General features: G+C 36.7%; 3 protein-coding genes across 10 annotated transcripts; 1 reads left to right on the top strand and 2 right to left on the bottom strand.

Annotated features, from left to right (window-relative positions):
• Positions 1-25,233: 25,233 nt before the first annotated feature.
• On the bottom strand, positions 25,234-189,160 carry STXBP4 (syntaxin binding protein 4). 5 transcript variants are annotated; one of them, XM_081272633.1, is made up of 18 exons: positions 189,073-189,160; positions 174,726-174,802; positions 173,951-174,081; positions 169,888-170,004; positions 160,921-161,027; positions 160,520-160,739; positions 159,502-159,580; positions 154,134-154,228; positions 149,514-149,610; positions 147,131-147,222; positions 128,959-129,048; positions 125,627-125,692; positions 102,378-102,554; positions 95,675-95,791; positions 94,597-94,646; positions 92,393-92,526; positions 41,879-41,936; positions 25,235-25,768 (listed from the first exon to the last, which is right to left on the bottom strand). In XM_081272633.1, exons 4-18 carry the CDS (start codon positions 170,002-170,004, stop codon positions 25,654-25,656), a joined length of 1,614 nt encoding a protein of 537 aa, XP_081128759.1. In that variant the 5' UTR covers positions 173,951-174,081; positions 174,726-174,802; positions 189,073-189,160; the 3' UTR covers positions 25,235-25,653. The 5 variants fall into 5 exon arrangements, with proteins under 5 accessions (XP_081128761.1, XP_081128759.1, XP_081128757.1 ...); XM_081272631.1 differs by having other exon boundaries at positions 169,888-170,020; XM_081272632.1 differs by lacking the exon at positions 189,073-189,160 and adding an exon at positions 188,657-188,990 and having other exon boundaries at positions 169,888-170,020.
• A 31-nt stretch (positions 189,161-189,191) lies between these two features.
• COX11 (cytochrome c oxidase copper chaperone COX11) lies at positions 189,192-194,377 on the top strand. The gene is made up of 4 exons (XM_081272639.1): positions 189,192-189,600; positions 191,690-191,845; positions 192,931-193,056; positions 193,397-194,377. Exons 1-4 carry the CDS (start codon positions 189,238-189,240, stop codon positions 193,577-193,579), a joined length of 828 nt encoding a protein of 275 aa, XP_081128765.1. The 5' UTR covers positions 189,192-189,237; the 3' UTR covers positions 193,580-194,377.
• A 45-nt stretch (positions 194,378-194,422) lies between these two features.
• Positions 194,423-237,216, bottom strand: TOM1L1 (target of myb1 like 1 membrane trafficking protein). Of its 4 annotated transcripts, XM_081272636.1 has the most exons (16): positions 237,052-237,216; positions 234,270-234,354; positions 232,669-232,747; positions 226,250-226,399; positions 225,496-225,621; positions 224,648-224,743; positions 223,510-223,626; positions 215,588-215,721; positions 210,049-210,109; positions 209,568-209,685; positions 208,188-208,284; positions 200,675-200,726; positions 198,736-198,841; positions 198,224-198,305; positions 195,648-195,712; positions 194,423-195,023 (listed from the first exon to the last, which is right to left on the bottom strand). In XM_081272636.1, exons 1-15 carry the CDS (start codon positions 237,107-237,109, stop codon positions 195,649-195,651), a joined length of 1,425 nt encoding a protein of 474 aa, XP_081128762.1. In that variant the 5' UTR covers positions 237,110-237,216; the 3' UTR covers positions 194,423-195,023; position 195,648. The 4 variants fall into 4 exon arrangements, 3 of the variants coding, with proteins under 3 accessions (XP_081128762.1, XP_081128763.1, XP_081128764.1); XM_081272637.1 differs by lacking the exon at positions 234,270-234,354 and having other exon boundaries at positions 237,052-237,210; XM_081272638.1 differs by lacking the exons at positions 232,669-232,747; positions 234,270-234,354 and having other exon boundaries at positions 237,052-237,201.
• Between the last annotated feature and the right edge of the window lie 51,142 nt (positions 237,217-288,358).

Consider the following 288,358-nt stretch of genomic DNA (forward strand, 5'->3'; position numbering starts at 1 on the left):
GTATAATTACTGTCTGGCTGTATACTCTGTGATAACTTTTATTAAAATATTTATTTTCTATTTCATCTATTCCCTAATGTTTCCCTTGATATTTGAAGCATCCTTTTAACATTTGTTTGCCAAGTATGTTTGATGGCTCTCTTGGATCAGGTACTCTGCTATGTACAGAAAATGCAAAGGGGAGAAATCATGGGCCTCAGTTTCAAGAATAATGCTTTTTTTTTCATAATACATTTTTTTATTAGATCCTTTTAGATAAACATGACAGTAAAGTGTATTTTGACATTTTATACATACATGAAGTATAACTTATTCTAAATAGGATCCCATTCTTGTGGTTGAACATGATGTAGAGTTACACTGGTCGTTTACTCATATAAGTTATTCTTACAGAAATGGCTCACATATGCCTGAAGGGGGTAGGGCAGTGGCCCAGAGGAGGCTGGCTTTACAGAGTCTGGATGAAAGAAGAGAGCAAACAGGTCTGAGAGCTGACAGTGATGAGAAAAAGATGAAAAATGGGGAAGGTCAGGGTAGGGCAAGAATGGCTATAAAGCAACCAATTCACAGTCCAAGAATTTCTGACCAAGTACTCTTACTTAATGCCTTTAAAGGGGAAAAATGATTCTCTTTAAAGGAAAGAAAAAGGAATGCTTGAAAACATCCAAGATTATGGTTTTGCTCTGAGCACATTCTAACATCTTTTTCCATGTGGTGATCTTTGCCTTTCAGTTGCCAGGAAAGAGCCATCAGGCTGAACAAAGACAGAAATCGTTTGTGGGGTCCTTTAAAGTCAGGAATGGCTGCACTGTTTTTGACGGAGACAAATGAGATCATCTGGTCACTGAGAATGGAATGGCAAATGTGGCAAATGTTAATGGCAGTTTCCTCACAACCCAAGCCATAGGCACTCTGGAGGGAGTCTTTCCAACCTCCACATTATCTTTGTTCTTGGGAGAAAGAGACAATTTCAAACAGCTGGAATTTGGGTCCGAGTGACAGTGGGGACTTTGGTTTAGACTTGATGCAGGACTTAAATGTTGGCTCGCCATATAACTTATTGCTTATGTTGTTATCCAAAGAGCATCTAAAGTCCTCTTTTCAGATAAGGACAATGTGACTCAAAGACTAATCCAAAAGTATGCAGGCCCCTATCAATCCAGTGCAGCCCTTATTCTGCCTAATCAGCAAGAGTTATCATTAATAAGTTTTTTTTTCTTTTTTTAAAAATAATTTATTTATTTTAATTAGGTATATATGACAGCAGAATACATTTTACATAACTGCAGCACAACTTTACATTTCTGGTTATACACGATGTAGCGCATCACACCGTATGTGCAGTCATACATGTACCTAGGGTAATTATGTCCATCTCATTACACCATTTTTCCTACCTTCACACCCCCTCCCTGCCCTCCCTCCCTCCCCTTTGCCCAATCAAAGTTTCTCCATTTTTCCCATGCCTCCCCCCTCCCTGTTATGGATCAGCATCCACTTATCAGAGAGAACATTCAGCCTTTGGTGTTTGGCTTATTTCGTTTAGCATGATATTCTTCAACTCCATCCATTTACCCACAAATGCCATAAGTTTATTCTCTTTTAATGCTGACTAATATTTCATTGTGTATTTATGTCACAATTTCTTTATCTATTCATCTATTGAAGGGCATCTAATTTGCTTCCACAGTTTAGCTATTGTGAATTGAGGTGCTATGAACATTGATGTGGTTGCGTTACTATAGTATGCTGATTTTTATAGACTGAGGAGTGGGAGAGCTGGGTCAAATGGTGGTTCCCTTCCAAATTTTCTAAGGAATACTGCTTTCCAGATTGGTTGTACCAATTTGCAGTCCCAAGTGTGCCTTTTCCCCCGCATCCTCACCAACATTTATTATTGTCTATATTCTTGATGACTGCCATTATGACTGGCATGAGATGAAATCTTAAAGTAGTTTTGATTTTCTCTAATTACTAGAGATGTTGAACATTTTTTAATGTATTTACTGACAGCTTTTAGTATGTAAACGTCTTGTTAGGCAATGATTATCTTCCATGGAGAGGCAACATTTGGTTGTGGTTTCAACATACTCCGCTGTGGGGTCTTAGAGTTGCATAACCTCAAAGCCTCAGTTTGCTCACCTGTAAAGGCAGATGATAACAGTACTCAATTCTGCACGTCATGAAGATTAAGTGAGATAATGTGTGTGGAGGTCAGCACAGCATCTGGCACACTTAATACTGAGGTCGCTATGATTTAATCCTTCTGGGCTCTTCTGTCAGAGCAAAGAGCTGTAATTCTCATGCCCGCCTGCCCTAAAGATGGTTAGGAAAAGTTGATTTCCTTTGAGTGCATTCTGAGTCTCTTTAAATCCCAATTGACAGCTCCAGAGGGCTGGGACTTCCCTCCCACCTCCTCCCTCCCTCCCTCCCTCCCTCCCTCTCTCTCTCTCTCTCTCTCTCTCTCTCTCTCTCTCTCTCTCTCTCTCTCTCTCTCGGCCAACTCCTTCTCCAGACACTTGTTCCCCCTCTTCTGAGTTCTTGGCAGCCTGCCTTGGAGGAAATTTGGATGTGTTCTCAGTGCAGCCTGACAACCTTGGGAGGAAGCTTTGTCAATGGTTACAGTCAATCATGCATTTCCTGAATCCATTTGGGGAAGAAAGGTGGACAACTCTGAGATGGTATATCATCCACTTGAGACCAGCCAGGTTTGGGTTGGCTGAGATCTGTGAGTTGTCATGATGTCTGGAATTCAAAGAATGGGTTCCATAGAGCCCTGGATTTAAAAATTTAAAAAAAGAAAGAAAGGAAGAAATAAAAAAAAAAAAGAAAGAAAAGAAAAGAAACCCATAATAAGCAGCAAAGCACATAAGCCATTTTGGCAGGAACTAGGGTGGAACACAACTCAGCACATATTTGGCTATGCTGAGTCCTAACAGCATAATAGAATTTTCTCAGTTTCTTCTGAAGCTTGATCACTTCTAATGGAAGAAGGCATCTTCTGGGCAAGGTTTCTGCATATGCATGGACATCCTGTTTCTCGGGTCTGCTTTGGTAATCTTCTGCCTCATGAGTGAGTGTGCTGTCTACTTCTCTAGTTGGAGGGAAAGCTCACAACTCAATGTTCATTAATGATAGCAATGTGCTCCCTGAGGGAGGTGAGGGAGGCAGAAATTTCAGCGGAGGCCTGGGGCAAATCTGCAAAACACTCCACCTGCATAAGGCAAGTCTGGACATAAGCGTATTCTTTTGCCTCATGGCCTCTGAGGCTCACTTGAACGGATGCTTTCTGGGTTTTCCTTGTCACTCTTGATTTGAGGAATAAGCCCTTTATATTTTGGGTCCCTTAAGGTAACTTTGGGAATTTTTGGCTTCCTTTTTTTTGACATCTGTGAAAATGAGGATTTCGCTGATAAGCGGGGGGGGGGGGGGGGGGGGGCAACAAGTGGAGGAAACGAGGAAGGGAAGCCATATTTAGTGGGAACTTACATGATGGTGTGGCCATTTGTCTTCTCACCTGAAGTGGCCCTTAAGATATTAACTGATTGGCAAAAGATCAAAAGGACTTTGTGTGTTTTCCTCCAGGTTTGTTGGCCTCCAAAGACCAGGCACTCCAACACAGACAAAATGATCTTGTTATTTTATTTCCTCTTCCCTCAGCCAGGAATTCATTTCTTATCCCTAAATCAGACCTTTTATAACACTTGGATGCCCTTTGATCTAAACATCATGCATCCTTTATAATTTGGAGCACTGCATATGTTTCCTATTTGGATTTCAGTGAGGATGTATTTTCCTTATGAACCTATCCTTTTACAATACTGCATATTTTACTAAACAAAGTCACCCAAGTTTCCTCTAATTTGACTAGTTTTAGAAGTATTAATATATAATAAAGCTATCAATTCTTAAAACATATTTTCCTATTTTTATGTTATCTTGAAATATAGCTAGAGCTTTTCTTTGCATACATTGTTTTTTTATTCTAAAAATTCTTATCCATGATATTCCCTATAAAAAGGCATTTTCTCCAAAGTAATTGTTCAATTCATATTTTTGGTCAAAATTTCATGTATGTTTAGTGTTAGCAACCATTTGGAGAGGCATGCAGACAAATGATTCAAATGATTGCATAATGGAAGTAAAACCTCCATTTGATAGAGTGTATAAAGGGGTGAGCAGGGGTGGAAATCTCATCTGAACTCACTACCAAGGAGGCTTAGCAGAGTACAGTTTGGTGACCAATGGACTTGGTAGTTCCTGCAGTCCTTGCAATTCCAGCATTCTCCTTACATGGAGAAGATGAATACAGTCTTTCAGTTGTCCCCAAATGGTTGATATTTAAGAACAGATCACCTTTTCTCTAATCAAGATAGAGAGGTTGGAGGTGGAAAAGAAACTCAACATTTGCAGAGGCCTTATTATGGGACAGAAAGAGCCAGGCACTTTCCTTAACCATCACAATAACTGTTGAGTTGCTTTTATGCCCAGTGGAGAAGGCACCTGAACTCAGAGGTAAGTATTTGGCTCAAGATAACAAGGCTAGTGTGTGAGAGGACAGCATTTGAATCTCATATCCTTCTGACTTTACCATCAGACATGGAGGTGATGGGTAAAGAGTGGGCACCTTTGAAAATGAAGTGTAAGTTCAAGTCAAGAAGAATGCCATGCGCATTTTGTGGTATGCAGATGTATTTAAATTCATTTAAATTTGGATTTAAATTCATTTTTACTTGTTACTTAGTTTTATACAGGACAGTCAAATAATATGCCTACAGTTCAAGGATACATCTTCTCATCATCTAACTTTTCTTTTTCTTTCTTTTTTTTCTTTTCTTGGATACCTACACTTATGGGCCTATCCTAGAGGGCTAATAAGCTGCTAATTAGCTCTTTGTTTATTTATTTTTTATTAGCACTCTAGAGCTCAACATGTAGCATTTCCTTCTCTCTGAATTACTAACATGCATTCACGCCCTTTCCCAAGATGTTCCCAAGTGCAAGATGTTGAAAATTTTCCTAAGAAAGAAATTGTATATGGCTTTGATTTCATTATCATGGTTTTAATCAGCTTTTGCATTGCTGTGACCAAAAGACATGACAAGAACAATTAGAAGAGGAAAGGTTTATTTTGGTTTAGGGTTTCAGAGGTTCAGTCCATGGTCAGCCAGTTCCACGGCTCTGGGCCCAAGATGAGGCAGAACATCCTGGTGGAAGGGCACGGAGGAGGAAAACAGCTCAGGACATGGCAATTAGGAAGCAGACAAAGATAGAGATAGAGAGCTCTGCCACGAGGGACGAAATATAAACCCTAACGTCACACCCCCAATGACTTACCTCCTCCACAACACCCTGTCTACCTACAGTTATGGTCCAGTTAATCCATATCATGGATTAACCCAATGATTAGGTTAAGACTCTCATAATCCATTCATTTCACCTCTGGAAATTCTTGCCTTGTCTCACACATGAGTTTTGAGGAACACCTTTTATCTAAACCATAACAATCATTATAATGAAGATGGGTTTTAGTTTTGAGACAATATAAAAAAGGCTAGATAGACAGAGAATGCCAGGTCTACAGTAATAATGATAGCAACAATATTGTCAGCAAAGCACCATTTAGTTTTGCGTCAAGTTGACTGGGCCAACCATTACTTTTATGTATGTCTATGTGGGGGTTTCTGGATAAGATTAACATTGAAAGGGTAGGCTGAATAAAACAAATTTACCTCTTCAATTTTGGTAAGTCTGATCTAATCCTTTAAAGGCTTGAATAGAATAAAAGTTTGAGTAGGAAAGCTCCTTCTTGTTCTCCAACTGTTTTTGAGTAGAGACACTGGTCTTCCCCTATACCTGGACTGGAATTTGGCTCCTCTGGGGCTTAGGCTCCAGATTCACACTGGAATGATACTATCAGCTCTCCTGGGATTCCAGCTTGCCTCTGGCAGAAAATGGGACTTCTATTTCCATAATCACATCAGCCAATTATGATAAATCTGTTCACATACTATAAATCTCTCTGATTCTCATCTATCTCCTATTGGTATTCTGGAGAACTCTAATGTAGTAAATTATTACTATATAGCAAATATTGCACTAAAGCACTACACATTATTTAATGCAATCCTCCATAATCTTATCAATGAGATATTAGTATTTGCATTCTGCAGATGTGACTCAGAGACATTAAGTAAATTAATCAAGGCCATATACCTTGAGTGAGGGACATGCACATATTCACAAATCGTGTAACTTTATGCAGGTCAATGAACTGATGTGTTAAATGGGAACAATAATGCCCAACCTGAAGACCATAAGGACTAAATGAGATGACAGGTATAAAGGACTTGGAACAGTGTAGAGCGCACGGTTGGTTGGGACTCAGAAATTGTAACTTTTCTACTTTCTTGTTTGTGATAACATAATTCAGAGGCTTTTCAGCTTGTGGAAATAGATCTAACCCTCTAACATAATATATCGCTAACAATGCAATTTGATCATTTGTTCATCTCCATTAAGCTCCAATGATATTTCGTGTTATCCTGAGGGGAAATGTGATTACTGTGACATTTAAAATTCTGCACAACACAGGAAGAGGGAGGAGGCGCGGTCTTGAAAGCAAGTTGGAACCCTGGTTAGACTGTTGTTAGACAATTCCAGTTGCCTTACTTTTGGGAGCTGGACAGCTGCAAAGGTCACAGCAGGTGACTTGTTTCCCAAAAGGTGTTCAGTATTTACCTTCACTCAAGCATGTTTCTTCTGCTCTGATAACCACTGTCATCTTCCATTACAATAAAAGCTGTCAGAGGGATTTTATAGACATATGGCATAATTTACTTTTTTCCCTCTGTGGTGATGGAGAGTTTGCAAAAATGAAAACAAAATAAAACAAAGCCCCACTCAGCTGTTCATCAATTCATAGTTATTGGATAGTGGGCATGTGTCACTCAGCCCGGAGGACAGGATCTCCGTTTCAAAAGTGACAGAATGAACATACAGGGCACTGTCTCCCAAGTGCTTCATTCTCCATTTCCTCTCCAGGCTTTGGGAAAAGGGTCAGAGGAATACACAGATTTCCTTGGGAAATAAAACAACATCAGCCACATTTTCTTCTCAATACACCATTATTTGGAATGATGATAGCACTGTAGAGTTGAGAGAGTCTGTTCATGTCCGTCTGCTATTTGTGACAACCTATTGAGGTAGGCAGGGCAGATCCGACTACTCTTGCCTTACAGGTGAGGAAACTGAGCTCACTTAGGGAGGTTGAGACACTTGGCCAGGGTGTCACAGCCAGAGCAGGCCAGTCTGAAAACACTCTCACTCTTGCTCCCTGCCCATCCATCCTCCAAATCTGGGAGAGCTTTCAAAAACAAATCTTATTGTGCCATTACCCTGTTGTATGAGTGAGAGTTCTCCTGAGAGCAGAACTAATGATATGTACCTATATTTCTATCTATGTCTGTGCATGTCCACATTTAGACATAGATAAGGGGGTTTTTCGAGGGAATTGGCTCATGTGATTATGGAGACTGAGCATCCCCCCAACATTCTGTCTGCAAGCTGGAGAATTAGGGAAGCCAGTGGTGCAACTGTCAGTCTGAAGTCCTGAGAAGTAGGGAGCGAACAGTGTGACTGTCTGAGGCCAAAGGCCTGAGAAGTCTGAGGTGGGGATGGTGATATGGAAGACCTGAGCAGAGTCTGAAGCCCCAAGAACCAGGAATTTCCTAGTGCCCAAGGGCAGCAGAAGACCAGCGTCTCATCTCAAGGGGAAAATGAATTCTTCTTTCTGCCTTTTTGGATTGCCTCACTGGATTACCCACATTGGTAAGGGAGGATCTTCTTATTCACTGCACTGACTCAGATGCTAATCTCTTGGGAAACACCTTCCCAGACACACCAGAAATAATGTTTTACCAGATATCTGGGTTTCCTTCAATACAGCAAAATTAACCCATAAAATCAACACCGTGTGTAAGATTTTTCCTTGCCTTACCCTTGTTCTTGGGATAATGCCAAAACCTTCTTAACAGCTCATAAGGCTAGACTTATTTCAGGCCATTCCCACTGCCCCACTCAAAGATACATTCTGGTTGTACCAAACTCCACAGTATCACTCTCTTATCACCCTCATTTTTCTACTCTCTCATGGGGGGTGACTAATACTAACTAGTTACATTTCTGTTTGGGCATAACATCCTTCAAGAATCTCTCCCTGATTTCTCACTTCTGGGTTAGATATTTACACTAAGTACATGCATTTGTCATATCCTCTTCTTTCCTTCTCCTGGGATCACCTTCTTGTTGGACTCTTGTGCTGGGCTATCACTCTGTGAGGATGAGGACTATGTGTATCTCACCTATGGCAGCACCTGTACCCCTAGAAGGTGGTGATCATTATCCATCAAGGAATGAATAAATACTCATCCATATTCATCTTTCTCCTCTAGAATCAGTAGATCAGGAATCTCTGGGTCACTCCTTGTGCAGGTCAGTCCCATCTGCCACCTCAGTATATGTCTTATTTCCTTTGTACCCTGGAAAGAAGCAGACTTCTGTGGATTGTCTCCCCTCCGTTCTCCTCCTGAGTGTTTCTAGAAAAACCCAAAGGAGAAGGGTGATTGGATAGTTGTAGTTTTGTGGATTGGTTTCTGTGTCCTCTATTCTGTACCATTGGTCCACCCGCCTGTTTTGGTACCAGTACCATGCTGTTTTTGTTACTATTGCTCTGTAGTATAGTTTGAAGTCTGGTATCGCTATACCTCCTGATTCACACTTCCTGCTTAGCATTGTTTTTGCTATTCTGGGTCTTTTATTTTTCCATATGAATTTCATGATTGCTTTCTCTATTTCTACCAGAAATGCCATTGGGATTTTGATTGGCATTGCATTAAACCTATAGAGAACTTTTGGTAATATCGCCATTTTGATGATGTTAGTTCTGCCTATCCATGAACAGGGTATATTTTTCCATCTTCTAAGATCTTCTTCAATTTCTCTCTTTAGGGTTCTGTAGTTTTCATTGTATAAGTCTTTCACCCCTTTTGTTAGGTTGATTCCCAAGTATTTATATTTGATAAAGGGGCTAAAAGCATGCAATGGAGGAAGGATAGCATCTTCAACAAATGGTGCTGGGAAAACTGGAAATCCATATGCATCAAAATGAAACTGAATCCCTTTCTCTTGCCATGCACAAAAGTTAACTCAAAATGGATCAAGGAGCTTGATATCAAATCAGAGACACAGCATCTGATAGAAGAAAAAGTTGGCTACGATCTACATACTGTGGGGTCGGGCTCCAAATTCCTCAATAGGACACCCATAGCACAAGAGTTAATAACTAGAATCAACAAATGGGACTTACTCAAACTAAAAAGTTTTTTCTCAGCAAAAGAAACAATAAGAGAGGTAGATAGGGAGCCTACATCCTGGGAACAAATCTTTACTCCTCACACTTCAGATAGAGCCCTAATATCCAGAGTATACAAAGAACTCAAAAAATTAGACAATAAGATAACAAATAACCCAATCAACAAATGGGCCAAGGACCTGAACAGACACTTCTCAGAGGAGGACATACAATCGATCAACAAGTACATGAAAAAATGCTCAACATCGCTAGCAATCAGAGAAATGCAAATCAAAACCACCCTAAGATACCATCTCCACTCCAGTAAGATTGGCAGCCATTAGGAAGTCAAACAACAACAAGTGCTGGTGAGGATGTGGGGAAAAGGGTACACTTGTTCATTGTTGTTGGGACTGCAAAATGGTGCAGCCAATTTGGAAAGCAGTATGGAGATTTCTTGGAAAGCTGGGAATGGAACCACCATTTGACCCAGCTATTCCCCTTCTTGGTCTATTCCCTAAAGACCTAAAAAGAGCATGCTACAGGGACACTGCTACATCGATGTTCATAGCAGCACAATTCACAATAGCAAGACTGTGGAACCAACCTAGATGCCCTTCAATAGATGAATGGATAAAAAAATGTGGCATTTATACACAATGGAGTATTACTCTGCATTAAAAAATGACAAAATCATAGAATTTGGAGGGAAATGGATGGCATTAGAGCAGATTATGCTAAGTGAAGCTAGCCAATCCCTAAAAAACAAATGCCAAATGTCTTCTTTGATATAAGGAGAGTAACTAAGAACAGAGTAGGGACTAAGAGCATGAGAAGAAGATTAACATTAAACAGGGATGAGAGGTGGGAGGGAAAGCGAGAGAGAAGGGAAATTGCATGGAAATGGAAAGAGACCCTCAGGGTTATACAAAATTACATACAAGAGGAAGTGAGGGGAAAAGGAAAAATAATACAAGGGGAAGAAATGAATTACAGTAGAGGGGGTAGAGAGAGAAGAGGGGAGGGGAGGGGAGGGGAGGGGGGATAGTAGAGGATAGGAAAGGCAGCAGAATACGACACTAGTATGGCAATATGTAAATCAATGGAAGTGTAACTGATGAGATTCTGCAATCTGTATACGGGGTAAAAATGGGAGTTCATAACCCACTTGTATCAAAGTGTGAAATATGATATGTCAAGAACTATGTAATGTTTTGAACAACCAACAATAAAAAAAATAAAATAAAATAAAAAGAAAAAAAAGAAAATCATTTTAGGTTAACTTGCTAGGGCAACTACCCAGCAAGGAAACATGTACAGCAATTTGGCAAATTGAAGTCTTTTCTCTTTTAAAAGAAAATGGAGACAAAACACAATTAAAAATACAATTTAAAAAAAAAAGGGTGATTGGAGAGGAGAAGGGAGGGAGGCAGCTCACAACAGTCCTTCTCCTTTCTCCCCTTCTTGCTCTGTCACTACATTCTGATAGCAGCTGCAACCCTCTCTAGCTACAGCTCGGGTGGGGTGCCCTCTCCTCCACAGTTGAGTTTCTCAGTGGTATCCAATAAAAATGTTTCCCCATCTCTCCATCCTAAAAGCAGAAATGGCTTCTAATTCCTTGTAGCTCCTGGATGCCTCTATTACTTCTTACTGAACCCTCACCACACATCTGTGAGGACCACCTTCATGAGACCATCTATGATGAACCTATTTCCTTCCAGATTTCTGACTGATAAATTACTCCACTTGGTGCTGGTAAGATTGATGTTCAAGTTCTCTGGAATGGCTTCAGTTAATTTTAGATTTTTGTAGGTAATTCTTGAGACATCTTTACATTATAGCCTTATCATACAGACATAGACAAGAATTTCCAGAGGACTATAATAACATTTCTACTCTCTGCTTAATTTTCAGCATTTCTGTTATGAGCATCAGCAGAAATCATACCATTCCAAGTAGATTTGGTATCTATGCATCTATATAATTCAGTGTATAGGCCATCTCCCCCCTGTCAAAACTACCCTGCAGTGCCCTTTACAAAGCTTCTCAGTTCACTTGAGTTCATGTCATTTGAATCCCCTATCACAGAGGCCACACCCACACTCACAGTATTTGTTGAAATGTAGGGATATTGGTGTGAAAGAAGTTGTAGGTACCATATGTTTAGGCGTAAGTATTTCTCTTGAAGATCCTGTGATTTTATAATTCAGTTTTTTTAATAAAGTGAAAGTTATATTCTCTAAGAGGAATATAGGAACAAACTTAATTATGATATGCAGGTAACTGTGATCTACCATAAGTAGGAGAAGGCAGAGCTATTGTCAGCTCTGAAACATTGGCTTACAAACCAAAATAAAATTAGTCTGTGGTTTAAACAGAGACTGAGAAACATGGAAATTACATATGTACAACTATTATCTAGGTGAAATGTGGAAAAACTGAAGTCAGCCAAGAAAGTATTTGAAAGTCACATATCTGCTAAAGGACTTGTATTCAAAATAAAGAACTATTAAAACTCAGCAAAATACTTGAGAGCAAACTTTTCACCAGAGTGTATGCAGAAATTATCAGGTGAAATGTTCAACATATTTTGCGATGAGGGGAAAGCAAATTTGAACGATGATGAATTGCCACTACACACCTATGAGAAGGGCTACAATTAAAAAATACCAACTACACTAAATGCTCACAAGGACATGGAGCAACTGGAACTCTCAGATACTGCTTAGTGGAAAATGTTACAGCCATTCTAGAAAATAGTTTGGAAGTCTCTCAAAAAGATAAATAGAATAATGTATCCCCAAAGATCTTCATGCTCTATGTCAAGATCCAGTGAAAATGTTACCTTCAAGGCAACTTTGCAGATGTGGTTGAGGGCATGGGCTCTGAAGTGGAGAGACTGTCCTGGATCATCAGGGTGGGCCCCATCCAAGCACTTTCAGAGCAGATCAGCTTTCCTGGATGGATCAGAGAGAGATGTGACAATGGAAGATAAGTTGGAAAGGAATCTGACAGGCCACTGTTGGTTTTGAAGGTAGAGGAAGTGATACTGGTGAGATATTAAGTCCAGGTTCTTGGAGTCCCAGACAAAGGATTCAGCAAGACATGCAGAAGTAACAGACAAAGCACAGATTTATTGAAGGGGAGAATAGTGCTCTGTAAAACAGAATGGGTACAATCTTAAAGCTGAGTAGGCAAGCAAGAGAGAAAGAGGCTCCAGGCCCCAAGGTTGGGGGATTCTTGTCTTATATGCTGAGCTGTGAGGAAGACCCTCCCTGCATAGACCTTATTGAAGACCCTGCTCCATTGGTTAATTTATGATACCTAATTAGTATACTGTCCTGTTTGCACCCATTAATTACTTTATTTTCACGTACCTAGAATACTGAACCTGGGGCAGGAGCTGCCATGGATAAGTCCTCAGTGGTGGGAGCTGTCAAGAACTTATCCACAGGGACATGATGACTATCTCCTGTCTTGCACTCCAGCCATTTTCTTGTACCCTGCCTCCATCATCTTGATGTCCCTAATCTCCTACATAATAGAAGGGGGTCAGGGGCCAAGTTTTACAACTACAAGGAATGGAACTCTACCAATAACCTGAATGGATTCTCTCCAGAAGTCTCCCATAAAGAACACAGCCCTGCTGATACCTTAGACTCAGCCCAATGTTAGATTTTTTACTTAATTAATTGCAAGAAAAGAAACTTATACTAAGTAACTAAATTGGTGCTAATTTGTAATGGCAACAACATTAAATATAGCACATGATCAAATAATCCTACTTCTAGGTATTTCACCTGGGAAAATAAATACACAGGCTCTTTCCTTGCCTTACTTTTATTCTTAGGATACTGTCCAAACCTTCTTAACAATTCATAAGGCCTTTTGAGATCTGATTCCTGTTCACCTTTCTAGACTTATTTCAGGCCATTCCCACCCCAAAGATACATTCTGGTTATACCAAACCCCACGGTATCACTCTCTTATCACTCTCATTTTTTCTACTGTCTCATGGGGGGTGACTAATACTAACTAGTTATATTTCTGTTTGGGCATAACATCCTTCAAGAATGTCTCCCTGATTTCTCATTTCTGGGTTAGATATTTCCACTAACAAGAACCAGTACACCAGTATTTACAGAAGTTCTATTCATAATCACCCAATCTTGAACATAATCCAAAGGACTTTTAGTAATAAAAAATGAGTGATACACATGTTGACCCAGGTGAATCTCAAAGGCATTACACTGAATGAAAGAGCTCAGTCTCAATGGTTATATACTGTTTGCCCATTTATATGATATTCTCCAAAAGACAAAACTATAATTATGGAGAACAAATCAATGAGTGCTGGGAGCTGGATGGAGGAGGATGTATCTACAATAAAATAACAGGAGGGAGCTTTTGAGGGTGATAACACTCTTCTTTATCTTGATTATGATGGTGCTCAAATGTACCTATATGTTGGAAATTCATAGAACTATAACCCCCCTACCCCCCAAAAAAGTCAATTTTTCTGTCTGGTAATTTAAAATAATACACCGAAACTGTAACAACCTAACGAAACAGTGGAAAACTTGAGTGCCCTGTGGGACTGCGTAACCAATGAAACTGCTCTGGGATATTTAAACTGACACCTATAATAGCAACAGAAGCCTCAGCCTTTCTTTACCATCAACCTGGTCCTCCCCAGACAATGAGAAAGGAAATATCACATCTGTGACAACTCTAGTATTTCCAGCAAGAGGAATAATCCCCAATAAGCATCAAATGCAGTGAATCTGACCGCAGAGTGGCAAAAATGTTAAATGCAACTGTTTTTTTTTGTTTCCACAATAATCAATTCAAATATTGAGAAGGTAGGTCAGGGCTGTGAGGCTTGACACAGTCCAATCATTCATCTTTCCAGGCCTTGTAACATTACAGATTCCCAAAGGGTAGCAGGCAGAGTTCTACAGAAAACTTCTAGAAAAGATAACGAGAAAACCAGAATCAAATCAGGTAAACACTTATTCTCATACATACATGATTACTAACATTAACTTTTTCTTATTATTAAAGAGATACTCATATAGAAATGTAGAAAAATATAATGAATAAAATAAATATCATGAATAATATAACTTTTTTCAGATCTTCTATGATGTTCATACATAAGATGCTGTTGTTATCATACTGTATACAAACTTCTGTTTCCTTTTATTTCCAATTAATATTATATTGTAATACTTCCTTTGTGATATTAACTATTATTAAGTATTTTCCATTATGTTAGATATCATATTTTATTTAAATGTTCCCTGGGCTTCATTTAGGTAGTCATTTCTATTTTAAATAATGCCAACCATTTACCTGAACTTTAGCCTAAAGTTATGATCATCTATGGGGATAAAGGAATAAGAGTATAGTTTGGGTCAAAAAGTTTCAGCATTTTTAAGATTCTTGATAGATATTCCACGATTGTTTTCCAGAAAGTTAGTAGTAATTTGTAGATGACCCATAATACTAGCAAATAATCATATCATGTATCATGTGTATTCTAAAATCCCAGAGTGTTTTAAAATATTTCCTTTGATCATATCTTCAATGATTAACCAATAGTCTAAGGAAGCTTTGTATATAGGTGGGGAAATTTGTTTACAATTTTTCTGACATTGTCAAGGAACAAAATATCAGGAATAGAATCACTTGATCTCTTTCAAATATTTCCCTCCTTCCTTCCTTTCTCTTCTTCCCTTTCCATTTCCCTTCCTCCCTCCCTCTCTCCCTTCCTTCCCTCCCCTTTTTCTTGTGGTGCTGAGGAATAAACCCAGGGCTTGTGCATGCTAGACAAGTGCTCTACCACTGAGCTACACACCCAGCACCCAAATATTTTCAGTTGGAATTTTATAAATAGCTTTTGATTTAATTAAGTCATTTTCCAGAATGGATACTATGTTTTCACTTTTGCCACTTCATCTTTAATTAAGTTTTATGCATGCTGTGGGATAAGCCAGTAAGAAGACTTGATCCTCCATATCATATTTCAATTCTAAGACATATTAACATTTAAACATCATTGAAACTGGGTGTGTATTATACACTTCTAGCACTGAGATCTCCCTACCACTCTCCAGCATGCTGGCTCTCTGAACTTTCACTCCCAACTTTCACTCTCAGGCTGCAGGAACATGCTTTTACCAGAGGATTTCTCTCTCCCTCCCTGTCTCTCATGCTTAACCATGACTGATGGTGCAGGGGTATAAATACTCCAGCTCTTTGATTTTGGACTTTGTGGGTCTGCATTGTCTTCAGGGCTCCCCTGTGAACTTAGCCAAAATTACCTTTCTGCAGTGGACTTTGCCTGGCATCATTTTTTTTTTGTGTGTGTGTGTGTGTTTTTTCCTCTCCCTTCCCTTTGGTTGGTCCTATTTTTCTAGTTCCTTATTATTTTTCCCCCTTGGGCCACTTCCTAATTTATACCAATTCTCATCTCAGGGGAACCTGACATATTACAGGATGTGTCTCATAATGAATGAGGTCTTGCGGTTACTGTTGGTCAGGCAGCCATAATGATACAGTTGTCTCTCTGTGCAGGCTTGAATTTGGCTGTTCTTTCTGTGGTGTGACTAGACTGTTATACCTTTACTTTTCTGTTAATAAATCATTTAAAGAACTATTTAAGGAAGGAATGTGAATCCTGATTGCTATCTAAGAATTTTCTACTGAATCCTTTTGAAAAGATAAAGAAAGTGACAACGTTGAATTATAGAATGAATGTCAAAGACTGGGTTGGGGTTGGGGGACTCCCGGACATAGAGATGCAATCCTTCAAGAAAGGCTTCATCTTGGTAGCAGAAGGAAAATGTGGACAACAGCTCTGACTTGAAAGAGGTTCAGAAGAGGTCCATTATGAATGTAGAGTTTTAGGAATATCATGATTTATTTGTGTTTCATTTTCCTATATCTATGTTTATATCTATACCTACACAAACACACATGATAAAATATGATTTTTTAGATTTACTTAAAGGATTATAAGATAAAAATTCTAAGTACTAAGTCATATTTTAAATGCCATTTTTCATTGTTAGTGATATATAAAATCACAATAAATGTTATGATTTATGAATTACTAATCAGGAATATGGTACACAAAGAGACAGAAGAAATACAACCAATGAATAATCTTAGCAATATTGGAAAGACTAAGGTAATTTATAGATGGCTCACTTTCTCTGATTTTAGTAGGAGTTCCATTGGTGAGTGAGCTTAACACTAGAGTTTTTGGTCATGTTCTTGAAATTCTGCAAACTTTAGTATGTTAATTATATATATGTATATCTATGTATATATATATAATACACATAAATACATATACAAATATACACCACATACAGAAATATGCACACATACATAAATACTTATAAAATGCTTATAATACACATAAATACATATACAAATATACACCACATACAGAAATATGCACACATACATAAATACTTATAAAGTGCTTAGGTATGCATTGTTGCCTTTAGATTTTCCTTACATTGAGTACTTTTACCATTCAGGGAAATAACACATGCATTTAATTTGCTGCCAGTTTTCATTTATGTGTGTTGATCAGCAAACAAAAATAAAGCTGGCATTAGATTAAATGCATTAGAATTCCTTCTCTGAAAAACTGTTCAGTACACAGAAAGAGGATCTGCCCATAAATATCTTTTCATATTCATTCCAGAAAGATTCCTGACCTGAACTGTCCATTCTAAGACAACTTTATTATCTACTTACTTTGTTTTCTCTTCCCATATCTGTTGATAAAAGATGAATTTCTCTCCATTGTAAAACAGAATAGTCAAGCAATTCCAGTGGGGTTAGTTATATATGGGATAAATTCTGCACTTTCAGAGTACTGTGGCAATACATAGCTCCCTTGTGCCAAATCAGTTCTTTAGCAGCGTGATTAATTAACCCATGAGGACAGAAGTTTGAGTACTATTGCCTTGAAATGCACTTACTCAGTATTCTGGTTTTAGGCTTCATCTACCCTCCCACACCAAAATCATTCTACTGTGTTTCTTAAAAACCTTGGGCAAATCAACAATGCTTGAGTATGTGCTTTACAATCCTTTCACTGCAATCATACTGTGAGCTTTATGACCACATTTATGCAGCATACACTTTTCTCTTCAGTAAAATCCATTATATTGTTCCAGCCTTGAAAGAACTAGTTAGTATGGATATGCTTAGTTAAACTCCCAACTCATTTTCTTTTTAGCTCAATTTGCAGGAAACAGTTAAAAGAGTTTTTGAAAACTACAAATCACAATTTTAATTTATTCTGAACACATTTATTGCATTTTACCATGCCATCTTTGGTGTGAGGGGTAAAAAATAATATATGATCTCTGACTTAAAGATCCAAAGTCTAATGGCAGAGACATATGTACTACTTTTCTATCAAATTAATGGCAAATGGAGTGTGATAGAAACTTTATTAACAGGTATGCAGTAATAGGGGGTTGAGGTAGGAGTTTAGAGCATGGCTCTCTCAGTTTATCTTCTTAACTTCCAGGGTTTTAGATAAAAATACCCCAAAGCAACAGCAGAAAAGAAACAACTGACTATCTGGGCCAGTTTTCTATCTTTCCACTTTCCTCCCATCACCACCTGAGTTCTTACCTGGTTGCTAATGTTGAGTGGAACAGCCAGAGGGAGAAGAACTAGTTGGCTTCAACCAGAGTTCCAATTTTCATTACCATGTTGGTAAAGAAAGCACAAGGGGAGAATGTAGGGCCAGAAATCATGTCACAAGTCTTAGTAACCTATCTCATCAGATAATGTGAAGTAGTTAATAAATGGATTGACCCAATGAGATCTGGACACATAGGTCAGTAGCTCTCTTGGAGTGGCGGTTCTTGCCATACCACCCAGAGTGAGAAATGGGGCTGGACAGGTATGCACAAATGCATGCACGGCATCTGCAGAATACCAAGGTAGCATGTGTCAAGTTCTCCACAGAAGGGGTAAAACATGAATAGAGTCTTTGTGGATGAAGGAATCTGATGAGGGAATGAAGAGGAGGTACTTCCCAGATGGAACCTCTGAGCGACTCCTGGGATGAGAATGGAGGCTGGAGAGAAAGTGCAGGGCTAAGGGAGCAGAGGAGCTAGGGATCTCACGAATAGGAGCAAGGAACAGAGTAATGGAATCACATTAGTGTTCTAGACAGGTAATTCTGACAGAAATGTCGTAGAGATTGATGGGGGGCAGGTGTGGCCCAGAACGAGAGAGAGGCATATTGCCTATGTTTAATCATCCAGGTAAAAAATGAGAAAGACCTGAAACACAAGAAGAAAATGTTTTCATGGAACAGAGAAGAGGTAATAAATATATTTCAGAAATGTTCTAGAAAATAGTACATGCCTTGGGTTTTTATCCCAAACTTACCAGTCAGGTAAACTGCTGCCCATAGAAGAGACAGAAAGAGGCCCAAAATGTCACCCTACTGGAGGTCCCTCTATGAGGAAGGAAATGTTAGAAATTGGGAATAATGATCCCGACCAACAGGAGACTCAATCAGCATACGGTTCTTTCCTTTCTTTGGGGTCACTGATTTCTGTGGGACTAGCTTAGTCTGTTTGGGCTACTATAACTAAATATCTTACATTGGGTAATTTGTAAACTAGAGAAATTTATTGTTGACAGTTCTGGAGGATGACAAGTTCAAGATCAGGGCACCAGCACATTCAGTGTCTGATGCTTCAAAAATGATACCTTCTTCTTGTGCCCTTGAAAGACAGAAGAGGCAAATGGTTTCCCTCAAGCCTCTTTCAAAAAGGCCATAATCCCATTCATGAAGGTGAAGTCCTTAGTCCCAATTACTTCTGAAAGGCCCTACCTCTTCATACCATAACTTTGACAGTTAAATTTCAACACATGAATTTTGAAGGGACATAAACATTCAAAACAGAGCAAGGGCTTATCTAGTGTCAAGGGACTAGGGGCTTGGATGTCTGATGTAATTGTCTCATCTGGTTTCCACTGAGAGGCCCTGTGGATTAAATGGAAAAAAAAAAATCCTTATTCAGATCTAGAGCATCTTCCTGCTCCTCCTGTGATCCTTTGGTTTCATGGAAGTCAATCTACTCTTGGAGGAAACTCACTGAAGTTTTCTAAGTCTGATTGTGTGTACACATACCATGCAATCATTTCCAAGTGGACCATGAGCTTTCTTCCAATGGCTTTCTTCTGCTCTCAAAACTAATTGGGAGCCAGGTGCGGTGGTGGAGGCCTGTAATCCCAGGCTGAGACAGGAGGATGGCAAGTTCATAACCAGCCTCAGCAAAAGCGAGGTGCTAAGCAACTCAATGAGACCCTGTCTCTAAATAAAATACAAAATAGGGCTGGGGAATGTGGCTCAGTGGTTGAGTGCCCCTGAATTCATTCCCTCTACCAAAACAAAACAAAACCTAATTGGGGCTTTGCTGCTTCCAGAAACTTTGCCCAGAAGATGGGGCCCAGGACCCTTTTTCTGGGCTCCAACAATATTGTTCTTTCTCTTATTTCCAGAGCCAGGGGAATTATTTCCCAGACAGAAGTAGGAAAGGCTGGCTTCCTCATCATAGGGCTTTCAAATCTTTGATCTATACCACAAATCCTTCCCTAAGACATCTCAGAACTCCCTAAGGATTTTTAGAACTCAGAAGAACCTGCTTTTCTCTGTTTTCTGTCATCACACCCTTTCTTGAGGCAGGGAATATTACATGGGCCTAGTAGTTCAAATACGAAATAAAGACATGGAAGAAAGAAAATAGATGGAAAAGCTTTGATTAATTTCAGTTGTATGTCCTTTGCATAGAATGTAAATTATATGAGGGTTACAATCTCCCCCTGTCTTGCATTGTATCCCTAGTACTTAACAAAATGTCTGGCTTTTAAAAGTATTTTAGGTGAATAAATGAATACGAAAGGATGAGAGCTAAGCTGGAAAATCAGTCTTAGGTATGGACAGCACATTACATATTCCACTTGGCAAACACTCCTTGAACACCTAGTATGATAGGCACTGTGCTAGATCCTGAAGACACAGTGTTGAACAAAATAAAAATTCCTGTTCTTCTGGGGCTTACCTCCATTATAAGTTCTATTATAGAGGAAGGCAATGAACAAAATAAGATCATGACAAACGGACAAATAATGTGAAAGGAATAATACACAGGATGAAGTGATAGAGAATATTCGGTGACCGGGGAGTGAGAACAGGGGTGGTGACGTGGGCTGATCTACTGATATGACAGCACAAACCATGCCCAAGAGTAAGAGTCGAACTTAAAAAATGAACAGAAATACTATAGTTTAAATATAAAAAAAAAATCCTATGAAGAAAGCAAATTCAGAATAGTATTTAATATTTGTAAGATCACCAATGTGAACACAGTGATATCACGTGAGAATATCTGTGGTTAAAACACCTTGGGTGTTTCATTTCTAAAGTTAAATTCCACTGGCATATTCTGTTTCAAGTTCTCTTCATCTTCTTAAAAGTTATACGTGGAAGTTGTTTTAATGTTGGTTCAGTTCTTTCTGTATATGTATATACATATCTCATAAAAATGTCAAGTTGACCCTTCAAAAAGTTGGTTTCAGCTGGGCACAGTAGCACACTTCTGTAATCCCAGTGACTTGGGAGGCTGAGGCAGGAGGATCACAAGTTCAAAGCCAGCCTCAGCAAAAGTGAGGCACTAAACAACTCAGTAAGACCCTGTCTCTAAATAAAATACAAAATAGGGCTGGGGATGTGGCTCAGTGGTACAGCACCTCTGAGTTCAATCCCCAGTATCCTCCCCCCCAAAAAAAAAAAACAAAGGAAAAAAGAAAATTGATTTTGCTTAGCAGAGAAAATAAAAATGTTCCATTTCTCCCTAGAAAAAGGATAATATTTTCTAATTGTGCAAACACTAGGAGAGTGTCATTTGACTCCGTATTTTGACAGCTGCTTTGCATTTATTATTGGAGAGGCTTTTCATACAGCATGCTCCTATTTTTTCCTAGTAAAGAGATATTAACATTATCTTGAAATTTAAGGAGTTCTTGATAAATAGACCCCTCACTTCTTAACTCCTTAAGGGGAAAAATAAAAGCCTTTTGAGAAAAAAGAAAGAAGAATAATTTTAGACTTTGAGCTCCTTGATTTGGGCATCAGTAGCATCCATCATGGTAATATAAAAATGTGGCATTTTGGGACAGTCCCTGTTGTGCGTCCCATCATTCTGCAGAATAAGTCCCAGTAAGTTGCTTTCAGATGGTTAAACAAACATGCAAACAAGAAACTACTTCACATTTTGTCTGGCATTTAGTAGGTGCAGGAATTGTTTGCTGAGTTGAATTGTCTTGGGCTGAGCAAGTGCAACTCCATTTTACAATGGGAACGTGAGGTCCATAGAACTTGTAGGTGCATCTGAATCGTGCTTTGCACTCTACCAACAGCTTCCATCCAAATTAGGTTATTTAAGAGTTAGTCCCCACCACAATTAGATGTAAAGTAGAAAAAGATGAGAGAAACATTTGAAATACACTGAATTAGTCACTTGCTAGATTCTCCTATAGAGTGAGTCAGTTTCTGTTACTATGGGAAATCTAAAACCTAATGATTAAAAGATTCAAGCTCTTGGATAATGATGGAAAGATTATTCTTTAAAGAACCCCCCCTCAAAAAAAAGCTATTATTAATATTTTTTTTTCTTGGTGTGGTGCTGGGACTCAAACCCAGGGCCTCACGCATGTCGGGCAGACACTCTACCGCTAGCTACATTCCCAGCGCTATTATAATCTTTGAACTAAAAAAAAAAAAGTCCTATCATATAGAGAAAAAAATCTCTTATATACTATTGGTGTTAGTTTAAATTGATTCTATTTTTATGAAGAACTTATGACTATCTATCAAAATTAAAATGAACATATTTTAGACTTAGCTCTGACCATTCTGTAGTGATTTACTTTCATGAGTATATTCAAACTGTGGACGTATTGGCACTGCAGTATAGGGACATATAAGGAAAAATATTTAATGAATATATGATATTAACTGGAACATGGTTAGTTGTAGATGAGAACTTAAAACAGCTTAAGTGTTCACTGGTAGATTGCTGACTACACAAATTATGGGCTACCTGGGTAATGACCATTTATGCACACCTTTGAAATATAATATTGATCTATGCATGGACGTGACAAGATGACCACGATATGCTGTCAAAAGCTGCTTAGCAGAAGGCTCTAGGTGGAGTGAAACTATTCACCCATGCATTGGTGATGAAACCTCTGGAAATGAGGTGGGCTATTTATGTAACTTATTCATTTCTACAGTATGCTTTTTTTTAAAAATTAAAATAGATTTTTTGAACTTTAAAAATTAAAAAGGAATTTTATATCTGGATACCTAAGAAATCTGTTGTTTTGATGAATAGTAAGCCAAACCCAGGAAATGGTTAACTGTTGCCTACTTTGCTACAGTGCCTTGAGTGCTCACTGCATTTTGGTGTTCAGTGAATATTTTGAGGGACTATGTGAACAAGGACAGTTAACCCTGGTCACTCTGTGACAGGGATATGTAGGGACATTAGTATTCATAACTTCTAATGCTATATTTAGTCAGTGAGTCATTGGAGAAGAGTTTAAAAACACAATGATAGGGTTAATTTATCCCCACAAATCATAGACCCACATAAAATAGTTTGGGGATCCCATTTGCATTGGAAAATAATTCTTTCTTGTGGGGAGTGTTGGGGGTGGAGCCCAGAACCTCCTTCATGCTGGGCAAACACTGCTGCTGAGCTGCATCCCTGCCCTTGGAAGAGGAATCTTACTGAGTCCTCATCATAAGATGTTTTTGAGTATCTGTCTCTTAGGTCACTTACCTATTGGATCAGAAGTCACAGAAACACAAAGAGGAGGGAGTGTTAGAGATGGCTCAACAGGTTCAGCTAATTCAGCAACACCCAATAAGGAGCTCACTTGGACTGAAACCTGGGATGGTGCTTCCATTCTCTCCTATCAGCAAGTTCTCTAACTACCAACAAGTTCTTTATGGCACTAAATTGGAATCTGCTGCTTTACAAGACTGACCAAGCCTAAGGAGCTCTCCTCACTGGTTTAAAGAATGGGCCCTGGCATTAGAGACTTGCTCTGAACTCCAGTTTCTACATGTAGGTGCTGTGTGACCCTTGGGCAAAGACAACACCTTTCTCTAAACCTAAGCAGTTTCTTTTCAAAATGGGGATAGTTATGATTTATGCCTTACGGAGCGTTTTTCAGAAGATAGTGAAATACATGCAAATTGTTCTTTGCAATGTACAGTGTAAAATGCTCAATAATACCATTACGATTTTTATAGGCTTTTTCTATTGGGTATTTGATAGAAACAGAGAAGATAGTGGCAAAAGCAGTAGCGAAGAGATGAGGTGTCAGTGGATTGTGTGCCTGAGACCCTTGGTCTTGGCGACCCAGGCATCTCCTGTTTTCCTCACTAAAATCAAGGTTGGGGAGGGAATTTCATACAATTAATTTGAAAACAAAAAAGTCTTCATTTTTACAATTAGAGCTACTAAATTATGAAAGTAACTACCAAGTGTATGAGAATCCACTGGCCTAGGGAGGGGGACACACAAAGAAATACCTTCTTCTTCAGCTTCTCTCAAAACTGTCCTCTCTGAAGCTTCATTATACCCAAACAGCTATCAGGGAAGCACCAGTCTTCTCCATCACTCTACTACCTTTCTGATGGGTGATGACTGCCTCTCGGGCTGGATCTGACTTGACACCATTCCTGAGGACATAAACCATAAATCCTCAACGTACTGGGAAGGCGTGGGTGAGCAATGTCTATATGTACTCGCCATTTGTATCTTACCAACCAGATGAAATGCAGCAGACTAGGAGACTTAGGATCGGGTCTAGCTAGCCTTGACCTAGCCATGAACTCACTGTATGAACTCTTAGCATCTCAGTTTACTCATCTACAAAGTGGTTACAAGTGATAGTTCTTACTCGGTGTTCTCAGGAGCTCTAGGTCTGTGTGGTAGCAGTGGGCTCCTGGCCTCTATCTTGTTCCAAGCAGAACAGTAATATCTCATCACCTGCCCCCAAATGATTCCTCTGGCAAGGGCACCTTAAGTGCAGAGTAAGTCACTGATATGAGCCCCACCAATTACTTAAGAAAAATTTGAGCTGCTAAAAGAAGCCTATTGAAACAACATCACAAAGTGGTACCCTTACCTGGTGAGTGAGTGGGTGGAAGGGGGAAGGGTTTACAGAGGGAGAAGCATGTTTGACTGAGAGGTGCCTTCTGAGTCTCTGGAATGCACAGCTGCAGAGCCAGCTGCATCAACAGAACTACGGTGCAGTGCCCTGCGTGTTGGGCCATGACCTCCCTCTGCAGGGACCGCAGGGTACAGGGTGGGGTGAGGGGAAGACCGAGTATGCACTTAGGTGTGAGTTTCAGTCCTGGGACAGGGAGTTTCATTTCTCTGAACCACTATTTCCCTAAGCAGTTTATTTTCAAAATGGGGATAACAATATTAGATCAGCCTAATAAGCATATCATGTGGTTTAAATACGATGAGTTTGGGCTGCGTATGTAACTCAGTGATAGAGTACTTGCCTAGCATATGCAAAGCCTTGGGTTTAACAACCAGTAATGGTGGAGATGGGGGTGAGGATGGGGGGGTAGAGAAGAGACAAATTCTGAAAGGCATTTTGTAAATTAAAAAGTCCCATAAAGATGTAAGTTGCATTTGGTAGCCCAGGAGATAGATGTTTAAATATGAGCCTTTAAAAATCCCCAAAAGCTTGCTAAAATCTCTTTCTAAGATATGAACATGAAAAAAAAAGATCGGTGAATTATCAAATAAATGAAGTATTTTACTCTGTTCACATAAATTTTAAATAGATCTTAATTATAAAGACCATTGAATATGATGCCAAATAATGAACTACATATAAAATTATAAAGATGTAAATATATAAGACAAAAGTATACACATAAAATTTAATTATATATCATTTCAAAAGATATAACTGAATCATTTTTAAGGAACTACTGAGTAGCAACTTTTAAATGTATACAGTATATTAAAACATTTTTACAAAAATACCCTAAGTCTAGTCTCCATTTCCTACTCCATCAAGTAGTGCCTGCTTTGCTCCTATTTCAGATGGCTGTGTCTCAGAGTTGGGTGTCACAGGTCTCTGCTCAAGTCACGCTCAAAGACTGAGATGCCGGAAGGCTGTGGAGCTCCGCTTCCTACAGAAAACCATCAACTCTTCTGGTCGGTGAGTCCTCTAGAGCAATCCTCTTCATTCTCCTCTGAGCAAGACAGGTTCAGGATACTCCTCACGGGGTGAATCCAGGATGTAGTCTGTGTTACGTGACTTAGAAGAACAAGGAATACAAATTAGGATCTGAACAATTGGTCTTTCTACCCAGCCACACAAGTACTCATCTTGGTTCCACTGCAGCCACCCTTCTGCATTCCCTGGTGATAGAAAGCAGTTAGAACTGAACCCAACCGGTATGAATAAATCTTAGGCATGTTTTAAGGTTTGAAGAAAATCCATCTCCTTCTTTCCTCACTGGTAACAAGGAATGCAGGTTAATGCATCATCTTTGATTTCTCTGTTTTCCTTATTGGATAATATCAGTTAGCAAGTCCTCTGATTGTCTAGCTATAATATCTCAGCAATCTGTTCCCCCTCTCCTTTCCCAATGCAGTAGCCTGGGTCACTAAAATAGTTTATCTCCCTGCCTTTGTTCTAATTCTTTTCTAATTCATCGCCTACTCCAGCATAGAGATCTACTAAATGACAAATCCAATTAATGGCTTCTGGAACAAATACACATTCTATAGTACGAAACATCTTGTTTTTTATACTCCGCAATAACATTTCCTTCTCTGCCACAATCCTCTTCCCTAAGGAGTTAACTTATCCTCATTCTAAAGAACCAAATTTCTCTTAAGATTCTTCCAATCTGTACACAGTCTTGTCTCTTATTATACTGTATTTTTAACGCCTATTTATTTGTAGGCTTTTTTACAACATTTGAAGCTCTTTGAGGGTAGGAACTATTTTTTATCTTGGAATTTATGGTGCCTGGCATATTCTCAGAACAAAGGATTAGCATCCTGAAAGACAAATTTAGGAAAAGAACACAAATTTGAGGAAGGAGGTACAAAAGATAGTGGGCATGTGCAAGGAGTAGTAAAACATCACACAACCTTGGTCCTACTTGCTGGATGGGATGGTGTTTCTCAGGACTCATCTCTTACTCTAAGCCTTCAGCTAGATGAATCTCCTAAATCCACTGTTTGCCTGCCTCCTAAGAGTTTGACAGACAGCTTCTGGATTTAGGATGGAAATTTGTTTCTTCTTTTTGGGAACTGTCTCTAGCTCTGATTTGCCACACTGCCTGCATCCACCCTAGATCAGTTTCCCCAGCCTATCCTCCCACACCAACCTCAGAAGCAGCATCACGTCTTAGATTAAGTGTGCCTGAAGGCCAGTGCCCATGAAGATCTAATAGACTGTGGATCCGAATGTATAGCCTAGGTTATACAACAACATTTTCCAAAGTATGTTCCAAGAGTTTTTAATAAATGCTGTGTGAAGAAAGACTTATATGATGTCAAATCCTACAAGGTTAAATATAGGCAAATGGGGTTCTTAAGTATAGGACTTCCCAGCACCTTTAATATGCTAATGTGTCCCATGAATCTTTGAATATGCAACATTACTTAAACTAGCATGCTCCTGCTACTTACACATAGGGCTGGTGTTCAGGAAGTATCACAAAAATGAACCCATTTTATTGGCTATTGATGTCAGTTACTGAAAATATGGGACTGATACAAATGGTCAGATCGGCTGTCATTTCTGACTTGGTTTGTTTTCAATCCTATCCTCTAACTTTTGTTTGAATCACTCTGAACAAATTATTCAGCTTCTCTGCTTAAATATTATAGATGTAGCTTTCTGTGGAAGAAGATTGCTGATAATCTCACAATGGGGTTAAAGGAGCTCATGCCATTTAAGAACCAAGGTGAATGTGACAAGTCCCAGACATCTTCATAGTTTCAAAACCTTGAAGCATGGTTAAGTGGTACAAAGAATCATTATTCTCTTCACAATAATCCATATTACTATTCACTCTTTAAAGTGGTTTAAAGGAATTTTTCTTGATGATGGCTAAATTTACAAAAGCATCTGATTCGGTACAGGTTAATTTCATTTCAAGGCCTTTATAAAGCTGGGAAGCTGCCTAAATTGAAAGTAGTTTTAAAGAAATACTAACGAGAGCAGCATAAGAAGGGTGGAATGGCACTGCAAGGTGAAACGAGGACATAGCATCCTGTCAAAAGTGTGTGTTTGAAGCGAAGAAGCTGGAGGAGAATGCTCTGCTTATTTCATAGTCTCAGTATCCATGAGTGTCATGTTTATCAGCACACTTAAAATATGTTGGTCCAAGGCAGAGACTGCAATTTAAGTTATCTTTAAAATTTCCCTCCCCTATAATGTTCCCTAACTGGGGAGGATGGGAAGAAAGGAAACCAGGAGCAACAACCTGAGGGAAAAGTTTAGGTTCATGTTTTGCAATTTGACTTTTTCAAACAATATTCTTAAGCTTGAAATATTATAACTGTACAAATACAGAGTCCATTAGACTGGTGATTAAAATAATCAAAAGTAAGATGTTTAAAAAAAACTGAAGTGATTTTTTTTTAATCAGCAAATCAACATCTGATCTTGCTCCAAATAGAAAGGTAATTCCATGAAATTCAAATTTTATCAGTCTTACATTCACAGCATACTTTTCTGGACTTGCTTAAAAACACACAAGCACACTTAAGTGTCAAACATGTAGCTACTTCAGTGACTCACTAGGAAACAATAACACTGAAACAATAGGGTGATGTTTTCTGTGCTTTGAAAACTTATTTCACAACAGAATCTTTGGTAAAAGCATCCAGAACCAAGGGGTCAGAGTTTCTGAAACTCAGGTAATGCATGTGAAGGTCCTGGCAAAGAGCACATATTCAATGAATGATCACAGTCTATTGATAATTAGGGCTTTCTGATTATTGTAAGAAAAACTTGGAATTTTGCCTATGATGCTGGAATGGGGCCAGTTTTGAGTATAGCATTCAATTTTAGGTCTTTGTGAGCACTGTGGCTAAAGAGCTTTGACATAATCGGTGTGATGAGATAATCCCAGATTTACTGGCTTTGAGAACATTCTAGTATTAGAAATATTTCCTCTCTGATTTGTGCACTTGGTAACTCAGCTGAAAAGAGAGAATAAACCAGTCCTGTTGATTCTGTTTAATTAATAAAGACCCCATGGTGAATAAAGGGAGATGCTGCTATTTAGAATAAAAAATTTAGAGGTCCAGAAAATAAATGAAGCTGACTATAAAACATGAAAACCATCCATTTGAACATACAGTACCTCTGGCAAATGCTCGTGCAGAGACAGTGCATCTGACCTGATTTGGAGAGCAATCAACAGCAGTTCAGCCATATTTGAAAATCCGAAAAGCATATTATTCCCTGCCTTTGAATAGTTGCCAAATCTGTTGTTGGAAAACAATAATATTCGATCCGGGAAAATGATGGTATTGTGTGTTTTTTAAAAAATAATATTAGTAAATTGAAGGACATATTTTAGAGCTTATAAAAAACCTAAAAGAACATGCTTTATTTCATTGGCAAAGAAATGTAAGTGAATTATTTAAATCCCATTATAATTACCCTCCTTATGTTTCTTACCTCGTAGCTAGAGGAGCAAAATGCTTTCTTTCAAAAAAGAAAGCAAATGCTTTCTTTCAAAATAAAAATTTAGGACAGCCTGCTAAGCAAAAAGTGGGCTTAAAGACAAAAAGTGTACCAGTTTTGTAGAAATTCATTCTTATAACAGTCTGTGATGATGAAAGGAGAGGTTCTTCTGTAACTTTCCAATGTAGATGGCCCTATTTATAAATCATTGAGTTTAATAAGACTTGCCAATATTATTTTATCATGCCTAAGATCAAGCTGCAGGATCAGAGCCAAAAGTAATTAACTTCCAATGTCATTTTTTAGGGGGATAACTTTATGGGTATAATATTCATAGGAACCAGACAACAAAGTAAATACATGTTCATATGATTTGTTTCAGGCAATAGTCACTTTGAATCATTGGAAAAATTTATTCCTGGCCACAGGTTCCAAGTAGTGAAGTATATAAAAGAACTATACTTACAACAGAATTTCCATTTTTTAAATTAACAAATTAGAGCACAAGAATATAAGGTGAACCACGTCAATAAAAGTACTAAAAACTCACCAAATCATAGTAAGGTATCATATAATCTGGCCACAGGCATTGGTTATGAGAATAACCACAGATCAGCAATATGAGGAATCTATCCCATAATATGAAAGAGAAGATTATAGGCATTTTGTTCCCACTAATACAAGAATTCTCCCTTACATAATTTTAGAACTGTACCTCTAAAATGAATATTTTTCATTAATGAACTTTGTAAATATCACAGAACACTTTGTACTGAGTGATCTGGAAAGTCAGTAGGGCTCTGATCAAACGTTAGCAGGATCTCATTCAAATCTTTATAGGACAAATTTTATTTTTATTATATATTTATGGTCCTTTCTATAAAAATACATTTTGGAAATCTTGAAATTCCAATTAATTAAAAAAACTTAGGTTTGAGATATTAAATTATAATAATCTAAAGCTCTAGTAATATTTTACTTACATATAATATTGAAGTAATTGCTATCACTAGACTTATAAAAGATAAAAATTCCTGATAAAAAACATAAAGAATATTAATTATATTCTTCAGGTACTATATATGACTTGGATTGTTGTCAATCAGTACATAGAGCTAATATCCCAACTCCAAAACTGACATAATTAATTTTTCAAAGAAAGAAACAGTTGTATAAATCACAGTTTGCAGCCCTGGGTAATTCTGAAAAATTAATCCTGTTTTTGATCATGATAGGACAAAAAACAGAATAAAGTAAAAAATATGTCCTACTGATATCGATACCTAGATACCTATATCCTGGACTATAAAATACTAATCATGATATAGGCTTGTGGGTGTATTTATACTTTAACATATATCCTTTGACAGTGTCAAAAAAAAATTATGTTCTCCATCCCAGACTGTGGCATTGCTGCTAGGAGGCAGACATTCAGGCAAAGATTACATTTCCTAGCCCACCCTATCTTTATATTGAGCATGGGATTAATTCCTGCCAATGGAAGGGGACAGAACTGTTTCTCTTTTATGAGTCTGAGGTCTTTAAGAAGATGGAGTGCCTTCTACACTCTTCAATCCTCACTCATTAACTACATGTAAAGGATTCTGAGGCTGCAGAGGATGGGCAGAACCAAGAGAAATGAAGAAGTCTGGACATCAAATTTACCACCCAGAAGAAATAGCCACACCCATTAAACAGGAATGCTGCACTGATCTGTGGGCATGACGCTACTGAAAGGAGATGTGCTACTGCAGTTAGTGTTACGTGAATCACTGAGCCAAGCCCAAGGGAGTATTTCAAGAGGAAGCCATGACTGACTTTGACAGGGAATATATGTACTACTTTTATAGTTTTAAAATACAGAAAACGGGCAATAAATAGTTTTCTTGCTACTTTATGTCAACAATCAAAAGATTGTCAGAATATAGACTAATACACACTAAATTTAATTAGAAACCACTTTGCAAGACCACATTATTTTCAGATTAAATTCCCACTTGTGTGCAAAAGTACATAAAATATAGAAACTCCTTTAATTTTAATGTTCTTGAAGATAGAATTATGAGTAACACAGGCTTTCACTTAATTTATTAAATAAATTTATTAAACACCTGACTAAACATATTTTTCTTAATTACCAAATTTGAAACTTTAAAACCTGAAATTTAAAACATACAATTTCAACTTATTTTATATCGATTCTAATATACCAAAGTTAAATATATATATATATATATATATATATATATATATATATATAAAGCATTAGAGAAGAATTTATATCACAAAACTGAAAGTGAGTTTGAGTTCTTCTTAAAGAGAAAATCTTTGAGGTCTTGAGGTATTTTGTTAGTATTACTGACACCATCATGTAAAGTGCTACAGTCATTTGAGAGTGAGTACTTGAACCCTCTAATTCTAGTGAAAAATTATGGGATTTTAAAAAACATACCATCATCCTCTATAGTTCTCTCACATACTTTGAATACTGATTGATTTTAATGGTGCCTGCCACGTGTGGACTTATGACTACATGGATTTAACTGTCCATTATGAGAAAAGGAATACTGAGACAGGTGAAATATCAGTCCAGGTCATATGTTTTAGAGACAGGACCTGACTTCTGAGAATTTAACCAGTATGTTAGACTCCTCTGTTATCTGGGTTGGTTTCCATGACAACACATGAAGAGGCTCTGAGGTGGATTAGGTGATACCATCTGAATGGGGCCCTTCAGCTCAGCAAGGTGAAATTAATTGAATAATTAACTCAATGATCACAGATAATCTGTCCAATGCTACTATATCTTTTTAATAGTACTTGTCATGAAATTTATTTAAAAAATGTTATCTGAATAACTGTGAATAAAAAGTACATGTGAAGCCTGAATCAGAGGCCTTTGTGCTTCCCCAGCAGTCATATATTTTGTGTCATGTGACAATAAATTCTAAATATGTTTATTTTTGTCCACTAGATTATTAGCTTCTGCAGGTCAGGAATGGGTCTTTCTTATCTTTATAGCTTGTGTCTGGCTCACAAAAAGTGGAATCAATAAACGTTTGATGCCTGGATACAATATACATCCCACTGACATATTATTATAGTTACAGCACTGACTGAAAAGTGGGAGACTAACTTATTTATAGTTGAGGTTCAGATAAAACAATCCTCAGATGTGATAATGCAGTGAATTTGTCTTACATACTTTACAGATATGTTTACAGAAATTGAACATTATCTGGGGAAAAAGAGACTCATTTAATTTAGCTCAAAAGTCACCAAGTAATTAGAACCACTAGCCCACCTTGCCAATACTCTCACATCCAAGCAGCTTGCTAAGGTCTATTCACACATTTGGTGATAGGTAATGATTGAAGCAGTATGATAATTCAATTTTAACTAGAGTTTCTGGCATTTATATGTAAATTTACTTGAATCCCAGGCTTTAAGTTATAATTATTTACAGCAAATAAATACTCTTGTAAGCTAACAAATCTAGTTTTAACCATTAGAATATAAAGTGTTTTAAAAACACAAAACTCTTCCTAAGAGCTCACTCTATCCTTCATTCTCTACCCCTTGCCAAGGTGGTTTTAATACACTGACATTTTCAGCCTCTAAAAAGATCAGAATGTAGACAGATCCATGTTTCTAGACACTTTATACCCAAAGAAGGGTGGAAGTTTTCACAGAGATGCCTTGTTAATACCGATACTGAGTGAAGTAGCACTATGATGCATGAAAATGATCGGCAACCCCTTACTGTTGAGATTATTCATTAGACACAGATATGGCAGCTGGATAAGACTTAACATCAGATAAACATTTTGTATTTTGCAGTGTTCTTTGACATTGGTTTTCTAATTTTCTTTCTATAAAAAATCTCATGAACATTATTTTTCTCTACAACTTCTACAATTTGAAGAAACTGAAGCTCAGTGAGCTTAAGTACCCTGTCCAAGGTCATACAGTAGTAGGGCTAAGATGCAGAGCAGGGTCACTATTCTTTTATATGGGACTATACAGAATTGGTTTGAAATTCCATTGCCCATCTATTAATTGGGCTACCTCTGTGTCCCTGGGAAAGTTATTTAAACTCTGAGCTTCCTAATCTAGAAAACATTTAATACTGCCTGGATGCATTCTACCTACACCAAAGCACTACCAGCTCGCCTCTACCTCTAACTCCCTGTATTAGTTTTCTACTGTAGTAACTAATTCTGCAATTTAGTGGCTTAAAATTACTCAGATGTACTAGCTTATCGGTAGGTAGTTCAGATATCTGACGTGAGTCTTATTGGGCTATAATCAAGGTATTGCCAAGGCTATATTCCTTTATGGGCACTTTTGGGGAGAATCGTTCTCTTCTTTTCCAGCTTCTAAAAGCCACCCACATTGGCCCACATCCCCCATTTTCAAAGTCAGCAACATAGATTCTTGGATTCTGCATCTACCATCACATGTCTTTCTCTGACTCTCTTCTGCCTCCCTCTTCCACTGTCAAGGACTCATGTAGTTAGATTGGAATAACTTATATAATTCAGGACACACACTCTGCTTTGAGGTTAGCTGACAATCAAAATTAATTTCCCTTTACCATGTAACTTAACATATCCACAAGTCCTGGGGACCAGGATTGGACATTGTTGGAGATCACTGTTTTCTGTCTGCCACACTCCCTTACTCCTCAGTTGCTTCTTTGTAATGCCTAGGGCCACTTCCATGAAGTAAAAAGGCACTGGGGTTTGAATCAATTCTTGCAATTTGCCTAAAACTTGGTAAATTTGTTACAAGAAAGATTATATGACAATGAAAGTAATCCAATGGATGAAGAACAAGGTGCCAAAGATCTTACAGAAAGCAAATTAAAGGAAAAACAATTGTTAAGGACAGAACTGGGTCCAGGTAGAGAGGCTTCAACAGAAACCAACCCTGCTGACACCTTATTTTGGGACTTCAGACATCCAGAATTGTGAGAAAATAAATTTTTGTTGTTTAAGACATCTAGTCTGGGCTATTTTGTTATGGAAGCACTAGAAAGCTAACACAGCAACTTGGGAGGAAAAGTGACAAAAAAAAGTATATGTTAATAATTCTACATAAAGGGTCCTAGAAGCAGAGAGAAGTCTACATCTGGCTAAACCAAGTATAACTCCCCAAAGGTGATAAATTTCCAAAGAACTCTACGCAATCCTGGGGGATTTGCTTATAATACCCCAGTGAAATTCTGGAAATCATGCTTCATGCCCAATTTATACCTGTCATTATTGAAATGGTAGGGAAAAGAGCTTGATGTTGGATGTCTAGATCTGGATGTTTTATTCATATCAGTGGCTTTGCCATTCTGAATAACCCAAGCCAGCTGGCTGGCCTTTCGTTTAAATGACAATTTCTCCTACAGAATTTCATATTTCTACACCTCTTTGTAGGTATTTATAGAAAATCCTGGGAAAGCTGTTCCAGGCTCATGATCAATGCAACCTTTCTGCTCCTATCACTGGGCTTTTGACTGTCCAGAGAGTAGTAGAAATGTAGGTTTTGGCTACTGGTTTCTATTTGCAGCTGTGCAAATGTTGTCATTTAAAACTCCTTCATTGGCAAATAGCAATGAAGTAAGGGAAGGAAGGGGAAACTGCATCTGTTAAGAGCTCACCTTGAGCCAGGTATTTTGCCAGGGGCTTTAGATCCCTAATTTCATTCAATTCTCAAAACCATCTGGGGAGATAGAAATTATTGTTATTGTTTTCAGGAGGATACATTGAAATAACCAATACTAAGTTCATGCTTGAAAGTGGTGACAAAAATATTAGAACCCAGGTCCATTAGGTACTGAAGCCTCCTTTCTCTCCCCCATTGACTGCTTCTCCAAACTTCCAACAGTATTTACTCACTGGATAAATATTCAGTCCTACACATACAACACCATGTGCTACAGAATGGATATTCTGAACCAGTTATCACATAGGTGGTTACAACTTTGAAATGCAAACTAGTGAGGATTTTAGTATATTACAACTTCTTCATAGAAAAGTAGTGTTTGTAGGCAAAATGTTAATCAGGTCTACCTTGACTCCTTTTAAGTCCTGTGTTAGTTTCTTCATTATTGTCTCATTAATAATGGCATGCTTGGAGGACTAGGTTTATAACTCAGTGATAGAGTGCTTGCCTAGCACATGTGAGGCATTGGGTTCAATCCTCAGCACCACATAAAAATAAATAAATAGCCAGGCGTGGTGGCGCACGCCTGTAATCCTAGCGGTTTGGGAGGCTAAGATGGGAGCACGAGTTCAAAACCAGCCTCAGCAACCGCAAGGTGCTAAGCAACTCAGTTGCGACCCTGTCTCTAAATAAAATACAAAATTGGGCTGGGGATGTGGCTCAGTGCTTGAGTAGCCCCAAGTTCAATCCCTAGTACCAATAAATAAATAAATAAATAAATAAATAAATAAATAAATAAATAAATAAATAAATGTATTGTGTACATCTACAACTAAAAATATTTTTTAAAAAGGAAGGAAAAAAAAAAAAGAATGGTATGCTTAGGTTCTTATCCATGCAGAAGACAGCAAGGAGCCTACCCTAGCCCGAAGTCAGTTGCACAGAAATTGTCCTGATGCCTCATTAAATGAGCCTTAGAGCTTATTAGTCTGTCAGTGGACATTTCTTAACTCATTGAAAATGAATCAAAGCAGCCAAATTAATGAGGTCTAAAGAGGGAGAGAGCTTCACAATGTCCAAAAAGTGAAGCTAAAACAACCTAGGATTCAGGGAAAGGTAAAAGGAGTAACTTTTTATTTCCAATCTCCCAAATTTCCTCTCCAGTCCCCCAAATTTCTAATTGCTTTAGAATTGCTAAAGATAGGATCTATTTGCAGAATAAAGTTAGGCCCGAAGAAACTGTAAGCTCAAATTCTTCCTTGTGTGTTTTCAATTTTTTATTTTATAAAGGAGATGACATGGTATAACCGAAGTTTTTAATTAACACAGTAGGCTGACAATGGTCAATCTTATCCATATATAGGTTAAGATCCACATTCTTTCCTACCTGAGAACAACCTAACTATCTTATTCTATCCAAAGTTCAGATACATACTTATGGTTGTTAATGAACTCTGATTGGAAATAAGAAAATCATGCCTATCGAAAATTAGAGTTATAAACGCAAAGCTTCAAATATTGAACATCTCATAAGACATTGGGGAGTGATTGTCATAATTTGTTATTCCAACCTAATAGCTACCTTATTACTGTTCATCCAAGCAGAGTTTCTATGTTAGCAATATGCTGTAGAAAATCAACATTTCAAAGATGTAGCACATGTCTTATAAGACATTACTTCCCCACACCCACGGCAGACATCTCTAATTAATTGATCAAGGCCTATGTTAGTGAGGTTAAATATGGCTTTAGAATTCTCAAACAACACTTGAAGTAGTCATCATCAACTAAGAGCTGGTGTGAGGTGTCATCTACTTTCCTTCCCAGCTCTACACAAAACTTTAGTTTTATTAAAAAAAACAAAACAAAACAAAACCACAGATCCCTATATTCTACTGATATGTAATAGAGAACAGAATCTATAACATGAGAAACAGTATTTCAATACCTCTGATTTTAGATTTGACATGTAAGGAGAATTACAAGACCATGCAAGTAATTTTTAAAAGCAAATAATTATATCTATTTGAAGTCACCAATAATATAATTGAATATTCATTAGCAAGTATCTGCTATTTAGAAGCTTATACTATTTATGTACAAATATTGTATGTACATATAATTTAATTGACATAATATTGGGAAATGGCATTTTAGTAGGTATCCTCTAACATGGTTCCCAGTGAACCACATCATCTGGAATCCAGTCTTGTGTAGTTGCCTACTACACTGTACCAGGGTCGGTCTTTGTGACCAACAACAGATGAGAAGGTATATCACTCACTTCTGAGATTGGTTATGAAAGGCACTGTAGCTTTTTTTTGTCAGGTATCTCTCATCCCTTGCTCTGAGGGAAGGCAGCTGCCATGTTGGGAGTGACCCCACAGCCTTATATGAGAAGCTGAGGCCTCTGCCAACAGCCTCATAAGTGAGCTTGGAATAAGTATTCTAGCTAGCCTAGGAAGCCGTTCTTCAATTCCTGGGGGGCCCAGCTAAGAAACAGCTTGACAACTTCATGAAAGACTCAGGAAGACAGAATTCAAGAGCATCAGAATAATGCAGGGAAGTCAATTCTGTATTGTTGATGTTTTGAAACTGGGCGGAAAAAATTTATTATGTAGAAATAGGGAATTAATATAAGTATGATTATTGATCACAGTAAATTCAATCTTTTGATAGAAAGTTAAAAGAGTACAATGGAAGCAAGTATCAGCTATGTCTAATTTGCAATTATAAATTAGTTTTACCAATAAACATGATAACTCTCAAAATATTTTTATTTATTACATAACATACTTTAATATAGAATCATATGAAAAGATTATCGTAAATTTGTATTAGTATACAACTTCAAGGGGAAGATAAGAAGTTGAGCGAAAAAATGATCAAGTAATGAGATAATTTTATTACAGCACCCTAAAGATAATGAATACTTTGTCATTAAGAATGCTGCAGGAGAAAATAGAAAAAATGTTCCTAGAATATACTGATATATTTTATGCAAGTATGTCTATAGATTTACATATATATTTATGGCAAGTGAGCATGCCTGTGTTCACGCATGCCAGCACACACACACAGACACATACATTTGTTAGTTCTATGACACACTGGCTCTGTCAATGCCAATGCTGTATAAGTCTGTCCAAACCAGGTAAAATGCTCTTCTCTGGCATCAGAACTCAAGTAGATGACAAAGTATTAATAGATGTGTGGATGGACGCGTAAATGGTAAATGGCTAGGAATACTCTGTGAGGACCATATGCACCTGGACATTCTGGAGATAGCACTGACAGTTATTCTCTTGTTGGAGGCTTATGTTTCATCAGACTTAATGATTCGATCTCTGGAAAGACAGTGACAGATGCCAGTTTCTGGGAAGGGATCATCTGTATGCCAACCATCATCTCTTTGGGTGTTCTGGGAGGGTGATTTCAGTCATTATTATTCTTTTTAAGCAGAGGTGAGTGAGGCAATAACGTGAGTTAATTGTTATTTCTTTAGCCTCCAGACTATCATCCACCTACAAATAAACCCCTCCCCTCTCAATAGCTAACAGGCTGTGTGGCCTCAAAATTTTGGTTGGGGGTAGTGGAAGGATAAAAATTAAAACAAAACCTAAACAGTTCTAAGAAGGACCTCCGTAGATGTTCACTTGTGTAGACTTACTCGGCAATATCACCTAACTCAAAGTGGCTCAGAGCCATGAAGAAACTGCCACCAAATGTCAAACTCTTCACATATATCAGCTCATTCATTCTGGACAGGAACCCTAGGAAGTGCTAATATACTTTATATTTTATAAATGTGGAAATTAAACCCTAGAGATGTTAAATAAACATGCCCAAGGTCATTCAGCTATTTTGTGGAAACACCAGCATTTGCATCCAAGTTCTTGGAGTCCAAGGCCCATGCTCCTCATTTTCTTAAACCAATGGCTATCCTGTAATCAAATCCACCCCCATCAGAACTTGCATACTTGACTCACCACAATTCCTGCAGACCCATGCTCAAAGACTATAAGCAATTCAAATTAGATTACTGTCTTCTCCAAATAAGAAATTCCTGGAGAAGAAGGTGACTGTGTAGAGGGAAAAAATATGGGGGTGAAGGGAGTGACAGGCACATGGAGAGCAGTGAGAGATGACAGGTTTGTCTCTACTCTAGCACATACAGCTCAATGTCCACTGCAGAATTCACTGTCTATGTAATGATGAATGTTCATAATGATAGTGTTCAGTGGGCTCTGTACAAGAAGGCAGGGAAGTATGTAGCACATATCAAAGTAAGACTTTGGTCAAGAATAGTTTAGATAAGTCTTGGTGCTTGAATGAGGTTAAATTCTAATGACAAAAACAAAACACAACTCAAAACAAGCACCCTACTCCTCCATGAGAAGGGGAAAGAAGCATCGAGATATTAGATTTTCTTATTTTTGCTCTTTGACCTTTCTAATCTCCAGAAGATCACTACTTATTTTTAAAATCAAAATTCTATTTTGCTATTTTAAATTGGATACAGAGCTGTACCTACATCGAGATCTGTTTAAAATGTCTTTCTTTTCACATGTTAACAGACAACCTTAAAATAAGGAGGGGGAGGTGGTGCAGCCTGAGTATGTGTGTAGGGGGTGGCTTTGGACCCACACAACCCTGGTTTTGTACCTTGGCTCTGCAATTTTATTGTGCGTGACCTTGACAAATTTAGCCTCTTTAACAGTTTCTTCAGCTGTAATGGTGAGATAATGATACCCATCATTGCCCTTTGGAAAACAAATTTATTTTATGTTTTTTATGCTTTCCTCATACATCAAGATTAAGATTAAGGTTAAAGAAGAGAACTGATGGGCTTCCAAAATGCATCCTTTGGGGTATTTTTCTGAGTGGAGCAAAGGGGACTGGGTAAATGTGGCTTCTTTTCCTATTTGTTCCACAAGAATTGAGTTAGATCTCAGGGCAGCTGAAGAGTTTGCTGACCCTTCTTTTTTGTCTCTTCTCCTTGGGTGCTAGTCTTCCCCTGGTACTAGTAGTTCAGCCCAAGGCTGTAAGGACCAGTAGCTACATCAACTGGGTACCAGTGGGGAGCCAAACTGACTCTCTGGCTATCCATCTCTTGCTCCCCCCTTTTCTTTGTTATGAGCAATGTGTTCTTAGTATCTGTCTCTCATACAGCACTAGTTAGGCTCTCATATTTGGTTTTGGGTTAGGATGTACTAACAGATAGCTAAGTTCAGGCACAGGAGTTCTCTACAGGGTCTGGACTCATTTATTAGCACGTTTCAAGAGACTCTGAAAGCAAAATCCCAGTTAATAATGAATGCTTGCTTTCCTTCCTTTGATCATACATTCATTTGGGGATCTTCTAGAGCACAACATGGCAAGATGTAGTTCACCACCCTCATCACACCATCAGTAAGTCAAGTGACATCTGTTTAGATATCGTTAAAAGGATTAAATGACACAACACATAGAAACCAACATCTATGTCTAGCAATTGAACATCAGCTAGTGCTCAATGCAAATTTGACTGTGTTGTTTTATTTTCCTGATGTCCCTACAGGATACTAAACATGATTAATCCAGCACATCAGAGGGCAAGTTTCTTTACAGAAGAGGTCTGATCTGGAAGTGAATAGTGTGGTGCTAAATGTAATATGCACATGGAATTCCTGGGTTCTCTGCTCCAAAATCCCTTCTCCTTCATACTTTTCCTTTATTTATCACTGCAGACTACAAGGAAAGCACACCATGAAAACACTTTGCCAGGTTTATCTTTAGTTTTTCCTCAAATTTTTTCAAATATGAAGGTTTTGAATTCTCAGTCTTTATAATAGTGATCTGATTTCTCAGTTTTTTTTCCACCAAAAATTCTCCATATTGCAAAATGATGATGACTACTTACTGTGCATCTGCTGTGCTCACAGTTGTCTGCTAGGTACTTCAACAACTCTATAAAGTTCATAGTTTCCCCTTACTTTATTGATTGGAAAACTGAGGCTAAGAGAGATGTGACATCACAGGGCTTCAAAGTATTTGCACATTTAAAAGGATAGCAAGGACATGTCTTCCTTTTCCTTTAAAAATGTATACCATGCATAATTTACCAAAAGAATAAACAGGGAGTTTCTTGGGCTCTCAGGAGTCCGTTGAGATTCCCTTTTGTGCTCTCATAACACCAATTCTGACATGAAAGGATTTACTCAGAACACAGGGGAAGTATATCAGACCGCACTGTCCACAGTAAAACTAACAGGTTCAGCAGCTAGACAATGTAATTTTGTCCAGGTTTTTAAGGCCTCTAGCAGACAGTCTAGTACAGTATGAAAGATCTTGGATCAGAAGACTGTGACTCTAGTTCTGGTTATGTCATAGCTGTGGATTTTTTGGCAGCAATTTAAGGCTTATTTTCTTCATCTTTAAAATAAGGAAAATGATAAGATATGCACAACTCAAAGAGTTGTTCTGAATCCAGTGGAATTGGGTTTGTTCATATACTGTCCTATTAAGTTACATATTGTCTGTCTGTCCTCATTATTATGTAAATTTCAAGGCATCTGGGAACCAGTCTGTACATTTTACCTATGTGTCTCCAAGGCATGAAACAGCCTGGTAAATATTTACAGAAATATTTACAGAATGAATGGTCTGGGTACATTGTAAAGCACTAAAAAATGTTGATTGTTATGGGTATTTTTGTGAAGAAGTTTTAAGACATACAAAATTGATTTTTTTCATTAGATATTAACTTTTCATAAATATTAACACTACTCCCCAGCAAGTAAATTTAGGTAGCCACCATTTAAGTTCAAATAATGTTTCTGTTCCAACATTTTGATGTCTCCCTAGAAATTATTACTAAGGGATTTTCCCCCCAAGTGACATCTGATATTAGCATTTAAATCACATGAAATGAAAATGGTGAGGCTTCATTTCTTGTTTCTAATTTTTGTAACCTCCAAGAGGATTTCTTGGTTTTGCTGATTATTCTGCAACTTCCAGGTTCTCTCCAGATGTGAGGAAAATTGCTTACTTGGTTGAGAGGCTTGTACTTACTTGATGAAGTACTTGATTCCATCTGCTGTGTAAGCTTCCTCCCACCCATAAGGTAAGGCTAGAGTGAAAGGAAACCAAAAATACATTTAATAAGATGATGAAGATAACTTTATTTCCTGGACACAAACCTCCCCCATCTTGACAATTATTTGAGTACATTTCTTGTACAAAATAATTTCCTAAAAAGGGGGAATTAAGACAATTCAGATCAGATTTTATACTCAGCATCTTTAGTACATAATAAATAAGTCTTGAACAGTTAACAATCTGCTTTAGTTGCAATAACTGGATTATGACTTGTCATTTACATGTAGTGAGCATTTTTGTCAGCAAGATTCAAGCAAAAATTTGTGTTGCAGTAGATGGTTTGTGCCTGGGGGGCAGAAAGATGGACAAGATGGCTGAAGCTTGTCTACTCTGGCTCAAAGTTTCTTTAATTGGCTCTCTTTACATTATTTCACTCAGCTCCACAGGGAATCATACATGAATGCCAGATCAGCAGGGGGTTGAAAGTAGCTTTTGGGCAAGACAAAATTCCATATTAAGTTTGGAACTTTAGCAAAGTGATTTACAATGAATTGTGGCATTTTACTTACTTAATTAAAAATTTTGTGCACTAAACATAAATGGCCAAACAATTTGCTAAACTTAGCTTCTATTTCTGTAATGGGAGCGAGAATAATTAGCTAAAATGAGATGTAGAATGAACTAAGCAAGCAATATGTGGCCATATTCTGAAAGTGAGTATGTTTTTGCCCTCATCATACCAAGAGGACAGTCCCATGTTGAGGCAGCCATATTCTCTTATGTTTCAATTTGGGGTGATAACCTTGTAGAATACAATGGCTGCCACCCTTCACTCCATCCCTGAGTATTGCTAAGGATTTTAAGTAATCTACTGGATCAGCAATTTGACAATGGTTCACCACTCCTTTTATGAGTATAGTATACATTAACACACTTAAGAAAAGACTCCATTGCTCAGGTAGCCTATGTTTTCAGAAAGTAATTGAGTTTGAACAACAAATTCTTGACTTCCTTTCTTCCAAGTATCAGTAAGAGGCAGAGTGAAAGTAGCAATTTAACTATCCGAATGAAATAAAACTCTACTACATCACCTTCTCAAATACTCATCACTCTCAAATACTCTTTGAGAAGGGCACTAAGGATATTGTACTTGTAAGTAAGAAAAACAAACAAAAATGCCTTATTTATATTTATTTCCAGTCTTTTAATACAAGTTAAATAAAATAAGACCATGGGCAAAAATTCTATAACTTCTTAATTCAAGTATTAACACAGGCTACTTTGGAGTTTCCATTCCCTCTTCTTGTATAAATATTCCTATTCTGAGTAGAAAATAAATACTTCTGAGAGCTCAGCATTAGGAAATGACTGGCTACTTAAAAGGTGATCCTCCATTTGCATGTCCTCTAGCATGTGCTCAGGCAGGACAGACTGCTGTTCCTGTACCAGTTCAATCAGATTTATTTTCTGTCTTAACACTTTCTTTTTTTTTTTTTTTTTAATAGCTCATTCATCATGGACAAGCTCCTTGCCTGTCGGGAAGAATCTGATGATAGTACATAGAATCTTCCTTTCATGACAGTAAATGCTCAGAAACACAGGACTTCTGATTATAAAAGTTAAGTAGGAAGATATTCTAATGTGACTAAGGTTTTTGTTGGCTAAATTACTTGTTTGATCAGCACAAATTCTAATTCATTTTTTTTGGGGGGTGGGTATTGGGGGTTGCACTCAGGGGCACTCGATGACTGAGCCACATTTCCCAGCCCTATTTTGTATTTTATTTACAGACAGGGTCTCATAAGCAACTCGTTTATGCTGGGGCTGACTTTGAACTTGCAATCCTCCTGCATCAACCTTTGGAGCCACTGGGATTACAGGCGTGCACCACCATGCCTAGCTGTTCTAATTTCTTACAGATTTATTTTTTTTTAATGAAAAGGCAAAAAAAAATCTAGACTTTAAGATAGAATCTTTTATTCATAAGATCCTATGAAAATTGAGATTGATACTAGAATACCATATCTTCTGTGCCGTCAAAGAGAGTTCCTCCCTTGATCATTTCCTTCCTATTATTAAATAAGAATTTTAATTTCAGAACAGACTTGTAAACATACTAATAATACACAAGTATTTAAGTCAAAATGGTTATTCAATGACTGCTGCCATAAATATATCCCTATGTATTAATCAGTATGTAGAGCTTATTTTCTCTGCTCTGAGAAAACAAATTGTTTCCTTTCAGACAATTGATTTCTTATTTTTCATACAGTTAACATAATCTGTAAAAAACAGACTTGGAGACTAAACTGATAGTAATTAATCTCTCAGTAATATTACCGTAAAAAAAATCACTGTTCAATTGTAAACTGGAAAATACAAACAGCCTACTTTATATAAAAGAACACTTCTGATTTTCACAAGCTTATATGATTATGATGAACTCCATTTTCCATTAAGAAAGGCTTTCATTTCGTCACAATAAGTGATTTGGATGCAATTATAACACTGTATAAATGTTTTTTTTTAATATTTATTTTTTTTTAGTTTTCGGCAGACACAACATCTTTGTTTGTATGTGGTGCTGAGGATCGAACCTGGGCTGCACGCGCTACCGCTTGAGCCACATCCCCAGCCCTGTATAAATGTTTTGAAATAATCATTATTTTCCCAAATATGGAAGTATTTCTATACTCATACAATCTTTATATACTTGCACATATATAATGCTTCTATTTTTCCTGTTTCATGTTTACTTTAAAACTATTATGACAACTAAAAACCACCTGAAATTTTTTTTCTGATTAGAAGTGTTTGTTTGTGGACCCTCACATAACATTCTTTCCATCAGAGATCATCTGTTTTCAATGAAAAACTTCATGGTGATGACTCCAAAATCTGCATGAATATTTTGCCAGAGTAAAAGTCTTGAATACACTGAACTTAGAATACTGGGTGTCACCTAAAACTCAACCTATCCAAAGTCAAACTCATCATGTTTCCAAACAAAGTGATTTCTTTTCCAATTTCCCAGTCTATTTATGTACCAAAGATTCTCTGTGTTATATTTGGCCCATATATTCATTTATTAAATATTTATTGATTATTTATTAAGTGTTAGACATTTTTGCCTTGGTACTTGGTATACAAATGATGAACAAATAGACACGGCTCTTGATCTCACAGAGTTTTCAAAATAATCATAAATAAAGACATCATTAAAAATACATGTAAGGGCTGGGGATGTAGCTCAGTGGTAGAGCTCTTGCCCAGGGTGTGTGAGGCCCTTTGATCCCCAGTGTCTCTCACACACACACACACACACAAAAAAAAAAAAAAAAAAAAAGAAAGAAAGAAAGAAAGAAAATTTACCATTAAGTAAAAGTGTAGAATACTATTATAAAAAAGCTACTCATAACACAAAGGCTAAACTCCCTGGTACACGATAAAGAACTCCAACAAATCAATCAAAAAAAGATCAATGAACAACAGCAGTCAAAACATACAGAACATCCAGGACACAAATGACTTAAACTTGTGAAAATATGCTTAACTTCATTCTTAGTAAACTATTATGAGATGCCATGCTCATCTATCAAATTAGCAAAGATTAAAAAGTGGGCTAATAAGACATGGTGTTGAGGGCGTAAAGAGACATTCTCATAGTGATGAAGTGTAAAATTATAAAATACATTCATGAGGCAAAACTTGTCAATATCTATCTAAAATTTTAAATGTTAATAATCCTAAGAACTGACATTTATTGAATGAATATGTGCTACACACTGTTCTAAGGACTGTATATGAATTCACTTAACTCACAAAGAATTTGTAAGAGGTCCTATTATTATTTCTATTTTAGAAATGAGGGAACCAATACACAGAAAGGTAAAATAACTTGCCCGAGGGCACACAGCATGCAGAGTCCAGACTTTTTAAATCACTGGGATGAACTGTTTCCACGTAAAACTTAAAATACAGCAATTCTTTTTCTAGAAAAGTATCCCATAGATATGCTTTGTGTATAAGACTGCTAATTATGAAAAGATTGGAAATAATCTAAATAACCATCAACAGAGACTGATTGTATATGCTATATCTAGAAAATGGGATATTGGCTATTATTACTTTCTGGAAAAGAATCGGTAAGAAATTTATGTAGACCAATTTGGATGGGGGTGTAGTGCAAAAAAGAATCTGAGGGTCTGAAGCTGTCCAGGGGTAGACATGGGGAGGAACACTCTCCAGAGAGTGAACAGTCTGTGAGGCTCTGGCATGGAAAACAGGTTGGCACATTTGAGGAATTGGAGGACAGTGATAAAATGTTTAGTTGGAAAGACAGGCAGATAGGCTTATGCAGGGCTATGCAGGCCATGTTACAACAGGGAGTTTTAAACAAGCCTAGCAAGAAATCTCCTGTTTAAGAAAGAAAATTGAAGGAGAATGTTGGTCTTAACATATGTGGGAAAAAGCTGTACAATCTAATAATAATATATTTTTTTCAAGATCCACAGAGACTAAGTTTTTACCTGACTAAATTGTAAAGAGTACTGAGCCTCTCTGAGGAGGAGGCATACAAACTTTATCCCCCTTGGCAGAGAACAGGAGGATGAAGTGTCACCATAACAGGGGGGAAGAAGAAAACAACTGACAGAGAAACTCAGTTTTTTAAAGCTTGACTATTGGACAGTGTGTCAGCTTTCCATCACTGTGACAAATACTTGAGGAAGACAACTTAAAGGGTGAGGAATCTATTTTGGCTCATAGTTTCTGAGGTTTCAGGCCATGGTTGACTGGCTATAAGGAACATCATGGTGTGGCAGAGGAAAGTTGCTCAGTTCATGGCTGCCACAAAGCAGAAGGAGGGAATGGGGCCTAAGGCAAGCTATAGCCCCAAGGCACATTCCCAGTGGCCAGCTTCCTCGATTATGCCTCTCCCCAACAGTTTGCACAACCTCCTAGTAGTCTATTAAGCCATCAACAGATTAATTAATTCACCTATGGGATCAGAGCCCTCATGATCCAATCACTTCCCCAAAGCCCTACCGGGAAACACTGTTGCACTGGGGACTAAGTCTTCAACATACAAGCTTTTGGGGCACATTCCAGATCCAAGCCATAACAGACAGCATTATAATTTAGTATCCCTGGAAGCCCTAAGACTCAGGGAGACTCTGCCCTCCCAAACAGCTCTTGGCCCTCAAGAAAGATTTAGGGGAGGGAGAGAGACCTGAGAGAGCCCCCTGCGTGTGCAGGCTCCTGCAGGGTGGAGCAGGAGTATCAGGGAACTCCATTTGTGCATTGGGCTCTACATGAGTACCAGACAGTGATCAGTTGCTATCTGGAGCAGGCATAAAGCATTCAGATGTCTGGAGCCATCTCTGAGACAAAGTGGTAGCTGGCTGCTGCTGGGTATCTTAGCTTTTCACCACTGTGATCAAAAGACCCAACAAGAATAATTTTGAAGGAGAAAAGTTTATTTGGAGCTCCCAGTTTCAGAGGTCTCAGGCCATAGATAGCCAACTTCTTTATGGGGGTCCAAGCAAGGTAAGGCAGAAGATCATGGTGGAAAGAGTGTGAAATCTGGTAAAAAGTCACTTGCCACTGGGGGTCAAGGACAGGAAAGCTGTTCAAATTCAGAATCTTGTATTAATATAAAGCAGAGTTTGAAACCCACAATGAGAGGAGCAGGAAGCCCACTTGAGCACTGAGCAGGAGGTTGTCTTCCACTAAGGAATGCAGGAAGGTGGAGAAAGTTCCACTGCTGAACCTCAGACGTAAAGGGCTTGTCTTAAGCAGACTGGAGAACCTCCAGCTTTTCCAACCACTTTGAACCTTGCACTGAGTAAAATCAACAGTTGTCTACTATGAGTGAAGGAAAAACCATGTTCTGCAGGTGTGTAGGGAACTCTGCCAGCTGGGGACAGGGCAGAAATATTGAGAAAAACCTTTTAGCATTCCAGCCTATGTGTAAGCACAAGAGTGGCAGACCATCATAGGAAAGAATTTGTAGTCTGCTGTTAAAACTCAGATGAACAGGCACTACAAAATACAAAACCAGCACAACTTCAAATGAGATGGAATTACCCCCATGCTAACAGCCTGACAGGGAAGAGACACACTTATTTCTGGGTTTAAATAGTACTTATCTCAGTCTCTAGTTTCCTATCATGGTTGTATTCAATCAAAATTATGAGACACATAGAAAAGCTAGAGAAAAAAGGATTCATTGCTAAAAGATGAAACCACCAAAAACCAGAAGCAGATTTAGACACAATGCTGGAGTTTAAGCATACATTAGAAAAGCGGGTGGAACCTAGTAACTAGTTTAACCACAGCAATACTCCACTGTTCTTGTTACATCATGAAGAGGGTGGTATATTTTATTTATTGAGGCCTGGAATCCTGTTAATGGTGTGATAGAAGGAGAGAGGGCTGAAGGAATTTGTAAGAAAGATTGGAATAATGGATTATGGACTTGCAACTGAGCAAGAAAACAAATTGAAACAATAGTGAAGACAGAAAATAGAGAAAACAGAGAGGCAGAGTGACAAGAGAGCTACATAAGGGCAGTAGCCATGAAGTGAGTTGCAAAGATGGGAGGCTTGCTGGGGGGAGTGGGGGGTTGGAACCAGTTTCTGGAGGATGATAAGATTCATGGCAGATGACAAGATTCATGGCAGACAGTGTGGTGGGGAGAAAAAAACACTGGCAAAAAATGAACTAAAATGTGAAGGTGGTGGATTCACATGGATGATGGCAAGGCTGGAATGTGGAAACATCTACAATTGAGAATTCTAAGAATAAAAGTGACAAAGACAATACCATCAGTTTCAGGCAGAGTTTCAACGGAACCAGGTTCATTTGAAAAATTGTGGTTAGCATTGTTACAAAAACTCAAATACACTTAATTTCTTGGCATCCAATATCCTGAGAAGAGAGAGAAAAGGAGAGAAAGATTGGAGAGGGGGAGGGTGGCAGACTTCTAATTCACAATTAATAGGACGTGACTTCATCAACAGAACTGAAATTTTCACTTGATTTGTACTCTGAAAAATCTGATTTCATAAGTAATGCTCTTCAATTACATGTTGAATAACCATGGGAAAGTAATAATCTTGTGGAATCTCAGCTTTCTCATTTATATAGCAGCGATGATGACCTCTTAGCTTATGAAATTATTTTCAGAATTTTGTTAGTTAATATATAACTATAAGATACTATACAAAAGGAGATGATTATTATTAATAGTAATGATAATAGCTACTTATTCATTGCATATGAATTCTACTGACATAATTTGGATGCTCAATTTAGGATAAGCTTTAAAAATGTCTACAGGGCAAACTTCCATTAACAAAGTTTTTTACAGTCTTTTCCTCAACACAATAAATTATATAGTCCCCATTTCATTTATAATATTCAGCAAAAGGATAATAGAAACTACTGGGACACCCTGACCCTCATCCAGTGGGGTGATGGTAAGTGTTTAGGAAATGGCTCTTGGAGCAAGGGGAACCTGGACTTGTTGAATTTTTTTTTTAGTATTTGTTGCCTTTTCTCTTAATATAAATTATTTAATTTTCAATTTAAACATTTTAAGTTTTTGACACTGTACGTAAAATTCTTGTAAGCCAATGATAGTCAATTCCAGCATAGCACTGTGGATATCATTTCCCTGGTCCTATCTGATGGAAAGTTCCAAAAATCCAAGGATAGAAACACTGTTCAAATAGATGAGTATATGATATCAAAATCAGCTTCTAAAGATATAAAGAGCTGGGCACAGTGGTGCACACCTGTAATCCCAGCAGCTCGGGAGGCTGAGGCAGGATTGCAAATTCAAAGTCAGCTTTAAAAACGAGGTGCTAAGCAACTCAGTGAGACCCTGTCTCTAAATAAAATACAAAATACAGCTGGGGATATGGCTCAGTGGTTGAGTGCCCCTGAGTTCAATCCTTGGTACCAAAAACAAAAAAACTGTTGTCCTAACAATTAACTATAGATTTATCAAATGTTTACACAGAGCTTTCTCTGTGCCTATTTATTTTATAAACATTTTTAATTCATTATACTCTCATAACAACCATTTGAAATATGTGTAATCTATTATTAGCATCTGTTAGAAGCCTCATTATACAGAGAAGAAACACAGGGATTAAGAAGTTCAAGTAACTTGCCCATTGTCACAGTTTTAGTAAACCACGTGATCATGACTTGAAAACCAGCAATCTAATACTAGAGATTATGCTCTGAGCCACTGTTGTGTTGTTTCCATTCCTCCAGCTCTTGTTTGCATTGCTATCAATATTAAAATGATCAAATAAGATTTCTGCCTAACTTTGAGAACAAAAAAAAAAAAAGAAAACAAAATTCCCACCATCTCAATCTGTGCATTATTCCAGAGCAATGCTCTTTTTAAAAGAAACTGAAATAATTTCTAGGCTTGAACACAAAGCAGTCTATTTTAGAGACATTTTATGTTAGATTTACGATTGTACAAGTTAATTTGTAGTTCTGAACTGTGATGCCAATTTTAAAAGAGCTACTAGCTAATTTTCCTATGAAAAAGGAATCTATTATGCTGAGAGGTGGTTGTGACCTATAAATAACCAAATAATGCTGTATTTCAAAGAAAAAAATTTCTAAAAAGAGCTATACAAATGTTCTGAATTGTGTTTTAAATACTACTTAATATCAGACTTGTGTAAATGCTGTATTAATAGATATGATTTTGGGTCTATGACTTGATTTTTTTAAACACCTGGTTACATATATCACTGCTATTTGAAGGTGGGTGAGGAATGAAATATATGTAAGGTAGAAGATTTTATCTTTTGTGTATCTCAAATTGAAAAGTTAAAAATGTTAACATAATTAGAGATGAATTATTTCTAATTAGAAGTCACATACCCAGCATACAGCTAAAACCTGTAATGTAAATTAAAGGAACAACTAATAAAAATATTCTTAGAGGTTATTTGGTAGTTCATGATCCTTTTTACCTAGTTGGCTCTATTTTTGGTAAATAAATACTATTTACAATAGCACTCAGAGGAGGGAAAAAGCTATTATTCATTTTCCATATGTCTCGACAGATACAAAATTCAGTATTTTTATAGTTGGAGTTCTTTATTCTCAGACTGTAAGGTCCTTTCCCTAAACTCCAAAAACCAGACATTTGAGATGGCCAACTAAATGTTCTTTCTTACACTGCTAACTCTCATCCCAGGACTCAAGACTGAAGATAAGAATGTAGGATTTCACTGGCAGGTGTCCCTGGGTTTGCACCTTGCTGGGAGAATTATTTGGGTACTTTGATCTGTTTTGCTTAGAATAAATAACATACAATGGACTTCATCCTGTGCACTGATATAGCTTAGAATGAAGCTTGCTGAAGCTCTCCTCACTAGAGTGTGAGATCTGTGTATAATCAGCCTAGAGAGCTAAATAACAGAACTCTATTTCATTCTGACAATCTTTGCTTATGACTAGTCAACTAATAAGTCTATTTCATGGATGTAGAGAGCAAAAAAGGATAACAGCTTGGAGGGACATTCCCTTTGGTATCCATGGCTTCTCCATTATTATTTGGTTATCTGCTCAGGTGTCATTTGTTCAGTGATACCTTTCTAGTCACTCAACATAAACGAGCAGGGTTCCCTCCCTTCCAACTTCTGGCACTCATTACCCCCTCAACCTGCTTCCTGTCTCTCCTCCCTCACTAGGATGCAATTTCATAAAAGGAGGCGCTTTCTGTTCACAACTCCGGTTCCAATGCCAGCACTATTGTGGCTCATTGTAGATTCTTAATTGCTGTTTGCTGAATTAAGAAATCAATGTTTACTATACCAAGTATCTATGGCAACACAAACACCTACTATTTAATAAGACATAAAACATGAGAGGCAAGCTCTTAAGAAAAAGGTGTTGAAAGGGTGATAAACTAAGAAGAGAATTTAAAGTGGAGTTACACAAGAACATACTCGAACATTTGAATTATTTCCCCAGGAACTGATACTTTTCTCTTTGATTTACAGAGATGGAGGAGAAAGGGCCTTCTGATTGCTTTTAATAAACAAATATAAACAAGATTTCTTTAAAATATTGTTATTATTATTAGAATAAAGATATTAAGGGGTCTATGGCTATTGAACATGAATTAAAAGATCTCTTGGCAGGAAAAAAACAGATAATTTGGTAATTACACCTTTTATGTTCTACTCAGGAAAACTGATTTAGTGATCAGAAGTGGTAATGCTGCTGTTTGGCAAGCTGATCTCCTTTGGTTAAGAGTAGCAGTACCATTTCAAGTTGTCTAAAATGGAGACCAGTATTCATTTGTCCACAACTAACAGGTTGCCTGAGATTAACAGGAATACTCTTGATCTAAGAAAACAGGAAGAGCAGCTTGTTAACTAGTTCAGAATGCTACATTCAAAACTGCTCAGAAATTGGTATGTCTTTTCAGGTGATGTCATGAATATCTCTATGAAATATCATTAGCTTTCTAATACCACCTTATTATTTCTTTATCCCATACCAGAACAATAGAATTCTAAAAACTAGGTATTTTCTAAAAACAAAATAAAAATTAAGTGCTATGAAAATAATCATTCAGGAAAACATTGTTTGTGCTTGTGTTTTCTACTTTTGTGTAACATATTTTCACAAACTTGGCAGCTTAAGACCACATGTATTAGCTCAAAGTTCTGTAGGTTGGATATCCAGCATGCCATAGCTGGGTTCTTCACTTACGGTATTCTAAGGCTGAATTCAAGATGTCAGCTGCAATGAATTTTTATCTGGAAGCACTGGGGAAGGATTTGCTTCCAAATTAATTTTTGTTATTGGCAGAATTCAGCTTGCAGTTTTAGGACCCCACATGCTTACCGACTATCAGGTGGGGACACTCAGTTTCTAGGAGGAGCTGACATTCCCTGCAATGTGACTCCCTCCATCTTCAAGCTAGCAATGTTGCAAAGGGTTTTAATGCTTCCAATCTGGCTTCCCTGTCTCTGCTTTCTAAACCAAGATTTTACGGGTTCATGGAGAACAGGCCCATCAGCATAACATCCTTATTTTAAAGTCAACTAATTACATATGCAAAATTCTTTGTAGCAGTACCTAGATTAGCATCTGATTAAACTTGTAGAAGGTGTTCACATGCCAGGGGCTGGCAATTTGGAAGCCCATCTTAGAACTTTGCCTACCTCAACACATATGCTTTTTTATTTTAGTGTCTAAATCAGGAAGGGAAAGATCATTGGGAAAAAATATATTGAAGGTCACAAACAAATAAAGAGAACTTAGTAACTACTTTTAGTTTTTTTAAGGGTAGGTAATCTATAATTTAAAATAACATTGTTTAATTTAATCTATAATTTAACATTGTTTGTGCTTGTATTTTCTAACCTTGTGTAACATATTTTCACAAACTTGGCAGCTTAAAACAACATGTATCAGCTCAAAGTTCTGTAGTTTGGATGTCCAGCATGCCATAGCTGGGTTCTTCTTGAATTCAGCCTTAAAATACCTTAAAATAGTCACAGGATTATACACATTTCCCTCCAACAAACCTAAGTCATTAAAAAAAAAAAGTTTTCTAGTTTCTGTTTCATTTTGTTTTTTCAGTCAATGAGAGACAGAAAGTGATAAAATGGGAAAGAAAAACAGAAGGAAGAAAGCAAGGAAGAAAGAGGCCAGAAGGTAAGAAAAGATAAGGATTACAAAAAAGAAAGCTTACTGTTCTAAGTTGACTATGAAATCTTTTAGTTGTGTTCATAGTTATGGCAAATATTTAAAAAAAAAAAAAAGCAAAGTCAGTACGTAAAAAGGATAATAGGAGGCAAAAGTTAGGCATAGTGAAGTTGTGGAACAGACCCCTTTGAAATTAGAGGCACTGCTTTTCTGCATTGCCTACAATTTCCTGATAACTGCTTCTGCTTCTTCATGCTGAGAACGGGCGCCAAAGAAATTGAGACTGACATGATTAACACAGCCTCGCTCAATCTATATGCATGTATTTCCTGCCTTTTAGTCCCACTTCCCCCCCTCTCTTATAAAATCCTTTCCAATCCAAGTCCCTAAGATGAAGATCTGAGAAAGAAAAAGATCTCTACCTTCCTCAAAGCTGGCTTTGAATAAACCTATTTTCCTTTCCAACTTATCTCCCAAGTTTTAGTGAAGCAATGAGATGAGAAGAAAGGCTTTTCCCTCCTGGTTATAGTTGGGCAGGTACAGTGGTTTGGGGGTGGTGGACTCAATTTCCAGGTCTTCCCTTTGGATTTGATTTGTAATCTCAACCAAGCTATCCCTGGTACAGCTGCTCAAAATCTCCCTCACAAGTGGCCAGCCTCATAACCTGCTGAATCTTCCCAGCAGTACCCCTAGCTCTTTACCTATCAAGACCCTGGAGTTTCCAGAACCTTCACGCAACACTTTTCCTACTCACATTTGTTGAGGGCCCTTATCCAAGGCCTTGTAGGCCCAGTTTCAGAATAGTCCCTTACACGCAGTGGGGACCCCATGAATGCCTGTTGACTGCCTGCATAAATAGGCCTCCCATGAAGACTGATGGTACAGTGAATCTTGAACATATCTGAAAATTTACTGTTGTTATAAGATCTTTGTACTCAACAGGGGAACTTTCTCACAAATATTTGCACAACTGTTATTTGTGGATTTTGACAACAGGGTGGTGGAGGACCAATAGGAAATTCGTTGTCACAGAGCAGATGAAATGAAGCAAGATCACTGTTATTTCTCACCCTGGGAATAGATACCTCAACTCTAAGCATCCTCACTCCTCAATCCATGCAGCATTTTGCTGTTAATATCTTTATCTTTTAAATTAAAAAAAAAACAATTAAAAAATCTGGAATCTGTTAATGTTCTCACATTACTTTCAAGTAAACTTTGAGAATATCATAAAAACAAAACTTGCTTCAGACAGTTACCTTTAAGATTTTTTGGGAGTTTTATTAAATGTAATTTATAATGATTTAAAGAAAAGCAATAAAAACATCTTCAAAGAGGTGTTTAAAAATAGCTTCTATAAAGTTGGATCAACTCAATACTGATTATATTAAAGAGTTACAAACTCAAATAAAAGTGAATCAAACTTTGCCTTTTCTGCAAAGAACATCATCTCTAACAGTATCATTTATGATTACTTAAAAAATGTAAAAATTCATAGAATAGCATTAGAGACCATTCAAAACACGTAGACACAAACTGCTTGAATCATCACAGTTTTACTCATAATAGCCTCAAACTGAAACAATCCAAAAGGCAATCATGTGTCATGAGGATAAATAAATTGTGGCATAAGAGTACTATGGAATTACCATGTAGCAATATTAATGCTACTGATACACACAGCAAGATGAATCTCAAAAGCTCTGTACTAAGTGGAAAAAGACAGATACTTATAATCTGTTTGTACAAACTTTATGAAAAGGCAAAACTACAATGACACAAAGCAGGTCAGTGGAAGCATGGGATACAGGGCACAGGAGAAGTCGTGATGCGACGAAGAATTTTAGAATATGACTGTGGAAGCGGTATAGAGCTGCATACATTTGTCAAAACTCACTGAACTGTATACTTACATTTTATTGTGTGTAAATTACATCTCAGTTTGTAAAAGCAGGAGGAAATCTCTTGGAGTTGTAGTATAAGTACCCCCCACCCCATTTTTTTTTTTTTTTAAAGAAAGCACCTTAACTGAATGGCTACATCTTCCACTTCATCTTCATGTTTAAAACCCAATTCCACTTACAGTGTATCCAATGAACTATTTCCTGGAACACACTACTGACTTCTTTTTCTCTGTACTTTGTCTAATACTGCTCCTTCTATGTGGAATGCTCACCACTATTGAATATGGTCACTCAACAACCATGTTTTAACAATTTCAAACATAATAATTACATACCAGAATCTCTTTGTCTAGCTGTCAATAGGGCTCTGACTTAGAAATTCCTTCAGTTAGGAAGTCTGTCTAGAATTTTTTTTTGGTGGGGGATGTAAAACTTACATGCAATGAAATATAAAAAAATGATTCCTATGCTGCCAGGCTGGTCTCAAACTCCTAAGCTCAAGTGATCCTCCCACCTCAGCTTCTGAAGTGCTGGGATCACAGGCATGCTCAACCACACTCAACTTGAGTTACAAATCTGAGGTGTGCACATGCTGAATTTTCATAAATATCCATACCTATGTAATCCAAATCCCTACCAAGATAGAGGACATTACCATCATCCCAGAAAGATTCCATTCAGTTTGATTTCTACCATCATCACCCAGAAGCAGCCATACTTCTTACTTTTAAAAGCTTATTATATTTTTTACTTTAAGGATTTTCATTTACTTTAAAAACATTGTTCCTATTTCTCCATCTAGATGTCCTATCTTTCCATTCATTAGGAGCAAGTTTTCCTTTACCTCATTGCACACAGTTATAACAAGCACTTCAAAGTCCTTATTCTAACATCTGGACTGTTTTGGTGTTGGCCCCTGCTGACAGACCTTTATTGTGAGAAGGAGCAATATTTTTCTGTTTCTTTTCACACTGAGTATTTTTGGATGGTATTCTTGAAATTACGAATGTTATATTGTAGAAAATCTGAGGATTCTGGTACATACTAAGAGAATTGATATAAATCTCTTGGGCACCAGCTTAAATCTTAGTTGTTCTTTGTTTCCCCCTTGGCTGGGTTATTTGCAATGTACTCTGCACTTGTATACTTTAGGGTCAGCCAGAGACTTGGGTGGAATATATACACAGAATTTGGGTGTCCCTGTTTCTGACTCTCTCTTTTATGGGACTTCCCCCTTCAATTTCCAGCAGTACTGGTTGTTCCAAATGTCATCTGCTGTTCTGTAGGTCAGAAAAACTGCAGGTTATCAGAGTTTTACCACATCATGGGTCCTGCCAGGGCGTGGAGTGGGTTGAGGTAAGCAAAGTGCCCAGGGAACAAAATATAAAGAGGAACTCAACTTCAGACTCATGAAAGTGCATGGTCAGTACCTGGGACCAACTGTTTCTTTAAATGGAAGGCACCCTAGATGCACTGCTTGCCTCACCCTCTAGTCCCAGTCCTGGGTCCTGCTGTCAGTCTAGAAGTGGAATAAACAGGAAATTTATCCCATGTTGAGTTCTTTCAAATTTTGACCAAACACCAGAATCTGCCAGCTTTTTTTTTTTTTTTTTTCACTTTCCATAGGTTTCAGGAGGTTGTCTTTAATATTTTGTCCAGGTTGTAACCGGCTTCTGCAGGATGATGAGTGTGTCAGGAGCTTACTCAGCCATACTAAAGTGGAACTCTGAGAAGCATAGAGTTTCTGAGAAGAAAGAGATCTTAGGAATCCTCTATTCAATTCTATAATGTTATAAATTGAAGATTGATACCAAAAGAGGTTAAAGAGCCTAATGTAAAGTCAGTTAACTTCTACTCTAAGGACTATTCACTATGCCATTCTGTAATAATGGGGAATGAGCAGCTTCTGTATGAAGTGTAAAGTGCTGCACTAAAGACCTCTCTTGCAAATATAAATTGTATATTACCTCTCAATTATTAGTTACTGCCTGCTTAACCATTAGCTATTGCTATGAACTGAATGTCCCCCTCTCCAACTCCTGCCCCCAAGGCATGGCCTATGGCTGAATTTAGATATAGATGAGGCATCTGAGGAAATAACTGAGATTAAATGAGATCATAAAGGGTAGAGTCCTGATTCCATAGGATCAATATCCTTAAAAGATGGGACACCACAGAGCTTTCTCTTGCTCTTTCCCACATCATGCACCCACAAAGCCATGTAAGCACACATCAAGAGGGTGGCTGCCTACAAGCCACAGGAAGAGATCTACAAATGAACCTATCTTGTCAACCCCTTGGTCTTGGACTTCTTAGTTTCCAGAACTGTGAGAAATAAATTTCTGTTGTTTAAGCTTCTCTGGTATTTGGTAATGGCAGCCTGAGTGAGTAATGCAGCTATAAAAATGTTAAATCAGCTTACCTGACAGAATTACTTCAGCCTGACTATACAAAGGTAAACTGATCTTCTTCTTTAAAAGAGCATGAACTTAGAAAAATAAAATCTAGGGGTGTGGAGTCTCCCCTACTCACTCTACAGGCTATTATTTTCTCCTTCAATAAATCTATGCTTTGTGTGACAAGAAAAAAAAAAAAGGAAGAAAATGAAATCTACCAATCAATGAAACTAAAACAACAACAACAACAACAACTTATTTTCAAGGCTAAATTCAGCACTTTGAATAAATCTGTTGTGAAACTGGAGGGCAAATGGTATTTCTAAACAATTTCATCTTACTATATTTCCTAATTTTTAAACTGCTTATAATTCTTAATAAATACCTTTAAATAGTAATGGCTTCCAAAATAGCATGCAAACAGGCACCATGCCAAAGTAAGGCCTGAACGCATATCCCTTATTTGAAGACTAGGCTTCCTGATCCATTAGGAACCTCTGCTCACCATTTGATTTTCATGTCTTCTTCTGACCCCTTAGCCTGCCCTATCATTTGGACCTCCCTCATTCTGCCTCGCCCCTCACAGCTGCCATTTCTATCTCATATTATGGGGCATCATTGCCCTTTGTACCTAACTGTGCTTGGTAAGATCTTTACATGATGAACTGACCTGGGGTCTTCTTGTCATATCCTTATACCAACCTAAGCCAGCCCAATCTAGACTTGAAGTAGCAACCATCATTATCAAATTAAAGGTATCAACAGAAACAAAGACGTATTATGTACAGTCAGGAGGGTATTATTCACTAGAAATCTTAGTCTTATTTTTCATTTCATTCTTTTATCTGTCCTTTTCTTATGTTCATTGCTGTTTGCTATTATAGCCTGTGTGGTGATATTAGGTCAGCATATTTCATTTCTACATTCCAACACTCTTTTATCCCTTTTCTCCATCTGGCAGCAATTAGTAAAGTTAGTATAGTTAGTATAGTTCTTCTATATCATAAGAAGTTAAGAAATATGGGAGCTACCTCTCATTTGACCAGTGATAATAATGAGTGATAATTTCAGGACTAAACACTTATAAGCAATTTTATATAGCCAATATATATTTCTATATATTGATCTGGTTTGACTGATGTAGACCACCATTCTAAGAAAGTCAGGTATCAATTATGCCAATTCTTCCCTTAACTTTATATCATATGCAGTTTTGATAAGGTCCCAAAATATTGCTTTCCCCTTCTCTTGGTGATCTTAACAAATAACTGAATAAAAAGGAGGCTTGCTATGTTCGGGAATCCTGATATCAAAAGTACAGGAGGTTATCTAACTACTAGATTGGATTTTGAGATTCTCTGGGCAATGTAAGGTTTGAGATTGGAGTTGGGCAAACCTTTTAATTGTGTATTTACTTTAATCAATGAGAACATGAAAAGAGAAGAAATGACAAACACAAAGAACATAAATTCCCATAAATTTGAATAAATTAGTGAAATATTGACAGAGACATTCTAATTAAGAAATATCAGCCTCTTACTTTCAAATACACTTTGATTTAAAGTAATGTTTTTAAAGACATTTTAATGGACAAGGCCCTGGTTTTGATACCCAGCCCCAAGTATCCTCCTCCACTAAAAAAGGATATATTTTAACAACTGGATAAAATATTTGTAATTCACAACTTTCTTTCTTTTTTTAAAGGAAAAATCCCTTACAACTTACCATCTTAGTATGCTTAGAAATCAGACATAAACACACATAGACATATACACCTTAACACAGAGATCAATTTTGACTGCATTTGTTCACTTATCTCTGCATTTATACAGGGAATTAACTCTGACTAAAGTTACTCTTTTCTAATTGGCTTTGGACACTTCTGCATCAATCCAGTTTAAATACCTCCCCTATGTATCCTTTCCCAACTATTTTTGGTAGAAGAAACTGGCAGGAGTTCATCCTCTCCTTCTTTATGGTACGTCTATGATTTATACCAGTGCATTTAACACTCTTCCCTGGAAAACGGGTTCCTTAAGGACAATGACCATGATTATCTATCTTTATCACTGCCACACATCTTGGGTACACATCTTGGGTTTTAGCACATAATAAATATTCAACAGTGGTTTGTTGAGTAGTCCAACAGGTAAGACTCATCTTCAGATTTTCTTTTTAGATCAATGTTGTCTAGAAGGCTTTTAAAAAGGTGAAACATTAAAAAACAAAGTTAAGAACTCTATTAGCCTTTCTGTTTGATTCCTGTTTCAGATATAATGTTGTATTATGTTAACTGATGTTCGGATAGGCTCAGGAAACAATACATGAGAACTTTGTAGAATGATCCTTCAAAAAAGAGGCAAAGACCAGCTTCAGAAATAAAATGCTTTAAGATTTATCAAGAAGCCAGTCTCACCTTAGTTAAGGGTCTGCCTCTTGTCCTTCTCCATGTTAGGATGGCTCCAAAGTAGGCTAGAATTAAGTTTATTTAAAGTTATGTTCAAAAGATAAATTTTTTTTGTTGTTGTAAATAAAGATTACTATGATCTGAAAATGAACAGGGGATATCATACAAAACTTATGTAGAGGTTTGGGCAAATTGTAAAGGTATTTATGTTTATAAGAGAGTTTTAAAAGAAAGTAAAAATTATATGTAATTGAGTTGATAAATATGTGAATCTTTATAGAAACTAAATAGAAAAAAATATGAACTATTCATTAGTAATGTTTTCAGGTAAAAGTAACATAATCTAACTGGCTGGGCAAACAAACAGATGCTTATTTTTCAGGAGCTTGGACGTTGCCCAAAAATAGCATCAAGGTCTGAGATTCTTTCTATCGTTCTCCTTGGGGATCCTTTGTATATAGGTGGTTCATTCTTGCACTTTGGTTGCAAGAAAACCCCTGAAGCTACAGCCATTACATTCATGTGGAAGGCAGGAAGAAAGGAAACAGACATGGTCCCAGCTCCGTCATCAGTTAATGTCCTTATGCATCAATTAAGTTTTCAAATAAGTTTCTAAGCAGACTTTGCTTCATATCTCATTGGGCAGAACTGCTGTGTGTGACCACTCTCAGATGCAGGAAGTCTGAGAAAAGCAACTCTTAGATTTTTCAGTATCTATCACAGTCTGGCTAACGCAAGAACACAAAATCTGCCATGTATGATGAAAGCAACACTAAAAGATAACAATGAGTGGTTAAGGTTGATTATGACATTAAAGTTACCATCTGTCAAGATGAATATTTCTAAGACCTTGGGGGCCCTAGGGTATCATCAAGTGCAAAAGGGTATATGGATAATAATTCATTTTGGGATATTTTTTAAGATTGTGGTTGCTAATAATGGCATAAATTATGAGGTATGTTTCCATCATGCCTCTCATACCTTTTTGTGCTTTATTTTTTTTTTTGTACTCCTTTATTTCTCATTCACCCCCACCTACCTTTGGTTCTGTCACTACTATGATCTATGTTTCATTCTCTATAAACACTTTCCTGTTTTAAAAATAATCTCTCTCATTATTCCTTTGAGTTATTAGCATTTTGTGCCATTCACAAAAACACTTAATATCTTAAACTTTACATAATGATAATTTGCACAATTATTTTATTCCCTTCTTCCCAGAGAATGCTAGCTCCTTGAGGGTGCTAAATCTTCTTTAGCACAAAAGGTTCCAAAAATTATTTTTCTGAATTGAATATTGATTTATTTTCTTTCATTTTGTCAGACTGTTAGTGTTGCATTTAAGGAAATGGAAGGGAAGACTATTGTGTGTAAAAATAAGGACATGCTATGGTGATTTAAAAGCTAGTTATGTTTCTGGTATGGATGGAAAATGGCACTCCCTCTCTGCACACCAGGGCTGGAGAATAGTACCTCCTATGAGCTGATGCAACTGTGAGGACATGGAGCTTGGAAGCCTAGTCCTTCTGTAAAAATACAGAAAGTCATCCTTCCTCAAGGAGATACAGTCCTGTACCAGAGCACTCAGCTACGTGAATACAGAAAGGCTATTTCAATCCCCAATGTATTCCCTTGATCTTTGCTTACTACATAAAATGTTCAATGTTTAGCAGCAGCTATACAGAAAGGATTTCAGAAGTTTCTTTTTTCATCCAGTATGAGTCTTTTATAATTTCTCCAGGCTTTTAAATACAGTGATGGGAAACTAAGAACCTCATATTTTAGATAGGTCTAATTGTCCAAGATTGGTCTAATTTATCTCCCCATTGTTTCTTTCAGAGAGCCTGAGCCTTAAACTTCTGATGCTAGATATAACTATCATGCTTCAAAGCACTTACACTTGTCTGTGGCAGGAAGTTCCCTCCCAAGCAGTACACAGACTTGCATGTATTCTTTATAAGTATGAACCACAACCATTGTCTTTGGTTACCAGACATTTGTGTGAATATGCAAAAGCTTGTGTTTAAAATCCAATGGGGCAAGCCTACTCTGAGAATCTAATTTACAGATCCTGGAAATCTTAAATTTCCTATTTCCCCCAACTGTCTTCTATTGTCCTATATTTTAACACCTATCCATTTTGTCATGGTTGCTGTGGGCTCATTTGTCACCCCATATTGGCCACTGACAATCTATTAGATATGAAATTTTAATTTGCAAATAATACTGATAAAAATCAAATGCTTGCAGCAAAATTTATAGAACAAGAACTGATAAGTGAAAGATACTGTTAAAAATTACTCTTTGTCACGTCCTCTGACTATCATGGGAAAAGGTCTGAAATTGTCAAGAGAATTTCAGAAAATAAGAAGACCCCTTTAAACCCTGTTTCTACTTGAAAAATATACCTTTGTAACTTAAACTACAATTATGTGTTAACAATAAAAGTGAGACTTTAATGTTGATTTTATTTGATGAGCAATCAAATACATTTTAAAAAGTTAGCAGTGCAATGAAAGCAAAGAAACAGAAGACTAGGCATAAAAATAAAATATGCATATCTATAGAAAATTGAAAATATCCAAAGATATTTGGATGTATGTCTATTATATACACTCAGACATACTTTTATGTGTTTACAATTTTTAAAATTAAAATGTATAAAAATATACTCCTTTGCTAATAATATTTAATAGGTCCAAATCTTTCCTTTTTTTTTTTTTGACTAGACATCTGATTAGGGTTTTGTATTATTGTTCTTGCAGAAACCACACTCAAAATGTATCAGCTGTCATTTCCAGTTTTGGTTTCTTTAAAGTGGACTGAGAATTGAGACTAGTTATAAAATGGCCCAGGAGCAGAATCCTTCTACATTTTTATAAATCCCCCCCGTCTTTCTAGATGGTTCCCTCATATGTGATCAATACTATTTTAACTCACTATTATCAGATCTGTCTAAATTATTCAAGTTAGTTTTTGTGAAAACAACTTTTTACATTTATATTTCATCAAGTTTGAATTATATAACTAATGTAGAATAACAAATATAACTAGTATTAATTGTGAACAAACGCAATATTTTAACTGGCAGCAACGTTCAGGTCAAGGGTGTACTAAGAGAGAAGCCTGGTAGACAGAGACATAAGCAGACATTGCCCATGGGCTTCAGTATGCTTCAGACAGAATGGATGATTTGGCTAAACTGGCAAGCAAGTTAAAAATAGAGATTGGTTAAAAGAGTTTTCACTTTTTGGAGAAAGTGATTTTATAAAAGAAAGGAAGGAAGGAAATAAATTAATGAACTATTGAAAAGCATATGCTTTAAAACCATTAAGTTTTTCTTGGTTCCCATAATACAACATTTGCCTAATTCTCCTTCTCTCTGACGACTCCTTTTAAGTCTAGTTCCTTCTCTCTCAAGACAGCTGAATGTTCCAGAGTTCAGTCTCAGATCTCCTTCTTTTCTCTCCTTGCACTTTCATTCTAGGTGATCTCATCACTTCCATAGCTTTCAAAACCACATGTGTGCTGAGGACTCACAGATTTCTTTCTCCAGCCCAGCTTCTGCCTCCAGATTGGGATAAGCATCTCCACTTAGATATTTCATAGGCAACTTACACTTAATTTTCCCCAAATGAAGTTTTGATTTATTTCTCAAAAGCTGAGCCTTCCTGCAATCTTCCCCATCTCACTAAGCAAGTGTATTCTGGCCTCTTTTCATTTCTTTGAGTGGCAGCTCTTTGCTTCAGCCTGGAAAGCTCTCTCCTTAACTCAGTAGAATTAACTGAGTTAAGTTATATATATGCATATTTTATCCTTAACTTACTCATCTTTCAAGTCCGGACTTAAATCTCACCAGGTAGAAAGGCTATCCTTGCTCTTCCCATTTCTGTAAGAGTCATGTGTGCACTACAGCAACAGTGCTTCATCAGTTTGAAATGACATATTTACTGTTCTTTCTGTTAATTTGTTTTCCTCAACTAAACCATAAGCTCCATGAGGGTTTCATCCACCCCTGTGTATCACTGACATGGCTTGGCTGCCAAGCCAAGTGGCCAGCCCGCTCCCTGGTCCCAGCCAAGAGGTAGCAGTGGAGCAGTGGAGCAGCATAGTGGCAGCAGGGGCAGGCTGGAATGCCGGTGGCAGGCTTGGACTGCCTTTATGGGGAGCTTGCCATGCCTATGTGGACCTGAGGCTCAGTGGGCCTGTGGTGGTGAGCCAAGGCGCACTGATCTGTCATCCCCACACTGCTCAGCCCTGCCAGTGTAGACACTAGACACTGGCTCCACGTGGTGCTGCTGCTTCAGAACCCATTCAAGTTTGCCGACCCCCCAATCCCCGACCCTGCATCCCAAACACCACTGTAATGTGGGGTCCAAAGACCTCAACCTCTGGTATCCCTGAGAAGCTGGGAGAAAATGGAAGCAAGGCAAACCTGAATGGGATTCAAGGCTAACCAACAGTACTAATACTTTTTCAAACCATAACTAGCTAATTTGGAACAATAGCATTGGTACTTAATTCAAACACTGTTTAAGCATAAGTTTGAACCAACAGCACTGGCTGAAGCGCTATCTAAATCCCTAGACTAGCACACTCCAGGGCAACCACTCTTCATACCCCTGTCACCCAATGGGAATTCTGTTTGTATGCACACTTAAATAAATCTTACTTACACTCACTCACTCTGGTCTCTGGATTTCATTCTTTTTTTTTTTTTTAAGTTTTCAGTGGACACAACATATTTATTTTATTTTTATGCGGTGCTGAGGATCAAACCCAGTGCCCCGCGTGCCAAGCGAGCGTGTTACTGCTTGAGCCCCAGCCCTGGATTTCATTCTTTAAATTTGTGAGACAAGAACCCAGAAAGAAGAAATTCATGGTGAGCTGCTAGGTTCTACTGCAACCTTGGAGGGCACAGCCCACCAATAAGAGCTGCAACACTTCTTAGTCACAGAGGCCTGCAGCGTGTGCAGACTCCACCCACCAGTAGAAATGGAGAATGAGTTTCATCTCAAACTCCAGTTTCATTATGAGCTTAGCAAAATGCCTGAATTATAGTAGGCCCTCAAAAATGTTGACTGTAAGTAGCATTTTATTCTTATTGTTTAGAAGACTTACCAAAATTTATAATTACAAAAACTTTAAAAAATGTTCAATCCCTAAGTGTATATACTAGGAAGACCATGTTTGTTTTATTCCCCACTCAATGCACAGTGTCTAACACATAGAAAGAACTCAATTGATCTCTGCTGAAGAAAGGAAAAGAGAAAAGGAAGGAGAGAGGTGATATGATTGAGGGAGAGAACAGATACTCAAGGGGAATGCTTTACAGTTATACTCTTGAGACTACAGCAACAATTTGAACACAAAAGAAAAACATTCAATTGTTCATTTGTTTTGCCCATATAATGGAAACACCTACACCTTTGAAATAGTCATTATTTTACTTATAAAACAGGTTTGATATTACTGAGATATAGCTGATACAACCTTTTTTTGAATTTTTTAAACTATTAGCATAGCAGATTTGGATAGATCTGCACTGTTTTAAGACACAGAATTCCTCAATAAGGAGACTTGTGCTAGTTATTCACCATCAAGTCTGAGGGTCGAGAGGCATGTGCTCAGGAAAGATATGGAAATGATCTGATTTCTTAACTAACATTTTAGCATGATCATTGCCTAAGATCCTTGGACGTCATCAAAATTAAATGGGCTACAGAAAAAAATTCACAAATAGTCTTTTTTGCATTAAGGGCTGAGACAAGAGGAAAGGATGAAACTGTCATATCATTCATTTGACATATAATAGAATTGGGCAGTTGCTTGCTTTCTAGAGCATGAATGCCCATTTTAAAACAATGAGATTATATAGATTATAATAGCAGCAAAGATTCTTTGAAGATACATTGATCAAAAATATTTAATACAAGATCAAATTAAAGAGGCACAGTTTCTGACTACCAAGAATTTTAAGATTACATCAGACACAGAAATGAGAAACTTCTTTATGTACATACGAAAGTATATTATTATTTTAAGGAAACAACTTAAGAATGAATCTTTAAATATTTACCTGAGAAACTTCTCTCTGGAAAGATTCTTAGTTACACTTAGCTTATGAACTTGTTTGTAGTACAATATTATTATATATTGTTTTTCATTAATAAAATGTTTGATTAAAAACCTTACACAGAAAGTACCTCTATATAGCTGACTCATATTTTATCATCAGTGGTAGGTGTGCAGAGAGGGAATACATTGGTTTTCTACAGGAAATACTACAGAGATTTGAAATCTAGGTCACGTAACAGAGCATTGCTATAAGAGGAGGGCATGAAAGCCTTTTTTTTTTTTTTTGCCTACGACTCAAAGAAAATCATGTTTAAGCACACTTAACAATTATCTGCTTTGTCATTACATTTGGCTAACTTGCATGACATTTGGTTCTATCCACGATTGTCCTTCACAGCCTTACATGTTACCAGTGTACACAAGGAAGTTTACAGTCAGTGTGTACGAAGGGTAACCACTGAAGGTGGATGATAAAAGCTGTGCTTCTGGGAAATCTTTTACATGGAAGTCTCAAAACTGCTTTAAATACCAACTAAGTTTTTGTAGCATGGGCAAGTCAAAAGGCAAATCAGCACCTAAAGAGAAAAGAGAGTTGCTCATATATTCCAACAGATTTGCTGCCCTCATGATTTTTCTGAATGGGCTATCATGATAAACATATCTTCATGCAGTGATTCGGCACTAATGGTCTTCAGAAATAACACAAACACCTACAAAACATTTTTAAAATAAAATATTTAAGCTCTATCCCAAATAAAAACGTGCTCTACGGCAACATGAATTTATCACGTCTTTGGGAAATGACAATATCTCCTTTGAACATTTCCAAAAATCTTTATCAAAATGTATATTTCATTAAGCTTTTTGATCCTGAGAAGTAGCTCAGACATTTTTAGCTGAAATATAAACAAACAAAGTATAATTCCATGGAGTTTATTTTTGCACCTATATTGGGTCACTAAGACTAAGAGAGGAGACCCAATCTAAACTAAAACCTTTGACAACAATTCAGAAAAGAACTGAAGGTGAGCATTTTCTGTCATTTATGACTATGGTTAAAGCTAGCACATGAATCATGTCTGATCAAATTTAGTTCAGACTTCAATGTTGAATTGTAAATTTAAAAACTACTCCTCTATGCAGGAGGATGACATCTCTACAGCCTAACAAATATTCCTATTATTCTCTTTCCTTTGCAAACTCTATGTTTCAGATTTACTACTGGAAGAACTCTGCTGAGGAGTTATTTTAAACTGTTACTGGGCTACAGATCCAAGTATGTATGTAAACAGCTTATTTTGCAATAATTGTGCCATTGTATTTTGTTAAAGAGAAAAACAATGATGTTTTACTCCAAAGCATAAAAATGAAGGTATCATTAAAAATTCAGAAAAATGCATGAACAAAATTTGTACCTCAGTTTGGGAAGCAGTACATACTTATTAATAAAAAGAAAGATGAGCAGAGTCAAGATACCACACTAATGCAACTCTTCTCTGAACTCAACTCTGAACAAATGAAAACATGCAAAGAAGTATAAAACTGGCTGCATAAGAAGCATACCAGCTCTCTGTTCTTCAAATCAATAGTAAGCCACATTTTATATTGATATAGTTTTCTTATCTTTGGACTAAGAAAAAAAGAGCTAGAAGGCTTAAGAATTATGTTCAGTGGGAGAACCTCAAGGAACCTCAAGGATGCAGGGGCAACGCGGAGTCGCGGGAGCTGGGCTTCCAGCCCACTTCGCGAGTGAAATGTCTAGGCTAGGGCCACACCCGGCGGCAATGCTGAGCTGACGTGGATCTGGGGCGAACAGTCTGGGCCTCTCAGAAAACACACTGAGCCTGGATCGGCTGAATTCAAGCTCCCGTTCGCCTGCTTCCCGCAGACAAACAGCTGTGACTCAGCACTAATCCATCCGGCTGAAACAACTGGTCAGCCCTTCTCATCCTACGGAGGTAAATGCCTACCGAGCCTTCATAGGTATTGGCCATAGGATTGAAACGGGGCTTGGGAGAGACAGTAAGGACCCACCCGTTGCATTGGTCGCCCGGCAAAGGGAAACAAACTGTCGCCATTTGCAAGAGATACCACCATGGCAGAGAACTGACGTCATCAGACTACGGCAGAGGAGATAACTTCATTGAAACCTGCGGCTACAGGTGTGTAATTCCCTAGCCTTCCCCCTCCACACATCGGGGAAACGTTAAGGGCCCCTCCCAGCTCTCCCGTAAGGGCCCCTCCCAGCTCTCCCGTGAGCACGATAGCCAGACCGAGGGAATCAGGAGTGGCACTGGACCCGCAGCACGGAACTACTGCTCCCACAAGTGCTGACAGCTGAGGTCTCTTGCACCAGCTACCGGGGGCGTGGCTACCGGAGGGCAAGTAAAATTCGCTGAGGATTCTCAGCCCCAAGCTCTACAAACTTAGGGTCTGAGGGAATGGCAAACTGGAAGAGTGTGCCCACTCGTTCATGAAAGCAGGGCTCCCGGGAGCAGCAGACCTGGCATGTACCAGTATTGTGGTGAGAGGGGCCTGGCTAGAGAAAAAGTGGGAAGTGACTAGACACAAGAGGAGGCCCTAGGCACTCAGGATTGGAGACTCGCCCAGTCTGGGAGGAGCTGCTACACAGTGATTGGTTCCCGCGTATTGACAGGAGAAACTTGGCCTGGTGGGCACAGCGCCACCTACGGGAAGAGAAGTTAATCAAGCTCTAAGACTGCATTTATTAGTTTTTTTTTCTTTTTCTTTTTTTCTTTTCTCTGTTTTATTTGATTTGGGTTTTTCTTTCATTTTCATTTTTCTTTCTTGTTGTTTTTTTAATTTTTTTAAAATTTTTTCTTCTAATTTTAATTTTAATTTCTTTTATTATTTAAAAAAAATTTTTTTTCTTTTATTATTTCCAATTTTTTTTTCTTCTTTTGTCTTTTCATTTCTTTTCAATTATCTTATCCCCCCTTCCTTGAATTCTACCTGCTTACTCTCATTCTCTTTAGTGACTTCTTCCCTTCCCTTCCAATACCTTTCCTCCCAAGCACCTAATAAATTTATAGGAGTAAACAGTAACTCATCAGTCAAACAGAACAAGAAGTAACATGAGCAGCTTCAAAAAGCAAGGAAGAAAAGGAGTACAAACAATGCAGGACAGCCTAAATATTCAGGAGGACCTAGAGTCATCAGAAAAATGGTCATATAAAGAACTCAAGGAACACCTTAGACAGATGGAATGGAACCTTAAAGAGGATACAAGACAGCAAATTCAAGCAGCGAAAGAACACATTGAGAATGAATTACATAAACAGATAAAAGAAGAAGTTAAGCATCTTTATCAGGAGATAGAGATTATAAAAAATAATCAAACAATAATTCTAGAAATGAAGGAAACGATAAACCAAATTAAAAACTCAATTGAGAGTATCACTAACAGAGTGGAGCAAGTAGAAGCCAGAACGTCAGATAATGAAGACAAAATATATCATCTTGAAAAGAGTCTAGCCAACTATGAAAGGCTGGTAAAAAATCACGAGAAAAACATCCAAGAGTTATGGGATAACATAAAAAAACCAAACTTACGAGTCATCGGGAAAGAAGAAGGTACAGAGATTCAAACCAAGGGAATGAGTAACCTGCTGAATGAAATAATTACAGAAAACTTTCCAGAAATAAAAAAGGAAACAGATATACAAATTGAAGATGCATACAGGACACCGAGCACACAAAATCACAGTACACCAACGCCAAGACACATTGTTATGAAGACATCCAATATACAGAACAAAGAGAAAATATTAAAAGCTACAAGAGAAAGGAGACAGATTACATTCAGAGGTAAACCAATAAGGTTAACAACGGATTTTTCATCACAGACACTGAAAGAAAGAAGGTCATGGAACAATGTATTTCAAACACTGAAAGAGAATGGATGCCAACCAAGAATTCTGTATCCAGCAAAATTAAGCTTCAGGTATGACAACGCAATAAAAATCTTTCATGATAAACAAAAGTTAAAAGAATTAGCAGCCAGAAAACCAGCATTGCAAAGCATTTTGAGCAAAACACTACACGAGGAAGAAATGAAAAACAATAACCAAAACCATCAGTAGGAAGTGCCTCGGTAAAGACAGAGGGCGAGGGGAAAGATAATCATGGAGAAACAAACTAAATTTTTTTAAAAAAGGATAAATAATCAAACATGGATGGAAGTACAAACCATATATCAATAGTAACTCTGAATGTTAATGGCTTAAACTCTCCAATAAAGCGACATAGGCTGGTATCATGGATTAAAAAAATAAATCCAACAATATGCTGCCTCCAGGAGACACATCTGATTGGAAAAGACATACACAGGCTGAAGGTGAAAGGATGGGAAAAAATATACCATGCGCACGGTCCTCGTAAGCAAGCAGGGGTGGCCATCCTCATATCGAATAAAATCGACTTCAAGACTAAGTTAATCAATAGGGATAAAGAAGGACATTATATACTGTTAAAAGGAACCATTCACCAACAAGACATAACAATTATCAATATTTATGCACCAAATAATGGTGCTGCGACATTCATAAAACAAATTCTCCTTAAGTTCAAGAATCAAATAGACCACAACACAATAATTATAGGTGACTTCAACACACCTCTCTCACCATTGGGCAGATCCTCCAAACAAAAGTTGAATAAAGAAACTATAGAACTCAATATCACAATCAATAACCTAGACTTAACTGACATATATAGAATATATCAACCATCATCAAATGGATATACTTTTTTCTCAGCAGCACATGGATCCTTCTCAAAAATAGACCACATATTATGCCATAGGGCAACCCTCAGTAAATATAAATGGGTGGAGATAATACCTTGCATTTTATCTGATCATAATGGAATGAAACTGGAAATCAATGATAAAAGAAGGAAGGAAAAATCCTACATCACATGGAAAATGAACAATATGTTACTGAATGATCAATGGGTTACAGAAGACATAATGGAGGAAATCAAAAAATTCTTAGAGATAAATGAAAATACAGACACAACATATCGGAATCTATGGGACACAATGAAAGCAGTTTTAAGAGGAAAATTCATCGCCTGGTGGTCATTCCTCAAAAAAAGAAAAAAACAACAAATAAATGAGTTCACACTTCATCTCAAAGCCCTAGAAAAGGAAGAGCAAAACAACAGCAAATGTAGCAGAAGGAAGAAATAATTAAAATCAGAGCGTAAATCAATGAAATTGAAACAAGGGAAACTATTGAAAAAATTAACAAAACTAAAAGTTGGTTCTTCGAAAAAATAAATAAGATCCACAGACCTTTAGCCATGCTAACGAAGAGAAGAAGAGAGAGAACTCAAATTACTAACATACGGGATGAAAAAGGCAATATCACAACAGATGCTACAGAAATACAGAAGACAATTAGAAATTAGTTTGAAAACCTATATTCCAATAAAATAGAAGATAGTGAAGACATCGATAAATTTCTTAGGTCATATGATTTGCCCAGACTGAGTCAGGAGGATACACACAATTTGAAGAGACCAATATCAATGGATGAAATTGAAGAAGGCATTAAAAGACTACCAACTAAGAAAAGCCCAGGACCGGATGGGTATACAGCAGAGTTTTACAAAACCTTTAAAGAAGAATTAATACCAATACTTTTCAAGTTATTTCAGGAAATAGAAAAAGAGGGAGCTCTGCCAAATTCATTCTATGAGGCCAACATCACCCTGATTCTGAAACCAGACAAAGACACCTCAAAGAAAGAAAACTACAGACCAATATCTCTAATGAACCTAGATGCAAAAATCCTCAATAAAATTCTGGCGAATCGAATACAAAAACATCAAAAAAATTGTGCACCATGATCAAGTAGGATTCATCCCTGGGATGCAAGGATGGTTCAATATACGGAAATCAATAAATGTTATTCACCACATCAATAGACTTAAAGATAAGAACCATATGATCATAGACGCAGAGAAAGCATTTGACAAAGTACAGCATCCCTTTATGTTCAAAACATTAGAAAAACTAGGGATAACAGGAACTTACCTTGACATTGTAAAAGCTATCTATGCTAAGCCTCAGGCTAGCATCATTCTGGATGGACAAAAGTTAAAGGCATTCCCTCTAAAATCTGGAACAAGACAGGGATGCCCTCTATCACCACTTCTATTCAATATAGTTCTCGAAACACTGGCCAGAGCAATTAGACAGACGAAAGAAATTAAAGGCATAAAAATAGGAAAAGAAGAACTTAAATTATCACTATTTGCAGATGACATGATTCTATACCTAGAAGACCCAAAAGGGTCTACAAAGAAACTACTAGAACTAATAAATGAATTCAGCAAAGTGGCAGGATATAAAATCAACACGCATAAATCAAAGGCATTTCTGTATATCAGTGACAAAACTTCTGAAATGGAAATGAGGAAAAACACTCCATTCACAATATCCTCAAAAAAAATAAAATAAAATACTTGGGAATCAACCTAACAAAAGAGGTGAAAGATTTATACAATGAAAACTACAGAACCCTAAAGAGAGAAGTAGAAGAAGATCTTAGAAGATGGAAAAATATACCCTGTTCATGGATAGGCAGAACTAACATCATCAAAATGGCGACATTACCAAAAGTTCTCTATAGGTTTAATGCAATGCCAATCAAAATCCTAACGGCATTTCTTGTAGAAATAGATAAAGCAATCATGAAATTCATATGGAAAAATAAAAGACCCAGAATAGCAAAAGCAATTCTAAACAGGAAGTGTGAATCAGGCGGTATAGCGATACCAGATTTCAAACTATATTACAGAGCAATAGTGACAAAAACAGCATGGTACTGGTACCAAAACAGGCGGGTGGACCAATGGTATAGAATAGAGGACACAGAGACTAATCCACAAAGTTACAACTATCTTATATTTGATAAAGGGGCTAAAAGCATGCAATGGAGGAAGGATAGCATCTTCAACAAATGGTGTTGGGAAAACTGGAAATCCATATGCAACAAAATGAAACTGAATCCCTTTCTCTCGCCATGCACAAAAGTTAACTCAAAATGGATCAAGGAGCTTGATATCAAATTAGAGACTCTGTGTCTGATAGAAGAAAAAGTTGGCTCCGATCTACATATTGTGGGGTCGGGCTCCAAATTCCTTAATAGGACACCCATAGCACAAGAGTTAATAACAAGAATCAACAAATGGGACTTACTTAAACTAAAAAGTTTTTTCTCAGCAAGAGAAACAATAAGAGAGGTAAATAGAGAGCCTACATCCTGGGAACAAATTTTTACTCCTCACATTTCAGATAGAGCCCTAATATCCAGAGTATACAAAGAACTCAAAAACTTAGACAATAAGATAACAAATAACCCAATCAACAAATGGGCCAAGGACCTGAACAGACACTTCTCAGAGGAGGATATACAATCAATCAACAAGTACATGAAAAAATGCTCACCATCTCTAGCAGTCAGAGAAATGCAAATCAAAACCACCCTAAGATACCATCTCACTCCAGTAAGATTGGCAGCCACTATGAAGTCAAACAACAACAAGTGCTGGCGAGGATGTGGAGAAAAGGGTACACTTGTACATTGCTGGTGGGGCTGGAAATTGGTGCGGCCAATTTGGAAAGCAGTTTGGAGATTCCTGGGAAAGCTGGGAATGGAACCACCATTTGACCCTGCTATTGCCCTTCTCAGACTATTCCCTGAAGACCTTAAAAGAGCATGCTACAGGGATACTGCCACATCGATGTTCATAGCAGCACAATTCACAATAGCTAGACTGTGGAACCAACCCAGATGCTCTTCAATAGATGAATGGATAAAAAAAATGTGGCATCTATACACAATGGAGTACTATGCAGCAATAAAAAATGACAAATCATAGAATTTGCCGGGAAATGGATGGCACTAGAGCAGATTATGCTTAGTGAAGCTAGCCAATCCCTAAAAAACAAATACCAAATGTCTTCTTTGATATAATGAGAGCAACTGTGAACAGAGCAGGGAGGAAGAGCAGGAAGAAAAGATTAACATTAAACAGAGACATGAGATGTGAGGCAAAGGGAGAGAAAAGGGAAATTGCATGGAAATGAAGGGAGACCCTCATTGCTATACAAAATTACATATAAGAGGTTGTGAGGGGAATGGGAAAATAAACAAGGAGAGAAATGAATTACAGTAGATGGGGTAGAGAGAGATGATGGGAGGGGAGGGGAGGGGGGATAGTAGGGGATAGGAAAGGTAGCAGAATACAACAATTACTAATGGGGCATTATGTAAAATTGTGGATGTGTAACCGACGTGATTGTGCAATCTGCATTTGGGGTAAAATTGGGGGTTCATAACCCACTTCAATCTAATGTATGAAATATGATATGTCAAGAGCTTTGTAATGTTGTGAACAACCAATAATAAAAAAAAAGAATTATGTTCAGTGTACTGCACTTATATTTTTAAAAAGCGTCAATGGTCAATGTGTTTCCTAAGGAAGTCTTTGGAGATTGATTTACTGCAAGATACTTAGAAAAACCTGAAGTAGTCTGTTTCCTTAAGTTAATGTCAATTTGCCGTCTACCCAAACAATAAAACGGTAGAACTGTTCTGCTTAAAAAAACTCTCCAACCCACAGTTTATCAATACACTTCATGGAACTTCATCAGTACCTTATCAATACAGAGGGGTCCAACTTCAGATAACAATTTATATTATGGTACTAGCATAGAGGAGATATTTTCAATAAGGTTCAGATTGACGAATAATTTTAAGGGTACTTCAATTTATTTTTTTGATTCACAAATTAGAAGAGTAATAGAGAGTGTGCTGAAAACACTTCAAATAAACTTTGGCTCTGGGAAACGGGAAATAGCACTGTTGTACCCAAAGGGCCCATTGTTCCTTGGGGAGAACTCAGGGTTTATTTTTGTTTTCAATCATGAAACCAAGAGAGAGAGGTGCTTCATCTTTTATGGCCATGTTCTGCATTGATGCTATTTCACCAATTATTTTAGCTGAAATGCTAACAAGACCATAATCTCATCTTTATTTAAAGATACTGTACTTATAGGAACAAAAGAGGAAACTATTCTCCCTTGGAATCTCTATTACTTAAATAGTTTATTTAATCAGGTCTTAGAAACACTTCTATCTCTGCAGTCTATGCACAGTATACACAGTGGCAATGTGGTGCCCGAGGACATTTCACTGTTAGCAGGACATCCAGTCATTTGATTATCAGTATATGGTTAATGGCGTTTAGGATAATAACTCAGATACAGACAATCAAATTCTTTAATTAGTTTATTATTCTTTTTTTCTCTTTCAGAACAGATCCAGGCCATATTTGACTTTAACGTAAGGGCACAGTGCACTGCCACTTTGAGGCCTTTATAGACAAATACAATCCTCAATGAGATTCCTTGGTTTCTCACATTAGTTTAATTTCTAGGAATAAAAGTGGCTTCTAATCTTGGTTACATCTGTGAATGAGATTTGTTTATGATCATTTAAATAATTTTACTTAAAAACAAGAAAAATATCAAAACTAAGGAACATGAAAATGACAGATTAAAAACAACAAAAAGACGAGAAACTTTCCAAATGAATGCCAGTAAGAAAAAAAAAAAAAAAAAAAACAGATCTAGAAAGTTAGGAAAAGGGGAAGGAGGATGGGATCAAGTCTGTTTTGCATATTGGACACTAGAACATATAAACATATAAAAGCATTCATTGTTCCTCCATTTTACAGGTGGGAAACTGAAATACAGACAAATTATGAGACTCGCCAAGATGGTGAAGTTCCTAAGAGATAGAGAGGTAGGAGCTGAACAAAGGCAATTTGGTTCTTGACCATATGAGCCACTAAGCTGCTTCCTCCGTTATAGAAACAACAATGACAAGCCCTATAAATGGACTTTAAAAAGAAAGAAAGAAAAAAAAAGGACTGGAAACAATTAGGCCAAAATGCAAACAATGATTGCCTCTTGGTAGATTATGAGCAATTTTTCTTGCTTATTCATTCTTTTCAAACCTTTCAAAAATAACAAGAATAAAGTTTAACATCATTTTTATGTCAGCAGAAAAGAAAAATATTGCTAGTCTAACAAACGTTTTCCCTCTTATCTGAGCACTTCTCAATTTAGAAAAACTATGCATATAGTTAAATGACAATTTGTTGACAGCTCTGAGATCACATCTCCCTAGAAAGCCACAGAAATCTGGACACAGGCATGAATTTATTCAAATTAAGTAACTTTTAACATGTTTTAGGATTAGTATAGATTGAGTTGAATTTTCTAAAACATTTCTTTAAATTTATTTCTTATTCTGTGCATTTCAGATGTACAACATAATATTTTCATATACACATTTGTAGTGAAATGAAAGAACCTATCACCTTCCACAGTTACTCTGTGTGTGTGCACATGCATGTGTGGTAAGAGTACCTAAAATCTACTTTTAGCAAATTTTCAATATGTAATATTTTATATATTTTTTCTTACAGCTTTTAAATCATAATATTTATAAAAAAGGTTCTAAGAAATACTGAAATGCCTTATGAATCGTACGTAGAATGACGAACTGATAATCAAAACAGTGTTGGAGTAAAATGTTATCTCTGCCCTTACCAATCTACTGAAACTTCTCTTTTAAGGGTCACAAATGATCATAAACACAGCCAGCCTGTTCCTCACATGTTGTTATCTTGTTAACAGCATTTAGCACTGCTGATTAGTCCTTTGAGATTTTTTCCTCCCTGGGATCACCCTTTCCCTAATAAGCTACTCTTCATTTATCCCTATCATCCTGCCTGCTCCCCATCTGACCCCTCCTTCCCCTCTGAGCTATCACAAAGGACTTCTTCTATTACATCCCCTCTCTGCACTACTGGGTCTTCAACCTTCAAAACTATACGAACAGCCCCCTCCCCCAAACAACATCTCTCAATCCTGACGTGTCTCTCAGTCTCTCTCTGGATGTCTGTCAGCATCTCAGTAGTCTAACATGGAACTCACCTTCCTTCCCTCTGACATCTGTCTTTCCTGCTGAGTTTCTTAATTTTTACTGGCTCTGCTAATCTCCAGTAATCCAGGCTTCCAAATCCAGTGTTTCCTTTACTTCTCTTCCTTGTTACTCTTTTGTTATTCAGTCTTATGCAATTCCCTTCTGCAATGTTACTGACTTTGTTATTCAATAAATCCTTAGTGAATAACTGCTACAGTAGATTTTTGGGGCCACACTGGTGAATAAGGCAAGTGAGAGCTTGCTCTCCTGGAGCTTACATTCTAGTGGGGACAAGCCAATATCAGGTAGCAAAGAAATCCTATTAGGAATGCAAAAAGAGCAAAGAATCAAGAATTATTGGTCGTAATGATGGAGTGGGTCAGAAAAAGCCACTCTTATAAGGTGACATTTGAGAAGAGACTTGGATAAAAGAGTCTTGTGAGGGTCTGAAGGAGTGCCATTCCAGGCAGGTGGAAGAGCCAATGCAAGGGTCCCAGGATGGGACTAAGTTTGGCCTGAGGAGATTAAGTTTGGCCTGCTGGAAGGACTACAAACAAATTAATATGGCGGGTAAACAGTGAGCAGGGGAACAGTGGTAGACAAAGATAGCAAATTGGGGTCAATGAAGGACCTCTTAAAGCCAAGCTGCAGAGTTTTGATCTTATTCTAAGTATAATGTGAAGTGACTGGAGAGTGATGTGGTCTGGCATATGTATCAGAGATGACCAGAGAACAGACGATAGGGGAGAAGTCTGAAAGCAGAGAGGCCAGTTAGTGTCCTTCCTTTTGACACTACTCCTTTAAGTTCAGATTACCTGTATGTACATTAGAGTTTAAGCTTCCTGTTACTGCTGCCCCTTCTTCATCTTGTACCCTGGCACTGGCCAGACTATGCTCCCTAAAGCACACTTATTATTGTACTTTTCCTTTATCAAAGAGCATCAATAGCTCCTTACTATTAAAAGAAATCTCTAGAATATTTTGCTGGTGTTTAAGATAGCCCATGACTGACTCCTGACTAATTTTACATTATTTTCTTTTTATATTATTTATACTCTAGGCAAGGGCTTAAAAAATGATAAGTCATGGGCCAAATATAGCCTGTCATCTGTGTTTATAAATAAACTTTTTATTGTGTTTTTTTGGTGCTGAGGATTGAACCCAGGGCTTTGTGCATTCTAGGCAAGCACTCTACTAACTGAGCTCTATCCTCAGCCCTATAAATAAAGTTTTATTGGAACAAAGCCCCTCTATACTTATTATCAATGGCTAATTTCATGTTACAATGGCAGAGTGGAGTAGTTACGACAAACACAATAAGGCCACGAAGCCTATAATATTTAGTCAACAGATTTTTTTTTTTTCAGAAAAGCTTGCAGAACACAGCTCTAGGCAACCTAAATTACTTTATCTCTCATATTTCCCCATTTCAGTTTTGAACCACTGTCACTGTCACTCCTTCCATTTGGAATGCAAAGAACTCCCCCATTCCTTAAGAACACACTCTGTCCAGCCTTCAAGGCCTATCACTGCCCATGAGGCCTTCTTCCCTTCTCTCTGTGGTAGACAGAACTACATTCTCCAAGAGGTCCACATCCTAATCCACAGAACCTAAGACTATGTGTGTTACATGGCAAGGGAGAATTAGGATTGCCGATGGAGGTAAGGTTGGACTCCACTGACCCAGCTGACCTGAAGCTTTAGAGATTGTCCATGTTGGCTCAGAGCAATCATGAGAATTCTTAAAAGTGGACACTGAGTATAGAAGAAGAGATAGTGTCAGAATGAAGTTATGCGACAGATTCCTGACTGGCTATTGCTGGCTTTCAAGATGGAAAGGCCATGAGCCAAGAAATGTGGGCAGCCTCTAGAATCTGGAAGAGATAAGGAAACAGTCTTTCTACTTATAGGTATGTTTTGTGAAGAAGCCAATTTTGGGGGTATATATTTTTGACATCAGTAATGTCCAACAAGGCAATTAGGAATGTATATAAGGAAGTATTTATAAAGGATTCACAAAGTGCTAGTAATGAGGTAATATGTGTCAGATCGTCAATGTACCAAATAGGGGTGAATAATACTAAAATTTTGTTTCCACTAAGGGGTCTACAAAGAAGAAAGCTGAAAAATAAAATGAATAAAAGATAAAGGCATTTCAATTATTGTCAGGTTATAAAAGGTTTGTGAAGATACAGAACAAGAGACAGAACAAATGAGTCTATTATGCCAGTATCATTTGGAATCAGACAATTTAAGCTTCTGGCATTTACTAACTCTGAAAGCGTCTCATACAAAACTATGCACAATTCTGTAGCCTGAGAAGAAATAGAGTTCTGAAGTAATTAGAATTTATATTACATTTAAAAATTCCTTTTATTTACAAAAAACATTCACTCATTTCTGTATTCTCATGGTTCATTCATTTGCTTCTCTGCAAACAAATAAATATTACACTTGCATTTTTGTTCCTATAATTCCAAGAAGGAAATGTAGGGAAGGGAAACTTTCCTTCTTTCTTGTTGAATTTAGGGTGAGAGAGCCTAATAAGGAATTCACTCATCAATCATTGAGCATCAGTTATGTGTCAAGCATCATGACAGGTGCTGGGAAGGTTTAGCTGAATGAGAGAATGTGGCATGGTGAGGAGGGAGAGCTGTTTCTCTGGGGACTATTCATGATAGCATCTATAACACAACAGCAGCTGCCCACTTCTGGAGGCTGGTGTCTTTAATTGAATCTGTAAAGGAGAACCCTTCTAATTCTCTCACACTTCCTTTGATTAGATAGAAAAGTGAAGGGGGTGGGAGGGTGTTGATAACTCATGAGGAATCTGAAGATTGACTCAAAGCTCTAAGAATGATATTTCTATCTCTTATTCCAAAAGAAGAGAACTTTTTATTCCCAGGAAACTCTACCCTTACTATGCCACAGGTCATTTTCCTGCTGGGAAAAGAGAAGTACACATCAACAATTTATCCTATTAATGTTCCCTTGTGTTGTAACAAGCTACCACTCATGCAGCAGCTTAAAACAATACACGTGTGTTATCTCCCAGTTTCTGAGGGTTAGGAGTCTGGGTAAGGCTTAGCTGAGTCCTCTGCTTAGGATCTCACAAGGATTCAATCTATATGTGGAGTATGGCTGTGATCTCATCTGAGGCTCCATTGGGAAAGGGCCGAAGGCTTTTACACACAGACTGCCCTCAGTTACTTTCCACCTGTTTCCTAACAAAGCTGTTTGTTTCTTTGATGCCAGCAAGCAGTGAGAGACTCCAGCAAAAGGCAATAAAGTCTTCCATAACAGAATCATGTATCTTTTGTCACCTTTGCTGCTTACATTAGTTCTAAGAAAACCATGGGTCCTGAACATACTTCAGGGAAGGAAATCTCACAAGGGCATGGACACAGGATGGTGGGGACCACTCAAAGAATCTGTCCCAGATGTTACTGAGCTTTGTCCCCTTGGTTACTTTAATATACAAAATCTATTTCTTTTCCATCACTCTATTAAGTGTACCTCTTCTCATCCTTAATTTTTTCCAATAGTTTAAATTAGTCCTGGCTTTAACTTCCTTGACACTATTCTTAAGAGTTCTTGTTAGTTCTAGTTTGTTTCTTTGTCTATCTTTTCTACACTTCTTAAACATGTAAGTTCATCAAAAGAGCTCTGTGAAGTTTCTCTTCCCTTAGTTGTGTACTGCTACCTTTTCTTTCTTATTGTAATTGTATAGAGTGGCATTGCCTTTTAGGATTTCTTAGCCCACAAGCCACATCCCATTCCATTCTCTCAACATGAGATTAGACACCTTTTATCCAAATTTAAGGCAAAACAAGAAAAAATAAAAAACCCTGCTTCTGTGGAGTCTGGAATAAATCCAGGTATGTCCATAATTAAACCACCACATCCTCATTAGCTTCTTTTGGAAGAACTACAAGTCCAGCAGATGTGGACATATCACAACACACTGGCCTGCACTACTGAATGACCTACTTTGAGGAGGCAGCATTGGTATTCTTTGCCCACTTTGGTAGGGGGAGGTCCACTCTCCTAGTTTGTCTTTGATATCTTCTTTTTTCACCTCTAAGGCTTGCTTTGGTGCAGCGTCTTCACTCACATTCATGACTTTCACTCAGGAAACTTTGCCTGGGCTTTTTCTCCCCTTCTACCAGGTCTATTATCAGGCATGAACTTCCCTGGGCATATTTTAATCAGAAACTCCCAGTAGATGGTGGGTGGTAACCACTTAGGGTCTATAAGAAAGAAGAGTTGATTCTGTTGTTCTTCCTAGAATTTTACTACTTCTTCCTCAACATTAGCAGAAATGGCCTCTGCACTTAACAGATATTTGTGGAATGAACCACTATTAGACATCTATTTCTATGTACAAGTAGATATTTCTGTATATTTATGCATGTGGATAGGTAATTGTGTACTTGCAGTGAAGCTGCAAGGTCAAAGAAAATGTCATTTAGATTCCTAGAGACACAGTGAGACTGCTCTCCAAAAAAGCTGAATGGAGACACCTATGAGCAGTATATGAGCATGCTTGTTTCCTCACACATTGACTAAACACCATAGACGGGCCATCATTGTTAATATGACAGTCTACTGAATAATGGTGCCTCAGTGTTTTAAATTCATTCCTAAGTAAATGAATTAAAATAAATACATTAATATTATATATCAACTATTAAACATTTATTAGAGACTAATCCCAATTATGAAATGTGGGTCTCCCATGAGCACCTACTACATACCTGGCACCGTAGCAGATGTTAACTAATTGTGCTTAATAAGACATTCAAGAACTCTACTCTCAAAGAACTCATACATTAATAAAAGAGATAGATAATGAACACATTAATGAAAAATAATGTGAAGTGCTGTGAAGAGAGTACAATCAGGAAGTGAAGTAAGAGTATCTGGAGGCAGAACAAAGGCCTTTCTGAAAGGAAACAATTGGGCTGAGGACTGAGTGCTCCAACATTAAGCCACAACCCCAGCCCACAAGCAGCTAATTTTTATGTAAAAACTAATGGTTATTTCTCAAATATAAAATCCTACCTCCTGAGAAAGCCAACATGATCAATGAGTTAGATATTTTGTTTCTGGCTGAAAACTACTAAAGCTCCCTGAGTCAGTGCAGTCTATTGCTTTATCTTGAGTATTTTTAAGTCATGAAGTTAGACAATGTATATTTTGTTTAATGATTTCAGTTTTTAAAACCCACTTAAACACAATATTATATTTACAGAGTGCTTTACATTTTGCAAAGTACTTTCATTCTTAATCCCTGAGGAAATTTTCAAATATACCCTCTCCTTGGAGAGAGGAAGCTAATACTCAGAGAGGTCATGGTATTTTCCAACTCAGATGTCATTAGTTATACGATACCATATGATTTTTTACACTTCAAAAAAGAAAAAAAGGTCAAATGAATTGACTCAAAGGATTTATTAGGAATCCTGAATTTAGAATCAGAAGACCTGAACTAGGGTTTTAGCATCATCTTTCCAAGTTTCTGACTTAAGCAAAATTATTTATGTTCTTTGAGCCTTCTTGCTCCTTTCTTATCTTTTAAATGGTAAATAATGTCTATTGTCCAGGGTTGCTGGGAGAACATATTAATGAAAACAGCACTTTTAAACTGTGTAAGAGATTTTTTAAAAAAACTTCCATATCTATAATTTTTAAAGATATGATCTATTAGTAATGTTAATACTCTGTTGTTGAAGGCAGGAACTGAACTTCTGAGTCTAAATTGAACTATTTTATCATATTAAATAATTATGAAAGCTGTCACTGCACACATTTGAATAATTCTTCCTTTTCTGAGATGAGCTGTTAAAACTTCGTCCTCATGTGAACTCTGGAGAACACCTCTTCCATTAACCAAAAGATGCATTCAGTTTGGATAAAGATGTTTTCAGGCCTTGAGGGAAAATATTTCTTTCTGACATCATTCATATTTTGCTTGTCCAGTTAAAGGACTGAAACATGAATTTTACTTAAGATATCTGATCATTACAGTTTTAACTGTGAATAGATTGGAGTTTCATCTTTTGGTAGACTGATAATTCTCTATATCATCAATCTTAGAAGCAGTCTTTGCATTCTTTTTCTGCCTCTGAGTTAACAACCATTTTATGTGACAGTCTGTTTACCATGTTTGTACTTGGATATATAGATTTTTACTTAATTAAATCCTAGACCTTGCACATCCTGTAATCCCCTTGGCAACAATATTCCTGCCTTGCAGGAGAAATTAAGTTTTGCTTATCTGGCCATGCTTTTATACCTTAAGGCTCTTGGTAGTATATATGATTAAAGAATATATTTTAGATACTTCCCTAGTTGTGATCTTCTATGAAAATCCAGAATACATGGTAGTTTGGGGATTAATTGACTCACATTAGATACTTGTTTGCATATATTAAACACCGGAAACAATGGTTTCCTGATTGTTATGACTAAAAAAACTGTGTATGTTTGCTTTCTATGTGCCAAGATAGTAGTAGATTGTTGCTATATATCTGGTAATACTAAATAATTTTGGCACCACAGTTTCTCAAGAATTTGTTTAATGAAAAAAGCAAACACTCAATAGTTGATAAATGCACAGATGAAGCAATAGAAAAACATGGGGTAGTCTAAGAGTCAAGATGACAACAGAAAATTGCTCTGTGCTACTGGACTTTCAGGTACTCATTGATGTAATACACACATGAATATCAACTTAAAACATTAATACTGAATTTCAGGTGTTCACACTGACATAAAACTAATTTCTCTTTTTAAAATAAATATTTGTTTTTTGCTACTCCAAACACATGACAAATGACCTCTACTCTCCACCTGGATATTTTAATAGTAAACTAACCCTCCTTTTTTTTTTCTTCTTCATTCTTGCTACTCTTAGAGTTCAGTGTCAACTAACTGTTCAAGCAATATTTTAAAGTGTAGATTATAACACGTTTCTTCTCTTTAAAACCATCAAGGGCTTTCTACGCCACAAAATAAAATCCAAACTCCTTAGTGTGGTATTTAAAACCCTGTGTGATTTGGCTTCTTCCTATATCACCCTAAGCTGTGTATCAGATACACTGTTTTTTAAATTTTTCTCCTCCTGCTCATCAAGTATGTCAAGTTTGCTCCTGCCTCACAGCTTTTCTCCTGGGCCTAAGAATCTCTTCCCATGAATTTTCTTCCATCGGAGTCTGAGGTCTAGTGCCACTTCTTCAAAGAGGACTTCTTTGTCCATCAATCTTAACTAGCATCCCCAATTAACTCTTTGCTAAGACATCACCTGATTTTACTGAATGTGTAACATTGTCCAGCACCTGGCACTAAATGTTTCCTTATTCCTTTGTTCATCTCTGCCCATGACCATTGACCTAAGCTGCCTGACATCAAGAACCTTATTTATACTTTTATCTAAATTCCTAGGCCAGGGTCCAGCCCACTATAGATATCTGATAAGCAGTTCTTGAAGGAATAGAATTTTTATCCCTAGAATAAAATTGTGCCAGGGAAAAATTATTTTTTTGAAGCTAATAGTAATTTACCCATTTAAAACAATTTAAGTGTCCAAGATTAAATTTGATATATTTTCTTAATGGAAATATAGCAGTGTCCTTCAATTTGCAATAATACAAAGTGACTTTCAATTTGCAACAATAAAAAGAATACGTACATTTACCATTTCCTTGATTGGAGAGATTTTATATTATAGTGGTAAATTTCTGGCATTAAAAATTAAGTCACCTTAGAACCATTTTGCCTTATAAAAACAGGTAAAGCTGTTTATTAAGTAATGTACAATCACATAATACGCTACTCCCTGATGCTTGGAATATCTTTCCCAATTCTAGAAGAAGAGACATTATATAAATAGTAAGATTACTTTGTGGGGAGAACAATACTGTACTGCCCATTCTTTAAAGTTAACTTTCACTAAAGAAACAAAGTTCTTCCTTTGATGAATTCATGCTAGTTAATAAAGAATATGATCTTGGGAGAAATGAGAAAATAATGACAGGAGTTTGATGTCTAGGACAAGTAGAATGAGAAGATGCCATATAAAGTGCGAACTGTGGATCCAAGAGAAGAAAAGGATCTAAATGATAAATCATGGCAGAATTAAAAATGTTGTACTGTTGCTTGCCCCATAAAACCTTTCTATTGTCTTACATAACTTCTAATTAGCTTCAGAATGTATTGCTAAATCTGATGGGAACACCTAAATCCAGGCAATACATGGAATCAGATGGTAATTGCTGGGGAGGGAAAAAGGTTGTCCTTGTTTTCAATTGGTGGAGAAAAATATTATCTAATCATTAAACCAATTTGCAAGGGTTGAACATCCACATTTTTGCTATTAAAAGAAATGCTGAATGAAAATACCTACACGTATATATTTGTGCACATATTTCATTCTGTTATTTGCAAAAGCACCAATAGTTGGCATTACTGAGTTAAAATATATGATCATTAAAAACCATTTTCTTAAAACTTTCAAAACCTTTCTAAGGAATGTTTTAAAAGCTCTGGATATATACTGCAAAGCTGATTCCCAGGGATGCAATGCCAAGTTACATTCCCACCTGCAGAGGATGAGAAATGTTTACTTTCAACTGTAATTAGTGGCAGGCCCAGATGGCTCCGACACTAGAGAGGTTTTTTTTTTTTTTTTTTTTTTTTAAATGCCTAATACATGAGTAATTTAAGAAAGAAAAGTAGATTCTCTAAGGAGGATTTCTGTTCCTTGCTTCTTTGCTCAGGCATCATTTAGGTCATTTTGGGCAAAGAAACTTTAGCTCCAACTGCTCATCTCAATTCCATGAATTTCTGAGGCTAAAGCCCCAGTTATTATGATAAACTCATCCTGTTTATGAGCAGGGGTTCTTCTTTCCTTGTTTTTTATCTTTCAAAATACACATGTATGCAATTTTAAATGTCAATTCTAAGTGGAGGGGCAAAGTGGGAGCATGAGATCACTCTACAATCTTGATCCTAAAGTCTATTCTAAATCTTGACAGCTGAATATTCTTGCTTTAATATGGTGGCCCTTTTCATACACATAGATGTATATGTAGATGTACACATTTATTTATAAGAGCTTGAATGACATGTGTGTGTATATGTCATGTTTTTCATTTTTCTATTTATAAAAGCTTGAATGTAGAGATCTTATTCAGAACTGGCTTTTGCCCTTTTAAAGGATGTGAGTGAGACTCCCTTATTGGCCTGACATTTGATGGAGTTGTAGGAGTCACTCTCTTAAACCTCCGGCTGGGCACTGGCCAATGTGTGTTTACATTGTGAATATAAGGATGACGCAGCAGTCCATGGGGAGTGGGAAGTGAGCTAGCACTCAAGGAGGCTGTGCAGAGCCATATGGCACTTGATGCAGAAGCTGCTGTGCCAGCTCCTTTACATTTAAAGCCTCCCTTGTGCCGCAGTGCATGTCAGACCTAAGTGCATCTATGCTTCCCCAAGTACCAAGCCCCGGTTGGCCTCTGCTCGACAAAGAATGTGCGTGAACCCTGAGGATTTCAACAAATGTCATAGTCTCAAAATAAAACAGTGAAAAAGTCCTATGTACTCTGCAGCTACCTCCGACTTTATTCATCAACTAGAACATATTAAGGGTACCCTCTGGCCAGTTATTCCCATAAATGCTACTGTTGTTCATCAGAAGAAGGAAAAGGTTGACCCTTTGTACTTTCCTTTTATATGTTTCTACCTGCCCCACACTGAAAAGATCCTAAGATTCCTCTGTCACTGCCAGGGCTTTTGAAGATTTTTGCCCTATTTTTATCAGCTATTTATCATTTCCATAAGAATCTTGAAGGAGGTAGTTAGATGCCTCTTCTTATACTGCAAACTTAACAGGAATGCAATAAGGTATCTTTTTATTAAAGATCTTCTATGAGATATCTGGCCAGATTTTTAAAAATTCATTTTAAAATAAAACTGCCTCTTTTCATTTTGGTTACAGAATTATTTTGCTGTTCTTTACGTCAATCAAATAAAGATTACAGTTCCTTGCAAGTAGTTATTTCACATGAAGATTACATGAAAGTATTATGATATTGACCATATAAAAATTAATGAAGATTGGCAAAAGTGTCTCTGGGGTTCCAATACTGAGTGAAAATGTCTATTCTATCTTCATTCTGTTTCACTGAAAGCAATGTAACAGAACAGACCAAAGCTCCCGGAGTTAGCAATAAACTATTGAAAGGTAAGTTGCTGATTCAGATATTTAGCTGCGGTTTCCTGTGATGATGACATTTTAACTCAAAATCAATAACAACATTAAATGTTCTGTATTTAGAAAAGTTCTCATTTAGCATATTTCCAAATATACCCAAGTTGAAAGAAGCTGTAGACAATAATTTAACACTTACCATAGAGAGAAGGTACATTTAAATTAATTGCTTAAATAACAATCACACAGCACTAGCAGTAGCCTTAACAGCAGCAACAGCAACACCAAAACATGAGGCATTTTATACTACTAATGGCTCAGTTTGGTACTTTACATGAACTTCATTTAATTCTCTAATCTTGCCATATAGATATTATTATGATCTCCACTTTTTTACAATCTTTTATGAGGAAATGATGCAGAGGTTAAGTAATTTGTCCAGGGAAGTTGGATGAGCAATTGCAATGTTCTCTAGAGCGACTCCAGGGAACATCAAAGGTTGTATGGAACACGGTTTATATGGATTCAAACTGCTGGTTGACTACTCCCCCACAAGTATTCCGATGAGAGGAGAAACTGCCACATTTGCAGTGCTGTAGCATTTGTATTCCCTATGCCTCCACATGAGGGGTTCTTAGGCTGGGGCTCATAAATACCCTGAAAATGGATACAAAATGTGTATAACTGCACATTTCTGGGAAGAAGATCTTCATTGGATTTCAGTGGCATTCATGATCCAGAAAAGGTTCAGAATACCTAGAATGAAGACATTCTAGGTATTCCTTAGAGCCTGGTTTTAAGGGGTAAGACCAAAGAAATCTTATCCTTCATATTTCTGAGGAAAAGTCATAGGATAGCATCCTAAAGTACAATTATATCAAAAGAAGATGGAGGCAATTACCCAAGTGAACATTTCCAGTTGTAAGCTGAAACCACCAGATACTCATGGCAAAGAAAAAGAGGTGTGGGTTGGGGCTAAATTATCTACCTCACTATATTAAATTTCTCTTTCCCATTATGTATGTAAAACAATAACAACTACAACAACAGCAACAACAACAACAAAAAAACCCCACTGCTTAAAGACTAAGAAAAGTGAATTGACTTTCTCTGAATTGTTAAAAAAAAATAGGTCCTAAAAAGTTATAAAAATGCTGCAAAATATGCCAACATAAGCAATTATATTTTTAAATAAAATGACAACATAGAAACTCTTTGCTAGTTTTACACAGCAAAGCATATATAAATTTACAATGAATAGGAAGTGTAGATGAAATCTTTCTCCTTTCTTTCAAAGAAATTCTGCTGAATTTCAAATATTTTCTTTGAATAATCATGTTTGACAGATACAAAGGTTAATGTTAGCGAGGTAATTAAAATTAATGATGGCAATGTCCACTGGGCTATGTCTACACAGGTGTTTCTCTCCACTCTTTAAGACAACATAAAAATGTTTGACATACAAAATTCTGAGCTTACATATAAAATGTAATAAGATTATTTTTTTACTTCTACAAATCACAGAATTTCTATAATAAATTTTTATGGGTTTTGGCATGTAACTTGAACTTGATTTTTAAAAATGTAGTACGTATTTGAAATATTAAATACATAATTATTGCAAAAAGTGAGCAAATACTATCATATTCCATGTAACATATCTGTGAAGTCAAAGCTATACAATGGATCTTAGAATGTTATTCTGTAGTAAGCCAAGCCATTTACTAATCAAAAACATGCTCAGAGCTTATTATTTTGATATTTAATTAATAAAATTTTATATCTACCTATTTACCAACCTACTTACCTGTCTATCTGTCCATCTATCCAACCATCCACCTAGGTACCCATTCATCTGGTCCTTAGCATATGGAAGATTAGAGTGGCAAACAAGAGGGAAAGTGGAATGTTAGAGGCTGGCAGATAGAAAACCAGTGGATAGTGACATTAAGAGAAGAGACAAACAAACCAACTCACACAAAAACAAACAAACAAAATCCACACAGCATATTTCTCTACTAACATGCTACATATTAATACATACTTACAATGATGATACTGAACCATCATAACTAAATTAAATAACATCTGACATATGCTACTATGGCAAATTGTAGTTCCAAAGATGACCACATTTTCCAAAAATGACAACAAAAATGACTTCTAACTGTATGCTCTTCTATAATGTGACTTGCCACCTCCCTATCCATGGGTGGAGTGTAAGTCCCTTTCCCTGAATCTGCATTGATGAATAGAATATGGTGGAAACAGGGCTGAGTGACTTCTGAGGCTGGGTCATAAAAGAGGTAATACAGCTTCTGTCTTGCTCACTTAAACATCTGTGGAAGACTTGAGATACCATGTAAGAAGCTTTATTACTTTGAGGCTACCATACTAGAGAGACCACATAGAAGTATGTGTTAACACTAAACTGAAACTGAGTTCCCTTTAGGATGTCCAACCCAGCAGAGTAATCAGATGCCTACAACCCAAGCAGATTTCTGACTCTAACCACATGAAAATTTTCTAACAAGAAGGGCCTACCTAGCAAAGCCCAGTTAACCAGAAGGACCATGAGAGCCAAAACTAAATTGTTGTTTTGAGTCATAAAGTTTTGAGGTGGTTTGTTATGCAACAAAGGTGAATAGGATAATTAATTAAAACATTGGTGCTACGTGGAAAGTTCAACTTTACATATATGTTTTATACTATGAAATGTGATGGGAGTAGGTACTTCATATAATATAATTTAATATTTACAACACTTTTAGTAGGTATTATCATCATGTAATAGAAAAGAAAATTTAAAATTACTTTGTAAAAAGTCCTCTTCAAAAAATATCTTTATTCATGGCAGCTACTTCTTGTATTTTGAATGCAATCTCATATTGTCTCTTTAAATATGATAATTTCATTTTATTTTAACAATATATCCATCTTCACAATATTATATTATCTAGATTTAACTGAAAACTATTTTTCTTTGTCTATAATTTCCCTATTAAGCAGTTCTTCTCATTTATGGAGCATAATTAGGTGACTCTGGGTTGCGTGTTGACCTTTAAAAAAAAGTATCAACATGGGGAGTTATCAATAAATTGGTACCACACTCAGGAATACTTTTGGAAACTTACAAGGCACTATCTATTGTTACTGAGTTTGGAGGTATTTTTTGGTATTTAGTGGAAGAGTGCCAGGAAAGCTAAATAGCCTATTGTTATAGAATCTATTGACAGTCTTGTGCAACAAATTGCTCTATGTTCGATCTGCTTTTCAAATGTCCTATTAGACATGCATAATGTAAGAAAACCTTTTTAGTCATATGAGCCTGGAATATAACCCAATTTTTAGATAAACCCCAAATATTTTTGCACAGTTTTAATATACATAAGCTTTTCCAGGCTTGTAACTACTAGGTAGATGATGGAAGATTGTATTTCCTTTTGTTCAGACCTTTACCAAGAGTAGATCACCATTCTGGACAATTATATTACTCACGGCAATGTGCTTATGCTATTTAAGTTGATATTACAACATACTTGTGTCAATATATATTCACATTTGTAGAGAATTTATGTGCAGATACAAGCATCTGAGGCTACAATAGATCTCCCAGCGTATTACCTACTGACATATATATTGTTTTATTATATATCATCTTCCTTTTATTTATCCTCTATAGTTAACAGTTAGAACATGTTATCAATTTTTATAAATAATGGATATAACTAAGAAAATTATAATTTACATGGAAGGGAAATAAAGGATATGCCAGAAATGGTTAAAAAAGAAGTAAAAATTAAGAAGTGAAATGGAGCACAGTGGTGCATGACTGTAATCCTAGCGGCCTGGGAGGCTGAGACAGGAGGATTGTGAGTTCTAGGCCAGCTTCAGCAACAGCGAGGCGCTAAGCAACTCAGTGAGACCCTGACTCTAATAAAAATATAAAATTGGGCTGGGGATGGGACTCAGTGGTTGAGTGCCTCTGAGTTCAATCCCTGGTACCAAAAATAAATAAATAGATAAATAAAAGGTGAAAGTGCCTGAAAGATAGGAAGAGGGGAAGACGAAAATTTCTATTATTTAAGTTTCCTCCAAGGATGTCTCTCTGTGAGTTGGGGTGCTTGAAGTTCCTTAGAGAATCACTTTGCTTCTCTTTCTAGTTCAATGCTGACTCCAGGGCTATCTAGTGACAGATACATCTTGTTTCATCTATTTTATTTAAAAATTTCTCAATGTTGATTCTACCTTCTAATATTTATACTTATTCTTCCATTGCAAAAACCTTTTGGCTGGGCAAGATGATGCATGCCTGTAATCATAGCTACTTGAGAGGTTGAGGCAGGGGGATCACAAATTAGAGGCCAGCCTTAGCAACTTAGGAGATCCTGTTTCAAAATAAAAAGTAAAAAGGACTGGGGATGTAGCACTAAGGTAAGCTGCCTCTGGGTTTAAATTAATTTGTTTCTAAAAAAAAAAAAAAAAAGATAAAAAAGAGACAGAAACTTTGGATGGAAATAAAAGTAAAGACATGTCTTAATCTTAAATTAGAACCCTTTTGAACACTGTAAATAAAGCAAGTATTTTCCCCCATAAAATGAGTGCATTAAGATTTTTATCAGTTAATTATCAAATTTAATGTGGGCAAACCAATATATTAATATATTCAATGAAATTAAACTACCAGACTTGAAATTTTCTCCTTTCATTAAGTGAATTATTAAAAAAAGAAAAAAAAGTGAAAAAAATGAGGAAAACTTACAATCCATATCAAGTATGGCACGAACGGACTTAACAAGCTCCTTAGATTCCAATGCCAGGGTTGCTGGGATGGTGCGTCCATTCCTTCCCAGTGCCGTGAGGGAAATCTGAGAGGCTAACACAGCTCTTCTTTCACTGAGAAGACAATGAAATGAACTAGAATATGTTCCATAACACACACACCTATCTTTGCTAAATGTGAATTGGTATTCATTATCAAAAATATTTCTTTATCCAGGAATGAACAAAAACATGTAAAATAGCCACACATGAGGTAAATAACATAAACAATATTTCTGTTTTCAATTGTTTATTATAAAATAAACAAGAACATCTGAAGCATTATATTGACTTCATATACAAGGAGGAAGAAACTGAAGGATGGCCTACCTCCTAGATTATTTGTTGGGACATATTTTGGGAATGTTTATATGCTAACATGATGAAACCTTTTATTTAGTTTGGTAAAAATTTAAATTAGGCATATTAAAATATATTTACTTAAAATTTCTAATACAGCAAACATAAATATATACATTCATTCTTGAAATTATCTCTTAAAGACTTTCATTTCCTCTAAATCTAAAATAGCCTAGAGCATTTATATAACTTTTTTTTTAAAAAGTCAAATGTCATTTGAAATAAATGTACCCTGATATAATTAAAAGTCCTAAGTTTTCCTCAGAAAACCACCACAGCAAAACCTTTACTTGGAAAAAAGAGATAATGTTAAACTAATGATAAAATCATCATCATTTACAATCCATCTTCTTAAGCATGATGGTATTAATTCACAAGGAGAAATTAAAGAATCAATTCTCAAATTCACATAGTCTTGTTCTGCGTTGAATGATCAAGGCTAATACCCATATAGAAGATATGGTATGTTAAAAAGATTGAATTAGATTTCACTAGTGCTTAACTTTTCATGACATGGCAAAAAGCTATGATAGTTTTTTAAAGTTGCCTTTTTCCATGAAACAATTTAAAGCAAGGGTAGATGCCAGCTTTTAAATAGTAATTTTTATCCTTGAAATTTAACAGCAAAATTTTTAAATTAGTCAAAATCAAATGAGACCTTAGGGGATTATTGCGGGGGATACACCTAATCCATTTAAGGGTAATAAAATTACTGAGTACTTTTATTTGTTTGTTTATTTTTTTGGTGCTGGGGACTGAACCAAGGGTCTCCCACTTGTTAGGCAAGTGCTCTGCCACTGAGCTACATCCTCAGTTTGATTACTGAATATTAAGATCCTTAATATAAATAAAAACCATGGAATTTACATAAATACCTTATAAGCAGCATGGATAACAATGAGAAAATGTCAGATTCTTTAACTATAAAAAATAAACATTACATCAAAATAGCTTAAAAGTGAACAACTGTAGATATTCTTCTAAATTAAAAAAAAAGTCATATGGCACCCAAAATATCTTCGTTTATTTCCTTTATTAAACTGCTATTTTCACTTTAAAGGGCAGAGCTTTCCCATTTCTGCAAGTGATACTGCCAGAAGTAGAAGACATATTTAGAACTAGTGACAGCTATTATAAGATGAAGAAAAATCCACTTTCAAAATGCACAAGTAAGAATCTTTCTTTTCTATGTCTTTCATCATGTATCAAAATGACCCTAAACTTATAGTTTGAAATAAATCTTACTTTTATGTTTGTTGCTCTTAGTAAGAAACTTGAAATGCAAAGCATTTTGTGAGTAATAAGAAAATCAAGGTGCATTTTCCAAATATATTTCTTTTATCTGTACCTACTGACTGCTGAAAGTAAAAGAAACTGATTCCATGAATAAGATTTGCAAAATTCTTTTTGACATAACAACTAATCTGCTGGTTGAGAATGACCTTTAGCAAGGCACCTGTGGCTAGTAACTTTTATTCACATACAGGAAGCTTCAAGAATTTCAAATTAAACTCATCTTTATGGCATTCTTGACAAAGACAAGAGGTAGGTGATTCCTACCTCAATTTTATAGTTGAAGGTTATAATGACTGGCTAAATACTTCCAGAAATTTCTTTTACAGAGCTAATAACAAAACCATTGTCCTCATATTTTTCCACAACATTGAATAATAGTGTACAATGGGAATTATTCAGCATCTTAAGACTATTTAAGAGATTTTTGGTATTTCAGTCACAATTTAATCCGCTGACATACTTTGAAGAAAGCAATTAAATATTTCTTACCTCAAACTTGATAAAGGAGAAGAATTATCAGAAAGTACTTCTTGAATAGCCTAGTGACAAATAAGATGGTGAAGGAGATTTATAAATTTGATAGTTTTTAAAAAATATCCTTTTATTGGCCCAATTAATATTTACAGCCTCCCTTTCCATTGATTAAACAGATGTTTCTGATATAGCAGGATGTAATTCTACTCAGAATATAACAGTTATAAAAACATTTATTTAGAGGATAAATGTTTATCAAATTATATTTTCTTAGTATCAAGACTTTTAGGAAAGTATTCATTAAGTTATATATTTTTGGAAATCATGTTATTCAGTCTCAATTATTTTTCTTAAAAAATATATATAATGCTAATCAGTCTTTTCATGATCTAGGTAATTCTAAGTCTGACTATAAGTCAGCATTGCTGTTTTGAGACTAGAGAATATTTCATTCGCCACTGAATGAAATGTTTATCAGTGTCAGTTGTATTTATCAGTGTCAGTTGCCTAAATGTATATTACAATGCCTAATGAATATTACAGTAGGCGATACAATATACAGTCCTCCCTTGGTATCTATGGGGGATTGATTTCAGGACCCTTGAAGATAAGAAAACCAGCAGGTGCTCAAGTTCCTTATATAAGGTGGCACATTATACATGCATATAACCTATGCATACCTTCCTGTGCGCTTTAAATCATCTTCAGATAATTTACAATACCTAAAACAATGCAAATAATACATAAATCAATGTTATACTGCATTATACTGTACATGTTCAGTATAGATGCAATCATGGTGTGTCTAACTACACAGGATATCATGAATGAGATGCCAGGAGAACAATACTCATATAAGGAGTGCTGGAGAGACCTCGGTTCTGTGAAAGCGGGAAGCTATAGCAGTGTGCACCTACACATCACTTCATTCATGTGGATTCAGCATGGTGCTTGGTATATGGAAAAATGAAATTTTGCTTTCTGGAACTGTTGGGAGTTTTTTCTGTTTCTGAATATTTTCCATTTGTGGTTGGGTGAATCCATAGATGTAAACCCATAGAGACAGAGGGCTGACTATAACATAAAAACTCACCTCTACAAAATGAAGAAGCTTTGCAGTGGATGCCTCAAAAGTTTTTCGAGCCATTTCTGATTTTCGCAATTGGCAGTCAAGTACTGTAATTCTCTTTCTTAAATCTTGAACATTTTCCTGGTCAGAGATAAGAAAAGGAGCATCTTACACATTTAAAAAAAAATATTATATTGCTGTTTTCTGTTTGACTCAATATTACTACTTCATTTATTTTCTCTCTTAATATGTACATGATTTCTGAGTTTGGGAGGACATGTATAACTAATTGTGAACATAAAGTTAATTTTCACAGGGATGCTGCAAGTTTTGTGAGATAAGCTACATATGACTTTACTGGGTCTTGTAGCAAAATACACTTACATTTTTATTTAAACAATTAAAATGTGTGTATTTAAATAAATACACAATAACACCATATATATATATATATATATATATATATATATATATATATATATATATATAAAATAAAAAAGAATTATTTCCTTTTTTTTTTTAAGCAACTTGTCTTACCAGATGCTGACAGAAACCCCTGAGAATGTATCACAACCTATTCACTATAATAAAATCCCATGTTAGGCGTAGCTGGCAGGGAATAAAGAGATTCCATGGAGAAAAGTAACAGTAATGTCCAGTGAACCCACTAGTTGGTAAGGGAGTACTGAAACATAATTTGCTCTGAGGATATGTGCCAATCCCTGGAAGCACATATAGGGATTTCATCAGAAACAAATGGCAATAAAATTTTAATGAGTAAATGAGGAAGAAACAATTTTCACATAAGTAAACAGACTTTTGATTTTGGTTCTGGTGAGTAAGTAAAAAAGTCTCTCCTGAATAGTTCCCAACCATAAGCCCCCACTCACACAGGTTTGGGGTCAGAATTTATATTATCAAAGTGGCCTAAATATCCAGAAGCTGAAAATTTATTTAAATTGGTCTCAGGCAAACAGAAGCAAACCCAAAACTTCTACGTAGAGTTGTTTTCTAAATTCAGATCTTAAAGAATTCCACACATAATGTACCTAGAGAACATGCCCTCACCAAAAAAAAAAAAAAAAAAAAAATCAGTAAATATGTGAGGAAATAAGTTCCTGAAAAGAAAGTCAGGTAAAAGAAACCATTTATATGATCGGGTCTATAAAGACAGCAGATATTAGAGTAATTAGATACAACATATAAAGCAATAATGTAATATGTTTTACACAACAAGGTATTAAAATATAATAAAAAGATACAAAAATATCAAAATAAATCTATACAACAAAAAATCAATCTAAAAATGTAGTTCACAATTAAATCAGAGACATGGTTTATGATTTAATATTCAATTAGATATAGCTAAAAGACAACAGATAATCAGGTAAAGAAAGTTCTGATAATTTAATAGAAGACACAAATTGACATATGAATGGAGGAGGAGTGCTAAGGAGAAAATAGCCAGAAGATGTATAATATACACAATCTGAATTTCACAAGAGTAACTAGAAAGAATGAAAGAGAAATAACTTAGGGTATTCCAGAAATGGTATAAGACATTGCTCTTCAGATAAGGAAGCTCAATAAATCCCAAACAACATAAATTAAATACGTTAACACATAACTCACTGAGGTCAAAATGATGAACATCAAAGCCAAAGAGATACTAAAATCATATAGAAGGAAAAATACTGCAAACAAATGATAGATTGACAGCTGACATCACAACCATGATATAAAAACAATGAAACAAATATCACCTTAATATCTAAAATGTAACAAAAATATATTTCAAGAATAAGAACTGAATCAAGATTTTTTTTTTCCCCAAACTGGAGACATTTTACCAACAGATCTTCACTAAATGAATTTTTAGAAGACACCCTTGAGGAAGAAATGAAATAATGCAAGGAAGACTACCTGAGATGTAAAGAATGCTGAACACAGAAAATGATTAACATAGGATCTAGTTAAACAAATTCTGACTATACAAAACAAATTCTAATACAGTTAAAGGCTAAGGGAAAAGTAAAATATAAAAAAAAATTAAAAAGAAGTATAGAGGGATGATTAGATTTATATTCTAAAGTGTTTCCAATATTTAGAGGAATGGGAAAGCCACAGATATAAGACTAGAAAATATGGGGCAAATAAAATAAGAGAGCAGATACGAAGTCAACTGCTTTAGTAAATAAAAGCTATAAATGGAAAGATCTTTCCAACTAAAGGCCAAAAATTAATAAATGGATAAAAAGTCCAGCTATATGTTATTTACCACAGATATAATTAAAACATAAAGACATTAAAAAGTTGAAAGTAAATGGCTAAAAAAAATACATAGGTAAATATCAACCAAAAGAAAGGTATATAACTATATTAATATCAATAAAAATACTAAGGGAAAAAGAAGACTGCTAGACGAAATAGTCATTATGTTTTCACAGAAGATGAGAAACTAACTCTTAAGTTTGACTGCATCTAATAACATTATTTCAAAATAAAGAACATTTTTTAAAAAAAATCTCCCTACAAGGGAGATTTTAACCTGTTTCTTTGAGAAACTGACAAAGAAATGAATATAAATACAGAAGAATTAAGTGCCCCCACGATGACACTGAACTAGTGGACTATAAAGAACAACAGTATCCATTAACTGCAGAATTCTTTCCAAGTTCACTCTGAACCTTTGTAAGCACCAACTACATAATAAGCCATGAACAAATTTCGTAAGACATTATTAACAAATTTTGAAGAGCTGTTATTCTGTAAATTAGATTCTCTGACCACAATGCAATTAAGCTTCCTGTGCTTCTGTAATGTTGATAAATAAAGATACCCATAAATATGTAGATTTTTCCCAAATTAACCTATATATGTAATGAAATTTCAGTAAAATTTACAATAGTTTTTTTTTCTTTTGAAAGAATTGATAAGCTGAATGTGAAATAGATAAGAAAAGATAAAAGGATTATAAACATTTCAAAGGAAAAAAACCTAGGTAGAATGATGAGATAACAAGATTTACTGTAAAAGATATAGTAAACAACATACTATGTTTTTTTTTGGCAGAAGAATATACATAGACCAATGAAAGAGACTAAAGGTCAACTCACATATGAACTTGATATATGACAGAGATGATTTGTAGGTCAATTAAGAAAGAAGGAGATTTTCAAATAAATGGTGATAAGACAGTAGGTTATTTATTTAGAAGAAAGATAAAATAGGAGAGGTGTGGTGGTGGATGCTGGAATTCTAGCTACTCGGTGGCTGAAGTGGGAGGATTTTGAGTTTGATCCCAGCCTGAGTTAATATAGAGAGACCCCCAAATCAATAAATAAACACACAAGACTGAAATGTATCCCCTTCTCATAGAGTACCACAAAACTAATTATAAGGGACTGGGGATATAGCTCAGGGGTACAGCACTTGCCTAGCATGTGTGAGGCACTGGGTTCAATTCTCAGCATCACATATAAATAAATAAAGGTCCATTGACAACTAAGAGAAATATTTAAAAAAATTACAGGAGGATCAAAACTTTTAGAAGCAAATATAAAAGAATATCTTTATGTCTTCGAAGACGAAAGAACTTCTTTAAGAATTCCTGTCCATTTCATCAGAGTAAAAAGGTAATCCACAAATTTTAGAGAGTAATTTTATAACATACAACTTAATACAGGATCAGTAACCAGAAGAATCACTATACATTCATAGAAAAAGACAAATAATCTAATGGAAAATGCTCAAAAGATATGAGGCATTTCATGCATAAACATGAATGCATAATAAATACATTCTATGTTCAAATGGCTAGCAGGGTTGGGCGGCAAAGCCCTGGGTGATAATACTTGAAGGTATAACACCATTATGGTTGATTTCAAGCCAGCAACCTGATGTCACTGAACATGGAGTTGAGAAAGAATGCATGCTGTTAATTCTCATGAGCCAGTGTCCACTGGTCTTCACATATCACTATCAAAAGGTCATTAGCAGGCAGGGAAATTCAAATTAAACTATAAAGATATAAAATTCATTACACCTACCAAATTGATAAAAATTAAAAAACAAAGGGTCAACAAGATTATGGAGTAAATGTTAATTCTCATTCATTACTGGTGGGAGTACAAATTGGCTCGAGCACTTTCACACACAATTCGGCATTTCCTAGTAAAGTCAAATATGCAATTATCATCCAACCTAGCAATTCTACTCCTAACAGGATCTATGTACAAAAATGTTTTCAGCAACATGATTAAAGAATACAGGGGCTGGGGATGTGACTCAAGCTGTAGTGTGCTCGCCTGGTATGTGCAGGGCGCTGGGTTTGATCCTCAGCACCCCATAAAAAAATAATAAAAAATAAAGATGTTGTGTCCACCGAAAACTAAAAAATAAATATTAAAAAAAGTCTCTCTCTCTCTCTCTCTCCCTCCCTCCCTCCCTCCCTCCCTCCCTCTCTCTCCCTTAAAAAAAAGAATACAGAATAATAGAAGAATACAGAATAACTGGACTGCCCAATGAATGTAGAATGGTTAACTCTACTGTAGTACATCCATGCAGTGGAGTTAAAAGAAAGATTAAAAACATGAACTAGGAACAGATTTCAAGCAGATGAACTGAAGGAACAAAATGTTGAGTGCAGAAAGTTAGAATGATGCATATGTATATTTCTACTTATACAAAGTTGATAAATAAGCAAAACGAAACAACATATTGTTAAGGAATACACACACACACATAAGAAATAAAATTATTAAGAAAATGGTAAATATTAAATCCAGGAAAATGATTTTATTGGAAGGCAAGGGAAGGGAATACAATTGGAAAGAGACATTGAGGATCTTCAAGGGGATTAGTAATGCTTGAATTCTTAATTTGGAGGTGAATGAAAAAATGAGGCAGGAGGATTTCAAGGTCAGGTTCAGCCTTGTCAACTTAACAAGATCCCATCTCAAAATAAAAAATAAAAAGGGCGAAGATGTAGCTCAGTGACAGTACTACCCTAGGTTCAATCCCAAGTACCACAACCTACTCCAAACACAAATAAGTAAATAAATAAAAAAGGAAAAAATCTATAATGAAAAATAAAAGCTTTGTTATAAAAAGAATCTGTCTTTAAAAGTAAACATTTAAATCCTAATTGTGAACATCTTAGTTAATGTTTCTTAAATAATCTCACACAAATAAGAAAAGTTTGTTTGTATTTTTCTCCCTCATTTCTCACATATAATGAGATTGGAAAATGTGGACTGTTGAGATGCCCAAGTTTCACAACTTTTCTTTAAAAAAAATTGTTTTCAGAGATAGCTTCCTACTTAGTTTAGGCTCTTATTAAGGGATGTCATGAGACCCCCATTATGCTAAAGAGAGAAAGCTGAATTAATTATATTAACAGGTAACTAAGCTTTAAAAATATCAAATAATTTTATGTAAACTTCTTGAATGTTATATTATTAAAAAAAAAAAGAGCTAGGGATGTACTCAGTGGTTGAGTACTTGCCTAGGAAGGTCTTGGTGTCTCTCCCTACCAGGACTTAATTTTTCCCTCTAAAAGTAATTAAAATTAATTACAAAAATACTTTTAATATTTTCATAATCAGGTAAAGGTTACATAAAATAATCACATATCTGTTTGGGGGAAGTAAATTCTGGGTCAAAAAATGAGAACAGAAGTATTGCTGCTTTCTCAGGTGATGTGTTTCCCCTCTGGCCTTGTTACTGTCAAAGGGAGATGGGAACTTCAGTCTTCTTATGAAACTGGTTTAAGTGGACCACTGTGAGAAATATGTTAGTGACTTATGAGCTAACCAAAGAAAATTTTGCTTTTCTAAAGCTCATTTCATTTTCAATTGGTGTATTTAAAAAATTAAAACTCTTTTTATGATTAAGTAAACATTCATAAATTATTCAAATACACATTATGTTCTATTGAAAGGTGAATGGGTCAAAGGGATCAATACCTATTATATTCATAACTGAACAACCCTATGAAGTTATAAAGTATCTATTTCAATTTATTCAATTTTCTTCTTCATTGAAGTAAAAATTATTTGTCTACTATAGTTTTTGAAGGTCATTGAATAAATATATATGTACAATGTAAAAACATCCACATAATAAAAAATTAACATAAAGAAAAGTTTACATTGCCTTCTGAAAAACATTTAGTATTTTGCTATTGAAATTGAGGAGTCTTCTATTGGAGCCTGATCTAGTACACCCTATATCTTAAAAAAAAAAAAAAAAAAAAAAACAAAACCCAAACTCAAACTAGTTTTTTTTTCCCATTAATTATCTTGGGTCTTGGGCAAAAATTCTTTAACTTTCACACTTCCCTAAGTGCTCTAGTTAAAGAGCAAAACCCATCCCTGATATCCCCTCCTTCAATCCCCACAAAACAAATTAGCAAGTTCAGAAAGAGAAGGAGAAAACCAATGTAGTCAATTAAATGTTAAATAGTTTCAGGATTTAATGCTTGAACTGAAAGTTGACCAATGACCCAAATAAATTTGGGGCACATGCTTTTCCATCCCAAAGCTATCCAGATAAAGGCAGCTCACAACCTTCACATTACCTCCTCACAGCACATCATCCTATCATTGAATAATAGAAGACAAACACTGACCTAGTTTAGAAGTGCAGATGAAAAGAAAATGAAAACAGGATACATGACAATGGCAGGGAAACCATGGTAACTAGGAGAGAAGTCTGTTTTGCTTACTTTATTTTGGTCAGAATAATCAGCAAGCTGAGCCTTCAGCTCTGTAATCTCGCCTTCTAGCAGACGGATCACTTCTTCATAGTCCATTTCCATTCCATGGGCCTGCCTCTGCGCTGCTTCAGCAAGATGAATACGACTTCGCAGAGCCCTCGTTTCTTCCACTACAGCTTTGGCTTCCTGCAGATTTCAAAATTAATGTCATAAAAAAAAACAAGTAGAAAATAGTTAAGGTGATCTTCACAAAGTATTTTCCTAATTCTGAAAGTTATACTTCCAAAACTTCTGCACTTGAAAATTAATATTCATATTATTTTATTAGGTGGACTAGTTGCCTGGTCTTATACTCTTCCTTTTTGAATTCTTGGAAATTTTTCAGTATGAAATTTCTTACTTTACACACCCTAGTTAACTTTTGGAAAATAAGGGAAGTTGAAAAAAACTGAAGATGGAAAATAGAAGAAAATGATTCCAGAGATGGGTTTTGCCATTTGACTGGAGCACTCAAGGAAGTCTGAAAGTTCAAATGATAAAATGAGGCTATAACAAAACTCAAGGAGAGGGTCTGGGGTTGTAGCTCAGGGGTAGAGCGCTCACCTAGCATGTGTGAGGCCCTGGGTTTGATCCTCAGCACCACATAAAAATAAATAAATAAAACAGAGGTTTTGTGTTCATCTACAACTAAAAAAAAGAAAAAATTAACAAGAACAAAACTCAAGTAGGTGGTAGAGGGCACATGTTCTTAGAAGGCTCTTGCAGCTTCATTGGATGCTGCTGGGAGATTTATAGCCTTATAGAGTGGACTTCTTTGTGGACCAAGACCCAGGGCCCAAAGTTTTTTTCCTATACATTATTAGTCTGTTATGTCTCACTTTTGATTTAAGCCCTGTGGGAAGCCATTCTGACACGTGATTGGGTGGCTCCCGTTAAGGGTCTGAGGCGCTTTGGCTGTGTTGAAGCTTTCCTGGCCCTTTCCTGATGAGAGAGCCCATCCGTGTGGGGGTGTGCCTGACCACTGACCCCGGGGACCCAATCACTGACCCTGACCTTGGAGTGCAGTCCCCCCTCAACCTTCATTGGATGGAATTCTCCCCTGAATCTCTTGTTCCCCAATAAAAGGCTACTCCCAGGCATGTTCACTCTCTCTCTCTCCTGCTAGCCCTGAGTAATCCTTGCTGCCCTGCTGGGCGGTTAGAGGAGGGAACCAGAGAGGGGAGCCGTCTTGGACCTAGCAATAGAAATAAGGTAACTGAGTCTGTGTGTTTCATTTCGATCTCATCTAGCTAACTTTATGCCTAGAACCTCATTAATGAAACCATTGTGCAGGCTGTGTGGTGGAAAGCCCAAAGGTGTAATTTTGTAGCAAAATCTGTAGAAGGCAATGTTCACAATATAATTATTAAATACTGTTTTATCTCAGGTGCTTTGACTGTATTTATTCATTTAATTTTTAGATCTACATTGGGAGGAAGGTATTATTCAAAAACTATTTCATACATAAGCAGAGACCTAGAGAAGTTACATATCCCATTCTAAGACACACAATAGTGCCAGAATTTTAATCCAGAGTTGCTATTGACTCCAACATCAACACTCTCCTTTCACCATTTCACTCTGCCTTTAAATGACAAAATAAACATAATGAAAATCCCCATTACACTAGTCACACTCTCACCCTTAGGAAGAGGTCAGGGTGACCAGAAACACTCTTGAAATGTGCCTTGGGTCAAAGATCATTCTCCAGGACACCAATATAATTTAACGTGGCAGTTATAATACTGTAAACCATTTCTTTTTCTTTACTTGATGCAGAAATCTCTCTTCTCTGCAATGGAACTTTCTGCTCCAATTGCTATGGCTAATATTAAACTATGGCTATTTTAATTTTCTTGGAGCTGTTATGAGGCACTTGCTTTTGTTTGAGCTTAAATACATTTGAAGTGCTGAGAGAGTTAGGAATGTGGACATATTCTTAAGGGTCAGTTTTTTACTCTGACATTCAGTAAGCACTTATTAAGGACTTAAGTGTCAGGTTTTGGGATAAGCAGTGAACAGTATAGACAGGACCCTCCCTCTTGCTCCTCAGAATTTGCATCCTAGTTTAGAGAGACAGACAGCAGGTTAGGGATTTTCAGTGCAGACTGCATTGGGGAGATGCTTGAGCAGAGACTTGCAGAAGGGCTGGAGTCATGGTTTCCCAAGGAAGAGCTTTCTGGGCAAAGGGAACAGTTTGTGCAACTGTCCTGAGATGGGATTGTGTTTTGCATCTTTGGAGAAGAGCAAGGAAGCTGGTGGATAAGAGATAGTGAGTAGTAAGGAAAAGGAAGAGAAGAGTAATGCAACATTAAGGGCAGAGTGGTGCCTGGAGCAGTTGTGGGGATGGGGTTGGAGTGGAAAGGCAGATCTTAAGGGGATTTATAAGCCATTAAAGGGGCTTTGGTTTTACTCAGGGTGAGATGGGAAGTGATTGGAGGGTTTTGGGCAAAGAAGTGATCTGACCTGACTTATCTTAAAAGGATTACTTTCACTGCTATATTGAGACTAGACTGTAGGGGTGGGCAAGAGTGGAAGCAAAGAAGAAGAAAGACAGGCAGAGCTAGCTGTGACTTGAACAAGGGCGACAGTAGCAGAGATGGTGTGAAGTGGTTAGATTCTAAATATCTTTGGAAACAGGGTTAACAGGTTAGGTCACCAATAACATTTATTAGGTAGCTACATCTAGACAATCATGTTATGTGATAAAAACATAAAGAGGCAAAAGATCAGTCTTGCTCTGGCTAGCTTAAAACATCAGGTATGACTTGGCTACAAGGAGGAAGGGAAGAGGGTATGTTAGGCAAACAAAACAAAACAAGAACCTGCACCACAGCATAAAACAGAACGTGAACAAAAGAAGAGAGGCAAGAAGGCATGTGGCAAACTGGAGAAATGGTGCTGGATGGGTTTCCATTAGAGTAACAGATTCCTATAGGGGAATAATGATTTAAAAAAATAAAACATCTGGGGAGAGGGCTAGGCTGTAGCTCACTGGCAGAGCACTTGCCTAACATGTGTGAGGCACTGGGTTCGATCCTCAGCACCACATGAAAATATAAATAAAATAAAGGCATGCTGTCCATCTATAACTATAAAAAATAAAAAAAATAAAGGCTGGGGAGAGGGCAGGAAAACATCAGGGGCTGGTAGAAATGGCATGACAGGCAAAGGAGTTTGAAGCTGGGGCAGCCTTGTTAGGAGAACGTGCATCAGAAAGTAACACTGGCAGCAGGTGCAGGATGGAGAGCTGTGGCTGACCAATCACACCCTGGCACAGAGAGCTTTATTTTCTCATATCTACAAGTAATTATCTCATAATAGAGTGTACCCTTAGAAAGGAATATCTGGAAGGAAAGGGGCATCCATTTAGCCCACCACATGTCAGTTCAGTCTAGGAGATCAGGAAAGTCACCAGGGACACAGCTGGGTCAACTTCACACCAGACAGTGGCAGTGCACACAGGCACTCACGGCTCAGTGAGCCAGCCCTGCTCTAAATGTCTTAACTGTCAGCTCAGCTAATCTACACTGTGTGATGTGAGGTGTGTCGACTACTCTCCTCGTTTTATACAAAGTACACTGAAGCACAGAAGCGTTAAGCAACTTACTCAGAATCACAAACACAATAAGTGACAGAGCTAGAATTTGAACTCATGCAGTCTAGTTACAAAGCTCATGTTCTTGGTCACTATACCATACTACCTTGCACTATAGAAAATGTTAAAATAAAAAAATTGCTTATATGTGACAAGATCATCAGCACCAGCCCTGAATTAGCTTAGGATGTGGTCATTAGAATAGACTCAAACACACCTGAGGCTGCTACGCTGCTCCCCATTTTCCTTCAATCAAGCTAAAAAAAAAATTAAATAAATAAAATAAAGCCTCTGAAGTGAAAGAGGAAGGGCAGAAAATTCACCATAGCTGCAATGAAGAATAACTAATTTGATGATTTGTCTCCTTCACACTCACTTCATGAAGCTTTTATTCCTCTATAAAAACAGCACTTTTATTTTTGTTCAAAGAATGCTAGTTAATTAAATGAAGAATCTGGATGGAATTTATATAGCCATTATAGCGCACTGATGGTAATACAGTGTGAAATGCAGTCGGGTGGTAAAAGATGCAGAGGTTTTGATGCTGAATAAATTCATGCCATTTCTTTTGTAAATGTATAACTGTCAGGCTGGTGAATGTGACCCCTTAGCAAAGTTCTAGCCCAATTCCCACTGAATGGCTGTTTAAAAGATTAGTGCATTGAAATGATGACTCTTAGAGGAAGCAGTAAAGAAAAGATAACAGCAGTGTGCCGTATTTAGCAATACAGGATCACATCAATCCATTTTCTCTTTTCCTCCCAGGCTGTCTTCTAATAAATAACTGCAAAGCCCTCCTGTGTCAGTAACATTTGAGCCAGAATTCTCCCAGTAGCTCACCATGAGCCTGAAATCCCAATCAGGGCAAATTCTACAGTTGGCTTACTGATGTACTTTGTATCAGGTAGAGTTTAATTCAGAGTACAAAGTTAGATAATAAAAGAAAAACTAAGATATAAGAGTAAATCAGAGAAATCAACATAAGCATAAATTTGTAATACCAACTAGTATGAGCAAATGTGATAGAAAAGAATCTGGAATTATGAGGTAAAATCTTTGACTTTCGTTTTTTCTTTGGTGACACTGAAGAAATAAATGCCTTTAACTCACACTGTTCCTTTGTAAAATGAGGGTTTGCCACATCACAATTTCACAATGAACCTTAAAAGAAGATCAGACCAAATTCTTCTTTGTTAAGATAATTCAAACTAATGAAAAATCTTTGTAGGCTATAAATACTTTGGTCTTAGCTATATGATTACATTGGGATAAAGGACAGTATAGGCTCAGAAAAAAGAGGGTATACTAAGGATTTTCTGTATGTATCACTTTCTCCCACAAAGCAATGGGATCTATAATTAAAATAAATGAATGAATGAATTAACTGAAAAACAACAACGAACATTGAACTGGCAGTGCTCAATGGTAGAGTGCTTGCCTAGAATAAAAAAACCACCGGTTTCAGATGAACTTATCTAGGTCAGTAGCTTAAATTTGTGACTTTTTTTTTTCTTTTTCATTTCCTGGCTGAAAATTCTCTAAGACTCAGTTTGCTCAGTTGTATAATGGGAAATAACACCTATCTTATAAGATCAGAACAACTGCTGCAAGCGGGTTAAAGAAACTATTGCAGTACTTTGTACAGTCCCCCCCCCCTTTTTTTCTTTACTACTTTGGAAAAACATACATAATCACCTTAGTGATCAGAGAGCCGAACTAGATAATTTAAAGGGTTTTCCTGAGGCATTCAATTAGTAATACCAGCTCTTGAACTTTAGAGAAGTTATTTGGAAATATAATTTGCACGTCTTTTTTAATGTTAGCAAAAGTTATGTAAAACCCTATCCTCTCTAGTTATGGGTCCTAACGGCTCCCTAAAGTAGAAGGAAAAAGCATTAACTGCACTTGCACATTTGTAATTAGGGTAGCACATCCACATCACTAACCTTAGAAGTTCTGTAATTTTTAAGCTCATTAGTAAATCTTTCAAAATGTCAATGGTTGACAGGAGAAAAAGGAGACTGCAAAGATATGCTTTAGTGTAATGTAACTTATGCTACCGAGCCCTAAAGAATACTTCTCTTATCAGCTTCCGACATCCACTCACTGGAAAACCTTTCTAGGTCTTAGACCTCTTACAGCTTGTAAAAAAGATTAAAGGTCACTGCAGGAAGAATGTTGTTGGATGAGAAGTGTTTAAAAGCAAGTTATATCTAGTTTCCTTAATTTGTATATCTGATTTATTAAACTATGAATAAATATAACTCTCAAACAATGATCTCAAAACGCTTTGCAGATAGATTTTTAAATGAATTTACAACTCACCCCTTAAGTATAGATGTAATGGGGGAAGTATTTGATTTACAGCATTTTTTTTATACATCTCTGAGATGCGCTCTCCACTTTCTCTTTCCTCACTCCCTCTCCATGGATACATCCAAGCCTCCCATTCCACCTCCTCACTTGAGCAGTCATTAAGCACTGACAAGTCTTCATCAATGTAACGATGTAATCTGCCACTAGGTTACCTTCACCACTTCATGCTTGGGCACTGTGAAAACCACATAAGTGATCACCCTGGCTGCTTGTTCTGCAGTGTAACGTACTCGGCAGAATTCTGGAGGATAGATTTTGATTTTCCTAAAATATTCCTCAAGTCCCACCTTAGACAACAAACCTAAGTACATGGCACACAATAAAATATATCCTCAGTCTCCATACTTCAAATTTCTCCCTATTCCAAATCAACCCTTCTAGCATTGTACACTCCACTCTCTTACCTGATTACCATATCCAAGTGCATGGATTTACCATATTTCCCAGATTAGGCTCTCCTTCCTCCAAGATGCTTTTGATCACGGCATTCCACTATGTATAAATTCTTTCCCCTTCATCTAGTTCTCAGCTGTTCCTCAAAATCTACCTCAGATTTCACCTCTTCACTTCTTTCCATACTACCTTAGTGTAAACCTCTTCTCTTTTTAAATCTTTTACAATATCTGCTCTTCATATTTACCTACATATTGCTATCTTGAACTATCCTTACAATATTTTATTGCCTAACTTTTTAAAAATCAAAGGGTCTTGACTGCCAAATAGAACACAAGCTGTCTGAGAATAAAAACTCAATGTATTCCTAGGCATGAGACCAGAGACCTTGAGCCTATAGAAGAAAATGTAGGCCCAATTCTCCATCATGGTGGCTTAGGACCTGACTTCCTCAGCAAGACTACTAATGTGCAAAAAAAGTAAAATCAAGAATCAATAAATGGGGGGCTGGGGTTGTGGCTCAGTGGTAGAGTGCTCGCCTAGCGTGTGTGAGGCCCTGCGTTCGATCCTCAGCATCACATAAAAATAAATAAAATAAAGGCATTGTTTGCAATTACACTTAAAAATAAATAAAAATACATAAAAAAGAATCAATAAATGGGATGGTACCAAATTAAAAAGCTTTTTCACAGCAAAGGAAACAATCAAGAATGTGGAGAGCTTACAGAATGGGAGAGAAATCTTTGCCACATGCACCCGAGATAGAGCATTAATCTCCGGGTTATATAAGGAACACAAAAACTTAACAAAAAACAAATAACCCAATGAATAAATGGGCTAAGGAACTGAACAGGAACTTCACAAGAAATACAAATGGTCAACAAATATGTGAAAAAATATTCAACATCTCTAGCAATTAGATAAATTCAAGTGAAAACCACAGTGAGATTCCATCTCACTCCTGTATGAATGGCAATTATCAAGAATAAAAGTAACAATAAATGTTGGCAAGAATGTGGGGAAAAAGGTACATTCACTCATACGTTGCTGGTGAGACTGTAAATTGGTGCAACTACTCTTGAAAGCAGTATGGAGATTCCTCAGAAAACGAATGGAACCACCGTTGGACCAGTTATCTCATTCCTTGGTATATACCCAAAGGACGTAAAATAAGCATACTATGGTGATGTAGCCACATCAATGTTTACAGGAGCTCAATTTACAGTAGCTAAGCTATGGAAACAATCTAGGTGTCCTTCAAAAGATGAATGGATAAAAAAAATGTGGTATGTTTTCATAATGGAACATTACTCAGCCATAAAGAAGAATGAGATTATGGCATTTGCTGGTAAATGGATGGAAGTGGAGACTATCTTGTTAAATGAACTAAGCCAATCCCCCAAATCCAAAGGCCCAATGTTCTCTCTAATATGCAGATGCTAACATGTAATAAGCTGGGGGAGGGGGCAGGGAGAATAGAAGGTCATTGGATTAGACAAAGGGGAATGAAGGGAAGGGACAGGGGATGGGTACAGGAAGGACAGTAGAATGAATTGAACATAACTTTCTTTGGTTTATGCATGAATACACGACCAGTATCATTCCATATCATGTACAACCACAAAAATGGAATCCTAATTAGAATAAGTTAATACTCCATGTATGTATGTCAAAATACACTCTACTGTCATGTACATCTATACAGAACAACAATCACAACAAAAACCACAATGTACTATGAACAGGTGCTCCACTTAACCTAAAAATGATATATAATCTAGTGGTCAAACCATGAAAAGGACTATTTTGCTTTTCATATATAATGATTGCCTTAGAGAATTTGATTAAGCAAGAAGCTTTCATAGGAAATTCCTTCTTAACAGGTTTCGATTTTAGGAGAATATTAGAACTACATTTCATTTAAATAATTACAACTGAAATGTTATTACCATGCTATGAGAAACACCATACAATGAAAAGCAAATTTTAAAATATTTTGTTTAGATATAAATTTTAAGAATCCTTTTATATATCAGGCAAATGAAACTACATGGAAACTTATTTATCAAGTAAATGAAATTACATAAAAACAAAGTGAAGCAAATACCAAAGTTGAAACAAAGCAGTCATATTTAATTTACAACTTTGTTTCTAGTTATTTCATTAAATATGTATGATTTTAAAAGTATGCACGTTAGTTTATATTTCCTTAAAACTTACAATTTTCTACCATGAATTAACATGCACATGCTTTCAAGGACTACATGCAGGTCCTGTTGACCCCACCCAATTGTGAATCCCACAATTTATGTAGTAACATTTCTTTTTAAGTGTGTAATAATGATAGTCAATCTTTGTGAGTTCAAGAAACAAGGATTTGTTTAGTTTGTATGAAAACAAAACAAAACAAAACAGTCCTCACTTTGGAAATGAAGATTTGGTTAACCTTTCTTTCTGGAGGAAAAGCAGGTCAATCAAATTATAATTAGCTCTAATTAACCCTCCCAAGAGCTGTCAACTTTTTAACCTGCAGGTATCTCACTTTTCAAAAAGTGCAAAATTGATTTCTGCCTCTAAACATAAAAGAAAATCAAAGAAACAATTTTCAGTCTCCTTTATAAACAGAAGTCCCTAATGAAGGACAGACATGTAAATACATCTAGCTGGTAAATTCCATCATGTGAAACTTGTTCTAAATCACAGAAATGAACTATACCGTGGTTCAATGAAGATAATTTACACTCTGATTTAAAAGAAAGTTTCAAATAGTGTAAATCTTCTTTTGGGCATCAGAAATAAAATCTTTATTTTAGATATTAAATATTTAGAATCCATCTGAAGCTTAAGATTTAAGGTAGAGCTGTCTTCAAAACAGAAATGGGTTAGTTCCAAATTAAGTTTTAAGATTTTAAATTAAAAAAGAATTTAATTTAAATGAAATCAAGATTTTACCAAATTTTGTTTTGGACAAACTTGACTAAGAATTCTAAATTGAAAGCTAGGTATGAAAAGTTCTAAATAACAAAATTCTTAAGCAGATTTGGAAGAATGAATAAATGAGAATAGTTAAGGAAAACCAACAAGAACAAATAAAGGACAAGGTAGGGCATGTCTCAAGGATTTAAGGTATATATAAAGCTACAATAGTGGTACTGACCAAGGAAGAGTTAGATAAAACAGTCATTCACCCAATAAATATTTATTTGAGGTGCAACTAGAAAGATCAACTAGTCCCAAACTGATCCCATATTATGTAAAAATTTAGTCATAATAATGGTGATACCACAAAATAAGTGGTTGCTACAACAAACCATTTGGGAAAATGTGCAAAACGTAGACTTTCATCTCATAGGACATATCAAACAAATACTCTCTTAGATGAGTTAAATAAAGATGTACGTGTGTGTCGGGGAGCTTGATAAATATATATCTGAAATAAGGCTAGGAATAAACCTTTCCAGTTATAAAAAGGGAGATATCATAAAAATACAAATTTGACAACATAAAACCACCTATGCCTAAAAAAGTTAGAAAAATCAGAAAACTAATTTGTATGCAGGATAAAATATTTTCCCCAGAGTTGGTGTAAACAGGATTAATAACTTTGTAATGTAAAACTACCTCATAAAATAATGTGAGGAAAGGGGAAAAGAGTAGTTGAGAATACAGGAAGAAGCAGGAGTGGGAAGGGATGCAGAGAAGATGAGGGGCACGTGGCAAGAGTGGCACACCATCACTAATAATCACATCAGGAAATTGGATGCCTTCAGTACTGAGGAACGTGATGGAATTCATAATCTGCTTGGAAATCCACAGTCACGGGCAATGTTTTCATATCTAACATGGATGACAGTGAATCGAAGTCTAATATTTTCAAATAGAGTGTATATTATTTTCAAATTTATTTATGTGGGGCTAGTCATGATTAGAGCAGTCTTGTTTTGAACTCTAAAATAGTTGGTGAATAAATCATTAATACAAATGTCATGAGTCCTATATTGAAGTAAGTGCACTGAAAGTGTTTCTTACACAGTCAACTGCCAAGATAAGGGTTTTATAGTATCAGCTGCCTTATCACTACTTCCTCCTTGGGTAAAATTTACTAGTTTGCCAAACTAATACATATTGCTGCAACATTCAAAAGTGAAATGTTTGGCATCTACATTGATGTTTAAAATATACTTTGAAAGGTGCTTGCATAACAACTGACTATTGGAATTTTAGAGATGTGTATTTGCTTGACTTTAATTAAAGAAAGAAAATCATAGGGAGTAAGTCCACTTTTGTATAAAAATATGCCTCTAACAACTCACCAGCTACAAGATACTTATTATGAAATGCTTTCTAGACAGTGATGCTTTTGCTTGATTTTTCTTTTTTCGTAGTTTATTGAGAGCTCCTGATAGATTGTATATCATGGCAAATAGCATGAGAGAGAGATTGCATGAGAGGGAGTGATCACATAGAAAGGGATCTCAGGAGAACTTCCAAGGGCACCCCCAGTAAATTTAAGCCCTTTCCACTTTTTAATGTTTCTATTACATATTAACATCTCCACACTGAGACCAAGTTTCCAACACATAAATCTTTGGGGGAGATTCTCAGACATATAGAGACCACAGCCACAGCTTGGTCTGCCAGTGCTTGCTTAGAATGGTCTGTTCACCTCCAGAGAATCACTAGGTATAGCTGGTGTCTGTGCAAACAGGAATGCCAAGTGGGCTGCCCCAAGGCTATGTCCTCCTGTTTCTCTTTGAAGCAAGCTTTCTTTACCTTAGGCAGTTTCTTGGGCAGAGTCTAATGGTGGAAAATAGAGGAATCATTTGCTGAATCACAAAAAGGAAATTAATATTGAAAAATAAATCCAAACAAGTTTGCTTAATAAGTTTCTCCAATCAGATTGCTGTCTAACATTATAAGAGGATTTTTCCCCTTTTTAAAACAACCTTTTAAGATAATTGTAGATTCACAGGCAGTTGTAGGAAATAACACAGAGAGGTCTATGTTTTCTTCATCCAGTCTCCCCCAAAGGTTACATTTTGCATTAATAGAACATCATAGCCAGGAAATTGACATTGAGACAATACACAAATTTTATTCAGATTTAATGGTTTTTATATTCACATCAATTAAAAAAAAAACCTGTGAATATATACTCTACGTATAGATCTCAAGGGAATTATGCAGAATGAAAAAAAAACAATTTCCCAAAAGTAACATTTGTATGATTCCATTTAAATAACATTTTTGAAAAGACAAAATTACAGAGATAGAGAATAGATTAGTGGTTACCGGGCATTAGGAGAGCAGGTGGAAAGAGGTGTCAATGGCTTCAAAACATTAGCATGAGGGATCTTTGTAAAGAGGATTTTAAGTGAAAAGTAATAGTCAACATTCTGAGGCCAGGGACATTTTACAGTAGCACACTATTAGAATAGAAAAGATTGATAAGTCAAGTACATGTATTTTTCTTCCTTTTCCCTCTAAAAATCAGATGGCATCTTAGAATACCTACTAATACTATGATGAAAAAAAAAAAACTACTAAAATTCAGATCTTTAAAGAAGCATTTAGAAGGGAGTAGGCAGTCACATCAATTTGAAAAATTAGAAGCTTCGCTGTTTAATAAATACCCCAAAGAACACAATCTCTCAAAGTGGAAAAAAAATGTGAATACTTCTTGGATAATCACTTATTACCACTGTTCTTCTTAAAGACATACATAATTTGGTCTTAAAGTTTCTTTGGTGCTTCATCCATAAACTACAACAGCTCACCTGTCAGTTGTATCAGCTATTTCTATGTTTATGTTCAAACTTGACTTTCCACGGAGAAGCCTGTGTTGATCTGACCTTATACTTCATACCCTCCTCAAGCATTCAACCCAATCTTTGCACTGGTGGGGCCAACTATAACTCGGCTTATCTGAACCTGGAGAAGTTGCCAAATGAACAATTTCCCAAGTTTCTTTAGGGCAAAGACTGGTTCAGACAAGCTAAATAGTTTGGCTTTGGATTGCTCATCAATTCATTGCTGCCTGAGGTCATAACACGATGCTGAAAGAAACTTTAAAAACAACTTAAGTGTGAGAGTAGGTTTTAGAAAGTTGTTGATCAAAGGAAGTTGCTGTTCCTTTTTAACATGGCCCATGCCTGTTAAAAGTTGTTAGAACTTGAAGAAAAAATAACAACAAGTATAACTTCATGGGAAATTGTGCTGATTATAAAAGAGTAAGGCTGGATTATTTTGTAAGGCATAAAAACTCATAAAAAATACTTAGGTTTTAGAGAACAGTACAACTAGTTTGTAATAAAATACGTATGTACATATTCTGTAGCTCTTCCTGGTTTAACAACAATGGACTTGATCTTTCCAGTGAAAGAGGATTTCTTCATTTTATTCTTTGCTTTTTCTTAATTTCTTTTCTTCCTCTCCCTTCCTTTTTCCTATTCCCCTTTTCTCCCTTTTTTCATTCTTCACTGATTTCTTTTCAAGTCACTGCACTAAATAAAGATAAATGAATTTCCGTAATTTAAAACAGTATATGAGCTTGTTAAAAGGGAGACTATTCTGTTTTTAGAATCAGGTCATTATCTTACAATAATCTGATTAAAGTTTAAAAGTAAGTGAATAAAAGACATCTGATTGTGTTCTCTCCTCCCTTTGGAAGCAACTGGTAACCAGTGGGCAATCATCATTTCAACTGATTGAAAATCAATATGGTGGTGTGTTAATAATTAGGTTACCTGTGTGTTACAGTTGGATCTGAAATGTCCTCAAAGGCTCATGTGTTGAAGGCTTGGGCCTCAGCTGGTGGTGGTATAGGGAGGTGGAAGAAACTAGGAGGTGGGGCCTTGTAGGAGGAAATAGCTCACTGTTGGGGTGGGCATGCCTTTGAAAGGTTTTCTTTGTCCCTGGAATCTCCACCTTCTGCTTCCCAGGCATTATAAAGTGAATAGCTTTGCTTTACCACTTGCTCTTCACCATGATGTTTGGTCTCACTGAGGCCCAAAGCAATGGGGCCAAGAGTCCGTAGACTGAAATCTCTGAAACTATAAGCCAAAATAAATCTTTCCTCCTTTAAGTTGATTTCCCCTGGTATTTTGTCACAGTGATAGAAAGCTAACATACTATGTATTTAAAGGATTTATATGTTGTCATCATTGGCATTATAGTGACTTGATGTCAAGATCTTCAAAAGGATACTAAATCAAAGGGCAGAAACTGTCACATTTTTATTCAACTGAAATTTCTGGTTCTTGAAAGTTTTTTAGAGAAGAATTATATATACCACTTGTAATTAAAAAAAATCTTTCAAAAATTGTTAGAAAAGAAATTATTCTTTAATAAAACATAAAAGTAGTATTTTCACTAAGGCACAGAAACACTCTAATTAAAGTAGGTTTGAGCACATGCAGTGGCACATGCCTGTAATCCCAGCAGCTGGGGAGGCTGAGGCAGGAGGATCTCGAGTTCAAAGCCAGCCTTAGCAAAAGTGAGGCATCTCAGTGAGACCCTATCTCTAAATAAAAACAAAATAGGGCTGGGGATGTGGCTCAGTGGTCGATTGCCCCTGAGATCAATCCCCAGTACCAAACAAACAAAAAAGAAGGTCTGTACTACCAAAATTCCATTAATGGAGTAATAGCATTTTACATGCATATGAGAAGCTGAATGGTATGCAGGTAATATAATTAAAAAAATAGATAGTTTTAGTATTCTTTAGAATAGGTTACTTTTTATTCTGTGTTTCTGAAATTAATAGTGTTTTAGTATGTACATATGTGGGTTTATATATACAGACATATGTGTATATTTTTAAGTACTTTTACTAAAACTAGAAACTATACATTAAAAACTACCACAAGTCAACACATTTTTAGCCTCAATCACATTTATATTTTGTTAAGTGTATCACTACAGACTCTTCAGAGATTAAATTACCAAGCTTTCTGCTCTACTTATTAAATCCCATTCTATCATTGTTAAATTTGGCTGAGTATCCTATGTTTACCTTTTACATAAATGCCATTGGCATATTCCCATTATCACTGCCTGGCTAAATCCTCCATTACCTATGATCTGGGCAAAAACTTCTCAAAATAAAATATAAATCACCTGAAAACTTGCTAAAATGCAGATTTTGATTTGTGAGACATAATACTCTGCATTTCTAAGTTTCAAGTGTTGCTGGTCTACAGCTGCTGTTACTGATCACCTTTTCAATAGCAAGGATTTGGAGTTCTAGATCAGCACTGTCTAGACATGGTGGTCACTCGTTGTATGTAGCTACTAAGCCATCTGAAATAGAGATATCTGACCAAGAAACTGAATTTTGAATTTAATTTTAATTAGCATGCATTTAAATTTTAAAAACTAAAGAAGCATAAAATATTTTTTCATTTACCAAAACTTTATTGTTTTAGTAGGACTATATTTTATTTTAAACAACAGCACAATTTAAAATATTATTATTGAACTATATGTCTGTGTCAGGCATGAGTCATTTGAGTGGTATACATGAATATACAATGGTCTGGTTAGTGTCAATAAATTAATTTAAATTTTTTTCAAGTTAAAAATTGTGCACCAATGTTTACACACAGTGTGCTTATCTGAATATTTTATTCAGATAACATGAGTCAATAAATTTATTTAAATTTTTTCAAGTTAAAAATTCTATACCTGGGCTGAGGTTGTGGCTCACTGGCAGAACGCTTGCCTCGCACATGTGAGGCACTAGGTTCGATCCTCAGCATCACATAAAAACAAATGAACAGAATAAAAATATTGTTTCCATGTGTAACTGAAAAATATTTTTAAAAATTATACATCAATATATACACACAGTGTGCCTATCTGAATATTTTATTCAGATGGCATAAGCTACAGTGATTCTATGTATAGCATAGCTGATAAGTTAACTGAAATATTTCTAATTTATATTAGACTACAATTAAATTTTTTTCTGTTTGGTTCAAAATTTGTCCATAAAAGTATGCATAGGCCAATTTCTAGATTTAAAATGAAGACATTCTACTAGTATAAAATGAAGTGAAGATGAATTGGCTAGGCATATAATCAGAGCGATAAAAAGAGAATACACTGTGTCGCATAGTTTATGATGAATGTTCATGCAATCTGCAAAGCCATTTGCTGTGTAAGAAATATTTAATATACTTTATACATAAATATATAAATATTTTCGACATAAAATTGGGCCATATGAAGAAACATTTCTGCAACTGTGCGGTGAATTTCATAGGAAACTTCCTCTTAACAATGAAGAAAGAATCAAGGAAACTAGTCATCTGAAGGCAGAAGTAAATGCACAACACTGTAATTTGGCCAACTATAAAATGGCTTGGATTTTTGTACAAAAGAGTAAGTCATTTGTAGATGGAGATGGTAATTTCAGTTATGATAAAGATACCAGGAAAGGTAGCTTAAAAAATGAAAAATATTCAAATAAGTCACAAAGCAAATGCAATAGACTGTAGGAACTTTCTAACAATATAAATGATGAATTTATTCAAAATTTGAAAAACAGATACTTTTTTTTTCAGCTGAAGCTGAGCCATATAATATAAGAGACACTACCTGATTCAGACTTCATGCATGTGTTGTTTCAAAGGACTTCCTAATTTATGATGAAATGCTGTTGATTTGCAGTCTTAAAAAAAATCACACTTGCAGTGTAGATATTTTTAACTTATATCTGTCAAAGAAGAGTTTCAGCTAGATAATGAAAAGAAAGTTTTTATCATGATAGATGGTGTTACAGCTATGTTGGATAAAAAAATTTGGATCTGACATTTCAAACAAGAGACTTTTCTTTATTGTTTTATTCCACTGTATGATACATACTAAAAATATTTGTCCTCAATCTTTTGAAGCTGATTGTATGAAAAGTTTCATGAATAAAGTTACAGACACTATTTAGGGTATGTGTGTAAATTTTGAGTCACCATAGTAATAGTAAAAAATTCGCAAATAATTAATGTAATGATTCTTTGTTTGCCAATGCTAGTTGACTGAATTGTACAAGAATTTTTACAAAGACATGCTGTATTTTTAACTTCAATTCAAAATTTTCTTAAAACAAAAGGAATGCATGCTTAATATTTAATAATCAAAGACAAAAAATGTCAGTGTGATTTACATTTTCTCTTCAGTATCACATTGCATGTGAATGTGATATATGTGAAACTCCAAAAGAAAAAATGAAAAAGAAAAAAGAAAGTTTACTTGTGAAGCTAGACAAGTATAAAAATTTACACTATCTGAAACTTTTCATAATATAAAAATTATTTTAACACATATCAATATATATTTTAATTATTGCTAGGATTATATATTTTGGCTACAAAAAATTAAAACATTTTTGAAATATGCTTTGTTGATAAATGCTACATGTAGAGTTGCTTTTAGTATATATAATATCCCTTGAATTTGATGCTAATAATGCTGAGTTCATAGGGACTAGTGAATAAACTAAATTTAACAGATGCAGGTGTTAAATGATTTTGCTTAAAGACAAATTATCCTAACTAAAATAGTTTTATCTGTGTGGATGTAAATATTAAAAGGAAAATGTTTGGTATCAAATTCACTTATCAGAAACTATTAAAGTAAATTTGGAACATTTTGTGTATGTAAATCTACTTTTCCAACCCTAAATTTTATTAAATCAAAAAACAAATTCAGTGTTTCCAAATGAAAATCTAGTGTAAAAATTGAGGTGTGCTATAAATGTAAAATAACATTAGATTTCAAAGATACAATGGGAAAAAGAATATTTAAAATCTAAATTTTAATATCATTGCATACTAAAATGATATTTTATGATATAATGGATTAGATAAAATATATTTAATTTCAGTTGTTTCTTTTTACTTCTTTAAAAGTGTGGGTACTTTAGAAAGTTTCATTAAATTTCTACTTGACACAGCTGTCGTTAAATTTCATTAAATTTCTACTTGACACCGCTGTCATCTTCAGTTACTTCCCAATCTGCTCTCAATTTAATCTTTCATTGTTCATTCATCCCTTCATTCATTTCCTAAATGTCTGAGTACCTACTCATTGCCAGTCACTACTTTAGATTGAATTCAGAGAACAAGTTGAAGATAGCTGCCCTTAGGTTATTCACCCTTGAGTTGGGGGGATATTGACAAAGGGCAAAACAGAAAAAGTAAATTATATGATTAAAGAAAGCAATCAGCAATACCCAAACACTCCTCTACCACAGTGAGGATCAAAATGCTGGGTGAGAAGAGTTCAGAGAGGAGGTAACTGGAGCAAGAGAACAGTGAGAAATGAGGACAGATGGCAGATCATGGAAGCCCTCGGAGGCTTTGACATTAATTTGAGGCATCTACATGCAGTATTTTTGGCTTTTTCTCTAAGAATTACTATGAAGGAAAGTCCTGGAGAATCCTAATTTGTGTTTTAAAAGGATATCTCCAGCTGCTCTTCTCTAATTAACCTACTGGGGGAAGTGCAGAACCAAGACCATGTAGCAGGAAGTTATAACAAGGTAGGAAAGGATGATACCTAAGCCCAGTAATGAAAGTGGTAAAATAGTGTAATTAAAAAAAATTCTACTGGCCCCTAATTCTGTAGGGTCAACAAGTTGGATATGGAGTATGAAAGAGCGGGTTAGATGAGAACTATAGTTTACTATTATTATTTTTTTCAACTTGTCAAATCTCTTCCACGGTGCGGATTGTCTAGAATTTTACATCATCATTCTCATGCCTGTATGCTTCAGCCCCAACATATCAATTAACATGTCATTTCCTGACATCTTCATCTATTTCCCTTATGTTCCTGGTCCTTTAATAATGATAATGAGGAGGACAATGATGGTAAAAGAAAGCATATCAAAACTATTATTTTTCAAGGATCTAATTCCTGACAGATTTAGGCTCTTAACTTTCAAGTCCTGTGAATAAATTATAAGGAAGATAGGGTTATTACTTTTTGAGACATGAAAACAGGAACATATTAACAAACAGTATAAAGTTAGCATACAAAGAAGGCCTATTTTGATTCTAAGGATAAGCTTTTCTCTTTTATACTATGATTCCTATGCTGTTTCCTTTGCATGGAATACTTTCTCCTTTCTTTGTGTGGCCCAGTCCATATGCTACCCTATCTATGAAAAGTCCCCTTATCCCTTCATCCAGCGTTTTGGTTTGGATATGAAGTGTCCCCCAAAAGCTCCTGAGTTAATGCAGGAATGTACCGCAGTGAAACGAGTGAATTATCAGAGCTGTAATCAAATCAGTCCACCCTAGTTTGAATGGACTAACTGGAGGGAAAATGCAGGCAGGAGGGGCATGGCTGGAAGAGGTGGGTCACTGGGGGCATGCTCTAAAAGGATTCATCTTCTCTGGAGCCCCTTCCCTCTCTCTCTCTGATTCCTGGCCACTGTGAATGGAACAGTGCTCCTCCACCATGCCCTTCCACCATGATATCATTCTACCTCACTTCGAGCACAGACCAATGGATTCCACCAACATGAAGTAAATGTCTGAACCTGTGAGCCAAAATAAATGTTCCCTGCTCTAAGTTGCTCTAAGGTACTTTGGTCATAGCTACATAAAGTTGACTAACATAGCCAGAATTACACTTTCTTCCTCTAAATTATATGGTAAAAAACAAATTAATTCCATCTTTTAAGATTTCTTCTATTATTTATAACAATCATAATAGTTAATATTTGAGTGTTTCCTATGTTAGATATACATAATATACTATGTATATTGTATCACTCAATACTTCTAACACTCTTGGAAAGGATCCTATTATCACACTCATTTTTATAGATGAGGAAAATGAGGCTGAGAAAGGTGAAGTAATTTGCTAACGGTTAACAGATAAAAGGAAGGATCAGGAGGATACAAACCTGCATGGTCAAATTCCCAAACCCATTATCTACTACACTAATCCATATACTAATTCATTGTTCAGCACAAGAGTCTCTCTCGCCTGTTCATATATTTTCATCTGTATCCCATTTTTTTCCCTATTGAAGCCTATTAAATTCTGGTGCATATTATTTATTGATGTGGATCTAACCTTTATTATTATTTTTTTTAATAACAGAAACTAGTCCCTACAGAAAAATAAATACAGGAGGGTCTCATGTGGAAAAAGTAGGTATTACTAGAAAAGGAAAATACAACTGCTGTTTTTCTTTAGATTCATGTCTTTTATATATATATATATATATATATATATATATATATATATATATACACACACACACACATTAAAGAGTTATTTTATATATATATTTATATATATATAAAATAACTCTTTAATGTAATCATTTTATCAAGTATGGTTTCAACTCTAAAGTGCATATGTTGCAAGCACTTAGGGGAAAAGAAAACTTTAACTAAATGTAGAAAAAGCCCACTCCCTAAGAAAACTTTAATTAAATGTAGAAAAATTTAATTTATTTTACACATAAAAATTAATAAGGATAATTTATAAATGTTCAATTTCAGGACACAAAGAAACACTAAAATGTAAAGTCTTGGCCATATGTCCTCATGCAGGTATTAAAGATATAAAATTATAAGAACTAAAAATGCATATCAATAAAGGTACAAAATATTTAATAAAATAAGGGCCTGAAAGCTGCCTGAAAAATAGAGGATTTCAAAAAACTTTTTTTTTATTAGAAAATAATTTCAAATGAACAGAGAGTTCATCAAGAATCATCCTCATCCTCATATTCTTCATCTAGATTCACCAGATTCAGATTTTTCTGTTCATGAATAAGAAATAAGTATTTTTGCAAACCATTTGTGATTAGAGGTTGTTGTTGCTGAGATTTTGTATGTTCTCAATCTCTGTCATACATCCACATTCATATACACAAATAAGTGTGTTACATATACATACATATATATGTAACACGTATACATGCACATATTTTTTTAACCATATGAGGATAAATTACTTATAACATGGCCCTTTATCCTTAACAGTGCAGTATTTCTAAGAATAATGATATTATATAACCACAGTTCTGTTAAAGTTCAAATTTGATTCAATATTTTCCTCTAATCTACCACTTGTATTCCAGTTTTGACAATTAGCAGTCAGCATTCAATTGCTTATGAGCAAGAGTATTCGTTTCTTCTACTAGACAAACTATTTATGTCCTTCTTAGCATTTTTTTTTCCATTCTAGTATAGAATCCAGTCTAGGGTCAAGTACTGTATTTAGTTTTCATAACTAAAGACTCTTTAACTTTTTAGTGTTGACTATTTTATCACCATTTTAAAAAATGGTATTGACATGTCTGAAGCATACAACTTCTACACATATGTGCATACACACATACATACACCCACACTCACACACATTTAAAATGAAATTTTCTTTCCTGGGTTTCTCTGATGTTTCTTCATGATCAGAGTCAGGTTACACATTCTAGAATACTACACAGGATCCTTTTCAGAGACTCACATTTGGAGTCATAAAATGTTCTTCATTGGTAAAATCAACTTTTAGCACCAAAGTACTTTCTGATTTTTCTACTATATAATTACTATTTTCACCCTTGTAATTAATAAGTGGTTTACCAAGTATAACTAATTAGAACAAATGAAAAAATGTGAATATGTAGATAAATTAAAATTTCCCCCTAAATTTACCATCTAAATTTGTGCCCAATTCAGTCTTCACTAATAAGTGAATAATGCTAATTTCCCAATCTAGCAGCTTCTCTGCAGTTAGCAGTCAGCATTCAATTGCTTATGAGCAAGAGTATTCCTTTCTTCTACAACCCAAACTATTTATAAATAGTATGGACTCATAAATTACTATCTTTTTAATGGTTTATAATTTATTAATGTACTTAGTAATTTTGGGAAGTTCTTCCAAATTTGGCCGACAGAAGTCCCTTCAAGGTACTTACTTATGACACATCATTACCACTTTGAGCACCTTTTTGCCTTCTGGCATAAGATGTTCCAGTTTTCTAATGTACTTACACTTCCCTATCCCTGAAAACTGTCATTTCACCAATAGGAGCCTGGGTTCCTGTAGTGGGAGATGGTATCTGGAAATTTAAATAAGGCTCTGTGCTCATTAGATTCAGGTTCTCTTTTAATTTGAGAATCTTTTCTTGAATTATAGTTCTAAATATTAGTGCTATTCAGTTGTTCTGGTTCATTTCTTCAAGAAATCCTTATTTCTTTATTTCATTTTCCTGGTTGTTTTCTTCAATACTTATTCACTTGAATGTATCTTCCTTGGGCTCCTGGCAATTTAGATTTCAATTCTGATATTACTTTATTTTTTTCTATTTCTTTCCTGAATTTTACCAACTTTCACCTCAATTTTTTCTGTTTTTAAATTTCAATTCTTGATATTGCTTTTTTAAATTTATGATATGAAGTTTTTTTTTCCTTTACCCCCATGCTTATTGTTGTATATAATAATTGAGTTTGGAGGGTTACATTACCATTTTCTTCAATTTTGTGATTCCATTGTTTTGTAAAGTTTTCATCAGGAGTAACGCTTTAATTCACATCATTTGATTTCTGCAGTTGTTTGATAATAATAAAGGCAGAATTTTTTCTTTCTTTCATTCTTTTTGTTTTAATTTCATAGCAAAAAAAGAGTTCTTAATTCAAGAGCACCCTCTTCTGTGCAGTTTTTTTTTATGGATCACGTTATTGATGGTCATGGGGTGGGGTGGGATAGATTGGTATGTCTTGTTTCTATCTCATTTCTATAAAATCTTAATCCACACCCCTCCCCATATGCCCTTCTTTCCTGCCATTGCCTAATCTCTAAGGCCTTCCATCCATTCTCTATTTACCTTCTGCAGAAGCAAAGATTTTCTGAGGCTACTGCTTCTAGATGCACACTTGAAGTACTACTTCTTGCACTTAGTGCAGAGAACTATCAAGTCCTGACTCATACCCAGAATTGTAGCATTTATTATTGCACTTTCTGATTTCTGGGGCTGATTTTGTTTGCTTTTCATCTAATTCCCCAGCTTCTCTATACTCTTTTTCAGTCTTTTGAGCTTTCTTTCTTCTGCTCTCTGTTCCCTAGGTTTCACTGGCAGGCAAGATGTAGGAATTTAGTTTGTTTGACTTTCTTCTGTGAAGGCTGTGGTGGTCCCTGTCACAAAGTCATACTGAAGATATGATTCCTGTATGACTACATTATCTCTTTGTTGATTTTATGTTTTCTAGCAGTATAGGGGGAAAGAAATTAAAAATCAAGCCTCTCCATTGAACTTTAAAAGTATTATCTTAACTCTCTACTCCTATTTATATTTTATTTGTATTTGTGCTTTTCTTTCATAATGTATTTTTTTATTCACATCAAATTCTTTGAAGAGTAGGCAGAGTGAAACTAAGTTTTTTTTTTATTAACAACTAAATGTAAAAAAATGCTTTGTCTTGGAGTTTAATTTTATTTTGGATTATTTTGCTTTCCTTTAATAGAATAAGGTATGAATAACAATAGAAAGGGAAAAAAGAAGGAAGACAAAAAGAAAGAAGAAAGAAAGAAAGAAAGAAAGAAAGAAAGAAAGAAAGAAAGAGAGAGAGAGAGAGAATAGAAATAATGAGATTGGTCATTTTGGTCAATGGAAAGCATTTCAAAAAGGAGTTCTGACATTTCTTTGAGCAACAGTAGCAGGATGTTAATGCAGATACAGTCTACAAAAGTGATTTTTTTTAAAGACATATACCATTTTATACTAAATAATTTGCATCAGTAAACTCTGGGATATTATAAAGAAGCACTGCTTTAAATTATACCTTGTTTACACACATGCGCAAGACAGACATACGCTACATGTACTCACTTGTTTCGCATTCTGGAGCTCCATTGTCAGTTGTTTCCTTTGCCTCTCTGACTCCAATAATTTTGCCTGTATTTAAACACCTTGAATTAGTAACTACTTATAAAGGTATACATCGGTATAATTTTTGGTTCTTTATTTCAAAGCTTATGAATTCCCTGCACTTCAAAAACTACTACAAATCTAAAAATGTAGTTCCCAGTCACTTTCCTGGCTTTACACACATTATTTAAAAGTAACTAGGTATCTATTGTATAATTGTGATGTGAAGATATTTTTGCCTCAAAATCTGAGGTCCAAAAAAGTCAATCAGAATCCAATGTATAAATATTGACTAAGTTTTGGACAAGAGCTATCTTCACCAAAGAGCTTCTAAATATGTTATCATTATCATTATATTAGCTAATAATATGTTAGCATTATCATTAGGAATTAGGAGTAAAGAGAGAACATATAAGATTGGGTTGACTATTATTTTATTAATTTAAATTTAACTTACTCTTAGAAGATTGTCCAAAAAAAGGAAGATAGGACAGGTATAAACCAAATGTGAAATAAGAGTATTAATGCAGAGTAAAATATTATTATCCTTGAAGTTAAAATTAAGGCAAGCATATATTATAAACAGTCCAATTTTCTTAAATATGTTTTAAATAAATCCAAATTTTATTGATCAACTCAGAAATAGTAACAGTAATTTAAGAATTGTTTTACTACAAACCTGAGGAGAGGAATTACTTAATGTTAAATTGAGTGGTAAAAGATTCATGGCAACATTGCAACGTTTATAAGAGGCAATCTGTTTTCTGGAATAGTTCAGCTCACTCTTGTCTAAGAGGTGAAATGAAGGTATGTGAAGATGAATATAATATAGTGATCTAATGAACATGCTACAGATCAGGAACCACAAGACTGCTGGCTCTTATGCTTTTATGTTCTGGAAATCACCTTCACTCTTTGTCCTCTAGGCTTTTGCATCTATGAATGGAAAATATCTATTCTCATTCACCTCTCTGCAAAGTAGCACTGCTGTGAATTCTGCAAAAAAGGCTATAATTTCAGCCTACAGTGCTTTTTTAAAGATTATTTCTACAAAATAAAAATCGGCCATTGGCATAGAATTATCTTGGTGTCATTTTTAATTGTACCAAAAGTCAGACATGAAGAACAGAGATGTCACAGGACAATGAAAAGTGATGACAGAGCATCTCCATACTCAGAACTTCCCTTAACAACCTGTGTGTGTGTGTGTGTGTGTGTGTGTATTACGCTACAAGAAGACAACTGAAAATATAAACATTACCTCAAAAGTATTAATTGCATAATACAATGTTTTGTATAGCTTTTAAAAATCATCTTCAGTCAATAGGTAGATTTTGAGATAAAGGTATTTATAACATGTACAATTTGTTTTATCTGGGATTTCAGTTTTGCCACAAACGGATTTGTTCAGTTACATTTCATGAACTTCAAATGTGACCCTAATTTATTGTATGGCTCCTCAGAAAACCTTGTGTAAATATTACATAACTATGGATTATATAATTTTAATTTAAAATTTTAGTAATATTAATGTTCAAATAAAAACTGAAATATATCATTAAATTTAACAATGATAAAATTTAAGAAAACAGAAGATTTAGAGTCTGAAAATTCTGATATTCACATGATTTACTTATTTATGTAGCGATATGTAAAGTAAAAATGGTATTTTATCAGGGTAATCAACATTGAAGATTTTTTTTAAGAGAATATGAGGCAAAAACCATCCATTTATTTTTAAAACTAAGTTTCTATTTTTCCATCTCAACTTTTGTTACAAAAAAATGAGGAAAGATAATAATAACTTCAAAATTATTAACAGAAATATATAAACTATTCCTATACCAGTGAAATGCTTGTAAACATCTGGAAAGAATGTAAATTGGCAAAGTCTATGAAAGGAAATCTGATTCCATTATAGAAATTTCTATGTTTACATATCCTTTAATACAGCAATTCCACTTTCAGAGATTTATTCTATTTAGATACTTATACAACTTCCCAAAAAATACATCTACAAAGCTTTGAAAGTGTAATTGGTTTTTCTTCTATTTACTTATTTATTTATTTACTTTTATGGTGCTGGGGATTGCACCCAAATCCTCATGCATGTTAGGTGAGCTATACCCCCAGCCTGAAAGTGGAATTATTTCTAATAATGGAAAGAGCCTAACTATCCATCCACAGAGAACTGGCTACATAACCTAGTAAAGAACTATTCATTGTACAGAATAATATGGCAGATCTATATATATTACCTGAAAAGCTGCCAAAAATTTAACTCTGATAAAAAGAGAAGACAAGTTGTAAAAATGTTTCGCTGTATGAAGTAACTTATAAAAAAAATTAAAATACACATATACACTTTCTTTTCTTTTTCTTTTTTTGCTGTTAAGACTTCAGATTTTTAGAGCAATTTTAGGTTTACAGTTAAACTGAGAGAAAGCACAGAGATTCCCCAGATATTCCCTGACACCACATATACATTTATTTTTTGAAACAAGACTGGCTGGGTACAGAAGCTGTCTGAAAAGATAAATTTTTTTTTTTTTTTTTTAAATAATGGCTTCTGCTACAGGGTGGAACTGTAAAAACTAAGGGAGATGAGCAAGAATTCTTTCTTTTTTTGCTGCAAGTTATTTATTTCAACAAAAATAAAATAATTAACAACAGATTTTCACTTATTTAACAAAGTAATTTAAACTATATATTTCTAAAGTGAATTACTGGAAAATAAGGCAGCTATGTTGCTTTTCTTAAAGATCTGAAAAATAGAAAGGCTTTCTGTAAAAAATGAGGATATAATTTAAATTTAATATTCTACTAAAAACAGAAAGAAACTATCTAAAGAGAATCCACATGTTACAGTATATTTGGGATGTGTAATCTTTCTTCCCATAAATCATACTTCTTAATTTCAATTACATTAGCAAAACATGATGCACTTTACACATGCCCCTGCACGTGGGAAAAACGTTTCTCAATGAACATTGGAGGACCAAACTCTCACAGCTTGCTTTGTTGCTCTTCATCTAATTCTGCTATTGCTACCAACAAGAGAAGAAAAGTAGCTACATCAGAAGGCATAAGCAAAACTCACTGTTCACACTAAATATGGATATTGCCAAGTAGAAACACATGTGTGAACTAAGAAATTAACTCTCTAAAGACCTATTTGCTATTAATATTTTTATTATTAAAAATAAAATAGCCCTAATACTTCAGAATCCAATACAGGTTTGCTGTTTTTCTTTTTTCTAAAGAAAATGTAAGGAAACTAAACAGGAGGTTACCTTCAATAAATTCACTTCTTCTAAGGCATTATTTCTTTCACATCTAAGTCTTTCCATTTCATCTGCTTCTGAAGAGTCACAGGGCAAAAGCTGTCAACATTAAAAAATAAGAGGAACATTATATATTAGGTGGTAAATATGAGGCCTAACAAAAAAAAAAAAATCTCTTCTGACTTGTCTTAGGCTTTTGCATTCTACTAACAAAATTCAGTTTCTTACTTTGGAGTTGTGGATTAGATAAAAGAGAATACTAAAGTAATCTGGCACAATTCCAGATTGTAAGTTTAACCTTACATTGCTGTAAGAATTACAATTTGAATGATTAAGAGATAGACATACTCTGCAAATCCATTTTTGATATTTATTTAAATCAATATAATTTTCCTTAAAAGTTCAAACTCCATGATGGTGTTTATGATGTCAAGTAAACACCAAAATGCGTATATTATCAATTAAGATGGTTTATACAAGCTTAGTGAAGTATGCTTATTAATTTTGTATTTGGTTTTAAACCCAATGGAAGACAATGCAACAGCCAAGTGGCTTAAAGAGATTCTTGCACAGAAACTGTGGATTGAAGACAATATTAATAATTCATCTGCTAGAGAATAACAACAAGCAGCAAAGATGACAATTTCTCTTACGTATAGCATTTTTTCTTTGACAATGAATTACTGTAGAAAAAATAACAATCTAAGCAGAGAAAAACACATAAGTCTGATTACAGTCATCTTCTGCATGGAAGCTACAATAGAACTTGAAAATAGTACAGAAAATATAATTTAAAGGATTGTTTATTAAGTGCTATAAAGGATTGCTATATTAAGTATGGGCTTAAAACACAGTCCTTTAAATAGGAGACACAAATGTAGAGTAAGGAAAAGGTAACAAAAATTATTAATAACATCAAGAATCTAATGGGAACCTATTAGTGTAGATTCATTGCTAAGGACTATTCAGTATTATAGCTTTCTAATAATCTTGTCACCATTTTACAGAAGAGAAAACAGGCTTCAAAATGTTGGTAACTTGCCTAAGGTTTCATAGTCAATAAATGGTCATTTCACAGTAGTGCACACATGTAATCCCAGAGGTTCCAGAGGTTGAGGCAGGAGGATCCCTAGTTCAAAGCCAGCCTCAGCAAAGGCAAAGCTGTTAAGCAACTCAGTGAGACCCTGTCTCTAAATAAAACACCATACAAGGCTGGGGATGTGACTTAGTGGTTGAATGCCCCTGAGTCGAATCCCAGGTAAACCCCCTTACACTAAAAAAAAGAAAAAGATTCTCACAGAGGTCTTACATCATACTATTTAACAAAAATGAAGGTGGACTAGACATGATCAGATTTGCATTGTATACCTGAGAACAACAGAAGTAAGAATTATTCTTCAAGTTTTCCCCCTAAACATTATTGACTTCTTTTGCCCTGCCACATTAACATTTGAGTATTATGACCATTATCCATAATGAAAATGATTTCATACTTTTTATCTGTTGCTCCAATGTCTCACAATTACTCAATATGTACATTCATAAGAATTGATTCTTACTTTAAAAATATTTTTAGTTGTTGATATATATATATTTATTTATTTATATGTGATGCTGAGAATCGAACCCACTGCCTCACACATACCAGGTAAGTGCGCTACCACTGAGTCTCAGCCCCAGCCCCAGCCCCAATTCTTACATTTTTTTAGACTGATATTTAACATATTTTCAAATGTAACACTATTTCCCAAAGCATGTTCTAAAAGTCATTAACTAATTTTGTGTAAAAGCAAAATTCAGTGGTAGTAACAGTGGTATAGAAAAATATAAATAATAGAAAAAATATATAATTATGATGCATTAAAATAATAATAATAATAATAATAATAGAAGGGATATCAGTAGAGTAGATCAAGTGAATGAGCTTAGGGGATGGAGGGGAGAGAAAGGGAAGATACTGGGGAATGAGATTGATCAAATTATGTTATGTGCATGTACAAATACATCATAACAAATCCCTCTATTATGCAGAATCATAATGCACCTATACAAAATTTTTAAAAAGTAAAAAAAAAAAATTCTTTCTTGTTTTGCTTCCCAATAGTCTTATTATGCTAATGAGCATGTACATTTCCAAAAAGAAAAAATAATTTAACAATTTGTCCCTTTCTTAAGTAATTTGACCATACTACAAACCTCATCCTTTTTCCCCTGCTACCTCTATTAATTTGTTTTATTTAGCTCATAGAATTCATGTCTGCAAAGCACAATTTAGGAGATACAGCTACTTAACATTCACATGGGCCTAGTCAAAGTTTTTATCCTAAGAAACAAGAGAATTCAGAAGTCTATATAAAATTTTAGATAATGAATCTATAACAATTTATTGAGAGAAACTATGGATTGGGATTTTAGGAATGTGATCATTAACTTTTAAAACAATTTTTTTTTTGTAGATTGTAGATGGGCAGAATGTCTTTATTTTATTTGTTTATTTTTATGTGGTGCTGAGCATCGAACCCAAGCACTCTACCACTGAGCTACAGCCCCAGCCCATTAACTTTTGAGCTTAACATCATGGATGTAAATCACACATAAAAGAGTCAATGGGGGAGTCAAAGCACTAGCTTAAACAATCAGATGACAAACCATAACTTTAATCCTGTCACTATTTTGGACTACACAACATAAAAACTGCATCCAGAGAATTAGCTATAGATGCTATTTGTTAATTCTTTTTAAAAAATCCCTTTATGCTCGCTGACTTTTTTTTTTAAATAAAATTCTATTTAAATATATTTCAGCTAATCAAGCAACAAATAAAAAGAACTGTTGCTATTTAACACCAATAATTCCAGACAGATGCTTGATTTCAAATCTGCCTAAAATGTTTTAACTTCCCTCTCCTTACACTGTAAATCCCTTTCCTGTCTGGGTCTCACATCATCATTTGTGACTCTCAGGCTCCTTGACCTTGAAACAGCTGGCAAATAACATTGGGAGGCATTTCTTCTCTGCTTTCTCCAGTTTCCCTCTGGAGAAGCTGAGACACTGTGAGTCACTGAATTGCGCTAATAGGTCTGAGCTCACCTCTCTTTCACTGTGGCTCCACCATCATCAATTTAGTTAGTTTTGATTTCCGTCAATTCTGGACAGATACTATTCCACTGGCCACATTCCCTGACCTAAATTCAGGTTAAACAGAACAAAACAATAACTTCTGTTTCAGTCTAATTTTATTGATAAGGTTTTATATTAGGAACCCATTCAACTACCTCTTTTCCTTATAAAATTGGACTGTACCATTCCAGTCACCTAAAAATGTCTGTGTATCCTCTTTTGATCTTCTATTTCCCCTGCTACTTTTCACTTCTTGTGTTTTATACAACTTCCCTCCCATCCCCATATTTCTAAAATAACTACAAGCAGCTTCACCAACCCAACTGCTATTTGACAAAGTAAATGCCTCTGCTAACTTTCTTAACCTCTTTGCTCAAGCCTTTTTTTCCTTGAAACTCTCCAGGGTTGTGCTACGCTACCATCTCACCTACCCTTCTGAATAGTTAAGTTGGTCTGCTTCCAGTGACTTATCTTCGATTTTGCTGCTTAACTGGGAGAAGGGGGAATGTTCCCCAAAGAATGTTCCTTTCCCCCTTTCTTTCTATAAACTGGGTGATCACCTTCACTGTTATGCTTCAACTATCACTCTCCTAAACATTCCTTCTCCTGGTGTGAAAGTTCCTGAATTTCAATGACCTTTGGTTATTTACACTTATCATTAACTTGGATTCACTCTCTCTAAAGCATAACTCATCATCTTCTCTACCTTGAATAAGGTTTTCTCCTTATTTTCCTCTCTCTCTTAAGGTATCATCATTCATAATCATCCTAACCAAAACTTTGGCGTTATCTTTGTTCTTCTCCTGGGGTTCTCACATCTAAACGGTAAGTTATGCTCTACTGATGATATACCCGTGGTTGTTTCTGGTAACAACTTAGATTTGTCTTTCGTTTCCTTTATATTTGTCTTTCGTTTCCTTTATATTTTTCCTGCTTTCACAATAGTTTAGTTCTTATTATCCTTTTTTAGATTTTTTTTTTTTTGCATAGTTCAGTATTTAGAATACCAACCACCAGTTTCATTCCTTCCCTAGGTAACCAATACATACAATTCCTCTTTCTAAAATAGTAATTTGATCTTGGCACTATTCTCCTAAGTGGATTCTGAGTATGGGATAAAAAACTAAACTTTACATTTAATGTTTACCCTTTAAGATCTAACTTCTGTCACCTTCATGTACCCAATTATCTTTTTGAAAAAGTAAACTACTTTCTGCTTTCAATCACATTCTTTTTTTTTCCTGTACATTCTAATACTCTTATCATTCTATGCTCACCTCTTAAGCAGACAGAATCCAACTTTACCATTTTAAACTAGTTCAAATGCCAACTCTGTTATGAATCTTCCCTAAATGTTTTAAGCTATTGTTATTATTATGATCTTATACAACACACTTTTTTAACCATAATTATTTGTGTACATGACTTTCTCATATACCGTAAGGGCCAGATTTTATCTATCTTAATAACATGTGCCATCTTAATAACACGTGCCATGGCACCTGAAACAATGTAATGTGTACTGTAGCTGTTCAATATATATCTGGTAGATGTTATTTTTTTTCTGGTACTGGGGACCGAACCCAGGGACAATTTACCACTGAACTATAGCCATAGCCCCACCCACTCCCTTCTTTGAGACAGGGTTTCGATAAGGTGTTTTAGGGCCTCACTAAGTTGCTGAGGCCTTAAAATGTGATTCTCCTGCCTCAGTCTTCAGAGCCACTAGGATTACTGTTGTATGCCACTACGCCCAACCAGAGCCCAAACTGTGAAAAGTCTGCTCTAGGGAATTTACAGTGTTCTCACTGTGCTTTTAAAATAATCCATTCAGATTACTGATTATCCTGATAAGACTGTCACATTACGATGGGCTACAGTCTGCTGTTGCAAGGTTCAGAGTATTGCTGAATGTGCCCCAGCCTTGCCTTTTCTGTGTATGACCTTGTGCCAGCCATGTAACCCTGTGAGACTTTCTTTTAATATAACAATGATTAGAATCACGGCAAGATAATTATATTTTCAGTTCTAAATACCATATTCTCCCAGATCCGAAAGTTTTTTGTCAAATAAACAAAAGTAGGACTTATACTGACTCAGCAATTCCTACTTAAAAGATAGCATCTCAAGAAACCTTATGAGTCAGACAAAATGATGAACAGAAGAAGCTAGTTACAAAAGAGTATACTGATTCTGTTCATTATGAAGCTCACAATCAGGCAAAAGCAACCTAGCTATTAGAAGAGAGCATGGTGGTTCCCATGTGAAGGTGGGAGTGGCAGCTGAGTGGAAAGATGGCCTGAAGGAGACTTTAGAGCAGTGATTCCACTTGAGATAATAATCCAAATTCATCACATTGTACACCTAAGATTTTTGGGCTTTCCTATGTGTATGCTGGATTTCAGTAAAAATATTTCTAAAAAAATAAATTAAGATATCTTTAGCAGCCCCTCAAAGGGAAAACATATGAGTAAAAGACAAGAAACCCAAACAAAATGATAATGAACTTGACTCTGCTGTTTTTGAAACTGAGATGGTTGAGGGGATAGCCATAGTGGAATTTCCCCACCTTCCTAGACTGTCATCATTCTCAACCACAGATCAATTGATATGTTTCAGGAGACACTACACTGTTTTTCAACTCAAAAAAGTTGGGGATTAGATTATAAAATAAAAGTTATTTGTTTTTGGTGAGTTACTTGAAAAGTAGGGAATTTTATGGTGTTTTTCAAACTGTGGTACATCATCCTCTAGTGTACTGGGAGACCAAAATTTTTAGTGAAATAGAATTGAATTATTATTAAATAAGAATGCAATACATATAGGAAACTGATGATTTGAGAGATTTTTGTTTTAGGTATATATGTGAGTGTAGTAAAAAAATGTACTAGTATTATGGATAAAAAAAAGGAAAGACAATAATTGACAAGAATATATTCCTGTGACAAAAAAATATAACATAATATAATATAACATAATGTAATAATGATGGCACAACATTTTTTGTTCTGAAGCCACAAGAGGACACTACTGGCATGTAGAACACCTTGCATAATTGCCATCAGCACTATGCTTCTTCTATCAATGTATCACAGATTAAGCAAATTCTTATCTGCCCTAAAATCATGTGGGTAATAAAGAAGTAAGCTACTAATTTGGAGTATGAGTATCTCTTTTCAGCTGCTTTAAAAATCTTTGCATGCTTCTATAGTTTGCCACTTCATTGGCATGATGTAAACCACCTTTTTCTTTCCTCATAAAATATGGGCATAGCAGCTTTGAGAACTATTTGGTAGTAAAAAAAAAACAATGCTCTGCCATCAACATTGTGTAGATGAATACATAACACCGAATCAGCTGTGCTTCTACACTGTAGTTATTCTATGATAAATGCTACAAAATTTGTTCTGATAAATCAGTGCCTCAATTCTGGGAAAACTGGGTGATTTCCTGAGAGTTACTGAAAAACTAAGTGTTCAGATGGGCAAATGCTTAGAAGTAAAAAAAAAGGGGGGAGATTACTAAATAAAACAAAGTAATTTTAAACTTTAAAAATACTAACATACATTATTTTCTTATTGAGAGAATCAGCTTTATTTTATCTACTAAGCCAATCATATATTTATACTTTGTATTTCCAGAACCATGCAATTAATAATAAATAGCATTTGAACGTCCTGTTAACAAGGTTATTACTTAAAAACTTCAGTTCTATAATTTGATTTTGGTTTTGGTTTGTCCCTAAGGGTTCATGTTTGGGGATTTGGTCCATAGTATGGTACTGTTGAAGTGATGGACCTTTAAGAGGTGGGTCATCAATCTCTAACTTACTGTTTCCAAATGTGATCTATTCCTCCAGATGAATTTCTGCTGTTAGGTTTTGACCAGAAGTAGAATTAATGTCACCCTTCCCCACAACAAATTTTAGACTCTGGACTTGAACTCTAGAACTGTGAGCTAAATAAACCCCTTTGCTTCTAATTAGCCGGCTTCACTATAGTAATAGAATATGCACTAATATGAATAGAGCTCTAAAAATAACCATGAAGTAAAAGTGTAATTTTAATTCTTAATCATGAACTAAAAGAAAGTTCTTAGAAATATGTGACATTTTATCCTCTCATTCAAATTTACAGGTAGTTAGCAACTGATTCACCATATTATTCATTTAAAATCACATTTGAAAACAATAAGAAGGAAAATAAATATAATCATGTAGAAATATAAGCAATAATGAGAGTTTTCTGGAAAATGAAAGGTCTCCTGGTTGCCAGATAATAAGAAGAATATAGAGAAATCAGTTGTATTTTTATACAAAAACAAAGAATTAAAAATGCATCTTAAATTTTATAAAGAAACCATTTACTATAATGACAACAAAATGTATAAAATAAGATTAACTAGATTCATTTAGCCTATAAAATATCAATAAAGCCTATATTAGAATATGTAAAATGTATTAAATGACATCAAAGAAGACATAAATAAATGAAAAGCCAAAACATGTTCATATAAAGGAAGATTTTGATTCTTCCCAAAATGATCTATAAATTTAATAGTGAAAAATGTTTGTGAAACTTATATAGACATGATCAACAATAGTGAAAGCTATATTTTAGGAGTAACTGTATGGGGGCACAGTTAGAGAGATGTTGGTAGAGGGATACAAATTTCAGTTAGGTAGGAAAAATAAACTCAAGTGATACTTGTAAAAAGTGCTGACTACTTAATAACAATGTATTATATTTTGGAAATTCTAAGAGAGTCGAACACGATTTTCACGACAAAAACTAAATATGTGGGGTTAATTAGCTTGAATGGAGCCATTTCATAGTGTGTGTGTGTGTGTGTGTGTGTGTGTCTGTGTGTGTGTGTGTGTGTGTGTGTATATATATATATATACATTTTTTTTTGAAACATCATGTTGTACATGATAAATACATATTTTAACTTCTTGATTAAACATACCTTCATACATACATATATACGTAATTAAGACAAATAACTACAAGATTGGAAGCAAGTCTTTATCAGATATTGTAGCTTTTGAATCTATAAATAACTGAGCAGAAGAATGCAGAAGTGCTCAAGTAAATATGCAAATTTTATAAATGATGGCTCTGGATTGCAAATAACACATCACATTAAAATAGAAATTTGAATTTTAAAACAATTTTTAAAATAACTGATAAAATTTATGTGATGTTTCTATTGTATGATCAATTAATAAGTATAACTACAATTCAATCTAGAAGAAAAGATTAATGTCTTATGAAGCAATGAAAACATTTTATTCATGTAAATTTTCTGCAGCAAAATGATGGGATGATCAATGACTTTCGAGCATAAAATCAGAGTCCATCAATAGAACATTCTAAGACTATAGAATAGAAATAAGAGCTAACAAAAGGAAAGAAAAGATACACTTCTCAGAAGAAAGAATTGATGCATAAATTTTCTTTCAAGTGTTCATGAGTAGCAAAAATGATAGTGTTTAAATTTTACTCAATATATTTAAAAGATTTATATAACTGCTTTCTTTAATAAAGAAAAAATAATTATAATAATTGGAAACCTGAACAAAACACTAACCAAAATAAAGATGGTATAGCTGCTCCATTTAACTAAATAGGAAAATAAAGAAACATCTTAGGATATTGAGATTCAATACCTGGGATAAGGCTATAACAATTCAAATTATATGAACCTAATAATACAGTCTATGATGATGTAAAACAAAAATAAACAAGACTAAGTGGGGGAAATTTAAAATTCTTTCAGTAACTGATAATAAAAAATGAGAAAAATGAGTAAGAAAAACAGAAAATATGAAACCATGAAACAACCTTGACTTTATTGACATGGGAAGCACTGTACTCCAAACTGCAGAATATACTTTCTTTTCAACAGATTGGGAATATTTAATTGACTATAATCACTACATGTATAGTCAAAGAATTAATATCACACTGAATATGTCTCTAATTTTAGAAGAATTAAACTAAAAATAAGTAACCAAAAAGAAACTGCATAAGAAAAAACTATTTAGAGGGGATTCCAACATGGAGGAGGGCGCAGAGAGATCAAGTCTCTGACCTCTTCAGCTGTGCAGGCATAGGGAGTCGTAAACAACCGAAATCTGTTTGCTCAGGATCACTAGGCAATGCTGAGCTGACGTGGATCTGGGGCGAACAGTCTGGGCCTCTCAGAAAACACACTGAGCCCGGATCAGCTGAAGTCAAGCACCCGTTCGCCTGCTTCCCGCAGACAAACAGCTGTGACTCAGCACTAATCCATCCGGCTGAAACAACTGGTCAGCTCTTCTCATCCTACGGAGGTAAATGCCTACCGAGCCTTCATAGGTAGTGGCCACAGGTTTGAAAAGGGGCTTGGGAGAGACAGTAAGGACCCACCCATTGCATTGGTCGTCCGGCAAAGGGAAACGAACTGTCGCCATTTGCAAGACATACCACCATGGCAGAGAACTGACGTCATCAGACTGCGGCGGAGGAGATAACTTCATTGAAACCTGCGGCTACAGGTGTGTAATTCCCTAGCCTTCCCTCTCCACACATCGGGGAAACCTTAAGGGCCCCTCCCAGCTCTCCCGTAAGGGCCCCTCCCAGCTTTCCCGTGAGCACGATAGCCAGACCCAGGGAATCAGAGGTGGCGCAGAACCAGCGGCGCGGAACTACTGCTCCCACCAGGGCTGACAGCTGAGGTCTCTTGCACCAGCTACTGGGGGCATGGCTATCGGAGGGCAAGTAAAATTCGCTGAGGATTCTCAGCCCCAAGCTCTACAAACTTACGGTCTGAGGGAATGGCAAACTGGAAGAGTGTGCCCACTTGTTCATGAAAGCAGGGCTCCCGGGAGCAGCAGACCTGGCGTGTAGCCAGTATTGTGATGAGCAGCACCCGTGAGAGGGGCCTGGCTACAGGAAAAGTGGGAAGTGACTAGACACAAGAGGAGGCCCTAGGCACTCAGGATTGGAGACTCGCCCAGTCTGGGAGGAGCTGCTGCACACTGATTGGTTCCCGCGTATTGACAGGAGAAACTTGGCCTGGTGGGCACAGCGCCACCTACTGGAAGAGAAGTTAATCAAACTCTAAGACTGCATTTATTAGTTTTTTTTCTTTTTTTCTTTTCTCTTCTTTTTTTATTCGGGTTTTTCTTTCATTTTCATTTTTCTTTCTTGTTGTTTTTTTAAATTTTTTTTTACAATTTTTTAAAATTTTTTTTCTTCTAATTCTAATTTTAATTTTTTTTATTATTTTTTTTAAATTTTTTTCTTTTTTTATTTCCTATTTTTTTCTTCTTTTCTCTTTTCATTTCTTTTCAATTATCTTATCCCCCGTTCCTTGAATTCTACCTGCTTACTCTCATTCTCTTTAGTGACTTCTTCCCTTCCCTTCTAATACCTTTCCTCCCAAGCATTTAATAAATTTATAGGAGTCAACAGTAACTCATCAGTCAAACAGAACAAGAAGTAACATGAGCAGCTTCAAAAAGCAAGGAAGAAAAGGAGTACAAACAATGCAGGACAGCCTAAATATTCAGGAGGACCTAGAGTCATCAGAAAAATGGTCATATAAAGAACTCAAGGAACACCTTAGACAGATGGAATGGAACCTTAAAGAGGATACAAGACAGCAAATTCACGCAGCGAAAGAACACATTGAGAATGAATTACATAAACAGATAAAAGAAGAAGTTAAGCATCTTTATCAGGAGATAGAGATTATAAAAAATAATCAAACAATAATTCTAGAAATGAAGGAAACGATAAACCAAATTAAAAACTCAATTGAGAGTATCACTAACAGAGTGGAGCAAGTATAAGCCAGAACATCAGATAATGAAGACAAAATATATCATCTTGAAAAGAGTCTAGCCAACTCAGAACGGCTGGTAAAAAAATCACGAGAAAAACATCCAAGAGTTATGGGATAACATAAAAAAACCAAACTTACGAGTCATCGGGATAGAAGAAGGTAAAGAGATTCAAACCAAGGGAATGAGTAACCTGCTGCATGAAATAATTACAGAAAACTTTCCAGAAATAAAAAAGGAAACAGATATACAAATTGAAGATGCATACAGGACACCGAGCACACAAAATCACAATAGACCAATGCCAAGACACATTGTTATGAAGATATCCAATATACAGAACAAAGAGAAAATATTAAAAGCTACAAGAGAAAGGAGACAGATTACATTCAGGGGTAAACCAATAAGGTTAACAACGGATTTTTCATCACAGACACTGAAAGCAAGAAGGTCATGGAACAATGTATTTCAAACACTGAAAGACAATGGATGCCAACCAAGAATTCTGTATCCAGCAAAATTAAGCTTCAGGTATGACAATGAAATAAAAATCTTTCATGATAAACAAAATTTAAAAGAATTTGCAGCCAGAAAACCAGCATTGCAAAGCATTTTGAGCAAAACACTACACAAGGAAGAAATGAAAAACAATAACCAAAACCATCAGTAGGAAGTGCCTCGGTAAAGACAGAGGGCGAGGGGAAAGATAATCATGGAGAAACAAACTAAATTTTTTTAAAAAAAGGATAAACAATCAAACATGGATGGAAGTACAAACCATATATCAATAGTAACTCTGAATGTTAATGGCTTAAACTCTCCAAAAAAGCGACATAGGCTGGTATCATGAATTAAAAAAACAAATCCAACAATATGCTGCCTCCAGGAGACACATCTGATTGGAAAAGACATACACAGGCTGAAGGTGAAAGGATGGGAAAAAATATACCATGCACACGGTCCTCGTAAGCAAGCAGGGGTGGCCATCCTCATATCGAATAAAATCGACTTCAAGACTAAGTTAATCAATAGGGATAAAGAAGGACATTATATACTGTTAAAAGGAACCATTCACCAACAAGACATAACAATTATCAATATTTATGCACCAAATAATGGTGCTGCGACATTCATAAAACAAATTCTCCTCAAGTTCAAGAATCAAATAGACCACAACACAATAATTATAGGTGACTTCAACACACCTCTCTCACCATTGGACAGATCCTCCAAACAAAAGTTGAATAAAGAAACTATAGAACTCAATATCACAATCAATAACCTAGACTTAACTGACATATATAGAATATATCAACCATCATCAAATGGATATACTTTTTTCTCAGCAGCACATGGATCCTTCTCAAAAATAGACCATATATTATGCCATAGGGCAACCCTCAGTAAATATAAAGGGGTGGAGATAATACCATGAATTTTATCTGATCATAATGGAATGAAACTGGAAATCAATGATAAAAGAAGGAAGGAAAAATCCTACATCACATGGAAAATGAACAATATGTTACTGAATGATCAATGGGTTACAGAAGACATAAAGGAGGAAATCAAAAAATTCTTAGAGATAAATGAAAATACAGACACAACATATCGGAATCTATGGGACACAATGAAAGCAGTTTTAAGAGGAAAATTCATCGCCTGGTGGTCATTCCTCAAAAAAAGAAGAAACCAACAAATAAATGAGCTCACACTTCATCTCAAAGCCCTAGAAAAGGAAGAGCAAAACAACAGCAAATGTAGCATAAGGCAAGAAATAATTAAAATCAGAGCAGAAATCAATGACATTGAAACAAAAGAAACTATTGAAAAAATTAACAAAACTAAAAGTTGGTTCTTCGAAAAAATAAATAAGATCGACAGACCTTTAGCCATGCTAATGAAGAGAAGAAGAGAGAGAACTCAAATTACTAACATATGGGATGAAAAAGGCAATATCACAACAGATGCTACAGAAATACAGAAGACAATTAGAAATTATTTTGAAAACCTATATTCCAATAAAATAGAAGATAGTGAAGACATCGATAAATTTCTTAAGTCATATGATTTGCCCAGACTGAGTCAGGAGGATACACACAATTTGAAGAGACCAATATCAATGGATGAAATTGAAGAAGCCATCAAAAGACTACCAACCAAGAAAAGCCCAGGACCGGATGGGTATACAGCGGAGTTTTACAAAACCTTTAAAGAAGAATTAATACCAATACTTTTCAAGTTATTTCAGGAAATAGAAAAAGAGGGAGCTCTTCCAAATTCATTCTATGAGGCCAACATCACCCTGATCCCGAAACCAGACAAAGACACCTCAAAGAAAGAAAACTACAGACCAATATCTCTAATGAACCTAGATGCAAAAATCCTCAATAAAATTCTGGCGAATCGAATACAAAAACACATCAAAAAAATTGTGCACCATGATCAAGTAGGATTCATCCCTGGGATGCAAGGATGGTTCAATATACAGAAATCAATAAATGTTATTCACCACATCAATAGACTTAAAGATAAGAACCATATGATCATCTCGATAGACGCAGAGAAAGCATTCGACAAAGTACAGCATCCCTTTATGTTCAAAACATTAGAAAAACTAGGGATAACAGGAACTTACCTTGACATTGTAAAAGCTATCTACGCTAAGCCTCAGGCTAGTATCATTCTGAATGGACAAAAGTTAAAGGCATTCCCTCTAAAATCTGGAACAAGACAGGGATGCCCTCTATCACCACTTCTATTCAATATAGTTCTCGAAACACTGGCCAGAGCAATTAGACAGACGAAAGAAATTAAAGGCATAAAAATAGGAAAAGAAGAACTTAAAATATCACTATTTGCAGATGACATGATTCTATACCTAGAAGACCCAAAAGGGTCTACAAAGAAACTACTAGAACTAATAAATGAATTCAGCAAAGTGGCAGGCTATAAAATCAACACGCATAAATCAAAGGCATTTCTGTATATCAGTGACAAAACTTCTGAAATGGAAATGAGGAAAAACACTCCATTCACAATTCTCAAAAAAAATAAAATACTCGGGAATCAACCTAACAAAAGAGGTGAAAGATTTATACAATGAAAACTACAGAACCCTAAAGAGAGAAGTAGAAGAAGATCTTAGAAGATGGAAAAATATACCCTGTTCATGGATAGGCAGAACTAACATCATCAAAATGGCGACATTACCAAAAGTTCTCTATAGGTTTAATGCAATGCCAATCAAAATCCCAACGGCATTTCTTGTAGAAATAGATAAAGCAATCATGAAATTCATATGGAAAAATAAAAGACCCAGAATAGCAAAAGCAATTCTAAACAGGAAGTGTGAATCAGGCGGTATAGTGATTCCAGATTTCAAACTATATTACAGAGCAATAGTGACAAAAACAGCATGGTACTGGTACCAAAACAGGCGGGTGGACCAATGGTATAAAATAGAGGACACAGAGACTAATCCACAAAGTTACAACTATCTTATATTTGATAAAGGGGCTAAAAGCATGCAATGGAGGAATGATAGCGTCTTCAACAAATGGTGCTGGGAAAACTGGAAATCCATATGCAACAAAATGAAACTGAATCCCTTTCTCTCACCATGCACAAAAGTTAACTCAAAATGGATCAAGGAGCTTGATATCAAATCAGAGACTCTGCGTCTGATAGAAGAAAAAGTTGGCTCCGATCTACATATTGTGGGGTCGGGCTCCAAATTCCTTAATAGGACACCCATAGCACAAGAGTTAATAACAAGAATCAAAAAATGGGACTTACTTAAACTAAAAAGTTTTTTCTCAGCAAGAGAAACAATAAGAGAGGTAAATAGGGAGCCTACATCCTGGGAACAAATTGTTACTCCTCACACTTCAGATAGAGCCCTAATATCCAGAGTATACAAAGAACTCAAAAACTTAGACAATAAGATAACAAATAACCCAATCAACAAATGGGCCAAGGACCTGAACAGACACTTCTCAGAGGAGGACATACAATCAATCAACAAGTACATGAAAAAATGCTCACCATCTCTAGCAGTCAGAGAAATGCAAATCAAAACCACCCTAAGATACCATCTCACTCCAGTAAGATTGGCAGCCACTATGAAGTCAAACAACAACAAGTGCTGGCGAGGATGTGGAGAAAAGGGTACACTTGTACATTGCTGGTGGGACTGCAAATTGGTGCGGCCAATTTGGAAAGCAGTTTGGAGATTCCTGGGAAAGCTGGGAATGGAACCACCATTTGACCCTGCTATTGCCCTTCTCGGACTATTCCCTGAAGACCTTAAAAGAGCATGCTACAGGGATACTGCCACATCGATGTTCATAGCAGCACAATTCACAATAGCTAGACTGTGGAACCACCCCAGATGCCCTTCAATAGATGAATGGATAAAAAAAAAATGTGGCATCTATACACAATGGAGTACTATGTAGCAATAAAAAATGACAAAATCATAGAATTTGCAGGGAAATGGATGGCACTAGAGCAGATTATGCTTAGTGAAGCTAGCCAATCCCTAAAAAACAAATACCAAATGTCTTCTTTGATATAATGAGAGCAACTATGAACAGAGCAGGGAGGAAGAGCAGGAAGAAAAGATTAACATTAAACAGAGACATGAGATGGGAGGGAAAGGGAGAGAAAAGGGAAACTGCATGGCAATGAAGGGAGACCCTCATTGCTATACAAAATTACATATAAGAGGTTGTGAGGGGAATGGGAAAATAAACAAGGAGAGATATGAATTACAGTAGATGGGGTAGAGAGAGAAGATGGGAGGGGAGGGGAGGGGGGATAGTAGGGGATAGGAAAGGTAGCAGAATACAACAATTACTAATAGGGCATTATGTAAAATTGTGGATGTGTAACCGATGTGATTCTGCAATCTGCATTTGGGGTAAAATTGGGGTTCATAACCCACTTCAATCTAATGTATGAAATATAATATGTCAAGAGCTTTGTAATGTTGTGAACAACCAATAAAAAAGAAACTGGAAAAAAAAAGAGAAGAAAAAACTATTTAGAAATTAAGCCAAAAAAAAGGATCAAGATAAGCATCAAAAAAGGCAAAGAAGTGGAAATATTACATACCAAATGATGATTAATATATGATCTATAAAATGTATTGGTGGAATTACTTGTAAAAATTATATAGTATATTTTTGAAACAAAATCAAAGATCTAAACAAATCTATATTAATCTTTGGTAAATTTGAGTATTTTGATAAAAGAAGAACTTTTCTAGAAAGACACACATTTACAAAATATTCAAGAAAAGAACAAAACAATTGAACAGAATAATAGCCTTATATAATACTGATTAAAAGTAGGAAGTACATTCCTCTCCTGAAAGAATCTAGGCCTAGACAATTTGCATATAAAACATTTTCAAGTTCTAAAGAAATAGTTTCAATTGTTAAGATTCTTCCAGAAAAATAGAAATGGTAAAAAAAATTAAGATGTGTAAAATGATTAAAGTATCTTAGAAATTATTTTTTACTCAGTTTTGCTTGCTTGTATTCAATAGTATTTAGAATAGGTACAATTTTGTGGAAATGACAAAAATGTAATCAAATGTCTACCTAGAAAATCCAAGAAAAATAACTGAAAAACACTTGGAACAAGGGAGACAGGTAAAATGGTATCACCCAAAATAAGCAGCTGAAAATGATCATATTTCTTAATCTATTAAATATATAACAATGAAAAATAAATATCCCATTTCCAATAGCATCATAAGTTATAATATCTTAGCAATTAATCCAAAAAGAAATACTCAAAATATATATGAAGTAAGCTATAATTTTCTTTTTCTAAAAGATGAGCAAAGATCTGAGTAAAGAAATAAGTTATTTTCAATTCTTCCAAAACCATCCCCTGAATTCAATACAATTCCAAACAAAAACGAAAAAAGTCCCATGTGTTTTTATTATCATAGCAAAATGATTCTAAAGATCATCTAGAAGATCAAAGTTAAGAATTATCTAATATACCAGATAATAATGAATCTGGTATTATAGAGCTACAGTAATTAAAATACTAATGAACTAGCAAACAGAAATGGAACAGAGTGGTGGGTCTAGAAACAGATCTGCTTATCTAGATATAAATTTAGCAAATATAAAGTTTGCACTTCAATTCAATGGCCAAAGTGCAGAAGGAGGGGTTGTTAAATAAATGACAATGGAACCGGACAAGGGCTTCAGATGCATAAACAAAAATAACTTTTGAATTAATTAAAATATATAAATTGTATGTAATATAAATTGGGAAGGTGTTTTTATAATAACACAGTATCAAAAATTCATAAAAGGACTGAAAGATTTGATAGTATAAATGCCAAAGTTTATACTTATGAAGTTAATAAATTTAAAAAATCAATTTTATATAAAGCACAAAAACAGTCAAAATCAAATTTATGATGTTAGAAAAATAAAGAGTAGTTACTCTGATTTTTAGGAGTGGGGGCGTTATTGCTAGTAACAGGAAAGGAACATGGGTGTAGGAGAGCACCCGGGGTCCTGATAATGTATTTCTTTATTTAATGTTATGCTTCATGGGATTGGTTCTGATTGTAATATATCAAAGGATATAAACTTATGATAGAGGCACTCTTCCATGTATATATTATGGTGTGTTAAACAAATTAGAATGGACACATGATACTTATCTGTTTAGTTAGCTTTCCAATTGGCAAGTTGTCAATACTCATGACTTTACATATGGGAGTAGAGGAGCTAAGGAGAGAAGAGGCTGGAAGAGATTGAAAAAACTCCTACTTTTGGTTTTAAATTAATCTGTTTTATATATGTGTGTGTATGTGTGTGTGTGTGTGTGTGTGTGTGTGTGTATGTGTGTATATATATATCTCCAAGAAAGTTGTTCTTTTGTGTAGTCCTGGTATTGAACATAGGAATACTTTACTACTGAGCTAGGTCACCAGCCCTTTATGTTTTTTAGTTTGGGATGGGATCTTGCTAAGTTGCCAAGGCTGTCCTTGAACTTGCCAGAGTTCAAAAAGTTACTGGGATTATAGGTGTATGCTATCATGCTATGATAGAACATATTATTTGTATAATTTTTTAAAAAGCTAGTGAAAAATTTTAAAAGGCCTACATATATGATCTGTAACATAAGACTGTGACTTAAAACTGAATCAAGATAATTCTATAGGGCAAGATAATTCTATAGGGCATACTCTACCTGTGAATCTAATATGTTGGAAATTTCATGTGCACCAACATTTACTTCATCCAACTGCAAGCAAAACAAATTTCTGGCAACCTGTACAAAATCTGAAATGAACACATTTCAGTAAGAACATAGCATTTAACCTCATCTAAATAAATGTCATCTTTTCCCATATAAAGTTGTAACTATGTATTAGAACTAGTGCTTCAGATTTAACTTGCATAATTTATCTTAAAATTGTATTTGCCAAGTGATGGGTAAATGTAAATTCAAATAAGTAAGAAACTGGTTTTATCTCATTTTAGTTAACTTTGCTAAAGCTAATAATTCAGTTAAGATAATAATAAAGCAACATATCACAGATGTCTTTAATTCTCCAACTCTTTATTGTAAGTAGAACTTTTCCTGAAACATATGACAATATTATGACTTATGGCTTTTCTAGCTGGAAGAATCTGAAGTTTAGAATAATAGCAGCAGCTACTGTTTACGTAACAGCTGCTGTATGCCAGGCATGGTGCTTAGCAATTTTATCCTCACAACAACCTTTGGAGGGAGGTTTTCTTGTCTTTTCCACTTTAAAGATGAATAAATTGGGGCAAACACAAGTTAACTGTCTTAACCTGCCCATGGACACTGAGAAAATAAATAGCAGCAGTCTGTAGCTTTCTTAGACACTAAGAGTGAACTATATGTATTCTCAAAAATTTTAATTTTGGCTATTATATTTCTTAATTTCTAAGGATTCTTTTAAATATTCTCTGATTATTCCTAATTTACAAATTCGTACTCCTATTTCATAGATGCATTATCTTCATTTGTCTTTTTAAAGATGTTAATTATGGTTTATCTGATATTCTTGTTTGGCTCTTCATCGTTTCTCCTTCCTTTCAAATTCCTTTTTTTCCTGTTTGTCTGATACTTTGAACTATATTTTCTGATGGAGGATTTCCCCAAATGTCTGGTAACCATTGGTTATAATAATATATTTAAGAATCAGGCACTAAAAAAGTTAGTTGGAAATTTTGTTATGCATAACTTGGCTAGTCAATTGGTAGGTTAAACTACAGGGCAATCGAGTGGCCAGCTGACATTTTGGTTAAGCTTCTTCAGACAGAATCCTACAATCTCCTGCCTATAGTTATAAACACTGCTGTAAATTCCATGGAGCAATCTGGGTGTGTGTTGTGAGTAATGACTCACCATACACTCCCCCAAATTTCTTTGCTGCTGGCAATTATAGGGCCATAATCTCTCTGTTTTAATTTCTCAAGGAAATAAACTTCTTTTTCCCTGTAGGTGTAAGGGAATGGTAGTTGCTAGCCTGCTTGAGAAGGGGCAAGAAACAGCACCTATAATTCTTCTTAGGAACATTTCTAACAGTCCTGTTTCAAATGTGCTGCCTAAATGCTTCTAATTCCCAAGGGTCAAATCTACACGTTCTCTATTGTGACTTTATTTAACCTCTGAATACTTGGGCTTTACCTGCCTCTACCCACTAATTCATTTACTGTACTTTCCTTATCCACTTTTGTCCTTAGATATTGTGGTTTTGGTTATATATGCATTTCTGTTTCTTGTTCTTATTACTTTGGCATGATTTTCAAGGGGAGATGAGACCAAAATTACCCTTTTTATGGCTTCAAAAAAAAGGGCAGATTTTCTTTTTAGTAATAACAGATGTTTTTAAAATGATTCAATGGGGCATCCACCATATAAGAAAAACATGAAATACTTAATGCCACCAGAGATGGAAAAAAATTGTAACATTCAAACATTACTGATAGCAGAACAAGTATATGTAAAATGTCTTTGGAAAATAACTTACCAATATGCACTGAAAATCAAAGTCATTTGTGAGGATTTATCCCAAGAAAGGGGATACATTCACAATAATAAATACAGATTTATAGTATTAGCTTCTGATACTACAAACCATCAAAATTCCCAACAGTAGAAAGGCTTAATATTATAGTTTGTCAATTAAGTGGTAAATTATGTTGTCTCTAATAAAAATAATTATGTAGCACTATAAATATATTTATATCATTCTAGCTGAAAAGAGGAACTAGAACTAATCTCACAGTAGTAAATCAGGACTTCTATATATTATCTTTGCTTCTTTTGTTATTATTAAAGCAATCTTTATGCAATAAATATAAAATTAAAAAGAATATGATAGAATAATGATATTTTAGAGATGAAAGGTTCTAATAAAGTTCTCCTTTCTGCTATTAACTACCAGAATTTTTAGAGTACTGAGACTAAGGATCTTTAAATCAATGTGGTTTTACTTTTCATTCTCTCCTTCTAAAGAACAGACATGCTTGCTGAAAATGGGTCACAGTAACTCTTCACTGAGTTCCTGTGATATACATGATGAACCTAATATTACCTCCAAATGACACTGTCCCCTTTGAGTCTGCTTGTACTTGCTGTTTCAGGACCTGGTGTTGTTCCTTTGTGGGCTGGATACCAAGATAATTTAGAGCCTGGAAGGAAAAGGCCTCATGTAAAGCAAGATTTCAAATCTTCAAAGAATAAAACTTTTCATTGCAATTTTTCCAACCCAGTGAAAAAAATCCACATTAGGAACAGTGATCAAAACCAAATAGCCAAGGAAAGTATGCTATTTATGGATTAACTGCCTATAAAGGTAACTAGCCAATGAAATATATGGCAAAGTCCTGGAGACCATTTCTAGAAAGTCTCTTTTCCAAAGCAGAATTAAGCACTTCTTGTTCCTTTTCCTTCTCTCTTTTGGCTTCATAAGGTAAAGGAAGAGAGAAAGAAAAAAGAAAGAAGGGAAGACAGGGAGGAGAAAAGGAAGGGGTAGGAAAGAGAAAGAAGAAAGAAGATAGGAGGAAGGAAATACTGATGGAGTTTGAGCAGTTACCTTGGTTCATGAGGTACCTCAATAAAGATGGTGAAATAGAAGGGTAGTTGAATGTGGGTCCCCTGCACCATAAAGCCTCCATGTCAGCCCTGGCCTACATTTTTTCAGGCTTCTTGGTGTGAGAGAAATAAAACCACTATTATTTTGGATTCTATATGTGTGTGTGTGTGTGTGTGTGTGTGTGTATATCTTATCATAAATAAATATATATATATATATATAGATAGATAGTACATATACCTTATCATAAATATATATATATATATTAGATATTAGATATATCTTATCCATTGTACAGGATTCTAGCAAAAACAATATATACTGTCAATCACATCACAACTAAAAGGTAGGTAGTTTAATATTGGTAATTATTCCTTACAAATTTCTTCTGCCTTTGTAATATGTTCACTCATTCCTCATTTCATTCACCAAATATTTATATGGTATTTACTATTTGTCAGGTACAAAACTAAATACAAGGGATAGACATGATATATGGTCCCTACCCTCAAAGACTCTATGGTCTCGAGGGAGAGAATAAGATGTGAACAAATACAGTAACTACAATACATAATTTAACATAGTGTGCAGGGTGTGCTATTTCAAAAAGCAACTAGTTAATCCCCAGGCACACAATCTGACTGGGCACAATGAAAGTAGGAAACAGGAGGCAGAATATCAGGAAAGATTCTTCCAAAAGTTTCTTAGCATCATCTGTCTGCCCTGTTGAAGTCCTAAGTATTTGCCTTGTGTACACGGAATAATAATTCTTAGCTTTGTGTGTTTTCCTCTTCAGTTATAAAAATGTTCCAAATACCAACCCTCAAAAAAAAAAAAAAAAAAGAGAGAATACAAAAACTCAATGTACTGGATGTCATCAAATATATCATGTATTTGCTTGAAATTTATAAATATATGAAATAAAATTAATTTAATTGAAAATTTCTTTATTGTTCTTAAGCAACAACCATTATCCTAAGGTTGGTGTATCTTCCTGTTCATACTTTAATGTCATTTATATATTAAGTATGTATCCCCTAAGTAATATGCACTTTAATTTTATGCATTTAAAATCTTACATAAATAGTATAATCTAAAAGTATTAACTCTACAAATTAGTTTTATTTTACCTTAACCTTATGATTTTATAATTGCTCAATATTATCTGTAAAACTAGTTTTACTTATTTTAACTGTAAATGGTATTTCATGTATGATACATATAATTTATTATTCATAAGTAATTTATTATCTATAAGTAATAATGTATTATCCAAAAGTTCCCTGATTGATGGACTCTTTAGTTACTCTGATTTTTATTTTGATTGCAAAATATATATGCCTCCTTTTGTAGATGTGTGAAAATTTCTCCACAGTATATGCTTAGAAGAGAAAGTGCTAAGTCTTAGGGATAATTCAGTGACCACTTTATTAGGTATTGTTTAATTGTTCTTCACATTGGTTGTCCCAACTTATGCATACATATAGTATATAAGCATTCCTGTTTTCTACATTTCAACAGCATTTGCTGTTTTTACACTTTCATTTTTGTCAGTATGTTGGATATGAAATATTATGTTGTTAATTTGAATTCCCTTAATTACAAGTGAGAATAAACATTTTTTTTTCATGTTCATTAGCAGTGTTTTTGACTCATAAATTATTTAAAATATGTTTTAAATTTTCATAGAGTTTTAAGATGTATCTTTTGTTACTGATTACTAATTTGGAGGCAGTCTTCCAATATTGACAATCAAAACTTCCTAGACATTGCCAAATGTCCCCTGAGGAGAAAAATCATACTCCCATCCTTAAGAACTACTGCTTAAGCAACACTATTAACTTGGTGTCTAATTTGTCAAGCTTTTACTATGAACATAATGCCAATACATGCTTATATAAATCATGTATTTTTTGCACAAATTTAAGTTTCATTATATATAATGATCTATCATTAAAAATTGTCACTATATCACAATCTCCCATTGTATACATTTTAGATCTACTATATGCTTTTAAAAATATTTCTCATAGTACTGTCAAGACTGAACTTTTATTGAAGCATTTAGTGGTCATTTAGATATATACATCCCTTTTTCTTAAAACACAGGGATATAATGAAAACCCTGAACAAACAGGACTTTCTAAGTTCCCTTAGTTTATTAGTATTAAGCCATATCCCCTTTATCCAATCAACACTCTTCCATGACTGTTCACCTTCATCCCAAACATAAGCATAAAATTATACAGACTGTATTATTTCTTTGGGTCTTCATTGCTGAAGGCTTCTGTGCCGTGTAAAATTCATACTCATATTAAATAAATGTGTATCTATTTCTCTTGTTAATCTTTTTTGTTATAGGTACTTCTGCCAGCCATGAACTTAGTGATAGATGAGAAAATAAATCTTTCCTCTCCTAGAAGCAAAAGTCAGGTACTTAAACAGAAGGAGGTACTATGGGTAAAGATACATGATCTCACTGATAAAGCATGATACACAAAAGCTCATCGTACAATAAAACACTGACTGATGGTCAGTGCTATAGATACACAAAGTAGCACAGTATTTATCATAATTAGCAAAGTTTGGATGACAAAGAAATTGAGTCAGCATTTGAACAATTAGACTGTTCAAATTTCAGATTTCAATGAGAAAGACAGGACTGAGCAAAGGTTGGGTAAGTACATATATACTATGTTTATTCATTCTAGCTTTGCAATTTCATCTTCTTTCTAAAATGTGGGAAAAAAATCCACAACTCACAGGAAAGTAGAGGTTGTGGATCTTCAGCTTTATATCTAATTTACATTAAAAAAAAGGCGGGGGGGGGGGGGTTTCTCTCCTGAAGAGAGCCCTCAATAATGTGTATTCTTTGCTTTACCCTGAAGGCATCTCTCTCTTGATATTGACACATCTTTTCTTCAATATGTATCTACTTTCCTAAATAAACCTCTGTGCCTTTGGGGGAAGAAAAAAAGATGTAGCACATTTTCTTTCTCAGTTGCTGGTTACCTTAAGATAAGTTTTAAAGTGCTTTCCCACCTTTAGTTTTCCCTTTTTATAATCATCCTAAATTTCTTTTACATATATTAGTGTTAGAGTAGGAAGGTAGATAGACATGAGCCCAGGAATAGGGAGAGGAAGAATAGAATTCATTCCGTCTTGATGGAGGAAAGAGCATTCTACTCTGTGTGACAGAAAACCGCTTCCTTCAGGGTCAGATACAACCTTTCAAAACTAAGAAACTGGGCTGTAACCAGCTTCAGAACTTTCCACTTTGGGGCATACAGAACAGGAGGCACTGTTATTTGGGTGATGGCATCCACTGTAATATCATTTACACTCTGGTTTTGATCACTCCCTATGGGTTTTGCTTAGGTACTAATGGGGACCTGCTCTACATTCTTGAGGGTGAACTTTCACTTCACTAAAGGTTTAAACCCTTTATGCTCATTTTATCTATGTCTCCTGACAAATCTTTCTTTTGAGAAGGTAAGAAGTAAGGGACCCATCACAGGGTAACAATAGTCCTCAATGCTCTACTCTTCTCAGGACTATTTTTGTTTTACCCTTTTTCTGTGCGTTGCTGATCTTGGAATGCAGAGCATGGTAGGCAAGCACTTCTACCATCCTGCTACTGCCCAGCCTTCCTCATGACCATATTTTAGTGCCTCACTACACTGCTAAAATCTTTTTAAATTTAAGGACTATTTTGTTCTTTAGAATTTAGCAACTCTTTGCTTTCAAAAACAACAACAATGAAGTACTACTGCATTGCATTTATTTCTATTATATATGAAGCCAAATATACCTTGTCTCAATTCCATGTTCCCACTGATTCTAGATTGCAAAGCATCAAATTTTCTTATTGAAGAAGAAAAAGAAACTTATTATCTGCATGTCAACTTAGTTACAAAGGTTTTATTTCTATTTTGTATTAGCAAATCACCATGAATTGCCAAAAGCAAACATTAATTAAATAATATAAACCCCAACTGCCCTTCATTCAATTGCAAAGAACTTGAGGCAAAAATGGCTCCAGTACTTTATCCTCTCAAGGAATGAGAATACTTCTTTCCTGTTGTACTCCAAAGCAAAATGAAAATTTAAGGGATTTACCATTTCCAGTTTCTCTGCCTTAAGGCGAATAGAGGGATTTAGGAAAATCTTCTTTCCCTGTGGTCCATAATTATCAGTCCAGGCAGGAGCAATATCTAAGAGACAACAGGGTGCACATTAATTGGAAACTTAATTGGAATAGAACTTTTCATTTGACAGGATGTGTTCTGGGCTCCTGCTGTTCAAAAATAATTCTGGTTAATCAGTTGGCAGTTTTCACTTTTGTTTTCATAATTTTTTCCCCTGTAAGTTTAAAATGTATCATATAAATCAGCTTTACTTGAGCCCTCAAAGATATAAAAAGAGTACCAATTATGCACTGTGAAGTCCCATGGAAATATTAAAAGACAAACATACATCTCAACACTATGACCATCATTGTAATATTAAAAGTTTTTTTCTCAAAAACAATCATATTAAAAATTAAAAAAGATCATGATCTTAAATTGGCAAAATGGTTTTGTTATGTGAATTATGGAAGTACTCTGGAAAAAACCATGAATGCAGATCATTTCAAGTTTGCATTAAATCACATAAAATATGATAGAGACACAAAACTTTTTGAGCTAAAAATAAAAGTCTAATTTTACAGAAAGGTTATGTTTTAAGCAGATAACTGGACTTTTAAGAACTGAGGGTAATATACTTCTCACTTATTTTCTTGTACCTTTTCAATAAACCTTGTCCGTGTCCCTTAATTATGCCTTTGTCCTTGTCACATGAATAAGAAATCAGGTTTCATAAGAGGCTAGAACTTGAAAATCTATTTGTATTAATATGCCAAAGTCTGTAAATCAAATTTCTTAAAAATTTATGTCAATCCTTATTACCTAAATTGTCACTATATTCCAAATACACTTTTAAATGGTATTTTACTAGATCTACATAGAAACAAGAGGAAGAGAAAAAAAACTTCTTAAAATGTCACATCTTTATGCAGTGTTTTAATTTTTTTTTAATTTCTCAGAGCATCTGTCTCTAAGTACAAAATGATTTGCATTCTCTTTCTTAAGAACATAAGAAGTGCATATGAAAATAAGTAGTCTTCCTCTAAACCTTTAACACATCCTCAACATTCTATGTAAAATCTTTAATATAGCTTATAGGTGTCAAGATTATAAAAAAAATGGTTACTGACTTTTAGCTCCAAATGGAAATAAACCTTATAAAGACTGACTTTAGTGTAACAGAATTTTACAATCCTGATAAAAGCTAGAAAATCTTCTTTGTTATCATAACATCTAATTGTTGGCTGAAGGATAAAAATATTAAATATTATTTTTTCTTAAGAGAAATTCTATAACAAACCTACAGCATGGCATAAAAGATCTTTATGGAGTGAAATGTTATGGAAGATAAAATAGCAGTTAAGTCAACTTTACTTTTCATCTTTTAGATTTGGACTTGACTTCCAGCTTGGTACTTGACCTGCAATTAAGACACACTAACACTAGGTGGACCCAAACTAACCTAGGGCCTCGCTAAGACTAAGTAAGTTTGAATTACTTCAAAAAAAAAAAAAAAAAAAAAAAGACTAAGTGTGTGGAAGGAACACAGAGATGAGAGCAAGAGGAATAAAGGAGGAGAGAAGCAGAGACAGGGATACACACAACACCAACATAGGCTTCTCACTCACATCTGAGCATAATAACAAAAGATTATTTTTATGCTTATTTCTAACCTGGGAGTGAATCAATTACATATTTAAGCTCACTAATCTTCACAACAACAACATAACATAGGTGTTGACTATTCTTATCCCAAAGACTAAGGCCCAAAAAGGTAAAGAAATTGGCTCAAGGTCACACAGCTAGTACATAACAACAATGTTACAATTCTAATCTCTTGTCACACAGAAACCAGTGTTCTTATTTGTCAACCTTTTTTTATATCAGTTTTCTCATCTGAATAGTAGGAAGAATAAAACTGATAATCTCATATGAGCTGTAAAGATAAAAATCAACAAAATCGTAAAAACTACTACAAAAACCAAATTAACACAGAGATACAGTGTTAATAGGAGATAATATAAAATGATACAAATCCCCCCTTACCCCATTTAGCAATATTTAGTCATGGCTTAACAAAACATTGTTTTCTAAATCTTTACTTGTGAGATGAACCTTAATTAAGAGGATCTTGTGCATAAGACCAGCATGTTTTGGCAATTCGGAATAGCTTGACCCAAAAAGTACCTCAAAGACTGTTTTCCTCATTAGCCAATCACATCTCTATCTAAACAAGCTCTTTATTTACTCCTCTCTGGGGGGGGGGGGGCGCTTTTCAAAAACATATCATTCTCCTGGATCTTCTTTCCTATTCCTCTTTTTAGAAGCAAAAGAAAGGGAATGATGTATAAGAGCAGGATCAATACCATTTGATTAGTTCCATGAACCTTCAAAGGATATTTTTCCCTATCAGTACTTTGTGTAATTTCAAAAGACTTGATGAAGAGGAATTAAAGCTTGTGCCATTGTTAAAATGATGATAGTATTTCTTATTCCCTTAGCAATGTCTTTACTTTTAGCTGACCCACAAACTTATGTGTTAACTTGTGGCAATAGTAAACAACTCTGAATTTTGAATAAATTGATATGATAGGATAAATGATTTTAAAAATATTCAAGTATCATACTGATTTTAAAAATTCTAATCAATTTTATACCTTGGAATGACTGAGATGGGGATAGAGGTATAGCTCCCTTATTAAGTTTATTTTTATTGAGGTTAACATTAAAACATTTATTTTTGTGACTATCAACTAAAGGAGTATAAAAATGATGGCTAAGGATCTAATTTGGAAAGAATCTATAATTAAGTACTTATAAAAGAAAAATCATAATATACTAAGATACTTAGAAATAATTTAGAGTTGAGTTTCCTTCTCCTTGCCTTGCTCCCTGCCCAGAAGTATCTTACCTCCTTATATTTATGTGGAAATAAGAAAATGAGGCTGAGTTATTGTTATTTTTAACCCTAGAAAAAAATTCCATTTTAATATATACTTTATATAAACTTACATACTTAAAATATTTTTCCATTATTTTCCTATTATAAAACCTAGCATCATTTCTTAGTCAATGGTATAAATTTCTCTCACTTTATTAATGATTACAAGATCTCTTTGCTCTAATCAGACCTACCTCTTAAGGTCACCTGACATCTGGCTTATTCTAGTTCTATGCCTCTCTTTTTTTTCCTTTCATTTTTTTGGTACTTGGTACTGGGGGTTAAACCCAGAGGTGGCTCTACCACTGAGCTACATCTCAGCCCTTTTTATTTTTTATTTTGAGACAGGGTCTTGCTAAGTTGCTTAGACTGGCCTTGAACCTGCCATCCTCCTGTCTTAGCTTCTTAAGTCACTGAGATTGTAGACCTACCTGCACCACTATGCCTGGTGCTCATGATACTTTCCAAACTTGGGATAATCTCTTGCCTGAGTACCACTTCCTTCAATATTTGGATAATGCTGGACATTGCTAAGGTGTTTTTCTTAACTGATTTCTGCATATTGTAACAAATCCCTCAGTATAAACCAGTTTCAGGGGTTGAAAGAAAGTCACAAAATGGAATCAAATGTTGGAAGCTCTCATGTCTGCTCTAAAAACATACCCTGGAATGTTATCTGAGCTACAGATTAGGTTAAGGATTCTGTAATATTCATAACAACAATAACGGCCAAATTTTCTGTACCAATTATAATGTTAAGTGCTAGACACTCATGATCTTTAATCCTCATAACAACCCCAAGAGGCAACTATTTTAAGGTTACAGAGCTAATACGCTGGGTTAGGATTTAATAAGTCTAGGTTCAGAACCTGGTAGTAATCACAATTATCACAGTCTATATCATACTCAAGCCATTCACTATTTATTTAGTTTACTTTGTTCATGTCTTTACATTATTTGTGTGAAGGTGTTATAAAATCAGAACATATGTATATTAACAAATATATACATGAAATTAAATACTTTCTAATTTGAATAACAAAGAATTTTTAACCCCATGATTTATCTCACAATATGCCATTATCTTAGAGAAGAATCTTAATTTTTTCAAATTCCAACTGTACTGTTTTCTACACATATATTTAGTAAATGCATACTGAATAAATAAATGGCTCAAAGAGGCACCGAGTAGTTCAATTACTTCAAATATTGAAGACATGATATAAATGCTACATAATTAGTGTTTATGATAGCATCAAGGAATAAAGGACCTTGACCTCTGTCATCTAACAATGTCAATCCCACATCTCCTTAGTTTTTGCTTCATTCATCTATCTCTTTCTTCCCACTTTAAAATAAAAACAGTATAATAGTAGACTGGATATTAATTATGTAAAGGGCATTACTGCTAACAAAGTTTCTGGGAGTCAATAAATCTCACTAAATTAAAAGGAATACAATTTTTCTAAAGATTGCTACAAACCCATTGGTCAGTACTGATCTGAATCCAAGGAAACTACTATGAAATCTAGCATAAATTCTGTTTTTTTTTTCAGTGTTGGGGATTAAACGCAGAACTTCATGCATGCTAAATACAAACCCTTCCACTGAGCTATATCCCTAACCCATGTATGGTAGCTATTTAATTGAAGCTAACTCTCTTTGCAAGTTTCAGGTAAATAACACTGTTAAAAATTAAAATATATGGATGGTAATCTGCTTTATAATTTAGCAACATATAATTAGCTTTTGTTCATATTAAGTACAGTTTTTAAACTATTGTTTCCTTTAGATTTTGGAGATAATTTCAAGGGAAAGTTTTTTTCCCTTAATACTTGGGCTAATAAGCACTTGATTTGTAGCTTGATAAAAATCCTTTTCTTTATGGGTAATTTAGACAAGTATTGCTTTATTGTTTTAAAAAGTCCATAAATCATTTTAGGGTAATTAAAATTCAATAGTGCTGAATTTACAACACTAATGGCCCTTCTAATTTATATTCATATGCTTTCTTAAAAAAAAAATTTTCTTAAGCTGTGTTCTTTTTTCCGATGAGTTTTTTGAAAGATGCATTTAATGTACCTTTCAGTATATCACTAAAAGGACAAGGCAACCTAATATGATTTATAGAAGAGTTTTCATTATTTGGTTTCTACAATTCATTAACTATTACAGCTTCATAGACACTTATGAAAAAGCATCTCTTAAAATTTCAACCTTTGTTCAGGGCAATTTCCAATGAGAGTCAGAATCTAACAGGAACCACTGACAATACATTCATTTTATTCTTTTATTCACTGACAGAAAAAAGGCATAATGTACTCTTCTTTAAAGTCTATTAAACCACATTATGTACTCTACACTGAGAGAAAGAAATTGAAAAAAAATAGCAGGAAAGAGGAATTAAATGTGTATTTACCTGAAATAGACGTATCTGTAGGGCTGTTCTCTGTAGAAGTAATTGGAGTATATTCTGTTTTCTGGTATTCAGTTTTTATCTGTGAAAGAAAATGAGAAACATGCAATGTCATTTTCTAAAGCAAGTCAAAGATCAGACTAGATGTTTATGTTAACATAAAAAATGGTTAAAGAGATTAAAGTAATATTATGAAAAATATGAGACCTCTAATATTTATATTCAAATAAAACATTTTAGAATTAAAGGTTAACAGTTGCTTTAGCTTTACCACATCCAAGGACAGGAACATATAAAGCCATACATCCTATCTTTTAAGACACTATAACTTCAAATGACAATAAGAGCCTGTTTTTGATCAGCATATCCCTAAAACTTAAGTTACCCTTAAGGAATTCATTTCACTGACTGAAAGCCTCTTTGAGTTTCCTATTTGACTTTATAGCTGAAACAGATATATAGTATATGCTCTATTTTATAACTGATTAACTAGGTAATGCGATAGTTAATAATGATTGTTAATTTTGATATTATAAATTCCCCATTTTTATAATTCCAATAAAGCAAGCTATTTTCTAATATACACAGATTGGATGACTAGGATTAACCTCACTAGGTAGAAAAGAAGCTAAGGAATAACAACAAAAACAATAATAAAACATTGTCGGGCTCTGTCAAGCAGAAAACAGAAATAATTAATTGAACCTCATTAGTAAGTGTCTCAAACTAAATATTGCTTTCCTAACAGTTTTGAGTGATATTTAGATATATCTCCATAGTGCCATTTTTGTCATGCTTATATTTTCTAATTGATTATGCTTCTGGACATAGAATTCTTGGCTTGAAAAATCATATTTATTGATAACACAGTATAAAATCTAAAATAAGAAAAAAGTATTTTAAAAAGTTATTTAATTTGTTAAGACACTATATGGCCCAAATCACAATTCTGTATCTATTTAACCAAGATAAAAACATATAGTTGATGTATGGATTAATAAATGGAAAAACTTAAGATTACCTGACTCATCTTAGTAGAAGGTAAAATGGCAGCTTGAGTTTTTGGAGTAGATGAGGTCTTTGGAATTAGTATTTCAGGGGGAGAAGAAAGAAGACTAAATGTTGGGGCCTGAGGTCCATTTTCTCTTGAAGCTTGTAAAAGGGATGTGCATGATAGATTTTCTGGATGACTGCCATCAGATTTTTGTCTTATGAATGCTATCTCCCAAGCAGATTCTGACCTAGCATTACAAAGAAATCACTTTATAGATATGTAATGGATATAGTACAACTGAACTCTAAGATAATGTTTTAAATATTATTAAAATATTTCTTTAAGCATTTGAAATACTTAAAACATCTTTGCTATTTTTGAAGAGACATGCTAAATGACTCATTCTATCTTATGCATAGAAACGTTACCTCAACTTGGCTCTGGTAATTATACTTTTTGCTTCTTCAAATGATACACCAATCATAGATTCCTTGTTTACTGAGACAAGTTGATCTCCTGGCTTCAAACGTCCATCCTAACAAAAACAATAGCATTTATAAAGAAACTATTTTTTAAAAATTAATGGATACAATTATAGCAATAAAAAGTTTTTGTGAAGAATGTCTGAAAGAGTGAAAAATGTTTAAAAATGGAACAGGAAAATGTTTAAAAGCCTGGCTTCATAACACACTTGAGTAAAATTTGCATGCCAAGGAATCCTGCCTATATTAATTGTTAGGCCTGCATATCAGAATGGAGATGAGACTGATAAAACTCTTTGACTCTGTAAAAAATCCAGCCAAATACTCATATGAGATATTTCAGAATACAAGATTCATTCACCTTCATTTCTGAACATTCCTGCATCATTTCTGGAATAAATGTGGGCTAGATTTTTAAAAATTTAACTGAAGCTCTTAATTATATTTATCAATCCATATTTCAGCTCATGATCAAATATCTTCTTACTAGATTGGCTGACCTATCCACATTTCAGCTCATGATCAAATATCTTCTTTACTAGATTGGTTCTTGTGACTAGACCTAATTGACTGTGTCTACAGTGTTAGCCATACCCTGCTAATCAAGAGCAATACTAACAGGAGTCCTGGCATTGTCTTTGATAAGTCCTGGCTTTGCTTATAAGTAGCCTAAATGACCAAGACTATGTCAACTACAAGATTTACTGTGGTTGTTAAGCAAGTATTCATCTCTTTTTTTCCCTCTTAGTTCAAACTGAAATAAGAAATAAGCTTTATTCATTTTCATTTCTTAAGATACTTCTCCATTTATCCTCATACAAAGGCAGGAAATATTATTCTATAACTATGGGAAAAGCTTACATAGGTTCTATGATCTGGAACTTGAGTGTCAACCGAAGGCCCAGGTGTTAGATATTTGGTTCCCAGGGTGGCACTACTGGGAAGTGGTGGAAACTTGAAGAGATGGGGCCTAATGGGAGGTCTTGGGGTTATTGGGGGAAGACTCTTGAAGGGGATTGTGGGACTCTAGTCTCTTTCTCTTTCTCTGTTGCTTCCAGGTCACGAGGTAAGTGGTTTTGCTCCACCATGTATCCTGCCATGAGGTGCCTCCTTGGACCAAAATCTAGACTGAAACCTGAAAAACTGTGAACCCAAATAAGCCACTTATTTTCATAAGTTGATTATTCTCAGGTATTTGTGGTAGTGACGGAAAACTGACTAACATGTATGGTTTAAAAGATGGATTATTCACATTGATAGTATTGAAGTAATTTCCAGAAATTCAAGGAAACATCTTATTTTGAAGTCTTACCTACTAAAACCTATTCCTTGGATAAATGATTATTAGTCTGAACCATATGACTTACAAAAATGGTGATTGATGGGTATTTTATGCCTAAATAACAATAGTTATTTCTGTATTTATTAAAACAGTTATTTCTGTTTATTAAAAAGATATGTGGTACTATCTCTTGCATTGACTAATGCATATATAGAAAAACTAAATAAATACACAACAGGCAATACAGAATTATAAAATCAAGAGATTTGATAGGAATATGTCATTCCAAATACTGTATAAAGATGTCATTATCTAAATACATTATAATTTTATGATCTTCTGAAATCTAAACATTGAAAAACCTAAACAAAAAAAAGGCAATTTGATTTTAAAATATATAAAATTTGAACCATTTGGCTATTACAAATATGTAATTAAATAACTTCTAAGTCAGAACATAATACACAATAGCTATAATTATAAGTCATTTTTATCTCTTACATTTAATAATTGTGTGAGGAGGAATATACAATAACAATGGTAGAACAGAAAGTAATATGGAAAAAAACATCTTCCATATGGATCCTTCTTATATGCTCAATAAAACAGAATTGTTGATTTTCTAAGACTTTATAAACACAGTTCTGTATTGCCTGCGTGCAAGTCTTATTAACATTTTGTTACATATGTGTTTAAATCAACTATATCAAGACTATTCTCAGACACTTAAGTATATTATACATTAGCCTGCAATTTAATTTTCTTTTGGGGGACGGGGACCGGGGATTGAACTGAGGGAAACTCGACCACTGAGCCACATTTCCAGCCCTATTTTTTATTTTATTTAGAGACAGGGTCTCATTGAGTTGCTTAGCTCACAATCTTGTTATGAACTTGGAACTAAATTCTACATTATTTGGAGATAACTCTGGTATGCACATATCTAATAGAAATCACAGTTTGTCAGGATTATAGAGAAGAAGGCTAAGAAAACACAGGTGGGCAAAAGAGCTGAGGCCACCTACAACCTCCCACATTCTCCTCTCAGGCTATGCCATGTAAGCAGTACAGAGGGAAAGTTTCATGAAGACCATTTATACCCCACATTGAGTTCAAGTACCCTAATGAAGGAAGTAGCATTTTCCAACAGAGTAGTAATCCCAAGAGAGAAGAAGAATGCTGTCTGACTCTGATTTTATACACACACACACACACACACACACACACACACACACACACTTTCTAAAAAGTATTTACAGCTGTGAGTTACTTTTCTTTGCTTCCTGGAATAAGATCTTAGCCGATGACATGAATTTCTGAACCCGTTTAAAAGTTAGAACCTGCAAATGAAAACAAAGCTATTTCTGTAAAAGTCTAGCATTCTAAAGGAGTGAATTCTGCCCCAGCTGGATTAATGTATATGTGAAGATACTAACTTCAGGGCTGTGCTGAGGCCTTTTTCCATAGTCTAGATTCTGACTCAGCAGTTCCCAAGCAACTACAGGATGTGACAGGCAATGTGCTAAGCACTTTCACATGCTCAACTTCAAAGTCTGAACTCTCTCACATTGACATTTGTGCAGACCTTGAAATAATGTATTCCTGAGCATTTAAGTAGTACTGTTAAAAACTACTAGCATTCTTTATTTCCAATTATAACCTTACTATGTAATTTTCTCAATAATATTTTACCATATTATTAGAAACCATTTGATATTATGATTCTGATTTAACTAACTCTTTATTCCCCATACTTTCACGATCTACAGATTGAACATAGCCTCCCACCTTTTTTTTGTAGGGGGTACCTGGGTTGATTTCAGAGACACTCAATCACTGAGCCACATCCCCAGCCCTAATTTGTATTTTATTTAGAGACAGGATCTCACTGAGTTGCTTAGCACCTCATTTTTGCTGAGGCTAGCTTTAAACTTGAGATCCTCCTGCCTCACCCTCCCGAACTGCTGGGATAATGGGCGAGCACCACTGCATCCAGTTCCCAATTAGTTTTGAGAGCAGAAAAAAGCCATTGGAAGAAAGCTCATTGTCCCCTTGGAAATGATTGCATGGTGTATTATTAACATAAACATAGGAAAATTGCTTAACCTCTATGAGACTCCATCTCTTTTCTCAGTTGTAATGTGGGGATAAATATCTATAATACGAGTTTTCTTTAAGAATCACATAACATATATAAACTATAAAACAGTGTAAGTAAGGTGAGGTGAATCCAACTTTCTGTTACAAATAATCTTTACACGACAGCAAATTTGATTATGTTACTTCTCAAATTGAGAACCTTGGTTGATTGCCTATTGGTATAAAAAAAGTTGAAACTTTTTAACTTCCTAAACCCAGTGCAAGCTGCCTGCAACCTACTTTTCCACCCTCTTCATACAACTTCCATCCTATCTATCAACTCCTCATTCTGTTTTCAGAGAGTGTCCCTTGAACTACTGATGGTCTTTCAGATTTCAATTGGTTTACAAATACAGGTTCCTATACAGAAGGCCACCACATACCCTTCCACTTCTCCTGATGAATTCTCACTTAAAATTTCACAGCAAAATTCAAACACTACCTTTACTTCGAGTTTTCTCTAATTCTCCAGATTTACTTAATTGTTTCTTCCACTTTGCTTAAACAGCACTTTTATTTAACTTATTTGTAGCATCCTTTTTGTTCACATTTACTTTCACTGCCCCTGCATTTGAGCATGTTAATTCAGTAATTCCCAAGCTGGTACCATGGATTCTCTCAGTTGGCCAGAACCTGTCCTTCTCACAGTTGTTTCCCCACCACATTGATAAGTATACAATAAGTCAATAATAAATTAATGAGATCCAGGGAACAGCTTATAGAAATTAAGGTGGCTGTGACAGAAATAATAATGGCAAAGAAGAGAGTGATGTTGCAAAGAGAATACTATTTGCTGTTATGCATTCTGTTCTCACAAGTGGCACTGCTTCCTTCATACTCTGCCACCCAGAGGCCTGGCCCTATTATTTATCTAAAATCTTTGGTCCCAGTTCCAGTGATCTGTTCAGCCTATTGAAAGAATATTTCATTTGAAAATTAAGTGTCCCTCTACTTAACTTTATAAACACCACACTTATCTGTGTGACCTTTGTCTTTAGCTATAGGGCTTGACAACAAAATCCTGAATTTATCAAATGTAAGATGCTGCTAATTTTAAGATACATTATTACTCTATGTATGACTAGGGGAAAAAAGATTCCAATTACAATGACATTGATTGTGAGACCCATCCCAATTTCAGAGAAGAGGAAACACACATGCGCGCGCGCGCGCACACACACACACACACACACACTACATGCACTCTTAGCTATACATATGCATATATGTACTTTATATGACTATGTTGCAATATGGGTATTATAATTTACTAAGTGAAATATAAAGTACAGAATCAAGTTTGAAATAAAGCTTTTGATTTCTGCTGCTTCCTCTACATTATTGCAACAAAAGAAAGAAAAATATTTGCAAACTTCAAAGTGTTATACAGAATTTGACACAAAAGGCCACGGAGAGGACAGGTCTCTTGATGTGAAATCCAGATGGTAGCAATAGAATGCTAAATAGACAGGTGAATAATTCTCAGAAATTATGACAGAATAACCAAGGGACCATTCATTCATTAATATTAATTCAGCAATTGAAATGTGTCATGCATCATACCAACAATATTACTGTGAATAAAATCGGAATCCTTGTCCTTAGGAAACATACTGTCTTATGGTTCAGCCAGAGTTGATAAAATAATTACATATATCCAGGCATCATTACAACAGAGGTAGGTGATATGAAGGAAAGAACAAGATCTAGGAGCACCTATAGGAAAAACAAAAGCAGTCACACTGGAAGAGAACAAAGAACACATTTAGGCTGGGGCCTTTGGAACTGATATGTGGAATTAATGGAATGAGACGAGTGTGCTATTCCCAGTCTAGAGGAACAGCATATGAGATAAGCAAGAAACTAATCTTTCAGGATTAGAGGGAATGTCAGTGGGGAAGCACAGTGATGGAGGACTAGAGTAGACAACGCACTATCTAGAGCCTTGCAGGCAATAGGTAGGATGGGAGGGAAATAGGCATAGTGCAGAAGAGCAGGCAAAGCTTTAGAGAGGGATGCTAAAAACTTATGTTTGCTTAAGCTGTGGTGATGAGAGTGGAGATCAAAGAGAGATGGGCTCATGAGATATTTAGAGAGTAGAAAAGTCAACAATATGTTCTAATGAATTGGATATGGTTGTTCTGGGAGAGGAAGTAGCTAGGAAGTTTGTTGGTTAGCTGACTTGGTGCCGCTGGAAGGTGTCACTCGTCACTGGAAGAATTTTCTGTTTGGGAAGATGAGAAGATAAGATGAGAGTGTGAGGTGAATATAATAAATTCTGCCTGAGAAATACTGAGTCTGAGATGCTATAAGAGATCCAGGTGGAAATTTTTATCATGAAATTGGTAGGTGTGTCTAAAGCTCAAAGGGATGTCCAAGCCAACAAAGGGTCTAAGATTAAATGCTGTGCACTTCAGAATAATATGGGATGGGGTGAGATGATTGGGTGAAAAGGACCTTGGGATTCCCTTATTTCCTTAATTCAGTACCTGGTATAGTTGTTCTCAAGCTATAGGCTACCTCCTACTTTTAGAGCTACGAGAATCTTCTTTCCTACTTAACTGGAAAACTGTACTCATGATATCTCAAGTATAAACTCTGAATGTTTTTCAAGAAACACGATATTTTGGTTGTAATGAGCCAGTTTTATATTTTCATGTCTGCCAGGAGAAAAACATTTTAGGGGTGGTTCTGGCTAACCGAAATTAACTAAAGAAAATTCTTATAATTCCCATACAGCTTGAAGAGTTTGGGGATATAAATGAAACGTAATCTAGCTATAAGTGTGAGATTGCCTATATTATTGATTCTGAATCACTATAAGATTAAAACAAAATTATAATAAGTTACAGCACTTACATGCATTTTTAAAAAAATATTAATACTACCTTGATAAGGATAATCTTATGAGCTTCTGTTTTATATTCTATGAACATACCTACTATTCAGAAAATCTTTGCAGATTAGAAATTTATTAATATGCTTAAAACAGTATTTGGAACACAGTGAGTAAATTATTATTAATAAATATTTTAAAGTAAAGTTGTATCAATTTTGTGTTTACAGACAAAATATGCATACAGTACTCCATCTTGAGGAAATATTAAAAAATGGATATGAGCTCTGGAAAACTACTTATTCTGCTACACTTTTCTCTATTTTGGATGTTTCCATCTTTTGGACATGGCCAGAACATTAATAACTCTATGCTGCCCTCTAGTGGTAAACAAAGAATATAGTCCATTCAAAGTTTTGTTTTGATACTCTCAAATGATAATTCTAGAATAACAAACAAGAAAAAAGTACGTAGCATGGACATAATTTCTCAGTCTATAATCACTGAGAACAAACAAAGAGTCATTCTGCACCAAAACTATCAGTTTATTACTCTAATTCATATGCTTTTCAAGAACAAATTGATACTTGTCTTAAAAGTAAATTCCTATCACTTATTAGGCAGTTTGATCCATTACTGCATTATATCACGTATAGTCCAAGAAATACCAACACCTTCCACTCACCATTCCACCCCTCAGCTTTAAAACTACAGTTGTACTAAATATCTCCATTTTTTAGGAAAACAGTAATCATTTTTTTTGTTTTAATTACATTTAACATCTAATTATCTTCTTATTTGGTTAGTAATTTAAACTGAGTAGTAAAAATTTTTATCATTATACCATCTTGAACTTATTATATTAGAAAGTAGGTTTAGAAAATGTCTTATTATCCAAATATGCACAAACAACTGAAATCATAACTTTTTTTTTTGTCCCCCAAAAGCTCCTGCTTGAAACAATGCAAGAAATTTTAGAGGTGAAATAATTAGGTTATGAGAGTTTTACCTTTATCAGTGCATTAATCCCCTGATAGGGAGTAACTAGGTGGTAACTAAAAGCAGGTAGGATGTGACTGGAGGAGGTGGGTCACTGGTGGGTATGCTTTTAGAGTACATATTTTGTCCCTGGAGAGCAAAATGCTCTCTCTCTCCTCTTCCTGGTAGCCATGTCCTAAGCCACTTTCTTTCACCACACTCTCCCACAGTAATGTCCTGCCTCACCTCAGGCCTGGTGCAATGGAGTTGGCCATCTCTGGACTGAGATTTCTGAAACTGTGAGGCCCAAATAAATTTTTCCTCCTCTAAAATTGCTCATCAGGTCTTTTGGTCACAGCAGCAAACAGGCTGACTAAAACGTACCTATTTTGAAATTGAGTTTTTTTTAATAACAAAGAAAAAAAATCTAGTTGAGAAAATAAACTGCTTGCTATGTGTTTTTAGTGGGAGAGGGGATAAGGTAGGACTATATATTTAACCAAAACAAAAAGGATAATAATAGGATGAAAAAGAATAAGAACAAAATTAATAACAGACAATCCTTTTTCAGGCTATTTAGCTTGGTATTATCAGAATATTTTATTAAATTCTTTATATCCTATATCTCTCCAAAAAGAACTGGAGGCATTCTTAACAAGTTAAACACACACACACACACACACACACACACACACACACACACACATATAACCATATTAATAAAACAGAAATAGAAAATGAAATTCAAAATAAATGGCAATGAAAATATAATTAAAGAAGTTGCTGGTCTTTTGCTTCAAATTTGGGTCTGCACTTCCTAGAACCCAGAGCAAAAAGGAACTCATGGTATCACATATTTACTACATTGAAGAAAAGTAAGACTTTCCTCCATCAAGGGAAAGTAAGATGTTGAGAGAAAAACTTTCTGATTCATTTTAAAAGCCCATATTTTTTGTCTTAATTCTAAACCCAATTTCTCCTGGGGGCAACTAATGAGTTACATAATTAACAGATTCAATAAGAATTACTGCAAATTCAGAAAGGAATAGATTTGTTTGCTGTTATTGCTTATTTGTTTTGTTTGACTTTGCATTTAGGGGAGGATAGCGAATGTAATTCAAATTGAACAGATCTAACCTAACCCAAACTTAGAATGGCATCCAGATAACACGATTTCAAATAAAATTTCTCTTAACTCTACTTAAAAGTTGAATCGTAAGTAACTAAAAAAATATGTAACCTTTAGTTAGTCGAGTATGTCTATTATTTTTATATGTAAAGAACCTATTCATTTGTTAGGGTAAAGTTCCTGAGTTTAAGGTCTTTTCTTGGTTCCTTTTTATCTTTCAATGAATACATTCAATTTACACTAAAATTTTGCTGATAAAAGAGGAAAACAAACCTTACTACTGGCATGAGTGTATTTGTTATTTGTTTTTCAATGGGTTTTTTTTTTTTTTTTTTTTTTTTTGGTACCAAGGATTGAATTCAGGGGTGCTTACCTACTGAGTCACATCCCCAGCCCTTTTTACTATTTAGTTTGAGGCAGGGTCTCACTAAATTGCTGAGGCTGACTTCAAACTTGTGATCCTCCAGCCTTAGCCTCCTGAGTTGCTGGAATGAGAGCTATAAGCCATCACGCCCAGTTAATGGGGAGTATTTTTATTTTCATTTTTACCTTATAACAGTCTCCTCCAGGAATGATTTCTTGAACATAGACCAATGGACCTTCATTCCGGTTAATTCCTCCTAGGATCTTTAGACCAAGTCCTGTTTCCTTGGCAACTGTTATCATCTGAAAGGCAGGATCCCTAAGATAAAGTAAATTAGTACTCACAGGTTAGGCTAGAGATCTATACCTATATCTTCTTTCAATTACTTCTTAAATTCTTAGATCTAGACAACCAATATACTTAAAGCCTATTTTTAAAAAGTATGGTGACAGAAAAACAATCAAATTTTCTTACATTATTTTTAATTCTTTCTTCTAAAACAACCAAAAGCATAAAAGAATTTATGGTATAATACTTATTTATTGGGGGAAAACAAAGAAAATACCTTAAACATATTATTTAAGTAAATTTAGGGATTTATTAAGAGTGACTGAAGAGATTTGTTTTCAGTTGATTATTGGACTACACTGAAGGAATTGAAAACTAAATATTTTAATGAACTCAGTAAGTAATTTTATTTTATTTTTTTTTAAAGAGAGAGGTGAGAGAGAGAGAGAGAGAGAGAGAGAGAGAGAGAGACAGAGAGAATTTTTTTTTAATATTTATTTTCTTTAATTTTTGGCGGACACAACATCTTTGTTTGTATGTGGTGCTGAGGATCGAACCCGGGCCACACGCATGCCAGGCAAGCGCGCTACCGCTTGAGCCACATCCCCAGCCCTCAGTAAGTAATTTTAAAAAACATATTTATGGACATTTAAAGCAAAATAATTATCATTTTCATTTGAATCTCAAAAAACATTTTATTTTTTTAATTTAGGAAGAGTATTTTCCTGTTATGAAGTACTTATTCCTGCCATTAGAAAAGAAGGAACTGTCAGAGAATTCTGCAAAAGGTATATCACCAAGAGGTGTTCCCGAACACTCCAGTCAGCAGAGTATTTTACTGTTTGAATAACTTGAACAAAGTCTGAAATAAAGCTTAGGGCTGCTGCGTATTATGTTCTGGGTAATATGCTTATGCATATATAATAATGCCATCCAATTTAATATTAACACAAACTGTAAGATTCTTACTCTCACTTTCCTAAAATACCCAAAATTCAGATAGGTAAGTTGGTGACCCAGGTCACAAAGAGAGCTGTAATATAAGCTCAGAGACAAGGGTGCTATGAGTTGTATAAGTCTTTGTTGAATACGGGACTTCTAGCTATCTTCAGACATATCAAATAAGGTCAACCTTGGGGAAAGAAAAAAAAAGAGTTACTTTAGGGGATGGGGTGTAGCTCAGTAGAGCACGTGCTTATCATGTGTGATGCCCTAAGTTCAATTCCTAGCCCAAAAAGGGATAGGGAAGAAGATGTTACTTCATATCTTACATATGATTATAGTTCTTAGAAAAAGCTTTCTTAGCTTCTGCCACAGAAATTCTAAGTGTGCCTTTAAGAAAACCGCTATATTCAAAAGTTACATAATAATGAAAAATAGAAAAGAAATTTTAAAAACTTACAAAATCTCCTGTTATTGAATATTTTGTTCCCTATCTGTACATCCTTTAGGATTGCATTATGCTGAATTCAGTGCTTGTGTTAGAAAGCCTATCTAGTTACTAGGGTAATAGGCAATTAGCTAGGAAAAAAGACAGAAGGCAGAGAGGACTGGGTCTAAAATATTCCACTAACATGAATTCCAGCCCATTCTTCATGGGATATTAGGTTGCAAAAGCATAAACGAATGAAGCCTAGAAATGGGAGAGATAGCAGAGAGAAAGGGAACTAAGGTACCTCATTAGCAAACCTAAATGTGAATTTCCTTCAATAAGGTTATATACGGCATCCAGCATATATTATTATTTCAGTAAAAAAAAAAAACCTTCTTTTTCTCATCCCAACAGATTATGCACTATTAACAAAGCAGTATGTTTACTTCTAATCTTCTTTCTACAAATCTATCTATATTTTTTCTTTCTGAATTAACATTGCTCTATATAAACAGTTATAGGTCTTGTTTTTCCCCCCAGAATTATTATATTCAATTATATACTCAATTATTATATTCAATCTCCATTTTCTAAAGATTTTCTAAACATAAACTTCAATGATAGCATAAAACTTTATCACATGACTAGGATCTTAAAATTACCCTTTTAAGAATTTAGATTACTTATTTTTTTTAATTTTAAAAGCTGTTCAGCTGATCAACCATTAGCAGTAATAAGAGAATTACAAGTTAAAACTAAGAAGAGGTACTATTCTTTACTTATCAGATCAACAAATACTTAAAATCTGAACAACATCCTCTGATCACAAAGCTATAGGAAAAGAGGTACATTTATTCATTCATTCATTCATTCATTCATTTTAGTATTGAGGATTGAACCCTGAGGCACTTAATCACTGAGCTACATCTCCAGCCCTTTTTTATATTTTACTTTGAGACAGGCTCTAAGTTGCTTAGGTCCTCACTAAATTGCTGAGACTGGCCTTGAATCTGTGATCCTCCTGCCTCAGCCTCCCAAGCCACTAGGATTACAGGTATGCGTTACTGAACCTGGTAAAGAGGCACTTTTATACATTGGTACAACCTCAAAAACTCAAATTTAGTAACCCCTCCAAAAACATTACCCTCTAATCTAGCAATCCCATTCTCAAAGAGATTCTTGGAAAAAGTCCAATGATTCTTCATTTTAGCATAACTTGTGCTTACCAAAAATTGCAAACAATCCAATTATCCATCAAGAAGTTAGTGGCTGAACAAATTACAGTACATACACAGGAAGAGACTATTATGCAATTTTGACAAGGAACAAGAATGATCTTTATAAACTGATTTGCAGTGATCATCAGGAAATAATTTTAAGACAAAAGGGCAAGATTGAAAGAGTATATATATAACATACTTTTAGTTTAGAATATTTTGGAGAGTAGAATCCAAATATATACAATTATGTCTATATATTATGTCTATAATATTTGTGTATTTATATATGCATTCATTTATTTATACAAAAATAACACTGAAAAAAAAGAATAAAAAGTTATCTATAGGATGATTAAGGACATAGAGGGAAGGATAAGAATAAGAGCCAGACTTTTCCAATTAAACATTGTCAATATATTTATATGTTAGCAAAATGGCCACTAATTTTTTCTATCCCTGGTTGCATGCCTCTTGACATTGTGACTTTACTGCTCCTTTATATTAAAAGTAAGGTCTATATCTGTTCTCCTTGAAGGAGCCATTCTGCACACCATGAGAAGGAGGCCATTCTACATATCTGGTATAGACCAGACCTTCTCAGCAAATCTACAGAATTGTAAGAACAAATGAATTCTTATTGTTTTAAGGTGCTTTGGAATGGTTAGTTAGCCAAAGCTAATCTTATACTATGTAATTTTTACACTGAATTATAAAATCTTTTAGATATTTAAAAAAAATCAAATGAAAATTTTAAAAAGTCTAATTTCTACAGGCCATTTTAAAGAGAATGAAGAATTTGTCCCACACATCGATGTACACTGTGTTATGGTTTAGAAGTGTCCCCCAAAGACCCATGTGTTCAGAGGTGTGGTTGCCAGCCTATAGTGCTACTGGGAGGTAGTGGGCTCTTAGGAGATGAAGTCTTGTTGGAGGCAGTTAGGTCACCGGGGCGTGGCCTTGAAGGAGCTATTAGGATCTGCGTGTTTTCCTGTCTCTCTGTCTCCTGGCCACCATGAGGTAGAAAGAACTCCTCCTATATGTGCTCCTGCATCATGTACCATGCTGCTACAGGCTCAAAGTGCCAACACCAAGTGATCATGAACTGAAATTTGTGAAACCATGAACCAAAAAAATCTTTCCTCCTTATAAGTTGATTAACTCAAGTATTTTTGTCACAGATTTGGGAAGCTGACTAACACACACTGAAATACTGGTAATTCAATGTATTACTTTACTCATTACTCATCACTGCTGTCCTAGACCACATGAGAGAGGTAGGTATAAAAACTTTCAAGAAATGTTCATTAATAGTCTATATATTTCAAACTTCAATATTTTTTAAAACACATTGAATTTGATTTAAATTACTTTTCAAGTAGACCAGATGATGCTGTAGCAGATGTGTTTTTATTCATGCTTTCACCACAGGTGCCTTGGATTTAACAGCTGTATAAATGAAGAATTTGGTGAAGGGTCTACAAATTCTTCTTTTCCTAAAACTGAAACAGTAGAAAATGAATAGATATTAAAATAGTCAAATTTGACTCCAACTTTGTATATTATTTACATAAACAATATATGCTCATATACAGATGTTTTATATATTTTATGTACTTTGAGCTATAGCATTTTAGTCATTGATGATAACATCTTTTTTTTTTTTTTAGAGAGAGTGAGAGAGGAGAGAGAGAGAGAGAGAGAGAGAGAGAGAGAGAGAGAGAGAGAATTTTTAATATTTATTTTTTAGTTCTTGGCAGACACAACATCTTTGTTTATATGTGGTGCTGAGGATTGAACCTGGGCCGCACGCATGCCAGGCGAGCGAGCTACCACTTGAGCCACATCCCCAGCCCAGTGATAACATCTTAAAGGTAATGATAGCTCTCTAGATAGATTGCCCTATATCTACATCATTATGAATAACTATATCTATATAAAATCTGAATTCTCTGGCAAAAGTGAAGAATGCAGCAAAGCTTTAGGTAGTAACTATTATAATTTCCACCACTGATATGCTTAAAAAATCACACAATAATAAAAGATTGAGGAAAATGTCTCTTGTGAGCACAAGACTATGATGTTCATAGTTAGAAAAATAATTATACAACACACTTGAAGAAAACAGAAATTCTTATCATCTCACCAACTCTCTTGAGGGATTTCCTGCAGATCTTTTATTACTCTGACTCATATTACTCCATGATCTTCTTAAACACTTCCCTATGAAAAGAAAAAAATTATAGTCTCATATAGCTCCACTGTGAAAATTACAGAGAATAGTACAATTTCATTTAATTAAAACAAACTGAATTTGAACAGAGGTTTATTACCTTTGCATAAGACATGAATGAAGAAAAGGAACTTGCTCGCTAACATTATGAATTTTTACTTTTTTTAACCTCTTCAATACATATTAGTTGGCTCTTGGGAGGGAAAGTAGAGACATCATTTTTAACTAAATATCAGTTTTCTAAAAATTTAACTTTATTAATGTATTTATAACAAACAGAAGATACTTACAGTTGAAAAACACTTTAGGCTCATTTAGCATAACTCTCTTATTGAAGCAAGCAGTAGCTAGATTCAGAGATTGTGTTTTTTCCCCACACCAATAAGACATAGTGATTTTTACCCCCCAGCAAGAACTTGGGCTTTAGAGATTCTATCTAGTATGAATCTTGAGATTCAATAGACCTTGGTTCCATTTTGTGCTTTTGGCGTTTCTTCAAGCCTCAATTTTCATAGGCACAGTAGGTACCTTAGTGATGGTTTCACCGATGGATACATGTGTGGAAACTTGCCAAATTCTCCTTAAACATTGGATATTTATTGTAAACCAATTAAGAGGTAAAGAACTCAAATCAAGGGTTCATCCTATCTCTTTTCTAATCATTGTATGCAGAAGAAATTATAGATTCTTCTATAAATAAATTGAACATACCTTGAACAAAAGCTAACTACCTTTTAGGAGCTTAGCACAGTTACTCACTGGTCTGGGAGTTCAAAGCATACTTAACTATCACAGCCCCTACAGTGGCAAGCAAAGGAACAGCAGAAGTATATCAAGCAGCAAGAGAAAGGAAGACACCAAGCAACAACACTGTCAGCAGCAAAGTCAACAGCCACGAAGCAAGAAAGTTACGCAGTACTACCCCATGAGGAAAAGAGAGGTGTCTTGAAGAGCTTAAAATCCTAGGGATGTGGCCAGTACTGACTCAGAGAGAAGAGCTACTCAGTTGTCCAAAGCACTGAAATAACTTGGGGTGGGGTGTAGGGGGTATTTTCATGAGAATAGCAGGGAAAACTTTAGGGTACAAGAAGGGAGTAAGGGAGAGGGAGGAGGAGAGAGAGCAAGGGAGGTACTGAGGAATAAAATTGATCAAATTATGTGCAAGAATGAATATGCCTTGGGCTGGGGATGTGGCTCAAGCGGTAGCGCGCTCGCCTGGCATGCGTGCGGCCCGGGTTCGATCCTCAGCACCACATACCAACAAAGACGTTGTGTCCGCCGAGAACTAAAAAATAAATATTAAAAATTCTCTCTCTCACTCTCTCTCCTCTCTCACTCTCTCTTTAAAAAAAAAAAAAAAGAATGAATATGCCACAGTGAAACTCACTATTCTATAAAATTATTATGCACCAATTAAACAAAAAGACTGACAAAGTCAGCCATGAAAGAGAATTCAATTTTGTTGTTGTTGTTATTGCACATGGATACAATGCCTTTATTTTGTTTATTTATTTTTATGTGGTGCTGAGGTTTGAACCAGTGCCTCACACATGCTAGGCAAGCACTCTACCACTGAGCCATAACCCCAGCCCAGAAGAGAACTCAATTCTAAAAGTAAGTTTATTATAGATTGTTTTAATCTACACTATGCATGGAGCAGATTCTCAAACCTCAGGGGAGGAAGTGTTGATATAATAAGAAATAGTAACCACCATTTATTGTCACTGTGTGTCAACACACTACACTAAGTATTCCAAATACAAGCATCTTAATATCACAGAGAATGTACTACAACTAAGTGAAAAAAGTTCAAATGGCAGTACTGCTATGTGCTAATCATGTGGCCTTAGAATTACCCAGCCTCTTGGTAACACCATAGGTAACATCATATTAAGGTAGGAATAGTATCACCCGCTCAAAGGGAGATGTAAAAAAAAAAAAAAAATTATGAGCAGTTATCTTCACTGGTATCAAATGACCAAGATCCCCATCTAATGGTGATTTGTCTCAGCAGAACACAGAGTTCTCAGCGTCCCTTGAAACATAGCCAAGTCCAATGGACATATCAACTCTAACTCTCTACAATGCATTCCACAAAATGCTACAAATAATTAGATGTTTAAAATATTTCTATTTAAAGTGTTAGTATAACAGTTATGTGTTTAAATTGCTGCATTCACTTCACATGCCTGGCCATAACTATGGACTGCAGATGAGATGGAAAGCAGAGTCTACCCTGAAGACATTACTAAAACCCTGTTGATGGAGGGCCTTGCAAGAATAGGTAGGAAAGAGGCAAACAAGAGAGAAGGGATAGGCATTTTATGACACATTTAGTAATGTTACACACACAGTCACACACACAGATGTGCACATATCCCACAAGCAAACATTATTAAAGAATGACTAAAGAGTAAATTCTTATTCCTTTACTTAAAAATATGCAAACTGTTTATCAAGTTTGGTGAGTCATAATAGGGGGAAAAGTTTAGGTCAGCAAAATCAACAGAAAACTTAGCTTTACTTCAGTGTATAAATCTTTCCCCCTACAATCTTATCAAACCAGTTTTTATCCCATTTAATTAGAAATGTCATCAGAGGAAGAATCTGTACATTACACATATGGTGTTTGAGTAAGACTTGATAATTGATATTTGCAAAGACATGCTAGTCAATAATTTCTAAAACTAGTTCTTAGATGAAAAACAGACAATATAAAAGAGAAAGGAATAAAAATATCTTCTGCCAGAAATTACAGTAAATATTAACTTGATGAAATTACTGAAATGCCATAAAACTGAAATTGCCACCATTCAGGATTGTACTAATATACTGTTCCATAAATACTCTTGTCTGTTAGATTCTGAATTTTCACCAACATAATGTTCTACATATTTTTTGGATTTTTTGCCAGTCTTCTTCATGAAAATGGTATCTTAAGGTGACCTGAGTAAAGCTAAGCTTCTTTTCTCCTTTATGCTTTAAGAACCATTTAATATCTCCTTTCATGTGAACTATCTAGCATTTTGCCAATTTTTCTATTCACTGGTAATTTTTTTTGAGTTCAGTTTCTTAAATTCCAGGAAGATTTCTCCTCTATCCTTCTCTCTTGTTTGCCACGTTTTGATGTTATTTTTAAGTCTTCTTATCCAAGAACTTGGTATGTCTTTCCATGTCTTTGTTCAAATATTCTGTGACCTTCTATAGAGTTTTAAAGTTATCTTCACATCCATCTTGTACATTTCTAAGTTAATTCCTAGATATTTTCTCTTTTTTGTTGTTAATTTAATGCCTTTTAAAATACACTAATTTGTAAATGACAAAAGCTATTTTTGTAAAGCTTTAGGTACAGTATCTTCTAGAAAATAATTTCCTTTCCATTCGAAATTCTACAATGTGATTAAATGTTTTCATTTTTTAATGTTGTTAATAAACTAGAAAAAGAAAAGACAGGCACTATTCATGTTAGATTTTCATTGTAAACCGTGAGTCTACATTATATTAATTTATAACCAAGTACATCTTAACACCTCAACACAGTCTTTATCATAAACTAAATTTATTCAGCTTTCATTGCAAAGATTAAAACAATTCATCTTCAATAGGCTCATAAGAGCTTTGTAAGCAAGAACATTCCCATCCTTCCTTGACAAAGTACTTTCATATATACTTCAAAGTATGCCACAAGCTGTGAGGTCAAGGAGTTCTGATGTCTTTTAATAGTCTGTCTCTACAAAGATTACAAGAGGAAAGGAAAGAACATGGTGTGATACCAGTCATGGAGAAATTTGCTGGTTTAATATGAAGCCTATTCTCTTCATAATAATAATAACAATAACATAATAACTTTAATTGGACACAGAGGTACATGCCTACTATTCCAGCTACTCTGGAGGCCAAGACAGGAGGACTATAAATTTGAGGCTGGCCTAGGCAATTTAGCAAGACTATGTCTCAAAATTAAATTAAAACAAGGGCTGGGCATGTAGGTCAGAAATAGTTCTATTCTTGAAGCTCATAAGAAAATGCTTGCTAAGAAGTTTTTGGCCATTTAGAGGTCTCTGAAGATCCGCCAGACTATCTGATCAACTGGTTGGAAATCTTTAGTTGATACTGCATGTGAGGGCTTATGCTTATATTGTTAGGGAACAAAAGGAAAGGAAGGAGCTCAAGGAAGCCTCTTAGGAGAGAGCACGGTTACCTTGTCCAAGGAATAGAGGAGAGATTGTTTTTTAAGGTTTACACATTATAGAAAGTAACCTGCCTCCAGCTTGACTTTATGTTCAAACAGAAAGATATGGTTAAGGTCAGAAGTGCCCAAGGAAGGCAGGTGAATATGGCTTGTCAATTATCCCTTGAAAATGAAAATTTGGCACACTTAATAATTATGAAAAATAAAAAAGAGGGTTAGAACAAATGATAAAACAAAAGCATTTTAAATAGTAGTGGTGATAAATCCAAATCTAGAACATGTGTATAAAAGGAAAGATATTTTCTTAAAGGTAAGTATTTTTTTAAATACTTATTTTTTACTTGTAGTTGGATACAATATCTTTATTTCACTTATTTATTGTTATGTGGTGCTGAGGATCGAACCCAGGGTCTAGCATGTGCGAGGCAAATGCTCTACGGCTGAGCCACAACCTAGCTCAAAGGTAAGTAATTTTTAATACCCTATGGGTCGGCAAGGGGTGACTGAACAAATATATGAAAATATTTGTCAGTACATCAATATCATCATAGAATAGTTAGTAATTATAACATATTTGTCTTTCTTTTTTGATATGTAGCATTTAAAATTAGCTCTTTCCAGTTATGTTATGTCTTCTTTATATCATTTTCTTTTTTCCTCCATTTGCTAAGATATTGACAAATTTTACATTTTGTAAAAGATGTAAAGGTGTTTCCCACACAAAACTGGAAATACCCTTAAACAATTTCTTATAATTACTCCTATGTATGCAAATTGATAAGCAGTAAAAATAAATAAACCACACCTTTCTTCTGCTATAATTTAAGAAAGACTCAAAGCACAGAAAGTCATAGTACAAGAGGCATTTAACTTTCTTTTCTTCTGAAATTAGCCATTTATAGTCTGTTCAAAAAGAAAAACTGGGAATTTTTCCTGCCACTGATTATGTATTTGGAAGTGCACTGCAGCCAAAGATGTTACTCTAGAGGTCTGAGTTCCATTTCTGCTGATCCCTACCCATGTGGCTTTAAGCAGTCAATTATCCTGCCCCCACTCCCAGATTCTCCGTATATAGAATGACAAAATTATTCATAAAATGATCCATAAAACTTCTTTTTGGCTCTGTGAAAATAAAAAACATTCATAACAGGAGAATTTTTGAAATGTACATGCACTCAATGGTCAGGCTGATCCTTGCCTAGGATATGGTAGCTTACAGTTAGGTCATATGGGTAAGAATACACCAAAGGGGGGAAAAATACTAGTGTAATGATGTTTTATATTAAAATCATTTCAAGAGAGGAGGAGGGCATGATGATGCTAGCTACTTAATAAATAATCTGTACAGATTCTGTGACTAGACTGGCAAGACAGAAATGCCTGCTATATATTGATTCACTGAAGCTAATATTAAAAATGTCAATATTTTTGTTGTAAAATTGATCTTCAATTCAGTATTATACTGGAAGAGACATAAAAATAACAGCATTTAGAAGCAGTGGCAACTTGTATACTTTATCACAGCAAAGATTCTTCCAGATAAAATATCAGCTGTGCACACAGCGCTAGGGTTGCTTAACACTGGCAAAATCAGGAATGGGCTAAACTTTAGTTAAATGATCTTTTTTAAATGAGATGAAAGTTCCAAAAGATTAGACAGAGTTATTTTACTGTCTCCTTTATTCTGTATCCAAAGGAAATATTTCCTTTGCTAGTTCCTTTCCTTTTCTTTTTTCCTAGAATTGAAGCAGTTCTGGAATCTTGAGGATGGACACCTACAAATCCGCTTGTACACACAACCCAGCCTTGTGGGTAATACTGGAAAACTCATCCTAAGAAGGAGTTTTCAGGTCTTCAAGTATGAGATCTTCATCAGCATAATAGCTTACTACTCTTGGAAGTTTCCTTAGACTACCTGATTGCTTCTGAATGCATGTTTTTATACATGCATTTATCCACCAAACTTTTATTTACCACAATTACATACAGGCATTATACATTAAGTTATTTTATTGTTGTTGTTGCTGTTTGGTACCAGTGATTGAACCTAGGAGTGCTTTACCACTGAGCTATATCCCCAGGCATTTTCAGCTTTTATTTGGAGACAGGGTCTTGCTAAGTTACTAAGGGTCTGGCTAAGTTGCTGAGACTGGTCTCAACTTGCCATATCCTGCCTTTGCCTCTCTAGTCACTGAGATTACAGGAGTGTGCTACCATACCTTGATCTTGATATTAAATCCGTGTGATAATATGGTGAACAAATCAAAATCCCTGCTCTTATGGCATTTGCATTCTAGTGGTAGGAGAAAATCGATTAAAAAAAGAAACAATGAAATGAACTAGATTTCAGATACTGAAAAGTAATATCAAATGTGACCAGGTAGAGGAGGGCAAATTTAAACTGGGTGTTCATTCTATCTAAAACTCAAACAATAAGTCAGCTATGACTGAAGAACAAAGCATTCCAGGCAGTCAAAAGGTCTCACAGCAGCAAAACAAACTTAGGTATTTATAGAACCCAAGGATGTGTAGCTGGAGCATGGTGCATGGGAAGAGAGTGGTAGGGATGATGCTGGAGAAGTAGGCAGGGTTTGGATTATCTAGTCTTATTGGCCAAGGTACAGTTTGGCTTTTGCTTATTCTTATTCCTGAATTTGGGCTCTAGTTTTCTGCCTTTGTCTTTAACCTTTCTTATTACAATAGGTAGACTATGATTTCGCCTGAATCATGTCAGAATGTCTTTCAGTCCACGTGGAATGTAACACTGTGTGCCTGCTTGTGTGTGTCTTGACCAGGACCAGTTATATAAACTGCAAAGCCTAATACAAAAAAAAAAAAAAAAAAAATGCAAGGCCTCATGTTAAGCAATTATTAAGAATTTCAAGACAGTGGTAGCAAAGAGTTAAACCAAGTACAAGAGCCCATCTAAGTCCTTTTAAGAGCAGGATCCTGTGTGATTACAAAAGTCTCATATCCAAGAAGGTAACCTTGGTCTTGATAAATGTTTTGTGACTAAATGGATACCTTTTATTAATGATTTCGATTTCCATTTCACATTATCTGTTAACCATATAAACTTATTCAAGATCTTTCAAATAGAGTAGCTCCTCAAAAAAAGGGGCACAAAAGCAGCTGCCAAGAAATAGGAAACAAAGATGACTTTCTGAGGAAACTTCATGGCATTATTGTACACTCATTGGAAAACAGCACATGCCCAGCAGTTCTCAAGTAAATTACAGTTCATGTGTTCTTACTATTATTCAAATACTCTACTCTTCCTCCATTAGGTACAAGAGTTACAATAAATAGCTACCAAATAAATAACTGTTGATACTGCTAGAATAATTGTGATATTTCACATTTCTAAATGGATCCAGGAGCTTTATTATGCAAACAGTCAAAAAATACAGATCAGTGACTACCATATTAAGATTGAAGTTGCAATTTTTTTATTTTATATTATGCTTTAAAATACTAAAAAAAAGTAACTACAAATCAAAATTTAAAATTCACATCTTTATAATCAATCCTTAAGTCTTCAGAAAGCCTGAAAACAATCATATAGGAAAACATGATGTGAATATCAAAATGGCTTATATGATAATGTATTTAACCTAATATGTAAAATTGGACATAGCAAAACTAACCAGAAAGAGTTTGAATTATTTTCCAGTGAAGAATGATATTGAAAATTAAAGTTGTCAAGTCTTTAATGCCACACCAATCTTTTATATTTTAAATGTGTAATCAACACTTCTACCTGTATAACAGGGTTGGACTAACCTTGCCCCAGGGAGCTCTTATGTCATTGGAATCTATTATCTAGCATCAACAATCACAATGATCTGCAATATAATTACGCAACAACACAAGCACACTCCAACTCATAAAAATTGCAGACCAGGGTTATGCACTCATTTAAAGCTTTAAAAAAAAAACATGCATTTCAGCATCCCCCAGTGCTGCATTATTATTGCACCTATGTGCACTGATAGATCTTTATAATAACTCCTTGGAACCATATGTCAACCTTAGTCTCTGACCTCAATCCTATATTCAATTCTATCTAAACAGTTTGTTCTGGCTCAGAAATAATTTCAAAATATGCTATCTTAACGATGGTAATTTTCATTGTTGGACACAAACTGATAACTGTTTATACCTACAAACTATTTAGTTTTCTCTACTAAGGTCTAGAAGCAATGTCACTCAAATAGCAATAATCACTTCTGGTTCCAAGATTTTGTTTCTAAATACCACTCTCCACTAAAGGAACCAAAATTCCTTAAAAAAAAAAAAATGGCTGACTCCAAGATTAGGACAGGAAAACACAAGGTGGGCCTTGCACATCTTATGCTGGAAGGAAAGCAAGTGACCAAAGAATGATGGGAACATGTCAAAAGTGGGCTTGTATCGGCCAAGTCTAGGAAATTTTGAAATCAGAATAAAAAATGATCATAATGAAATTTAAACCTTGATTAAAATAGGAATTCATGAGTTTATTCATTTATTTAAAAAATAAATGAATAAAAATATATAGAGAAAGGAATTTAACCATACAGTTAAATTCCAATTAATAAACCTAGAAAGAGGAATAACATTAGAAAATTATCATTTGACATCCTAAAGTTAAATTTGGCAAGAGAAAATTTGATTAGGAGCAGAATATTTATACAGTTTCAAAGTTTTATCCCCACAAAATATATTAATTGCTTATTAATAAGTATAAAGCATTTATTAATTAATCTTATAATAGAAGAATCTGGCAGGCATATCTTAATACATAATGTTAAAATCACAGTCATAGAAAAAAATCGACATCCTATGACTTCTGAGGGGCAGCACTTCTATGATGTTCCTGTCAAAGGCTCATAAGCCATGACAGTACATCATACACACCCATATTGAGGGGCACTGTATCAAGTAACCGTCCATATTCTTCAAAAATAGCAAGGTCTTGAAAAATTATGAGAATGAAGAACTATTTCAGATTGAAGAAAACTAAGGAGACATGACATCCAAAAATGAAACAAAACAGGGGGCCAGGGTTATGGCTCTGTGATAGAGCGCTCGCCTAACACGTGTGAGGCCCTGGGTTCGATCCTCAGCACCACATAAAAATAAATAAGTAAAACAAAGGTATTGTGTCCAATTACAACTAAAAAGTAAATATTTTTTAAAAAGTGAAAACAAAACAAAAAGGAAGAGTCCTTGATTGGATCCTAGAACTAAAGTGGAAATGTTGGGATGAGCAGAGGATTCACACAAAGTCCATGCAAAGGTGCCAGAAACATACACTGGAGAAGAGACAGCCTTTTCAACAAATGGTGCTGGGAAAACTAGAAATCCACATGTAGTAGAATGAATTTTAATCCCTATCTCTAACCCTACATAAAACTCAACTCAAAGTGGACTGAAGACCTAGGTATTAGATCAGAAACCCTGCACCTACTAGAAGAAAATGTAGGCACAACATTCCAATATATCAGCTCAGAAGATGACTTCCTTAACAAGACTCCTAAGGACAGAAGTAAAATCAATAGTCAATAAATGGGATGGTATCAAACTAAAAAGCTTCTTCACAGAAATGGAAACAATCAAGAGTGTGCAGAGAGAGCCTATAGAACAGGAGAAAATCTTTGCAACCTGCAACTCAGATGCATCAATTTCCAGGATATACAAAGAATTCAAAAAGTTTAACACCAAAACAAACAAACAAACAAAAACCCAAGTAACCCAATCAACAGATGGGCACACGAACTGAAAAGACACTTCTCAAAAGAAGAAATGACTGCTCAACCAATATATGAAAAAAATGTTCAACATTTCAAGCAATTAGAGAAATGCAAATTAAAATTACATTGAGTTTTTATCTCACTCTAACCAGAATGGCAATTATCAAGAATACAAGTAGTAAATATTAGTGAGATGTGGGGAAAAGGGTACACTCATATACTGTTGGTGGGACTGTAAATTGACGCAACCATTCTGGAAAGCAGTATGTAGATTCCTCAAAAAACTAAGAATAGAACTACTATTTGACCCAGTTATCCCACTCCTTGGTATACATCCAAAATTAAAATCAACATACTACAGTGACACGTCCACATCAATGCTTATTCACAACAGCTAAGCTATGGAATAAACCTAGATAACCTTGAACAGATGAAAGGATAAAGAAACTGTGATATCTATATACACAATGGAGTATTACTCCTCAACCACAAAGAAGAGTAATTTTATGACATTTGCCTGTAAATGGGTGGATCTGGATACTATCATGCTAAGTGAAATAAGCCAATCCCCAAAAACAAAGGTCAAATGTTCTTTCTGATATGTGAACACTAACTCACAACAAGGAGAAGTAAGGGAAAGAATATGGTTTAGGGGATTAGACAGGGTAATGAAGGGAAGGGAAGAAGGATACGAATAGGAAATATAGTGGAATGAATCTGACATAACTTTCCTATGTACATATATGAACACACCACAATGAATCTCAACAATATATACATCCACAAGACTGAGATCCTAATTAGAATAAAATATATTTGATGCTTGTATAAATATATCAAAATAGATTCTACTGTCATGAATAACTAAAAAAAATACAAATAAAAACAAGAAAAATTCCAATAGAGTCTAAGGACAACATGGTGTTAAGGACTCAATGTATCTGTCCCCCAAAATTCTTAAGTTGAAGCCCTAACCCCAAGTGAAGCTGCATATGAATTAAAGAAGTAATTAAGTAAATGTAGAACCTTGATGGGAAGTGATTAGTGTCCTATTAAAAAAAAGACATTAGAGAGCTTGCTCACTCCTCTCAATGATGAGAGGACACAGCAAGATGGCAGACTGCTACAAGCGAGGAGACCCCTCACCAGGAACTGAATCTTTCAGCACCTTGATATTGGACTTTAGGCCTCCAGAAATGCGAGAAATAAATCGATGTAGATTAAACAACCCCATCTGCAGTAAATTGTTGTTGTAGGCCTAGAAAACTAATATATTAGGTCACTGTATTCGTCTGCCATGGAGACAAGAGTTCATTCTTTACCAAATTTTTGCTCAGAATGAAATCCCAGTGTCATTTTCATGATATTGACTATGGTATTTCAATATGGCAGTTCAAGGTGACCATAGATGGTAATACTAGATTAATATTAACATCCTCATTTTTATGTCTGTACTGTGATTATGAAGAAGAAAGTGTCCTTATAATTAGAAGATACACCTGGAAGTATTAAGTTTAAAGTTTTGGAATATCATTTCGTATCTTTCAATGGTGCAAAATTTTTAAGAGAATCTAGATGAAGGATATGCTAGAAATTTGTGCACTATTGCTGCAACTTTTATGTATATTTTTTAATTATTTCAAAGTAAAATTGGATGTCCATAGCCCTATGCTTATCAATAGATGAATGGACTAAGAAAATGTGGTATATATACATAATGGAGTTTTACTCAGCCATTAAGAATGAAATTATGGCATCTGCTAGTAAATAGTTAGAAATATAGAATATCATGCTAAGTGAAATAAACCAGACTCAAAAAAATCAAGGGTCAAATGTTTTCTCTCATATACAGAAGTTAGAACAAAATAAGGGGAAAAAAGGCAAGGGATCTGATATTTCAATGATATAGAGAAAATCAGTGGAGTGGAAGGAGATCAAGAGGGGCCAGGGGGGAGGGATGGGAAAGGGGATAAAATGTGAAATTAATTTAACAAAATTACCCTATCTTCATATACAAATATACCACAGGGAATTCCACATTTATGAGTATGTAGAAATCACAAACCAAAAGTAAACAAAATAGCAAAAGGAAAATCAGTAGAGGAAGGAAAATGGGAATGGAGGAGAGGAGCAAAAGGGAAGGAGAATAGGGAATGAAATGGAGTAAATTAAATTCCAGCATGTATGATTTTGTCAAAATGAACCCAACTACTATGTATATCTATAATGCTCTAATTTTAAAAAAAAAGGAGGTTGAACTAAATGATGTTTTATATAGAAAATTTGAAATATCAAAAATATTTTGTCATCCAGAAGTATTCCATAAACATGAATTGCCCTTTTATATTATCATAAGATTAGATATGCTACATATTTTCTTTTATTAAATGAGAAGTATACAAAGACCAACGCCACTTTGCTACCAACATTATTATACCTTAGAAATAAATACTTTCATTTCACATTTACAAAAAATAAAGTGAAGTAAAATAAAATAAATATTCCAATACAAAGACGGTATTATTGACATATTTATACTGCTACCTGGAGCTATGTGGAAGGGGTGTCCGGGTAGAGGGTATGGTTAAGAAGAAATGTATTACTGGCTTCAAGGACATGAACGATTGCATGGGATTTGAATCTATGCTGCAAAAAAAGTTAAAATATGAGGTCTTATCCAAAAGAGCTCACAATCTGCTATAAGAACCAAGATACATATACGTGAAAAAGATTTTCAAACATTGTCAAAACACAATATGAATAAATTTGAAGAATCATAGAATCTTGAAAAGATTTCTACAAAGTAGAAAGGAGTCAGGAAATAACTGAATTTTATTGGCTCTGCAATTGTGGTCTTATGATCACAAGTTAATTATTCACTCAAGGTGACAGTCATCACTCAAGGTGACTGTCATCACTCACCTGGACTACCATAATCGCCTCTAACTATTCCACTTTCATTCACACCCCTTACCCCACCCCAAAGTAACCAATCTCTCTTTTTCACTGTGCCTCAAATTGGGTCATGTTGTATACTCCAAACACTCCTAATAGCTTCCCTTGGACATGGCTTAGGAGGCTTTGTATTATCGGCCTCTGTATAACAACTCTGACCCCATTTTCTTCCTCTCTCCATCCAGCTTGTCATTGCACAAGTAGCTCTTTATCATGGTTTCGGACTAGGCTCAAATATCACTTCTTTAGAAAGATCTTATTTGGGCCTTTTTTAAATAAGACCTAATTTTGCTGCCCCTCCTGGGGTCATCACTCTCAAATTACTTTATGTCATTCCAGTGTCATCCTTGACTGATTATTATCTGAAATTCCCTTTGTATGTATCTGTAACTTGATTATCTCCTGTGTTCTTCCTAGCAGATTGAAAAGTGTGTGGACCACAGTAAGAGTGCAACAAATAAATGTTGAGTGACAAAGTTTCTCAGGCCTTCAGTTTTTTCATCTATAAAGTGGGGATAATTGATTTGTGCTAGCCCTTAGAAATAAAGCCTCTTACTAAAATTCTTTCTATGCCTCAGGTACTGTGAAAAATCACTTCATATACATATTCACACTAATTATGTTGATTTCCATTTTAGGAATATGGACACTAAGTTGTCGGTCAAGTTACTGGCCACCTTGAGGGCCCGGTTAAGAATGTGGAAACGCCTAACCTGAGAATCTGAGTTCTGAATCACGATTTTATAGTCTGCAGAAAGATGCTTCCTTCTATCTCAGTAAACTCGGCTCTGCAATCTGCTTCCCCTTTGGTCCTAGTTAAGCATTTTGGGACAGCTGAAGAAAGCGTCACATCCCTCTCTCTTTGGTTTTGTTTTTTTCCTCCCAAAATGAACATCTCCATTTCTCCCCAATCCCTCCTTTTCAGTGACCCTCATACTCTGGTCACTCCCTTCTGAGCATACTCAGGTTTGCTAAGTCTCTTTCGCTCCAGACGTGGTGACTGTCACTGGGCGAGTGGCAAAGGGACTTCACAGCGGTAGAAGCCGATGCCCAGGTGAGAAGTTGCACATGTTGAGTATCCGAGAGGACTGTGGTTAGTACAGAAGGCTTCCTGCGACAAGCGATCCCCAGCCCAAGTCAAGGGCAGTAAGCACGGGGACCAGAGCTGGGGCGCCCTAAGCAGAGGTACCGCGGGAGCGCCGGCCGCCAGGTCAAGACAAAGACTGGTGGACTTTAGGAAGGTCAGGGGTACAATCACAGATGATGATAACACTGCACACGGAAGGGCAAACCGCATTTTCCTCGAGATTAAGTTAAAGAGTGCTCTGGAAGGGAGCAAAGTGGGAGGGACAGCCACGAAGGAAAAACGCGAACTTACCGTTAGTCCCCCAAACCGGCCTCCGTAGCTAGACTGCAAGCGTTGCCACCTGAGGAGCCTGGTAGCCAAGGCAGGGGCCGGCTCAACCCAGATACCGCGAGAAGTAACAGACCTCGCGAGATCGGACCTCTCGTCCCTGACAGGCGGGCGTTCTTTTAGGGGGTTATGGGAGCGATCTGGCGTCCGGGATGGAGGCTTGTTGCTTTTTGTGGCTGGCGATGGAGCCACCCAGGGTCCCCGACTGGGGCTGCGGGGAGAGTAGAGCCATTCCTTAGCCTGGAGTGGAGTGGAACAGGAGGGGCTGAGAGAGGGCTGAGACGGCTGTGGACATGGGAACGCCGGAGACCGGCCCGGGACCCAGCCGCGCAGTGGTGGCGGCGACCGAAGAGCACAAACCCTTTCACACGGGCGCAGGAGGAGGACTGGAGGCGGCGGAACAAGACGGTGCTCACCTATGTGACCGCGGCCGCCGTGGGCATGCTGGGGGCCTCTTACGCCGCTGTGCCCCTTTATCGACTCTATTGCCAGGTAGGGGGCGACGCGATCGGGAGGGTCAAGACAAAGACTGGTGGAGTTTAGGAAGGTCAGGGGTACAATCACAGATAATGATAACACTGCACACGGAAGGGCAAACCGCATTTTGTGCGGGGCAGAACCTCGGAAGCCGCCCCTCTAGAAGAGGCTCATAGTTGGAAGGTTGTCTAAGGTCTCAAAGAGGAAACTGGCTCTATCAGTGACTTGTTCAAGGTCACCGAGAAAGTTAGTGGAAAAGCTCAATAGAATCCTAGTCCCCATAGTGGTTGTTTATTCCACGCAGCAGAGTGAATTTCTCTGATCTCTACCTCGCCACCCAGGAGGACCGAATATGAACCCCCAACTATCACCTGGTTAGTTCATTAGAAGAACCGAATTCAGATCAAGTGTAGATCCTCCTCAAAAACCATCACTGGCTGGAAGGGAGTGATTTTGTCCCCCCAGGGAACTGATAGCAATGTTTGAAGACCTGTTTGTTACAACCTGGAGTGATATCGGGTTGAGTGGTACTGGCATACAAGTGGGTAGAGGCTAGAGATGCTGCCAAATATCCAACAGTGCACAGGACACCCTCACTTTCCCCCCCAAATTATCCACCCCCAAATATCGGTACTGGTTAAGAAACCCTGCTCCAAACAGTTGAGAATATTGTGTACGTGTCTGTCTGTCTTCAATTGGAATGGTAGGGCAGAAAGGTGAAAAATATTGTAATCCTAAAATCAGGTTAGATGTTAAACAAGTGATATGTGATGAACATCTTCTGTTACTTCTGGAATCACAAAAATTTTATAACCAGAAATAAGGGATTATACAAACCACTTAACAGTGTCCTCATCTTATGAGCATGTAAAATGTATTCCAAAGAAAATAAGATTTATTCAATAAGTTGCAAAACTAGACCTGAGCTCAGTACAACTTTTCAATACTTTTTAATTGTGTGTATATTAAACACTGAACTTAGAAATTTTGAAGAATCTGTATTCAAAAAGTATATTAAGGAATCTTATATTGAGGGAGGACAAATTAAAGTGACTCTTAGGAAAAGAAGTTACATCTCAAAACTCAAATATTATTGTTAGGCAGAAGAATATACTTATCTGTTAAGCAAGGATAATGACTTGCCCTCTGATGCTTCTTTTTTGATTATAGTGCAATTTGATAATGTCACATGGAAGTTTAATGAAGCTAGGTGACTATAAGTAGCAGAAGATAGTAATATTATATCTTGCTGGGAATCTACCCCTAACCTGAAATTTTGTTTTGTTGTGTTTCCAGTATAGTACAGTAAAAGGTAAATTATCTGGAAACCAAAATTCTGACAACCTCAAGCATCAGAAGAATGACAACCAGGGATGCAAGGACTTTTTTTTTTTTTAAGCATATGAGAAAGTAATAAAGTCAAACAAGAAAATAATCAATGCCAATGAAGTTAAAACAAGAAATGTCAGATATGTGCCCTGTGATAGGCTGATTCAGTGGCCAAAGACATCATGTCCTCTAGTTAACTAGTGACATCTACAAAAGTATATTATGAGAAGTAAACCACACAAAAACTTTAACTGGCATGGGAAAATACTTAAAATGCTGTAGAAAAGCAGTATATGGAAATAAAACTACAGTGTAATTTTGATATGGAAAAGAACCAGAAAGAAACATGGAAAAGTGGAAATAATAAGTATTTTCATTGAAATGACCAGGTTTGGGGTAAATTTTATTCTAGTGAGTACAAGATACTAATAATAAAGGGAAGTATGTTTAATAAAAGGCTAATCTGGAAATTCTGTGCTCTATTTTCTGTGATAATAGATAATAGTTTTTTTAATTCAAAGAAACTACTTTTCCCAAAGGATTCACTTTTGATCATTCAGATAATCACGACTTTGTTGAAACATACCATATGGATCACTTTAACATAAGCTTTTGACACCTTAAAAATGGGCAAACCATTGGCAGTTATAGGAAATGGTCAGAGATAGTATTTAAACATGGCTCTAACTGAATTATTGCTTTTAAAATTTTGCTTTGTTCAAGAAATAGATCAACATCTGTATTATTTAACATATTTAGTATCTTTTTTTCCTAGACTACTGGACTTGGAGGATCAGCAGTAGCAGGTCATTCATCAGACCAAATTGAAAACATGGTGCCTGTCAAGGATCGAATCATTAAGGTTACCTTTAATGCAGATGTGCATGCAAGTCTCCAGTGGAACTTTAGACCTCAGCAAACAGAAATATATGTAAGTAACTAAAGCAATCATTAGATTTCTTTTTTCAATGTAAAAACCGTTTCATCTTAAGTTGTCTGACTTATCAAAACTCAATTTAAAAATACAGATTCCATGAATTGGAATTATTCATGCAATTTGTTAGTATTTTGAAATAATTGCTTTTTTTTTCCCCTTTGTATTGGGTTTGAACCCAGAGAACCTGTACCACTAAGCTACATCCCCATTTCTTTTTAATTTTTTATTTTGATACAGAGTCTCACTGAGTTGCCTAGGCTGGCCTCAGCTTCCTGAGTCACTGGGATTATAGGCATGCACCACTATGCCCAGCTGAAATAACTTTTTAATAGTGCTTTGTACTGTAAAGTTTTCTTAAATGTCAACTAATTGCAACCTTGCAAGGATTTTAACTGAAATTCTCTCAATTGAGGATTAACAAGAAAGACTTAATTTCAACCCTCATTGGAAAACGCTTCTAAATATTAGTGCTTGTCCAGTTTAGTTAACCTGACTGAGTATCTTCAATGACTAAGGGTTTCATAGGTTACAATTTTGCATTGGTTCATTTATGTGGTAGAAAACAAGGTACAAGATGGTATACTGGTACAAGTAGACAGACTATCTTTTGGAAATTTTTTATTTTAAGCTTCCCTATTTTCAATGCATTAGCATTTTTTGATTTTATTCATTTGAATTTACTTTGATTATAATTTAATTCAAGGTAAGTTTAATGTTAGTATCATTTAAAAAAATAATCATGACATTCATGTTTAAGTGTTACAAAGAAGTGAGGCTTGGGCTATGATATACTTGGCTTGTCCTTGGACATATTTTTGAATAATTTATAGACTGTTGTTTGAAAATCACAGATATATGAGGGTAATATGTAACTAATTATACCTAACAATACACTGATTCTTCATTAACATGCAAATAAAATTTGAGACTCAGGTTTGTGGGTAAGATTCACAATTTATTTTGCTGAACCTCAGGTGTGGTGGTCTGAAGAACAGCAAAAATAAGGATTGTAATTTAGTAGGGAAAAAAAGGAGGTATGTGAGATTTAAAGTACTGATAACGTGTGTTCTTTAAAACAGGTAGTACCAGGAGAGACTGCACTGGCATTTTATAAAGCTAAGAATCCTACTGACAAACCAATAATTGGAATTTCTACCTACAATGTTGTACCATTTGAAGCTGGACAGTATTTCAATAAAATACAGGTAAACAGTGCAAAAAAGGAATATAGTAAAGGTACATGAAACTGTTTAGTATGAAACTTACTGTAATGTTTTAGTAGATACTTATAATTTCTGAAAACTGTTTCTTATAGACTTCAAGCTACTTTTATCTTCACTATTTAAACTGCTATATAAAGACTGATCGTCAAACCAAATTAATATTTTGCTTTTAAGATTAGAATTTCAGTCCTTAAAACAAAACTCAATCTGAGCTTGAAACATGCTATTAGTCTATCATAGAACTTAAAAGTCAAGAAGTGACTATTCCTTTGTTACAGATAATAGAAATGTTATTAAACAAATACCTTTCTATAATTTCTAGTGCTTCTGTTTTGAAGAACAAAGGCTTAACCCCCAAGAGGAAGTAGATATGCCAGTATTTTTTTACATTGATCCTGAATTTGCTGAAGATCCAAGAATGGTGAATGTTGATCTTATCACTCTTTCTTATACCTTTTTTGAAGCAAAGGAAGGGCACAAGTTGCCAGTTCCAGGCTATAATTGAAGTAGCAACCAAGTCCTACTTCAGATTTATGATTTTTGAGAAATCATGTATCCTGCCTTCTCAGAAGAGAAATATTCTGTAATGAGATGAAGTGAAGCCTTCTATTTTGAGCATTTTTTTTCTTGCTAACTAATTTATGCCACTTAAAAATAAAGAACAGTTTCAGCTTTTTACCATAAGAAACCCACATGTTTATATAGACTGTATGACTGTTTACTACCATATTTAAGAATGTGATAATATGAAGAGAAACTGCTTTGTTTCTTACATGTGCAGGCATGAACTTGATCATTGTTCAGCTTAATTCTATGGTTGCTTTTCAAATTATTGGCCCTTCATACACACACACACACACTCACACACACGCCCACAGTTATCTGTTTCAGGCTATAGAACAGAACTTTGGACCATGTTTATTTATCTCCAAAACAGCTATTTTCCTTCAGTGTGAATGGCCATTATTTAAAAAAATTCAAAGGTGAAAGAAAAGTCACTAAGCCCTAAGACGGCTCAAAGATTATATTCTTATTTCAAATTTGACTTTAGTTTCCCTTTAAGATCTAGGTCTATTTTACATTTGAATATTGAATTACTTTGAAATTGTGACACTATGAAATTGAAATAAAATGTAATATAATGTAATAATAATGTAATATATCTAATTAGACTGCTTGCATTTACTTTCTTAGTTCCAAGCCCCTGAATGTTAAAAGGGAAGGATGGGATTATGAAGATTACTGACATAGAAGTTCTGGGATCAAAACTGTATAAAAAATAATAATAAATTATTTTAAGTTATTTGTCATTGTAACTTATGTAAATGAATACACAATTTATTCTGAATGTTTTCCAGTAGTCTTTGTTCCAAATAGAAATGTTAATTATAATAAAAAGGGTAGGGGGCAATAGAAGATAATTTAGCATTATAAAGAATCAAAGAATTATTTTTAAAGAAGTGCAAATTATCTTACATTCAATTTTAGTTAAGTGAAGGCACAAAATGTTCTTCCTGAATAATACATTTAGTTTCTCCCATCTATTTAGAATTATTTTGTAGTAATAATAATAAAGTAACAATCTTTATCTACTTTTATCACAGCTGTGTGATTGTTTTCTATATATAGGAAGATGTAGGCAACAGGAGGTACTGCAATTAAACTGGTTGGCCTAAGGACTAAGTAATTGTTCTTCCAAAGTTTTAAGTGAATATTTGCTACAACCACATTCTACTGAAATTTTGATTGGTTGTCATTAATCATGAATATTACTCTGAAATTATTATTCTTCTGCTTATACTTCATTATAGCAGAGAAGAAATGGTCCACTGTGGCTTTCACATGTTGGTAGGTCTTGTCTTCCAGGTCTCAAAGCTGGATAGGATCTACCCTTTAAGAGAGCAAGCCCCTCTGTGCTGCTAGTGAGCTGATTGATCATCCACTTTAACCTAAAACAGAAGAAAATTGGTCATTCTCCATCCTGCCCTCCTTGATAACTCTTGTTTACTTCTTGATAACTCTTGTCTTTTCTCTACTGGGAGATAGAAGAGCCAGTCAAATAGAGGAATGGTGGTAACGTACTACTTCTGTAGGGGATGGTGTGGCGGGAATACATAATAGGCACCTGATAATCAGACATTTATCAGGAAGTAAGTGGGATGACTAATGCAACAAATAGGGAAAAACCAGACCTATTTGGAGGACTAACAATGAATGGGTTTTCTTGGTACCAGTTAACAGGTTTAAATTAACTGCACATTAAAGCCAAACACCTGATTTTAGTGATAGGGAATTTCTATTGATCAAATTTTTTTTTTTTAGCATTAACATTTCAATCCCATAAACCCAACTTCTGCATTCCCAAGTCTCATTGCTTTTTGCTGACAAGATCACAAAGATTGTATTTCCTTAGTGAAAAACAGTTCTTTACAGTTTGAATGATCCAGAGGAATTCCTGTTATTTCATTAACCATAAGCATAAAACTCAGCCATTACAAAATATAACTACTGAATGCAAAAGGTGATGTTACACTGAAATTAGATGGAATATGGAATGTAATTGAAGTTTTTACCTCAACAGTCACTATGACTTCGAGCTCCTTTGTGGGGATAAACATCTATTTCTTCATAAATAGCTCTGAAACAAAAAAAGTTATCACAGTTAAAGTGTTATATATCAATTCAAAGTATTATGTTGCTTTTTTAACTTCAGCACCATAATTAAGTATCTGGGGCTGTTTGAGAAAGTCAGGCATCAATGAATAAAAACAAAGATATCTGTCCTGAAGCTTGAAGTCTAACTTTCTTAAATTCAAGGGTACATGCCTTTTCAAGACCAAATCATTTTTACTTGTGATTTAAAGGAAAAAACATGGCTCAAATTTGGGTTCATTCTTCTTCTTCTTCTTCTTTTTTTTTTTTTTAGAAAATCATTCAGCTTCTAATTTAAACCCTTAAAAAAAAAATGTTGTAACCATGTGTGGTGGCATATGCCTGCAATCCCAACAACTTGGAAACAGAATCAGGCGGATTGCAATGTCAAGGCCAGCCTGAGAAACTCTGTTAAGACCCTGTCTTGAAAAATAAAGAGCTGAGATATGCTCAGTGGTAGATCACCCCTGGGTTGTGGGTAAAAAAAATAGAAATATTAATGTCTAGCTCATTTAATTTCTATGTTTATAATCCAGATTCCTAAGCATCCTTTAGTTTGTAATTATCATCTCTGAACCTTTAATATAATAGTTTTTCTATCCCTCACTTCTTTATGTTTTACATGTCTTTCACTAGAAATATCAATACCCTAAAACATGACACTCATAGAGAGAGAGTAAAACATGGCTGCAGAAAGTCTAAAAATGAAGCACTATGAAATCAGTCACTTCATGAGGCCTCAGCATGGTCCTGCGATTTACTGTGTTTCTGTAAAGTTTTGTCTTTCATTTTCTAAGAAATTATTTCGGCCTTCACTCTTGTTATATCTCTGATCTTCAGATCTCTCAGGAAGAAACTTTAAAGTATATTTTTTAGTTGTAGGTGGACACAATACCTTTATTTTATTTTTATGTGGTGCTGAGGATCAAACCCAGTGCCTCATGCATGGTAGGTGAGCACTCTACCACTGAGCCACAACCCCAGCCCAGAAACTGTACTTTTTAATAAATTATATGTCTTAATATCAAAAAACTTTCTCATCTTACCATCACTAAATCCTAAGTCTGTTGTCATCTGCACCATTCTCTATTTCCATGATCCTATCTGGCTTCTTAAACACTTCATTCAGTTATCTTCCCTTCCTGAATCTTCAACCTCACCCTCTATACTAGATCCTAGCCCTTGGTATTCACAAATGCTCTGGTGTCTTCCATTTTACAGGACATCGTACAGTCTATCATCTTCTGTCCACTTGCAGTAACCACCTCAGTAATCCTCTAGTTGCCAAACCACTTCCTACCATCTCTTCCTAGGTTCTTGCACTTCCTGTCTCTACTTCTTCTTGCTTTTTTAATGCACTGAAATCTGGCTTCTGTCCCCATCAACTCACCAAAATGGTTTTAATTAAAATCAATGATTTCCATTGAAATCACCAATGATTTACTTACATCCATTATCTAGTTTTCAGTTCTCAACCTACTTGTCCTCTCAATGTACATCATAATTTTGCACTCATTAATCTTTCCTACAAAATTATTTTCCACTCTGGTACTATGCTCTAATAAATCTACCATCCTACAAATATATACACTTGACCAGGAGGAAATCATAAAATAATGGTTGGTGCTTTAAGAATTTCAAGTTAAAAAGCAAGTTTTACACTGATAATGTTATGATTCGAATCTAAAATAGCCCTCAAAAGCTCATGTATTCAAGACTTAGTCCTCAATGGAGGAGTGTTCAGAGGTGTAGCTTTTGAGAGGTGACAGGGCAGTGATCTCATCAGTGGATTAGTCCATTGATGGATTCATATCCTATAGGGTTTGGGGGGCAGAGGCTTTCTTATAAAAGTATGCTCTCTGCTTCCTGGCTGCAGGGAGGGTAAGCAACTATCGTCTGCCATGCAATTCTGCCATGATGGACTCTCTCAGTATAGACCCCAAAGCCATCAGGCCAAGTGATCACAGACTAAAACTATGAGCCAAAATGTACCTTTTCTCCCTTTAAGTTGTTTGTATCAGGTATTTTGTCACAGCAACAGAAAGCTAACACAAATATCTTATCAAAACATTTTAAGTACATTGTTGTCATGTGTAGTGACTACTAAAAAGTTCTTACATATATACTAGTTTTCTTTTGGATTAGTTCTCAAAGAACAATTAAAATATCCCATTGTTATTGTATCATGTCATCAGTGAAGAGTGCCCTCTCAGTGAGAGGGAACCTGCCTTTCTGCCAAGATATCTAGGAAGAATGCACATGTTGGTTCTGGTTGTGTATTAATGTTCAGCCCAGCATTATTATTTTTATGTCAAAAGGCTGAGAGTGATCAAGATCTCTACAAGCAACAGCCACCATAAAACCTCATAAATCATTTTTAATAAGGCCATCAATTTCAGTCAAGACCTAAACAAAGTTAAACGTGTAACCAAGTTGTTAGCTCTGCTATGAAATGAAACCAAGACAAAATAAATTAATCATTTTGTAAATGACTTACTCTGTAGTGACAGCAGGAGCTAAGGGATCAAACTCCATTACCTCATAGTAATTGGGTGGCTGGAGATCATTCTTTGTCATTGCTGTAGGTGAAAAAAGAGACCCTAAGCACACATGCTTGTCAAGTAGTACTCATATATTCTTTTATAATTAATATATTGAACAGTTTTAACTTAGACTTGAAATATAAGATTCTAATAAATACAATCCAAAGTAAAACAGACCATTGTTTTAATAATTGCCCAGTTAAAAAAAAATCCATAAAAGATTTCCAAACCTTAACTAAAGGTTTATTTGCCTTTGTGTTCTACATAAAAATTCAATTTAACACAAGCCTTTTTATAATTTCCTAATGTCAGGCATAACGGTAACAGCCCTGGATTTACTTCAAAAATGCGATGAGCTACTCTGATGTCTCCCCTTTATCTATGTTCAATTATCTTTACATCTCTGATATATCATACATTCTCTTTAAGTTTCCTTATATGATGGCAATTACAAGGTCTCAAGTACCTGGATGATTGTTGGGCAAGGAGGGCGGCGTCTGGTTTGATGGTGTTACTGTGGCAGTCTGTAGGCTAACTGGCTGTAGTAATACTGGATTTGAGTGTTCTAGAAACTGAAGAAAGCATAACATGTTCAAACATACACTCCACATTAGGCTTTTTTTTGGTTTGGTTTGTTTTAACTCATTAAGCCTTAAGTTTCCTAGGGACAGTGTTCCAAGAACCATGTATACTCAGCTGGATAAATACTAGTAATATTTAACTATTACTTCAGTTTCTAAGGAATTACCACTTACAAGATTTATGTATTACTTTTCTGTCTGTTTTCATCTCATTGCACTCCATTTCCACAAAAAATACGAAATGTTTAAAAATTATTGCCTTCATAAAACAAGCTGAATTGTCTGACTCAGTCTAGATTCTCTGTTGTTTCACCCTGAATATAAATCTCAGCTTTGAACAGGAAAGAAAAATAAAGTCTCACAGCTACAGAAAGGCACACAGTGATGCTATCAAACCAGGAGTGATAGGATAAAGATTGAATTCTGAATTAGAAATGTATCTTCTTGTAATTTTCTCATTTATTCCACAAATGTGTCCTGGATACTTATTAGCTGCCATGCACTATTAATAAAAAAAGAAAAAAGGCCAAGTCCCCAACCTCATGCAGCAGATAATAACCAAATGTAAATCCATGTCAGATGGCATATGCTACAGTAAAAAACAGGGTAATGGGAAGAGGAGGCTATGGTGGGATTCAGGCCATGATCAGCGGATTTCCGACCCTGGGGACATTCAAGCAAAACCCTGACTGGAATGATTATCAAAAAGGACATGAGCTCACGGACTCTGAAGGAGGCCAATATGGTTGGAGTAGAGTGGGCCAAGGTGGGGAGGCAAGAGGTAAGCTGGAGGGTCATATCAGCATCACAGACTTACTGGGCAAAATGGAGGGAGGAAGAAAAATCCTAAGTGAGCTTTGAACAGATAGTGATATGACTTGACTTTTTTAAAAAAAGGACTGCTCTGTTTTTTGTTTTAGGTCTAGATTGTGAGGTGTGAGGTGGGGTGAGGGTGGGAGGAAGTGCAGGGAGGCAAATGTCAATCCTTAAGTAGCCACTGCAGCATCCTGAAGGAGGCTTCGACTGAGGAATAGAAGTAGAGGTAGTGAGAAGTGGCTGGATAATGGACATATTTTTGAAGATAAAAGGTAAAAAGGTAGAGGTCAAGCACTATTTCCTCAAGGTTTTCTCCCTTTACAACTAGGAGTGGAGTAGTCATTTACTGAGATGGCAAGTGTGTAAAAAGAGCAGGGAACGAGAAGAAATAAAGAGGTGTTGTTAAGTGGAAAGTAGATACATGAATTCTACATTTAGGGAAAAGTCTGGGCTGGAGAAATGAACTTGTAGGTTGTCAAAACTTGAGTGATTATTTCAAGTAAAAGACCTTGGAGGAATTAATGTCAACGGAAAAATCATTAGCCTAAGCCTGATGTTTCCAATATGAAAAGGCCAAGAGAGGAAGAAGTGCCAGCAAAAGACAGAGAAGAAATGGAAGTGATGCAACAGAAGAATTAAAAGTGAGTGTTGTCTGAAAGCCACATTGCAAAATGAAGGAAGTGATCAACATCGTCACATGCTACTAATAAATCAGGCAAGATAAAGACTGAGAATTACAGTATTTTTTTTTCTTCAGTGCTGGGATTCAAACCCAGGTCTTTGCATGCTAGGCAAGCATGTCCCCTGAGCTACATCTCTGCCAGGAATTACATCTTTAACCATTTCTCTAACAGGAGCCTGACAACTTGCCTATCTTAGAAAAATTAAAAAGGGATTAAAAATCCTGACAACAGCTACATTAACACAGTGTAAAGAAATGCTGAACAGAATAGGGAAGTTAATGACCAAGAGTTCTTTTTGGTGCCACAAAAGGGTCTTATTACTTACATTATCATATGTATGACTTGAGGCGTGATTTTGGCGTGTCCTTTGGGCAAACCTAGGATAGTGTGATAACACAGCATGATTACCCTACAGTGAGAACACAAATGCAAAAAGTAAGATGATTTTCCTGGTCTAAACACAAAACTATCATGCACCTACTGATAACACGTAAGTGGTATTTTACTATAACAACTGCCTTCAGGTTTCAGTGCCTTCCAAATTATGATGCCTAAATATCAAGGACAGCAAAGACACAAAACATTGTCCCTTTGCAGTATGGTCCCAAAACCTGAGTGTGAAGCACACATAACTAAGAACGGAGTCTTCGGTCTTTCTGTCGGAGTAGCTACCATCCCATCTCCTTGTGAAGGATTAGAAGTGGGTGGAGTAGAGGTTAAGAAGGTAGGTGAGGATTCCAATTCTGGTTAAGGGGGAACAAACACATTTTCCTCCCTTTGTCCCCCTGAATGCAACAATGAAAACTCAACAGAATGCATGCAGCAGCTATTTGAGGACTCTGAAAAGTCAACAGCAGTAGACTGATTGGGAAAGAAGACCAGAATTCAAGCATTGCTGAACTGTGGTGAATTTATCATTTTTTTGTGTTTACTCACCTGAATGCAATGTAGCCCCAAATGTGAGCATCAGTGAGGACAGAGCACCACAAGAAAACCCATTTTATCAAGAGCAGGCAAAAGAAATTCTAACAATCAGAGAGACCAGAAATTCCTAACCCCTTTCTTATTTTTTTATCTCTGTTCACATCCAAAGCCACAGGTAACCCCAAGGTAGCTGCAGTAACGCAGAGGCAACACAGAGATAAAACTCTGAATGAAAGACATTTTCCCCTGTGACCCCAAGGGGACAGGGAAGAACCCATTTTCTTTCTTTCATTTGGCCTTGCCATGTAGTCTCAGACATACACATAATTGAAGAAATGCATGGTATAATAATGACAGCAGCTTTGTGACTGGAAAGTTGAGAGGGGAGCCCCAGGAAACCAGGAAGCACCAGAGAAATCAGAGGGATAGAAGAATTCAGGAAAACAATCTCAAAGTTGCTTATGAAACGTGACCTACTGCATCACACCCATAGATCTGGTATCAATCAGGATGTCGAGAAAGTTGAAAACTGAGCACACAACCTGCTATCTAGACCTTAGATTGGTACATAGGCAAGACAGATCTGAATAGCACGACAAAGATTTAGAAAACCTGGCTGACACTGGAACCACAGCCAATGGGCAGGCTAAAATTGTGCTTTAAATCTAACCAAGTTGTTTGCCTTTTAAAATTAAAATATCAAAATTCTGGACAAGATTTAATTAAGACAACACATTTCATAATAAATTGTTAGTAATACCCAAGAACATGAAGCTCAGTGTCACATACCTATAACCTTAGCTACTCAGAAGGCTGATGGAGGAGGATTACAACAAGTTCAAGGCCAGACTCAGAAACTTAGATCTGTTTCAAAATAAAATAAGGAGTAGGGATATAGCTCAGGAGAGTGCTTGCCTTGCATGTGTGAGGTCCCAGCACTGCAAAAAAAAAAAAGCCAAGATATAACCCAAAATTACTAGGTAATGAAAAATCAGGAAAATTTCAACTTGCATTAAGAAGAAAATCAACAGGCGTGGATATCAAGAGGACCTAGATATTGCAATCATCTCCAAGAAATTTTAAACTAGTTATTATGTAAATGCTCTAAGATGCAATTGGGAACACACTTGAGAAAAACAGAAAAGTCTCAGCCAAAAAAAGAAAAAAAGATATATGAGAGAGAGAGAGCGCGCACCAAAAGAAGATTTTAAAGTTGAAAAATTCAATAAATGAAATCTTAAAAACTTTTCTAATGAGCTCAATAGCAAAATAGAGATGAGGGAGGAGCTGGGCATAGTGGTGAAAATCTGTAATCCCAGCAGCTAGGGAGTCTGAAGCAGGAGAATCGCAAGTTCAAAGCCAGCCTCAGCAACCTATGGAGTCTCAAAAAAACAAAAGGGGGAGAGAGGACTAGGGATGTGGCTCAGTGGTTAAGTGCCCCCTAGGTTCCATCCCTAGTACAAAAAAGAGATGAAAGAGGTAACAGTAAACTTGAACAGAGATCACAGAAATTATCTAATCTGAATATAGAGGGAAAAAAAGTGAAAAGAGTAATTAAACTGAACCCCAAACACCTATGAGATGATGATACAGCTGCAACAATTACGTCCTCAGAGTCCTAACAGGAAAGCAGAAACTATGTAGTGTTGAAAGGAAAAAAACTATCTGAAGAAGTATAGGCTGAAAATTTCACAAGTTTGGTGAAAGACAAAACCCACAGATTCAAGAAGTTCTGTGTAGTATATTAAATGGAAGTCCCCCAAAAGACATGTTTAAATCACAATCCCCAGAATCTGAGAATGTTATCTCATTAGAAAAAAGGGTCCCTACAAACATAATTAAATTAAGGATCTTAAGATGTGGATTATCATAGCTGGCTGGATTCTAAATCCAGTAACAAATGATTTTTTTTTTTTTAGAGAGAATTTTTAATATTTATTTATTTTTTTAGTTCTCGGCGGACACAACATCTTTGTTGGTATGTGGTGCTGAGGATCGAACCCGGGCCGCACGCATGCCAGGCGGGTGCGCTAGCGCTTGAGCCACATCCCCAGCCCCAACAAATGATCTTAAAAGAGAAAAGCAGAGGGAGATTTGAGACATACAGAGAAGGCCAGGTTAGGGTGGAAACAGAAATGAGTGACATGGTAATAAACCAGTCAAGCCTAGGAATGCCAAGCCACGAGAATTTGGAAGAGGCAGAGAACAGATTCTACCCTAAAAGTCCATAAGGGACTGAATTTCAGACTTCCTGTTTCCAAAACTATGAGAGAATGAATACTTGTGGTTTTAAACCACCCATTTTGTGGTACTTTGTTATGGCAGCCATAGGAAACTATTAATACATTCTCCCAATCCCCCCAAACAAAAAGAAATCAAGTATAGACATCACAAAGCGCTCAAAATTTAAAAAGAAAAAATATTTAAAGTATGCAGAGAACAGAACACATTATGTATAGAGAAATGACTATTCAAATCAGTGTAGGTTTCTTACTGAAACCATGCAGGCCAAAAGAGAGAGTGACAACCTTTTACAACTGCTGAAAGAAAAAAAAAAAAACTGTGAACCCAGAATCCACAATCAGTAAGACTACCCTTCAGGAACAAAGATGAAATAAAAGCACTCTCCATTAAAGTAAAACTTTGCTGGGGATATACTTTCTATAAAAAGAATTGCCAAGAGAACTTCAGAGAGAGGGTATGTTACACCAGAGAGAAGATGAGCAACAGAAATGGTAACTATTGGATAATAATAGACTATTTTCTTGAGTTCTTCAAAATATATTTGAAGGTTGTAAGCAAAAGATATAACATGGTCCTTTGATATTTTCCCCCAATGTTTAGAGTTATTACACATGATTACATAAAGGAGGACTTAAATAGTGATAAATTTTCTACACTAGTTAAGTAGACTGACAAACTATAAATATATTGTGATCACCAAAGTACCCCCATTCTCTCTCTCACACATACACACCAAAGAGATAGCCAAAAATCACAATAGATAAATTAAAATGGAATACAACAAACAGTCTCATAATCCAAAAGAAGAAATAGGGAAAAAAGAGAAGAGTTAGAAAACAAATTATACAATGAATTCAACAGAGAATTACATTAAATGTAAATGGTCTAAATACATCAATTAAAAACAGAAATTGTGAGAATACATAAAAATGCATGACCCAACTATGTGCTACCTAACCATAAACTACAAATATTTTGATATAGGTTAAGTAAAAAAATGGGAAAAGATACCATACAAATACTAATCCAAAGAAAGCAGGAGTATTAGTACTAAAATAAATATGGCAAGGAAAATTATGGGGAACAGAGAGGAGCATTACATAATGATGCAGGGCCAATCTGCCATGAAGACATTCTATTCCTAAGTATAAATGTACTTAATGACAGAGCTTCAAGTGACATGAAGCAAATGCCAAATTTACAGTCTCTTCAAGAAAGATACATATGATTCTATTTAGATGTCATTTTTAAAGATAAAATGTAGTGATAGAGAATAGACTGGTTGGTGGTTGCTAGGAGTTTAGGGTTAGGGCCAGGAATATATGATTATAAAAGAATAAAATAGCAAAAGAGTGTTTTTTTTTTTTTTGTGGGGGTGGGGGGGGGGTGTTGGACCACTCGTATCCTGACTATGGTGGTTATGTGAGTCTAATCATATGTTCAAATTCACCAAACTTAAAAAAAAAAGTAAATTTCTTAAAGCAAAATTAAAATGCAAGAGAAAATATAGAGTAGGTACTGTTTGAATTTGAATCCTGTTTCAGTACTAACTGGGCAACCAATACAAAGTTAAAACTTTCTTTTGGCCTTGGTTTCCTCATTGGTAAGGTGAGAATGATGGTGGTACTTCTCACAGCTTATTGGGAGCATTAATAAGTCATAAGAAAGCATTTCTTACAGTTCTCAGCCTGTTGCCTGATAGTAAGTGGGCTATAAATATGACTTAATGACTATCCCATTGTCATTATGTTTCAAGGATCCTTTTGGTTATAAATAACTGCATCATATAATTAATCTGTGATGCTGAACCAGTTAACCTACAGAGTGGTTGATAAATCACAAGACCATAAGACATTTTAATGGCTCATTCTTCTTGTTGTATTTGGTCTGAGGCATATGGTTTAGTCCAGATCAACTTTAATGTCCTAATCAACTTTAATGTTTCAATTTCTGACACTGGTCTAATTATAAGTTTGGTCTAATTATAATTTGATTCATCTAGAAGATTTTTGGAAAGTTTGAAAAATATAGGTACAAAGGATTGTCTAGAAAACAAAAAGTAACAGTTGACACAGATTATCTTTCATTCTAGTGAATTTCAAAAACTCTTAAAAATTATTATATCTGGATCTTGGGGTAGAGACCCATAATAGGGTCTCTCAATATATGACTAAAAAACCACTGCTTTGTAATTCATTCTCCTAGGATGCTTGTTAAAACTAAAAATTCTCACTACTGAATCAGAATTTCTGGTGGCTACCAATTTCACTTTTTAACAGTCACCAGGTGATTTTTTTATACATACTAAAGTATAAGATCTACTGGGTCACAGACTAAAATAGCTATTTGCTAGCATTTGGTTTTTAATGAGTTTTATGGAGATACATGCTGAAATACAACTTTGTCTGTATTACTCATTCTACTATTACCCACCAAGATCAAAAAGATAACAGGAAAACAATCAGCTATTCTAGACCACATTATTAAACAATTTCACTAGAAATCTGCCTAGAACATTTCAACATTTACTTGCACTGCATGCAGTTAGGACCTCATGTTGCCAACCTGAGGCACTGACCAATAAAGTGGTGCATGAGATGGCCACGGATACACATGATTTCCCAATACATGAACCTTTCCTTTCACCTCTTCTTCTTTATATAATCATATATATAATAGCTCTATACACTTCTGTTCTTTGCTCTTTTTTATTCCAAGTTTATTTTTTCATTCTTGTCCTCATGGCCCTCCCCTTTTTAAATATAGAAAGATAATTCAGTGACTGAGGATACAAATAATGTTTAACAAGACAATGGGCAACTTTAAAAAAAAACAACCTAAATTCATTGATAGAAAAACTGTCAAAATATATTGGTAAGTTAATGAAAAAAGTAAAGTTCAGAAAAGTATAAGAAGCTACATTTCATTTTAAAAAGGAAAACAATACTTATTTATATTTACCTAAAGACACTTTGGAATAATAAATAAAAACCTAACAAAGTGATTACCCAGATGGGAACAGAGTGTGGTACCAGGGAGGAAGGATGAACTGGGGATGAGATCAAGAATTGTGAGGGGAAGGGAGGGGACACAGGGGCAGAAAAGATGGTGGAATGAGATGGACATCATTACCCTAAGTACATGTATGAAGACAGGAATGGTGTGAATATACTTTGTATACAACCAGAGATATGAAAAATTGTGCTCTATATGTGTAATATGAACTGAAATGCATTCTATTGTCATTTATAACAATTATAATTTAAAACAAATAAATAAATAGATGAACAAAAAGAATTGTCTTTAAGTGTAGGTTGTTTTGATGTGACTCATGGAAACACATTGCCTATGACCTAAACTATATACATTTAAAGGGGGAAAAAAGAGAACATCAGCTTGATCGTAAGGCAAATTCAACTTCTGTTCATTTTTCATTCTATTTACTTTATCTTGCCTTTCCCTTAAATTAAATCACCACTCTTTTTAGTTTCTTCTGTCTCCTTCTTGTATTACCTATGAAAATACAGGCATATACATGTATATTTTCCCCCAGTTTCCTACATTAACTGCAATACAGCGTACAGACATTATTTTGCATCTTTTTTTCCACTTCACAGTACATATACTGGTTACTGGTCTCTCACACAGAAAGCCTACTTTCTCCCCCTAGCTGTTTAATAATACATTAAATAGATGTTTATTTAACACGCTTCCAACTAATAGATACCTGAATTGTATCCATTTATTCACTATTGCCAAAAATGTTGTAAAGAATAATTTTATAAACACCTAATTTTGTATGAATGCAGCACCAATTCCTAGAAATAAGACTGAAGGTTCAAAGCTAAATGCACTAATTTTAATAGATACCATCACTTGCTCTTCATAAGGACTGCATAATTTTGTAATAGTGTCTGTCTTTCCATTTCAATAAAGCCTATTAACAAATATTTGGATTTTTGCCAATCTGCAGGTTAAAAACACAATGTCTTGGAGTTTTATCTTATGTTTCCCTAAGTAAATCTGAATATCAGTTCATGTGTTTATGGTCCAACCAAATTTCTTTTTGTTGCTCTATCATTCAGACTTGCTCCTTACTGACTATGTGAATTTTGGCAAGTTCTAGTCCCTATATCTCAGGTCCTGAACAAAAGACATAAAATGATTACAGCACTGGCCCAAGAACTTCCGCAAAGATTACATGAAAGTAACAAAACCAAAAAAAACATGGAGTGCTTGATATGTGCCAGACATGTCAAGAGACCAGTGTGGCCATTACCCTTAACAATCCTGAAACTCATTTCTCTTCCTCCTGCTCTATCATATTGCCCATTTTCCCTCATCTCCTGTTATCACTAAAAAGACAAACAGAAAAACAGAGACAATTTATTGAAGGCTTATTATGTACTAAATTCCACATTAGGAGTTTTACATGTAACATCTCATAGATCTTTGTAAGACACTAGAAGTATTCTGAGGAAAAAAAGGAAGATTCACAGTGGCTAAGTATGTCATCCTAGGCCCTAAGTCTCATAGGAAGCAATGCTAAGAATCTAACTGCAGTCTGTCTGATTCTTAAGTCTCTACTTCTTTTGATCATGCCATGTTTTCTTAAATATAAGGACAAGAATGTCACAGTACTAGCTCTGTGGTGTTACTGACATACTTACAGGGGCATTTCTGTATTTTCCGAGGCTAGCAAATCCACATTTGAATGAAGACTGGGATTCAAGTTGTTTCTTACAATAGGACTTGGAGAACTGAAACCTAGAAACACAAAATGAACTTCTTTGGTTTTTGAAACCCGTTTTCAATCACTTGCCAGATTTTCCAGTTTAAAAAAAAAAATTCAAAGAGATTTAGATATTTCTGTCACCACAAAAATCACAGAATTTCCTTTAAAAGAGATTTAAAAGCAACATTTGTGAGAGGGAGATGACAGAGGGACAGACATTTCCTGCCACAAAAAGAGGGTAGAAAGGAAACAAATATCATTTACTGAGTTTTCTGCCATCTCATGCTGTTCTAGAATGAAAAGGATTTTATATGACTTGCTCTGCCCATTTCATAGAAAAATTTTACGGTTTATATGGAGCTCAATCCTCACCTCTAAGTACTTCCTATAATGTTGAGACTCCCTAATAGGAACAATTACTCTCCCCTCTGGAAAATTCCTGATCAAAACCCAACAAAATTCTCTAACGCAAGTGATTCCACACACCATCCTGGCCTATATGAGCAGACAGCCAATATTTTAGAAATGAAGTGAGTTATAAGAAAACCACAAATTCTGGGGTACCAAATATCTTTGCATTAGAAACACAAGATAATGTAAGGGGAAGATGAACTGATTTTGTAGTATTTTTTTACCATCCTTATTTTCATAATTTACCAATACTTGAGAATAAGGATCACAGAGGACAACAAATAAACTAGATAAGACAGGTAGCCCCAAGCTTACAAATATATCTTGCAAAAGTTATTTCATTTACCCTCACACAACTCTTTAAGGCAACCATTTTTACCTTTTTTTTTTTTTTAAAGGAAGAATATGTCAAAGGTCAAGTGACTAAGAGGTGGCAGAATTGGGATTTGAACTTGGACTCCTGTCTCTAACCTGTTTTTCCCTCCTCATTTCACAATCACATGAATCATGCCTTGTAATTCCTGAATTTCCTGTCTGCATCAAATATTACCTTACCTGGTGCTGGGGTACAGCAGAGAAACCCAACGATAATACTGTGTGGATTCAGAAGAGATTTAAATACTGGCTACTGAGCTGGACACCTCTACCAAGCAGGCCAGGTGAATTCCTTGAGATTCTAAGCCAGTGGGATGAATTTCCAAGACCTCCTCCCCAAGACATATTCCCTTCCTATACTGGGTTTGACCCAATCATTTGCCAGGAAGTAACTGCATCTGCTGATACAGTGCTCTGATATTCACACTGACTTCAGTCCTTCTCAGGAGCCATTTAATCATGAAATCAAGGAGAAATGTTTCACATCAAGCTCTTCTGCTGATCTGAAAAGGCCCAACTGCTTATTTACTTAAGTTTGAAAGCTGAGAATTCACGTTGCCGAGTTCTCCTTGAGTGGCCATTGACATCAGGGTGCTGGGACTTAAATCCAGGAGCTCACAAGATGGAGCGGAGGGCTCACTGGTAGTCTGAAAATAAGGCAAGCAAAAATGCCATTTAGAAAAATATGTCATGTAATTTATTGTGGCTTTTCCATCTCAGAATCTCTACTGGAGACAGAAGAACCCCATTTGGATGCACTGAAGGAAGAAGCCTCCATTCACTGAGTAGCCATGGTGAGTAACACCTCACCATCCACATGGATTTCTGTTTAACTACGGACTCTTCTCATGAACTTGTATTTAAGACAAATACCTAGAGCCATCAAACTACTTCAAATTGTCAGTGCATGTTTCCTCTTTTTAAAGATCTGTTTTATGTAAGCCTGGCTTCTTACTGTACAATTGGAAAAACATTCAATTATTTATTTTATAACATTTCTAATTACTTACATTGGTGGCTTCCATCTGGTTCGTATGTTGCTCCAAAAGCCTTTGCTGGTTTCGAATAAACCTGTTTGAATTAGCAAAATGCAGGTACTTAAAAAAAATAGATATGAGGATGTTACAAAATCTAACAATTATTAAATACAAAAGTATTTGGGATCAACGACAATTCCTTTTCAATTCATAATAAAATATTTTAATCACTTTTTTGCATTTTATAAAGTATTAACCACCTTAGAGAAAACTGAAAAAACAGAAAAACATTAAAAATAATAAAAATAAAAATCAGGATCCAAGACAGTGAACTAGGGTGAAGCAGCATTTCTCTAGCCCTGTGACCTGGGATTTGAGCAGCAGGAATACTGCTCCAGCAAGACGGGTAAAAGAGAGATTTCACTGAAACTCAAAACTGGACCAGTCAGAGTGCCCTAAAGACTTAGAAATGTCGGGTATATTAAACAAGGAAAAGGGACAAAGTTAGAGCTAAGCTGCTTGCAAGAGAATTAGCACACAAAGATGGAAAAAGCTGAGAAATGGATGGTCTTAAGTGTGGAAAAACCTGAGAGTGGAGGGGAAGCTTGCCCTAGGCCAATTCAGAGGCTGTTCAGCACAATAAACCCATGTTCACTGACAGCTGAGGCAGGATCCGCTTTGAGGCCACCACACTGCCAGCACCAACAGGAACCATTAACTTGGACCTGGGAGCTCAGGTGTCCTATCCAGGAGTTTGGGGCTGGGTCCAATACATAGTCTTAGCAGACAACAGCCGCCTGACCTAGTCTGTGTCTACCAAATCTGGAGAAAAGCAGGCATAGAGAGCATTTTGCTGGGGAAATACAAGTCAGGGAGGCTAGGGAGAGCCCAGCACCCTAACCCCTGTGAGTCCTGCAGCTGGTCCTAGGAGGGGTTGGGAATTTGAACCTGCGGGGTGTGACTGCATGATCAGGGTCTGAGCCCAGGAGAAACAACAGAAGTGGCAAAGGACTGTCTCCAGTGTCCCAGGAGTGGAACCCTGGGGAGGCTCCTGGGGTAGTCTCCCAGCATAGATCAGCAACTGCTGGGCTCTAGACATGTGTATATTTAATACCTCCAGACAACTGGCCACGCATAAAGCACCTGGGGCCTCACTAGACCTAAGCCCCACCCCTGGGAGCTCAATATATAGGAACTCCTCTCACAGAACTTAGCAATGACTTCACCCTGGGAATGGAGCTGACAGTACTTCCCATATCATCCTACATCACACAGCCCAGAGGGAAGCTGAGAAGTTTCAAACTCCAACTGGCATCTTGGTGAGCAACACAATAAAAAGAAAAGATTTGACAGCCTGGGGCCCCTACCCTTTCATTCAGTACATACCTCAAGAAGAAAGAAAAAGAAAGTTGCCAAAACTCAAAGTGGTTCAAAGACTTAGAGGTTAGACAAGAAAACCTACACCTCTTAGAAAAATATAGGCACAACACTCCCTCAGGTTGGCTTAGAACTCGACTTCCTCAACAGGTTCCTAAAGCTCAAGAAGTAAAATTTAAAAAAATTAATAAATGAGATGGTATCAAACTAAACAGCTTCTTCACAGCAAAGGAAACAATAAAGAATATGAAGAGAGAGCCTAGAGAATGGGAGAAAATTTTCCCACTTGTACCTCAGTTAAGGCATTAATTTCCAGGATAAACAAAGAACTCTAAAAAGCACCAAAAAAACCCAAATAACCCAATCAACAAACAGATACTTCTCAAAAGAAGATATATGGTCAACAAATATATTTTTAAAAAAGTTCAACATTTCTAGCAATTACAGAAATGGAAATTAAAACTACACTGAGATTTTATCTCACTCCAGTCAGAATGGCAACCATCAAGAATACAAGTAACAATAAATGATGGTGAGGATGTGGGGGGGGGGGAAGTACACTCATGCATTGCTGGTGGGACTGCAGATTGGTACAACTACTCTGGAAAGTAGTATAGAGATTCCTCAGAGAACCAGAAATGGAACCACTATTTTACCTAGTTATCTCACTCCTTAATATATACCCAAAGTACTTAAAAACAGAATACTACATTGATGCAGCCACATCAATGTTTATAGAAGTTCAATTCACAATAGCTAAGCTATGGAACCAACCTAGATGCCCTTAAACAGATGAATGGATAAAGAAAACATGGTATGTATACACAATGGAATATTACTCAGTCATAAAGAAGAATGACTGTATGACATCTGCCAGAAAATGGATGGATCTGGAGACTATCATGCTAAGTGAAATAAGCCAATCCTAAAAACCAAAGGCGAATGTTCTCTCTGATATGTAAATATTAATACATAACAAGGGAGGATTGCAGAAGAACAGAAGTTCAGTAGATTAGACCAAAGTAGATTTGTCTAAAGGGGAATGAAGGGAAGGGGTGTGGAAAAGAAATAGGAAAGATAGTGTAATGAATCTTTTTTATGTACATATATAAATATACCATAGTGAATCCCCACATCATGTACAACCACAAGACTGGGGTCCTAATTAGAATAATATATACTCCATGTCTATATGTCAAAATATACTCTACTGTCAAGGATAACTGAAAAGAACAAATTTTTTAAAAAAAGGAAGAAAGAAAGTCGGAAACAGACAACATACATATATTCTCATTGACTATTTTGACCATCACAAAGGAAACTACTCCTTAATTTTTCATCAAAATTTTCTTGTTTTGAATGTGTACTAAAGGATTCATGAACTTTTATTCATATACATATTTTTTCTATCCTCTGAAATATAAATGAAAGAAATACAAAATCTTTTCAATGAAATAATATGAGATAATTTCCCAAACTTTAAGAATAAATGGTAAAATCAAACACAGGAGGCATAGAGGACTCCAAATTTATAAAATTACAATAGACCAAACCCAAGTCACATTATTATGAAAATGCCTAACATACAGAATAAGGGCAAAATTTTAAAACATGCTATAGAAAAAATATAGGTTACATTTAGGGATAAACCAATCCAGATCTCAGTTGATTTCTCAACCCAGACCCTGAAAGCTAGGAAGTCTTAGACTAACATATACCAAGGTCTGCAAGAAAATGGATGCCAAGAAAGAATACCACAGTCCACAAAAGTAAGCTTCAGAATTGAGGATCAAATACAAAGCCTTCCACAGAAAAGGAACCAATAAAAAATTAAAAATCACATCACTAAGAAATTTATTAATATTATGTATATTTCCTCCAGTATTTCTTACAATAAATTTAATTTTAAACAGTTGAAATTACACTTTACATAATTTTATATACTAATTCAATTGTGTTGTGAGTTATTCAGAACTATAATTTTAATAGCTATAACATTTTACCACATGAATCTATCACTCCTTTAACCATCTTATTCTCAAATACTTAAGCTATTACTTATTTTGCCTTTATAAATGTTTGTCCAGAACAATTAAAATACATTTAAAGTAACCTATGTTTCACTGTTTATTTCTATTTCTGTAAGACACTTGATACCTTCCAAAAATATTAACCTTTTGTATCTCTGACTTAATTTTACATTGTGTAGGTATTGAGGATAAAGGCAGAAGAGTTGAATTAGTAGAGAAATCCTTGTCCAAAGTACAGCTGTCACTATTATTCCATAGAAACTAAGAGACAATGGACATGACTTCCTAAACCTCAGTTCTCCATTTGCTAAAAGGGAATAACAATATTTGAACTACTTCAGAAATCTGTTTTCAGGGGCTGGGGATATAGCTCAGTAGCTCACTGATAAAGAGCTTGCCTAGCATGTGTGAGGCTCCAGGTTCAATCCTTAGTAAAAGTAGAAGAAATTTATTTTCAGGGTCAAAAATAGATAAATAGATACACAGATAATCCAGGTAGATGAAGGTGGAGACCCTTCTGTAGTAAACATCCAGTATGACCATTAGGACACACTGACTTCATGAGTCTTACGGTCTCAAAGTTTACACTGCATCTGAGTATGCACTAGGTTTAAGGATTTTTCTAAAATATATGCTTTTTAATGTCTTCTACTTTTAGTTTTGACTTCTTTGTTGCATTACTCAGTTATGTGTGAGGTAGGAACAACGTTCCCAGATCAAGCTGTAGGTAACTGATATCAATTTCTTTATTTTCAAAACTATCCCCTGGAAGCACTGAGTGAGGAATTGGATTTAGGGAATGTTGGAATAAGATGAATGTACTTTGTATGAGGGATGAAGGGGAATCTTTGGGGGATCACTGGACTGATTGGGATAGGCAGAATAATAACCCCTCCAAATGTATCTCTGTCCTACTCAACAAAACCAGTGAATGTATTAGGTTATGCTGCAAGGGGACATTAAAGGTTGCAAATGGAATGAAGCTGACCAGTGAGCTGACCCTAACTGGGCATTTATCCTAAACAGTACAGAAGAGCCCAATGTAGTCACAAAAGTCCTTAAACTTGGAAGAGGAGGCAGAAGAGGAAGTAAGAGTGATACATGTAGAGTTCTGAACCAGGCATTGGCTTTGAAGACAGGGGAAAGGGGTCATGAGAAAAAGCAAGCAGTCTCTAGAAGTTGTAAACATAATCTCCTCCAGGGCCTCCAGAAAGAAAAACAGCCCTGACAACACCCAGGATTTAGCCTAACGACATCCACTGGTACTCCTGACCTGGAGAATTCATTTATTATCCTATGATAATAAATTTGTGTTGTTTTAAGCCACCAGGTCCATGGTCACTTGTTACAGCAGCCGAAGAAAACTAAAACACAGGTCTGTATTTTTTCTAGAGGCAAGAATTTCTCTCTGGATCTCAGGACTCAAGCGTTTATCACACAACTTACCACAGTCACCTTGGCACACGTGGTTCAAAGCTGAACCAGAACCTAGTGTTCACAGAAGTAACCCCATTCCCTGATATCTAGACCAAATAAACTCTCTCCCGACGGAGGAGACCTTTAGGCACTGGACTTACGGTCTGCAATAGAATCCTCCCAAATAAAAACCAGGACAGAACTAGACTGGAAAACACATGGTTTTCCTTGGATATTTCTCTGCTTACCAAGATTTACACCATACAAAAATAAACACAGGATGAGGACTGTGAATTTCTTTAGTGCTAAGAAAGAGAGCAAGGTTCGCATTATCAGTCAATGCCCCCTCATCTTTTCTTACAAACAGCTGCTGTCCTGGTAGGCAGCAAAGGAAGAACCTACCCTTCTACAGGTGCTGGTTTTATTTCACCGATTCTCTTTTTTTATGCCTCGCTCTTCATCTGCTAGCTAGGAATACAGCCACTGTACATTTAAACATTCCAAGTAATTCTCCTCAGGGATGTGTCTTTAAGGGCACCTAGTAAATCACTTAAACTGGGAGGAACACCTCTGGCATTTAGTGAAGAGAAGCCACACAAGGGAAAACTGTCCCTTGCAGAATGCCACACGTACTGAGAAAAAAAGGATATAGAAAAAAGTGTCCCCCATTGGGCACTGTTGTGAGGACACTGAGTGAATGGTGCAACTGTGACCGAAAGAGGGCCAAGGAAGGGACACCATCAGCATACCTCTCGTATCCAAGGATGGCATTATTCAAATCCTCATTCACTTGAATCAGCTCAACAGTTACATCTTCGTTCTCCACCACCACAAGCAGGTCCATGATCCTCTCCTGCATCTCCCGACATGTCTTGTAAAGTTTCTGTCAAAGAAAGGAGAATCATTTCTTCTTCCATTCTAGGCTCTATAGACACAACATGCCAGTCTACATATACATGTGATCACCTCAGGCCAAGTCACCTGTGAGAGTCTACAAGGTGTTCAACTGTGGAAAGTGCATCTTTCCTATTGGAAGGCAATGAGATATAAAAATGCTTTTATTTTTCTCTGAAAGCCAAAATGGGTGTCCTAAGGACAATACGGTACACCAGAAGCAATGCTTGGACTACAAATTAGAGGTGCTGTATGGGAATTCTAGATGTAGTACTTACTACCTATGCCATGTTGGGGGAAAAATATTACTCTTTTCTAAATCTCAGTTTCTCATTGATAGATAAAAAATAACCATTTGCTCCATCTGCCTCAAGGGTTGACATAAAAATGAAATGAAATGTACATAATGAGGAACTCTATAACTAGGAAGCACAAACATAAAATGTTATTGTTGTTATTAGTGATGGGAGAAGAAGTAGTTAAAAAACATTGACAGTGGTATAATTTTACTTCCTGTTATGCTGTACTTAAACACTAAGAGTTTATAGGCATATCACATTCCAGTGTAAACACTACCAGGATTAAAAAACTCCTCACAGGTAATAACCTTATTGAGATACCTAGAATCGCTGCAGTGAGCCACAACCACCATGCTCCAAATCAGTATCTTTCTCACAAGCATTAGAGGCACCTAAAACACACTTACTGATTCCATAATCTCCAGGACTTGGGGTCCAAGGATCTATACTTTTAAACAAGCACACCAAAAAGTTTCTTATGTACACTGACACTTGAAAAGTGCCACCTTACAACTGACTTCCTTCTAGGCAAACCTCCAATAAACCTGAAGTGAATCCAACTAATGTTATTATCTCCTCCGCCCTACCTTGGCTAGAATTTGCCTGTGTAACATTGCCAACATTAGCCAAAAGCACAGGGCTGATCCTCCTCTTACAGTGAATGCAACCCAAGTTGCTTACGCATCACACAATTAAACAATCTGACATTTTCCCCTCAAGAAATAGACTACTGAAAAATTAATGCTTCACGAGACCATTTAGAATCTCAAACAATCTATATTACAAGACTCCTGAGAGGAAATCTCTAAATAAATAAATCGACCTTTTAATAACTGGCATTTAGACTAAGAGATAAAAGCCACTACCCTCCACAAAATCATAAAAATATTTAGAACACAGATGAAATGAAAAGGGAAAAACAAGGAGGGAATCAGACAGATAGCTGAGAGTGGGTATTAATACTTCCAATGTGTAGCCAGAAAAACTGTCCTATTTGCTAATGACATGGCCACCATCAGCCATGGCATGGTGTGGGGGTCAAAATTTTTCTTAAAGCTCTAGATATTAAATATTTTGTTTTGAGGAGCATCTAGTCTGTTGAAAGTTCTGAACTCTGTCATTATGGTGTGAAAACAACCCTAGAAAACAAGAGATGGTTGTGACAAACTTCTAATAAAACAAAAGACAAATGGTAGGCTACATGGAAAGAGAAAGGACTACAGATGCAATAGGCTAAAAGTAGATCCAGTATACATACCTGCTATGGAATTTAGAGAAATGAGGCTAAAACTTAACAGTGGGCTTGTTTCTCCCCACATCTATAACAGCAATAACAACCATTTTGCAGGGTTATTGTAAGTACAGGAAATGACTATCTGAAGCCCCACAACGTCTAGTATACAGTGAGTAGCCACGACATATTACATTGGTGACTAGAAGCTCATCTCAATAATTAATACAATCCTCTAATTCTTGCACCATCATCTAGGAACCCAATATCATGCAAAGCAGAGAACCAAGAGCATCTACTTCCCTGATGAATGAGAACGCTTCCTTTGTTCTTGCTTTAAAGGGTACAGCAATTGTTCCTCTTGTTGCTCACTGGCAGCCTTGCTAGAACAAGGTCAAGATCAAGGAAATACAATGGGTGTTAGATGCCCATGACAAAAATGTAGAAATTAATTTGAAATGAATTTGCAGCCAACATCAATAGCCCCCAGTCATAAGAAGACCCTCCCTTTGCCCTTTCAAGAGCCAGATGGAATGGAAACATGAAAGGAACATCACATCTCTCAGCAGGTTTGCAAAGCAGAATGGGGAAAAACCTCTTCAAAAGCCAGCCCACTCTGATCTTTGCAATTGATGTCTGTCTCAGAGGAGGGCTGCACCACCTGGAAACAGCAGAGACCAAGCACCATGGACAAAAAAGATGGGTCAGAGTTCCTCACAGTCGGAACCTGCAGGGCTGTGGACACAGGGAGCCATGGGGAATGAGTCAAGAATGACAGGTGCTAATACAAGTGTCACTGACAGAGCCCCTGGAATCACCTCCTTTTATTATAAAGGCAAAGTCAGACTTCCAAGTTAGGATGAATTTAACAATGAATTCAAAAAGCTTTGGAGCAAAACAAAAAGGAGCTCATTAAGAGCTTCCTCTTCCGACATCCAGATGGCTCTTAATCCTCCACAAAGCTTTCAGGAATTAAGGAAGGAGATCCCTCTGAACTTTCAGAACAAACTACAGTTGACCTACGTTTACCAAGACAGGGCCACACACTAAAAACAGAAAGAAAAATGTACAAACAGGAAATAGTGTGTTTGCATTAAAGAATCTCTATAAAGAGTATCTGTGTGGCGACATCCCTATCATCAGCCCATAACATATTTTTCCTCTCCCAGGGCTTCCAACCCCAACTGCAAGAGATTGAGAGGATGCCTCTATCTGCTAAAAAAGAAAAACTCTCCCACACTCCAAAATGAAACATTTATCAGCTTAAATCAATTGTTCACACAGTTGTTCCTCATACACACCTCAGCTGAATGATGAACTGTCAATAGAATCTTCAGATCATCATTGGAACTCTTTGACTCTTTTGCCCCATTAAATATTGTCAACATCTTATTTTCCTAATACCTATGTCTTCAATAAATCCTTCTGTTCTATGTAACTTCCTTTGTCCTAAGTCACTCATTTTTCAACAAAGTGCATTGATCTATTCAACTGATGGTTAATAACCTCACTCAGTGTGCCAAGCGTGTAATATAAATATGCATAACTCCATGAAGCACTGTAATGGCTTTACAAGGATAGGCCTTGGTTACTGCCTTCAAGTGACTTTCTAACTAGTTCAGAGCTAATTTCATACCTACAGGAAAAGACAGTCCGTTAGGGTGGCCATGGTTGTGCATGCCTATCATCCCAGCAACTAGGAAGGCTGAGGCAGGAGGAGTGCAAGTTTGAGGCCAACCTTGGCAACTTAGTGCAACCCTGTCTCAAAAGTAGAAATAAAAAGGGTGAATGAATGAATTAACGAACAAATAATTTTAAAAAGAAAATAGGTTAGCCTTCTACCCTAGAAAAGTCAGCCCTTGGTTCACAATGAGAAAGGAGCTGGCATCAAGGATAGAACACAGGCTTAGGAGAATACAGTTCTCATTCCCCTCCCTGCTTACTACTAGTGGGTGGGCAAGCCATCCCTCTTCTAAATATGCAGCTTCGTCTGTGAAGAAAGGGACATGGACTCCATGACATGAAAAGTCCTTTCCAAGGATAAAGACTTGGTCAGAGGAGGGTGATTTTTCTTTCTTCCTTTTTTTTTTTAAACTGGTTTATAGATCATCCTCTCATGATCATCTGAGCTCTCTTGATTCCACAAAAGACCAAAATATTTTCTTCGTTTGGTCTACTGGGAAGAGGCAAAAGGTAAGAAAGACTAAAGTGGGAGGTCCTGAGAAAGTTGGTTTCTCAAGATAAGAGGAATGTGCCCAAGGCCAAATGCACAATGGGCAAGAAAACACATACAGGAAACGGGTGTTGCAATTCTTCATACCTGTGGCCAGGGCAGACACCCACAGCTCATCACCACATACCTGAGACTGACTGCGGCCTCACACTCCCCCCCCCCCCAAAGGAAATCCAGTCCCTGCCCAGTTAAGCACAGTGAGTGATAAGAAACAGCATCTACTGCACAAAATGGTTTTATGGCCCAAAGGTCTAACAGAGTGCAGGAGCCCTGTGAATCAATAGCATTTCAGGATCTAATGGCTCAACATGGACTGGAGGAACAGAGAGGGAGTTCCAGGGAAATACATTAGATTTCAGATAGAAGGAAACAGGTAGGAAACAGGTTCCAAAGAAACAGAACAACCAGTAGAAGGTAACCTCAAACAGATAAAATTCTGGTTTTAACACTAACAAATGATAAGACTGTGGTCACTGGTTATGTGCTAGAAGAGCCAGACAATTCCCGAGTGGAGGCTTTCCTACGGCTGGCCACCTTTCTTTTGCCCTGCAGATCCACTGGCCACTTTCTGCCAGGGAAGCTGGCTTGTAGGGACCACACCACTAGGTCCGCTGCCCTCTGGTTTCTGACTGGATTCAGCTATCAGGACACAGGGGCGGGAAGCAGGAGGAGAATGAGGTCTGGATGGTTCCACTCCTTCTACCAACGACACTGCTATTGTCAAGGCTGCTCTCTCTGCATTATTTTTTCCTTTGGGTTCTTCCTCCCATCTGGCTGCCAACTCCTTCTAATGACCACTTGGGTTCATGCTGCAGCTTCTGGAAGCCCCAGCAGTTCTGAGGGCAGCAGCCAGGGAACTAGCACATCATCCTAAGTTCCTCCCTCTACTGATCCCAGTAGTGCAGATAGATGGGCAAACCTTTGACAAAGTAAAATGTAAAGAATTCCTTTGCTTCTCCATAGTTTACCTTTGGTTACTCTCCTTTTTTAGATCTTTAAGTCAGATAGGTTCCTTGTCCTTTCCCTCCATAGCAGGTGAGGAAATCAACCACAGCAGAGTTACTTAGATTTTAAAACTTCAAATATGGGTCAAAAGAAATTTGGAATAGCCTACCCTACACCAGATCTTTATCTGTTATTGTCAAAAAGCATGGGAAGAAAAATAAAGTTCCCCATCCAGCAGTCTCTATAAACAAGGTGATAGGATGCCAGAACCCATTCAACTTGAATTGGCTAGGAGCAGTATTTCAATGTTGATTTATAACCTAAATCTCTTTTACTATTCAAAGCAATACACAACCCTGAGCTCTGGCATTAAAACAGCAACCCACAAATTCTCATCATACTTGTAAGATTCAACCAAACATCTGCACCCAAGGACTCAGACAAAAAGGCATTTCAGTCATGGTGAATAAAAGATAAAACTGGATTCAGGTATTTAAATGGAAGGTTTCAGTGTGCATTTTTACCATAGGGCTCTTTGCTACAAATGGATGAAACCATGAGACACAAGTCATAAATCAATTCATTTCAGAAGTCTGAATGGCCTGTAAAGACCATGTGAAACTAGAAATATCTCTGTGGCCATTTTCAACATCTATTATCTGCCACATACCCTTTTACTTGGATATTTAAATTTTAGTTTAACTCATTAGTTAACATCCTACGTTACAAAGCTTCTACACATAAAAGATTCCAATTGTAGATTTGTTTTGTTTATTTCAATTTTTTTTTTTTTTTTGGTGGTACTGGGATCAAACCCAGGGCCTTGTGCATGTAAGGCAAGTGCCCTACCAACTGAGCTATATCTCCAGCCCCAATTGTGGATTTTTTAAAGGATTGCTAGATATGAATTCTAATGATTGATTTTCCTTTTATTCTTCTAAATTAATAGGATATGGTTAATATTCCCTTTGTTTACAAAGTATCATCTAAGCTCTTCATTTTAGACATGCAGAAACAAAGCCCAATGATAGTAAATGACTAGACCAAGGGCAAGACTTCCATTGTTCAGTGAAATGATATTTTACAATGCTCCTAAGTAAAATATTCCAAAAATGATACACTTAAACCAATGATCACAACATTGATTTGTTTCTCAAGGTACACTGCTTTCATGTTCTGCAGAATATTAACAGGTATTTAGAAAATCAGGATTCTTTGGTCAAGTAAGTCTGCAAATGTTGGGTTAAAAACAAAGACTCAATCTTACTATAACAATGAACTTTGCAAATGTCCCAAAATATATGAATGTATAGACACAGGAGTTTGGGTGGACCCTCCAAGTGCTCAAGCCTTGAAGAATCCCCAAGAATCTCCAAGGCTTGAAGAGTCCCCAAGAACTTGTACAGATCAGATCTTACTTTATGCTTCAGGTTATGTGTTTGCATCCTCTTCTGCCTACACACCTGAGAGACACACAAATTCACATCCACTGACAGTGGGGTTGGGAGCCGCAAGGAGTTCCTTACAAGGAGACCCAGTGGTCTCTGGGTAGAGGTTTGCAGAGATACACAGAGTGAGAAGTCACCTCTGTTTTTTTGTTTTTCTTTTCTTTTTATTTTAATCACATTAGAACCAACTCTTTAAAAACGCTTCTTAATTAGGTGTGGTGGCGCATGCCTGTAACCCCAGTAAATCAGGAGGAAGTGGAATATCACTCACTAACTATCTAAGGAATTAAAGAGAACACCAACATGAGAAGCAAGGAGTGAGGATCTTCTGAGAAAAATAAAAATCTGACAGATTGTTAACTTGCCTAGAGAGACTTAGAAACAGACCTTTTTTTTTTTTTCTAATGACTTCTAAATATAATAAGCATTAAAAGGAAGTCTATATTTTATTCTTTTGTTTTGAGAGAAGGTCTCACTATCTCATTATGTTGCCCAGGCTGGTCTTGAACTCCTGGACTCAAGTAAGCCTCCCTACTCAGCCTCCTAAGTGCTAGAATTACAGACATGTGCTATAACACCTCGTTAAAATTAATAAGTATTAAAATTTAAAAATTGATAATTCAATGAACAAATGAATAGAGTGAAAAAGTAAAGTATATGAATGTACAGACACAGGAGGTTTGAGAGGACCCTCCAAGTGCTCATGGTTTTCCTCCCATGTTCATCAAAGTCCCAATGCCTTTTCATTTGTTCCTCCACAGATGAGCACTGCCCCCATCTAAAGCTTTCCTAAAATCTTCACCATTCTCCTCGTTCCCATTCATGAGGCCATCCCATTCTGACAAATTTTATATTACAGCATCTGTAATACTTGATTTGGTTGTTTATAAACTGATCTTGCTTACAGACAAAAGTTCTTAAGGATTACGGACAGCCTCTTTATACCTATATTCCTTATAGTTATTCAAAACATTTGTTAAATGGATGTATATAGAGGCAATATTTTTTACACTTAAAACAATGAGAAGATACTCATGGTGGCACACGCCTATAATCGCAGCTACTCCAGAGGATGAGGCAGAATAATCACAAAACTTAGAGGCCAGCCTGTGCAACATAGGGAGACTCTCCCTCAAAATAAAATGACAAGGGCTGGGGGTGTAACTCAGCTATAGAGCACATGCCCAGCATGCAAGGCTCTGGGTTTGATTCCCAGTACTGCAAAATTGAAAAAAGTAAATAAATGAAAATAAAAAAGAAAACAAAACCCAATTGGGGGGACTGGGATTGTGGCTCAGCAGTAGAGTACTTGCTTACCACATGTGAGGCACTGGGTTCGCTCTTCAGCACCATAAATAAATAAAGCAAAGGTATTTAAAAAAATGGGGTATTTGATTGCATATGACCAAGGTCATAAATTGCATCAGGGCAAGGAAGAATCATGTCTAAGTTACTACTGCATTTCGGCTAATGTCATACTTTGATCTTTTCTTCTCAAGTTTAGAAATCAAATGCAGTCAGATGCAAGGGGAAGGACCAGGCAACGAGTATCTACCATCTCCAAAGCTCAAAAGTTCAGAGAATGACCTCACAAGACACTCTGTCCCTGATCACACAGCACCTGCAGAAGCTCTAGGTCTTCACGGTTCTCAGATCCGGGAGTGTTCTCCATCAGTATGGCAGACATCACTCTCACGTTCATTTTCACCATATCCAATTCACTGTGCAGCTTTCCAATCTGTGGAGAGCAACACAATCCCCAGTAAGTGCACTGCATGAAGAAGAATGGCTGTGGCTAGCTTGCTTCCCACTCCCAGGACTTATGCTGGAGGAGATAATGCTGCAAAATTTCATGTCTTCAAACACATTTAAGTTTATACAAATACACACACATTTAATTACTTTATGAATTAAACTGTTAATAAATGGTCTTGAGATTTCTTGTAACAAACCCAAAATTCCTCTTTAGGAAAATTAAAAATGAAGGGAGGAAAAAAAAAAGATTAAAACAATTAGAGGAGGAGGTACTAAGTACATAGTAGGAGAATTAAGAACCTGGGAAAAAAATGGCAAATGTTACCCTGAGTTTCTTGGTAACCAATAAGAGCTGGGGAGAAAATGAGAATGTTTAGCACTCTGATGGCATCATAGCAAGAAGGATAAAAAAATAAAACCCCTTTTTTTATCTTCCCCAATTAAAGAGGAAGAGGGATTAATCACACAGATTTTCATGTTTATTGGTAATATTAATACAAATATTAATTGAATAATACTAATATAAATCTTCAGTGACAGTTCCTTTATAGCAGGACCTAAGTGTTACATAACTGTTCATGTGCCCCCTTGATGGACAGGGACAAAGAAGCAAATGTCACTTAGTTGGCATAATTAATAAAGACCACCATTTCCTGAGCTCTCTGAAATGATATTCAGACAGTCCTATCAGTAGGAACAGGAATCAACTGATGGACATAAGTCTCAGTCCATAGTCAAAACTTCACAAAGCCCTGAAATCAACTAGATACGCACAATTAAAAGTGAGCTTTGGAATCAGACAGAAGCAACTGGATTAATTCTCCTCAGAAATCAACCACGGTAATTCACAGAAGTATCCCCAAGCCATAGTCTTCTGTGCTCTTAAACCACAGGGAATAATGCACATATACCTCATAATGTTGTTAAAACAAACAAACTAACTGTATATACAATGCTTAGAACTTAGAAAAGGCAACAACAAATATATTTTTTGCGCTTGTTACCTGTTCTGGGACCAAAGTAATAGTTGAGTTCCTGGGAGGAATTACTGAAGAAAGAGCTGGTGCAGTAGGAACAGATGCTGGTGGAGTCAATGAGGTCTGAGAATGAAAGGAAGAATGTTATGAGACTCACATAGCCACTTCAAGCCCAGCTTTCTGAGCTGACTCAGGCACTCTCAACCAAAGTCCTGAGTAGCCCAGATTCAATCATCAAGCATATAACCTGTCCATCATTTTGAGAAAAGCCCTAAGCAAATGACATGCCCATAACAGAGCAGGTATTCAATAGCATGTGGCAGGTATTCAATAGCAATGTGGCTGCTATTCGGTTTACTAACTGAGCAACAATTCAATAAAGTGCTCTTGTTTTTACAAAGTGTCTGCCTGATAAACTGTCATGTGAGATGATTACTGCCCTCTCTTTAGGTCATTGAAAACAAATGGTAAATAAATTCATATTAAATTTTTTTAAGCCACAGTTGGCAAGGCATGTCCTCTACCAATCACTAATCCCTGAGTCAATGCCTTACCTGCAACATTGAGTAGACAGCCCATAGTATGGGCTCTAGGCCAGTGCTTATCAACACCAATGTGCAAATACCTGGAAATCTTATAAAAATAAGGATTCTGACTTATTTGGGCATGAAGCATTTCTAACTAGCTCCCATATCGGATCCCAAATACACCAAGCGACCAGGTCCTTAGCCATTGTTATTCTACAAGATGTGGCCACATCCTTCTAGTAAACTCATCTTTTGGCTCCACTTAGTTGAGCTAGGGTGTCACTTACAATATAAAAAGATCCAGGTAACATTCTCTTACTCCACATGGGTCAAAGAAAAGCCTCCTACCTCTTGCCTTGCTGTTGGAGCCTCTGCATCTGAGGGAGGAAACTGAACACCCTTCTTAAGCAGGTCCAGGTACACTTCTTTCACTTCACTTACATCTACACCTCCTGGGAAACCCTGTGACCAACACTGAGTTCAAGAGACAGAAAGTTCTGGAGTTAAAATAGCAGCAAAAGCAGTTTTTAAACTTGTGATATAAGATGAGAAATTATCAACTGTGTCCTTTATTAGGAAACACAAAGCTATTTCTGAATGCCATGAACAAAGTATTCATTTTCAAGGCTAGGATATTATAAAATACTTTAAATCCTGAGAATCCTATGCTTCAACATCTTGATAGAAGCCTGAAATAGATACGATCAATCTTTTTTTTTTGCTGTGCTAAACATAAAATTAATAGATTCCAAAATAGTATCAGTAACTCTTTAGCCAGGTAACCTTGAAATAGTCATTTATCTGCTCCAGAAGATAGTTTCTATATCTACAAAATGAACATACCCATCAATGTCTTTCCTGATGTGGATGAAATAGAAACTAAGAGGAAGGGAGGGAGATGAATACAAATTCTTCAGGAAAAGGTTATTATCCAACACCCAGAAATCATTATGCCACAGAAACAAGGGAATGGGAATGTTCTCTGGCTCAATCCTAGCTTAAGAAGGATCATTGAAACAATCAGAAGATATCCCATTAAATCTCTAATCTTAGAAACATACCGTCCTTTATTTAGAATGTGACAAGTAGACAACAGACTCACCTTAATGAAATTCAAGATTCTATTCTGAATGTCCAATGGTAAGGTGTATTTAGGATCCAACAGCTTAACCAGACTATCTTTAATGAATTCTTTCTTCACAATCAGAGATTGGAAACTTGGACCACAGTTCTGCATGCACATGTCAATGAGCTAAACAAGAAAAATTAAACAGTGTATTTCTCTGGCAAAATCACCCCAGAAATATAAGGCAAAAACTGCTAAGTAATGATTTCTACCAGTATTCTAATTAATAAACATTATTTACTTTCTACTACAAGACACAGCACAATAGTAGGTTCTAGGGATATGAGGAAGAATAAGTATAATGAAGCTACCCGGGGGCTGGGCTTGATGGGGAGCAGGGACACCATTATCACAGCATTATCAGCAAAATAAGGTAGTGGACGCTACCTGCTAAGTGGGAAGTGTGAGCAAACCACATGGGCTAAAGACAGCATGACATCTGTCCCAGTTTATCCAGTGAAGACCTGTTCCATCCCTTTTGTCCTGACTTTGTTAATGACGACACATCCTCTCACTCGCAAACATTCTGGTTTGGATAATAAATTGCACAGCAGTAAGCCTAGCTACAGACCTATTTAGGTCAGTGTGATTATTTAGGACAGGGTGGCCTTATAAGATTTTTGGAAAAGGCTGGTCCTGAACTAAGCATTGAAAAATGAATATAAAAAGTAAAAAAAAAAAAAATACGAGTACAGAGTTACATTTTTGACAGACAAGTGTTGCTATAGTTTGGATCTGGAATGTCTCTCACAAGTCCACGTGTTTAAGGCTTGGTCCCTAACTTGGTTCTGTTAGGAGGTGGTGGACATTTCAATAGGTGGAAGGAACAACAGAAAGCTTTAAATCATTGCAGGTGTGTCCTCAAAGGTGATCGTAGGTCCACGGTGTGTGTGTGTGTGTGTGTGTGTGTGTGTGTGTCTGTCTGTCTGTCTCTCTCTCTCTCTCTTCCCTGCCATGAGGTGAGAGGTTTTGCACTGCCATGCATTCAAGCCAACCTTACTCCAAGACTAAAAGTGACAGTGCCAACCAATCATGGACTGAAACCTCTGAAACCGTGAGCCAAAATAAACCTTTCTAAGTTGATTACATCAGGTATTTGCAACAGTCACGGGACGGAAACTAACACAAATGGCTTGAAAAAAAACTAGAAAGGTGGCAATGTATGAGTTTTGAGGGGGAACAGAAGTCCTCTGGTTTATCTCTAGTAGTGGCTTCTTGAGTGGCAAACTAGGGACACACTGCAGAGGTTGAATGAATAAAGTCTGTCAGGATGTCACCCAGACTGCACAGAAATTTATGTGGCAGTGTAAAGCGTCTGGACATTATCCTGAAGGCAGGGATTCCTGTTTAGTCTGTCACCATCACACCTCGCTCTGGAGCTCTGGAAAAAGGATAATGTATGCAAAGCAGCACTCTGGAAATGCTGTTAGGCAGCACTTACAAAGGAAACCTGAGGGTGAAAATTCTTGGAAAGAAAGAAAGATCCAGTAGGCCCCCACCATGTATGGAGACCTGAAATGAACGAGGCAGATGCAAGGGAGGAAAGTCAGGGGAGAACTATGAAGGAAGACTTCGGCCTGACTGTGGATAAAGGAAGACTGAAAGTTAAGTGGCCTTCATTCTGCAAGAGACTGAGGACACCCTTGATGGAAATCTGGAAGTGGGTAGGGTAGTGTGAAGGGGGTTCCTAGGAACAAAAATGATGGGTTGAAATTTATATATTTTAGTTTGAAAGAAAACTGGGACATTCGAGCATCTGTTGAGCAGATACAGGTCAGGAGAGTGAGCCATCAAGGTCACTTCTGATAAGCAGAGGAAGAATGGCGGGGACACTGATGTTACGTATTACACAGGCCAGAGAAACTCACAGAAGGAAACCAAAGAGCAACAGAAATGAAGCACAACATAAGGCAAACACAACATTAGTAAGGTCAAAAGAGAAGCTTCCAGGAGGATGCTGCGTTAAATAGTAAAAAATAGGGATGAAGAAAAACCCATGTGGGGTAACTGGTTGCCCTGAAAGAAGAATTTTCAAAAAGCAACATGAGCAGAAATCAGAGAATGAGCTGGTATGGAAGAACTGCATGCAGAAGGTAGACTTCAACAAGTGATCTAAAAACAAAATTAAATCACTCCACCACCTTGAGTGAGTGAGGTCACAGAAACCATAACCAACCAGGATAGGGATTATCATTTCTGCAGAAAAGCCCTGAAACTTGACTTGCTACCATGCTCTATATTTTTAGTGTCATTTTTTGCCATATGAAAGCTATAGTTTTAAGGCAATGTGACCAAGAAGGCAATCAGGAAATGGAGGGGCTGAGCACATGGAGCTAGGTGACACCCAAGGAACACCTTTAAAGCAAAGGAAAAAAAAATCCATAGCACAGTAAGTTGAATCTTTACTAATACAAGTTGATTAGACAAAGTTGAAAAGGGGAGTGACAAATGACAATGAACTTGATAAAAGTTTTTAATGGGTGAGATGCTGACAGGGTGAGTGTCATTGGTTTAATGAGTTTACAGAAATACTTCACTGGAATCTTGGTGTAGGTACCTCGCCTCTGAGTTTCACTTTTGCTTATAATGAAGTGAATGGTGAATTTCTTTCTAAATATTCCGCAAATCAACTTTTGTCTTTTGGAGCACTGGTATTTTACTATAACGGGTAACATTCCCAGGGGGCACATGCACAGGATCAAAGAGCCAAAGTGAAATTCTGAGAATATTAACATCTGGAGATCAGCAATCATGCCCTTTGTGTTTTCCCATTGGAATCTAGGATGTCAGGACTAATTACTTCTCTATCACCTCTTCCATTATGTCTCCAGTACTCACCCAGCAGCCCAGTTAGATTGGTCATAAAACCTATTGTGGCAAATTGGAAAAATTACATATGTCCCTTTTACATATTTTGCAATCTAACTTTGGTGTATATGAGATTAGATAACCCACCTTGGAAAACTGGAGAAGCAAGAGTCCATAATCTCAGGTGTGATAGAGAACCGAGGAGCCAAGGGACCAAGAGAGACCTAAGTGGATGACTTTAAGCTTCACTGGTCTACTTTTGTGCTCAGCTGGGTAAGTCATCTATCTGAAACCTGGGTATCCTCACGCAAAATGGACACAAGTACCTCCATGTAGAGGCTTGTTGTTAAAGACTATATAAAATATAATGTATGCTAAGAGCCTGACATGAAACAGCACCTGACATGAAACAGTAGACAGTAGCCATTTTGATCATTTGCTTCCATGGAGAAGTTCCTTCTAGAAGAGAAGGAACCAATCCGCTGATAGAAATATTCTCTTCAGAGACGACTGGAAGAAAAAGAGCTATGTGGCTTTATGTTTTTCATAGTAAATTCTAAACCAGGCACAGGGACAACAATCAGGTTTCAGAGCCATCAGAGCTGAAAAATACACCTGGACCATTCTTGGTGACCATACCAAGGTATGGTTACGTTACCCTACTATGACACCCACAGGAGACAGTGCAGCCTCCACAGCCCCTCTAACTGCTGCTGAAGGGAGAGCCACATTTCACAAGACTTCTGAAACTACTAGAGCTCACTACTTAATGGGTATTCCACAAAGGTCTATTAATTCACTGATTCTCAGGAACCTGTTCAACCACTTTCCTGTGTTTAACAATGATACCTTGCTGAGATCTATCACAATTGACTCATTCAAGAATAGGTTAGCTTCTGGCTGAGAGCAATAAAATCAAACAGCAGTATTTTTTTTTTATCAAAACAAAACTGGATTCCATCCTCAGTACCCAAAACAAAAACAAAAAAACAACAAAAACAAAACTACTGACTTCTTGGGCTGGGGATGTAGCTCAAAGGTATGGCCCTTGCATGCACAAAGCCCTGAGTTTAATCCTCAGCACAACAGGAACAAAGCAAAACAAATGACTGGCTCCTTAATAAAACTTATCAACTTATGGTAAGAAATCACAGTACAGTCAGATCCCATCAAGGACCTAATCAAGGCTAACAAGTCCATGGAGAACCCAAAATGGCAGATAAAATGAAGAACATGTATAATTGACTTTGACGGGCTGTCATAACTTCATAGTGATAAAATGGGATTGTCACATAGGGGGATTACTTTTTTTAAAGAGTTTATTGGTAAACTTATAATTGCCTTTGACAGACATTGGGTGATTCTTTCTGTGACTAATTTCCCTCATAATTCAGTTTGGCTCAACTGAATTCTGGAGCCAGTCCATAAGCACTGGTCTGAGGTGAGGTGCCTGGGCCTTTATGTACACAGCCTGGGGAAATCTGCACGAAGATATTAAAGGGAATTCAAGAGAAAAGATGCATTTTTCTCTGACCTTCATGAACTCTGACTCTAACAACAAAGTTGTATTCTAATCCCTCCACCGTGACTCATCCTTATTTCAGTACAGGTTTTAGATTGCTTTGTTCTCACACCGGCACAGCAAGCTTGGGGCGGAGGTGGCGCAGTTATGAGGTGGACAAGTTCATGGAAAACAAGCAGCTGGCTCAGAGCAAGGCTTGAGAAGTCCAAGCTTGAGTTAAGAGCAGAAACACTGTCACCCCTCCAAAAAGGAACCACAACAATCTGACATAACCCAGCTTCCTCAGGGAAGGCACTGGTTCATCTCCAGAGGGAAGAACCCGTAACGGAGGAAGGCATGGAGACAGAGACACACAACTACAGAAACGTGAAGCAAGCCAGACACGGTACAGAAAGAGGCAGACCCTTACAAAGGGTAAACAATGGTGAGTTGAAACAGAGAAGGTGGCGTTCCCCAAATTCGCCATCCCCTTTCTTCCTCACTCAATTCTCTTAACCTTCTGCAGCCTTGAGATATCCTGGATCCACTTCATTTTAGGGCACATTTACATTGGTTTCTGCCACAGCTCTACTATCCCTTCCATTAGCTGTTGAGGCTTCCTGGATACCAGGAGAAGTGGGAGGGGAATGTGCAGATGATCATCTATTCAGTCAATACTGATGAGCCTGGCCCAACACACACATGAAGGAGCTGAAGTCACAAATGAAACACAGTAATCTGCTCTTTAAGAGACTTGATTCATTCCAAGGGGCAAAGTAGTTTGGGGGTAAGGGTGTGGGATTTGGAATCTGAGGACTAGGTTCAAATCCTTCCTAGGCTATGTAATAGCCATTTAATCTTGGGTGGGGGGGGGATCACTTAACCTTGCTTAGGCTTAGATTCGTCACCTTTGAAATGGAATTAATAACATAACCATCTCTACTGACGTCAAGAATATCAGTCAGGTGCCAGGCATTTCTAACACTGGGACATTGTTTCAGTATTTCCACAGAAATGCCTTCCTCATGTCTCCCCTCCATTCTGTGAAATTCCTAAGGTCACTGCCATGAGGTAAAGACAGAAAAGAGGTCAAAAAAGGGAAATGCTTCTAAGCTACATTCAGATTCCACTGTGAAGGGTTTCTTTAGTGACTGCATCTTGAAGAGTGTTCATTTCTTTTCATTGAATTAGTCTCCAAGCACACAAGATGTGACCTTTCTTCTTCCTTGTGAATCTAAAACTAGGGAGCCGCACTCTCCTCTGCCCCATCACCGTCCTGATCAACTCTCCCACAGAGTAGCATGAAGCTGGCCAACCAGAGCCTTATAACCATGCATGGTCTGGGGCCTGGCAGAGGTAAATAAGGCATGCAGAAGAAATTGGAGAGCCATGTCACAGCTCACTCTCAGGCAGCAGGCAGAGCTTGCAACACATATATCAAAGTAAAAAGGGCAACTCACCAACGTGACTGAAGAGGTCATGTGGCCAAGAATGGGGGGGGGGGGATGGGAACAAGTCACGTAAGAGACCACAGACAACAGAGTACACAGAACTGCTTAAATCAACAAAGAACATTTTCCCAAGGATACCATGCAGCAGAACTTGGTTCAAACTAAATGAGCTGCCAGCATGCAGGATTCTACACAAGTGTTCAAGGGAGATATAAAACTAAGGGTGTGGGGGGGCATTTTTCAAGACTTTAATTCCTCCCACCTTCAGTTATGGTTAATTAAGACATGCCCAAACTTCTTCACTGGTTCAGCATCTATAAGTTTTTAATCACAAGTTCCTATCTCCTGACCAGGAAAAACTGATTCTCCAGGAGTACCTTTCCACAAAATCAAAAATCAAATGCTAGTATAATCAATTAAATTCTATTCTGCAATTCTCTATAAATAAACTTAACTCATTCAGTGTATAAAATTTTGCTAACCTATTGTTACTTCAGAATATTTGTGTGTGTGTGTGTGTGTGTGTGTGTGTGTGTGTGTGTACACAGATAGGTAGATTTTTTTTTTAAACCCAGGATTAAAAATGTAATTATAACTTGGGAAATCCTAGAATCTTAGAACATTCAAGTACTTACTGACAAGGTAAGTTGGATTTCTTTATGATTGTAATTTTTGGAAATTCTTTTCTTCAAAGCTTTCACTGCATCTTTTGGCCTATAGCAATAAACACAGAAATCACCAATTTAGGCATGCAAATTGTTTTCTGAAAACCAATATGCATTGTGCAAACAGAAATGTCTAAGGAGCAGAAGACCAAGGCCTTGGTTTTGGTTTGCCATCTCAGGAGATCATGTACCTTCTCTTACCTAAATTTCCCCTCATGGATACAATCAGACAATGCCACCTACCTTATGGTGGCAATCAAAATATTTACCTAAGAGTATTACCCAGAAAGCACTACTCATGAAATATGCTTATACCCATTTCCTCTACCAATACACAGAACCAGTTTACAGGAAATCTAACTTCCAAGACAATCAATGACAGTTACCACTTTAATGTCAACTGGCATTTCCTGAGCACCCTCTAGGCAAAGGGATGGTGGAAGAATTACAGCAAAGGAGGTCAGCTTCTGAGATGCCTCAATATCATGTTACAAAGGAAGAACTATAAATAGAGGGCTAGAATTTACTAGATTCTCCTTATGTATTAGCAGTGAAGAAATTGGTCGTATCAATGAAAAGCTTCACAGAAGATCTAAACATGGTAAACAAGATTATAGAGAAAAAAAAAAACATGAACAGTGTGATGGTGACATAGTACTTTCCATCAATATATAATCAATAATTAAGTTGTCATGTTTTCTTCTCAACATGAGCTAGATTACATCTTTTCCTGTCAAATGTCACTTGAATACCTATAAGAAAATTAATGGAATTGTGTCTTTTATAATAACCTTAGCTGACTAAATTCAAACTAGTAGGCCCTTCTTTTTTTTTAAATATTTTTTTCAATTGTCGATGTTGCTAGGCAAGTGCTCTGCCACTGAGCCACAACTCTAGCCCATGTAGGCCCTTCTTAATAACTTCTCTTATAACTTCAATTCTCTAAAGTTTCAAAAGTATATAAAAAAGTAGCATCCATTATTTAAAATATACACAGCACAAACATGGCTATATTGGCATTAAGGAGAAAACAAAACAAAACAAAACAACCTGTCCCATGACAAGGAAGAAAAAGACTGCTAGATCATTTCCTGGTTATAAAGATGAATGTCCAGAGATTGTTCACCACCAGGAGTTAACCAGTTTCTGGATAATATTTTTTAGTTACACAAAATACTGGCAATCAGAGCAGAAAAAATTCCTAAGGAAGGAAACAATGTGTATCTATCTATCTATCTCTCTCTCTCTCTATATATATATATATATATTTTTTTTTTTTTTAATCTTTTAAAAACAAGGGGTCTGAGTTTCTCAGAGACAAAATTTGAAACTGTTAAGGAAAACTGAAAGAGGAGAGGGAAAAAAATTACAATGGATTCTCAGATATTCCACATGTCCCAGCAAGAGCTGCCCCAATAAGTCAAAACCTGACATCTTTAAAAGGTAGAGGGTCCCTAAGGGATGATAAAAATCCTCTTTCAATAAGAAAAACAGAGTTGGCAAGAAAAAACATGTTATAGATCTGATGCTTCTTATCAAAGGCAAAGACTTGGACACCACACTGAACTCACCCATCGTGGGTAGTGTTAATTATGTCACAGATGTGCATGAACTGGCCCCAGTCTTCGGTCTGAACTCCAGCAAATGTAGCCTTTTCTGCAAAGAAAAAGCTGCTTGTGTTGAGTCTGAGTTACAACAGAGTAAAAAAATGTCTCCCTTAAATAATCTGCCCCAGGGTGTAACAGCAAGTACCATTAAGTTTATATAGGGCAAAATGACTCCTTTTTTTTCCCCTGAACAATCCTCAGTAATTCAGGAATCACTCAGAACTCAAGTTCAGAGTGCTGCTGTTGCAACAGTAATGAGTGACCTATTAATGAAGACTGCAAGCATAACACCTGGCTATGGGGCTAAAGCAGGCCAGCTAGATCTCCATCTGCCCAACTTTCAGAGAACAGCACTAGAGCTTATTCAGCAGCCACCTACTAGGGGAACTACACAGAGCTAAGTATTTTATTTTGCAATCCCATTTAACCCACTGTTGAACATGATCAAAGAAATTGTGAGAGGTAAAGGAAATTACCCAAGGTTACACAGCAAGTAGGAGGTAGAACTTATATTGAAATCCAAAATTGCTTGATCTCAGTGTTTGTTTGTTTTTTAAAATTATTTGTTAGGTGGGGGTGAGAAAAAGGGAGAGAGAACAGAATGACTGAGCAAGACCACTTTTAGTCTACACTATCAAAGCTACCACAGGCAGACTTCCATGCAGACTGTACCTGGAACCCCATCGTTAAATAATCAGATATTTTCCCTTTTCTAGACATTCTCTTCAAGAATACCAAATGTTAAAGCAGGTGTCATTGTGCATGAATGACTGTATCCCAACTATTGGGGAGGCCATGGCAGAAGGATGGCAAGTTCAAGGTCAGCCTGGGCAACTTAGCAAGAACCTGTCTCAAAATAAAGAATAAGGGGCTGGGGTTGTGGCTCAGTGGTAGAACACTTGCCTAGCATGCATGAGGCACTGGGTTGGATCCCTAGCACCACATAAAATAAACAAATAAAATATCCATCTACATCTAAAAAAATACATATATACATATATTTTTAAAAAGAAAGAAAGAATAAGAAGAGCTAAAGATGCAGCTCAGTGGTAGAGCGCTTGCCTACCATGTACCAGGCCTTGGGTTTGATCCCCAGTACCTCAAACAAAATGCTATCTAGGAAGGGAAATACCCTATATGAATGAATTTAATATCTTCGTTGGAGAAAGGTGTGATCCATAAGCATGAAAATAACAGTTTTTAAGGAAAATGAAGACAAAACAACGAGAAAAGACTAAAGAAGGGGAAGAAGAATAAGGACTTGGTTGGGAGAACCCCCAAGTTTAGCCTGCTTCCCACCCAGGAAAAGAGCTATTAGAATTTGGCACTCAGTGGACAAAGGTGAGCAACGTTGCACTGTCAGGCATATATGGTTGTCCCATCTATCAGATGTCTCCTTCCATTCTTTGCTCTTCTCCCAACCTTATCTTCTTAGAAACTCCTATTCACCCTTCAAAGACCCCGGCAGGGGTCATCTCTCCCTTTTCATATGTTTTATGTGTTTTATATTTTTCTTCTAAAAGTATCATACAGAAGTTAACTACAAACTTGTCTGCCCTATAAGAAAGTGAGTTCCCATCAGATGAGTGTGGTGGTGCATGACTGTAATCCAGTGATTTGAGAGGCTGAGGCAGGAGGATTGCAAATCCCAGACCAGCCTGAGCAACTTAGCAAAATCCTCTCTCAAAAAATCAAAAGGGCTGGGGATGTGGGTCAGTGGTAGAGTCCCCCTGAGTTCAATCCACATTACTGGAAAAAAATTAAAAATAAAAGAAAGTGAATTCCCTGAAGCTTGAGACCATGTCTTATTTAGCCTGGCTGGGGTGCCTGGTCCCATAAAGATGTGGAAACTCAGGTTCAGGGTAAGTGGTCTGTTCTGTGTCACACAGCAATTAGGTGGGCTGTAACTCAAATCTTGCAAGTCTGAGCCTTCTTGCTCCAAGTACCAGGTTCTCACGATTTCATCATCCCACTTAGTTCCCAACAGACAGTTTGCCTGCCTTTAATATGCCAGGGTGCCACACCCCGTTCCCAAGAGGAGGAATCAAGAAAAAGAGGGAGAAGTGAGGTGGTGATGGTAAGAGTCCAATCATTGCCTTATGCTTACACCTACATAATTCAGCGGATAGCCACTGGAGATAGAAAAGAGGTAGGACGGTGCCTAGGAGGCCCACCCTTGTCTCCAGTTTTGTCTCCAGCTGACACCTCTCCTCTTTCCTCCCTTTACTCCAATGCCAAGCATTTCCATTCTCTTTGTTTACCTCAAAAGACAGCTCAGGTTTGCTGAGCCTCTCACAGTGAGATCACATCTTTCCCTCATCTGCAAAATGGGCATAACAGTATGGAACAACACTACACGCCTAACAGCTCGCGGGTGAACGCACCTGTTGAATAACCTTCCTCTAGTCAAACAAGTTTCCAGCCTCTCCTGGTAGAGGCCCCAACACACCACGCCAAAGCCTTGGGGTTCACCTGTTCGGTTCCACTACCCAGAAGTCAGCAAAAGAGAGAGAATTTGGGGAAAAGGAGTTCCAAGGTTAGTTGGCCCAGAAAGTAACGGGGGAAGGGGGCTGGTGGAATGTGGGTGCCCTGGGAAAGCTGGGGGGATGGGGGCGGAAGGATCTCCTCCAACTGGGATCAACTCCGTCCTCCGCAGGCCGAGAACCGAGTCGAGCGGGGACGGACCCCGCGATCCCCACAGCCCGCCGGCCCTCCCTCCCGGGCGTGTCTCCCCGCGCCGCCTTACCTATGAGTTGGCCCACGGAGGTGGCGTAGGGATCCCGATGGCTCTTCCCAAACGCCATAGTGGCCCCAGAGAGCCGGGCCCAGGAAATCCGCCTCCGCCCGCCGCCCGCCGCCCTCCGACTCCCGACTCCTCCCGCTCGGTGCCCGTGGCTCCTCCTCTTGGCGGGCGCGGGCGGAGGCGGCGCGTCCTGCGGCCGCTGCGGGGCACCCGGCTCGGGGCGGGGGCGCGGGGCGGAGTCTCGGGCGCACCTCGCACCTGCGGCGCGCTCCCTGCGAGGCGCTCCCGGCGTCAGGTGTGGCCGCGGGCACCGCCCAGCGCTTGGAGCCCCGCGGGAGGGACGCGGCGCCCGCCCCGCACCCAGGCGGGCTCCTCGGAGGCAGGCAGAAGCCCCGAGTGGGAGGTGGAGACCCCGGCTCTGCTCCCACCGCTTCCTGGGCGGATTGCCACCCTTGTCTGCGCCCCTTTCGCCGCCCTTTGTAGGCCAGGAAATACAGGGTTAATAACACGAGCCTCGGGATTATTGTCAGAATTAAGGAAAAGACATAAACCGCTTAAGTCGTCCATAAAATCTTTAACCATTGAAAAAATTGAATAACTAGAAATATACTTCCCACTGCCGCCCTGCCATGGAGATAGGGGAGCCGAGGCGTGGCTGTCCTTTAAAAGGGCGGGTGATGAGAGAAGACCTGTTGGCACACCAGTGCAGGTTCTCCCAAGCGGCGCCCTTTGTGTCTCTCCTGTTTCCAAGGGGAACCGCAGGGCGCCACCATAAGAGATCTTGGTTTCTAACTCCTTCTCCTAGGAACTGTTTTCCAGAGAATAGAGGGACTTTGCTTCTGCTCTGGCAGGGATTTGGCTTCAGGGCTACTTTGGAATGTAAATCTGAATTTGAGAAGCCCAATCCCTTTCTGGCTGTTTTTCGCAGAACCCGAATTTCTCTCTTTGATTTTGCATTCAGTTAACCTTGGATTAGCGATGTTTACCATCTCCAGTGAGCTATGGGGGAGCTTGTAGAGAGTGGGTCCTCTGCAGGCCATGTCAGTTAGGCATAAAATGGGCTACTGGTGCCTGTGGATCTTGCTCCCTGAGGTCAACTGGGAACTCATTTTCACAAATGAGTTTGAATCATGGTTGTCTGACTCTGGAGCCTATATTACTATCATTAGTTGAATTTGTTAATTGAGTGTTATGGTTTGGATGTGAGGTGTCCCCCAGAAACTCACTGGTGAAACAATGCAACCAGGTTCAGAGGAGAAATGATTGGGTTGTGAAAGTCTTAACCCATCAGTGATTAAGCCCCTGATAGGGATGAACCAAGTAGTAACTGAAGTGGTAGCCTGTGGCTGCTGGATATGGTGACTAGGGAGACCTGTGGGACTTGGTCTGACATATTTTAATATAGAGCTCAAAACCAATTGCAAGGTGCTGCCAAGAGGCTAACATTTTTCATAGATCTCTAATTCTATTGTTTCCATTTTTCTTGACATAAGTGAGTAAATACCTGAGACTCCAAAATCTAGAATGAAGCATTCTTTCTTGTGCTGGTATTTCTCATAATGAGCTCTGACCTACCTATAACTAATATTCTCCACCTGCTCATATGGGGTAACTAACTAGCTATTTAATATGGTGCCATTTATCAATTTTAGTCATCACTGCAAGTCTCTGCTGACACTGTTGAAGACTTCTTTTGTGACATCACCAGTCTACTCTCTATTTCATGTTATAGCCTCTAGCAAAATATTTTGCCTTCTCTGCAGTCTACAATCAAATCTTAAAAGAGAAAGTCAATTTTAGGTTAGCCATGTGTTGGTGTCATTGCCTTTCCATGAAGGAATGAGAATTGGGAAAGAATCAAACATCCACATAGACATTGTACCTAACACTGCTACTTCTATTTGGAAGGTTTTGTGTGTGTGTGTGTGTGTGTGTGTGTGTGTGTGTGTGTTTTCCCCTTTGTTTGATTTCCTTAAATGGCAGGATCAAAGCACCCAGGACAGAAGACAACAGCAGCAAGGAGGGAATTCTGGACAGATGGCTGGCTAGGTGAACAGAACCTAGGTAGATGAGTACTGTCTGTGTTTTACCTCAGCTATTTCTGGGCAGACGCTTTCCTCTCTCCCTGTGCCCTCCAGGGTGTTGTGGTACCTGAAGTTACCTCTTTCTGTTCTCTGCCACTCTGTCGGTGATCCCCCTCCTCCTGAGGGGTGGAAATCAACCCAGTCGATTCTTAATATGGTCTGGGTTGAAAAATCAACCCAGTTAATGTTAATGTGGTCTGGGAACCAATAATAGATTTCACAGATGAGTTGAGTTCAGAGAAGGAGCAGAATCCTAGAGAAAAACACTAGTAAAATGCCTGGATTCCCAGAGCAGAATCTTACCACAATTTCAGTTCCAAGAATACTTACTAAGCATTTATTTGTGTGTAAGTCACAATACTAGGTGGAAACAAACAACACTTAAAATGTGCTTAGTGCCTGAAACTGAGAATCTGTCTTAAATTAGTCTTTACAGTCATGGTAGTTGGGTAGTATTAACCTTATGTTTACAAAATGCACAATCTGAAATTCAGGAAGATAAAGCCAATAATTAGCTTGGCCAGAGTCTGAATCATGGTGGTCTGACTCTGGAGCCTATATTACTACCATTAGTTGAATTTGTTTATTGAGTGTTATGGTTTTGGATGTGAGGTGTTCCCCAGAAGCTCACTGGTGAAACAATGCAACAAGGTTCAGAGGAGTTGTGAAAGTCTTAACCCATCAGTGATTAAGCCCCTGATAGGGATTAACCAAGTATAACTGAAGTGGTAGCCTGTGGCTGGAGGAGGATGGGAATTGGGTGTGGCTCTCTCTGCTTTCTGATCATCATGTGAGCGCCTTCCCTCTGCCACACTCTTCTGCCATGATGTTCTGCCTCACCTCCAGCTGTGAGGAATGGAGCCGGCCTCTGAAATACCTCTGAAACTGTGAGCCCTCGAATAAACTTTTCCTCCTCTGCAATTGTTCTGGTTAGGTCTTTTAGTCACAGCAGCAAAAAAGCTGACTAAAACATCGAGTGTGATATTTTACTTTTCAAAAAGGATCTATTTGATTCAAAGGGAGAATATAGCAAAAGGGAAGTCATATACTTTTCTGGCACAGGGTCTTGCTTTTTTATGCACTTAAGAACATTAATGTTTTCTTTGCTAGGACAAGCGAGATGTGTTCTAAATACATCATATGCATTCTTTCACGTAATCCCCTAATAACTTTATGAGATTAGAACCATTGCTACTTTATTTTACAGATTAGAAAAATTAAAGTGGGTGATTTTTCACAAAGTCACGCTCCGACCGAAGGACTGTCTGATTTCAGAATGTGCAGCTTTATAACTGTGCTTCACCACCTTCTGCATCCCTAAATGATAGAGGGTGCCTTTCACCAACACTCACTTTGAGAAAAGTGGGCCGTAGTGGGTGGTGCCCTTAGAGTGAGGTGACCAGACATGGAGTGTGCACATGTGTAGAAGACAAAGATGACTCACCGTCACGATTTATGCAGCTGAGAGTAATTTTTGTCCTCTCACTTGATGCTGTTTTTAACCACAAAAAATGTTTAGATTAGAGCAGTATGTGGCCTTAGAAACCCGATAAGTGTCTATTTTTATAATTTTGCAGATGAAATAGTGACACCCAGAGGAAGGGGAAGTGACTTGACCCAAGACCATCCAGCTCTTCACTAGGAGAATGCAATGCAAATAGCTAGAGGCCACTTTCCTACTATAGGGCACCTCCTCGGGATTCTCTGTTTCAATGCTTAAAGATGCTCCCCAAACTCTACCCACAATCTTTTCTCTAGCCTTCCAGCTATCCTTCACTTTTTAGAAGGGCCCAATTCCAAATGGCATCCAGTGTCTCTCCCCCAGCTGTCCCACTTGGAAACTGACTTCTCTGGTTATGGGATCATCAACTCTCACGACCAGCCTTATCCTCCTTGACCTCCCTGGGCTACTGTGCTGAGTGCCTCCTTACCTGCAGGCATTTCTCTAGCCTACCTTCCTTTTTCTCTGCTAATTCTCAAAGATCTTCACCTGGTTCCATTTTCTTCTCTGGTCTGCTGTATCTAAGCTTCATAAGCTCCTACAACCTCCCTTTCCTTTCTCTATTCCCCACAGCCTACCCTCTCCCTGTCCCTTCTTCTTCCTCTTCTTTTGTACTGGCAAGTGAACCCCCAGGTGCTTTCCCACTTAGCCACATCACCAAGCCCTTATTTTTATTTTGAGAGAGAATCTCACTCAGTTGCTGAGGCTGGCTTGGAACTTGCACACCACCTTGTCCCTTCTTTATGAAGCCTTTTCTGGTCACTCTCAAGAGCATTGAACCCTTCTTTCCTGACCTAGATACAGATTCCATCTTAAAGACTACATCACTTTCTACTTCTCAGTTGCTGAGAAATCTGTTCCTTTCCCCCAGATATAAGTCCCTCACAGGAACCAGAAAGCTGTTGCTTGGACTGCACATCCTGGTGCTTAACAGACCTGAAGAGGTATTCATTGAGTGCAGGAATAACTCCAAAATCCTGCTCTGTCCTTCCTGAGATCCAGTCTTTAATTTCCTCCTGGATGCCCTGTTGGAAACTTAAACTCCCCTGTGACTAGGATTATACTCTCCCCTTCCTTGGTCATGTCAATATCCTGCTGGGTTTTCTTGTTTTCACTCTGGTAGTTATTCTCCAGCTTAATGTGCTGAGAATGCCAGGTGGCTATAAAGAGTAATGATGCCTGGGTCCCACCTCAGAAATTCTGATTTAACTCATCTTAAATATGTCAAGGGCATCAAGATTTTTAAGCATCTCCAGACGAACGAAGGGTACCATAATTTTCCAAATAGGAAATTTTGAAGTTATCTCTGACTTTCATTTCAATCAGTTCTGGGATTGTGCTTTACCTCTCTTTTCTCTCCCTGCCTTTTTTTTTTTTTTCACCCCCTGGGTGGACAAGGCTCAATACAGCAGTTCTTAAATATTCTAAGGCTGAATACTATTGGGGGATAAAATTGGATGAAAGTTCAGGTTTTCCTGACCATTATCAAGTCCTCCTAAATTTAAAAACGTTATTTCTCCAAAGGCCAAATGTTTTCTCTAATAAGGGAATGCTGAGCCATAGTGGGGGAGAGGGAGGGGGAGGGAATAATGAAGGAACTTTGGATTGTGCAGAGGGGAGTGAGGCAAGCTGTGGGGCTGGGGGATGGGAGGGACAGTAGAATGAGACAGACACTATTACCCTGTATACAGTATGGTTACACTCCTGGTGTGACTCTGCACCTTGTACAGCCGGAGTGGAGGAGGGGGGGCAGGTGTGCGGAGGGAATCTGTCTCCAGATTCTCAATTATTATATGATGAAGGTAAGAATTTGAACCCAGGTTTTCAGTGACGTGTATTTTTGCTTGAGTCTCACCCGTTAAACCAAAATTTATGCCCTGCTTAAATTACAAACCTTTTCAAAGTATAAAAATGGTGAAAGTAATTTTGAAATCAAGAATTGTTTTGAGTTAAAAAATGTCAAGTCTGACTTAAGACAATGACAATTAAAATGTTTGAATCTATAGTGAATTAAAATACTGACATTTATGGGGGAACAACAAAAACAAAAAATAAATAAATAAAGACATTATTTCTCCCTAAAATTGACTTTCTTTTGCACAAAATGTATTGCCCATTATTTTTGAAAGTCATAAATAGATATATTGATTGTATTTTCATTTTTTAAATAAAAATGATGTTTATTTAGTTTTTTCAGAATTCATTTATTTTTAAATGTACTAAATCTTTGCACCTCCTGATTTATGGAAATTTAGTTTACAGAACAGCCTTTCCCAAAAGTAAGAACTCTTGGGGAAAAAAATCCTCCATTAGTCTTACATAAAAGGGTTCCTTTCCCTTCATACCTCCACCTCCAGGACTGTTTTCTTCCCTTTCTATGAACTCAAGAGACCCAAGATGAGAGGGAAGAAAGCACAGCGAGGGGGAAAGGAGTTAACTCTTGTGGACTTTTTACTTCAAACTCTGTTTACTTTGGTATCTCCAATAAAGCTCATGATAATCTTAGAATCATTATTCTTATTTTACTAATTGACTTGCCCAAGGTCATTCAGAATGGGAAGGTGGATTTGTTTTTTTCTCATTCCAAAGCTTAGATCCTTTTCATTGCATGACAAAACCCCCAGAGCAAGGGTTTTGTTGCTGACCCTGGGGTATCTGTGGCTTTGAGCCCAGTGCTGCTGACACAGCAGTGACAAATAGAAGTAAGTCTGTTTTTTTTTTAATGTATGATATGAAATAATTACTTTTACTTTATTCTTCTTTAACCAGGTTACCAAAACACTGTGGGTGATAGGAACCAATGATGACTTTTAATCTTTCTCTATTAGTGCTCCAAAACCATTATTGATGAAGATTTCCTGAAGGAGTACATAAATCTTAGTCAACTTTCATCCTGTACATTGCATTCCAATATAACTGATTCTGGATGATTTTGTATAATCTCAATTTTTTTTAGAGAGAGAGAGAATTTTTTAATATTTATTTTTTAGTTTTCGGCGGACACAACATCTTTGTTGGTATGTGGTGCTGAGGATCGAACTCAGCGCCCCGCGCATGCCAGGCGAGCGCGCTACCGCTTGAGCCACATCCCCAGCCCCTGTAGTCTCAATTTTTAGTTGTAAAAACTGAGGGCTTTATTATTGCTTACTAATCTAGAATAACTGGGCAAAAGATTACTAACTTACAAAACAGGTTAAAAAATAAGTCGTTAGTTTGGTAGATTTTATAGTTAAAGTCCTTACAAGCAAACAGATCTGCAAGTTGAAATTTTGTTTTTTCAGGTTCAGCTTTGGCTGCACTAAAGTTTCTGATATACAATTGTGTATAGTTATGTGGGTAGGCTGACTGTATTACAGCTCCTGAGAGAATGTGAATCGTTGTCAATCATTTAAAACAACAACAACAACAAAAAACATAATTATAATCTCTGCCTCTTCATAAATTAATGATAAACCCATAAAAACCTACTAATGCTATTTTCATGGTTGTTAAAATAGTTCTTATTTACTATGTACACTCTTGTATAGGTTAAATTATTCACATACTCTTTGAAAGTCTTCTATGAATTGAAAGCTATAACTCTCTTTCTTGAAGTTTGGCTGTTTCACCCAAGTAGAAGTTTGTTGATTGATTTTAAAAACTTCATCCTTTAGCCATCTTTAAACTTGAAACCCGCAAGAATGTCCCATGGGCTTCCCTCATGATCTCCATTGAGATCTGGAACAAAAAGACACCCGTTGCTTGAATTTGTCATCTCAGAAGGTTCCTCTGAAGCTTAGAACCAATGTTTATCTGGAAAAATAAACTAAAAAAAAATCAATATTTTCATAACCAAAGCCAACTAGCTTTCTGTGGGTTTCACTGTATGACCAGTTCACACTTAACTCATTTGGTGTTTGTCATTTAATTTGTGTGTTCCTTTGGAATTCTAGCTCCAGGTGGCAAGTCAGATTAACGAGGTTCAAATCGAAGCTCTTGGAGGGATGAAAAATAATTGCAATTTCATGGGTTGCTTTGAAAAATATGAGATTATGCATGGCACTTAGATTGGTTCTCAGCACATAATAAGGGTTCGGTAAATACTAACTAGTTATCATGATCGTCTTCTCTTTCCAGTCAACCAGGTGGCCTAAAACTTCCATTAAAAATGGCTTTTGAGCAACTTCTTCCTAAAAGTCACTCTTTCAAGATGCAGGTGCTCTCTCTGTTTGGAAAAAGAAGGACCTAGCTAACATTTTACCAGTCACACGTTAATTCCTTTTAGCATGTTGTGAATAATATGTAATGTGTTAATCAGTTTACTTTGAAAACATCTGTGGAAATGGGACTCTGAAAAACCTGAGAGATTCTGAGCTGAGATTTTGTGGAGGGGGCAAGGGCTGGCCCAGAGGGATGCTGCTTGTGTGGCTGTTCTGCAGAAAATCTCTGAAAGAGCACGCAGACGGTAAGGGAAATAGAGATCAATCCCCACACTATCATTTACTACCTGACCACTGACAGGCAAACCCTTCTTTCAGAACCCCAGTTCCTTTTCAATAACAGAGCTAATTCCACACATCTCAAAAAAGTAGGTCCCAATATTAAATAACATTTGAATGTTCCTAATAAATGCCTGGCATATAACTGGTGCTCAAGAGGCTTTAGACTAATGCCCAAAGCCTAAAGCCTAAAATAGCCTCCTAGTCCCTACTTGATCTCATCATCTTGGTTATATCCTTTTATAACACAGGTTATACTCAGAAATGGTTTGGTATGTATTTATTTGCCTGCTATGTATTCACAAGACTTAATATTGGCCCTTCATGCCACAGAGCATACATCGTCTTCCTGAAGGTACAGTCCTTCCGCTGCTTCTCTCAGTCCCTGAAAGCCAATTTACCCTAAGTGATGTCACTTGCTCTCACACATACACACCTCCCATTCAGTCTTCACTACCACTACAATGCAGCTGTAGCATTAAAAATAATAATAATAATAATAATCCTCTTGTCAACCAATAACAAGGACAGTCTTCTTGCTGCACCTTCATGCCCCTCCTACAGCATTTATCCCAGCTGGCCTGCTTCTTTTTTTCTTTAGTCTTTTTTTTTATTGGTTATTCAAAACATTACAAAGATTGCAGAATCACATCGGTTACACATCCACATTTTTACATAATGCCATAATAATAACTGTTGTATTCTGCTACCTTTCCTATCCTCTATCCCCCCTCCCTTCCCCTCCCATCTTCTCTCTCTACCCCATCTACTGTAATTCATTTCTCTCCTTATTTTTTTCCATTCCCCTCACAACCTCTTATATGTAATTTTGTATAACAATGACGGTCTCCTTCCATTTCCATGCAATTTCCCTTTTCTCTCCCTTTCCTTCCCACCTCATGACGCTGTTTAATGTTAATCTTTTCCTCCTGCTCTTCCTCCCTGCTCTGTTCTTAGTTTCTCTCATTATATCAAAGAAGACATTTGGCATTTGTTTTTTAGGGATTGGCTAGCTTCACTTAGCATAATCTGCTCTAATGCCATCCATTTCCCTGCAAATTCCATGATTTTGTCATTTCTTAGTGCTGCGTAGTACTCCATTGTGTATAAATGCCACATTTTTTTATCCATTCATCTATTGAGGGGCATGAGGGTTGGTTCCACAGTCTAGCTATTGTGAATTGTGCTGCTATGAACATCGATGTGGCAGTATCCCTGTAGTACGCTCTTTTAAGGTCTTCAGGGAATAGTCCGAGAAGGGCAATAGCCGGGTCAAATGGTGGTTCCATTCCCAACTTTCCCAGGAATCTCCATACTGCTTTCCATATTGGCCACACCAATTTGCAGTCCCACCAGCAATGTACAAGAGTACCCTTTTCCCTACATCCTCGCCAGCACTTGTTGTTTGACTTCATAATGGCTGCCAATCTTACTGGAGTGAGATGATATCTTAGGGTGGTTTTGATTTGCATTTCTCTGACTGCTAGAGATGGTGAGCATTTTTTCATGTACTTGTTGATTGATTGTATGTCCTCCTCTGAGAAGTGTCTGTTCAGGTCCTTGGCCCATTTGTTGATTGGGTTATTTGTTTTCTTATTGTTTAATTTTTTGAGTTCTTTGTATAGTCTGGATATTAGGGCTCTATCTGAAGTGTGAGGAGTAAAGATTTGTTCCCAGGATGTAGGCTCCCTATTTACCTCTCTTATTGTTTCTCTTGCTGAGAAAAAAACTTTTTAGTTTGAGTAAGTCCCATTTGTTGATTCTTGTTATTAACTCTTGTGCTATGAGTGTCCCATTAAGGAATTTGGAGCCCGACCCCACAATATGTAGATCCGAGCCAACCTTTTCTTCTATCAGACACATAGTCTCTGATTTGATATCAAGGTCCTTGATCCATTTTGAGTTGAGTTTTGTGCATGGCGAGAGAAGGGGATTCAGTTTCATTTTGTTGCATATGAATTTCTAGTTTTCCCAGGACCATTTGTTGAAGATGCTATTCTTCCTCCATTGCATGCTTTTAGCCCCTTTATCGAATATAAGATAGTTGTAATTTTGTGGATTGGCTTCTGTGTCCTCTATTCTATACCATTGGTCCACCCGCCTGTTTTGGTACCAGTACCATGCTGTTTTTGTTATTATTGCTTTGTAGTACAGTTTGAAATCTGGTATCGCTACACCTCCTGATTCACACTTCCTGCTTAGAATTGCTTTTGCTATTCTGGGTCTTTTATTTTTCCATATGAATTTCATGATTGCTTTATCTATTTCTACAAGAAATGCCATTGGGATTTTGATTGGCATTGCATTGAACCTATAGAGAACTTTTGGTAATATCACCATTTTGATGATGTTAGTTCTGCCTATCCATGAACAGGGTATATTTTTCCATCTTCTAAGATCTTCTTCTATTTCTCTCTTTAGGGTTCTGTAGTTTTCATTGTATAAATCTTTCACCTCTTTTGTTAGGTTGATTCCCAAGTTTTTTTTTTTTTTTTTTGAGGATATTGTGAATGGGGTGGTTTTCCTCATTTCCAGTTCAGAAGATTTGTCGCTGATATACAGGAATGCCTTAGATTTATGCGTGTTGATTTTATATCCTGCAACTTTGCTGAATTCATTTATTAGCTCTAGTAGTTTCTTTTAGACCCTTTTGTGTCTTCTAGGTATAGGATCATATCATACGCAAATAGTGATAATTTAAGTTCTTCTTTTCCTATCTTAATGCCTTTAATTTCTTTTGTCTGTCTAATTGCTCTGGCCAGTATTTCAAGAACTATATTGAACAGAAGCGGTGAGAGAGGGCATCCCTGTCTTGTTCCAGATTTTAGAGGGAATGCCTTCAGTTTTTTTCCATTTAGAATGATGCTAGCCTGAGGCTTTGCATATATAGCTTTTATAATTTTGAGGTAAGTTCCTGTTATCCCTAGTTTTTCTAACGTTTTGAACATAAAGGGATGCTGTACTTTGTCGAATGCTTTTTGTGCATCTATCGAGATGATCATATGGTTCTTATCTTTAAGTCTATTGATGTGGTGAATAACGTTTATTGATTTCCTTATATTGAAACAGCCTTGCATCCCAGGGATGAATCCTACTTGATCATGGTGCACAATCTTTTTAATATGTTTTTGTATACGATTTGCCAGAATTTTATTGAGGATTTTTGCATCTAAATTCACTAGGGATATTGGTCTGTAGTTTTCTTTCTTTGAGGTGTCCTTATCTGGTTTGGGAATCAGGGTGATATTGGCCTCATAGAATGAATTTGGAAGTTCTCCCTCTTTTTCTATCTCCTGAAATAGATTATGGAGTATTGGTATTAGTTCTTCTTTAAAGTTCTTGTAAAACTCTGCTGTATATCCATCCGGTCCTGGGCTTTTCTTGGTTGGTAGTCTTTTGGTGGCTTCTTCTATTTCCTCACTTGATATTGGTCTGTTTAGGTTGTTTATATCTTCCTGACTCAATCTGGGTAGTTCATATGTCTCAAGGAATTTATCGATGCCATCACTATCTTCTATTTTGTTAGAGTATAGGGTTTCAAAATAATTTCTAATTGTCTTCTGTATTTCTGATTTGTCTGTTGTGATGTTGCCTTTTTCATCCCGTAAGCTAGTAATTTGGGTTCTCTCTCTTCTTCTTTTTGTTAGCGTGGCTAGTGGTCTATCAATCTTATTTATTTTTTCAAAGAACCAACTTTTAGTTTTGTCAATTTTTTTGATTGTTTCTTTTGTTTTGATTTCATTGATTTCAGCTCTAATTTTAATTATTTCTTGCCTTCTACTGTATTTGCTGCTGATTTGTTCTTCTTTTTCTAAGGCTTCGAGGTATGAGTATGAGGTCATTTATTTGTTGGCTTTTCCTTCTTTTAAGGAATGAACTCCATGAAATGAATTTTCCTCTTAGTACTGCTTTCATAGTGTCCCAAAGATTTCGATATGTTGTGTCTGAGTTTTCGTTTACCTCTAAGAACTTTTTAATTTCCTCTTTGATGTCTTCTGTAACCCTTTGTTCATTCAGTAGCATATTGTTTAATCTCCATGTGATGTAGGATTTTTTCTTTCTCATTTTATTATTGATTTCCAATTTCATTCCATTATGATCAGATAAAATGCATGGTAGTATCTCAACTCCTTTGTAATTGCTAAGATTTGCCCTGTGACATAATATGTGGTCTATTTTTGAGAAGGATCCATGTGCTGCTGAGAAGAAAGTGTATCCGCTTGATGTTGGGTGGTATATTCTGTATATATCAATTAAGTCTAAATTATTAATTGTATTATTGAGCTCTATGGTTTCTTTATTCAACTTTTGTTTGGAAGATCTGTCCAGTGGTGAGAGAGGTGTGTTAAAATCTCCCATGATTATTGTGTTGTGGTCTATTAGACTCGTGAACTTGAGAAGAGTTTGTTTGATGAACGTAGCTGCACCACTGTTTGGGGCATATATATTAATGATTGTCAAGTCTTGTTGGTGTATGGTTCCCTTGAGCAGTATGTAGTGTCCTTGTTTATCCCTTTTGATTAACTTTGGCTTGAAGTATATTTTATTTGATACAAGTATGGACACCCCTGCTTGCTTCCGGGGTCCGTATGAGTGATATGATTTTCCCCAACCTTTCACCTTCAGTCTGTGTATGTCTTTTCCTATCAGATGAGTCTCCTGTAGGCAGCATATTGTTGGATCTTTTTTTTTAATCCATTCTACTAGCCTATGTCTTTTGATTGGTGCATTTAAGCCATTAACATTTAGGGTTACTATTGAGATATGGTTTGTATTTCCAGCCATATTTGGTTATGTATGTTACTTAACATGATTTGTTTTTCCTCTATGCTTAGTTTTTCCTTTACTGTACTACTTCTCGCTGTTGGTTTTCATTGTTATTTTCCATTTCCACTTCCTATAGTGTTTTGCCAAGGATGTTTTGAAGAGCTGGTTTTCTAGTTGCAAATTCTTTTAACTTTTGTTTATCATGGAAGATTTTTATTTCATTTTCGATCCTGAAGCTTAATTTCGCTGGATACATGATTCTTGGTTGGAACCCTTTTTCTTTCAGCATTTGAAATATGTTGTTCCAGGATCTTCTAGCTTTCAGAGTCTGTGTTGAAAGATCAGCAGTTATCCTGATTGGTTTACCCCTAAATGTAATCTGCTTCCTCTCTCTTGTGGCTTTTAAGATTCTCTCCTTATTCTGTATGTTAGGCATCTTCATTATTATGTGTCTTGGTGTGGATATCTTATGATTTTGTACATTCGGTGTCCTGTAGGCTTCTAGTATTTGGATTTCTTTTTCATTCTTTAAGTCTGGGAAGTTTTCTAGTATTATTTCATTGAATAGATTGCTCATTCCCTTAGTTTGGACCTCTGTACCCTCTTGTATCCCAATAACTCTTAGGTTTGGTTTCTTGATGTTATCCCATAATTCTTGGATGTTCTGCTCATGATTTCTTAACATTCTTGCTGAGCTGTCTATGTTCTTTTCAAGTTGAAAAACTTTGTCTTCGTTGTCTGAAGTTCTATCTTCTAAGTGTTCTACTCTGCTGGTAATACTCTCATTTGAGTTTTTAATTTGGTTTATTGTTTCCTGCATTTCCAGGATTTCTGTTTGTTTGTTTTTTATATCCTCTATCTCCCTATAGAGTCGATCTTTTGCTTCTTGGATTTGTTTATGTAATTCATTGCCAAAGTGATTTTTCATTGTGTGAATTTGCTGAATAATGTCTTCCTTGAGACTCCAGATCATCTGAAGCATGTATATCCTGAATTCTTTATCTGCCATTCCATCTGCTGCAGCTATTACCTCTTCTAAAGTTGAGTTGACCTGTATTGTTTGTGGTCCTTTCTTTCCTTGTCTTTTCGTACTGCTCATGATTCTTTCTAGCTTTGTGAAACTGTTGTGCTAATGTTTTTCCCCTTATATATTAGTATTGTTCTTGTATAGCTCCAAAATCCCTCTTTTGCAGAGAAAGACAATGTTAACAGTTCCCAATATCAACAGTACTTATCTAAGCACAAGTTTTCATTATTAATACATTTATAGTTGGATTCTAAGAGTACAGATATTGGTTTTAATTATTACTTAAGAATATATTCATTAGTTTCATAAAAGGCGTACCATATCTGGTGGCATATAGAAACCTTAATTTCAGACGAAGGGTGTTATACTTAGAGGGAAAGGAGTGAGGGTATGAGGTTAAACTAACTTAGCACCTTTGGAGAACTCTAACCACTAGACTGGTAATTTATGGAAGAATGTATAGACTCAACCTCCTATCTATTTAGATAGTTACCCTATGTATAGATAGCAAAAGTTAGGAGATTGAAAGTGGGATTGAGAGAACACGAATGAAAAAAAGAAAAGAAAAAAAAATAACAAGGAAGAAAAGAGAAATAAGAGAAGGAAAAGGAAAGTAAGATAGAAATCAAGAAAAAAAAATTTGGGGAAGGTGGGGTATATGCAATTCCTCTATATTATATTACTTTGGTAATTCGGTTGTTCATGCACAGTTCTTGGTTTCACATACGCTGAAGTTGTGGAAGAGAGAGAAGAAAAGAGAGAAAGAAAGAGAGGGAAAAAAAAGAAAAAAAAAGTCTCTCAGAACACTGTTTTCCTTGCTTCCAGTAGGTGGCGTTGTCTATTCCTAGCTTGAGCCTCTGTATTCAGGGTGGTGGGTATAGCCAGTGTGAAAGGAAATGAGCTTCCACCTGTATCTTCCCTACTCTAGTCTCTGAGGTAGAAACCAGGTGTCTGTACAGTTGTTGTTTTGCATTGATAGCTACATCCCCCAAAAGCTTGTGGGAAATATTTTGAGTTATGGCAGCTAAGGGTGGGGGAGTTGGAAACTGGGTACCTGGATCAGCCGCAGAACCGTGCTGGTAGCCACACCCCCTTTGATGGGTTTTAAGGGTTGATGGGCTTCCTCTGGACTAGCACTTGGGGTGGGGTCGGACTTCCTCCTCCGGTTTGGCTGGGCGCCTGGAGTCTTTCCTCTTGGCCTGCTTCTTGGTGCATGTCTTCTCTTACCTTCTCTGATGTGATGTTCTCTCTCCTGGACTTCTCCTAATTCTCCTTGTGGAGCTGATTTAAAGCCTCCCTTCCTTCCTCACCTCTCTTTATCCTCTTACTCTGCTTCACTGTCTTCATGGTGTCTACTACTATTGGAAATGGTCTCATTTCTGTATTCATTGGTGATGTTTATAGGTGTCTGCCCCTCATCTGGCCCCGTGGAGGCAGAGAAAGGTCTGTTTGTTCCTCTTCACTCAGTGACTACAGCCCTGCCTCCTACATTCTGTAGTTCAGTGAGTTAAACTTCTTGTATTTCAAGTTTCCCCTTTATTTTAGGGACTACTCAGAGAAAGAAAAAGCTTCCAGTAAAACTATGAGATACTTCTTATCACTTGGGGGTTTTATTTTATAAATAACACTTGGGGGTTTTATTTTATAAATAACACATTGAGATTTATTAGATGACTCCTGTGCATGAGGAATATGTAGGCAAAGTAAATGAGCAAAGGTGTTTCTTCATCCCCTACAGAATTCAATGCTCTGGATTTACATCTTAGCTCAGGGTCATCAATGTGTCTTTTTCCAAGCCATGTCACTTTTGAGCCATCCCCAGTGCTGGTGGTGCAGCATTTCTTTGGCACCCTCTACTGTTGTTCCCCGGTACTGCATTTTATTTGAAGTCATTGAGATCCATTGCAAGTTTTGATGGTGGGACTTTCTTGATCTTACCAGAAATATCAATTGTATATTTTTCAGACCAGAAATAGGACTCATTTTTCTTCTCACAGTGGTCCTTGAATATATAGATTGCTGACTGTAACATCAAGAGGTTGTGGTTCTGTAGGCCACCAGAACAAGCAGATTTTTGCACATGTTCAGGCGATGACAACTCTATGTACATCTCTACTGCTGCCTGGCTAGCAGAGGCTATAGCAACCCACCAGGTGTCAGATGCACTGGAATATTAAAAACATGGGGAGCAGGGAGTGCATTTTAGAATTGCCAAGATTCTCTAGTGGGTGAACCTTAGATTTTTGCTCAATGAATTTACGAATGGATACAGTGTTATTGCTGTGTAAGCCAGCTAAACTCTAAAATCAGTCACTTATGATAGCAATTCCACATATTAAAAATTATTTCATCTGCCCTTAAATTGTGGAACCAAAATGAATCGATGATAACTATAATTCAATCTAGAGCAAGTGTTTAAATTGCAAATGTACTTTTTCACTTACAATTTCATGGTATTCATTATTCAATATGCATTGTATCTTTAAAAATTTGACTGCAATGTACTATAAATTATCTGCTTTTAAAAAGACAAAGTATGACTCAAATTTTCAATAGGATGCCCTGGGTTTCTCCTGCATGGAGAACAGCATTTTATTTTATGCAGGTGATTTTTTTCTAACCATGAGAGGGCAGTCTTGTTTAACTTATCAAAATTCTCTCTAAAGCCTAGCTGGACAGCTACATCCTGGCACAGCCTACTCCCTGAGCCACTGGTTAAGGGAGGTGGTTTGGAGGAACCCAGCCAGTGTGTTTTTCAGGGTTTTTTCTTGCTGAAGGTTAGATGCTCACTGTTTTTCCTTCCTGGGGGGTCTCACATTCGTAGTGAAAAGAGGCAGAAGGGTGTCTAGGAGAAAGAGCTAGTTGTTGGGGTGGATGACATGAATCAGGAATTAGAAGGTTGAAGGAAGAGACGCTATAAAGATCATGTCTGGGATTTGAATCTCTGGATAACAAATGCATCCCTACAGTTGTCCAAACTTGGAAATGTAGTTAAAGACTCCCTGGAGAGGCTGGGATGTGGCTCAAGCCGTAGCGCGCTCTCCTGGCATGCGCGAGGCGCTGGGTTGGATCCTCAGCACCACATAAAAATAAAATAAAGATGTTATGTCCGCTGAGAACTAAAAAATAAATATTGAAAAATTCTCTCCTCTCTCTCTCTCTCTCTCTCTCTCTCTCAAAAAAATGACTCCCTGGAGAGGCTAAGTCATTAAAAAGGCATGAGGTTGAAGGTGGGCCTAGCAAGGAAGGGTGTTATGATCAGGCAGCATAGATGTTCAGGGAGATGAAAGGGGATGGAGCCTTGTCATTCATAATCCTTATTGGATCACTTATTCCTTCCTTCATTTGTCACATAGTGAATTTTATCACACACGGGCACTGTCATGTGGATTTCATCATATGGAATAAACTATTTAGTATCCAGATAATTATGGTCCAGTCTAAGTGTCGAACAAATGTTTGGACATAGTGTCATGGAAAGGGAAGGGACTTAGCAGGGAAGGTTGAGGTCTGGGTAGTACAGAGTTGAGCCAGGTCTGTTCATGTAAACCTGAGCACAAAAGATGCAATGATCAAGAGGGGAGGGGAGGGGGATTTTCATAAGTGTGGATCCCCAAAACAACGTATCTCACTCTTTTATAGGGAAGACCTAGAAGTGCTTTCCCAGCACTGTGGGGTGATATGAGCCCAGTCTCCTTTACAGTTAATAGTCCTTCTTTGGCAGAATTCACTCCTTCGTTCTACAAACACATAGGAGGCCCCCCAAACATGCCAGTTGGTGTGTTAGGAATTACTGACATGCATGAATAAGATAAAAATCCAATCTCTGTTTTCCAAGTGTCCACAATCAAGTTAGGAAGAACGCATAACCCAGAGGGCAAAGTTAATTTTGTGTGTGTGCAGATGTCTGGCCTAGTAATTAATTATACACAGTCTCCTCATTGGCTTTTTTTTTTGGTGTGTGTGGGGGGTGCTGGTGATTGATCCCAGAGCTTTGTGTATATGAGGAAAACACTCTACCAACTGAGAACTATATCCTGCAGCTCCTCATTGGCTTTTAATCATAAAAAGATCAGGATAAGCTTCAAAATGGTCAGGATGGAAGTGGTAGAAATCTTAGTAATTTATGCAGGTCTTAGCCCTAAGTTATAATGTGGATTTCCAAGCATGTTCCTTACAAAACAATATCAATTGCATTCCAGAGCTAAATAGGAATGCAGCTCAGATCATGTACTGCTTTCATAGTACTCGATCAGGAGTCCCCAACAGAATTAAAGGTGCATTCCAATTCATGGAGAAAAAGTGATTAAGGAGCTAGTATGGGATCGACATCACTTTTAAATGAATTAATTTATATTTTATGGACATGAAAAATCTTCTTATTTTATTTGAACATGTGCAGGTTTATTCTGTCCAGTGTGTTTATGCAGCATCCCTGAGACCCTTAGCCTCAGAATTCCTACCCTACTCCTGAGCCCTACCTGAGAAACCCACTCATGGTCCCTTTTCAACGCAGGTCCATGATCTGAACACTTAGCCATGTTCTCAGTCAGGGATCAACACATATGTTCGGCAAGACAACAGATAGTAAATGTTTTAAGCTTTGCTGGCAACTACTTAAACTCTGCCATAGACAAAAGCACAAGAGCAGCCATAGACAATATGTAAATGAAAAAATGTACAAAAATAGGTGACAGGCCAGATTTGGCTTGCAGGATGACTTTGCACGTCCCTGTTCTAAGTTACTTAATCCTGCTATGTTAGCTGATGGGTCCAGAAAAGGGCACCTGAAGTAAGGGGAGCAAGTCTATTAGCCAGTCTCACAGTGATCAACAGCCTTGGAAGAAAGAGATAGGCTATGAGATCTTTGTACTAATTGTTGTCCCTTGATAGAAGACAGGGCCATTCTTGGTAGTATCAGCTGTAGCCAGAGTCAAGAGTAATCAGAAGGTTAGTAGAGGAAAACCAGAAGTTAGAAAAATGATATCCAAATAGAGGGTGGAGTAGTTGGTGAAGAGCATTAAGACTCTAGAGTATCTGAGAGAATTAGGATTGGTGAGGGGTGTTGATTTTATGATGCAGAAGTCCTGACACCTCCGTCCTAGAAGAAATCCTACTGGTTTTTTAAAAATGGTTTCTATAGATGCATTATAATTACACATAATAGTGTGGTTCCTTGTGACATATTCATACGTAAACATAACAAAGTTTGATCAATCTCATTTCCTAGTACTTCCCCTTTCCCTTCCTCCCTCCTCCTCATCTCCATTGTCAACACTATTGGTCTCTTTTCTATTTTTTAATTGGTGCATAATAACTACACATAAGGTGGGATTTATTGTGATATATTAAACATGCACATAGCATATAATCTCATTCCCCAGGGCCTCCCCTTTTCCTTTCCTTTTCCCTCCCCTTTGAGCCCCCTCTTCTAGTCTTCTGCCCTTTTCCCTTGTATTTTTAGGAGAGCCCCTTTTTTTCTCTCTCTGGCTTCTGCATATGAAAGAAAGCATTTGACCCTTGATTTTTTATGTCTGGCTTATTTCACTTAGTATCATTGTCTCCAGATCCATCCGTGTGCCCAAATGACATTACAATCTTCCAGTTGAGGGAAACTCAATTGTGTATACACATCATGTTTCTTTATCCATTTGTCTATTGACGGACATCTAGGGTGGTACCTTAACCTAGCTATTGTGTGTTGTGCTGCTGTAACTGATTTCCAGCTTCAATGTGGCCATTCCTGGGTTCCTATGGGATTTCTATTGTTCTTATTTCTACACGGAGCTTTCTGGCTGATCTCCCACTGCTAGAGGTAACCTCAATGAATTTCTGTTTCTAAGAACTGAGGTAACCATCCGCCCTGCCTGTAGGCTGGGAACCAGAGTTGGATTTCAAATATTCCTTGTGCAATATTGGCTAAGTTAGGAGATTTCTCTGTTAATCATTCGTTTGAGACTTTTTTGTCTAGTCCTTGAATGCACTGAGTAAGCCAAAGTCATTTTTTTTCTCTTGAAAATGCACAAACATTTTCTCAGGGGGCATCTGATGAAGAGTAAGCATGGTGTGTGTCCCTTTCCGGCCCTTCAGGGCTGTTCAGTGAGGCATTAGTGCTCCGTATGGAGAAAATTGTTCCCTGACAATTCTCGTTTATTCCAGTTGTTGCCTCTATTGAGGATCTCAGGAAAACCTTTCCATATTTCTCACCTGAGTGCTGTGAAGGATTTTGGGCTGCCTGGGAACAGATTTAAAAGAAGGTTACATTATTAATCAATATGCTTTTATGTCCAGTTATCCCTGGCCAGAGATGAGTCCTTCACATTGCTCTTAACAGTCCATGGAACTTAATTCAACCCTTGTCATCTCTGACAGTGTTTTATGGTCCCCTCCTCTGACTGCCAATCTTAAAATAACTCAGATTTGGGAAAAAAAAAAAAAACTTTGTCCATTTTCCCCCCACAGTACGGCGAAAAAAGATGCAATTTTGAAGCTATTCAGGCTAGAAACACATTTTTATCACTAAAAGGGTGAATTCTTAGATTTGTTAGCATACCTCCTTTCACAGCTGTGCTGCAAGATATTTTATTTCTGATTTCTTCATATTAAAAAATAAATAATTGTTTAGCTAACTGCCAAACAGCACATAAAACATGGCACCTTGCTTTGGGAAATTTTTCCTTATAGATCTAGGAGTACATTGAAGTTATTAATGTGAGTCCCTTAGGTGTCTCTTCTTGAAAGCAGGTGAAAATAGACATCATGACTGTTCATCATTCTGTTATAGGCCAATCTGCATTAATAACATATCTAACATTTGCAGACTTGCCATGTACTTAGTCAATGAAGCACACACAGAGTATTGTTCACTTACCCAAGGTCTCACAGCAAGTAGCAGATACATTGGGTTCCAGTTAGGGACATCTCTGCACTCTCCCACTTCTATTTTTTTTTTTTTTTTTTTTTTTTTTGGCCACAAGGTCAGGTACCATGCACAGAGCATGGAAATCTGAAGAGGGAAACCCATGTGTGAGCAAGAAGGAGATATTTGATCCCTCTAAATCTTGCGCCCCCCCCCCCTCCATTTTTTTCCTGTTAGCAAGAGAAATAGGTTCCCATGAATGTATTTTAAGTAACAAGTCAGACAATCAATGCAACATATTGATGCCCACTGTGTGGGTGGCCCCTCTATTCGACTCTTTCACAAAGAGGTTACAGATCAGAACAGAAGCAGCTCAGAGCCCAGTGGATGCAGAGACGGACAGAGACCTGCGAGAACCTTGTTTTACATGAGGCTTGTCTTGTCTTTATAGAAAGCTGTGCTCCATGCTGCTCACATGGCTGTCTCCTGTCCTAATTAATTTGGGGCTCTCCGTTGGATTTTAATTACAGACCTATTAATTCATGGGAAGAGCTGACAGATGTAGGTTTGTCATAGCAAATTAATAGGCAAGTGCTGGGTAGAAAGTCCTCAAGACTCTTCAGTAATTGATTCACAGACAAGTTGCTGGTTGGAGGGGGAAAGCACAACTTGGACTAACTTTGATTACCTGGAGTAGTGTTTTTTAGAAGGAAAGACCCAGAGGCCCAAAACAAAGGTCTCAGTCAGGACTCTATTTTCTATTGCAGCTGGGGACAATGAGCTGGGGAGACTATTAATAGAAGTAATAGGATGAGATTGGGCTGGGTCACCTGGAAACAGGTGAGCACAGCCCCCTGGGATGATAGGAACACAATTGGGGGCAAGAAAGAATAAACTGGCTTTTGTGTTGTTTCTCTGGTTAGCAGGGTTTGTTCTCAAACCTTAATATAAAACTTTAGAGAAATTTGAACTACAGAAAGTTCCTTGTTTTCTCTTAGTCAAAGCCTGGAGCTGAGCACAATAGCATATACATGCCTATAATGCCAGCTACTCCAGAGGCTCAAGCAAGAGACTCACAAATTCTAGGCCAGCCTGGGCAACTTAGTGAGACCCTGTCTCTAAATAAACAGGGCTGGGGTGTAGCTCTGTGGTAAAGCGTGCTTTCCCAGCATTCATAAGGCCCTGGGTTCAATTCCCTGTATGGAGGCAGGGGGACAGAAGCTAGGAGCAGAATTTGGAGAATGACCAAATTTTTTTTCATCCACATCAGCGCTTCTGCCCCACACTGGCTGAAGTGGTTTTCCCCAAACCCTAAGTTATTCTTGGAAAGGAGTAAAATGAGGATTGAGGAGAAGGAAGGCACCTTGAGTTGCTTGTAGAGGTCAATATGTGTCTCTATGGGGAAATCAACCCATCTAAGCGTTTTCTATAAGGCAGGATTTCTGTCAAGAAAAGCATGCTCTTAGGAACGAATTAGAATTACACAGAAAAGGATTTAAAGCAGTCAAGTAGAACTTCCTAATTACTAGAGTGTTGAGACTCTAGAATACATAAAGATAGTGGGAAATCTCTTTAATGCCCCAAAGATAAAGATACAAATAAACGTAATAAATGAGTAGTTTTTAAAAATGTTTCTACTTTTTCAACATAAATCTTTGTGTGTGTGTGTGTGTGTGTGTGTGTGTGTGTGTGTGTGTATACCAAGGATTGAGCCCAGGGGTGCTTAACCACTGAGCCACGTCCCCAGAACTTTTTAGTTTTTATTTTGAGACTGGGTCTCACTAAATTGCTGGCTTTAAACTTGTGATCCTCCTGCCTCAGCCTCCCAAGCCACTGGGATTACAGGTGTGTGCCACCATACTCAACTTTTTAAACATAATTCTTAACCATCATTTAAAACTCCTGGGCAGAAGTAGTTGCTCTAATGCTTCTTACCTGACATACTTGTGTATGTGCCTACCCACTGTGATACCTGTTCTAAAGCAGAGGGTACCATCTATTCTGCTCTTAAATTTTAACTGCATACCTTAAGGAAATTTAGTATTATTTTTTTAAGTGTTACTAAAGCCACTATTTAAATGGTATGAAATGGATTCATTATTTTTCCTGACATTTTTCAATAATCAGGATGTTTCTACAGCCAATGTGTCCTTATCATCTCTAAAAAATCACTGAGCAGACCCAGCATTGGGTTTCCTCAAGTGAAATGCCTTCTTTTAACCCTGGTATGCTTGTGATAGGAACATCTTTTACACTATTTTATTTTGTTTATTTTTTTGGCACTGGGGATTGGACTCAGAGGTACTTTACCACTGAGCTACATCTCCAACTCTTTTTATTTTATTTTTTAAATTTTGAGACAGGGTATTATTAAGTTGCTTGGGGTCTCACTAAGTTGCTGAGACCGGCCTCCAAACTTGAGATCCTGCGACCTCATTTTCCCAAGTTGCTAGAATTGTAATCATGTGCCACCATGCCTGGCTTTTTACACTCTTTGGAAATGATTGGTTATATCCATTGTTACTATAGCACAAAACTCAGATTCTCTCAAAGTAACTGGAATAGGTGAGCCAAAGCATTTATGCTATACCACATGGATGACAGATTGTTTTCTTCTCTTTATGAGCATAGCTAGTTACTGGTGATCCTTTCCAACTGGTAGTCATCCTTACAGTGCTAATATTGTTCTCTGATTTCAATCTTATTATAGTCAAATCATGTCATAAAAACATAAATTATAAGAGAAATGCCTGTTTTAGAGTTATGTTTTGCACAACTGGCTACACATCAGAATCACCCAGGGATCTATGAAACATGAATACTTCTTATGTGTACATCAGATGAAAGGATCAGAATCTCTGAGGTTGGGGTTTGGGAATTTGTTTTCAAAAAACTTCCCCCTCTCTCCTTCAAATATAGAACTGGATTTGGAAACCACTATATAAGCTTACCTCTGTAGTCTCTTAAAAGTTTAGAAATCCATCCAATGGAGAAAAAAACCAACAACCAGGAAGCCTCTTTCTTCCAACAAAGATTCTTTTAAATAATACTTTCCCAATTAATTAATTAATGTATGAAAGGCACATAACTTATTATCATTAATTTATTTGGGGAAGAAATCCTTTGAAGTATCCTTAGAAAAACTACATGTAATTTTCTCTATAATAATCATGCAAAGAATGTTTCCCAGTTAGCACTGAGATGAAATGGCCAAGGTTGAACAGGGGAGTTGTTGAGATAATAGTTGTGAAAGTATTACAACAAAGTTTGGCATATAATAGTTTCATAAATGTTCAATAGATATTTCCTTCCTGGTAAACTTCTATTTCTTCCATATTTTGTCTGACTCTTGTCTCTTGCTGTAGATATCCAAGCTTCTGTTTTCTATAAATACAAAGAACAAAACATATAAAGCTACTTAAAAAACCTCAACATTACATAATATTAATTATTGTTCTCTGGAATGTAATAGAAGTTAAATATATTTTCACTTTTACTGCTTTACCGACCCCTTCTCTTAGTTTTTAGTAGTGAGCCCTCCATACTAAAAGCTAATACTTCTTTATCCTTGAATAAAACTGTTCCAATCCTCTGTTTTTCTTAAAGATTATCAATAGTTCAGGAAAAAGTCAAGCATTTTATACAACTGTGGAGTTTCCACCCACTGGTTTTCATTTAGGTGAGTATTTATTTCTGCATTTTGATTATTCTTACCCAACATAGATGCACACTAAATGTTATTCATGCATCTATCACAAATGTAATTGGGTATTATTCCTATCTTGCCTGCCTTCTCTGCTGTATGGTAAACCTCTCTGAAGTAGACCCTGTCTATCTTACACAGTACCTGAAATATGCAAACCTGCTTCAACCCCAAAGGACCCTCTAATTCCTTCCCTTTTTTCTACCCTTTACGTAAAGAGTTATTTATTTTTGCTTTATTTTCTTCCTTATCTCACAATCTCTCTTCAACCCATTCTAAGTGTTTTTTTTCCTATCCCTGTATGGAAATTTCTCTGACCATAGACACTAATGATTCAGAATGGTTCATTGGTAACTTCTTGATCTTGTCTTAAGGATTCCTGGGCAGCTTTCAAAATAGCTGATGCACTTTTTTTTTTTAATGTTCACTTGATTGCATGATGCCATACATTTTTTTTTTTTTGTGTGTGTGTGTTAAATTTGTTGTCACTGTGAAAAAGTATCTTAGAGAATCAACTTAAAAGGAAAGGTTTATTTTGTTTTATGGTTTCAGTTCATGGTTTGCTGGCTCCATTGCTTTGGGCCTGTGGCAAATCAGTACATTATGGCAGAGAGCACATGGTAAAGTAAATCTGCTCACCTCATGGTGGCCAGGAAGCAAAGAGCAAGAAAGGAAGAGTCCCACTATCTCATTTAAGATTAAGCCCCCCAGTGACTCAATTCCCATCCACTAGTCCCCACATCCTTAAGATTCCAACACCTTTGCTGGGCACGTGGTGGTGTATGCCTGTAATCTCAGTGGCTCAGGAGGCTGAGGCAGGAGGATTTTGTGAGTTCAAAATCAAAAGGTGCTAAGCATCTCAGTGAGACCTTAAGCAACTCAGTGAGACCCTGTCTCTAAATAAAAATACAAAATAGGGGTGAGGATGTGACTCAGTGACCAAGTGCCCCAGAGTTCAATCTCTGGTACCCCCACCCCCCTCCAAAAAAAAAAAAAAGATTCTACCAACTTCACACAGTGCCATAGACTGGTAATCAAGTCTTTAACATTTGGTCTTTGGGGGGAAATATAAGATTCAAACATAAAACTTAATTTCCTCCCATCTCACAGATTAGCCTTCTGATGGTCCCATCTCTATGTCAAGTCAGTAATTGTCAAGTGACCCAAGGCTCTGTTCTGGGTGTCTCTAACTCATTGCTCTGCCTGAATTCTTGCTTCCCTGTACTGCATTCTCTCCAAAGCTGTAGAGTGAGCTTTTGAAAACCACGAATCTAAGGATGTCACACATCCTTTCTTCATGCCTTAAAACTATCAATAGCCTTGGCTCCATACTTGAAAATTCAAATTACCCATGTTGATCTAACTCTATGCCAGTGGTTCTCCAACTTGAGCCACACCATCATCCCCTGGCAGACCTATTAAAGCCCAGAATGCTAGGCCCTAACCTCAGAGTCTCTGATTCAGGAGATCTGGAGCCTGGGTGGAGAATTCACACTTCTCAAAGGTTCCCAGATGCCTCCGGTGCTGCCAGCCTGGAGAGTACACTCTGTGAAGCCATACTCTGTCCAGTCTGGCCCTGTCTACCTGTCTGACCTCAACACTTACTAACTTCCTTTCCTTTTATGCTCCATCCACCCTGGGCCTTCCTTCTCTGAAATTAGAACTTTTGGATGAACTGTGCAGTCTTCCTAGAAGACTCTTCTTCTAATTTTGACTTTGGGACTGATGGTTCCTTCTTGTTATCAGAATCTCAATTTGTCACTCCCTTACCACCCGATCAAAAGAACTACCCAAACTCTCTTTATCAAATTATTGTGTTATAATTTCCTGCAGTGTATAGCACTGCCCAATTTTTTTCTTTATTTGTTCATTTTAAGTAAGCTTCATGAGACCATGGGTCTTGATCTGTTTTGCTCACCATTGTGACCCCAGCAACTGGGAAAAATACCTGGCCCATAGGAATTGCTCAATAAATAAATGTTGAATGAATGAGGAGAGGCTCTTCAAATATTTAATGCATGAATGAGAAAAGATGATTTTTGTAGCATATTTAAACTTAATCACTAGTGAGCTTAAATGGAGCTGATTTTGGTAGACGAATTCGCCAAGAGTTACCCCCTATACCTATCCTATATTCCTGGGCTCAGTTTCCTCTTCTGAGAGCTGAGAGCTTGATTAGATCTAGTTCATTGCTCCTTTGAATTTATGTCTCTTTCACTTGGGCATTAAAAATAAATCCTTTTGAGAGATGGGAGACATAACTGTAAAATCAACACTGCAGCTAGAGAGTTGTGCTTTTAGTTGAAAAAAGCAAATTAACAACAACAACAATAATAAATTTGTAAGTGGATTGCAAATTAAAATTTAAAACAATTTATAAAAACCAAAACAAATTAGTAGGACGTTTCAAGTTTGGGGACTCTACCATATTTTATATGGTTGCTTTGTTATTCTCTTCAAATCCTAATTGTTTCCTTCACAGTACTTATAATAACTCAAATTTATTTTTGTGTCTGTCTTATGTCTAGTTTTCTTATTTAAATGTAAGCATAATGTTTAGTCCTTAGTAAATGATCCGTAAACTATTGTAAAAGGAATGAATTAATATTTCTATTGTAGTACATCTCTCCTTGTTCCCACTCTTTAGTTAATCTCTCCCTTCTAGAGTTCGAAGTCCTTGAAGGTGAGAAAGCATCTTTTTATCTTCATATTGATGAGTCTGGTGCCTAACATTGAGTAGGCACTCAATAAATGCTTGCTGAATTGAATTGTTTCTCCTCTCCAGGGATGCAGAGGAATATCTGTTGGTGAACTGGTGGTCTCTATGAATTTCTTGACCTATTCTGGTTAGGCTGTGGTTAACCAGTGCTCCATGCTGTCTCATGCTGAGGCTGGTTCATTTTGGTGTGCAAGAGCCAGTTTCATATTTTCAGGAAACTAGTGAGCTGGTTGATGTCTAGTTGTTGGTAGCCTGAAATCAGCCATGGTGGGAGTATTTGCATCTTAGAAATCAGAGGAAGCTACAAGTCAAACATTAAGTTTTTTATTTCTTTTGCTGGATGCTGCCTTATTGTCTGAACATCAAGGTCACAAATAAGTATTGATCTTTTTTGCCCAGTTTTTCATTCCTTGAATTCCGGCAATAGGAACTTTGTACCCTGTGACCATCACCTCCACATTAGCAGATAAATAACTTCTTAAGATCTACCACAGTCTCATGCCTATAGCTAACAAAACTGTTGTAATATTAAAATTTGTTAAATGAATAGATCTTATATTAATTTTTATATTATAGGCACACACACACACACACACACACACACACAAACAAACACACAGTAATAAGGAGGAGGTGGAGGAAGTTTTGGGAGATGGTGGCCATGTGTTTGCCTGTGGTGGTGGTGATTATTTCCTGGGTATATGCTCATCTCCAAAGACATCCAATCATGCACATCACATGCATACAGTTTTTAACATGTCAACCATACCTGAATAAAGTGGGTTAAAATAAATAAACATATGCTTACACATGGACCCCCTTTTGTCTCTTTCAGAGTGAATTTTTCCTTGAGATTTCTGAAGGGAGCTGGGAAAGAGTTCTGTTAAAGCTGTGAAGATCAGAACTAGAGCAGTTATTAAGGCCTTTCTACTTCTGCTTCCCTGGGGTTTAGTTCTACTGAGCTGGTGAACTTCACATTCCCTGCCAATCCTCTGCTTCCCCTGCCTTAAGCCAAACAAACAAACAAACAAACAACAACAACAACAACAAAAAAAAACAAGAAACCAAACCCTGAAGTTTATTTGAATTGGGTATTATTCACTTACATCCAAAAGAAGTCTGACCAATATAGTACAGATACTACTTTGAGCCAATGAGCTACTTACAATAAAAAAGAAAAATGTTAATATTTTATTAAACTATAACTATAGATGTGATACAGCATAGTGCAATGGGGGTGTAGTATTGGATCATTGAGCCAAAAAAAACCTATGTCGGTGGGAATTTCCAGCCCTACCAAGTACACTTTGTGTGTAGTTGAGGAAAAATATTTAATATCTCTGTTCTCTGTTTCTTCCACTGTGAAATGGGGATACTACGACCAGCTCTATCTCCACAGGGTAACTGAACTGATCAATTATGAGAGCAAACATGAAAGTATCTCATCCATATAAAGATCTTTATATCTATGATGGTATGATTAGCCTCATGAAGAAAGAATGGAATTTATCAAGCAAATTAATCATTAGAAAATATTTCTGGTGTTTCTGCTTTTTTGTTCCCCCTGATGTTTCTGAATGTAATGGTTTATAAATATGGAACATTTCCAATGCCCCTGGTCATTTTAAGTTCTGGTCATTTAGGACATAAAATGTGTACTGACATTTAGGAGTAAACAATAGAAACAAAATGGTTTCTTGTCCTCCGATGCTTACTTTTTAGAATAGTTTGTGATGAGAATATGGCAGAAGGAAGGCAAGAGAACTTGGTCTTCATACTGGCTGGGTCACCGTTCCATGTCCAAGTCATTGGACTTCCCTGGGCCTCCACATTCCCACCTACACGATGAAGAGTTTGGCCTACTTCTCTAAAATGCTCTCTGGCTCAATAAATCAATAATCCTAATTGAGTAGACAGGGCATGCACACATGAACAGATACAAGAATGCTTGCAGAGTAATTTGCCAGGCAGTACACTTGGGTGCAGGCAGCGTATTAAGTGGTTAGGTGAGGTCTACTGGAAGAGGGACCCCACTTGGGTGGTCCTACTTGGGAAAGATATTGACATTCTGACGGACGAGTCCTATGCCAATGGCTACTTACAATAAAAAAAAAATTTAAAATGCAACGTTCAGCACATGAAATTGAACTGCCTTTATCCAACTCTCTACAGTGGAATAACAGAACACGTAAAATCCCACTTGGTGTCTGCTGGTGCTGGGTGCTTTCCTACGTATTGTTTCATGTGATTTCAAAGAAGTTCAGTAACTGGCCAAGGGTCATCCAGCGAGCAAAGGCAGAAGAGAATCAAATGGAAAAAAAAAATCTCTTGATGTTGAGACCAACTTTCCTGCTGCTGGACCATCATTGCCCGTCTTCCACTTGACCTCACCCCATGGCATGCAAACTGATTGGACCCTAGACCTCAAAGAACCTGGTCAACTAAATGCATTTTGGTCTCCCCCCCCCGACTCAGTTTACATAATAATTTTACATTTTTAAAACCAAAGGAATACATTTTGTACTTATATCTTCATTACTTTTTTTTTTCTTTTGCTAAATTCCAGCGCTGGTAGTTTCTGTTTCTACTGATTTCCTGTGTATCATTAAGAACTAATAACCTCAAGCTGCTAGCTGTCCTTCAAATGCAACCCTACCCAGCTCAGTGTTCCAATTCCTTTACGGTGAAGCATCCTTTTCAATTTTGTAGACAGCGAACTCTTTGCGTGTAGGGGGGGGGAAACATTATCACTAAGTTTCTTTGTGATATTTCTCTCCCGTCCATCTTGTTAGTCCTCACTGTGTATACCCCGTGTGTTTTGGCCACTGGAGTATTTCCTGGAGTTGCTACTAATAGATTAATGCACAGTGCTTTATTAAGATATATGGATATGTCACCCCAGTGCCTTGCTAAGCATCAGATGCTCTGGAGGGCAGCTGCAGTTCTTCCCTGGAAATGAGTCCCTGCCTCAGTTCTCTGAAAAAAAATTAAGTGATCAGGCCATTCTGCCAGTGCCTGAAACAGCTCTCGGCTCTCCCCCTTGTGAGTCCTCTATGGGAAATATTCCATGCAATGAGATGAAAATAAACGGAGAGAGAAGTATATCTATCATGCACCGGGCCAGAGACCCCGATTCAGAAGGCTCAGAAACAATAATGGGAAGTTTTATTCTTGAAAGGCAATTGCTGAACTTCAGATTGCACACAGGGATCTGGAATCAGCTTGGGGACGTCAGCCCATGAGGGGTGCACGTGCAGCAGTTGTTCAGAAGGTTTACCCTTCAATGTGTGACTCTCCTTTCAATACTGCTCATTAGAGAGCGTGCTGCACGCCAGGGCTGACGTGTCCTGCACTGAGGTTGAAATCATCTTTAAAGTTAGAATGATATAAGGTGCTCTCACTATCATTGTAGATAAGAATCTTCCTACTATATTGTTCACACTGAGAAAACAGAAATGTAACTGGGAATCCACTTGGTTCAGATACTTGTATTTTATTTTGGGGGTATGGGGATTGAATTCAGGGACATTGAACCACTGAGCCACATCTCCAGCCCTATTTTGTATTTTTTTTAGAGACAGGATCTCACTGAGTTGCTTAGCACCTCACGTTTTTGGCTGAGGCTGGCTTTGAACTTGCCATCCTCCTGCCTCAGCCTCCCAAGCAGCTGGAATTAAAGGCGTGAAGCCACCGCTCCCAGCTATGATACTTGTATTTTATAATCCCTGAGAGAAGTGCATAACTTGAGGCTTTCCAAAGAGCTAAGAATGATCAACTATAAAGTGTGTAATGGAAAAACTTGCAATCAGCTGGCTAGATTTTGGGCAGGGGTGGGTTACTAGGGATTGAACTAAGAGGCACTAGACCACTGAGCCACTTCCCCAGCCCTATATTGTATTTTATTTAGAGACAGGGTCTCACTGAGTTGCTTAGCGCCTTGCTTTTGCTGAGGCTGGATTTGATAGAGGAGGGATTTTTAAAGTTCAGTAGCTCATGATTAAAAAAAAAAAAAAACTATGAAAACATTCATTAGTAAACTGAAGTAACAATTTTGTTTCTGTTGTTGAACAAATTATTTTTTTATTTACTATGTACCACAATTCTGTTTTGAATCTAGTTGTGTAAAATACTTTTCTATTACTAGACTTTAAAGGAAACACAAATAAATATTACATATAGTAGTCCCCCTTACCACAGGGAACACATTCTAAGACCTCCAGTGGATGCCTGAAACTGCAGATAATACTGAGCCCTGTATACATTATGATTTTTTTCTATACACACACATCAATGATAAAGTTTAATTCATAAATTAGGTACAGTTATAGAGCCACAATAACTAACAATAATAATTATAGCAATAAATGTAAATAAAAGTTATGTGAATGTAGTCTCCCTCTGAAAGTATCTTACTGTAATATTCTCACCCTTCTTCCTGGGAAGCTATGACATGCATACATGATAAGGTGGAGTGAGGTGAGTGATGGAGGCATTGTGACATAATAGGAGGCTACTGTGTAAACATTGCCTGAGCAGAAGCACACCAATGCCAAGAAAGTTGATTTCACCGCCAAAATAACTCTCAAGTGTCTAATAGGCAGGCAGCATATACAGCATGGGTACACTGGACTAAAGGATGATTTATGGTTGGGCAGGATAGGGTGGGAGGGTGGAGGTTTCATCATGCTGCTTAGAATGTCATACAATTAAGACTCATCCATTATTTATTTCTGGGGATTTTTTTTTTAGTGTTTTCAGATTTTAGTTCATAGAGGGTAACAATCCACAGAAAGCAAAAGTATGGATAGGTGGGGAGCTTACAATACATATTATTTTACTAAAGTTGAGTTGATTGAGGCATAATTTACATAGAGTATAATTCACCCTTTTGTATTGTTCTAAGAATTTGGACAAATATATATGGCTGCATAACCACTACCACAATCAAGATAAATAATATTTCCATTACTTGCAAAATGTTCTTCATGCCCTTTGTAGTTAACTTCTCTCTCCACCCTAGTCTCAAGTCCTGAGAGACTACTTTTAAATGTTCTTTATATGCCTTTTTTTCAAAATGCCATATAAGTAGAATCTGGAATCTCCATTTAGCATAAAGCTTTTGAGCTTCTTCTTTGTAGTTACAGGTATCAGTAGTTACTTTTCATTGCTAAGTAGTATTCCATTGTATTGATATACCACACTTGTTTATTCATTAACAAGTTGATGGATGTGAGACTTCTCATTTGTTACTGGCTATTACAAATAAAGTCGTTATGAACATTTATGTACAACTCTTTGTGTGAATATGTGCTTTCACTTGGCTAGAAGTGGAATGGTTGTGTCATGTGATAAATGTATATTTAAAATTTTAATAAATTGCCATACTGCTTTCCAAAATGGTGGTACCATCTTATATTCCCATCAACAGTGTGGGATGGTTACAATGACATCCTCTTCAACATGTGATATGGTCAGCCTTTTTAATTTAGCTATTCTAACAGATGTCTAGTAATATCTCATGGTGGTTTTAATTTGCATTTCCCTAACACCTTGTGAAGTTGTTAGTAGGTGCTCAACAAATCATAAGATATTGTACATGTTTCCATATTCTTACTTTCCATCTGTGTATCTTTAAGAGTTTATATTATCTTTTCTATTTTATTTGGTTGGTTTTTTTTTCATTATTGAGTCATGAGAGTTTTTTATATATTCTGGATATCAGTCCATTATCTGATGTCTTTTATAAATATTTTCTCCCAGTAAGTTTTCGTTTTCTTAACAGTGTTGTTCAAAGAGAAGTTTTTAATTCTTATGAAATCAAAGCTTTCTTTTATTTTTTTTTCTTTGACGGCTTATGCTTTTTGTGCTTATACAAGAAATCTTTGCCTAGCCTTTACACATATATTCTTGGATAGGAAAATAACTTTTTATGAAACCTAGAAAGAAGGTCTCTATGACTTCAAAACTTTCCTGAAATTTACATCTCTGCAAATGTCTTCAAGATAAATCGCTCATATATACAGTAAATCTTTCTAACTGATTTATTTTAGTTCACAGCACTCCTTCTTTGTATGAGTAATGAGAATTTTTCTACATTGGTAGAGCCATCTGTAGATATTTTTATTATCTTGTGGGTGAATCATCATTAGGTACTAAGATATTCATAGATTTCTTTTCCCTGGTCAATTTCAGAGCACATTTTCTGTTGCAATGAGTTATTTGATGTTTTTTGGCCTACATATTTTTATTAGTTTTCTATAATTACATTTGACTATAATTTAATGACAGGTTGAAAGCCACACCATTTTCCCTTTTATGTTATATAAAGACTGAGTCAATTCTACAATGGAGGATGCTGTAATAATTATCATCAAGTTATTGAGTATATACTCTTTTTTTTTTTGCTTTAGTTTTTCAAGAGTCTTTTCCTACAGCTTCATTTTGACACACCATATTTTATAAAATATTTCAGTCATATAAGGCTTTGCACAGAAACCAATCACAATACCTCCCTTGTACTAACACATTGTTCCTGCCTTCATGCTTAATTTTCTTATTGATCATGCTTATTGTGAATATTCATAATTCTTTGACAGGAAAGATGTTCATTTTCATTTCTTTTCTACATCATTGTATCATTGAGGAAGCCATTGGGTGTCTATGTCACATTGTATCATGATGGTCTTTATTTTCAGTGTCTTGAGGTCTGGGACTATATTCAGCTCACTTTCCTATTCCCAGTACCCAGCATAGAATTTACACCCAGTTACTGGGGAGATGAAGGTGCATGTTAAAGCAATATCAAGATTTCCACAAATTAATGTCAGGAATACTGACATTCTGTATTCCTTTTTTTTTCTTCTGGAAACACAAGGCAGTGATTCATGGAGGTCAAAAGCTGAGTTTTGGGATTAGATGGCCTTGGGTTCAAATCCAACTCTGTCATACCCTGGTTTGTTATCTTAGACAACAAGTTTACATTTTGCCCACTGTTTTTCTTTTTTATAAAATAAGATCATATCTTTTTTTTAATCTACAAAATTAGGATAGTGGGCTGTGTTGAGTGTTCAGTGAGTCACAAAGAATGTAGCACAGGGCATTCAAAATATGTCAGTTGTCAGTGTGGTAGCATAAGAATGTATTTTTAAATATGTGTTTATATCATCAGTTTTATGCCTTATAAAAAATGTAAGGTATTGAGTTTTACAGACTACAACCAACATGCAGTATTTGTTTTAACGCAAAAGAAAAATTGTTTTATATCTTATGAACCATCTAGGATTTCATCCTACCCGTCTGAATTCCACATTCAGCCTCACAGACCCTATTGCATCTGTTGATGTTTGCTTCATGTGCATTTTTCTTAATGGCATGTACGATTGAGTCTCATATCAACTGTGAGGACTTTGACTTCCCAAATGAAAAGTTCACAGGGCGAGGGGGCAGGGTATTCCTGGGCTTTCTGTATTCTGATCCCAAATGTAGACTACTCATCTTGTCTCTGCTCTATTTAGAAAGATATTCACAACTAAATACAGGAAGGTGGTCAGAAGCATATAAAATAAGTATGAGAGAATGTTCTTATAATTTGAGAATATTTTAAGTACTCGCGGCCTACACCCCTATGAACACAGGATGCTGTTGCTGAATGCATATGGGACCTTTCATTCATTTACTCACTCATCTATTTTTCCATTCACATACTTCTTTATTTTTCCTTTAGGCTGGTATTTATTTAGTATAATTTTCCCATTATTTTACTTTCAGCCTTTCTATGTACTATCTCTTTTCTACCTATACCTTTATTGAGAACTGGAGTAGAATTCAGAAGACCCCTGTTCACATTTCTTCAGGTATCTACTTCATGCTGGTCACTAAGTTCAGTTCTAGGAATTCTTAGTGGTTGCAAAATTGCTTCGTATAAATGTTTTAAGTTATAAAATTATGGATTAAACTCATGTAGAAAAATCTGTATTTTTTGAAAAAATAATAAAGCATCCAGAAACATTTTTACAGACAAATAGCTGAAAGTTAACATCAATCTTTAGAGAGAGAGGGGTTTACACTAGCTTCATGAACATGCAGCTACCTTCAGCCAATTTTCAAGAGGACCCCCGACCCCTTCCAATTTCACATCTCTAACCACCCCCATGGACGTCAGGACATTGTGTCTGTGCTATCAATTTTCAGATTTCTTACAAACTAAGAATTCAAGCATGGTCGAGATAATCTATTAATCTATTCTAGGACCATCTGATACTTATAATTTCTCCAGCGTGTGTTCACGCTGATCCTTAGTTTGGTTCAAAAGAGCTAAATATCTGTCTCCTTGCATCTGATAATTTAATACAAGAAAGCCACGGTGCCTGGAATCATCTGGGCATTGTTTTAAATGAATCTTTGCTGTGAGGGTCAGATGTCCTCCTTACAGAACAGCCACATCCTCGGGTGACGAAATTGGCTCCTTACTCCCCCCCCCCTTTTTTGTTCTCTGCACCCCTTTCCAAGCTTCCATCTTCTTTTGAAAGCTTTCTCTACCCCCCATAAAACACACATCTGGGTCTTCAACTCTCTTTTTTCTGAAGTCTTGGGCTAATGTTTCCATTAGCTGTCTTTGCTTTCTCAAACGCAGGATAATTGATTTGCCTATATCCAGATCTATACATTATGTATTAGTAGAGGAGAAATCACACACAAATGGCGGCACTTGGCAGGAGGCATCAACACAGATTAGCTCAGGCTGATCAAATAATAGCCACAAGTCAGCTCTGCTCTCTGCTCCATGAGTCTCCAGAGGGAAATCACGGGGATCTTTTCTATTTCTCAGAATGGCTTTCTTTTTTCCTTGTACTCTTAATAAAAACATTTATTCCCTGGACATCCTGGGGTAAAATTGAGTCCTCATCAGTAACAGTCATCATAAAGAATTAAATATTAAAAAAGCAGAAATACGATGGGGGTGTCAGAATGCAGGGAAGAATAGTGGGGAGAATTAAACTGGCATTAAAGTACCAATTAAGCACTTCCTAGGCAAAGTGTGGACTCCTAAGAAGACGAGACGAAGAAAAGTAACTGACAGGTTGCAGAGGAAAGGTTTGGTGCACAGCTGAATCGATAAACAGAACCTGTGAAGGAGGAGTTGCCACTACTTTCTGGTTGAGAGAAAATGTTGTCGGCAATGGGCTGGAGGCCAAAAAGAGTAAATGCCCGCTCGGGTCTGAATAGCTGCAAAGGGGTCCTTGCTCTTTTTATCTGTCATTTAACAGATAGAATCTGTATGGGTGTGTGGCCTCTTTCTGAATCAAAGAAAAGGGATGAGGGATTTTTTGAACTCACCATTATTAGTTGCCTCTTTGGAACTGGAATTTCTTCTTAACCCAAGCTTTGTGGCTATCCCAGGACACTGTGGTCTTAACATGAGTGGTATAGCTTGGGGGGTGGGGGGGTGGGGGCTGGAGCTAAGGGGCAGCATGGGAGAGGAAATCAGAGAGATGGGGGCTGGTCGTAAACTAAAGTTTCCAGTTAGGGTTAAGGGGTGGCTTTGTCTTGTAGGGACTACAAGATACAGGAGACCAAGGGACCCTACAGGCAACTTAGAAAGGTTGGTGGGCCAATCAGGGGAAGAGAAAGCATATACTGTAAACCAGGGGATATAGATGCAGGCAAAAGGAACACGAGGAAGCCTGTGAAAGTAAATGCATTGGCCACAAAGCAAACCTTCAGATTCTACCTTTTAACTCCCTCCATTGCACGGAATCGTGAAAGGCCAATGATCAATGGCTGGCAGAGTCTTCTCTTGACTTTGATCCCCTTAACCTTTTTTTTTTTTTCTGTTGCCAATTCCCCTGCCTTTGACCTCCTGTGGGTCAGGGCTATGTGATGGTAACTCTTTGGGGCATAAGCACTTTAAAGCATTCAGATCTCACCCACCTCTGCCACTTAACAAGCTGAGGCACCTTACATGAGTTTATTCACCCTGTTCAGCAACCCACTCTTTTGTCTGTAAAACAGAGAAACAAATTCCTTTCTTGCAGACATGTTATGAGGATTAAATGGTATGGGGTATATAAAGCCCTATTACAGGATGAGACCAGATGAATTAATATATGATGGTATAGGTGCCCAAAGTGACAGATCTAGGTTTGTAGGACCCTATTGGGAAGGATCATTCCTAGCAGGTCTTGCTTCCCTGGATATTCATTACCCAGCATCTTGACACTCTTAAGCTCTTTGGGTATCTCAGTCTCCCAATATTTACTTTGTCTCTGAGCCTCTTCTTAATCCTCGGAAAAGCTGTCAACTCTTCAGAAAACAACCGAAGCACTATTCAGTGATTCTTCTACAACTCTGGGACTATTTTAGGTATGATTCACATCCTCCTGAATGACTGAGAGTTAACTCAAAAGAGTGAAAAATTCTGACATTACTTATTTTTAAACTACAGATGTTAAGGTCCATCATGGTTTTTCTGGGCATTAGGCATTTGGTTAAGTGTTTCAACATCAACTGATATATAGCATAATGCACTTTCAATTCAGTACAAATAGCATATTTAAATAGCTAAGCACCATTTAATATTCCCAGGCATGGAATAGGGAAAGCTGTATCTGCTTCTTATTATTTTTCCTTCAGTAGTCTCCCTACAGGAGAGAGAGAGAGACCAGGATCTGTAAACACAAACAATAAGGAACTCGCTTTAAAACAAATAGTTGGTTGCAATAACCGCAATCTAGGAGGAATAGCTGACCTTTAGTGGCATACAGTTTGCTTTGCCTGAGGAGATTCGATTTTTCAATGTGATCATCTTCTTGGGTAAATCTCCTTTTTTGAGAGCATTTTTATACTTGTGGGCTGTCAACTCTTGCCTTGCTCCTCCTGCCCTTATTTCTCTTTCACTGAAAATTGAAAATATCCTACCCTAAGCACTTCATTTCTAGTGTCATTCCTGCTCAGTTCGGTGGAGGCCAGAGATGCCCAGTGAATGGTGATGACCACAGGCCCCACCCGAGCCTATCCACTGGCTGGCCAGAGAGGGCCTGCAATGCATGATTGGTCATTAGAAAGAGATCAAAGGCCCGTAGCCACACTGCTGTCATCATTATGACTTTAAGCCTTCCCCTTTGTGAAATGGAAGACGTTGTGCTCGTTTCAATATCATTACTTTGAAATGAACTTTTTAAAGCCATGAGAGAATGAAAGACCACCTCAGAAGCATCAAAAAGTTGCCAATGTTAAAAATGCAAGGGCAGTCATATAAAATTGATACCTTTTCAAATGAATTCTTTTGAGAATTCCTTTTTGTAAACAAAAATTGTGAGATTGCCACAATTATAGGCAAAGCCAGCCCACTGCAGGGAGAGGAACTGGAAAGGAAGTCCCTCCACTAAATAGCATTGTGGGCCTGGAATATGAGGTCCAGATATTGGCCCAGTGATTCTATTAGGTTGGGTCCATGTTCAGATAGACACCTGTGACCAGCAGATGGCCCACTGATTTGCTTGAAGATTGGTAATTATACTGCCTTCTTAGGGGTCCTTCCCATCTACAACTCTGATTTGTTTTTTTGTTTGTTTGTTTTAATTTGATAGGGTAGAGAAGTGTCTTAGCTTTTTCACTGCCGTGGCTAAAGGATCTGACCAGAACAACTATAGAGGAAAGCAGAGTTCATTTGAGGGCTCACAGTTTCAGAGGCCTTAGTCTGGAGAAAGGCTGGCTCCAATCCTCAGGGCTCAAGGTGAGGCTAAACATTATGGCAGGAGAGGATGGCCGAGGGAAGCAGCTCACATCACCATGAACTGGAAGCAGAGAGAGACTCCACTCTCCAGATACAAAATGTATACCCCATAGCCATGTCCCCAATGAACCACTTCCTCCAGCCACACCCCACCTGCCCCCAGCCACCACCCAGTTAATTCCATCAGGGAATCAAACCCCCCCCGATTGGATTAAGATTCTCGCAGCTGATTGTTTCTCCTCTAAACCTTCTTGAATGTAACTTTTGAGAGAGGACACTACATCCAAACCATAATAAAAAGCTTGAGTTCAATCACTTCCCTCTTGAGAAAATAGGTCAGCTCTCACATGGAACATACTTGGACAGCAGCAAATACAAAAGTTGTGTGAAGTTACTTTTTACAGAATGCTCTGGGATGAAGGAGGCACTGGTGACTGTTTTGTTGATCACTTAGGCCAATCATTTGCTGCTAAAGCCAACTTGGAAGCATTTAGGTATTTTGTTGCTGGGAAAGCAGAAGTTCAGAGAGGTTAACTGACTTCACCCAGATTCCTTTGCCATAAGATGCAGAGATGAGGTTTAAAGCGAGTCTAACTCTAGAGCAGATGCTGTGTGTGGCCAGCATTGTAGTGGGGGAGGAAAAATAGTGAAGTGAGAGAGAGGCTCTGGAGACCTAAGTGGCATCGTGGGCATCTGAGAAAACTTCCTTGAAGACAGAGAAGACTGTGGAGGACTCTGAGAGAAGGAGGCGAGGAGTGGGGAGAAGCGGGAGAAGGGTAGGTTGCAGGCTGCAAGATGAGCAAACAAATGAAAAAGAAGAAAATGGGCCGTTCAAAAATGGCAGAAAATTCACTGTGACTCAAATGCGGGAAATGGAAATGGAAAAGAGTGTGTGCAAGGAATGATAAGACTGAGAAGGTGGGCACCAGGCTTTCATTGCACAGCCCAGCGTGTGATTCAATTCCAAGTGGCTTACGCTGTCAGTGATGTGAGTTCAGAGGAGGGAAAAGCAGGGTGAGCATTTGCTCCATGAGTCATTTTGGGGGAGGAAATCCTGTGCTGACAGTGCCTCTCCCTGGCTCGGTCTCCCTGAGTGAGCTTTGAAAACACAGACCCTGGGTCTGTGTGTGGCAGAGCACTTAGCAAGTCAGCTACTGGATCAAGGAATATTCTGTCATTCTTCAAACTCAGGGTTATCTCCTCCCTCAGCTAGCATAGCTGCCTGAGACCCTGGAGGAGTCTGAAAGGGCTTACCCATTCACAGCCTTTTCAGGCAAAGCAACTCAGAGGCTGTTTGTGAGAAACATAAGACAGCAGGTTTCTAAAGGGAAGGAAGGACAGAAATGACAGGGCAAATCAAAAAACAAATAAGCAAACCCCACACTGTGTATATATGTATATGTTATATAGTCATATTTTTTTCTTCTTAGCCTGACCTTAAAATTTAGCTAGGTATCAAGGAAAGGGATTTTTTACTAATACAAAATTGATATTAGGGTTGAGGTGAGGAATTTTTTCACCCTCACTGACCCAGACCTATCTTTAAAAACTAGGTTAGGCAGTCTCAGAACAGTTTGCAGGGTTCAGATCTGAGTGTACCAAGAGGTATCTGCCTAGGGCAGCTCCAAGCAAGGTCCAGAAAGCAGGCTGGCAGATAGACGACTCATTCTGTCCCAGGATGAGTGAAAGACTCACAGCACATAGACAGGTTAGTATTACATTAGCTGATGAGAACTTTTTTTAAAGTGTCTAATTTGGCTCATGTATGCACCTGTGTGGCAGTATGGCCAAATTGAAATTAGTAGACCGATTTAGCAGTTAGATCTAGGTTAAAATTAATTCATTTATTTAGCACATGTATTAGGCATGTTGTGCATTAACAAGCCTCTGCATCCAAATCCTGTGGAGCTTGCTTCCCCTTTTGATCTGAAGGGTCCATGACATCTGCTCAGCACCATTCACAGAAAACCTTCACCCAAGAGGAGTCTATAGCAGGGGTTGCCATGCCTAGGGCCCTCAATGCAAATCTGGTCTAGCACCTAGTTTTGTATAATGCAAGAATTAAGAATGGTTTTTATGTTTGTAAATGGTTTCGGGGGTGGGGGAGATAAAATAAAAACAAAATGTAATGTTTCATGATGTAAAAAGTATATAAAGTTTAAAATTCTTTGTCCATAAAGTTTTATTGGAATGTAGCCACGCTCCTTTGTTTATCTGCAATCTTTGGCTGCTTTGGCTTTTCAAAGGCAGAGTTGTAAGAGACTGCAAGGCTGGAAAAGTCTAGAATCTTTACTACTTGGCCGTTGACAGACTCTTGATCTGAGGTTTCTGCACTTCCTCAGGACACTTTCCTCCCAGTTCACTCCAGTTGGGCTCTGTCTCCTACCCACCACTCTTTTGCTCTTGTCAAGAAAAACAGTATTTCCCTGTTGTCAGGCATGGGGATTCCCTGTCACTTGATCCTTCAATTGCATTATACACAGTTGATGTTTCTCTTCTCATGATTTTTGCCCCTACCTTTCTTGACACCACGGTCTCATTTGTTTTTACTCACTGTGCTCTGCACCGATCCTCTGTCCATTCTCCGTAAAGCAGAAGGCATAGAAAGTTCCATCATATTTGTATAACTTGTGCTTGCCTCACTGGAGATAGTTTCATGTTATAAAACCCTCCATGGAGCTGCCCACATCTGCCTGCACGCACCACCAGCTTGTTCCCCTGGAGGTCTCACATCTCTTTGCCATCAGCTACCCACAGAGGGGACTGTCACTGCATTGGAGGAGGATGTAACCTGTGGTTTGGTGACTCCTCCCTTCCCTGTTCCACTTGGGAACATATTTGGTCTACAGGAATGATGAGGAGCAAGGTCAGGTATTTGTTCTGCTGCAACACAGTTCTCAGGAACATGAACAGCAGACCAGAGGGAGAACAACAACCTTCAGCAGGAAAGAGTATGACTTTTAGTTGTCTTGAGTCCAGGGAAGGGCTTTTATAACTTATGTGAAGAAATGCAATGTATGCATCTATATCCAGGTGTTCCTCCTGGGTGCGTGGCTCCAATTCCGCCCGCACCAGTCCAACCTGCAAGGAGGATTGCCATGTGTGAGAGGTGGGTGTTGGGGTTCCTTGCAGGTATCCTCCAGCCATGTGTCTGTTTGGATTTTCCAAGTACCTCCAAAGGTTCTAATCTATGGTGCTCCAGTTACAAAGTTGCATAGGTATTGAGTGGTTTGCCCTAGAAGGCATTCTACATGATTTTGTTATTTCTTAAGTCTAAGTTTGTAAAACTTGGGGGGTATTCAGAAATGCTTATGTGAAACTCCTAGGATAAATGTCTCACATCCATGTTTGTAGTAGCTGAATACACAATAGCTTAGCTATGGAACCCACCTAGATGCCCTTCAACAGATGAATGGATAAAGAAATTGTAGTATATATACACAATGCGATATTACTCAGCCATAATGAAGAATGATTTTATGACATGTGCAAGTAAATGGATGGACCTGGAGACTATCATGCTAAGTGAAATAAGCCAGTCCCACAAACCCAAAGTTTGAATTTTTTCTGATATGTGGAAGCTAATCCACAATAAGGAGGTAGAGGGAAAGAATAGATATTCAGTAAATTAGACAAAGAGAATGAAGTGAAGGGAGGGGGATAGGAAAAGGAAAGATAGTGGAATGAACTGGACATAATTTTCCTATGTACGTATATGAATATACTATAGTGAATCTCACCATCGTGTACTAACTAGAATAAGGTATAGTCCATGCTTGTACAATTATATCAAAATGAATTCTACTAACACGTATAACTAAAAAGGACCAATAAAAGTATTTATATAAATGGGAAAATAAAAATGATGACATATTACCTTTTTTTTTTAACTTGCCTCTTAAAATGAACCTGTGAGCCTGATTACCTATGGACCTATTTACCTTCACCTTGGGTAGATATGAATGCTTTTACTAGCAGAGCTGAGGTGGAGTCCCTGGATGCTGTCACCCTCAGAGCATTGCCTCTGAGGCTCAAGGTGACAGCAGGTACCCCTCAGAGTCCTCCAGGCCTGCAGCAGCTCTTTTTGCTTGCTTGTGAGATTGTGCTTCATTAAGTTCTCAAGCCAGAGTCTTTGAGAGTAGCTGGGAGTTTTGTTCTTTATTTGCTTGTCTTCTGTGGGAACAAGCAAGTCATTTTGAGTTTTATTGTTTTCCCGTTTGGCTTGGTTATTTCATTTAGAAGGATTTCCTGGAGTAAACACCTCCCTCGTCTCCTTCTGTCATTCTCAGAAGTCGGGTTTCCCCTCCCGCTGCACTGTGCCCAGGAAGGGCAGCTATAGGGTGGTGTAGAATGTGGAGAACCGGAGCTACAGTCTTTAAATCTGGCATCAGATGGCTTTCTTTATTTCCAACTATATTGAGCAGAGAATTGAAGATTCTCCGTGAAATCACATTATTCTGAAAAAAAGTGTTCAGTGGATTTCTGTCACTCCCTTCCTTGCACATGTGGTCGTAAAGGATGCATTTGGTAATCCCTGGGACTTGGAGGAGGGAGGGGAGAAGACAGTGGTACCATCTCAAGGCCCAGCGATTTATCTCAAGATATGATCAACTGAGTGGCTTAACTCTAAAGTTTTATTCTGGAAGAATCCTTAAGGGATCAGGTATAATTTTTAAAACATATTTTAAAATATATATTAATACTCCCCAAAGAGCAGTTTTATTAATTGTGTTACAAGCTAGAATCGTAATCCTTTCTTTTGGCTTTTATTACAGAGCACATTTCAACCAAAGTATCTTTTCTATATACTTTCATATTAAAAAATACTTTTTAAAATCAACAAACCTGAAATATCTCCAAGGATGCTGTTGACATAATCTCCTCTTCAGATATTGTGAACGTTCCAAACAAGATCCGTTTATAATAATGTTATCATTCAGACGTTTGCAAATGCTTTTCCTTAATCTTTTTTTAAACAGTCAAAAATATTAACTAGTAATTCCTTGTACCAAAGGGATACCATTATTCCAACAGGGGCAACCTAGGATGGGGAAATGACAGTTGTATTGAAATTTACAGTATCACCAAACCAGGATTACAGGGATTTGTCTCAATTAGGAACTCAGATGAGGAAGAGACACAGACATCTTGCACTATTGCTAGCACGGTTCTCCAATGAGAATATTATAGGGAACATGCACTTCCCAGGTTCTGCCTTTTTCCTTCTCTTAATAGATGCCTTGACCCTTTCCAGATCTGCTGCTGGATCTCCATTACCTTGAGAACAGTTAAAACTTTTAAATACAGCATGGAAACTATGCGGCATACCATGTCCTGCCTTCCTCACCACCCTTTCTCCATCTCTCACTGTAGTTCCATCAGCATTTTATGTATCAGCCCTGCAGAATTCTTATGGTTCAGTAAATGAGTCATGCTATTTTCATGTCTGTGGTTTTGGACATGCCTCCTGCTTTGCCTGGAATCCTATTGCATCGTTGGCCTGTCTGGTCATTGCTTGTGCTTCGGTTCCATGGTCCCTGCTATTGTTTGAATGATGGTGTCCCTCCAAAATTCATGTGGAAATCCAATCCCCAATCTAACAGTATTAAGAGGTGTGGGCTTGGGGAAGTGACTCAGTCATGAGGGTTCTACCTTTTTGGATGGGATGAGCACCCTTGAGGTTGAAGGGGGTGCTCTTGCCTTTCCATTTCTTCTGCCATGTGAGAGCATAGCATTTTTTTCCCCTCCAGAGGATGCAGCAAGAGGGTACCATCTTGGAAACAGACAGCAGCCCTCACCAGACAGTGAGCATGCCTTAGACTCCTCAGCATCCAGAATTATGGGAAATATATTTCTATTGTATGTAACTTACCCAATCTGTGGTATTTTTCTTTTTTTATATTTTTTTATTGGTTGTTCAAAACATTACACTGTGGTATTTTTCTATCGTGGCACACAGACAGTCATCTCAATGAAGCCCTTTCCAACCCTCCCCTCTCATTCTGGGCTCCTTGACCATGAAACTATGATTTCCTTCTTTGTGTCACTCCAAGACCTTGCAAACATGTCATTATAGTAATAGGTGAACAACATTGCCATTATTTATATACTTGCTTTTCTTCTTTATTGGACCATGTGTCTCTTGAGGGCAGGGACTATGTTTAACTAATTTTAATTTTTCTAGTATCTAGGATAATATACAGCATAGAACAGGCACTACAAAAATAGAATATCTATGCTGATTTATGAATTAAAATGAGTTTATCAATTGACACGTATTTACCCAGCCACTCTGTATCCCACTCTGTGCTGGTGCTTTGGGGAATACAAAAGTAGCAATTATTTTTCTAGTCTCAGAGACTTCACCGTTTAACCTGAAAGACAAGGCTGCTGTACCTGAAACAATTAGAGCACTGTTTGCCAAGGAGTGTTCTGCAGAACATTCATTGCAGAGATGCTATACCAGAAAGGACTGTGGTCAATTAAATTTGAAATGTTGCATATTATATTCTCCTCTTAGAGATTTCTATTTACGTGTGCACTTAAATGCTCTGAGAAAACTTGTGCTAAAGAAGCCTGTGTATGTTCTTGTTCTGAATCTCAAGCAACAACAAATCCTTCTTTGTGTGTGGGTGACACCTATTAACATCCTTAGGTCCTGTGGAATAAATTTATTTAGAAAACAGAAGTAAGTGTTGAACTGTATAGATAAAATTATGTGCAAAGCAGTGCGAAGTATTATCAAAGCAAGTCTGAATAAACAGACCAATATCCTTGTGTGAGGTTAGCTTTGGAGAATTAAATTAAGAATTATTTTATAATCTGAATGTTTTTTTGTGGTTCTGGGAGTGAAACTCAGGGGCACTGTAACACTGTGCTATATCCTCAGCCCTTTTTAAAAATTATTTTGAAATAGGGTCTCGCTAAGTTACTGAGGCTGGCCTTGAATGTGCAATCCTCCTGCCTTAGCCTCCTGAGTAGCTGGGATTACAAGAGTGTGCTTGGCATTATCTGGATTTTTAAGTTTGCCTTTACTTTTCTGTTCAGTGAAAACTGTTGCCTTTATCATAACCTGGGCAAAACTGGATTACTGCTGCTGCTGTTTCTGCTGCTGCTGCTGTCTCTAGAATTTATAGAGATCTACTATGTGCCAGGGTGCCAATTGCTCTACTTCCATTATTTTGTTGCAACCCTGAAAGTTGGAGGTAATCTTAACTCTGTTTTACGGAGGGGATATCTCTGGGCAGAAAGTGAATATGACCTTCCTGAAGTTACAAGAATAATAAGAGGCAGAGCCATGATTCAAATCTGGTCAGACAGCAAAACCTATCATGTAACAATTAGACTCTCCATTGCTTTTACCATGACCTGGGCAAAACTGGATGACTGCTGCTGTGGCTGCTGCTGCTGCTGCTGCTGCCACCAAAGAAGAAAGGGACATTCCTAGGGAAGAAGCAACCTGAGAAAGTTTAGAGGCCCCTGGTGTTTCCTTTGCAAAAGTAAATATAATAGTTAATTCTATGTGTCGGTTTTCTGCACCACAGTGCCTAGATATTTAAACATTCTGGATATTTTTGCAGGGGTTTTTTTGGATGAGGTTTACATTTAAGTTGGTGGACTCTGAGTAAAACAGATTGTCCTCCATACTATGGCTGTGCCTTGTCCAATTAGTCAAAAGTCTGAAGAGAATGAAGGACTGGTATCCCTCCCTACCTCTGGCCCCTCATTGAGTAAGAAGGAATTCTGCTAGCAGTGTTTGTATGTTTGCATTTGAACTACATCTTTTGCTTTTCCTGGATAACCAGTCTGATGGCCCTTGGACGTGAATTACAGTATCATTTCTTCCTAGGTCTCAAGTTTGCTGGGTCACCGTGCAAATTTTGAACCTGCCAATTTCCATAGTTCTAAGATCCAATTCCTTATAATACTCATATCTATATCTATCTATCTGACTGGTTCTATTTTTTCTGGAGAACCTATTTTAGTGAGGAAAGGGAAAACTTATGAATGGTCTCTAGGGTTTGAGGTCCCAGTCATGAATTTATTAGTTCAAAGACTGAGCAGGGACTGTGTCCATAAGTGGCAAGTTCTGGAGCCAATGTGGTGCTAGAGGACGTGATAGAGAGTATAGAGCTCTCCGGGGATTAAATTCCATGGGTGGCATCTACCTTCCTTGACATTCTGCTGTCATCCATGGGAGATGAATTTCCACCGAATGTATTGTTTCACTTGTGATTGGCAAGAGCGCCAGAAACATCCTTCACCATGGGTATGTAGTAAAACTTGTGGTTCTGGATCAAGGACTGATGGTCAGGGTAGGCTCTAATCCTAGCTTTGCCACTTGCTTACCATGTGATTTGGGCAATTGTTTTGACACTTGTTGTTTTAGTCTCCTGTCTGCAAAATGAGGTTAACAGGATCAGTCCCACGGGGTTTTGAATCATTAGAAGGACACACATTAAGAACCCTAAAACTAGTATAAGATAATCACTCAAATGCGAGTGATGGCAATGATAATTTTATCTTTTTTTTAGGAATCATTTTCCCAGTCAGGCAACATCGTCTGTTCAAAGACCTCTGATTTACTCACCCCATTCCCACACCAATAAAAATTTCTGTTCTAATCCAACAGCCATCTATATACCTTTACATGCACTGTTTTAATTATTGGACAGATGTAGGCACATAATACAATCTCTGCTTGCAAGAAGCTTGGGATCTTCATTAAACCAGCAAGAACTAGGAACTAAGACTCCTTGGAAACCAAGGAATGTCTTTGGCTCCAAAGGGCCATTACTTTTATAAAGATCTGCATGATTGCTCAAGCCCAAAGTTGAGGAATTCACCTTGAGTCCTTTCATTTCTTTACCCCTCTTGTTTAAGCTGCTAGCAAAATCTCACTGGTCTTGCCTCTTTTATGTTGTGAATCTGTCTTCTCTTTACCATGGCTGACACCTGTGGACTTTTAGCTGCAATTGAAAGTGTATGCTTCCTTCTGCCCAGCTCAATGGAAAAACGGGACACCTAAAACCAAGGCTGTGGACATTTTGTTTATATAGATGGGAGCTATTCATGAAAGCCTTTGCTTTGATCTGGTAAGAAATTGAAGCTGGATAGACGCTTTGATTATCCAGTTTATCCTGCTGAAGGTGGGTCCCAATAAGACTAAATTTAACTCTGTTTTTCTCCCTCGGCCTCGTGGAACACTTCTTTTGAGAGTTTTTTTCTTTCATCTGCCATAAAACAGTTTTATGGTCCAATTCTTTTTATCTAACTGAATTTGCCTTTAAGTTCTTGCCTTGTAACCTTTGATCTCTCTTCTTGAAAAAAAAGTGGGAGGATCATGAAACCCTGAAGTGGTGTCGATTTCTAGGACTTGCACTTGCTCTTCTCTGTTTAAGCTGCCAGTGTCACCATCCATGAACCCGCCCTCCACTGTCTGCCTCCTTTCTTTACTCTCATAAACATTTCTCTGAGTGGGAAGAAAGTACTTCAATCTGTTTCAGTGTATGTATGTGTGTGTGTGTGTGTGTGTGTGTGTGTGTGTATACATGATACAAAATTTTATACATAAAATGTTTAACTCATATATAGAAATTATACACACACACACACACACATATTATCTGGGGTACCATTACTACCTACACAATCAATAACCATTTCTTTGTGATGAATAAGAACTCCTTCTAGCTTTTTTTTTTTTTTTTTTTGTACTATGGATTGAACCCAGGGGTGCCTTACCACTGAGCTATATATCCACATTCCATTTCATTTTTTATTTTGAGATAGGGCCTTGCTAAATTGTCTGGGCTGGCCTCCCAATTTCTTTTCTTTTTTTTTTTGGTGGGGGTGGGGTACGAGGGGGATGCGAGACTGGAGATTGAACCCAGGGGTGCTTAACCACAGAGTCACATTCCCCAGCCCTTTTATTTATTTTTTCCTTTGAGACAGGGTCTTGCTAAGTTGCTTAGGGCCTTGCTAATTTGCTGAGGCTGGCTTTGAACTTGAAATCCTCCTGCCTCAGCCTCCCGAATCACTGGAATTACAGGTGTGCACCAACACGCCTGGCTTTCTTTCAGCTTCTAAAATGTCTGTGCAGTATACTGTCATCATCTATGGTGCAATAGAATACCAGAACCTCGTTCTCCCTTCGAGCTGCAACTTAGTATCCTTGAATCAACCTTTTCCCATCTTTCCCTCCTCATTAGTTTTAGGGTAAGAATTGCCTGTGGTCTAATCTACCCATCATCCTTCATCTGGATTATGCTATCACCAGTTAACCTGTATCTTCACCTCATTCTCCCTTCCCCACAACCTGTTCCTCTGATATCGTCAGAGTGGTGTTTTAAAACTTAGATCATGGGACTTCCACTTGAAAATGCTCCATAGTCTCTCCACCAATTGCTCTTCCTGTCTTGTCCCTCTGACTTTTGTCATGTCTCTGGTCACACTGGTCTCCCAGCTCAAGCTCATTTGTACTTTAGAGTTTGAACTTCTGAGCTCTCGTTTATTTTACATCACTCTTTATTGTTTATGCTCATGTCGGGCATCCCCTCTTTGCAGAGGCCTTCCTGGACCACCCTACCCACAGTGAGTCCCACCCCACTGCTTACTGCTACCACCTTACCCCCTTGAGTTTCCATGGTGGCACTCACCTCCATCTGAAACCAGTTCGTTTATAATACTTGATTTTTGGGCATACTGTCTCTAGCTTCCCAGTAAATTCTACACTCTTAATCCTGCTGAACTTGTATGTCTGGTTTGTGACTTATCCCAAGCACCTAGTACAGTCCTAGAACATAAATATTTGTAGAATAGATTATTTGGTTCCGAGGCATATTTCCTAACTTTAATCCTTTCATAAACATACGTATGCCTCAAATATGCATTTGACCCTAGTGACTGATTCATCAAAATATACTGAACAAATATTGCCTAATATTTATTGCTCAAGTATTCATATTTTCATGTGATGCATTGGATTAATGTTAAGGCTGGGCGGTCATAAGGTATTAGGCTGAATACTGGTGAGTAGGGCTGGTGGATTCAAGGTACAAACAAACCCTTTTGTGGATGTCATGGGAATGCAGGGATGATGGCAGTTCTCAGCAAGGGATGCCTCAGCCTGGAGCTCAGAAACGTGGAGGCATCTGAAAATCAGGAAGCTGTCCTTCCTTGCCACCCTCTCCTTTCTTCAGGCACATCAGAAGTCTCAAACATTGTTCATCAGATGCATCCTTTAGGGACAGACCTGGCTAGCCTAGGAGAACAAAGGCAACAAGTGACAGAGTCTGTCTTAGTGGCTGTCTCCCCAGAGTGGCTGAAATGTCATTTCAATAAAGCAGATGACTTCTTAGGGAGACTGAGATATTAATTCCTGTGAAGGAAAATAGGAGGTTAAATCTGGGGCTGTCAATCTGAGCAATGCCCTTGCAAGACAGATGATACCATCTTCCCTATTCAATAGCCTTCCTGGCATCTAATTTGCATGAGTTGTGAGATAACACTCAGCTCTGTCTCATTTGCAAATCTGGAAACATAAGGGACAGACACAAAGGCCTCCATCAGTAAATCCAGAAAGTGTAACAAGGTTAACTCTTCTCCTTTAGTGACAGAAATGATGTTCTGGTCACCGCTCGGATGGGAAAAAAAAAAGGGGTTTGTGAAATGATACAGATATCTACTTCATTGAATACTTTCATAGCCTGAAATCAGTCAGATAAAGAAATTTGCTGTCCTTAAATGAAAGGTGTCTGCAGAAGACTGTCCCTTAATGAGTGAATAAAATTCTTATCAAGCCAAAGACTAATGAGCATGGTCAATAGTCATGGATTTGTGATGCTTTTGGAAATGTTACCAAAAGTTTTTTCTTTCTTCCTTGTTTTTGTATTTCTCATCTGGGCTGCTAGATCTGTGACATTCATTACCTGAAGTTCAGAGGAATGAAAAAGAGAGCCTCCCCACCACTCCACCGCCAAAACCCCCCAAACAAACAAACAAACAACAACAACAACAACAAAAAAAAAAACTTTAGAATTTTCTTTCAAAAGAATAGCCTTTAAAAGTACTAGGGGGTAAACAATAGAATTGGAAGGACACAGGATGAGTCAAAGCCAGGGATCCTGCTAGGAAACTCTCAGGCAGGATTCCTAGTTGGGAGGTGGGAAAATGTCTGCTGACAAGCAATGTGATGTGGGCTTATATATTATAGATCCCTGAAAAACTAGGAAAGAGCACATGTCTCCACCTTGATCTACCTCCATAGTCTAATGTGGGATGGGGGAAGGCAATACATAATGATAGGTATGTCTGAAGATTTTGTGTGATGCTTCCAGAATAGAATCTCAGAGAAGTGGCAGAACTTCAGAGAAGAAAGGTGAGTGAGCCTGGGAAAAGCCAGCCTTGGAGAGCACCTGGAGTTTCCTCCACCCAGCC

The sequence above is a fragment of the Spermophilus citellus genome (genome assembly GCF_964194105.1).
Source record: "Spermophilus citellus genome assembly, chromosome: 17".
Taxonomy (NCBI): Eukaryota; Metazoa; Chordata; class Mammalia; order Rodentia; family Sciuridae; genus Spermophilus; species Spermophilus citellus.

Bases quoted from the DNA above. Each gene is read 5' to 3' on its own strand.
- COX11 (XM_081272639.1), top strand. From the start codon at position 189,238: ATGGGAGCGATCTGGCGTCCGGGATGGAGGCTTGTTGCTTTTTGTGGC. The intron at 191,846-192,930 runs GTAAGTAACTAA...TCTTTAAAACAG, and splicing joins CTCAGCAAACAGAAATATAT to GTAGTACCAGGAGAGACTGC. The intron at 193,057-193,396 runs GTAAACAGTGCA...TATAATTTCTAG, and splicing joins AGTATTTCAATAAAATACAG to TGCTTCTGTTTTGAAGAACA.
- TOM1L1 (XM_081272636.1), bottom strand. From the start codon at position 237,109: ATGGCGTTTGGGAAGAGCCATCGGGATCCCTACGCCACCTCCGTGGGC. The intron at 234,355-237,051 runs GTAAGGCGGCGC...TTTTCTTTGCAG, and splicing joins CTCCGTGGGCCAACTCATAG to AAAAGGCTACATTTGCTGGA. The intron at 224,744-225,495 runs GTAGGAGGCTTT...TTTCATTCTCAG, and splicing joins CTCCAACAGCAAGGCAAGAG to ACCTCATTGACTCCACCAGC.
- STXBP4 (XM_081272635.1), bottom strand. From the start codon at position 173,997: ATGAATAAAAACACATCTGCTACAGCATCATCTGGTCTACTTGAAAA. The intron at 170,021-173,950 runs GTAATTTAAATC...ACTTTATCTTAG, and splicing joins TCATCTGGTCTACTTGAAAA to GGATCCTGCCTTTCAGATGA. The intron at 95,792-102,377 runs GTAAGCAAAACA...ATCTCTGACCAG, and splicing joins ATTATTCTGACCAAAATAAA to GAAAATGTTCAAGATTTAAG.